The sequence below is a fragment of the Salarias fasciatus genome, chromosome 3, assembly GCF_902148845.1.
Source record: "Salarias fasciatus chromosome 3, fSalaFa1.1, whole genome shotgun sequence".
Classification (NCBI taxonomy): domain Eukaryota; kingdom Metazoa; phylum Chordata; class Actinopteri; order Blenniiformes; family Blenniidae; genus Salarias; species Salarias fasciatus.
In genome coordinates, this window is record NC_043747.1 from 14,249,751 (window position 1) to 14,538,108 (window position 288,358).

At 44.0% G+C, this 288,358-nt stretch overlaps 7 protein-coding genes and 1 long non-coding RNA gene across 13 annotated transcripts in view; 5 read left to right on the top strand and 3 right to left on the bottom strand.

Annotated features, from left to right (window-relative positions):
* Window positions 1–2,123: 2,123 nt before the first annotated feature.
* LOC115386131 (B-cell scaffold protein with ankyrin repeats) lies at window positions 2,124–25,273 on the bottom strand. Of its 2 annotated transcripts, XM_030088344.1 has the most exons (16): window positions 25,226–25,273; window positions 24,603–24,998; window positions 23,008–23,144; window positions 22,765–22,903; window positions 22,535–22,677; window positions 20,155–20,269; window positions 19,267–19,463; window positions 11,653–11,716; window positions 10,328–10,534; window positions 8,531–8,593; window positions 7,472–7,635; window positions 4,576–4,639; window positions 4,411–4,440; window positions 4,075–4,154; window positions 3,093–3,127; window positions 2,124–3,006 (listed from the first exon to the last, which is right to left on the bottom strand). In XM_030088344.1, exons 1-15 carry the CDS (start codon window positions 25,236–25,238, stop codon window positions 3,095–3,097), a joined length of 1,845 nt encoding a protein of 614 aa, XP_029944204.1. In that variant the 5' UTR covers window positions 25,239–25,273; the 3' UTR covers window positions 2,124–3,006; window positions 3,093–3,094. The 2 variants fall into 2 exon arrangements, with proteins under 2 accessions (XP_029944204.1, XP_029944205.1); XM_030088345.1 differs by lacking the exons at window positions 24,603–24,998; window positions 25,226–25,273 and adding an exon at window positions 23,461–23,600.
* Window positions 10,497–93,245, top strand: LOC115386132 (serine/threonine-protein phosphatase 2B catalytic subunit alpha isoform). Of its 3 annotated transcripts, XM_030088346.1 has the most exons (16): window positions 10,497–10,515; window positions 28,815–28,919; window positions 57,978–58,178; window positions 67,159–67,283; window positions 67,871–67,982; window positions 68,394–68,539; window positions 68,820–68,959; window positions 72,352–72,429; window positions 74,462–74,556; window positions 82,396–82,521; window positions 83,359–83,430; window positions 86,045–86,129; window positions 86,213–86,310; window positions 86,760–86,768; window positions 88,873–88,902; window positions 92,609–93,245. In XM_030088346.1, exons 2-16 carry the CDS (start codon window positions 28,859–28,861, stop codon window positions 92,824–92,826), a joined length of 1,596 nt encoding a protein of 531 aa, XP_029944206.1. In that variant the 5' UTR covers window positions 10,497–10,515; window positions 28,815–28,858; the 3' UTR covers window positions 92,827–93,245. The 3 variants fall into 3 exon arrangements, with proteins under 3 accessions (XP_029944206.1, XP_029944208.1, XP_029944209.1); XM_030088348.1 differs by lacking the exons at window positions 10,497–10,515; window positions 86,760–86,768 and having other exon boundaries at window positions 28,660–28,919; XM_030088349.1 differs by lacking the exons at window positions 10,497–10,515; window positions 86,760–86,768; window positions 88,873–88,902 and having other exon boundaries at window positions 28,660–28,919.
* A 3,818-nt stretch (window positions 93,246–97,063) lies between these two features.
* Window positions 97,064–103,954, top strand: LOC115382109 (testis-specific gene A8 protein-like). Of its 2 annotated transcripts, none has more exons than XM_030083774.1 (13): window positions 97,064–97,286; window positions 98,906–98,947; window positions 99,174–99,437; window positions 99,535–99,651; window positions 99,749–99,817; window positions 99,895–99,927; window positions 99,999–100,019; window positions 100,111–100,182; window positions 100,274–100,315; window positions 100,724–100,828; window positions 100,911–100,935; window positions 101,030–101,112; window positions 103,001–103,954. In XM_030083774.1, the coding sequence occupies exons 1-13, from the start codon at window positions 97,202–97,204 to the stop codon at window positions 103,009–103,011; spliced, it is 969 nt and encodes a 322-aa protein (XP_029939634.1). In that variant the 5' UTR covers window positions 97,064–97,201; the 3' UTR covers window positions 103,012–103,954. The 2 variants fall into 2 exon arrangements, with proteins under 2 accessions (XP_029939634.1, XP_029939626.1); XM_030083766.1 differs by having other exon boundaries at window positions 97,068–97,286; window positions 102,998–103,954.
* A 2,409-nt stretch (window positions 103,955–106,363) lies between these two features.
* Window positions 106,364–110,124, top strand: LOC115382123 (DNA damage-inducible transcript 4-like protein). 2 transcript variants are annotated; one of them, XM_030083788.1, is made up of 3 exons: window positions 106,364–107,965; window positions 108,084–108,212; window positions 108,811–110,124. In XM_030083788.1, the coding sequence occupies exons 2-3, from the start codon at window positions 108,122–108,124 to the stop codon at window positions 109,302–109,304; spliced, it is 585 nt and encodes a 194-aa protein (XP_029939648.1). In that variant the 5' UTR covers window positions 106,364–107,965; window positions 108,084–108,121; the 3' UTR covers window positions 109,305–110,124. The 2 variants fall into 2 exon arrangements, with proteins under 2 accessions (XP_029939648.1, XP_029939657.1); XM_030083797.1 differs by having other exon boundaries at window positions 108,089–108,212.
* A 5,186-nt stretch (window positions 110,125–115,310) lies between these two features.
* On the top strand, window positions 115,311–130,358 carry spag17 (sperm associated antigen 17). The gene is made up of 46 exons (XM_030088435.1): window positions 115,311–115,428; window positions 115,841–115,975; window positions 116,082–116,141; window positions 116,255–116,383; window positions 116,552–116,648; window positions 116,799–117,011; window positions 117,122–117,303; window positions 117,380–117,517; window positions 117,923–118,054; window positions 118,208–118,390; window positions 119,177–119,281; window positions 119,389–119,536; window positions 119,663–119,842; window positions 120,046–120,083; window positions 120,210–120,326; window positions 120,605–120,759; window positions 120,871–120,971; window positions 121,058–121,131; window positions 121,496–121,747; window positions 121,850–121,964; window positions 122,178–122,303; window positions 122,415–122,525; window positions 122,706–122,830; window positions 122,910–123,012; window positions 123,763–123,926; window positions 124,077–124,188; window positions 124,300–124,454; window positions 124,658–124,915; window positions 125,019–125,204; window positions 125,280–125,416; window positions 125,583–125,713; window positions 125,892–126,019; window positions 126,129–126,305; window positions 126,506–126,619; window positions 126,773–126,824; window positions 126,993–127,071; window positions 127,154–127,204; window positions 127,575–127,668; window positions 127,792–127,903; window positions 128,061–128,100; window positions 128,211–128,269; window positions 128,673–128,809; window positions 129,283–129,461; window positions 129,617–129,677; window positions 129,913–130,057; window positions 130,268–130,358. Exons 1-46 carry the CDS (start codon window positions 115,321–115,323, stop codon window positions 130,327–130,329), a joined length of 5,760 nt encoding a protein of 1,919 aa, XP_029944295.1. The 5' UTR covers window positions 115,311–115,320; the 3' UTR covers window positions 130,330–130,358.
* Window positions 130,359–131,500: 1,142 nt separating this feature from the next.
* LOC115382100 (transmembrane protein 151B) lies at window positions 131,501–149,091 on the top strand. Its single transcript, XM_030083755.1, has 6 exons — window positions 131,501–131,788; window positions 144,912–145,250; window positions 146,555–146,689; window positions 147,122–147,261; window positions 147,357–147,396; window positions 147,583–149,091. Exons 1-6 carry the CDS (start codon window positions 131,720–131,722, stop codon window positions 148,834–148,836), a joined length of 1,977 nt encoding a protein of 658 aa, XP_029939615.1. The 5' UTR covers window positions 131,501–131,719; the 3' UTR covers window positions 148,837–149,091.
* LOC115382134 (uncharacterized) lies at window positions 138,670–151,517 on the bottom strand. The gene is made up of 3 exons (XR_003930497.1): window positions 151,435–151,517; window positions 141,147–141,153; window positions 138,670–138,679 (listed from the first exon to the last, which is right to left on the bottom strand). It is a non-coding gene; the product is annotated as an uncharacterized LOC115382134 (long non-coding RNA).
* A 55,476-nt stretch (window positions 151,518–206,993) lies between these two features.
* The window catches only part of pcxb (pyruvate carboxylase b), a 277,811-nt gene continuing 196,446 nt past the window's right edge, over window positions 206,994–288,358 (bottom strand). Inside the window, exons 13-27 of the mRNA XM_030087167.1 lie at window positions 273,082–273,226; window positions 272,500–272,589; window positions 264,336–264,557; window positions 256,151–256,307; window positions 252,872–253,112; window positions 251,327–251,494; window positions 250,731–250,812; window positions 242,161–242,318; window positions 241,285–241,371; window positions 228,256–228,435; window positions 221,313–221,487; window positions 220,786–220,859; window positions 210,230–210,370; window positions 209,688–209,789; window positions 206,994–208,165 (exon numbers count right to left, since the gene is read on the bottom strand). Of these exons, the coding sequence (XP_029943027.1) occupies window positions 208,016–208,165; window positions 209,688–209,789; window positions 210,230–210,370; window positions 220,786–220,859; window positions 221,313–221,487; window positions 228,256–228,435; window positions 241,285–241,371; window positions 242,161–242,318; window positions 250,731–250,812; window positions 251,327–251,494; window positions 252,872–253,112; window positions 256,151–256,307; window positions 264,336–264,557; window positions 272,500–272,589; window positions 273,082–273,226 (2,172 nt within the window). The 3' untranslated portion in view covers window positions 206,994–208,015. The remainder of the gene's footprint in view (window positions 208,166–209,687; window positions 209,790–210,229; window positions 210,371–220,785; window positions 220,860–221,312; window positions 221,488–228,255; window positions 228,436–241,284; window positions 241,372–242,160; window positions 242,319–250,730; window positions 250,813–251,326; window positions 251,495–252,871; window positions 253,113–256,150; window positions 256,308–264,335; window positions 264,558–272,499; window positions 272,590–273,081; window positions 273,227–288,358) is intronic.

The window sequence follows — 288,358 nt, forward strand, 5'->3', positions numbered from 1 at the left end:
ACACATTCCTGTTTTTTTTTTTTTTTTTTTCTCCTTTCTCCTCCCTGTGCTACCTTGTGTGTGTGTGTGTTGTGTGCACACGGAGGCGCGTAGCGGAGAGGTTCTGTGCGGTTGTGTTTATGCATGCTCCATCAGTAGGCTAGTTATCCCTGATAAGTCATGCCAGTGTTTTTTGCAGCAGTATGGAACCGGCGCTGCCGCGGGGATGCAGGAGGGATTCAGCAGACGACCGAGGCGACAGCTTGGCTTTTCATGTTTCAATTGATAAAGGCCATCGCCGGTTAAGAGCTGTGTCATAACAATATTATTGATGCATTGACTGTATAATCCCGTCTCTTTACTGTCCAACCGAGCCCGGCGCCGGAGTAAAGAGGAAGTTCAAATCCAGCCAAGAAGTTTGTGAAGATTTTTTTTTTAGCGGACTTTTCAGCTCGTGCGGTGAAATATGAGCACACAAAGCTCGCTTGTTGATGACGACTAAGAATGTGCCTGGTTTGAGTTTGCATGTTCTCCAAGGTGTGAAGGTCTCACCGCATTCCTGATCAGCTTCAGCGGCGCTGTGACCGCGAGGTGGATGAAGCGGTGTCGAGATGAAATGGATCATTTATGGTTTCGAACCCACAAACATTTATCTTCAAATTGGCACCAGTTAGCTGTAAAGTGCAGCTTTGTGGCTTTTAGCTGTTTCGGCTGTGACTGCAAAAATTAATTACAGTCAAAATAGTAACAAAAAAGCATGTGACTGTTTTTATGATCGCCAAAGGAAGATCTTAATTAAATTTTAACCGTTAAAACATTTGTTAAATGTTAAATTGCACTTCAGGTATTTTGGAAACATATTTTCCAATTTAATAAGAGATCAAATAATTTGATAAATAAATAAATAGAGACCACCTTTTGAAAATGCCCTTGCAACTAGAGGATGTTCAAGTCTGGGCTTTTGAGGGAGTCTTTCTGTGTAGTTTGCATGTTCTCTCTGTGCATGTGAGTGCTACATTTTCCCTCCCACCATCTGAATCGTGTGTATTCCTTGAGGTGGCGTCCAGGTTTTCTCCTGCCATTGCTCATAATCTAGATTTCACTTCAGCCCCTCATGATCTCAAGAGGGACGAAGCTGTAAATAAGGCAGATTTACTTCATTGCCGAAATCTGAATTTTAAATTAATCAGTCAAAGTTAGTTTACTGTGCTTTTTAAATGATCAACTCGAACAATCAGTACTTTTTTCAATGACCTTCTGAAGTTCTCATGTGTGAAATATGACTCGGTCATTTAAACTATGTTTCCCCCCCCACTTCCCCAAAATGTAAATAATGAAAGAGGAAACATGAAACCTTTTTGTGACAAATGTCACAATCAGCTGCTTAAGTAGTCACAATAGAAAATGATAATCTGGTCAACTGAACACGGCCATTATCGGCGTCTAAACCATTTACGTTGCTGAAGTATTAGGAGGATTTTTGTGTCAAGGCGAATATACAGCGGAGCGATTTGAAATGCATTCAGGCTTTGATCCCTCGTCTTTGATGTAGTGCTGCCCACATATACCAGCATGTTTGATGTGGGCGACACATGCCGCTGAAGTTCTCCATCTCCTTGTCTCTCCTGCGACGGGGGAATCGCTTCCTTGTGGTGACGCTGGGATATTTGCATACGCCGTGATCGGAGGCCCTATCTCCGTGGCCGTGCCCGACACACGGGCTGAAATACGCTCAGCAGGTGACAGGCAAACATATGCCTCAAATGCCATGGGGTCCTGAAGCCGGATCATCTCCAAAGGCTAACTGGCAGGTCTAAGTAGGGACGGCATTAATACATATTATTCACAAAGAGCATGATTGAACAGAAAAATGTGCCCGGCGTGTACCCAGCTGCTTTGTTGGCACACAGCTCAGCCTCTGCCTGGGTTTCAAGACTGAGCTTGGATTTAGCCATGCATTCACTGAATTCCCCATGCAGCTCTTATTCATTCATTCAGGCACAGGCACGACTGTACCAACAAACTGGTGTCTGTGTGTGAGAGAGAAACCGGGACGTGCACCGGTGCCAGTCCCTGAATACTTGTGTAAATCACAGCAAATTCACAATTTTGACAAGTATATACAGCGAAACGTTTATTCCCTCCCATAATCAGTGGCAGTGATTTAAAACAGGCCCTCTTGAGGTTTATTTAATGAATTATACAACGTGCCTGCACCTGAACCAAATGAAGAAAGAAAAAAAACCCAACACTTTAATTTCTGTCTCCTGCTTATGTAAGCATTTCTGCTCATCATCACAAAGCAGATCTGGTAGTGTTACAGTTTAGATTTTTTTTTCTGGGCTTCATTTGCAGATTAATCCTGACATGTAAACCAAGCCTCCACATGTGTTTCCTGTTTGGCCGTCGGGCGCCGCGAGAGGCACTTCATTGATGCTCTCACCTTCCGCGTGAGTGTTTTTCCTTTCCGTTTTACATTCATAAACATGTATGGATGTATTTTCTTCCGCGGCTTGCCTCGGAGCCAACAGGAGGTCAGCAGGTGCTCCTGTGCTCACCAGATGTCATGGCTGCTCCAGACTGTGCCTGGGCGCCGCAGATATCTAGAGGCGTGGCGCCCTCTACAGGGGAACAGAACCATCCAGGGCTCATGAGAATGTTGGCTCTAAAAACCTGGATGAATGGCTTATTTAGAAATAACTTTTATTAAGGTGGCATCCTTTAAAACATCACAGATTAAGAAAAATATCATTAAAAGCAGAAAAAAGCCAAGCTGGGAGATGCAGTGAGAATGAGAGGTGGATGTGGTTCAGAAGTCATCTTACAATCCAATCTGATTCCCCATCCGGTCGTTTTTATGCATCACCTTGTCCTTGGGTGAGACAACTAACTCTATGTTGCCCGGTACGTACAGCTAAGTAATCTGATCAACCATTCATGAAACAAAGAAAATCATGCGAACACAGCGAAGGCGTCTTGAAGCCGATCACGGTGAAGTGGCGAAAGCGTCTTTGTTGTGAGATGCAGCTGAAAAACACAACACGGTAGACGAGTTCAGCTCTGAAAGAAGGCCTGGAATGAGGGGATTCAAGCCTATATTATATTCTACTCACCTTCACCTTTTTTCAGGTTTCCAACAGACATCTCCCTGTAAAATAATGGCGTGAGACGTTTACTGTCGGACTCAACAAGAGCAGAAAGCCTTCGTTCGTGCACGAGTGCGCAAGTATAGATCCTTTTTGACGCCATTTCAATTTGTCACATGAAAAATTTAACTCTGTCTTACAATATATTTCTTACAAAAATGTACAAAGCCACATCTAGACGGCCCAGAATTAGTGGGATATATTACAAGAACCCTGTAAGGGAGTGACAGGGCTGACCCGTCTTATTTAAACATTTGGCATTTAGTCGCTGCTGCTCTCTCTGATAATACATTCTGCGGCATCATCCCGCCTACAGGCGCTGAGCTGAGGCCAAACTGCAGCTTGAAGTGAGCATATATGCAAGAAAAAACCCTAAACAAGATGGAATAAAAAACAAAAGACTTAAAATAATTCAATTCATTTGAAATACATCTAGAATAAAGGGAAGATTCACAGTCTGATTGTGTGATTCATTTAAATTTCATAGGATGTATTCAGCTTTTCCTTTTATTTCAGTCACAGCAACTCTCACTGTATACTAAACAACTTCAAGAAGGCTTTCACAAGTTCACTGTTTTTCACATTATATTAAAACATACAAACTCCATCAGACTTATAGAGATTCCACATGGGGTGAAGGACTGGATTCAAATCGCACCACAACACTTTGCAGTTGAAGGAATCTTATAGAGAAGAGACTGGAAGGTATGACTCCTGCAGGGGGAATAGCCCCATCTGATGCCAGAAGTCTGTGTACTTACTCCAGGGAGAAAAAAATCTGTGTTGATTATTTTTAAGAAGGATTTAAAAAGAATATCACAATTATCTTCAAAAAGGGAATGTTTGCTGAGCTGACTGTATATAGGGGATTTACTTTTTTATACATGATCGTACTGTATGTGGGCAAACGGCTGCCAAACTCGTCACTTGGCAGTCGAGAGAAACATACCTGCTGTCCTTTAAGTGGCTTACTGCAAAACTGAGGCTCCGCCGGTGGGCTCCCTCTCCGACTTTCATTCCCCGCGAAACCTGGGGGGGGGGCGGGGGGGGAATTATCCAACATGCACAGCTGAACGGAGAATTGTTCACCGCAGAGGAAATAAAGGACTCTCATTTAGTGTTAGTGAAACTCGCTAGATCAAAACACGGCACTGGGGATTTGATTAAATACTACTTCCCAAAGGATTAATTCCCCAACACTGCAACTGGGATTGCAGAAACTACAAAGGCATGCAAACACAGGTTCCCTCTCTGCGCACGGCGAGATAAGTTTCTAAACACTCACTTGGCGCGTGATGAACGGCGTTGATTTTATCTGTGGGGAGAGAAGACTCTCTTTACAGTACTCAGTTTGATACGTCCATTTGTAACCTGCTTATTTGTGTGAGACTGAGTGTGTGTGTGTGTGGTATTTATTCTGGGACAACACTCAGGACGGAGGAATATTTACCATAGGCGCCGCTGTCGTCCGCTCTGCTGTTGGAGCTGCTGGCCGGCAGATGACTCAGCTTCTCCTGCGGAGACGGATATTATTAGACAAATGATAGATCAGAGAGCGTCCAGGAGACGACGCTTTCTGGGAGTTCTGATTTATCTGTTCTGTGTCGAGAATAATGGGAGACTGAGAGACTCACACCTTATACATAAATCACTGCGGTCCAGTGAAAGAATGCAAGTAATGTGGAAATATGCAACAACCGAGAGGCGTAAAAGACACATTTTTCCTGCTTTTGATATGACAGCAATCATAGTTGCTACTTGTCAAAGTCGGATTTGCTTTCCTCATGCGCACTTGATATATTAAATATGGTGGTTTTGTTCCAGTGTTTTCACTCTGCCGAGTGTTTTGCTGTCTATTGTAATGCTAGTTTTCATTTTTCAACCATACATACACAAACTTCACTCAACTCCATTTTTAGGGCTTTTTTCCTTCTGACTCAGAGTGATGTGGAAGAGTCACGATGGCAACTCCATCACGAGAATGGAACCCGCCACTCTCATTTCAGAGATATCTGACCAACAGTGAGGCGCAGAAGGGAGCGAGATAAAGCAATCCAAAATGAAGAGAGTGTATCAGGAGGTCTTCAAGCCGGTCGCTCGCGTTTGCTGGAAAAGCTTCAGAAAAGAAAAAGCACAACAACAGCCAGAGAGGGTCAAATAGAAAAGACTGGAACTAGTTTTGAAGAAACTTTTGAACTGCAGATTCCTTTTTTTAATTTCTGGCTTTTGGCTCAATTTGTGAAATATTATTAATTTAACACGTTTCATTCACTTATAATCATTTCTGTATATTCAAAATGTTAGTGAACCTCCTGGCGCATGTTTACTCTGTGTCTCTTTCAGCACGCTTTAGTCTGAGCTGATCTCTGCTGACTCTCTACACCACAAAGCCTCTCAGAGGTGAACTCATGCAGCACGGGAGCCGAGGAGCAACTCCTTTCTTCCCACCGCTCCACACATCACTAACCTCAGTGTCTTCCGCCATAAATTCACCTGAAGGTCAGCCGCTTGATGTCAGCAGCTCAGGATGTGTCATTACGGCTCATTAAATGTTCTTTATTGTTGTATTACAGTAGGAGAGGACGAGCGTATTAACCGCTCGGCCCGGGCTCTTTTCAAAAAAAAAAAAAAAAAAAAAAAAGAGAGAATATCCTGAGAAGTCAGCCGTATGCACGGCCGACAGGAGCTCATAACTTGTCCCAGTAGGAGCGGCGCAAGTGCAACTAATAACACACGACAGTGTGACAGTGAGCCAGCTTGAAACTGAAGCAGGTAAATGGAATTCACCCATCATTTGCTTTATTATTTCCCACTGTGTCATGCCAAAATGTCTCCTGCGAAAGGGGCCGGTTAAGACAGATGGAGGCCCAGCGCCTCGCTGTCAATTACCGCTCAGATTAACAACCGCAGCACTCCGTCACCGCCTTGTTGGCTTCACCTTTTCCTCCTGCACTTGTTTCAAGCATGTCCAGCTGCACAATGCCTGCCGTCCCCCTCCTGTCCAGCAGGGGTCTTCAGCACTTCTTTCCTGCTCACTTGTTGCAATTCGCCCACTTACAGTACAAGAGAGGAACTGAAAATATCCATAAAAGGTCTTTCTAAATGATTCCATGCTTTTTTTTGTCTCTTTCGTTCCATCAGTTTAGCTCTGCTTGGATCTCTTGTGTAGTTACGTATTCTTCCTTGCGGTGTAAAACATCATGACTTAACCTGTGTCATTGTTTTAAAAAAAAAAATGCTGCATTCAGTATAGAACTATGAAATCCATCATGTCTTTGAAACAGAAGCAGGAGGCATTCAGACGTGTCAGTTAATCACCCTTCGGTCGGTAAAGATCTGCAGCTTCAGCACGGATAACTCTGTGTCAGCTGCATTGATCTTTTCACTGTAACCTTGAAGTGTACTCTGCAGGACAATGGAGGAGTTTTAGGAGTTTAAGAGATGGTGCAGATAAAGTGAAGAGTAAGAAAAGAAAAGATATCTGAAGATTAAACCGAAATCAACCTGGAGTTACTGCTGAATATCTAATGTTCCTCTGTTACATGATGTTAACGGCAAATACAACATCTATCCTGTCATTTTACATCTGATTGTTCATCTGAACATGAGACAGTTTTTAATTTTCATCCCTCAATCAAGTCAATGAAGGCATCTCATTCTGAAACGGCAATGTTATCATTATTATTATACATTTGCTTTGTCTTCTTTGCTGTTTACCGTCACAGAGTGACTATTATCTATCAGCTGCTGACAGTGTCCCTGCAGTTATTTGAGTGAATAACTTCATAGTGTTAAAGTTCTAACTTTTATGAGAACACTAATAGCTTTCTCAAGACAGATGATGTGGGACATGGCACAGTTTCATTAAAAACTATTTAACATTCACTTTCATTTTGAAGCTGAATTAAAAAATGAACAGTAAAAATTCTATTTTCCTGCCAACACTGGTTCTGGATTAAAAGAAGAGCATATTTCCCTCTTTTTTTTGTTCAATCCAACAATGCAGGGAGGTCAAGAGATGATTACTTCAGTCACTGTCTTCTGGGCCATTAAGGCGCTGCAGAGCTTTGATGATCACGCTTTTCCCAGAATCGTCTTGGAGCTGCGGTGCGTGCAGCTCTCCAGGATCATTCTTGGGGAACACTTAAGTGCACATTCAGTGGCGTTTTGTTTTCGTTTGATTCCCTCCCTCCTCTGTGGGACCTCCAGCGTGATGGATGCTTCTTTGCACAGCACCTACAAGCGCCCTGACACACGGCACGAGTAACAGATGGCCGCAGATGCACGCAGCCTATTTATTCAAGTCGGCTGGCGTGGCGTGCGGTCCCAGCGTGCGCTCGCCCTACCTGCTGCTTGGCTTCCACGCCCCCCTGCACCTCCTGCCGGTCGTCCGCAGAGAGCGGGCCCGCCTTCACCCTCTGCTGGAGCTGAGCGAGCAGCTGAGGCCCCTGCGTCTGCCTGGGGCCCGGGGCGCCAGGGGTGGGAGCCGGGCTGCGTTCCCGTCCCTGCGCTGCAACGAGCGACAAAGTCCTCAAAAGAACATCTGCAGCCTCCGCTGAGACAACAATCCGCGGGGGGTCCGCCGAGTGCGCGGCGGAAAAATCGTCACCGAGCGTGTGACAACGTGTTAACAAAGTGGGCCCGGTGAATACGAACGCGAATTAAATTGTTCGTTCCCGGTATAACGCCACTCCAGGTGGCATTCTTTGTCAGGGCTGGCCCCGTATTGTGAGTTTTTCCTCGCACATCTGTAATGTCAGCGCGGGTTGAAAGTAATTTTCTGTGTGCCTGTTGATCTAAAGACCCGCCATTCAGTGTCACCGGCAGAGAACAGAAAGGCAGATGAATGCTTTGGATCTCTGTGGGCGCTCAATGCAGCACTTCTCCCCCTCTCTCCAGCGCTAATTTTTTTTTATTCTAATCGTCTTGGCACCTGGCTGTGTTTAAACATGCTACCTGCTCATTCTAATCCCTTATTTAACCGCCTGCATGCCCATTACTTAGCCTCCATAATGAATCATCTCCCCACGGTGATTACTAGCGTTTTAATTAATTTAATAAAGCGGGAGAGGGCTACGATTACCTGGAATATCAGGTAATTTCACCAAGTAAGGAAAGGAAAGCGGCTGGAGCAGCAGCTCTGGAGTCATTAAAAAAAACCAAACACTGCTGTTTATGCTACAAGGGGCCCAAATATTCATCTTTCTCTGCTTCATAGACACAGAAATCTGCCTGAAGGTGTCAATGTTTGTGATCTGTCTTGCATTTGCCCTGCTTTTATATATTGGTAGCACGTCTGGGAAACTAACTAAATAAGATAAACAGTAGATATTTCAGGACAACAAGCTTAATTATATAAATGTCTTCGTGTCACAAGGTGGACGCTGTTGAGTAAAGACCCTCACCTTGTTTACTGGGGAGTGAATAGAGATCAGCTCCACCCTGTGGGCACTTCTTCTTATTGAACACTGTAAACACAGGGCAGATCATCATCATCATCATCATCATCATCATCATCATCATCATCATCATCTATCGTTTCCTACTGAACATGGAATTCAGTGCAAAGGTCAGAACTGATTTCAAACATCTTGCATTTCTGCTCCCCCCCCACAAGATGGAGCCATAAACTCATTTCTCAATCTACCGTCTGCTCCTCTCCACCCTCCAGCCAAGTGTGACTACCTCATGGAAACTGATCAACCAAAGCAAGTCTTCATCTGTCACAAACTGTAAACACGACGTAAGCCGAATATGCTGGAAGCGAAGAGTGTATGGAGGCCCGGATTGCCTGGCAGATATTCAGCTGCGGTTTCGGTTCTGACGCCCTGTGAACACATTTGGTTTGATAATTAAATGGTTAGAATGAAAGAACACACTGTTTAGCCGTCAGAGACGGTGGAGCCGGGTTGAAATTCAACATCCACACCCTGGAAGATAACCCCACCTCTGACGGCCTCCTCCCTGACAGCATCCCTCTTTTCCACTTTATGTTCAGACACAGCCTCCCTTCTTTTTTCTTTTTTTTTTTCTTTTCTTGCCTTTGCTCCTAATATAGCGACAGCTTTATTCTGGACTCCATTCACAACCAGTCAGAAGTGCCTCGCTCCTTGTGGAGTTTACATGTCCAGAGCCTCCTCCTCCCCCTCCCCCTCCCGTCTGGACTGACTCTCATTCACATTTCTCCTCCGGTCTTGAGACTTCGCTGGTAACAAAAGAAGCCCCCTTCGTTATTTCCACTCGTGCAGCGCTCTCCAGTAACTGGCTGCTCTCCTAATCCTCATCTCTCCTCTCACATCCCTCACTGCGGCAGTGGGAGTGAGGAGCAAAATGTGATCCTTGTGCGGCTTGAAGCTCCGCTGTCTCGATAGATGGAAACCTCAGGATCCCTCTCCTTTTCTCTCTCGCGCGCTCTGGGGACAAGGACGATGGAAAACATGTGTAATGACTTATTCTGGCTGACTTGGCCTTGGTCTGGCCAAGATTGGTTGCAGATGGCAGCCCAGTAGTTCTCCTCTCTATTACCGAGGGGATGGATGGGAAATGGAGAATTCGGCGGTGCTCTCAATTTTCTTGTTTTGCTTTGGTAGTCCCATTTGGAGGGGTGGGGGGGGGGTGGGGGGGGTTGGCTCACCAGAAACAAGCTGGCTCAATGAAAAGCTGCATAATAGGGAGATGCTTTAATCATTTCTGTGTGGACGGCCGGGCGTAATATTATCTCTGGGAATAACAATTAATTGAGAATGCATGTGTTCCTGTTTGCATTAGCAGGATGAAAAAAAGGGAAGTCACAGCTGTTTTAATGATTTATAAGCCTTAATAACGCCAGTCACTTTTGGATATTTCGTCTTCATGAAATATTCACGTGGCTGAAATTGAACAGTTAGCGACTGTGGCTTTCGATGCAGGCGAATATGCTCTCTTCTATACACCCGCGCTTTTATTTGTTTTGCAGCAGGGAGCGACTGTGTTCTTGTGGTTTATGGAATCAAAACAAAGCCGCAATCGCGGAAGAAAAAAAACCCCTCTCCACTCCATTCAGCGGGGCCGGCCCTCCCTCCCAGATGAGCTCCTCGTCAAATACTGCACATCACTCAACATTTTCACTCCCCCCCCCCCCCCCCCCCCCCCCCCCCCCGAAAAAAAACCCCTCTTTTTTATCTAACTGTGGGAAAAGTAAAAGCCCACTTGTAGCGAGTTACCTTGAGCGATGTAGGGGGTTCTGTCCTGCCTGGCTTGGGTGCTTTCAGGCCGAGGCGTGGGCGCCGGTGGGCGATTCGCAATCATCACCACTTTGGCTGGGTTCAGGATGGTGTCGTATTCATCATTCACTCCCAGGGGTGCGTAGAGATCCTCCTCCTCCTCCTCTTCCTCCTCTTCCTCCTCTACTCGGTGCATGTTCTGTGCATCTAGGAGGGAAAAGTGTTTCCTACACTGTTTAACTGCACCTGACTAATCTGTGTCAACAAACAAAAAAATTGAAATATAAAACTCATCAAGCCGTTATTCTTTATGTCAAAGCCTCATTTTTACGTCCAATGTTAAAAAGTAGGAATTCTTTCCATAAGAAAAGGGAGGAGATCACAATGCCTCTTTGTAGTATCAAATTGCCAAGAATTTGGTGATTTCATCGTCTGGAGCTCACCATTGACGAAATCATGAGGACACATGAAACAAAGAAAGTTCAAGTAAAATTCACAGCGAAAATATTTCACAGTGACTCAGAGGCTGTAAATCGGTTTTACTGTCAGTTTTATTCACAGTTACTCACCTCAACAGTGACTTTTAAACCCTAAAAATCTTAATGATGTGTCTATAACAACATTTTTAAGAACTGATTTACGAATCATTTATTTCCAGGGTTAACGTGCATTTTGGACTGATTGTGAACCTTGTTGTAAACCTTTAGTGTCTTTTTGGGTCAATTAGCTCAAATTTTACTTATTTGAGGGCTTTTATACCTACTTAAGAAGAATCTTTGTATAGTTCACATTATTTTTGTGCATTGCGCAGTGGCTTGGTTGCTGAGGTTTTTTTTAAATACTACTGTGTTTTTTACCTTTTTGTCATGTTTTAACTGACTTTCTCACCGTATTAACTTGCCTCTACTTTTCCACAACAGCATCATGTGAGTTCATCACCATATTTTCAGTGATATTTGCCTCGGTGAGCTTATTTGTTTGCTGAAATCATGACTTTTTCATCCTTTCTGCATGCACTAATATAAAAATATGGAATAAAACACATTGCAAAAGCCGGATTCCAAACTGTTTCAGTTGGTGTTTCTACAGTGCAGCGTTTCGGTGTCGTAATGAAGCCGGTTTTGTGGCTGTCATTTCACAGCTGATCGGAAACCATACTACATGATGTCCCCATCAGCAAGGGGAAGCTATTCAGCAGTCGGAAATGAACGGCAAGCCGGCATAATGATACAGTGAGGGGGAAAAAAAAAAACAAAAAACAACCAGCAATTCCATTACTGGCTTCCTTTTGTCCTCCCTCCATTTCCCATCAGTCCCTCACTCACCTGTGTTGCACATCATCTCGTACACACTGGCTTCGCCACTGTCCTCGCCCGAGGTGAGCATGCTCTGCAACGGTCGAGCATAAAAAGATGCGTTTTATTCCTCCGTCCAAATCACACAAACAGCTGAAGGGAGGCAATTTCAAGGGAGAAACAATGTTTCATCTGTTGTGGTGGAGGCGAAAGTTTGAAATGTGGCGGCGGATCTCTCGGTGTTGGTACACTCCGTGCAGGTTTTCAGACAACGCGATCCTGTGTGAGTAGTAGCAATGTGAATTTCTCCTTGACTTTCTCGCTGCATCCTCGCTGTCGGCTAATTTTTCCTCTTACCTGCCTCTCGGAGTTATGCATAAAAGCACAGATGACTATCTACTGACCAGCCTCCCAGCTTCTGTGCAACACTTTAATATTCAGTGTTTTCATGTCTGTGACAAACATCCAGATTACTAAATGAGATTTTTTTTTTTTTGTTGCAGTCTGTTAGCTTATGTATATGAAAAAAGAAACTATCTCAACCCCATTGCCTGGAATAGGGAGGTGTGCTGTCGGCCTGCTTGGTGCCTCAGCATAAAGTCAGTCAGTAAATCAGCCCCCCACGCCAACCCACCCCCCCACCCCGCCTCCTGACAACAAAAGCTGCCGCAGAGTCGGCCTATTTGCCAGACGCACGCTGAGGGACAGACATGGATATGATCAGGGTAATTATGAAATCAGACAATGCTCCCCTTTCAGTCCAAACATATCATTTAGCGAGCAATTCGAGACCCTCGGCTTGATATCAGACTGCGTCCGTATTTAGATTGTGATACGGACGATTTCAACTTCTGATGGAGATGTGACGAGTTGCCTCGAAGGAAAAAAAAAAAGTGTTTCTCAATCGTGAGACAGCGGTAAGGTCATTCTGTTTTCTTTTTTAGCACCACATAATTTAAAGCAAATAAACACAGCGACTTGTGTGTATATATATATATCAGCAGCTCATATGATAAAAGTAAGCCTTCGATTTGACTCCTTTCTCAGCATAAGCAGACACATCCTGGATTGAATAATAAAAGTGTCGGCCCTCAATAACATAAACCCACAGAATATATGACACCGAGATCAAAATATCCTCCATACAACTTGCCCTGCTCTGTGTGCCGTTTCCAAGCAACACATCCAATCATGACTCAATTACAATATTATACTGTTCCTCGCACTGCAAATTGTGTATTGGGTGGCATGAATGCATTACTTAACAGTGGAGGCTCATGAGAGGCCCAACAGGTAGAAAGGAGGGTTAATTACCTCTGTTTGAATATCGAATTCGAAAATATCAAATGCCCTGCTTGAACACAAAGTGCTATTTTTCAGTGGTAATTTCTGGACAGGCCGGGGTATTTGCTAACCGCGGATGCTAAATCTTTTTACAGATGTGCGCGGCTGCAGGAGCCCCCGGGCGTCTCAGACAAACTCAGTTCCACCGCTGCGGCAGTAATTCGGATGAAACGGGGAGCACGTCCCCGGTAAATAATAAGCAGTGAGAATCCCGTCTCCTCGACATGTTGAAATGGTCAATTCGCGAGCCGGCTGGTCTCGGCTCGCCGCTCCGGCATGCTGGCTGCCTTGTAGCATGGTGCTGTTAGGACAAGAGTGTTTGATTCATGGCAGACTGTTCAGTGTAACACTGAGCCCATCACACAAGAGCTGCTCATTTAAAATCCAGCCTGCTCTGGGAAAAGGGACGGCCAGCTCCAGATGCTTTAATCTTCCGAAGAGTTAAGGTCGTGTAGTGGTTAGCACCGCCATCTCACGGCAAGAAGTCACCAGTTTGAGTCCCCGCCATCACCATTAGTTATCTTGGATTGACTGATAAAGCAGAGTAGGAGATAAACTGATGAAAAATATTGAAAAACAAACTGTAGCCACGATGTAGATGTGATATTTAGAGGTGTAACACCATTTTATACCAACAGATGGTGTAGTGAGTATTAAATAATGAGCAGATGAACACTGATTACTGACATGGTGAACAGACCTTCAGACATTTGCAGTGAATGAAGCATCCATGATCACCATCATAAATATAAGAAGAAGAACTGCTGTTTCTGTTTCTCTCTCGGAGGCAGCTTTTGGAATTGAAATGAATTCAATTTTGTACTGAAGCAGAGACACTTCTGATCAGCTCTTGGTGGGTTATCAGTGTCTTATATCAGTTTTAATGCTTCTGCTAGATGTGGCACTCAGACTATTCATCCTCACTCACACCAGAGAGTTACGTGGCGTGCATGTTCAGTCGTCTGTTGAAACAGTTCAGGACAGGATTTATTAAAAAAAGACAAAAAAGGGAGGAAAAAAAAGGCTTAGTGTTTTTGGCAAAATAATCATAGAGATCCATCTGGTATAACCAAGGCATTTCTGAAGCGGCATCAAACTGATGATTTAAACCAGGATGTGCTTAGCACAAGAAAACAGTTCATTGTTAGTATTATTCAAATGATAAGCAAATCTCTGGAATTTGCCCATCGTGACAGTGCAGTTACCATCCAAACAAGAATAATATGCAAAGTAAATTCTGAGGAATTAAGAAATCATTGGACCAGAGAGTAGGATGTCACTGCATCTGACGTGGATGAGTTTGAATAGGACTACAGCGTACACAAACACAGCATGCGGCACACAAATAGCTCTTTGTAGGCTTTGGAGAAGCACAGTTGAAAGCTGATTTGTATTTATCGAGCTCTGCTCTACATCTGAGAGCACACAGTGAAATCTTGCGGTAGGAGTGTGGACTCCGACGAAATGCCAAGTGACACTCAGCCAGATTTATGCCCCACTATTAAAATATTAAATAAGGACTAGGAACATTCGTGTCGGTAATTAAGCTAGCACAATATTACAGTCTGAGGACATAAACATTGTAGATAACAGCGGAGCATTTTCTATATTTGTATTCTAGTTATGCGCTCCCTGAATAATTCAGCTTTTCCCCTCTGGAGCAGTTCACAGCTAATTAACAAAGAAGTGTAGTGCCAGGGCGCACGAGTGGATCTGACGCAGGGCCTGTGAGTGATTCAGCCTGTGCGCGGAGCCCAGGACCGATCCGTCTAGGATTTATTGACGGAGCGCCGCTATGCTGACGCTCAAATCACTGATGCATCATGAATTGATTAATTGGGGGAAGCACTGCAGACAAGTTAATGAAACTGCCACACTCAAAAAAGAAAGAGCAAGAGAGCAAAACCTTACGTCACAATGATGACTTTTTAGAAGCGCTCTAAAATGCCAAAGCTAAGTACTTTAGGTGCTTTAGGTGCTTCGCTTTTAGCCGTCAAGTTGAATTTAATTACCCTCTCAAACCGCAAAGAAATGTCAGCTGCTTTAGCGTGTTTGACCTGACTGTTATGTTACAGGCTGTGGAGGCTTGTTGAGGTCCCTGTGGGGAGACCTCTGCTTGACTCTGTTGCCCCCCCCCCCACCCCATCCACCACCCCCTCGTCAACTCAGCCGACTCACTGCCGGCTTCAGCTGGGACTCGCAAGAGCGATCAGATCAAACCTTGCTCGCTCCGCCGTCGCTCTCATTTAGCCGTGTTGCTAAGGGGGATGCGTTCGCAACAGCTGTTGGAGTGTCTAAATTTCCCTGGAGGGGGTGGGGGGGGTGGGGGGAATTCTCGATAGGTCGACCCCGAGGCGTCAGCGAAACTTGAAAGCTGTCATTAAGACAAAAAGAAGAAAGAGGACAGATGCGCAAGTCAATGAGTGAATGTTTGGCTGCTCTTTGCTTCAAATTGAAAGAAACGTGTCGCAGACTCAACTTGTGGTTTTTCATAACACTGCTGTGTAAAAGTAAAAAAAAAACCTTCCAGAATTGAAAAAGCAATGCGTTCTCACTTGAAACGTTGTTGTGTAAACGGGACCTGAGAAAATAACAGTTTGTCACGATGCTGACCTTTCAAAGTCTGCCTCCAAATCATGTTTTTGAAGGTAAACACTTCAGGGAGTTTATGGAAATCATTGAGCCTGAACACAGCGAGACAATTTCTGGGGTTTTAGACAAGTAGATTAGTCTGGATAAAAAGAAGATCAACCTTGTGCTTTTCAAGCAGTCTTTTTTTTAATTTTCTTTCCAAGTTTTAGAGAGGAATTTGAATGGGAAAAAAGCCCTTCTTTAATACTTGTCCCTTCATTGGGTGATTGTGGCTACCTTGTGAGAAATAAAAAGCAGCCCCTCATATAAACCAGGTCGGTTATTGAATGAATGTGGACGGCACTGAAGGCTGAACAAAACACATATTAAAAATACAGCGGTGGCTGACAAAATAAACAGAAATTAAGTGTTCTTTTTTGCGATAATAAGGGTGTAAATATTCAAACGAATGTTGTTTGATTTGTTTTTCTCTGTCACTCACTGAGAACAAGCTTAATGAAATCAAGTAAAGTTTATTCATAGCGGTTTAAGCAATAATTTTGTTGGCTTTTCCAATCTTTTTTGAGGCAAGAATTCTGTGTGAATAAAAAAATGAATGAATATCTAACCTATGGTCCGACTGAATTCAAAGATGGAACAGGTTCAAAGTCAGATCTGACTTTCACCGTTTGACAGTAGGGTTGATTTGTTCAGGGTTATAGTTGCTCAATAAAACATTCTCTACACACAAAATCATGTCTTAATCGCATTCGCTTCTGCAAGAACTGCTTTCCATTTGCGAAAGTATGGAAGCCATTTTATGCAAGGTCTGTAAAAGAGAAGTTTCACAGTCCTGCAAAATAAAACTTTCTATTTCATGTTTCCACTCGGCTTTTTGGAGCACCACTCTTCAGATTTTAGACTATACTTTAATTCAGATCGCATCCATCCATCCATCCATCCATGACAGATTCAATGGTGCAAAAATAAGATTCATCAATTGCTAATAAGCATGTGAATATTGACCACTGTCATGGCATCACTATGGTAAATTAATACTGGGGACAAGCTGAAGCGTTGCATCCACCACAGCGATGGTTTTTAAAAGAACAAAGATAAAGAGGCGCACCGAGCTTCAGAGAGTCGGATGTAACACATCCGCCTAAAGGTACAACCTTGGTTTAAGACGTGTGTAGGTACACTGAGCGCTCGTAACCAAGGCCAAACGCTGAATGATGGCTACTTGTTTCAATACCACAACAGACAAAAGCACCAGGAGAGCGTTTCAAGTCTGTCTTGCCCTGAAGAAAAGACATTTCTTTAGAAACGTCTCTTCACATAGACACAGCATCTGTTGCGGCACATGTACTCTTTTATCATTTTTTATCATTTCTACTCATTTCTTGTGTTATATTTGGTTTCTGCTGTTCATCTCACATGCTGAAAATGATGTGGTGCAGTCTATGCATTGTGTGGATTTTTGTTTTGTTTTTTTGTGTGTGTGTGTGTGAATGATAATGTCCTCATTGCCAAATGAAATTAGCATCGGAAAGAACATTATGATACCAGTGTCCTCCAGGTTTATCAAATAAAGGGATGCACAGGCATACAAGGGATCTATTATATATGGATTGCCTCTTATTAGTGGGCGAGCGGCGAGCGTGCTGTTGCTGCGTTCGAGTGTCTACGCGACGAAACGGGCGGCGGGGCGAGATGAGGACCTCCGTATTAACGGGAGAAAATGGCAGCCATTAGGCAAGAAAATCGCAACATTAGCTGCCGCATTAATTGCCTGAATGTATGCCGACGACCTGTGTTGCCATGAGCGATCGTGCACGCATGGACAAACACGGCCTTTGTAGTCTCTGCGGGGGTGTTCCATTAGGATACACACTCAGGACGAGAGAGGAGAAGCGGGGAGCTACCATCCATCCCGCGGCATGAGCTGGATGTAAATACAGCGGGTTAGGAGGGAGCGAGGTCAACCCCGACGCACAGATCGCTTTCTGTGCTCTCCACCTTTCCATTCTCTCCGCTCTCTTCATTATTGATAAAGGAGCTGCTGTTCTGGCGATGGTAAGAGCATCCCACACTGGTGCAGCCCAAAAGATAAGAGTTTTCGTTTCTCGTTTTCTCTCAGTCGTCTTCAGGAAGCTGAAAAATACAGATTTCCGCTCAGATCCGCTGAGATGCCGTCCAGACGGCTCTGTAACAACCAATAATGGTTCAATGGGTAATTTTAATTAGCTCACAAATCACTAAAAATCAGCAGCTGCCAGGAGATATTGGCATTCTGATGAATGTCTTTATTGTAGGGAGCGGCACTGCAGAGCACGGTGTTCCCGGGCTTCTGCTTCTAGACGGGTTTCAGACGTCCCCCTGCTCCAGTGTAAGTCATTTCAGTGAATGATTTGTTATCAGGTCTCTGCAGGGCCTAATGACAACCCATTCATCTGCATGAGGTGTGTGAGACCATGCAGACAACCGAGATGCACGAGCTCTTCAGGACAAAGGGACGTATTCAGACCTGCACACAAAAACCATGCAGAGCGATGTTTGTTTTCTGGAAAACGAAATCTTCGACATAACACTCCCCCATAACAACCTTTCAGGGACAAGAATTCCATGTTGCAAAGTGCTACGTTTTCACCTTGTCAGCGTTGTTGCAAATTCTTTTTTTTTTTTTCCCCTACTACATCAAATATGCCATTACTTTCCAAAAAAACAACAATTTAGCTGAATATAATGAAAACAGCTCTTTTAAAGTTATGTAATTGCTCTGATCAAGGACTCGTCACTCTTTACAGCCTTGGAGTGCTTATACTTTTATTCAGACTAACTGTTGAGGCCACACTAAAGAGGAAAGGCGGTGGGTTTTCTTCTAAGCTGGATGCTTCACTGTGTTGCATTCATGTTGCACTGCGAGCTTCTTGTAACATTAAAAATGTGGTGAAGTAAATCATTTCCTATTGAATCCAATGTGCAAACATTGTAAACTTCCTATTCAGCAAAGTTTTATAATGACCCAACTGTCTTTTAATCGAGCAAATCAAACAAACCGCTGAGCGGCGGGGATGATCAAATTAAATGATGCGGAATGTGACAACAGTGCGCGGAGTATTCATTCCAGTCTGTAAACACTTAGATTAACTGTTAACATTCCGCAGTCAGAAAAGCCTCGTCGAGCATCTTGACGCTTCCGTTTTCAGTTGGTCGTTGTTGTGTGAACTGGGGCTGGAAGCAGCAGTGAGGCAAAAAGTCGCACTTCTTTCTGAAATAAATGTCAAAGAAGGCAAAAACATGGCCAGACGCAGCCGTCAGCGGTAATGAAACCTGTCCGTCACAGAAAATAAGACAGTTGAATTTCCTCCGATAATACAGTCCATGCCGGTGACTGCCAGCCATCGGTATGGACTGTATCCATCCTTTGTTTGTGTGCTGCAGTCGGCAACCTTGGAGACATCAGCTTTTTTTTTTTTTTATTTATTTCTCAGTCAACAGACTGTGGCTTTGCAGAAAAGCCTGAAAAAAAACTATTCACTTGGATTCACTTGAATCAGGTGTGTTGGAGCAGAAAGGCTCTTTAGAGCAGTGACTTTCCAGGGTCGGGGCTGTGGAGCTCTGTTTTAACACAAACATGATGATTTTCAAGTCCAGTAAAGTTAAAATCACTGCAGAAATGTATAGACAGGCTGCATATGTATATATATATATATAAACAGTAATTACCAGAGTTTCCTTCAATAGGACATGAAGTTCTTTGTGGCCGTGACTCTCGGCGAGGTCAGTGGGAGTCTGTCCGTGGCGATCGGCCGTCTGCAGAGCTCGTCCGGCGCCCGGACACTGCAGCAGCAGGCCGGACAGGCTTCTGAGTCCATACCGAGCAGCGAAGTGGAGGAGCGAGGGAACATCTGCGTGGTGGAGCTCTGCGGTGGACAGTCGCCCGTTTTGATTAGGTGCGAAAAAAGGAAAACCTATTAAGAGCGGTTAGGCCTGGAAATGAGCGGCCGCGCATTCACACTCGCATAAATTCTCGGCAACAAACTCGCCACCCCCTGATATCACTCCCTCTCCAGGTGATAACTCAAAGGTGTTTTGACGCAACGTGGGCAATCTAACACATCCAGGAGAGTCGAAGAAAGACAGCTCGGAGGCACTTATTGACCTGTTTGTCATGGCAACGTTTCCCTCTGCCCTTTTTAGCAAAGTTAAGGATCAATCTCAGGAGCTGATGAAGCCATCAATCTGCCGCATAATGAGCCAAGAAATAATGGCAGGTATTTTTTTTTTTCCCCTGTTGTGGATAATATGCTCCGTGCTAGAAGGACCCTGTTCTGCCTGTGAGCAAGTTCTCCATATCAGTGGGGATGAAAGATAACTTAAATGTAATCTCTATTAATCACCGCACAGATGAGTCAGTGACTGGATTTAAGGTCAGGCAGTATAAGTTCTGTAGTTTTAGGTTTTTGGCTGAAGTGAATGCAAACCATTCACGGTTTGACTTTTACAATCAGATAAAAGTTTTAGATGTTATCTTCGGTTGCATAAGTCTGAAAGTTTGGATAAAACTTCTCTTTGTATGTCTTCTCAGTGTGAAGCAGTTCTCCAGCACTGTACCTCTGTCAGGTGTGTTTTCACACTGCAGTCCCTGAAAGCCTCCGGTGGGCAGCCCCTCCAGCAGCATGGAAGATAACCTCTCATCCAGCTCGTCCACTGATGAAACCTGAAGAGCCTGAAATGCCGGAGATAAAAATGACGTTACTTCATGTAGATTCTCTTCTTTTTTTTTCTTTCTTTTTTTTTTTTTTAATTCCTTTGGACAAACAAAAGCAGCAGTTAAACACAGTGGGGGTGGCACTGGTGACAGGCTGCACACTGAGGCGCAACACAAACGCGAGACTGAACTGAATCACGTACAAAATCCGAGTCCCGGTCCAGACATTTAGTTTGAAATTCTCCTGGCAAAATGTGTCTTTTGGCATCGCTCAAGTCTGCCCGTTCAGCAAAAAAAAAGAGACGTAATCTAATCAAATGTCCACGGCTGAAACCTGCTGCCCCTTCACTTTCTCTGAGGAGACCCATAAACAGCGGCTGGCATAAACACTGGGCAGGATTATGCTGATTCAATTCATTTTCTGCTTCTCCACATCTCTCTAATGGCGTGGCAGGGATCGATACATGAGCAGGTTTTCTGAGGCGGTGATTGACTAGTTTCTGTGACTGGGTTACATAATGATGAGTCACTAAGTAGCATAACACATTTTAAGTGCTTCTGAGGAGTTGCTTTTATTGAGAACTGAGAAAGAAGGGGAACGGCATGCAAATGTGCTTCCCACATTAAAAAGCCCAATGATTGACAGCTATTTCAACAAATTTACATGTTTTAAGATTCGCTACCTGCTCTGTTCAAGTTCTTTTCAGGCTTATATGATATTTTTCAGTACGGCATGGAATAAATTAAAGAATCCTGCAAACGTACATCTACATTTTAATGATCGTGGTAATCACTGCAAGGACGGATCACGAGACATTCGCTCTCACCCTTTTGTTAAAGGTCTATTTTTTTCACTGATTATTAGATTGTTACATAAAATTAGCAAACAAAGGTTGTTGTTTTTTTATGCTACCATTAAGGGAAATATTCTTCAAATTTGCTACACAAGTTTCAGGATCTGTAAAACTAAAGCAAAACTCACCCCGAGTAAAATGCTAGCGCTGTGCCAAAAACAAACTGCACCGCAGATTTCACCTTCACCACTGCTTACAGCTCGTGTTTACATTCAGCATGCGCACACATTCTTCCTGAGCCACTCGGTGTGAATCCAAAAATACTTCAGGTGTAGCTGTGACTGTCTGTAGAAGTTTAAGTTGTACAGAAGTTAGTTCGATCTAGTCTCATTTATCCACCTCATGAGTTGCTGGTGGATTTTATGTGATAGAATAAAATATCACCAAAAAGCCTGCAAATTTATAACATGAATGTATGAATTGGTGTAGAAATGAAACGGCCTCCTCAACGTCGCTTAGAATTCGGAGCACGGCCATAGTGTTGGTAGCCTCAAGCTGAAGTGCAGTTTTTGATGTTAAGTGCTTTACATTGATTCATAAAGCAGTGCAGAGCGTGACTCATTGACAGTGAGGCCCTGATCTCAACTCAGCTCTCTACTATCACGTAACCATGATAATGGTTAAAACTAATAATCTCGATGATCACTGCTAAAATCTAACACGATACAATACTGTGTGATTTCATCATCCATTCATCTGAAAAAAATAAACCGAAAAAAAAAATCCCATGTGGTTTACAGGGGGAAGCAAAAAATGCAAATGCCAGACAGAAAAACCCCCAAGCACCACACAGGTTTACCCTGAAAACACTCCTGGTATGAGGCAACTTTGCGAACCACTTTGTATATTTACATCTTTAAAGTAGCTGAAAAAAGAAATTAATTTCACAGTTGTCGGGTGTAAAAAACAAAAAAACAAAAAAGAAAGAAAAACAAATTTAAGACTCATTCCAGCAACACTCAAACAAATTGTTAAATTCTTGCAACACTTTATTACAAAGGATTCTATTTTTGGGATTTCAAGTAATTGGACTCACACCAAATAAAGAGTGGTCAGGTTTGAGCTGTGAAGGCTATTATTTCCTGATACTATTCATCTTAAAACAAACACCGATTTGCATAATTCAGTCAAGTAGTATTTCTGTATTTGTTCAGTCTTCCTTGCCTGATGAATATCAACATATGTTATACCATATTAGATTAAACGAGTTAAAATTGTTAATAGAAGTGGCTGAAATGGGTCTTCTTGGAAAGAAGATTGATGGGTGAATTGATACATATTTTAGATAATGTTAAATACCCTTCATAATGCAAACACGGTTTGCTGGAGATTAAAAAAAAATCCCCTCCTAAACACTGGCTTTTTGGATGAAAACAATGGTGTTCATGGTGCAATGACAACATGTCGATGTTCAATTTAACGGCTTTACCTGACACATGAAATCTACAGGGTCTGCGACGCTCGACAGCAGGCAGCTGATCTCCTCCATGCTGCTGTAGTATTGCAGCTGTGTGTTGTTCAGCAGCACTTCACCACTGTAGACGTTCACACGCACATTCCCCGGGGGGAAATCTGCAGTAGAGAAACACGCGGGGTTACGGCCGAAACAGAGCATTTCATTCATCATGCATCCGTGATTTGTTGGCATTTTAGTTTCACCTGGAGCTCGGACACGCAGGATCCTCTCATTCCAGCGGACAGGCTTCACCATCAGCTTCTGATTCACTCTGATGAACTCAACCTGGATGTTGCTGCCAGCCGCCTCATTTTTCAAAAGAACGAACACCTCTGTGGAGCTCTGCCAAACAGACAGCGTGGCAGATTGCAGTAAAGTCAGCACCGAGGCTCGCCGTATAAAAAGAACCCCAAAACGGCTCATTACGAACTAGATGAGAGTCTCACCCCGCAGGGGACTCTGGGAGGAATGACCACAATGCTGGATGTGACACCATCAGCTCCGGCTGGCTGCATTTTCTCCGCCTTCTCCTCCGATCCCGGCGATTTCTGCGTCTCGGGCCTGACATTTGAGGCTGACACACCTGGAAAAAGGATGGACATCGAATGTCACGCCGAATTATGCACAGAGGATGTTTACAAAATGTGTGCGCGAGGCGCTTTTAGCCAGCTGAAGCGCGGTGCTGCAGATGGATGTCAGTCGGCTTGTCCGTCAGTGTGTTCTCGTCCGACGTCTTGTCAACAACCAAAGGCGATCGGTAAAACAGAGGTACGGGACAAGGCGAGCGCGAGACGTGAACAAACCCACAACCTTGCAACTGAGCCACAGCCACTCTAAGACAGCAACATAAAACATAGACTGAACAGATAAAAACAGCTCGGCCGTGACAAAATGTTTACTTTGGCTCGATGGGGTTTGCAGAAACCAGCGATGAAGTGCGCGGCCCCATCTGTGTTCATTAAAAATCACCTCCATCCACCCACGAGTCTGTTGTATGTGCTCACAAAAAAATACGACGCCATCCCGCCTGAATAGCGAGGCCACTTCTGGGCTAAATTATAACCGTCGATGGTATCCGGGCTGAAAGCTCTTCACTGTATCAGTGCAATGAAAAGATGCAGAGTGCTCTTAAATTTGCATGGCTCCCAGTCAGTAATCAGTCATGGATAAATTTGCATCCAGCGTTCCTCCTGCTCACACACACCTGTTCAAATACGAGCCCACTCCTCCGCTTTATGATTTCATACAAATAGTGCAATTAGGGAGAAGAAGAAGGAAAACAGGCAGGGAGGCAGGGGGATAATTGGCGGGGCGGGTGAGGACATGGCGTCGATGCACACACTGTTTAACCAAAGAAGCCTCTGCCGAAGCGAATTACATGTCAATTCTAAATGCACACGGCTCTCATTAAAAAAAAAGAAGAAAAAAAAAACAATAAAAATTTTTCTTTGCAAGCTGCAAGACATTTTCACAAATAATGAGCATTCTGTCACTTTTCAGATTTTATGGCAGGACCATTTAAATCCGGTTGTTTCCTTCTCAGGTAACAGTGTGTCAAAAAAGAAAGAAAAGATGTGAAAGACAAAAATCACCAGTGTACTCAAAATTCATCTTTTTTTTTATCACGCATGAAGACATTTTTCTTTTTTTCAGTCAGTGAAGGTAATATAACTTCCTGTAATTTACACATCATTCACACAGTAGAGCTTCGTATGTATTCGCTGCTTGTTTGAGCAAACGTGGGCAAGATTCACAGGATCTGAAATGGTTTGACACTCCCGTGATTTAAAGATGTTGATGAGCTCGAAATAGCCGAGGTTGTCAAGTTGTGGAGAAGCTGAGGTTGAATTTCACACATGGCTAGTTCATGAAATAACATTGGGGACCTCGGAGGGTCTGTGAGAGCGTCCCAGAAACCCCCGGTTTCAAACGCCAAATAACACATTATGGTTTGTCTATGACAGAATAAACTCAAAAACACAATGTTAGCAAGCAATTGTCAGTGATTAAAGAGAGCTAGTCGGAAATGTAAAAGTTGTACCTTTCGTCACAATGTCCGTCACGGTGGCCACATAGTACGAAGCGTCTTGTTCGGTGGAGATCTGCAGGCACTCGTCGCCTTTCAGGGGCACCGCCTCCAGCAAAGGTGTCAGACTTCCCACCCCACAGAGCAGCACCACCACACGGGCTCCGGGGGTCAGAACCTGGGCCAGAAAGGAGCGCCAGCTCTGGCAAAGACCCTCCAGCAAGCCCTTGGAGAGGATGAGGAGCTTGCAGGTGTACTGGGTCAACCCGAGGAAGCCGTCGCCCTGACAGGACGCCTCGGTAATGTCGAGGCAGCAGATGCCGGCCGCCGAGATGGGACCAGTGAAGACTGACTGCAGGTAGGAGGCCCATTTGCTGGCCTCCGTCTCGTAGATAATCAGCAAATCTTTTGCTGATAGAAGAAAAACAAACCCCAAAACAAGCACATCTAAACTTTAGCAGTGTCTTTTTTTTTTTTTGCAAAGATTTACTTTTTTAATAATAACTACAAAATATTGCTCTGAGCATTGCAGGAAATTGAGGCTAACCTATGAAAGCATTAATCATTTACATTACCCAAGTAAAAAAATGTATGTAATCACAAATTGATGAATAAATAATGTCAAGGGAATAGCTTACCTGTCTGACTCATTTCCACAGTGCTGCCGGTGTGCAGGTCTCACCTCACAGTAAAAGAACAGCAGGGCTATTGTCAGGAGGCGCTCTGATAAGAGTGTGCTTCCTGATATGTAAAAGCAGTAAAAACAAAACGCGTTCAGCTCGAGTGATCAGGAACAAGTTTGAAAGGATGGATTGTTTCTCAAAAATAAAGTAAAGCTACAGGGAAAACTTTAAGTTCACAAAAGGTTTTAGCAAGTGGAAGACGTTTAGTGGGTTAAAACAGTGTTTTCCAAACTAGGCCGCGTGAGGCTTTGCCTGCTCTGAGGTTGTCAAAGTTAAATTTGCACTTTAAAGACATAAGACACTTTCCTGAATCTAGAACAGATCGGGAAAGCTTCTCACTGCTTTTATATTGTAGGTTGGTGAGAGTATCTGGCTTTGCTGTAACGTTCTGGATAATCAGAGATCAGAGCGTTGCTGTCACTGTTAAACTGGCCTTGTAAGACCTTGTGCTGCGAAAGCGGCAGATATAGTTGTGTTGCCATAAATTATAAAATTATGCTGTATACAAGGTCAGTATCTAGATAAGACTTACTGGCTTATCACAGTAATATGAAAAAAGGTCACAAGTGTGACGCTATTAAGTCCTTCATTCTCTGGTGACGGGTTGTTGCCTGATCACATATATTTTCTTCATAATTCTTATAGAATTAAAAAAAAAAAACTCAAACTATTCCTGTGTAGATAACTTACATTTAATGCGTGAAGCAGCAAACCCATATCTGATCTGATTAATTTAATATTGGATTATTACCAATATAATTGGAAGAAAGGAAATGGACACTTATACAGTTTGTTGAACAGAACAGGAAAAACTACCGCAAGATTGATTCAGAAGCTGAAAGCCAGATGACTCAGTGGCGAGTATGACCCCTGTTGACTCCAATAAACAGCCAAGGTATGGCAGAACATTTCTCTCTCCGAGGCTCGGGGTGGCGGCCGCGTTGATGTAGGCGTCGGCCACCTTTTCATTGGACTCGGCGACGCTCTCAGTTGTAGGGAATCATTACTGGAGGAAGTGTGCATGTTCTCCTCCTGCGTGCAGCTCGGACGCTCTAGATTCGAACATGCCAGCGTCAATATTAGTCATCATTTGTGCAATCTTTTAAGATTCCAGGATTATGAGAAGACCAGAAAAAAAATCTTAGGAGTTGCTGCAAAAGATTAAAAGCTCACACGATGAGTTGGAGCTCTCAAATCAGATAATTGATCCTATATTTGAAGTATGACCAGTGAGGATGAAAAGACAAAATATTCTACCAAGAGGTGTGTATTTACTGTTTTTATTTTTAATTTTTTTTTTTTTTTTTGCTTTATTCGTTATGAAACCAGGATAGATATGTATGGAAGCACAAAAGGGAAAAACAGCACATAACAAAGGTCAGTGCCAAGCGGATGAGTGGGAGGTGAAGAGCTCGAGTCACGGATTTGACCGGAGTTTAATTAAGTCCGGGTGCAAAGCGGGGCACTAGAATATGAGGCGTGTTAAAACTAATGATCTGGTGTGAATGTCTACAGTACAGGCTGAGATGAAAACCCTGCTCTGACCTACCGTGCTCTCAGTCCTTCATTGAGAGAAATGTAGAACTCTGGACTTCATTAACTGCCTCCACCTGCCAAACAACAGCCTCACACTGCACCGCTAATAGCAGTTTGCCTCCATTTATTTTACTTGAACAAGAGGAGGGGGCTCGCTCCAACAGTTGGGAGAGCGAGCAGGTGAAAGTTGAACTTCTCTTTATGCAAATCCGCCAGCGCTGTGTAAATGGTGACTCAGTGGTGACGGATCATACTCTGCCCATGTATGCTGCTCCACATACTTTAAGTCGTTCACATTTTCTGCATGGCTGCTTTTGATTTCACCTCTTAGCCAGGATATAGAGTCGTCTTCTACTTCTGATAACTTCAACTTGATGAACTCAGTTCTCCAAAGCAGACTATCAAACCCTGCAAGCATGCACGGGAATAATTAACATGTCAGCTTAAACGCAATTTCAGTGAGGCATTGATAGCGTCATCCGACATATAAACAACTGGCGGATAAACAAATAATGGTGGCTAAAATCAAAAAGGTTAATCTTCATGAGACAATCAATAATACACCGTATTGATGCAAAAGAGTTCATGGAAACGTTATTAATCGAGTTTCCTGAAGACTTGAGGTAACACATTAAAAATCCAAAATGGAAAGGTACGAACTCTTGTGTTAGTGAAATTACTTCAGTCTGAACTTTGTGAGATCTTTGTGTGTGTGCATAGTCTTCCTGTGCCTGATGGGGTTTTCTCCAAGTACTCCACAGATCAAAACCCCACATCTGAGGTTAATTAGTTACTCTAAGTTACAAGTAGTTGTAAAAATGAGTGATTGTCTGTCCAGGGTGTATTCATTCATAAATAATCAGCTGGGATTGATTCCAGCCCCCTCTGATTTTAAGCTGAAATAAAGTGGTACATGAGATGAATGAATGGAAAGTTAAACAGAAATATTCATCAGGATTCATCCACAGACAATCACGAACAAAGGCTTGACCAGTGGTGACACAATTTTGAGTCTTTGGAACATCAGTTGGTATCCCACCATTTTCATTCATTGCATGCTTCCTAATCTTTCTGCTTTTGAATTTACTTCACTGTCACCAAAAAAGCAAATTGAAAATGGTGAGATTTTGCCTTATATTATTTCTATGTACATTCATGTATCTTGAAGTTAAATTGTCGCCGGCGTAGACGATCCCATTTCTCAGTATGCAGTGTTCACATCACAGTAAGAAACATGTAGTTGCCTCCAGCTGTGCTGCTTTATTGCTGCTGTCAGAATCCAGAACAAGAGAGTTCATGATCACATAAATCAAGAGGCATGATGAAATGAAGCTTACAATTTATTCTCATTCTGTGATGAGGCGCATTTGGTGTACAGCCATTTCTTTGTCTTTTGCTGTGAACATATCTGACAATCATAACTCTTTCCCTGGAGCTTTCTAGTTAGAATAAAAGTCTTATTTCACTAAACTGGTGTGAGGGTGTGTAGTTTGTTCTGCCTCTGAGTTTGAGCATGCTTGGGATTATAATAAATTAATTATAAAATTTGAAAAATAAGTTATGATTAGTTTAATTACAATAACCAACACGTATTGCGCAGTTTTTCTATGACTAAAAATTCACATAGCCTACAATTAAAATTGTTAATGGCCACAAAGGTTTAGCGCTAAGTAAGGTGTTATTGTTAGAGTATAACTGGTTACTCGCTCTGGTTATGACACGGAGGCGGCGGCCCTTTGATGAAAGTAAATCTCTCTCCACCAATCAGAAGCGGCGCTGTCAGGAGGGGGCGGGCGCTGCGAGGCAGCAGGTTAGCTTGCACACTGCGCTCAGACCACTTGATAGAGAGTAACAGTAAATCAGACAGAGCTCCACCAGCTCCTCCACTGAAATTTAACCCTGTTGCAAGTATTTTTGGCCGCTGATAGGACCCAGTGAGATCACTGCGGTCCCTTTTCTCGGATAGCCTCAAGAGTTGTTCGGCAAGAGCAACGCAGGGACCGTTTTCGCTCTCATTTCTGTTATATATCTTCATTTTATATCACACTGGAAATGTCCGAAAACAAGCCGAATGATGAGCCGAAGTTATCTACGACGGACAGGGTGGTGAAAAGTAAGTGTGTTTGTTTCCTGTCACGCAGAAAGGGAGCCCTGCCTGCTCAGCTCGCCTCTCCGGGGCTTTGCCAGGCTCAAGCCGCACACTTGGAGGGATTGACGGTCGGCGGCGGCGGCGGCTGCGAAACGTAGTCGAAAAAAATGTTATCAGGCTATGGAGGAAGAAGGGTGTTAGCCGAGCTGTGACAGCAAACTAGGAAGTGAGGGTAACTCCAGTTTGGAGATTAAGGCAGAAATGTGTCAGTGTCGAGGCAGCGAGGCGTCTCACAGCCGCCCGTCTCGATATGCAGTGTTTTCATGAGCAGCGACTCGCCTTGAGCCAGCGGTGTGACAGATTGCATGGTCATTTTTTTTCCTGATTCATGTACTGTGCACAGCTTTACTGTATGCATGCAGATATTGCACAACAATTGCATACCAACCCCCAAGGGCGATTTCCCCTCATTTTGCATGCATCGCCAAGCATAGTTTCACCATGGCTCCTCTTTTTTTTTTTTTTTTTTCCTTTTCTCCCCTCGCATTTTTAACTACTGCAAAAACGCAGTGCATTTGCTAATCTGGAGGGTGTTCATCTTCATCATGTGCTATTTTGTGTTCGTGCCACATGGGGTGGCTCTTCCTGCCTTCTGGGTTTACAGGTCTGACATTCCACCTTTGCAGTCTACCATAAGAATGCAATAAAGATCATAATCGAGTCGACCTGCCCTGGAATAAGAGCAACGCAGGCTGCAAATGTCACTTTTCATTTCATGCTTTCCTCTGTTTCAGCATATGCATACTCAATCACTTGGTGGATGTGTTTACTTGTATTTTTTTTTTTTTTTGATCCATCACTAGTTGCAACCAGTATCTTCTCCTGCCCCATCATAACAGGAGGAACAGGAAATAACAGGAAATTATTAAGTGATTATTTTTTTCCTCCAAAGCTATGCAGCAGGAATTCAACCAATTGAAATGATTTGATCTTCTTTGACCATTAAATATTAGGATTTTGTTGAGGGAGAGAGAAAAAAAAAACAATCTGGTGTTCAGAATAGCGTGACTGGATTCACAGACTGGACTTGATATTATAGATAAGCCTGAACTGTTGCTCGCTAAGCTCTTTCACAAAAATGATCCCACTTTGTTTCTTTCTGAGGCTTATATCCTGTCATTTGAAATGGGGAAAATGACTTGCACCAGGCTAAGAGCTAGCCAGTTCTTTTAAGGCCATATTTTGCTCCAAAAAATGGGGTTGAGTGTCAGAGGAGAGTCACAGCATGTCTTGGTTGCTTTTGTAATGAATATTTCAAGAGATCATACCCCGACAGTCTCCACCAATGTGAAGGATACTGAAAAATAGATATGACAAGCATGGCATTCAACAATATCACTGAATGACTTGCTCGGTTGTGTTATTTGCCTCTGAAGCGGTTTTTCCCACGTCACATTGATGTCTTCCACTAAAGCGATGCCGCTGAATTTCACATCTCAATCCTGTGTTTTCTCTGCCTTTCTGCTTGGCTGGGTGAACGTCCGCAATGGTCTTAATCAGGTTGAAATGTATTGATTACACATTAGAGGGGCTGTCGGAGAATTTGAGATCTCGGTTTTTATGGCTCCCTTTTAAACCCAATGCTGAGACCGAAAAAGTAATTTACCTCATTATCCATTCATCAACTTGGGAGAAGTCAGTGTTTTGGTAATGCATCAGTATTATGACAACACAGACGCTGGCCGTGCACAAAGCACCTCTCCAAAATAACTGCAGGCTATAGGTGTGAAGTAATTTGTTTCCAGCTGCCTACTTTGCCACGCTACGAGGTGTCAGTCCAACTTATCCTAAGTGCTTTGCATCCACCTGTTTTCAAAATGCATTATCATAATGCTCCTGAAAGCTGCTGCCGCATAGTAATTACTCATAAGAGTTTAATAAGCGAGGGGTAGGAGTAGAATAGTGGAATATGCATGTTGTTTTCATCTCTTGCCTGAAACAAAAACAGGCGCGATTCAGAGGAACATATCAATTCAATGAACTTAATAGCTGCTGATGATTTATGGAAATTTTACTCATATTTGACCCTTGTTCCTGGTTTTGTTTCTTTTATTTTTAAGCATACCTGGTTTAGTTGCAGTTAAATAAGGATTATCCAGGCACTCATGATAATCCTGATTACTTTGCTAGAATTGTGGTTGTTGTTTTTTTTTTTAATTCTGTTATTACCACCCACATGCAGCACAGTGTTGTAGTGATTCGGACTCTCGCTTCATAGTCGGGAAATGCCCAGTTTGAGTCCGGCTTGGGCTGTGGGGCTTCTCTGTGCAGAGTTTTAATGTTCTCCCTGTGCATGCTGTGGATTTCCACTTCCTCCCAAAGTCCAAGAATATGCCTTTGAGGCTGATTGGTGACTGAATTGAATGTGTGTGATTGTGTGTTCTGTGAAGAAATGGTTACGCTAAGGTCGATGACGCGACACAGAAGATGGATTTCATTACTCACCGAAAGGCTACAACTCACACTTTGATAAATGGTCTGATTTTACATGCTAATATTGCAGTCACCTCACCTCAGCAAACAAACACATTGACAATGATGATTACTTACTCAATTTGAAAATAAACTCTTTTTTTTTTTTTTTTGGTTTTTATTTATGCTTGACAAGATGCTCCTGACACCAACACTGTAATAAACACATTTCAGTTCTATCTTTGCTGGTCTGCTGTATAAATGGATTTCAACATATTTAAATGCCCGTCCCAAATAATGACTGAAAGTACAAAAATAGTATTATTTTTCAGGATATGAGATACCGCTCTCAATTTTAAAGCTCTTAAATACAAATTCACATAAACAAGATATAAAACAAGTAGTGAATGGTTGTCATGGTGCAATCGTGGTAGCCCCAGCACTCCAAAAGCGGAATGAGCTCAGTAATGGTGTTTTTCCATCATCTGCGGAGAAGCAGGGCCTCCGAGCCCCCGATGGAGAACCAGGTCCTTCTCAGCGAGTGGGGATGGATAACATCTGACATTTGACTTTTGAGAAGAGGCCCCCATGCTCAGACATGCGTGGGTTGGAGAGATGGCGGTGGTGACAGCGGCGCAATGCCAGCCACTGATCCCAGCTGGATAGCCGAGTCATTTATAGAACAGAACATTAAGTAATGCCACATACTTGATCCTCGCCTTGCATGTCTGTGCATCACCTGCGTATGGATCTGCTACGTGTTCACAAGACAACATGTGAAGCATTTCTTTACTTCCCAGGTGCAAAGCAGTGTGCTGCAGCAATATTAAATTACCAGTCGAGAAGAGTCTTCTTTGTGGCGTTGTCATTTTGAGTAACATTTCCTCATCAGTGTTGGTAACCCTTGCCATTGGCTGCAGCAGTATCCTGCACCGGCCTGGCTTATGTGACATTTGTGAAGTTTGACAGGTCAGATGAAATTGCCCGTAGTGTCGTGGTCGAGATTGGCAGGGAACAAAATGTTAGTACATCCTCACCCTTAGGTAGGTTTTGAGACACAGTTTCTGTTCGACAGTCAATTTTAGTCATGATAACGCATGTAGCTCTGCAAAAACATCAACAAACATAAAAAGATGTCTCCAAACTGTCTCAATGCACCGTAATTTTTCACTCGCTGAATGGGAAAACAAGATTAGGTATGTTTTTTTTTTTTTTTAAGAAATCGTTTCAAGTATGTGCCTTACATTGGTTTATGCTGATGAGCTGTGCTTTAGGAGAGGTTAGCTCATCTGTACTTGTGATTCGCCAGCTAACCTGGAAGTGCTGGTTTTCATACAATAAAGCAGGGACTTAAATGGCAAACTGCTAAAATATTAAACCTTCTAATCCAGTCGGATTATTCATATGCCTAAAGAACAATTTATCCTGTTATTTTCATTATTGGTGCAGCAGCACTTGATTGTCTGAGCCCCTCTTTATACGTTCCTATTTGCTGATCCAGGTTCGAACAGCTGGTTTGCGTCACATTTTCCTCTCTCGTCTTGTCTCAAAACATTGTTTTAGCAAGAATCAGCCTGGCTGTTCGTTAATTTTTTCCTTCCATTCTTTAAAACTTTCTTGAAATTAAAAAAAAAAAAAAAAAGTTGTGCACTCAGTCAGCCTGCTAACTTTAGCATCGCTTTAGGCACAACGCCTTCCCGTCTGTTGACACATATCCTCTGCACGCCAAGACGGCGGGGTGCTGGTGGGCTCCTCTGGATCTTTTGACAGCAGTCCACTCCCACAGCTCAACCTGGAAATGTCGCCTATAGCAGACGCCGTGAGTGACATGATGATAAGGCGATCAAAGCCCGTCATGGTTGCCCGGCCCGCCGCGACACCAGAGATCCGTCAGGCGGGTTCCTGTTAACGATGTATCGCGCCGTGGCGTGGAAAGGGACGACCTGAGCCATCTCCGTTGTGATACGATGCTCAGATATCCACTCTGTGATATTCTGAACCTGAGTACGTGCACCTTTGCTGCTCATTAGATTAGAGAGGTATTAGGCTCTGTTGTGGATTTGGGGCACGGCAAAGCGGTGGATTTGGACAGATTAAGCTCCATATAGGGGGATAAAGGCGGCTCTGCTCAGAGGATGTAATCTGACTCCATGCATTAGCTGCTGCTCTTGCTAATTCATGTGAACAAATGGATGTAGGGTCTTGATAAAGCGAAAGGCAGAGACAAACAGTTTACCTACCTTTGCATTTTCAGATTGTTGCAAAGCCTATGTATACACTTTGGGGATTTTAAAGCCTTTGAACTTGTGCTGTTGGTACATGCGAACCATTTGTAAGCAACAGTTTCATTGCTTATATGTGTTTGAAATCCATGTTGCTGCAGCTTTGCACGGTTGTTGCTCTTCTTAAGGCGCTTCATCAGCACCTTACATTCACCACATGTTCGTCTTTTCCACAGGACCAAGCACAGAAATTCCACTCCTGATTGCCTATACCCACAGTAGCGTCCGTGAGCCATAGATCATGATGGTGTGCTATTGTATTTGGTTAAAAAAAAAAAATCAGCCTCCGTGTAAACAACCTGTCAGCATTTCCCATTTCATGGCTGGCAGACACCAACACACAATGCCGCTGTGAGCTGCACAGGCTAACAAAAGCCATTTGGAACAGTGGCAGGAGTTGTGTGTCATTAGATACCTCTCTGGAGTTGGTCACAGCGCAGTCACAAATCAATCAATGCAGAGTCTACAACACATGTAACTACATGTTGAGCAGCCAGTGCAGCGAGTGTTGGGTTGGGGGAGGAGAGGCTAACCTAGTGAACTGGATGCAGTCGGGTTGCTGGGTTATATTAGAGGCCAGCGGGGCAGTGGATGTGACTCACAGAGCTGCAAAGGAACTCGATTTTTTTTTTTTAGACGGTAGATTGAAAGTGCACTGCCTGTGTGTATATATACACTTGGCCTGTAGCGATGCAGCAGGTCACTTAATAAATTGAGAAAGCAGATTTTGGAAGAATTCAGATACAGAAAAACATCTGCTATGAGATTGTTGCCAAATGCAGTTGAGAAAATATTGGGAGCAAATACTTTGTCAAGGACTGAATGATTGTTTTAACAGACTCAGTTTTATTGATAACGCTGTACATAATGATTCAATTCTGGAACAATGTGCACGGGTTTGTATTATTTTGCAAGCTATACTCTGATTTGGTGAAATTGTGAATCTATTGAACCCATTAGTCATCCTGCAGTTCATGGACAAGGCTGCTGTTCACTTCCCAGCTGAGACCAAAGTGCTACTTCTGTATGCATCCAAATGGAAAGTAAACATGTTTTTTTTTTCTACAGGCTTTTGTGATGTTATTCTAAACAGCGTTTACCTCACAGCTTCAGCTGCACTAATAGAGCTCATAGCAACATGACAGACTACACAAAATGTACAAATTGAAGATATCAGTGTTTCCCATCCCCTCACGTTTTATTAGAGGTTGAACTTAAGATCTTTCTTGGGTACAAGATGTACTGGCGCAACATAAAATCATCAATGAATGCAAAAGTATTTGAAAGAGATACGTGAACTAATGTTTTAAGCGCTTCAGGGTGCTTTTAAAGTGTTTGCTCAGCAGAACAGGCTACAGTCTCGGGAGTGTGGCTGGCCAAAATACTTTGTCATCTTTACAAATGGCTGTATGGATTTATAAATCTCTATAAAGTGTCCACTCTGCATTTAGCAAACGGTCCCTCTCTATAAGCTTTGGAACAGTATAGGTAGTGATCGCTGGCTGAGGGTGTCTTATGTTTGCTTTGTTCATCTGCACTACTCCGTCATGAGGTAATCACAGTTAGTTATTGTGTTCTGCTGTGCCAAAATTCTGCCAATGAGCACTATGATGGATACATGGAAAATACCAATACTATTTCTGTCAGAACTGTTCAATTTATATATTTTTATGTTTGAGCCAATTCCAAACATTCAGCATTCTTTCTCTGCAGCATCTTGGTGGCAGTATTGTAACCTATTCTCAGCCTTTTCTTCCAGAGAAGTCGGTTTGACTTGGCGAGCAAACTACTGATGGCTAAATCAAAGTAAGCAGATGGTTTCCAACATCAATTTAAAGCAGTGTTTTGAAGGAATCGGTCTTGTCCCGTTTGTATACATTTTGTATGCTGTTCAATCACAGGATATATCCCCAAAATATTGATGAAAAATTATTGCCATGGTAGATTACAACCAAATGTTATGTAACACTTGTGAGTAAATGGGATTTTTTTTTAGCAGTAAATGTAAATTAAGTTAAATTATTGGCTTTTTTTTTTATCACCCCGATGTTGATGAAGGAACATTCTCATATCGTTACATCTCAAATATATTTTCCCGACTTCATTCTTTGTGAATTTGAAACTCATGATTTATAATCAATATATCAGTGCAGTGAATAATTGTTCCTACTCTTAGCAGCCAGCCAAGCTAACAGTTTAGTCATTTTCGACTCACATTTTCAATTGGCTGATTACTTCTTTCACACCACAGGTATGTGCCTGCATCGCTATCTATATTTTTATACATTAGTGTAAACTATCTACACAGTGATCTGATCGCCTCAGTCTTTCTGCCGTGTTAGTAGAACACGCTCATGGTGAAAAGCATACCTGCATGCTAAACGGGAGGCTTGTCTTGTTGGATTGGGACAAGCCTCTGCTTGCTGCTTTGTGACAGATATAAATGTAGATACACACACACACACACACACCCCTGTGTCGTGTCGGGCGGTCGTTCCTTTTTAAGTACTCGGGAAAGCGAGCAAAACTATCAGCGGGTCGCCTATAAATTGCACATTAGTAAGCAGAGCTAACTCACCACAGGGGATGAGATGCTGTAGCTCTTATATCGGATCATCAGCTCAATGTATGCACAGGCGTCAACAACTACATGCACTTAGCATGTGTAGTTGTTGACGCTCTACACACCCACACGCAGCCATATATTGCGGCTGATGCAAATGAACCTGTTCCTCCGGACAAACTGAATATGTAATTTTTTTTGCTCACGATGTGGATGTGTCAGGAGAGCTTCATGAAAAGACATACACTACATGCACTTCACAAGTGGTGTATTTCATCCAGCGCTATGTCCTAAAAGGTGAACTCAAGTCTGAGCTGTTTTGCAAGCTTGTCATCATGACCTTTTTGGGGTTTTTGTGTTAGCCCACAGCAAACAAGGGCACAATGACTTGAAAAAGCAAATTTGCTTTTTAAACCATTGCACAGGAGCGAATCCTGGACACGCTAACCAAGCAAGGCTTCATTTTCTCATTGAATTCATTGAGGTCCAATCATTACTGCATTTTTTTTTTTTTCTTCCCCGGGTTACATAATGCATCCTCGCTGTCACAGCAGAACAGGATTTCACACAGAATTCGCAGATGCCTTCAGGGTGTAACTCCACTGCATTCCTCTGCAGGTTTGTTTTGGCGGGAGTTCGGTTTGGCCGCTCACTGAAGCGAAATCAGCAACAAGAGCCAAGATGGCATCCGTACCGTGTGCCACAGCGGCTTCTGGATTGTGACAGGATTCATCCCTTAATATGCAATTTGACATTCAGCGGGAGAACGGGCAGAGCTTTTGAATTTGGACTCTTGTGGTAGCGTTTGTATTCTCCGTGCACCGCTGTGCGAGTTGTTTTCTGCACAGCAGTAGAATGCAGCGTTGGGTTAACCCCACTTCCTAACCTTCTTCACTTAATGCTTAATTTCAGCTGCAGTGCGAGGCACAATATATCAGACCCGAAAAGAAAGTTGGTTTTAATTAAGAGACCAATCAATACTTTTCATCTGCTGCTATGGATATACTTTATTAAGGCCATAACTAACACTGGGGACAAGAACAATGAACCACTTTTTTTTTTTTTATTCTGCCTGGATAATACAATTTAGTCTGTTTTGTAGGGATTTATTCAAACACTGCGTTGTGGAAAAACAAAGGCTTTTCTCAAGCTTACTCCAAGGATTTTTTTCAGCTATATCAAGCAAAGAAGTAAACCTTGGTGCTGATCACAGATGCGTAAAGAAGCATGTTCTGACTCATGTAGTTTCTCTCCCCGTCTTCACTGCTGCTCCTGGTGCATGAAATTGCAGTCCTGGCTGGACTTTGCTGTCAGGTGTCGTCGGCCCACTCGCTGCAGCGCCCAGCGTGTGGACAAGAGAGAAACTCCAGCTATACAAATACAGCTGGAGGTGAGCGGAGGCCTCAAGGTTTATTTACACTCATTCGCACGCGTTAATTATAGACCACCTGGCTGAAAATTAACCCTCTTTTTCCATGTGTGGACAATTTGGACAAACTTATCTCACTTCGCTAATAGGGTGCGATACTTCATTTGAATGAAATTTCTAATGGAGTTGACAGGATGTGGTCTTGTTAGATTGACATTCTTATTACGAGATACGACAGCATGGCCAGATGTCAGCTGACATGCTTCTCATCTGTTTATGTATTAAGAATTTTATTTATTTATTTATTTTTTAATTTTTTTTTTTCTAATTTCTCCTCCAAAGCTTCATCCTTATGACATACTGAGACTATTTTTCAAAGTGATCCTCGGCTCATTTTACATCCAGCTGTTGGTTTTCGCCCGTGGCAAAAACAGAAAGGGACAAAGAGGTGTTAGGTTTGCCTCTGAGCTGATGATGGCAGGCCACTCAGTCACCCCCGCCCCCCCCTCCACTCCCCTCCCCTCCCCACCTGGAGAGAGGAGGGCGAAGGACGATTGCCTGGCCCACTCACTCAAAACACACTCCGCAGAGGCTGACCAGAGCCTGAGTCGTGACTGTGCTCTGTGTGTGTGTGTGTGGAGAGATTGGGGGTGGACTAACCGTAGAGCAGGCGTGTTTTTGTTTCCCTGCCCTGGCCGTTCTGTCCATAAAATTAGGCCCCAGAGGCGATTCGGAAAGCACCAATGAATTTCCTCTGGGAATATTCTCCCAGTAATCACAAGGCCAGTTTATCTTGTTCAAAGTTGGATTCAGTTTACACAGGAGCGCGTCCGCGATAAGGCCGCTGCCTGCCAGCAACCCTAAGAAGTCTCAGCCCCGCGGAAGTGGCTCCCGCTGTTGCCACGCCAAGTCGAGCACAATCATAGTGCAAACTGATACCTCATCAGTCTGAGTGCACAGTGTGCCTCTGTTAGGCAGATTGTGGAGGGGTTAGTGTGTCCCATGGCTCCGATTGATTTTGTGCCTGTCCAAACAGCGCCGGAGAACCATACATTACAATGACCAATCATTTGAGCCTTCGCGTCGACCCGCTCCCTGTTGCACTATTAAGGGCAAGAGCGAAAGCTTGCGGACTCCAACTGTCTTTTGGCCGTGAATCGCACTGCCGTTTATGAGCGCTTCCATTTTGCTGTATCGATCGCACACGGCGAGTTTCTCAGGAAAGTGTGGCTGATACACTCGTCAGCTGTCACCCCCTGGTACATGTTCATACATGCGCCCGTGTGTTTTCGTGTGAATGTCAATCATGGGGAAGCGGGAACCTCCCTCTCCAGCGATTGTGAGGGAAGATTTTGTTTGTGTCGCTAAAAACTGACGGCTGAAGCTGTGGGAGATGTGTTGTTTCCACAAGTTAATCTTTACCACCAACATGCAGACCATTGTAGGTAAATTAATGGAAATGTCACACCCACTGTGACACGCACATATGCACAAAGTCCCTCGCTGTCATGCTTTTGGCAGCTTCTTTGTAGCTTTCCTATATCATGCGGGCCTTTAATGGTGGCCCGCCGACACACAAAACCGTCAAGGTTGCTGAATGACACAGCCGCTCACTGGCACAACACTTCCTGCTGTGAGCACAAGTTAGGGTATGTCCACATCCATGTCACAAAGTCTTTAGAATGCTAAGGAGTACAATGTCTTTGACAGCTTTTCCGCTGAGCCTCCAGTCTCCCGACACTTGCTTCAGTCAGCCTTTCTTTTCTGTCTTGTAAAAATGTGAGACATGCGTATGAGGCCCATTATTTTCTTCTTCTTCTTCTTCTTTTTTTTTTTTTTTTTTACTGGCTCAACTATTTTTCTGCCTCCCTGTCATGTTTTGCTGCCACCCTCCAAAAACACATTTCATATTTGTCTCCTGCCTCTGTTCACTTTTAGCCATAGTTCTGCTGTCCCCTTCCCATCGATGCTACCTCCGAGCCGTCGTCCTGCCATTCACTCAGCTTTTTCTTTTTATTCCCTTTTCCACACTCGTTGCTCTGCCTGCTCCTCAACTGTGTCAGACCGGTGTTGTAAAAACACCCATAATGCTTCGGGCCCGTCTCCCTGTATAGAACGTAATCCGATCCCCCGGGAGGAATGTGGCAAGCCTCGGGGACGGCCAAATCGAGGTACAAATCAGCTGCTCGGCCGGCAGATAATGGAGCTCCAAGTGATTTTAAGCCAGCACTTCACCCTCAGCCGAAAGAATTAAATCGATGTAGTATTTACCCTCCGGTCGACCAAATTCATGGGTATTTCCAATCTGAAGCGCTCCGTGACAGTAATGATGTCAGACATTAGTCGTAAGCTGCATTAAACATTTGTTGAGTACGTTCTGTTTTGTAGCCAGCAGTTAAGAGGGCAGGGACTTCTCCTCAGCCCAACAGATGGTGTATAGGATTGACAGCCATGCAGCACTTATCACTACATGCATGCGATGTCCTTTTAAAGCCTGTTTGCCTCTGATGACTATAGAAAAGTGGGATTGAGGTAGAGCTAGAACAATTACTGGTTTGTCAGAAACATAATAATGAAACAAAAACATTTTGATGAATGCTGAGTGGTATTATTTTTGTTGTTTAAAATACACATTTTTGAAATTAGGATATACATATATAATATATTGCATGATCTATTAACATAGTGTAATACTAAACTAAATGTGTTTTGGTTGTGGATTGTTAATCAGGATAAAAGTAATGCTGATAACTCGTGATTTGAACTTCTTCAGTGATAATTTCATTTCTTCTCTTGTTCCACATCATTGTCGTTGTTGAACATTTATGTCCCAGGTAGTCCTCTCTGGAATACAGCCAGCGCCAGCGGCTTTCATCGGGTGATTAAATTGAAGAATTTGAGAGAAATGTACCTGACGTAAAGAGTTTGGAATCACTGAGGGACTGACGTGACTTTGAGGCACAGCACATGAAGTGCATAAAGGAGAGTCAAGACTCCCTTCAGGCAGTAAAGCTGTCAAGTGAGCTGAACTCACTCATTGACCTGATCCTCAAGAACACATAACCCCTGTAGCATGCCTGTTTGTCCTGAACGGGTCAGGAGTCATGACCCGGGCAGCTCTCTGCTGCTTGACCCCTGCAAGCAGGCAGTGCTTCAAACCGCCTAAAAGGCCCCGCGCCTTACCTACACTCTCGTCTCCGATTGGACACTGACCGTGGCAACGGTTTTCGAATGCGATGCTTTAACTGCCTTTAATCTCGCGGCTTCTAGTAAAGCCTGCACAGATGGTGCCTTCCACATAATACTCCACGAGTGAATTTTTGAAAGTGCTTTCTCTGCAATATGGAGGTCAGGCTGGCAGCGGAGAAGGATGATTTACTTTACAGTCAGTTTTAGCCCAGAAGGGTTGCGTAATAGCTGCTACTTCGGGGTCTCTGTCAGAGCTTCTCCTGATATATAGAGCCCCTCTTGCGGCGGGGTTGGGGGGGATGGCGAGACAAGATCTGTGTGTGTGTATGTGCATGTGGAGTTATGTCCCCTGCTGACTCAGAATTCCATTGGTCTTTAGAGAAGTAATGCCTTTGTTGCGCGCCCTCCCTCCGATGGCAGCCCCGTGCTGTTTTTGCCTTTCTTTCTTGGCAGTGAGGTACCCCTGCTGGCAGGAGAACCCACCACACCCGCCCAGTCATGGCCCAGAAACAGAGATGGGTTAGAGAGGTGGGCGTGGGCAAAGGGGTGGGTGGAGGGGGGCGATGGCAAAGGAAGGGGACTCTTAGGGGCCGTGTTGTCTTGGCAAGAGGCAGGAGGAGGTGGCTGACTGCGCCATCCCATTGCCTCACCACCTGTCCTCCGAAAAACCACAGTCGGTCTGCCAGAAATGAAAACCCTACCGTGGATCTTTTAGACAAAAACACTTGATAGCCAGAAGGTTCCTGGAATATTCAGCATTTCAGTATACGTGCACTTTTAGTGGCTTTTTTTTAAAAATGCATTTATTCATGTAGAGCGCTTTTCGTACCTTGTTCGTTCTTTCTGACCCATCCTTGTTCTTTTGACACAGCGTGGAGGAATGCCATTTCACATATGTGATGTGGCTATTCTTGTGCAGTTGGGAAGGGTTTGCCTCAGTCCGCAGATCATCGTGATAGCTGGCAGCGCGGCACTCTCTTTTTCATGTCGTGCAGGTAACCTTCCCCCATGCTGAGAGAGGTATGAGGTAGGTTAATTAATGATGAGGAATGTTATCTACAGTTCAGTCTGCCTTTTATTTGGGTCAGCCTCAGGTCTGGTATGCTCCGTTTACCAAGTGTGGGAGCAAATATAGACTGGCCTCATCCCCTCTGTATGTGTCTAGTAATTGCATTCTAGAAATGCCAACATCGTGGCTGCCAACGAGCCCTCCTTGGGAGGTGCGATCACGCCTGTTGAGGCATATTATCTCAGAGGCAAGCTGTGAATGAGTGCAGAAAACACTGAAGTCACTTCGATTTTCAGCTCTTCTCTATTGATTTATACTCCGCATTGTGTGAGATTAATATTGCGTTCAGTTAGATTACTTTAGTTTGTTTTGATTCCTAATCTGGAGTCTGAGACGTGATGGTCCAACAGCAATGCATTGTCAAACACAGACGAAGGAAGTTTTCATTGAAACTGGAGATGGACTATGTTATGAAAACTTGATCATCCTGATCGAGCAGCTGTACGTCTGTTGATAGAATAGTAACATGCTGTAAATACAGAAAAAGTACAAAACAAAACAACAAAATAGGACTGGTCAAGATTAAACTAGGTGCAAATTAGTAAATAAAACCAAGAGCCAACCAAGGCCCCGCAGTCGAAAGCCGGAGAAGTAAAAATGCTCAAAGGCTTTCATTTTAAACAGCCTCTTTTAGTTTTGAGGCTGATACATGGAGACTGCCTCTCCAGCAGTAATTTTCCAGCTGCATGCTCCACAGACAGATGACTGTCTTCACATAATTTTTCCTCTGTGCTCTCACTGAGAATACAAACACAAACTTGGAGTTACCGCTCATAGAATATAGGAGAACCCTTCACCGTGTATTTTCACTTATTGAAAAACTTCGCAAATGTCAAGCCTAAAAATAGCACAAAAGGCAAATGATACAACTGTTTAGCTATCTATGCAAACTTTAAAGTTGACTCTTGATAGTCGAGAAGAAATGTGAAAATTTACTAGATAAGTTTGAAATTCTGCTTTTTTTTGTGATGTTTCAATTATCTCAAACAAAGCCAATGTTGCGAATCACACCTGCACGACTGCGTGGGGGATATTCCTATCTTTAGTTCATGCTAATTGCTGATCACTAAACATGGAGCATTTATAATTTGAGGTGACACCAATAAACATCAGAAATCACTGTAAAAGCATTGAGCTTCCAGTTTGCTATTCGCTACGTTCTTGAATTCAGTATTATACTCAGATAATAAAACCCTCTATGTCTGACTGCAGCGTGTGCTCTGCAAGCTGACATTTCCCTTCAGTGTTCCCTCCACGGGGATTACATATGCTGGTTCAAATGTTGTAGGAGACTGGAAAGGCAGGCTCCTGACAGTTCAGTGTAGCGGGCATGAAAACACATCAAACTTTCACCAGCAGCATTAAGGGGGGAAAAAAAAAAAAAAATCCCAGGTACAAAATTTCTCAAATTTGTTCACTTGTTCCTTGTTGCTGCAGGGCTGTCCAGTTTAATTGTGGAAGCAAACCACAATATATTTTTTACTTTTCTGGCGCGTCATCATGAGAGAACGGTTTCTCATGGGTTGCAGCGAAGCTTTTGAAGCCCGACTTTTGGTTTTGTGACAACTCCAGCTGAGCTGCAGCTCTGCATCATGTCCACCCACCGTCTGTGTGTCACCACGCACTCACAGAACAAGTCACCAACAAGAACGCTTTGTAAAGTGGCTGCCGGCGCACTGGCAGAGCTCTCCAGGGTTAGTGGGGACATATGTTCTCGATAGACCCGTGTCGTCAGTCCTTCCCGATACAAGCGCCAGTTGACAGCATGATGGAGAGGGGTGGAAGACTCACACAAAGGTGGTTCTGTCAACGTGCAAGGCCTCGGTTTTTGTGCAGACTGGAATCCAAACATGCACACCGATCTCTCCTCAGCTGCCTGACCTTTCTGTTTACCTTCTGGAGAAAATGTTGAAAATGTAGCCCAGGAAGCCTGCAGAGAGAGACGCAGAAACTCTGGTAAGAAACATGCTTTCCTAAGACTAACCAGGTTTGATTTAATACGTGCCATAAATAACACCTAAAAGCTGTGATCATTCCAACCCCAATTCTTTCCCCTTTTCATTACGACCTCCTTCTCTGATTGCATTCGACCACTGTACAAATATTGAAGCCCACAGCTTTCTAACCTTGATTGTCCATATGTGTTCTGCACTTTGACTCATCTCTGTTTCTTGTTTCCTTGGATGAGTTGTTTGCTCATCGCTGTAGAAACGGTGAAAATCACAGATAAATCGCATTGAACAGGGGTACTTCCTGCCTATAAAGTGCTCAGCCGGAGGTCAAGACTAGTTTGTTTTCAAGACGTGAAAAAGACAAGTGAAGCAATTAAAGGATTGACCTGGTGGCGTGACGGCCATCTTTCAGGTGATGCATGCAAGCTCTAACGCTACCGACTATACAAGCTAAGTGTGACTGTGACACTGCCGTTCGTGTGCCACAGGTTCCATCTGTAGAAATAGCTTCTGTACAGCCGTGCATGCACCCACAGCACCCCGTCTTCCAGAGCCTTTCAGCCTCCGCCATTGTTCCGTCTCTCTGCTATGCTCAAAGCTGATTACAGCGCCTTCTCTAATGAAAGCTAATCCTGTGTCACGGCATTGTGGAGGAGGAGGAGGAGTGTATGTGGGGGTGGGGGGGGGGACAGGCCTCAGCACGGCAAAGCTAGCAGGGAATGTCTTCTTCAGGGCTTGTCAGAGTGGCTCCCAGAGGAAATGCCAGAGACTGTTACCGTCTCCACAAACCTGAAAATCTGTGAACAGTTTTATCTGACATTTCTTTCTTCTGTTTTTTTAAACACACTTGCCCGTTGACCTTAAACACCAGTCACATGACAAAACGGTCAACTAATTTAACTTTTATATCCAACAATTTTTAACCAGTGTGTTGTTTTTTTTTTTATTACTTTATAAAAACTTTCCATTTGAGAGCTTGGCCATTTTTCTCTGTAGTGCTGTTACACCAAGACGTCTGATCTCAGGAATTTCCTCATACATTGAATTGAGGTGATTCATTGAACAAGTGTCTTTAGGCTTAGGGAAGGTATAATAGCTGTCAAGGAAAGCACTCCAAATATCAACTGCACTTACTTATATTGAGTAGTTCCTTTTGGTTGTTAAAAAAATGCAAAGTCATCCTAAATTCAATCACTTGCATTTTCTTAATTTATCTCCTGGATGTTTTGGCATGCATAGTCTTTAAAGGTCTGAATAAAATTTTGTGCAGTTCTTTTTTTTTTTTTTTCACTTTCAGTTTGCTGATGTGTAGAGATTGCAGTGGCTTTAACAGATGTTGCAACATTCCTGCAACAGCTGAAAGCAGCAATGCCGATTCGGGATCTCACGTTATTGCTCCCTCTGATACTCTCAAATTGAAATTTGACCACCTTTGCTGCACAGAACATAAGGTCAGGGATGGCTGTGCCTCTACAAACTGTGCTGGGAGCCTTCCAATCCAGAGTGAATTAAACTGATGGCTGCATATTGAATTTTATGAGGAATTGACTGGGAAATTAGATGCATCATTGCTGATACTAGAGTCCCTCACAAGGTCAGTTTCAGCGTAGTGATGTTGAGCGGCCGCGTATTTTCCTGAGTGGCGCATTTGACGTGAGCCTGGGAGTGCTGGTAAGCCAAGATATCTCTTCTCAATAAGCCCCACTTGTTCAGTTAGGCAAAAAGCAAACAAACAAATCACAACTTATACCGGATCTGTGCTCAGCGGTAAGCTGTAAAGACGGGTTCAACAACTGTCTCACAATATTTGCAAGAGAGATTGGTAAGGAGAAAGAGGGGCCTACGTTTTTAGGAGTCGTAGAAAATATTTACTGTCATTCTGTACAGACAATGCTGTGTATGCTGTATTTTTAACTTGTTTTATTGTATTTTATTTATGGGCTGTAATCTCTGGATCACTGCGATCAAAACGGAACACTGTGTGGTCACAGACTGAAAAGTAGCATGTAATAAAAGTAACACTGCTCAGAATCTGACTGTGTCTGTTCACGAATTAAAGCTCTCAATTGCACTTTCACCAAAGTGAATTAATTAGCAGCACACCATCAGACGTATCCAGTTGTCCGCCCCTGTTGGATTGACATGCCAAGCTGTTTTCTGCAGCTGGACTGTCAAATGATGAGACGACTTGAAATACGAAAGAAATGTGTCGTGCATCTTTTAACAGTTTGATATTACATTTTAGGATGCCTGATATATTGAAAAACCCAATTGATTGCCATTTATATCAATATAGCTTTGTACAATTAAAATATTACGTTTAGGAGTTGCTACATTGCCTGCAGCCTCTCTCACTCTGGAGTGAGCTGTGCTCTCGACCACGCCCCCTCCTGCACGCTCGCCTTGCTCATGCTTCAAGTTTGCATACAGACAGAATGTTGTGACGGACGAAAACTGTGAAAAAGTTGAAGAGGAGGTGTCTGATGTGTTTGGGTGATGGGTGGTGATCAATGGATCCTCAATTAGCACATGTATTGGTCGATCGTGCAAATCACCCAAATGTGCTTTAGAGAGGAACTCGTGATTTTACTGCAGAGATCTACAATCTGCAGAGAACGCAAAAGCCATGTTTCGACTGAAGTTCCGCCTCCTGGACCTGTGCATCTCTGATGGGACGGAACGTTTCCTTCTTGTTTTCTGTCATTACGATTCGCTCCGTCAAAGATATGGTCCGTGGACCAAACCTGAGGGACCAGAGAGTCTGGTCCGGCCAGTGACATGACTTTACATATCGCTGAGTTATCGTTGCATTTTTAATTTCAGCAAGACTGAAGAGACATTTCACTATATTTTGGATACAAGACACACATTTTGAAATGAGCATGGTGTCTAAATTTTACTTAATTTGAAGATATTACATTTACAAGCTTGTATTCAGTTTATTCGCACTAAAACATTTGGGTTTGTGGATATTTGTGCATTATTGTGCTGTTATTTCTGACGCCCTCCAGTTTCTCCCTGAACTAAAACTTTTCACCACTTTTCTGGAGAATTCATGTATTTGTTTTGTGTAGCTGATCATTAACAGAAGTGCGTGTGTTGCTGTTTGTTAATAACTTTGACCCAGAACTGAATTAATGGTAAAACTTTATTGTGTTGTTTGATGTTTTCTAAATATAGCTCTATCATGGTGTCAATATTTAATATGGCTTTTGGAGTCACTGACTTGTTGCTTTGTATCATTTGGAATTTGTTGTAAACTACAGGTTATATTAGAATGGGACATCCTGTCTATGTATTGTGAGCCTTTAATAGGTTGACACATCCTTTTTTTTTTTTTTAGTGCAAAATCTATTTGTTCGCTTTTCTTTTTTAATTTCATTGACGGATCGTTCCCTCGCCCTGACTCATGCACTTCCCCCAGTCCAGCTCCAAATAACTGAAGTCATTTTGCCGGCCGTGATCCAGGTCCCTGGCGGCCTCTCACTGTGTCATCGATCTGCTGTTCTATTGACGGGCCACCGCACACCCGGCCATCGCCAGAAAAAAAACAGCACAGGGACATCCCTGTCCACCTCTGCCCGCAGCAGCCAATTCTGGCAACTTCCTCCTATCCATTTTATTCCCCGTGTATTTACATTAACCCGTGCGTACATTCGCCCACCTCAGCCTCCCACGCTCCAGCCCTTACCTCGCTAATTAATCAGCGGCTTATTCAGAGCGCCGTCTGAGCGGCGGTGCATTTTGATCACCCGCTCCTGCTCGTTTCCTGCATTTCTCATCTAAAATCTCTCGATGCGACGGCAGGATTAACGCTTGCCTGTCACTCACTCCCTCATTGCTGTTGCCTGCGCCTCTAAAACACCGCTGTGGGCTATTTTCTGTCAGAGCCTGATGGTCTTTGATAACCCTGACAGGCCTGGCGGAATGGACGCCGGTCTTGGGTGTATTGTTGGCTTGTTTACTACATGACCTGTCTATCTCAATAATGAGGATCCCCAGATAACCGTCAACGACGGGACCCTCTGTGTAGGCAGACACACATGTTGTCTCAGTGAATTGCAGCTGTCAAATGCACCATCACACTCCTGTTGTTCGTGTTCACCTTGGCGGTGTTGTATATACCATGCTTAAAGCATGCAGGAGCGCGCTACGTGCGATCAGGCTTTTGCTCGGATTTCCAGCCCGGGATCAGCTCGGTGCAGAACGCAACATGCTGCCGGCAATTCATTTTTAAGCCAATATTTTGATGGATGAAAGATTAAGACTGAGACTCCACAGCACTGTTTCCCTGGCAACCCGTTTACTCACTTTTATCTAATATCACTCCCGTTTGTTGATGCGATGTAAAAGCTTATATGCCTGCGGCAGATGATGATGGTCAGCAGATCTTTCAAGTACAGTAATAGTCCTCTGGTTGCATTAAATTAATGCTACGGTCATTAGAGCCACAATTAATTATGGCATTGACTGCAGGCCCAAGTCTGCAGCACAGAAAAGAAAACCTAGATAATATTATCATGTAGGATAAGAGCAGTTCTATAGCTTTTCCCGGGAAAACTCAGGAGTGCTTAAAGCTTATCTGCTCTGCAGCATTATTGCAAACTCTGAAAACTCAAGTGCTCCATTTAGATTAATGCTCATCTGACAACTCTCACAGTTTATTTTTCAGTTGATTAAACAGTGGCCTTTGTGCTCCATTTACCAGGAACTGACCACTGAACGGAGCACAAAGAGCCGAGGCGACATCCAGTGCGGCTTCACAGTTGTAGGTGTGTTCAGAAAATGTTAACAAATGGAATAGATGTCACAGGTTAATGCTTTTCTTAATAATAATAATAAAAAAAAGTCTCCTTTCATGCTTAAACACAAAGTGGGTGCTGAATATGGAGCTTTTGTGCTTTTTCCTTTAATAAGTGTAGCAGGGTTGCTATTCATTTTAAAGGAGCAAATTGAGTAATCTGAAGACACCGATTTAGTAATTTTTGGGTGTGAATTATTAAATGCGGGGAGCAAATCAAGCTGTACAAGAGTGCAAATTATTAATTTGGTCAAGCGATTGATATTTTTTTGTGGACAAGTCATTAAATATGTGATCCTTGTTACCTGCTGGGCACGACAGCATCACTCGTCTTCTTGGTACAATATCAGTCTTTGATACAGCCCCACCCCAAGAGTCTTTGTTGACTGTTCTGCTCAGACCTCTTTTGCATTTTTATTTCCTCTGTCACAACAGCCCCCTCCCGTCTCTCCGTCTTTGGTAAGGTGAGTGTTTTTGGCTCCTTTTTTTTTTTTTTTTTTTTTTTTTGCCTCAACCACAAAGGTAACCACTTCATTCCCATAACGGCACGCTGATATAATCAGCAGACTCAAAGCACCGAGCTTCAAAGCTACGCTCCGCTAAGCGCTTCGTTCGGGGCTGGCTTCCATCCCTGCTAATGCATGGTAAAGAGGTTCACGCCAATTCCTAAGTGACCTTTTCACCGAAGGCCCTTTTGAATCCCCCGGGCTGCCCTCATGAAACAGATGGAAGTCCTATATGTTCTTTTAGTTGCTTTCCCTCTAAATATATCTCTAGATGATGTAAGATAAGTGGTTTCCCGCTCTCTTTTCTGAGTCACGCTGCATAACCATCACAGAATTTCACAATTATGCGATTGCAAAATGATGTAGTCATCCATAATTTGGAGCGATTTTGTAATTTTCCAGAATTTAGTGAGAAACATTTATATACAAGAGGCAGCTAGACATGCGAAATGTCATTTTTCATGTCGGATGATCCCCTTCTTATAATCCTTGAATCATATGGATGACCTCTTATGCAATCTCACGCTTTCCGTATTCATAATATCTTTAAAAACTCAGAAGGAATAATGCTGAAACACCCCCCCCCCCAGGTTACTTCAGCTTTCACCCCTCCTGAAGCTTGTTCCTGCACAGTAGAACCATGGTGGGTTTAACATTTGAAGTCATGTATCTGTATGTCAACACTTTTGAGATCCCTTCAGTGACCCTCTTCGTTATAAGAACTTTTTAGCATAATTGCACTGTAACACGTAAATGCACACACAAATGTACTATCTTAGTGTAAATAATGCATACAGAGTGAGTATTTCTGCTGGTGCTGTGATGGCCGATGGGTTTGAAAATAGAAAATATTGCAGTACTGGAGGTTGTGGAGTCAGTGTTTTCATTGAGTCGATTTTCATTCCTTATGAAAAGAAAAAAAAGGTCTCTTCTCTTCTTGGTATTTAGGCCAGTATGTTAATTCAAAACAATACCCTCTTGTGGGTTTTCAAAAGTTGAAGCACTTGTAAGTTTTTGTGAGTTGTTGGGGTCACATAGGGCTGAAAGGCAGGTGACTTCCTACCCATTTTTCAACCTTAAAGAACATTCTTTACATTTTTTTCCAGTCCTTTTCATATTACAGACTCCCGCTGTCATTGTGGACTCTGTCCCTCATGTCACTCTCCAAAGAAAATCCATGTTGTTGTTAATTGAATTCGAGAGAAGCGTCGTTCCTGAGGAACGCTGGCTTGTGAATTATTGATTGGCAGCGATATTGGCTCCTCTCGGCGGCTTAGCGAGGCAGAGTTGTAAAAATAATAAAAAAAAAAAGATGTGATGTCAATCTCAGATCTGAATCGCAGCCATCACGCTGCGTCCTTTCTACCTGACGCACAACGCTGCAGATAACGGATCACTTTATGACTATATACTGTATTATGTGGTTCAGGTAGTGAGGAAGAAAAGGCGGCCATACGATCTCAATCTCATGCATTATGCACGTCAGGTAATCGGCTTCCAAATGGTGGAATAATGAAGCAATGAAGCTGCTGCTCGATGACATTTGAAGTTGAGGTGCTTTCTGCTGTACAGTATGTGCTTTGTTTCCTCCCGCCTACAGCAGCCCGAGCGATCTGTTCGTCCCGGACTGCTATCCCACTCTAATTCAGCCCTGTTATGTAATTTAATTAACAAACCCTGACGATCAGTGGAGAGTGAGCTGCACACTCTTGATGCCCTGTTCAACACTTGGCAGTCGTCTTCGGTCCATACAGCACACGCAGTGGATTCTTCGTCACTAAAAGGCTTCCAGCTGGAAACAAGGCTGAGTGTGATTGAATTTTTTTTTTTTTTTTTTTTAATTCCCCCTCATTCCTGCACTGTCAGTTGCAGATTCATCAAGGACTGTCTGTTACTGTAACCACATAATAGTCTTAATCTCAAGCCTAATCTCCGCCGTTTCTCCGCGGTGCTTTATGTTTTTGCCGGCGTCACACAGAGACGCGTCGCCCATTTGCGTGCGTCTTCAAAAGAGGCAGTCATTATGGAGTGTAACATTGGGATTTAATGGTATGAACATTTCATTATGACTGCGACTGATCACAGTATGACCGTGATTAGTTCTGCACTAAAAGCAAATGTGAAGCTGACAGACAGAATTAGGCTGATCTCGCTATTTACTTTATTTCAATAGATTCAAGGGCAGTCGAATGCAGTTATTGTCCTCCATTTATCCCAAAATCTCTCACGTTACGTGGTATGCTTACCGTAATGTTCCGATCGGTGTAAGTGGGGGTGTAACTTTCTTTCTTTCTTTCTTTCTCCATTAACTTTGATGCTACAGCTTTAACAAGGTCTGCCAGTGACAGGGTAAAGATATTAAGCCCAGTGGTACATGCTTGATGCACATGTGGTACTTTTACCAAAAGCATTAGTTTTTCTTTGAAAATACTTTAATATGCTTTTGATAAAAAAAAAAGCGAATAAAAGAAATAATAGGATAGCACTGCAAAAAAATACAGATAAGAGAAAACACTATGTTCAATGTTTGGTGTAAGCCCAGTATTTCAATGTTTCCAGAAAATTACCAACTTGAATTGTGATTTCTAATGCTGTTCTGTAATAAGTGTTATTCAGACAGAGACAAGTCAACACACATTGTATAATTTCAGTGACTGTGGTGCATGCTTTAAAAGGAGTAATAAATAAATTCTGCATCAGAGAACAAAATTTTTGAGAAAAATAGAATTCATGAAAATAAAAGCATGAGTATGAAAGAAACAAGAAAACTGAACAAACTATAACAAGGCGAATAGATTTTTTTTTAATTTTCATTTAAAATTTAAACTTTTAACTTTTTCCCACATTGATTCATGATTTTGTAGCTTTTTCAGCCCTTTCTTGACGTGTGCTGAAGATATGGTCGCTATATCCTCAGCGGATCCAAATTCGGCACGAACAGAGAAAATCACTGATCGCTCAGAACAATGAACTCCAGGACCAGGGCTTGGTGAAAAGAAGAACATAATTCTGTCCTCGCAACCCTGAGGAAGAGAACACATTTCTCTGTTCTTGTTTAGTTTGTATTCCCTTCTCCGCTGGATGGAAGCTGGACAAATATCTGAAGTGCAGGCATACTGTCATGGGGCAGAAAACAAACTTTAGAGACGTCATGGATTCAGACATTTTGTACAGCCTGATTCTGGACAGTGATTTCTGGTTGCTGAGTATTTCACCATGAAATGCAATTTGGATCATTTCACCCCTGGAGTGAACTTCTGTTTCGCAAATGTTTTTACTGCGACTGTGTTGTCTCACCGAGTTCTGGTATTTCTGTACTATTTAATCAGTTTTTGAGTCCCTGCTTGATTTACAGAAGCATCGCCATTGAAAAAGGCAAAGGGAAGCAGGATCATGGTGACTGAGTGAGGAGGCGACATTACAGAACCGGCGTCGCACTTCAGATCAGACGCTGCCTTTGCGTGGCCGCGTCCCTCCGCTCAGTCAGCTCGCTTCATGTGAGCTGACCTTTCTTGCATTTGCTCCCCAGCCTTTGTTCTGCCTCCTCTCCCTGCTGGTCGTGCTGCGACTTCCACCGGTCATGCTGAGTCTGAGGGGAGGAAAATTGCTGGTGCGGTGGCCTGTCTGGTGGCGGGGGGGCAATTGATGTGGGCAGTGACAACCCGAGTCTCGCCCACGCTCCTGGAACACCCCCCCCCCCCATTCCCCTGCCGCTGCCATATCTCACAGCATCAGCCTTTTTTCTCGGGTGTCATTTCTGATATCGGCGGCTGAGATCCACAACAACCTTAGGTTTGGATTTATTTAGGTCCTGGAATTGGAGAAATTTATCATCGGGTGTTGCTTTCCTCACCTTATCTGTGTGGTGTTAAAGGCCTTCATTTATTGGGCTCAATCCCAGACCAGCTCACACCATGCAGGCTTTATATTTTTGTCCGAACAGACGTAGTTATTAGGCGATAACCTGTGCTTCTTTGAGAGCTTGTGGAGCAGCCACAGCTGGTGTGTGTGGAAGGTATTCCGGTGCGGTCGATGTCTGCAGTGACACTAGTTAGAGATGGATTTACTGACTATATCTTGCACGAGTTGAGCAATTTTTATAGCCTTGTTTTTCTGAATGTTTTTCTAAGTTTTAAAAGTTTCTCCTGAATGTGATTATGCTCATTTCCACTCCGGTAGGTTGAGTGCGCACAATATTCAGAGGGCCGGAGGTAGGCGATGTGCAGGAATTGTAGCCGTCTGAACTGACAGATAAGGAGAGGCTCACGGTTGCACTCGGTGTTCTTCGCTAAATGAAGGCCAGGGGTTGGCGAGCGCGGCAACAGTCTGTCTCACTTTCTCCAATTAAGCTGATCTGTCCAACACCGTATGACTGCACACCTCCCGCTGGCTCGTTCCTCAGAGAGACTGCATTAGCTCTGAACTACACCAACCTCAACATTTCAAGCTCGCCTGCTTTTTCACCGCCTCTCACTTTGAGGTGCGCTGCGCCCGGTGCTCAACATCTGATTGTTGGCAATCTGAAGCGTTAATTTGCCGAGATAGAAAACTCGAATAACAAAAAAAAAAAATTGAAGTGTGTGTACTAGATGTGCAGCAAGCTGGAAGAATCTAATATTTGAGGAGATTTCTTACCCCACCATAATTCTTTTTTTTTCATATTTCTCAAGAAGAATGTCTCATGTTAAAAGCCTTGCCTTTGGACGCCATACTGACAAAACACAAGCAGCATGAGCTTTAGGGGGTGGCTGGGTGTGTAAGCTATTTGCTTAAATTACTTCACCACACCAGGACAGTCCACTTTTATTAAATAAGTCAACGGTTTATTTAACATGCCCTCCAGGCATTCAGGGGTTTAGTCATCTCTTAGGCTTTAGCCCTAATGGTTGATGGATGGCTCTAATTTGTAGCTTGGAAATTACAATGCTAATCGGAGACAAATTACCAGGAAAAGTTAAATCAGACGCCAGCTTTTTTTTTTTTTTTTGTTCTTTTCCACTCTCTCTGACTCCCCCTCGTAGCATTTCCCTCTCATGTTAGGTTTGAGGCCGCAGTGCAATTTCCCAGTTATGTAACAGAAAAGAACAGACAAATGGTAAAATTAATGAAGGCAAAAGCGACCAGCTAATGGAGACAGTTTCTGAGTCATACTTGAGTGTCAGGCAGACCGCTGTGGGTCACTTTGTGCTCCGGTGGCTTTAAAGCCCCGCTTGAAAGCGTGGATAGATGCACAGGGTTATTTCCAACAGTGAACTGTCTGGGAACGTCCTGATCCAGCCGATAAAGGCAACGTTCGGCAGTTAAATGCCTCGAGTGGCTTTTGAGTAACTAAATTTACATAGATAATTACTTCAGTAAAAGATCATATCATTCTGCCTTTTTTTGCACCATTAACTTTTTTCCTAAAAAAAATAATAAAACAAGCTCAAAACCATCTCTTTGATGATTTCCTTGACGGCGTCTTTAATCCATGATGATCTTTTTTTCCCTCGGCCACGAGCCTTTTTCATTTTCTTCCTGGGGGCAACGCCTCTTTCTTCTGGGTGTAGATCCCACCGTTACAATGCGCCGTGTAATGTTTTGGCAGAGTTGGGTGTTACTCTTGTTAATAAGAGGGGCTGTTAGAAATTCCACAAGGGGAAAGTTCACACAGTGTTTCCATTGTCACGACTGTAGGAAATGGAAGGGTGATGTGTTGAGAGGCCGCCAGCGCGCCAACAAATACAGCTTTCACACCAGTAGTTTCTATAAAAGAATAATGTTATTCTCTTTTTATTCGCTGGTTCTGGTTGAAGATCTTGAGAATTTGCCTTCCATCTCACTGACATTTGATTGGCTAATGATGCAGACTGAGCGAAAGACTTTCTAGACCTTAACCTCTACTCCTGTCTGACTGTTGCATACAGTTGCTAAGTCTTTGTTACGGCTGCCTACGGAAATCAATACTCCGAATACTCGGTGATTCATAATCGTACTCCTGAAGTCCCCCGACAACATTCAAATCTTTGATGATTGATCTGCCTTAAAAAGAAGATTCTAATTTGACACGGTTTCATATTTTTACTTGTTTTAAAATAGTCGACGGTGAAACTATACACACAGCATTTTCAAAAAAATTTTTTAGGAGTGTTTTAATGAAATCCAGGACAAGCTCCTCATCATTGTTTCCCGGTTTATCTGTAGCATTAAAACATCAAACCAATAGCTCTGGGATCTGCCCTCAAACATGTTGAAAATAGTTTGTACGCTGGGCGTTCGACATCTCTCAGAAGTGCGGTTGCTTGCCGCTGTGGAGTCTAAAGCCCCGAGGCCCCGGCCTCAGGCTAGTGTTGCGCAGCAGGTGCTCAAGGGAGGCCAGTCTGGGGCCTGGGGTAATTCTATCTCCGATGGGGATCTCCGAATGCCCCAGATACCTAAATCTGGAGCTATTAGTCTTATAATGTTTCAGAAGATTTTGAAGTTCTTGGCTTCAAGCAACGTTTATGTTGACCATCCTTTTGAAGTATTTTGGTTTTAGGTATGCACGTGTAAATATAGTTATAGGTTCAAAAGCCGTTGAAGACAGTGCTGCAGACTGTTGACCCACTGCTCCAGAGCGACAACAACTGTCAGCTGATCTTTCGAAATTCGAAATGCTTTGGCTTGGATATTGTTAGAATGGGGATGTCTCATATTGTTTTACCTCACTGTATCTATGGAGCAAGTTAAAGTTAACTTTTCCAAATTCTCCATCAACATACGTACTTGGTAGTTCACCATATCAATGCATGGCTGGACTTTTTATGCTTTAACTTGTACAAAAATTGTCATTTCAAAATTGCTAATACCCCTTTTAAAGACTCAATAGTAAAATAACACAATTCCCAAAAGCAAAATGCAGCTTTTTACAGAAGATGTGTTCTTGTTCAAAGGCCTGTGTTATATGAGAAACATTGCGGTACAGAAACACACATTGTAGGAGTTGTCAATTACTGCATGTCCAACTTTACAAACACAGGCCCACACTTAGTGGGAGACATTCAGAATGAGCCTCGGGTGTTTGAAGGGTAGCGCGCTGCCACTTTGATTTGATAAATAAGTCAGTGTAAAGCAAGACTCACAACAAGTGGGCACAAAATTGAACACACGGCGCGGAGCTGCATTCTGCACATCATGTTTTTCTCCACCTGTTTAGTGCAGTTGGACACTGCGAGCGGAGGCGTCCTTCATCTGACGGCATCGGACTATTTTTCAGAGAGTGCGGGGCAGCTGTTCAGCCTGTCTCTGCAGCTTAGCAAAAAAATCTCAAGGAGATTTCCTTGGTGTATTAGGAGAGGAGTAGGTGAGGAGCAGATTTCAATTAGCGCTTTGGTTTGGTCTCCACCAGAATCCAGTTTCTATCTGGCTGTTAGTTTGTGATTTTCAGTAAAAATAAAGTTGTCACAACAGCATGTCAGCCTCAAGCTTAGAGGAACATGTCAGCTATCGTCGGTTTGATAGTTCCCCTCTTGCTCCCTGACGGCTGGGACCGGTACAGGCGTCGTCGTAGTGAAAGTGTCCAGAGCGCAGCTGTGCACGTCCAGTGAAAGTGAGCTCTCAGCATCCACCTGTTAGGAAGCTTTAAGTACCACAACTGAGAGCCCAAATATCGTCTTTCTCCGGGCGCACTGGTACACTGATAAAGCGCTGCTCTTATTACCTGGACGCTGCCGTGCGCGTGCACGTGCACGCGCGCAGCCACAGACCGGACGGTATTTGTTACTTACTCGGTGCATTACTCACGCTCCTGCGAAGTCTGCGAGTGGACACTAATTAAGAGCACGCCTTACAATATGTCTTCTTCTAGCTCCGCTGTCAGGAAGTGAAAAGTTTATTAAGGGATTGCGGTAAAGGCACTACACACACACGCAGAGATGAAACCACAAAATATAGCTTTCATTTAGAAAATTACTTGTTTCATATCAGCTGGTAAAACAGCAGGGACAATTTAAAGAGAGCAGGTTCAGGTTTTATTCTAATACGTTTGCATTGAAAACCTGCAAAGGCTCAGTCGGCGTTTTTTTTTTTTTTTTTTTTTTTTTTTTTTTTTTCATTGGAGATGATTTGGGAAAATCATCTGCTTCTACTGCGGTGATTAGATTGGAGACTGATTTAAATGAAAACACATGCAAACAAACCTCGGTTGCATCGTATTGTAGAAAATACAAACCTTTTATAAGCTGCTAATTATGGAAATTAACATTAAGAGAGATTTGTTTGGGGTTTGGTTAGCCTCATTTTTATGATGCCTTCAAGACTCACGAAATAAGCACATTTTTGCTTTGTTGAAAATAGAAACTGAAGTAGAGCGCAGACGTTGTCTTTACTCTTCTAGTCCAACGCATACAACAGAAAATGTTTAAATAACGTTAATGTTACACATTAAACCTCAAAAATAGTGTTATTTCGACTCGGTCCCCATGCGAAAAGCTTTTCACGTTAATAAAACAACAGATGTCTCAGTTCTCCTTCAGAGTGTAATATCTTTTGCTGTAGAGATTGCCAAGCAAACTAGAAATTCTGTGGGTCTGTTATAAATATTGGAAATTGAATGACTCACAGATCATAGCAGCAATCTGGTAAATCGTCTCAGAGGGTGGTCTGGAGGCACGGGAGTGAGCGCGAGCTCCCTCCCCAGCAGGGGGTCCATCCCCTGGAAGGTACAAAGTACCTGCTAATCAAACAGCTCAAATGTTGTTTGCTCAGTCATGTGGAATTAACGGCGTATCCTCTGAAGCCTTTTGTCAATGAAAAGTGCATCAAAGAACTGTAAATATGTAATGAAAGTGGATCGCTTGTAATGATGTTGCTTCTTTTTTTTTTCTCTCTCTCTCTCTCTGTCTCTCTCTTTGCCCCTGCAGCTGTCCCCTTCCCCCCCAGTCACCGGCTGACAGCTAAAGAGGTGTTTGACAGCGAGGGGAAGCCCAAAGTGGACGTGCTGAAAGCCCATCTAACCAAGGAAGGCCGCGTGGAAGAGGCGGTGGCTCTCAGGCTCATAGGCGAGGGCGCCGCCATCCTGCGCGCGGAGAAAAACCTGCTGGACATCGAGGCCCCCGTGACAGGTCAGGAGGTCAACGACTGACTTCAACCGTTGCCTGTGCTTATTGTTCCCTCACAAGAAAAAGAGAGACCGAAAAGCAAAATGTTTGCAGATATTTGGCGTCCGGTCATCCGTCTTGTCCCATCACAGAGCAAATCTGTTTTCCTCAACAGACAAGTCGCAAGTTATCAGTCTTCAATGGGAAACAATATAAGGTGCTGTTTAGTGGACTCTGATCAGATTTGGATCTCAGCTGACGAGGGCCAATTGGGTCAGGAGTCTTCAATCAGATTTCTGATGACCTCAAGCGAAAGCAGACGAAGACGCGGATATATCATTTTGAAATGGACTCGCTTTCAAAGGGTTCAAACAAGTGTCTGCTTGCAACACTTTGCATTTTTATTGCTTATTTTGTCAAAGTGTTTTTTTCCAGATTCTCAAAAGGACCTGCACTCTCCGGCTGCCCACAAAGACTACCAGCTTGTTTTATGTTTTAGGAGGTTCAAACAACTTGCACTTGTTTCAGAATGAAAACACATTGGAAAAGGAGGCCGACTGTTTACAGCTGCACCAAAACTTAATTTTCCTAATTAACTGAGTCACTGTGCCTCGGGGCCTCATGCGGGCCTCGGAGCCAGCCATAGCAGTGTATTTTAGGAAACACGCAGGTTTAGTTCATCCAATTTGGCAAAACTCACGAGCTTAGTGGCACTGACTCACTCGGCGGCAATAAAAACGTTGCTCTGACGTAGAACACTTTTATCACCGAGGAGAGAGATACTGAAAACACCTGCTAACCTTGGAAAACCGGAGCGCGACACATTAGTTATCTTTTATAGAAGCCGTTAAACATTGTGACAATAAAAAAAACACTCCCTTGTGAATACTTATCGTTCGCAAAATGTATTAATTTTTTTTCCATTCAGTCACAGCAGCCAGCAAGTTGAGCTTATTTATGCCGGCAGAAGGAGCTGCGGAGAGAGACGGTCACTGATGCATATGCACAAGTCTATTCTTCCTTTTTGGTCAAGTGTCCTGCTCCTCCATTAGACTTTCTGATGAGGGCTCTTTGATGTTATTGTAATCAGAGGCAGAGACCTACTCAAGGTCTATGGCAACCCATCATTTGCCAATGCGCGATCGCTTCCACAATATAGTCCGCAGAAACCCATCAGTTTATTACGCAGACATCACGCTCACTAAAATTCATGAATGTATGGCCCTTGTCGAACTGTGTGTGCCTCCGTCGAAACACAGAAACACGTAAATGAGTTACGTAATCACGAGCCGCATTGTCTACCTCTGTGTTTTCCTACACAAAAGAAATGCTTTTGAATACATCTAAATGACTGATTATTTAGGAGCATTAACTGGCTTCCTGCAGTGCTCCAGTGTATCACAATAAACGGCCGCGAAAGGCCACATAACAGTAAAAACTTGTATTTGTAGCTGTGCAATAATGCTTCCAAATCAAAGTGGAGCAAATTGTATTGATCTTTCGGTATAAACACCCTTTAAAGTCGAAGACAAAAAGCTATTTATGATAAATGAAAGTAAACTACTCACTCGGGCCTCTGTCTCTTTAATTGCTCTGTGCAGCGGGAGGTAGAGCATAATTTTGAAAATAAAATGTAATAATTCCACCGCCCTTAAAATATTGCTGCGCTGCTGTCAGCTAAACTGTAGCTTTGCCTTTACTATTCAGCCTCAAATGTTTCTTTGCTTAAGGAGGAAACCAGGATTCAAAAATACAAAAATGCGGTGACGTCATGACGATTGCTTTTTAATTAGATTATTTTGAGGTTTCACTTCTGAAAACGTTCCATATTGCACCTTGTGATGGAGTCTTGCAGACCTTGATTCATGCAGAGCCTGAATGGATCGGCTGCACCGAGGCTCGGTGTGAGTTAGATGAAGAGCTTTTTAACTGTAAGTCCTGAATAGCTATTGTAGCGTATTTCCGCAGCATGACATAAAAACCTGTACATTTGGAATGATGGGCTGATTTTAAAGGTGCTCTGTTATCGGCCACAATGTCCTGATTTTACATTTTGAAGCGGCTGAAATGATGGATCAGCCGGTAAATCTCCTTCCTTTGTTGTGCCACATAGAAACAGTGGACAGCTTCAGCTCTGCGAGCAGGCAGTGGATCCTGAGTGGCTGTGTGTGTGTGCGTGCGTGCGATTTTGTGTGCGTTCATGCACTTGTGTAGACGACCACAGCAAATGAAGCACTTCTTTCCCTCCCACTCAACACCCCTGTCTCAACCCCTCTCCCACTCGGTAGTCTTTTTCAACAAGGATTTCTCTGTTGCGCGTGCTCACGCTCCTGCTGTGTTTCCCTCTCATGCGCGCTCCCAAACTCTCTCCCTCTCTCTGTTTAACATTTCTTTGTTTCTCTCAGTCCTTATCCTTCTGTCTGCCATGTTTTAACTTTCTGTGTCACGGTCAGGAGCGGTCTCTCTCTCTCTCTCCCTCTCTCTCTCTCTCTCCTCCTTCCACCAGCGCACGTCCAATTCAAACATGACACACGGTCAGAAAATTAGTATGTAAATATTTATCGTAGATGCAAAGCGCCATGACATGTCAGCTATCTCTCCCTCTCTCCCTGCTTCTCGCACTTGCACAGTCACTTCCTTGTTGGGCCAGATGGCAGGTGGGGTTTGCACGAAGGGAGGTGTGTGTGTGTGTCGTGTGGCGAATGAAGCTGGCTTAGGCTGCCGAGTACAAGCTGCTCCCATGGCCTTCACACAAGTCGCCCATCAATAGAGGCTCACAGCCGCATCGCCAGGCAACAGCGAGGTTCCACTCTGTTCATACACATGTTTGCCGTTCCTGAGCTGCTCTTTGAATCCGACGTCTCCGAGACATTCCCCTCAATCTCGACGTGTTATTTTTAATATTTTGAGGTGCTAACCTGAAACGCCCTGCGTTTAATGCCTCGGCTGTGTATATTTCCCAACATGAGAGCTTCCTTTCTGAAAACGTGTCTTTATTTGAGAGAAAACGCTGCGACCTTGGTTGTGTAGTTTCCTGCGTGCACCTCGAAATGAACTTACCCGACCTCGCTGAGAATGACGGTTTAAAGAGCTTTAACGTGAAGTGTGTTTGCTCTGGAAGGCTGTGCAAGCTTTTCAATAGCGTCTTATGCAACAGTCTCATAATGAACAATACACGCGTATGGACATTAGAACAGTGCGGATCAATTAGCCGAGGTTATTGTAAATGAAACAGCATCTGTGTATGCAGTACGGCTTATACAACATGTTTTATTATATGTGACTGTGAAGATATCCTGGTTTATACGGGTTTTGAAAATATAGTTTAACTCTCAGATGTATTTTTTAGCATTATAACTAATAACTCAAGTCCTAAGATTTACAGGGCACAAAGCAAAAACATGTTAACGATGAACAATACATGTAAATAAATAATCGTTGAATGATGTAGTACAGTAATTTGTTGCAACCTAATGTTTCTTTTTAAATCAATAGCTATTTTCAGTGACTTTATAAAATGTTGTTTTTATGAAGATCGACCTGTTCAGCCGCTGAACAGCCCATATGCATATATTATGTATTCAGCATGGGTATAAAAATGTCTTTAAAGAATTCCAATTTAGTAAACTGGTTGGAAAACATTGATTTACATCAGTGACTCAAAACTCCATCAGTAAATCAGACCTCTGAAGCTGTGCTGTGAGGAGTTTTTTTTTTTTTTTTTTTTAAATTGCATATAGATTGATGTTTATGAGACATTTCAAGCACCACCTCCACCTTTTGCATAACACACGCTGTGCGGGACGCTCGCTCCTGCAGACTCCATCATTAAACCAGGGGGGTTATTGTTATCAGCCCGTCTCAATCAAAACACGATGCGGCGCTGGCTCGCACGGCGGCGGATCTCTGCCGCTCAATGAGCCCGGCCTTTTGGAGTGGCCTGTGTAGGTTCTGAAGCCAGGTTGTGTAATGCCCACCACCCACTCGGTAGCTGCTGCCCGCTGATATGCTGCTACTCAGGGAGATCACTTTAGCGCACAGGCAGGAGATGGCCAGAACGAATTGTTTCTCACTCCAGATAATGTACTCCCACCTGCTCTTCTTATGTGGGCTTTGGTTCTCACCTCGTTTTTTTGTGTGTGACAAGAGGGAGGGAGGCAAAGCATGTCTGTAGGTGTACTGGAACAGAGTGATGGGGAGGATTCTGCGTGTTTTTTTTATTTTTTATTTGTTTTTTTCATTTTTATTTTTTTATAACCGTGATAAAGCAGAGAGAGAGAGAGCCGTCGCTGCGTTTTTATCGGATATGAATCGATCAGCCTCGTCCGAGCGTCACGGCCATTCCAGGCGACCAGCAAGCGCACCTAGCCAGCGATTGAACCCTCGGCATCGCCGGGTCACCCCTGCTGTTTTCTTCGCCAGCCAGTGATAGCTTTTCCAAAAGGTCGGCTGGAGGTGCAGTCCTCCCACACACACTCCGTGCGTTTGATGTGTGTGCTTCAGGAGAAACTGCAGCCTCATGCTCCTTCGCCAGACTGAAAATATTGTCAGTATTCATTTTACCACTTCACTTATTAACATATTAGCAGTTTTAATGTAACGAAAGCATGATATTTTCAGTAGAACTGCTCTCGAGACGGTTTTTCCTCTGGTCCCTCCATCTCTTTACACCGGTGGCGAGCAGAGAAGATGGCTACCCCCTCCATCCATCTCTGTGTTTGTACACAACAGTTGTATTGCAGCGTTGCCATTGGTGATGCTCAGAGAGGACCTTTATCAGGTCAGTAGCAGCTTTGATTGTTTTTGTTTTTTTTTTCCCTCCCCTTCTCAGTGATACAAGCTGCTATTGTTTAAATGGTTTGAGCCATTACGACGTTTCCATAGCAATGAGCAGCCTCAGCATCACACGTCTTTATGGATAAAGTGTTCCTCTTTAAAAATGTGTGTGCACGATTTGCTGCAAGAAGTGCTTGGATCTTTAAAAAAAAAAAAAATAATAAAATGATCATCAAAGGTGACCAGATGGGAAATAAACATGCAGAGTTTTTGTATCCTTTAAGCAAATGAGCTCTGGTCTCACAGGAAGACCACTTCGATGTTCAAATAGTACAAAAACACAGACTTTTGGTTCCTTTATTTCAAATATTGTAAAATAATACAAATCAGCAAACAGTAGGAGTGGATCTTTTCTTTCACAGTCTTTCTAAGAGAAGCTTTCCAATGAAAGAAATACACAAGCCGAGTTTCTCTTCTGGCCAGACATGTGAAAACACTTAGGCTCAACTATTCATATTAGTTTTTGAAGTGCAAATAGTTTATTTAAAACATCTCCTCTCTCTTTTTTTCTCCCTCACTGCAACTTTTTTCATCTTCTTTTCACCACCGTCTTTCAAGATTTGATTTTCACCATTTAAATGACTGAAGAAATTATTTAATCTGAACAAAAACAGATCGCATATTTTTGACATGAAGTCACGGCCAGATCTCTGGCGTTTCAGACCCTTTTCACAGCACTGCGTCAATAAATTGCATTTTCAGAGTAAATGGTGAAATTTGAATCTTTGGAGGTTACACTTCCAAAAACAGTTTTTTTTTTTTTTAAATCTCATAAATCATCAAATCAAGGGAACTTTTTTTCAACCAAGATTAGAGCAGCAGCGTGTTTGCAGTGGGCTTGGCTGGACGACGACGGGGACTGAGAGCGTCTTTAGAAATCGGACACAACCAACAACAGCGCCTTTTTGAAGTCCGTCCCCGCTGCGGATTTAAACAGTCGCACAGTGTGGGTTTAATGGAAGACAAATGCTAAAGCGGAGGTTTACGATACAGGCGAGGAGAGCCGATTCTCAGAGCTGTCTCACGAGGCTCGTAACTTCAGATAATTGCTCTCCAACGCTGTCCTCCAGCTCCCACTAATTGGGTATCTCTGTGAAAGACTTTTTCACAGGCTCTTATTGTATTTCTTGCTCCTGGATACAGTTCATAAAGCAACAGCCTCCCGAAAAGAAAGTGTGCATCCTTTTCAAATTAGATTTAAATCTGTTCGCCCTGGTGGTAATTACTTAATTAGCCCATTACTTGAAGAATAGATGAATTGAAGCACGTTGACATCAGACGCGGATGCCAGGCTCACCGGCGCCGTCACCGCCACGGCGTTCAGCGAACACCGCTGGTTATCTCTGTGTGTTTATTGCAGCTCGCAGGTGAAGAGGAGGACTTTTCTCAAGTGTTTACTGACCCGGAGAGGCTTCATATTAGAGGAAAGAAAAGCCGTCTGTTAGTAGTAACCACTGTTTTGATCACGCTGGCGCCACAGATTACATTCGATCTGTTAAAGTTGATTGTTCTTTTTCTTATCTAATCTTCAAGGGCACATCTGCCAATGGCTATCACCATCACACCATTGTTCGATACCATTTGACAGGATTTCTTTGATTTTTTTTTTTCTCCTGTTGTTGGTTTTTTTTTGCCCTTATAATGTCTGAATCCAAGGTTTTCATCAGGTAATATTTAACCCATTGGTCAACAAACCCAGTATGTTATTCCCAGATAACAAACACAGGATTTCCCTACTGTGTGAACTTGGAACATCAACAGATACATCAAAATAGGATCAGAGCTTCATGTTAGTGTTTTAAAAAATAGAGGAAAAAAACAGCTGGGTTGAATTATTAGTCATTTTTCTGAAATATACCACACTTACAGTGCTTGTAAAAAGATCGACTATTATCATCATCCTTTCTGTTGACAAATGAAGTGTGTTGTAAAGTGAAGTTTGCAGTTTAATATTAACTAAGAGGAAAATCTTGCTTAACATTTTTTTGGGGGGAAATCAATAAAAAGCTAATTGAGAGTTGAAAATAAAGCAGTGGACAGGCATGTGACTCCGGGCTGCACCGACACGATTGTCATTTGAGTTTTAAAGAGTATAGAGACATCTTTTATTAACACAACAATTTAAAAAACTGCTTAAGCTACCTGGCAGGTTGGATGCTGGGTAAGGAGAATAACTCATGTGTCTCTTCGTGTAATCCCAAACTGACATCGTGATGGTGAGATCAGTGCTCCGTGGGGGGTCTCAACATCTGTCTCAACACTTGTTCCAGTTGTTTCCCAGTCACTTCTCTGATTAACTGTGTAGGTGTGTGTGTATGTGTGTAGCTGTCGTGATGCAGAGGGACCGATCGGATGTCGTTCTGACGTGCTTTATGACGCTAAACATCTGTTTTAAGACTGAAACCTTTTTTTTTTTTTTTTCAGCGTTGTGTCGTTCGTTTGGTTTGCGCTGAAAGGAAATGGCCCTAAAATGCCTGTTTGTTCCCTCACAAGCAACCAAATCTGTGAATTCAGAGCGGCGCCGCACACACGGCACAGTAGTGGCAGCTCGCATTAATTATTCAAATGCCTTCATCACACTGTCGGGACAAGTTGTCTAGTTAATGTTTGGTGTTTTTCTAAACAGCGGACTGATAAGGTGTTACATTCAGAGTCTCTGTCCTCGGTTTGCCTCAGCTTACAGTACTTCTTTATTTGACAATCAGTGAGTCTGATGTTTTCTTTTTTCACCTCAGTAAAACTCCGCGCTTTAGAAGGAGCTGCAGTCCTCCCACACGGGTTAACGAATATGAAGCTCGCTTTAAATAAACATCTGCATTTATATCCTGCATACGTACAGACGGTAATTTATCGGTGAGTCAACTCCTCGGCTGCGATCGCTCGATGAAGATCCATCAGCGATAAAGCGGCTCAGGTGTAGATGACCACTAAGCAAACCTCTATGGTTCCTGCAAAAATGGGGAAGACCTCGCATGCATCCATCTGTCGATGGCGGCCAACACTGTTAATCTCTCGCGGCCTCTGCTCCCCCCGGGGACGAACGCAGCGCAGGATCACACAGGCTGAGAGAAAACCAATCCAGGTTGGATCATTTACAGCGGCCGCTTTCTGACGCAGATGCGCCCGTCTCCTGACAGCACTTAGCAGCCGTCTGCCGCGCCGTTAGCGAGTATCGGGAAGCGATATGACAGTGGATTAAAGCAGTCGGTGAAACTGAGCCGAACGCGGCCGCATTCCTGGGAATCGAAGTGTAGCGACGGGTTGTTTGCACCGCTAACCCGAGGTTCGCATGTTCATTGTAATTAGCTGTCAGTAATTTGCAGCAGCACGTCAGATTGTTTCTCACCGTAGACGTGACGAGTTCAGAAACAGACGCGAGTGAAAGCTTTTATTTTCAGTTGGTTGGGGTTGTATACATATCCTGTGAGATTCTGCATTCTTGGACGGCGCTAACTCGGTTGAAAAACATGTTGAAATAGGATTTACCGGTTAAAAGGGCCCTCGACCACTATTGATCTGCTGCTGTACTTGCTATAGAAGCACGCTCACCAGCAGGCAACCCTAAACAACGGCCTGGATAGGAAAGAGACGTTATTGCCGGAGGCACGATGGCTATTGACCTGGGTGTATTTGGTTTGCCATTTTGTGGGTTTAGTGTGTAACATTTAGTCCGACCTGCCAGAGATTTGCACTTTAGGCTTCAGAGAATCTTGTTAGCGCCCCCCTGCATCAGCACACCCAGTTATCAGGTTTCTTCAGAGCTTGATAGCGCCTCATTGGTTTGGATTATATGTGATGGAGTGAATACTACTGAATCAATTTTTTTTTTTCTTCTTCTTTTTGTGGGCAGGTTCAGGCTTAGCCACCTTCTGATTGAGTCAGATGGAGGCGCAGCTGAAATCTAAGCCTCTCGCTGGAGGTAAACATAAGTTGGATTCGAAATAGTTTTCACACAAAAACACATCGGCACGATGCGAGACTCAATTTGCCGTTTTCAACAGAGGTTGCACGGTCCCGTGTTGGTTAGCGCGCTTGCTTTGAAAGGAGAAGGCTGCGGGTTCAAGTCCGGACTTTACTGCTCAGTGAGACATTCATCACTTGTTTCTCAGCTGTCAGGCCACAGTCACCCTGACAGGCTTTGCTCCTCTCTCTGCCCCTCTATTTCCAGTTTGCGGGGACATCCATGGCCAGTTCTTCGACCTGATGAAGCTGTTTGAAGTAGGAGGATCGCCAGCATCCACGCGCTACCTTTTCCTGGGGGATTACGTCGACAGAGGGTATTTCAGTATTGAAGTGAGTGTGTATTTGTTGGTCTTTTTTTTTTTTGTTTGTTTTTTTCCTTCCCCTCTTGAGGGCTTAATCAAGTGTGACATACACCATGTGCTGCGCTGAAGCCGTGTTTATTAATAACTTTCTCTGAGCGTAGATCAAATCAGGCTACAGATATTGGAGTGGTAATAGGCTTTTGTAATAACTTCAAATGTTGCCAGGATGGCAAATGTCACAGCGTCGCTTAGGGTTATGTGGAGAGAGAGGGAGACAGACTTTTAATACGAAGCGAAATGCATGCATTTGATCTGGAATGGCAGGTTGGAATTTACTAAAATATATATTTCCTGCCATCTTATCGCCCGAAACATGCTTTTTATGAATAAAATATTTTAATGGAATGTGCCGGGCCGGTCTTCTGATAGATCCTTTGAAGGTTTGTCATCTCCGTCTCTCTCCAGCAGTCTTGAAACGTGACAACGCGCCGCATGAATGTTTCATTATAAGTAGAGCGCCTTGTATTTTTTTGCCACTCTGTGAAGCAGGCGATGATGGCTCCTGCTTCCCGACGACACTCTAACCATGTCTTCTCTTCTTCTCCTCTGTCTCAGTGTGTGCTGTACTTGTGGGCCTTAAAGATCCTTTACCCCAAAACACTGTTTTTGCTGCGTGGGAATCATGAATGTCGACATTTAACAGAGTATTTCACATTTAAGCAGGAATGTAAGTGCTTTTTTTCTTGTCTTTTCTTTTTTTTTCTACGTTACTTTTGAGTACTGAGCGGACGGAGAATTGAGTTATCCCCTCCTAAAAGCTGTTTATTATGTTCTCAGTTCAGCCGCTGACCTCAAACGCTCACTTAAAAGTCCCCTCTGGTCCGCTGCGAGATTCAGTCCGATTATTGCCCTTCTTGATATTTACACATGTCAGAAGTATTTCTATTGGATTCAGAAGGAGAAGGGGAAAAAAAAAAAACAACATAAGCTCTGTGAAATTGTGCTGTTTCTAAAATGTGCCTGGCACCACGGAGAGGCTTTTTTCCGTGCCAGACTCGCACGCTGGCCCGATGTATAAGGGTGGCGTTGTTTGACTTGGCGTGCCGTCTCCTCCCTGCCCTGTTTCCCCACATGACAGGTAGAATTAAGTATTCAGAGAGGGTGTATGACGCATGTATGGACGCCTTCGACTGCCTTCCCCTGGCTGCTCTTATGAACCAGCAGTTCCTGTGTGTACATGGCGGGCTATCTCCAGAAATCACAAATCTCGACGACATCAGGAAAGTATGTGTCTCTTCTGACATCTCACTTTTGATTTTCAGATGCTCTTGAAACCTTTCTATACTTTTTACATTCAAATTGAATGGAGAGGGGTTGTGTATTTTTACCGATAATCTTCAGGGTACTGAAAGACGGGTGCTGGTCTCAGCACGCCATCCATGATGCATGACTTTAAATAAGATTTAAAACCCTTTCAGCGGACATGCTAGCCGTAGCCTCGATTTAATTACGAACGTTGTGGAGCGTCTTCTCTCCTCTCAAGATCTCGCTCTTCCCCTCACAGCTAGACAGATTCAAAGAGCCCCCAGCTTACGGACCCATGTGTGACCTGCTGTGGTCCGACCCCCTGGAGGACTTTGGCAACGAGAAGAGCCAGGAGCACTTCACACACAACACAGTGCGAGGCTGCTCCTATTTCTACAGGTGAGCGTTCGCCCTCATTGCCCTTACGGTGTTGTGATATGTAAAGATTGTGTTGCTGATTGTCTTCCAGGTTTGGATCTGATGAATGAAATCTTGTTTGTGGATTTTTCTTTTTAAATATGCAGTTTTAAGCTTCGTTTATCTATACAGTTGACATGTATCTGTTTAGCCCGTGTTCTTGTTGAGACCTTTACGTGGTTAGAACCTGAGTGCAACTTCAACCAATGTTGATATTTCTTGATAAAATTACTCCCCTTTCCTTCCATTCCCGCTACGTCTCCATTGTGAGTCGAGATTCCTCCTCAGACCGTCTCCAGTATTTATGTAACCCGCATTACCTTCAATTGAGCTGAGTAACTGAACAAACAGAGGAAATGCTGGGAGCAAGCAGCTTGCTCTGTCACAAAATGTAATGAACTGGCACATTACCACGAGGCACAGTCCTGTCTCTAAATGTGTTCAGCGCTCCCTCCGCTCATTACGGTCCTGAGCAATGCTTACTTGGCCCGAGCGTGCCTGCGAGCAAGCCAGCCGAAATAGACAGAACATCCTGAGGCCCAGGATATGCATTTTCTCTTTTTTTATTTTACTAATAGCAGGTGCCTAATAGTATTTTAATGTCCATGCTGGGAAATTAACTCCCAGTGCCTCCACTGTTGGCGTATTTTTGACGAGTGCTTACTCTGCCGGTTTATCTCAGCCTTTGCCATGCAAGATGAACGAGCGGCTCCATGTTAGCTGTGATGTAACAGAACTTAAATGTTAGGTTTGTGATTTGATCGTCACATGTTTGCGTCGGACCAGCATCCCATTTAACCCCCTGCCTCTCGGTCAAAATTCCTCAGGAGTCTTGTTTTCATCAGCGTCCTGCGCTTCATCCGCCCAGGGGACGGCTGCTAATTGGCATCACACTGGCTCTCAGGATTTATGAGACAGTTTAAGCCAGACCGAGAGAGAGAGACCCATTTGCGGACGCCCCCCCCCCCCCCCCCCCCCCAAAAAAAAAAAAAAAAACCCATCAGCTTCTTTGTTGCTTCTGTCTCGCAGCAAAGCAATATTTCCTCCCGAGCCGCAGGCACGCTCGTAACACTTTTACAAACGTAATTCAGGCATGAAATTGCACATGTTTCGAATATGCCTGCTTTTATTATTGCCTCCATTCAGCGGCGTAGAAGGGTCAGGCCGCAGTGGTTTCCCCTCACATCTCTCAGCGTCGGTCGGTCGCCTCATATTAAAGCAACTTTGAGGCTTCAGTTTTCTCACGCGCTCGGTGCAAAGTGGCCCTTGCGTTGCACACGACAGAGTCGCGGTGTCCAAGGAGCCCATTAACATCTGTGCCCTGTTGTTGGACAGATGGAAGACGATCTGAACTCCGAAAGCAAAAATAAATAAATAAATAAATAAATAAAAATCCTCCAAACTAGGCCAGAAATGTATCTTGGCTACTGAACATGCCATATGGCTCATTTCCGCATCTGCTGCAGGAAATCAAGCGAAAATGAAAACATTCATTTCTAATTTCTTCTCTCTGATAAAGAAAAATAAACTAATTGCAGTTTTAAGTCAGTTTGTGCATCTGGTTTCTTCTTTTACATCCCTCGTGACAGGCGTTGGGATGTAGTTTCTCATGTCTATATGATCCGAGAGGGTTCGCCAAACCTTTTTCACACTTTCCAGCTTGATGATTAACCTCTGCGTCAAGCGTGGCGTGTGATAATCATGTTTACGGAAATAGCTCATCGAATTAAAGCTAATTTTTTTCTTAAACAGATCCACCAGATATACATTAAGATGTGCAACAGCACTGCAGGAAAAAAGCTCCTCAACAGGTTTAATGAACAAACTGATCAATGGCGCAGTGTAAAAAAGTTATTTCAAAATAAAGAGACTGAAGAAAATGCAAATTTTAGTTTTTATTGCAGCGTGTGGGTGTAGTTCATTGCTGATCCCCGATTTCTGCAGAGGTGTGAAGCTGAGATTACAGAGCTCAGTGTGAAATTACTACCAGTGCCTGTTCCTGACGAATTACTTCTCCATCTACTAAAATTTAAATTGAGACTGAGACAACCTGTCTCCCAAAGAGGAACTCACAGAAATCCGGCTCACTGTATCGCTTAAAACTGTCTGAAAACTTAGATCTTGCCAGGATGAATAAATTAAAGGATTGTGAGCGAGTGGGACCGGGATCCCCATCAGATTGACAACAGCAGACATTTACCAGTGACTGAGGCGACGCGAGTTAGATATTACACATGATAATGGAGTTGCCCTCATTGATTTATCCCATCCGCCTCGCAACGCTTTAAAGTGCTCTAAATTTTCATTTGCATTCCTGCAGACGCACTGCAGAGACCGCTGTGTTAATAATCCCCCCCCAAAAAAATTGTAGAAATGAAAAGTGAATTTAGCGGCTCATTGCTAAAAGAGAGTCCTCCCACAGTGGAGTCTTTCAGATCCAGAGGAACAGGGCCGCTCTTTGTGAACCGTCAGTCACTTTGTTCATTACAAAGCATCCCGCAATTCACAGCTCCTGACGTCCGCCGGGGGTTTTAATCATCTCTGGTTGCAGCGCCTCTCAAACGCATGACGTTAATGGCGTTTTAATGGCAGAATACGTCAGAATCAAGGTTTCAGATTCTGTCTGTCCAATGACTTGCCTGTGCCTTTTTTTTTTTCTTTTTTTTTTTTTTTTCTTTTTTCATTGAGTGAAGGAAATTTCCAGTGGAAGCCGCTCGCGGAGGTTAGAAGGCTGCAGAACGGAAAACTCTGCAGCCTCACTGCGTCGTAGCTTGATTGTTGGCAGCGACGTCTCACTGCTTCACAGACCGAATAGATCAGCATGAGCAGAAAGTGCGCATGAACACTTCTCATTGATAGCTTTTTTTTTTTCCCTTCCCGTTTCTTATTTTTTAAAAGGGAATAAAAAAAAAAAATCAATTTTCTCTGAATCATGTCACAGTCGACGTTTCTTGAGTTTCATTCTGAAATAAGAGCCCACGTTTGAGCGGGGTCACGCCCACTCATTTTACAGCTTGAAAGCTCATTTAGTAGTTGAGCACATTAGGGGTTATTATTTCAACTCTTGAGTAATCGTCCATACAACCGTTGGCTCTTTGGAAGCTAAAGAACCAGCTTTGATTCCCATGTCGGAGTTAAAATGACTATGAAATCCGTCTTCGCGGCCAGTCTCTCACAGAAACATATCTTTGTGTGAGCCGCTGTTGGTCTTAGAACGAATTTAGCTTGAACTCTGTGTTGTTTATCCACCGCTTCTCTCGGCGGCAATCAATAAGACCCATGACTTATTTAGTTATTTGTATTGATTGTCCTTCTTGGTCTTACTGGGATTTTTCTTGATGTATGAGTAACGCAAATGTCTCTTTGTTCAACAGCTACCCTGCAGTCTGTGACTTTCTACAACACAATAACTTATTATCTATCATCCGGGCCCATGAAGCGCAGGATGCTGGGTGAGTGTTGTGGCATTTTGTCTTTTCCCATTGCGCTGTCACACGGCGGAGTGACTCAGACCTGGGTATTAGATGAAAAGCTTTCCCGGTGTCTGCAGCCTGTCTGGAGAGCGGGTCCGGCGCGGCCTGAACTTTTAACAGGCGGTCTTGTTAATCCAAGAAGTGAAAATGACTCCAGCGCGAGGATTGACTCGGCCAGATGTGATGTGACGAGTTCGAGTCGCGCAGATCTGGAAGTTTAGTTTGACGTGAAGTCTGGTTTGATTGCTCCCTATCACGAATACTGAACATTCTCTCTATGCCTCTCCCTAAAATAAGTTGAATAATCATCGAGGGAGTTGCTGATTAGAGATAAAAAGGGCAAAAGAGGATAATTCATACCCATAAGAGCAGAAGTGTAATTTTCTTTCCCCATTGCAACATAGTTGGTTGCTCAGCAACAGCTGTTGTTCCGCCGTCTTTTGATAAGCAAAGCGCCCTGTCATGAGCTAAAACTTGACGGTTAGATTACTGAGAAAGATAGATACAGGCAGGCGTGAGCTGGAAGGGATGGGGACGTGATATTTGAATATTTATGCAAGACTTTTTTGTTTCTGTATTCATTTCACATCGGTTGTATTTTGTAGCGCCCCCCCCAGTACATCACAGCCACCACATCACACACCAGCAAGCTCGGGCAACCAGGAAGAAACCTCAGAAGACTCGGAAAACAACAAGTAGATATCTGACAGCAGGCGAATCCACACATAGATCCAGAACTTCTGGGTCGACTGTCAGAGATCCTGCAGGAAGGAACAGAGACGAGAGTCAAACGATATTTATAACATCCGATGGCAAACCAGAAAAGGAGAGAATTTCAGAGCAATAAAGGGTTATTAGCAGTCTGAACCGCAGCAGATTAATTAAACAAGGGTCCAGGGTGGTCTGAACTATAAGTAGATTCTGTGTTAAACTAACTGAGCACAATCTTAAAACACATCCGACATTTGATCATAGATTTCTCATTAAATACCCTCGTTCTGTTCTCAGCTCCACTGCTTTTTCCCCAGTACTCTAATTACTGCATTATTTGCTCTGCATTATTCATGTGTAGCTCCTACTTGATGTGTTCTTCCCCAATAAATACTTTATGTAAGTATTGCAGCTATTATGTTTTTGAAATTGATGCTTTATTTAATCCTAATTCAACTGAATGGCTAACCTACAGAAAAAGGCTAACGCAATATGTGACACAACTTGGAAGTTGTTTACCGTTGCATTCTGGACGGTCACATGGGAGTCCTCGCCAAGTCTTAGAAGACATGTCAGACCCCAAGACACCGTTTCTGTTTTCTTTGGGTAATTACGATCACGTGGAGCCAGCAGATAATCATAATGCGCCACTTTATTTACAGAGCAAGCGTCTATCCCAGTTGCCTCATTGTGTTTACATCTAATGTGTGTGTTTCACCTGCCGCGCTGGGATTAGCTCCCTCGACGGCGGCGTGTCCCCTCACATTAGTGTGCCACTTTGAGGCAAACACACAGCCGCGCTGAAAACAAGAGGCGCTCCAAACTGCCTCTGCGAAGCCGATCCCAGGGGTTACAGCTCTATTCTGGTGACACCTGTGTGTTCACCCGCTTTCACTAACGCGACCGCAGGAGAGAGGGCAGACTGTACCTGCTCCGTCGACGGCGGCGTCTCAGCCGGGTTAGTGGGATTTCAGTGGCGGAGGCGAAAAAGACGAGGAACCGTAGAGAAAGAGGCGCATGAGAGGAGGATGGCGTCCGAGACCGCTTCACCTGAAGTGTGTGAAGGAACGCAGCCAAAGATCCATCAGCCTCCACAATCAATAAGACTTTCCCTCTCTGGAACGTTTGAAATATTCCACTGTGTTCTCTTTCCACACACCTGTCCATCAGGTGAAGGCAGCATCCACTCCGGACTATTTTCCCTCTGGTGGAACGAATAAGGCACATTTTATCTTACGCAGTGATCCATGAATGAAACGTGATGTTAACGGATGCTCCTTCTGTGCACGTCTTCCACCAGATACCGCATGTACAGAAAGAGTCAGACCACTGGCTTCCCGTCCCTCATCACCATCTTCTCAGCTCCCAACTATCTAGATGTCTACAACAACAAAGGTAAGGAAGACGGAGCGTCTCCTCATCGATCTTCGCTGATTCGCAGCATTAGTACCTCCGTGTCGCATTCGCGAGGCGCCTCGGGGCGACACGGCGTTCGCAGGCAGGTGGTTCCAGGCTCAGGACGGCCGCCGGTCTCGCATTGTTGCGGATTTTAATGACAGCAGTGGGGAAAATACACGGTTAGTGTCATGAATGGCGTCATTTATCTTGAGCATACAAGCAGTGAAAGTTCATCGTGACACCACAGCGGCTCAGAGTCTTTCTAAAAAATCTTTGGTTTCATTCAGAACACACTGTTTATATCCCTGTCGGGGCCCGAGGCGACTTTCGTCTCTTGTCTTTTTTGGATGATTAATTTGACTCAGAAGTTACATGAATAATACATGACACTTAAACACATTTATTTTTGCAGAGCATTCAGGCAATGCTTCGGTTCCAGAGTGAACGTTGTGTCACACCAAACCCTAATGGGCGAAGCATCCTACATTATAAGGCTGAGGTTGTCAGGAGTCTTGAAATGCCGAATGCGGCGGGACAGCGTGCCGTTGGAGACCACTGCAGCTCGGAGTGAAAGGCCGTACTGTCAGAAGCCGTCTGATCCTGCAGGAGGGAGCCGCTGTGAGATGAAGTGGCCCAGTGCCCTTTCACTTGGCACCCGGTGACGCCCTGCGCTGCGACACAGGCCTGCCTTTTTATGCTGTGAGTCAGCACTTTCCACCCCCTCCACCACCCCCCGCCCCCACCCCAGAGAACAGACGGTATCTGCTTGAGCTGTAGGGGCACGTTCGGGATGGAGGCGAAAACACAGGAAATGGAAATGGGAAGGAAGGCAGCGAGTGCGCGCTGCCTCCGCCATCCGTCTTGCGATGAAACGCCATTAAGAGCGCATTACGCGCGGAAGCAAGGGGCAGGTGCGATTCCTTTGATCTGCGATTAGCTCACATTTGTCTGCTCTTTTTTTCCCCCGCCGGGCCGCCTCCACGCCTTCTCGCGCGCGCGATGAAGACAGTCAAGAAAAGAGCGAGGCAAGCGCGCCTGTCTGGACGGTTGTTTATTATTAGGAACCTGTTTGTTCCATGCCAACTAATCTTCCTATGGCTCACAGTCAACACAACACAATACAAACAAACAAAGTGATGTCGGGCACGCGGTGTTTTTAGTTTTGGCAACCAGTCGCCTGGAAAATCCTCTGGACCTTCTTGAGCTGGATGCGGAGCAGTCAGAATATCTGAAATGATGCCGCTTCATTGTTCAGTTGCGAGCGTCCGACCCTCGGTTGATAAAACGCAGAGGCGCTTATGACGGTGAAGCATTCGTCTGTTTATCTTTATTTAGGCACATTTCACCTTCAAAGCTACTTTTTTTCAAATCGCTCCCATCATTCACTGCCAAAGACGGATACGTTTCTCACTTCGGCTGAATCCATTTTATCCCGACAACATCTTTGACTTCAAATAATGTCAGAGAAGTGGGAGATAAACATCCCTCAAGCTGAAAGATAATCGAGCTGAAGCCCTTAAAACTTACAAATGACTCAGTTCCGTATTCGCTTTATCAATCATTGACGTGACCGTGCTTGATGCGTTTTATTTCCCCCCCACATTACACAGTTGTACTGAGCGGGCCCGGCCAGCCAGCGGAGTCCTATCAGTCGCGTTGATGCTCTCCTAATCAGTCATGTGGGTGGGGTTCATTGGGAGAACCAAAGCCTCAGTAATGAATTGCCCCGCTCTTCGCTCCGAGCCCACGGAGCAGCGCCCCTGTGATTGATGGCCAATCGAGTGGGCACATAAATCTTAAAGTGTGTGTGTGTGTGTGGGGGGGGGGGGGGGGGGGGGGGGGGGTGTCAGCATTTCACATCAATTGGCCAGAACCGAAAACCAGAAGGACTTCTCCACGCGGGGGTGTTGAAGGGAAGAGTTGGAAGAATCCAACGCGATGCTGAGGATGTGATCCTTCACGCTCATGCATCCGTTTCTCTGCCGTCAAGACTGTTGGTTTTGCAGCGAGCGTCCGGCTTTGACCGGCTGTCCGTCACGGCCCTGACCTCTGAACCCCTCCAGTGCAATAAAAACAGAGGAATGCAGGCGCTCGCGAGCCGGCGGGGAGGCGGCGGTAAATGAAAACGCAGCAGCAGTGATTTAGCAGTTTTCACTGTTTGATCCTTCACGGTTTGAGTCCTGAAGTGACTGCAGCGGAGCGGGAGAGATGGAGGAGGACAGAGGAGGAGGGGGGGGGGTGCAGTTGGCAGTTGCACACTTTAGAGATTGCTTGCGGTTTTGTATTAATGGAATGTTTTTCTGCTGCATCATTATTGACCGGACCAGGAAGCGCGCGGCTGAACCGTAATGGTTTTTGTCGTCGGGGACGGAATAAGCCCCAAACGACGGCGGCGTTTCCAGCATTGTCGACGCAAAATCTCTCACTCCACCTCCAAGAAAGCAAGGAATTGCTCCATTTGATCCATCTCACGGCGTTTAAATCTTACATAACCAGATTATGCCTCCGTCCTTTCATGTGGCATTGTTTGATGAGGCGGTGGAAACTTGAACAAACTGATGGAGTGGAAACTTTCAGCGATTTCAAAAGACAAACACGCTGCTGTGGAGTGAAAGGGAAAGGACACGGCTGCGGTTCACCCGAGGGTCACACCGGACAGGGATCACCCCTGTTTCTGTTTGCTTTTATGCAGCTTCCTTCCTGCGGGGCAGCCGCGGAGGATCGCGGCCGGCTTCTGGCCCCGCCGCTGGAATAAATAGCGCTGTGGAAGCCGTGGCAGCGGGATGACGCGAGCACAGCGGGGGGGGGGAATTCATTCCTCCGCCCTCGTCACGAGGGGAGCGTCCCTGGCCGCAGATGCCCACCCGTCTGTTATCGCCGCGGTCATCGCCGGGCTTCCCTGCGCTTCTCCGTAAACAGAACTTTTCAGATTCTGCGTAAGCTCGCCGTGTCCCGCCGCAACAGGAAATTCCACTCCACTGCCAAGTGCATCTGCTGAAAGGGCTTTTGATTTGTTTCGAGTCGGACCTCATAAAAGCTCAAAGATGTTATCTGGAGCAGTCGAGGTTTCCATAAATACTGGAGCATCTTTAGAATGTACAGTTGTCACTTTCTTAACTCAAGTAATCCGAGTAAATTCGGCCACTGAGGACTTGCCGGGCGCTCCAGGACATTTCCTGATGGCCTGAGGGCTTTTTTTTTTCTTTTGTTTTTTTTAAATAACACCGACAGTCAATATGAGCGGCGCAGTTTTTACCGGGTGGCGACGAGTCTGTTCGGCGCGAGCAGCGAGCGCTCCGTCCTGCCTCCACCCCGGAGGTGTTGCTGGAAAGCTGCTGCCTCATCTGGGCTGCTGTACCGGAGCTGAGCTGCGATTCACACCGCAACAAGCCGCAACACCTCCAGCTTTCATGTGGTTTGGAAAAGAAGTATCGATTACCTTTTTTTTTTTTTGAGTACTTGTCCTGGCGGAGGACTCTGTCTTCTTTTTGACTGAAGGAGCTGTTTTTATCTGTTTTCCACCAAAAAGTATTTCTCTGGAGCCGCAAAACAGGCTGACAATTCAAAATTAACGTCACCATTTAGCAATTTTTCATCTTTTTATTGGTTTTAAATGCTTTTAGCTGTATCAGTTCAACACTTCAAGCCACATTGATCAGCAGTTTTAAACATTTGAATGACTTTCGTTATTTTAAATGTGTTACCATATTCATTTAGGTCATTTTTTATAACTTTTATCTGTATTTTCGGGTGTTGTCACTTTTAGCATTTCATGCCATTTCAGCTATATAAGGTGTTTTAACCCTCTTAACTGTTTTATTGATTTAGTTTTTAGCCATTTGAGTTTTGCCAAAGTAGTTAGCACTTTCATCATAGTTTTTTTAGTTGTCAGTGAGTATTTCCATGTTCAATTTTCCTTTCAAAGTTTTATTTATTTATTTAGTTAGTTATTTAGTTAGTTAGTTAGTTAGTTAGTTAGTTAGTTAGTTAGTTAGTTAGTTAGTTAGTTAGTAATTCAGTGTTAGCTTTCTGTTTGTGTGGCAATGGTTTCAAGTGAAAAAGGAAACTCCCGAGACTTGATTTTATAGATTGGAGTCACTCATAATAACAATTCAACTTTGTTATATGTCCATGCCAGTGTCTGTGTTCTTGCCATTGTTATTATTTTTAACATATTGTTCTTCGCCTGATTCGGGGTCAGTAAAGTTCATCCTATTCTGCATTATTTAAAGATTGAATCAATACCAGAAGCTGTAGGGAAGATAAAAACTTTTTTTTTTCCAGTGTTAGTACCAGTGATCCAATTAATCCATCATTTGAAAATGAATTTAAATCCGTTGGTGAGTTGTTGAGATGCAGCAGGGCGGGCGTACCGTCCCTGCTGAGATCAAATGGGAGCGGAGCCTCGCACGTAATGAACCCAGACGGTCTGAGCAGCTGGCGTGGAGCTACCAACCCGGCGCAACTTTATACAGGAGGTATTAGAGACAGATATGTAGTCAGCACCGAGCGTCGGGGAAGGACAGTGGGAATCTCCCCCTGGTCTCAGAGCAGATTTAACAGCCCTCGTTACCGGGGAAACCGGCCGGCGGCACTCCCTTATGAATTATTAATGAGCGGGTGTTGCTGTGAAATATCCCCCTTCCCGTTGCAGCAGGCTTGGCCTCAGCTACCCTGTTCTGATCAGCACCGGGGCAGCAGTGACCTCCAGTGGCCGCCTCCGTCTCCCCAAGTGGACGACCTCCCACAGTTCCAGAAATGTCTTTGCTTCGGCATTCTGGTACCTGGGATCGAAGTTTGGCCTCATGTCACCTGCGCCGCCTCGCCCGGGTTTCGGAGTTTTCAGGGACTCGGACTGGCTGCAGCCACTTGGACGAGCACGTCTGTTTATCGTTGCCGCGCGCCTCTGTTCCTTTAAAGGGAATCTGATTTGAAGGCGCGACAGCAGGGGAGCTGACCTTCTCCCCCGCTCTGCCTTTTTCCCTCTGGGCTTCCATGGCTGCATTCAATCAAGTGCCTCAACGATGTTTATGCAGTATGTGATGTTTATGCAACGGCTGCCCACGTGTGCGATTGCTCTCACGCACGCCGACGCGCACAGATAAACACCCACGGCTCTGTCTGAGCGGAATAATACAACGCTTTTCTTATTAGACCGACTCGTGTTGTGCCGATATTGATAATAATGCCACATTAATTATACAAGTATAAGGACGCTCCCCGGTGAGGGAGCGCTCGGCGTCAGGCCATGTGCCTATTCATTTGTGCAGCCTAGCGCGAGGGGGCAGGGGAATATAATGGTTTGGAGCACGAAAGCAACACTTTGATTGCATTTAGTGCAATAGCCTGATTGATGCCTTCAGCACACACACACACACACACACACACACACACACAGACAGAGACACTCTGTGAGGCAAATCCTGGCCAGGCGAGATTTCAGCCGCTCGCATGCCAGGTTTGATGACTTGCTATTCCCGAGCCCGAGAGGGGCCGAGGCAGGAAAGTCCCCCACGGTGACCCGGCCGCGGTGTCCGCTTTCCCCCAGATCTGGGCCACCAGACCAGCCGTGTGTGTGTGTGTGTGTGTTTCACAGGAGGAGAGGCCTCTATATACAGCGAAGATATATTTATGTTTGGCAGCGCTCATGTTTTCCTCCACGCCCACGCTCACCCGGCTCCTTCATCGTGGCAGAGGTCACTCGGGGCGTACTGTGGTCAGTGTTTGGGACGTGTTTTCCTACGTCCGCAGAAACGATGATTACAGGAAGCGGTTCTGTAACATACACTGAAACATATATAGAGCATGATATACTGCGCGATGAGAGTATTCGGACGGACAAATGCTATCCGTGACTTTGAAGTTCCTCCTGCTGTTTCTCTTAGACATGCAATGACAGTTTAATGCTTCTCTTTCATGCTCCATCTAAGTGAAAACCAGCGAAACCACACCCACTGGGATCACTGTGGACAACTTAAAGCTCTACATGGGCTTTAGTTTTTGTTGCCACCTTCTACGGAGCGTGATGGAAATAACGCAAGTTTCTGGAAAATCTTAATTTGGCAGTGATTAGTACCGTCGCCTCCCTGTGGAAGTGACTGCCTTCGACCCGGGTTGAGGTTTTTGAGGAGTTAGTTTCATGTGATTAACCTCATCGTAACACCTAACGCTGTAGATGTTGCGGGAAAATGCCGTGACTCAGGTGGTAAAGCAGATTGTAGGCACTCGACTCGATTCCCGGCTCAGCACGCCGAGGCGCTCCGATGTTATTAGAATCAACCTCAGACGGCTCCCGGTGGAGGTTTGGCACTTAGTCATCTCGCCATTGTGTGAGGTGACTACAAAAGTGGCGAAAACGAAAAAGTAAAGCTCTTTTTTTTTTTTAATCTCTGCAGGATTATGTAGCTTTATTCAGTAGTTTAGCGTGTTGTGTCGGATCAGCTGGAAAAGAAATGCATTAAGGTAAACAAAGGAAGGAACTGTCTCCAGTCTGTTGCAGCTCAGCGTCGTATTTTTGTTGGAGCGGCCTCCGTCTTCAGCGGAAAGCGCTCTCCTGTTAACTAATGAAAAGTGCTCAGCCTCGTAGCACCCAGAACGCTGAGGCAAGTGTTTCTGCGATGTTATTCATGTCTCCAATCCTGTAAATGACAGACGTGTTTCACCGTCTGGGGGCGGTAATCAATACACAGAGGAAACGCCACAGAGGAGGGAAAAGAGGCCATTGATTTTTTTTTTTTTTTTCCTTCTCTCCCCCCGAAACAGCGACCACCCTCATTTTGATGCCTGTGCAGTTTACAAACCAAATTTACACGATTTGAATTTGAATTAGTCGTCCTGTCAGAGTGAGATTGACAAATGCTGACTGCTGAGCTTTCGCTTCGATGTGGGAAGACAAAAAAAAATAAATAAATAAAAGCCTGCCTTTTGGGTCGTTGTGTAGGAAGCTGTTAACCGAAGCTTTTTGTTTACTGTCACCGCCAGGTATTGACAGAATCTGACAAAATCTTGAGTTACCTCCAGGTTTCAGTCGTGAGTTGGACGATGCTGTCAGCCATCTTTACTCAGTTGTGTTAATTTTCAGAAAATGGAGCTCTGTGCTCGGAACAGCACCACCGCAAAACACACCGGAAAAGAAAAAGCAGTTCATGAAAGATATCCTTTTTTTTTTTTAGGTATTTTAAATCTTGCAAAAAAGAGCAAGATATACCTGCTCATGAAGACAGAAAACAAACTTGAGGAAATTACCTGTTTTTTTAACCCATCTTTGACGGCGGGCTGCTACAGTGCAGCGCCGATACGAACGCCACGTTAAAAGGTTGCAGCGCTCGTACGCCATGAAGTCCTGGGTTGTGTGCCGAGTTGTGTTTTATGGCTCCTGTTAGCTCTCCGGCTTGATGGCTTTCGGCTCCGCCGAGCACTTCGGGGTTTGCTCTCCTCAGACCAGAAACATGTTGGACTGACGACTGCGGCTGCAGCTCTAAGTGGTGGTTTGGAGCAGGAAGGAAACTGGTAATGGACACAGACCTCAGAGTCTGAAGCATGGATCTCACTCTATATTTTTTAATTTGTATACACAAACCATGATAAGAATATGCACATCAGCGTGTGCAAACATCTATATTTTATTTAAATCTCGTTTTAGGCTGTTGGTTTTCGTCCGCCGTGTGATTCGCTGCACTGAAGACGCCGACAGACAATTCTGAGAAACTGAAGTCGTTGACAAGAAGGATTTTGTGGCAGCTGTTCCTCGTCTCTGTCCAAGAAGCACAATTCGCTGCCACACGTTTGGACGTTTGTGTTTTATTTTATTTTTTTTTTTTCTCTCTCCCTCCTCAGCGGCGGTGCTGAAGTACGAGAACAACGTGATGAACATCCGGCAGTTCAACTGCTCGCCTCACCCTTACTGGCTGCCCAACTTCATGGACGTCTTCACCTGGTCCCTGCCGTTCGTCGGAGAGAAAGGTGAGCGCCGAGCGTTCCCGCCAGACGCCGTTTCCACCATCGGGCAGTAATGAGCGTCCATTTCCCTGAGTCGGTCTCGCAAATGGCCTTCAGGAGCGGCGTGCAGACACTCAGCGCAGGGTAATCACTCTGCGGTTCCTAAATACAGTACTTACCGCACATAATTTATGAGCCACATTTCTGCTCACATATAGGGCTTCTAAGTATGTTAGCCATACTTGATAATGGCTCTTTTAAAGTGAAAAGCAAAGTTTGCTACTTCAGACTTGTGCGGCTCTTGAGACGCGATCGCCAACAGTTTATATTGGAGTTCGGCGGCAGCCGGTGGAGGAACCCGCTGCGTGTGCTTCGTCTCTGTCAGACGGCGAGGTGCGGCGTTTTCAGCCATCTGCAAATGAGCCGCAGCAGAGGCCGTAATGAGTTTCTGTTTGTCAAGTCTATATATAAATGTCTGTACACAGTGTGAACCGCCCAGAAGTCAGACATGGAAGATTCGAGAGGTCCGACCTCCCAAAGGTCTCCAAGGTCGAGCCAGCTGTTTGGTTGTTTTTTTTTTTGGGGTAAATCGGTGTCACATCTGTGTCAATTAATCAGACCGAGCTGCGGCCGACACACCCTCTCTCCAGGAAGCTCAATTTAGGCATGACCCCCCCGAGCGAAGAGGCATTCCTGGCAGTGCCGGGAGGTCGCTGCCGGTTGTCACGGCCGTCTGTCTTAACAAGGGAAACAAATCCTTATAGCTTGACACCTTTCACCTGCTGATGAATCCACAGAAACAAGGTGCAAAGATCAGTGTTTGTGGGGGCGAAAAAAAACAACATGTTTTTCTGTTTGCAGTGACTGAGATGCTGGTGAACGTACTGAGCATCTGCTCCAACGACGAGCTGACGACCGACGAGGAGCTGGACGGTGAGCAGTGCGAGTCTGGATCTCCGCCGCAGTTCCGATCCGCGCCACTAGAGGGAGACGAAGCCTAACCAGAAAATAAGCAGATACTCACTCATTTAAGTCATTTGTTCCAAACCCCATAGTCACACTAACACAAATGGAGTTTTTTAGTTTTTAGAATCATCTCTCATTTTGATTGTAGATTTTTAGATAGAAGCAACATTTTCCAAACTCTAGAAAAAAACTGAGTGACACTTTACACAAAGTGCTTGTTTTTTTGCTTTTAGCAGCTTGGAAAGACTCCCGTGAGATAACTGGATATCGGCAGAACAAATGCCAGGATGAAACCTGGTAAAACGCTTCAAATACCAGTTGTTAGGAATGTTTTGTTATCCCGCTGAAATAGACTAGTTAGTCATGGTGTAGATGTGCTTTTTAACATCCGATAATCGTAGCCAGTCTTGAGTTGCCTGTCTTGATCCCGAGTTCCAGCTTATCTGCAGCGAGATGGCCAGCTTCTCTCTGCCTGCCCCACCTCCCACTGCCAAACAGGAAACGATCTCAGCAGTCCTTCACCCTCCTCTTCCTCCTCTCTTCCTCCACCTCGTCTTTCTTTGTGTCTACTGATGCACACAGTTTGACTCCCCGGCTTCGTCCGGGTTTCACCAGATTCCCATCAAGTGCAACATGTGCTTGGAACAAAACTGAACGTAACGCTGCAAAACAAGTTAAAGTATCTCGCACATAGATGCAAAATCCTTGCAGTCGTTTTCATTAAAGTGAGTTTTCCGCTCAATGTGAGGATTCATCCGAAAAGACTCAGAATTTTCCAGTTTCTTCATAGCAGCCATATATCTCTCAGACGTTCAGCGGTCCTCTAATCTCTCATTGTTTTCCGCCCACTCATCCATCCAGTGTTGTAATCGAGCCGCTTGCCGTCCCCACACTCCTAACCCCTGCTTCCACTCCTCTCCTCTTTTTTTCAGTTTTCACAGCCATCCTCGCTCACATTCTCTCAGTTTGTACCGTGTTGACATTTTGGATTGTTGTGCTCTCCACTCTTCTTTTCTCACCGATGTTCTACTTTTTCTGCCGCTTTATAATTTCTGATAATCCTCTTCACGCTCTGCTCTTTATCTGCCGTTGTTTTCACGATTTCCAGTTGCCACTGTGTTGTTATTTTCCACCTCATAACATTTCCAGATCTCTCTTCATCGCTCTTTCTCTCTACGTTGCTGTGATTTTTTTTTTTTTTTTTTTTGCCTCTCCCCGTGGTTTACTTCATCTAATTTTTTTTTCTTTTCTATGTTTTCCAGAGTTTTGTGCTCAAAGGCATCGCTTCCCTTTACACTTCTTTGTGCTTTTATCTCGCCATGTGCTCCTCCTCCTCCTCTCTTCCACTTCCTCTTTCATCCTGCAGCCATCCACTGATCTCTCTGTCCTCTCTCTTGTCTTCTCTTCTGGGGGTGTGTCTTGAGAAGGACAGCTAATATATCCCCCCAAAAAAGGTACAAACTCCAGCCATGCCGGTGTGTGCAGCTAGAGATAATCCTGGGTCCGGTGCCTGCGCTCTGCTTCCCACGAGTCTTGTGAACTAACGCCGCTGTTTTAAGCACTAACGCTCAAGTATATCTCACTACGGCTCTTAATAAGCAGGAACATGTGTCAGTAGTCAGAGATTCTGAATTAATCAAGGCCAGAAACACACAAAATTTAGTGGAGTTGATTTATTGGTTGTGGTGCACACCAAGTAAGCTGTAATAAGGAAGATGTTAATAGATGTTTTAAGGAAGATTTAAGGCCGGCAGCCCTTTTCTTTCTCTCTCCCAGCTTCACAATACCTTCATTTCCATCCTTCATATGCATTCTTACAGTCTCGGTTCCCTAAAGTAGCTATTTTATGCAAATATTTAACCAAACATACATCCTAAGGGCCAAATCTGTCCAGCTCGAGGCTCCAATCCATCGCAGTTTCTCAAAATCAGGACATAAAACAGCATCAAGAGGCAGGAATGAACAGTAAATAGCATTAATTTAACCTTATTAACCGAGTAACACTCTTAAAAGTCATAATATGAGTAAAAAAATTCACAGAATTGGTTGTATTGAACCATCTGACAAATGTTTGCTTCTGTAGCAACAGTGACTTGTTCTATTATGAAAGTGCATGAATCTGTTGCTTTTGTGAACGTGCTCAAACATCTAGTTTTTCTGTTGAACAAAATTCGGGATTGAAGCTCAGGTGGAAAGACGACGTTCAGTCGCAGGCTGTCCTAACACGGCCCGGCAACATGAATGCACTGAATGCTGGGGGTCGCTCAGATGTTGTGCTGTGTTTATGGACTCAAACCAGTTTGTCTGGCTTAAACTTCAGACTCCAATAACCTTAGCGTGTTTGTGCCCTGCGCCTCTGGATCAAACTAATAGTCCCGAGCAAACGTGGCGTGCCGTAGCTGATTCACTAAACCCGCCGCTGGGACTCCGTCAGTATCAGGATGCATTTAGAGAGAGCGAAGCCAACACGCAGCACTTAGTCCCTGTGGTGGATGGTTGATTGCTTCATAACAGGATGTTAGTCAGAGAAGGGTTTTTTTTTTTTTTTTTTTTTTTTTTTAATGGCGTCTGACTTTTCCAGGTGCCACAGCTTCTGCCCGTAAAGAGGTCATCCGCAACAAGATCCGCGCCATCGGGAAGATGGCCCGGGTATTCTCTGTGCTCAGGTGAGCGGGCGGGGGGGAGAACCCGCACCCACGATGCTCTGTCAGTGACGAACAACGTGATAAACCCGGCGTTGTCTCCGCAGAGAGGAGAGCGAGAGCGTGCTGACGCTGAAGGGACTGACCCCGACGGGCATGCTGCCGAGCGGAGTGCTGTCCGGCGGCAAGGAGAAGCTGCAGAATGGTAAGACTGTCACGGAGGAGCCCCAGACCCCTTCCTGCGGACGGCGGGGCGGACCTCCTCACGCCGCCCCTTTACGCAGAGCAGCTCAGTGTGTGTAGAGCCTTCTTAGCCTCGTCTCCCCCGTGATAGCGCCGCACCGCCGCCTCCCAGTCAGACCGTAAGTGTAGATAAACGTTTGCGGCAGCGCGAACCAGTGTTGTTTTCTCTACTTGTAGACGAATGTGATTTGTATTCACCCTGAGGTATGATGAAGTTAGACAGCTCCCTTCTTCCCACACAGTGTCAGAAATGCAGCGGCAGATCCTCCTCGTCCCGTTGTCTCCTGGAATGTGTCCCCCTCTTGATGTCAGGCTGTAACACCCTGTCTTCCCGCCCCTGTCTTTTTCTGCACTCCTCTGGTTTTAATCTCCAATATCACCTGTATCTTTTTCTTTCTCCTTTCTCCCTAGAAACTGCAGGTATAATCGGTTGTGCAAGTATTCTGTAGTGTGATTTTTTTTTCTTTTCTTCCTTTTTTTTAAATCTTTTCTTTCACCCTTTTTTTTTTTTTTTTAATTTCCTGTGAGACAAGTTTAGAGTTCAGTTCACCCTCTCATGCTGAATTCCAAACACTCCCTCAGTGAGTCTGACAAGCCGCCGCAGCAAGGAAGTAAAGAGGGTTTTTTCTTTCTCTTCTTGCAAACACTTCAAATTTGGCGGAGCTCCTGACAGAAATGTGCACTCCGGCATCCAGGCTTAAGTGCCGGCTGCGAACGTGCGCAGGTTCTCTGTCAGGACGGGCGCAGGTCTTGTGGGATTCAGAGACCGAATTGGAACTGACTCAAGCAGCCGTGGGTGAAAGGGAGATACAGTCGCTGCTGTCTGCCTTGTCATTCACAAAGCAAAGCAGAAATCCAGACCGCCTCCCTCTCCTCTCACCGGTTCTCCGACGCATCAGCTCGTCCCCTTCTCCGCAGAGAAATGTGCATGTCATGCTTAAATGACCACAGGGTAGTCCGTCTCATCTTTCCAGTTAAAAAAAAGAAACAGTTTAAATAGGCCATAGTTTAATTTACTGAAATCTAGTGTGTACTGGAGTACCTGAGTAAAATGAAGAGTTTCATGATTTGTTCTCATGGCGTAGGGGAATTTTTAGCACACGTACGTTAATTAATCATTAGCAGTGATTCAGATCATGATTCAACTTATATCCTAGTTTTGCGTCAGAAACTCGATTTAAAAAAAAAAAAGTCATAATTTAACTAAACTTTATTTCTGAAAAAGCTTCTCTGGAGGTACGTTAATGAAATTAATCATTATTAATGGAGCTTCCTCACTTCATGTTCTGTAGCTTCAGTATGACTACCTGTTACTATTGTTTGAAAAACAATTATATTGTAAGAGTCAAAATATCAGATGATCAGAAATGCATATTAATCTCGAAGCATTTTTTAAAGTTTTTAAGGGGTTTGAAACGACCAAACCCAGCGTCGGCCTGCAGGGCGGCAGTGCTGTGAGGGATTAGCGTCTCTGGGTGGAGCAGTAATGAGAGTATTTTGTTGTGGAGCTCTGTGGAGGCAGCTGACACTAAAGAGAACCCCAGTGAAGGTAGAGTGACGTTCAGAGATTCCTGCTGCAACATCAGTAGAATCACATTGCAGACACACACACACACACACACACACACACACACACACACACCGGTGTGCTTCTACTGTAATGTTGCCTCCATCTCGCCATGGCGCCCCCCCCCCCGTCCCCGTGCCCCTCCCTGTCGTCTCGGCTCATTTCCACGGAAGTGTGTCCTGTAAACGTCACATCTCTCCCCGCCTCATCCGTGTCTTTGTGTCGCGCTGATCTTTCTACACTTGTACCGTGTGTCGATTTCTGATCTTGAGGATGATTCATTGGTAAGTGGCTGAAACACCAAAGGTTTCCTCCCCACCCCCCCTTTCGCCCCCCTCCTCCTCGCACTTCACTCCAAGTCCGGCGCGCCTTTGATATTTCATATCAAAAGCGGCCTCTCCAGACGCTGCTTCCTGCTGCTGCACACCACACAGCGGTAACAGTGCTCCATGTGTCTCTGGTACTTTGGTCTGACATTAACGACTAAACCGCAAAGTCCCCCCCCCCCCACCGTTATCCATCTCCGCTGTTTCCAGCTCTCATCGATCAAACGATCAGATGTAACTCCAGCGTCATCATGTTGTGTGGTTGTTGTCACTGTGGGTTCTTTTTTTGTTTTTTGGTTTTTTTTTGTTTTGTTTTTTTTGGAACATCCGTCAAAGTACCTGGAAAGACCCAAAGAAATTCGTTTGTCACCTTTCCCCTTTCACAGACCTGGACACTCATCGAAAAGCGAAGGCTCATGTCTCCTCCCCTCCCCCCCCCCCCCCCCCCCCCCCCCCCCCCTTTTCGTCACGTCCACGTGTCCTTTGTCATGAAAAAAAAAAAAAAGAAAATGTGGAGATGACGTTTTAACCTCGGCTGTCTTTGCTGCTCATTGACTTGTTCCTGGGACAAACTGAACTCCTCTGCTCACTTCTCTCATTCATTTTGCAACCCCCCTCTTCTTCTCTTCAGCTACTATTGAGGCCATTGAGGCTGACGAAGGTAAATGGGTCTGGCCGCCCTCTTCTGTTGCTTCTCATGGCAATAGACAGGGGGCTCCGCTGGGTTTTCATCCATCTCGCTGGTGCTTGAATAGAGTGTGTTGGGTGTTTGGGCTAACAAAATGTGGCATAGTTATTAACAGAGAGGAAAAAGAAGTAAGTAAGTTAGGAATAAAAGAAAAAAAAAAACCTGTGGTCACACGTTTTAAAGGGGAACGCATTTCATAGCACAGATTTCATAATCACAGAGGTCGGGCTGTGATTTTTTGAGTGAGCGCAGAGCAAAGGCCGCTCGCGCCGTTTCACAGGTCTCAGGGCCCCTCACCATTCAGTCCACGGACGCCGTTTTCTCCAAGTCGACACGAAATTTGCATGCAAAGTTCACCCGCTGGTGGCTTCGTCTGCACAACATCAGCGACACCGGAACGGCACCTTTCACACTTAATGAAACTCGCACGTTCACACTCGCACAACGTAGGAGGTGTAAAGACACGGGTAGCATCAGGTCATCTGGAAGCAGCAGACACCACAGCGCCGTGTCCTTAAAGGCCCTCAGAGCCTGGTTTTTACATTTTACAGCTCGCTTCATGATTAAAAACAAGCCCACCACGCTCACGTTAGCTCTTTTGTCAAAGATACGTAGCCACATACACACGTACGTCATTTTATCTTATTCTAACTAAACTGTCACCAATTGGTTCATAAGTTAGATTGATTCCAAAGGCATTGATGCAACTAATAAACTATCCACTAAACACAAATTCTTACTTTTCATGCATTCGTAGGGCTGCAAATTCAAATTCATTCACTAAATGCAAATAAACAAACTGATAAATTACACACTCTGCATGTCAGTCAGACAGATTTCAGCTGATTGTGTTGACTGTGATCTATTTCAGCGTTACATTGAACCTAGTGGCAACAAACTAGAAGTCAAAAGCACAAATAAGTATGAAAAATTAATAAAAAACAACAAAGACGTGAACTGCCCCACTTCTGAAGCCTTCCGGTGGGAGCTGCAGACACACGTTTGATCAAAAGAACAAAGACAAGATGAGGAGAAATAATTCATGTGGATCAGATCCTGTTACAGGTTATTTAGTACGAATCCTAAATTAAAAAAAAAAAGTAACTTTGTTCTCTTAAAGTGAATTATGTAACAATATTCAGTAACATGGCTGCGAATTGCCTGCAGTAGTGGAATTAATGACAGACACAGTGATATTTAACAACTGTCCAAAAAAATAGGATGCACACTTACACACACACACACACAGAGTCTCAGTCCATGCAGATGAATGTGATTGCGGTGAAGAAGCAGTGGGCCGCCCTGCTGTGCCCTCACACACTCCAATGAAGTCTTGCTATGAAAGCTTCTGGTGGGTTTTCCCCTTTGAAACAGCCAAAGCAGTTGTGCATTGTTGTTGCTGTTGCATTCCCATAGCTACACTCCAGTCCGCTGCAGACTTTCATACGAATTGGTTTTTTGAAATCCAAATTGGATGCCCCGCCCCTTCCCAAAAAGGAAAAAAAAAAAAAAAAACAACAACAAGAATAACGAATAACGACTTGCAATGACTTGCATCGCCTTTGGCGCAAGAACAACCTCAACTGCGAGCTAAATAGTAGTCTGCCAGCTGCTATTTACGTTGAAACTGTGCAGTACTTCCTCTCCAGCCCCACAGAGGACAGTCCATTGTAGTGTCGAGACACTTCTCCGCTTCTCCCTCTCTCCATGTGGATCCTCTGTGGCCCTGCTGTCGTGTTCTTTCCTGTGAGCTGCTAATAACCTGTGTCTGACCTGTGCTATGCAGCAAACACAACCACGCCAGGCCATCGCGCCCCCCTCCCCGACTCCCCGATTCGCCCTGTTGAAATAACGACCCCGCCCTTCTCCCTCCACCCCCCCCCACCCCCACCCCGCCACCCCCATCGCAAAGGGTCATCTTTGCAATCACGGTGTTTTATTTCCATCCGGACCCTCAGTTCAGATGAGAGGTGGAAGTAACAACAGTTACAGGACGCCGTGCGCCCGAGGCCAAGCCGAATAATGAAGTATTTACTTACTCTTTTATACAACTGAATATTTCAATCCTAGAATAAAATTTGTATATTCATTGTACTTTTTGGCGTTACTTCTACTCAAAATGTCTCATCCCTCTTGATTTAAGATAAATTTAAGATCGAGAGACTTATTTCGAGACTTATTTAAAATTCTTATTCCAAGATCTCTTTTTAAGTCAAATTTACTTGCTGCATGGATGGATAATTACACTAGTTTTAAGAGTAATTTTCTTTAATTTAGTGTTGATATTTTGTGTTTTACCCCCTTTTTTTGCAGTGTGATGAAGCCGGTTAAAATGACAATTGATTAAAATGAAAACGGTAGAATAATTAAACCGCGGATATCGTCTTATATTTATTGTTTTTGTCATGAATTCATTGTAAAGAATAGATGATTTTTCATTTTAACAGTAATTAATTTCACCAGTTGTCTTGTAAAATAGCCAATACTGATATTTTTAAAGTCTGATAAAATGAGACAAGTAGAAACTGTAATACTTGTGTCTCCTTACTGTTCCAGCTCAGACCCATTAGAATTCAGAGGTATTATATTTACTCCCAATGTTCGGTTCAGTTGAAACGGTTCAGTTTCGTCTTTAGTCCTGTTGTGACGTCCATCTCTCATCATTCCAGGCAAACCCCCCCCCCCCTCGAATTGCTGCATGCTCCAAGCAGACTAAACAAGTGGTTAGCACCCCGAGTACCTCTGTAGTGTCTCTGTACGTGAGCTCAGTCTCAACGTGGTTCTATTTTGTGGAAGTGAATGTCTCAGTGGGCTCCACTCCAGTGTTTTCTGTATTCCTTTAACTCCCCTTCTTCTTGTTTTTATTATCATTTCTTGTCTCTTGGATCATCCTCCTCCTCCTCCTCCTCCTCCTCCTCCTCCTCCTCTTCCTCCTCTTTTTGTTTTGTTTCGTTTTTGTCGTTCTAAGCTGTGATGTGACGGGCCCGTCTGGACGTTCGGGGTCCTCGGGTGTTTCCCCCACGTGCCTGCGCCGACATAGTGTTTCAAATTTTAACAGTAATCGACGCTCAGGCGTTGTGAAGCAGCAGCAGCGTCGTTTCTCACGGCGCACCGTGAGTTCAGAACAGGTAAAGCCCGGCCTGATTGACGGCACAGTGAAAACCCGTGGACCCTGACGCCGGCGGCGTTCTCTATATTTAGATCTAGAAGGATTACTGAATCCTTTTGTCTGTCCGGCTACAATATGTTGACAAAAAAAAAAAAAAAAATTGTCTAAATGTGGTGTCTTTTCTCTTAAATTGTATGGTAGCAGCTGCTCATATGTTCGACATATGCTGCTGTCCAGCCGTTAAAAAGTTGCAGTTAGGACAGATTGTTGTCACATCATGCTTACACTTTGGGAAATTCACTTCTCTGGGCAGTTACACCAAACACGACTCGACTCTTCCCATCAGATCAAACAAAGTTCAAACCAAATGCGATGTCGTGCGGCCAAATGTGAGCAAGTGTGACCCTTCTCCTTTTTTTTGTTTTTCTCAGTCATCTAAAGCCCCTCTCGCTCTTGTCTCTCTCTGTGAAATCCTCTTCCTCACTGGCCCCGTTTTCTCCCCTCCTTCTTCTTCTTCTTCTTCTTCTTCTCCTCCTCCTCCTCTTCCTCTCTCTCTCTGCGTGTCAACAGCCATCAAAGGCTTCTCGCCGCAGCACAAGATCACCAGCTTCGAGGAGGCCAAGGGCCTGGACCGCATCAACGAGCGCATGCCGCCGCGGCGGGACGCGCTGCCCTCCGACGCCAGCCTCAACTCGCTCAACAAGGCGCTGTCCTCGGAGACCAACGGCACGGACGCCAAGGGCGGCACCAGCGGCGGCGGCGGCGGCGGCAGCAGCAGCATCCAGTGAAGGGGGCCCGGCGGGGCTGACGTCCAGCGTTCATAACCCCGAGAGGGGGAAAGGGAGAGGTGGGGGTGGGAGGAGGAGGAGGAGGAGGAGGGGTTGAGCGGCGTCTCGGCCGCTAGTCGCTGGGTATGTCTTCAAATTATTAGTCCGATCTGCTAAGTTATTGCCACGATTCCGAAAAGGGGGTGGAGGGGGGTGTCACATCCCAGCATGACCCAGAGAGGAGGAGGAGGAGGAGGAGGAGGAGGAGGAGGAGGAGGAGGGGGAGGGGTGTTAAAAGTCGACTTATTTTCCTTCTTTTATTTGTTTTTCCCGAAACGACCCTTTGCTCACCTTAAGTCGTGTAACTTCTTACTAACTATCGTACGTTTACAAAAACACAGCACTAAAAAAAAGAAAAAAAAGGAAAAAAAAAAAAACAACAACAAGGACAGAACATGAGATCATGTTTTTAACATATAAGGGTGTACAAACTAAATAAGGACTATTTATTGATAACTTTTTTTTTGTTTTGTTTTGCTACTCTTATAAAATAGCTCAGATTAATTAGGCAGTCTTAAAAAGAATGTTGCAATGTTGTCGAAATGCCAAATAATGGAACGTTTTATGGTTTTGTACATATTCTGCTTACCTCAGGTTCTTTTGGTGTGTGCTTTGACCTGATTTTTTTTTTTTTCTCTCTCTGTATAATGGCTAAATAACTCGGTAATGAATACCTATTTTCTTGAGTTTCATAACTGGAATTTACACTTTACCTATCTATCATTTGCAGATATGTTTATTTTTTGTCTCTTTTGGACGGGCGGGGCGGGTTTAGATTTATCGTGGCTTGCTGGAATTGAGTGTTAAAAAAGTTTTTTCTTTTCTCTCTTTTTAAGTATTGCGAACAAAGTAAAAATAGAGAAACCTATATTGTGTATAAAAAAAAAAAGAAAGAAATACAATAAACTTAAAAGTGTCTGCCTATGCATGTTTTATAAAAATCAAAGAAAGGAAATAGAAAATCTGAATACCGTGGCTGTGGAGGCCTGTTTTGAAATATATTGCGCTTTAGTGAACATATACTGGAAAATGTATACCTGCATACTTTCAATTTACCACCATGACGCTCTATGCCTTCAACTTCTTTTGTAATTGAAGCATTTATCGATCTAAGACGGATGAGAAATCATATTTTTAACCTGCGCTTGTAAGTGCACACAGTCCGACTTAAAGCATGTTTGACAGTTCTCGTGAGGTGTGTGTGTGTGCGTGTGCGTGTGCGTGTGTGTGTGTGTGTGTGTGTGTGGTTACATGTGGATCTCCAAAAATGCATGATTTAGCTGTTTGTGTCATATTACCCGGTGAATCGGTTTCGTTTTGTAAATGTGCCACAGAACGTGTAATTTGATTCTTATTCTGACTCATTATTTGGAACTCTGCTTTGTATATCAGTTACAGGTTTGATACTGCTCAATACTTTAAGATGAAACCAGAAGAAGAAGAAAAAAAAAATACTTAGATCTTTTTTAAGAACTGCTTAAGTGCCCAAGTAATTCACTACACGACATGAAGCCTTGCTTTTGTAATTTAACTTCAAAACTGTTGGCAGATGAGGCATGCACTTGCAACTATGAAAAGTATTTTATATAACTGTTCAATAAAAATGTGCATGAATTTCAACTTGAAATTAAACTCTCTCGTGTGTGTTTGTGTTGGTGTTGCTATCCTTGTGGGGACATGAGTGTCATTTCATGAGGACTGCCAACGTTGTGGGGACCAAACGGAAAAGACTTTGAAGTTAAAGCCAATCTGAAGGGATTTGACTAATTCTTTTTGTTCCTGGTTTGTGCGTGTGTGTGTGTGTGTGTGTGTGTTCATCTGCAAATAGGCAACTCTTTCCAAACAACATCCAATACATCCCGGCCTGTGTTTTTCAGTCATGTTACAGGAAGCAAATCCTTCATAATTCAAAACACTCAGGAGCCCGAAGAGCTGAACAATAGAAACACCAGAGGAGCAATATTCCAGGAGAGAAAACACACACACACACACACACACGCCATCACACTCTAACACTCCTCCAGTCATCTCCGCCGCTCCTCCATACATCTCTTTCCACAATTTCACTCCTTCGCACATGTTTATGCCTCCTTATCTGCACTTTCATCCAAGAGGAAATGTTGGCACTGAAGATGGGAAATTGCTATTTGGCAGTTCTGAGGAAAAGGTGTTTCCTCTTTATCAACTTCACTGACCTGGTTGATTAAACAGGAGGAACCGAGCGTGCACGAGGGCGAGGGATCTGCAGGACGAATCTGTTTATCCTTCACACACTCCGTATGTCCAGCAAGGAGAAAACAGATTAATATAGTTACAGCTATAATTATGTTTTCAACTAGTGAATGAAAATTTCCATTATGGTTCTGCTTTGAGAGGCAGAACTGAACATCTGGTCTGATCATATAGTTCAGGTGAAACTGTTGTGTAACATTCGAACAATCAAAAGATAGATGCACTATTTAACACAAGCAAAAACTTGGAAGTAAAACTAAAAACACTATTTTGTGCCTGAAGGTACAAAAATTGGCTTTTTGTTGAGAATGTTGTCATTGTGTGCATTTTGTCATGTCTCCTGTATGTTCTTGTCTTGGTGGTGTGTTTTTACCTCATGGGACTACGGATGGAAATTAGCCTTGAGCTAAAATCCGGCATATTCACAGCACTGATGCCTGTTCATTAATATGCATTGTCCCATTCAAATAAAGTAATAAATGAAATTAAATGACATTTTCCAATGTAATTGTTTGATTTTGTGAAAATATAGCCATTTTCATCACCTATACTCTGCACCAAAACACAGAAAAACTAACATTTAAACTGAAAAGTCATCTTGGCTCTTATTACTCGGGTCGTGTGTGGCCCTTGAACTAAACAGTGTTCAACAGCCCTGTTTCAAGAAGTTATTCATACTTTCAGGAGCTCCTTACTTGTAAAAGCAGTAGTTTTGCTTCGAGGTAACTTTAAAAACCTCATGGTTGTTGTAGAAATTGCACAGAGTGTCAAATGACCATCCACACTGCTCCCCAGTGTCATACAGAAACAGAGCGCCTCCCAGTGGACGAACGAGGAACAATCATTACTGTTGACTTTTCTTTTTTACATTTTTGCAACATCATCTAGCCACTGTAAAGCCTTGCAGGCCAGTTCTTGGCCATATGTTGGACACACCTGTAGAGATTTTGTCTCAAATTGCTTCCCCTTGTAGAAAAGCTTTATGTACGTCTGCAGGACAGGACTGAATCACACCAAATACAGCAGCTGATCCAGGAAAAAACAGCGAAAAGTTCATCCTCCAAACGTTTTTTTTCAGTGCAACACTGTTCAACACGATCATGTCTCAACAGTTTCTCTCCGAAATTGTCAGTACCATCAATCCGTCGCTGCTTCATCCTCTGATTTTATATGTTTTCCTGCATTCGCTGCAATGGGAATCGCTCTTTTTCTTGCCCTTGGCCTGTGAAGTGTCTTTGTGGCTCCGCTGGAATCGAACACAATGCTCCAGTGAGAGGAAGTAAACTCTGACATCCTGTTTTTTTGGGAGGGTCAACCAAAAACAGGCGCGCGGGTTTGGGACGATGCGAGCAGTGAAACGGGCCGTGAAGCTCGTGATCTCGGCTCAAAAGCCTCTTCTTGTGTCACATTTACTCTGCAGGGAAGCCTCAGTCCTTTCTGAAAAGAACGAGATGTTCCACTCAGACGTCCACGTCCACCTGTCTGGACGCGCTAGCGTCAGCGTGCCGCTAGCGGCTGCCGGTTTATCTCCACGTGCCGTGAAGCCATTGTTAGGCGGGAACAGTGGCGGGACGTCACGCCTGGTATTTGAGCTTCTCCCTCGGGTTGTCAGGTCTTTGTCATCGGTTCCAGTCATTATTTAGCAAAAACAAGCTGCCATTCTGTGATGGTATCGCTCAGTGTGTGTGTGTGTGTGTGTGTGTGTGTTTCTTATTGGGTGAGGCTCCTGAAACAACAAGCATCCCTGATCTTAACAGACTTGTTGATGTTATGTAATCGTTTACGTGCTGTTCTTCAATAAAAACTTTCTTTAAATTCAGTCTGAATGATCTGATCCATGTGGCTGATCCCAGATGCCTCCTGCTGAGCGGCGTCAGTCTAATAAATCAGTGTTGGGAGTCAAACTCAGGTTCGTACAGAGTGGCCGTGTGGTGTTAGTCTCCACGTCCACCCACTCTACGTCAGGAATGGGAAGCCAGCGTATTCCCGCCTCCCCCCCATCCTTTATCTAAAGGAAGTGCCAAAATAAGCAGGAGCAGCCGGAGAGCTGGCCTGAAGCTCGGACACCTTTCTCCACCGCAAGCCAGAAGAGTCAGCGTCCACCATGAAGTCTGCCCGGGTCCCGGCCCCGGTCCCGGTCCTGGTCCTGGTCCTGGTCCTGCTCACGCCTCTTCATGTCCTCAGCTCAGGTAAGAAGAGGCTCGTTCACATCTGGCCAACTTTTCTCACTTCTTAAAACAACTGAGTCTGTCTGAAACCTGAAACTCTTTCCACCAACCGCTCGAGGACGACTTGTCATGTGTTTATTTTTCCGTACGTGTTTAAGGTTTTCTTTGGTACTGTGATCTGTAATACATACTAGGTATGAGATAAGTTGTGTGTGTCCATCTTCAGCTTCCTGCACCAGGAAAACCACTTCGTTTTCACTATCAATGCAATAAGATCTTCATTTATGTGAAAGAGCAGCAAATGTTTGTTGTTTAAAGCAGAAAAAAGGGTCTGGTTGGGTCTTGATCGTTCAGGGTCCTGGAAACGACTTTCCAGTGACCCGTCCTGAGCAGAGAGGTGATCTGACGGCAGATAGCCGGCCGGTGGGAACCGAGCGGCCCCCTCCCTCACGGGGACAACGGCTTATTGTCCTGAGACCCAAACATCTCAGCTCTCTGGCTGTAAACATGTGGAGGAAACAGCCTCCAGCAGCCTGTTTCCAGAACACATAAAAAGAAGTCCTGGAGTCTCAGAGACACATGACCTCCAGTGGGACCTGGAGGGTCGTGGCTGGAGCCTGATTGATCAGATATCTGGTATATAAAATTAGCCTTTATGTTTGTAAAAGTGACGATATCAGCATTGCTTTCTTGGAAGTTTCACCAGTTTGTTTGCCTTGTACTTTTTTCCAAAGTTCATTAAATTCTACTTTTCAGTGCTTTAATCTCATCAACGCATGAAAATATGCAGATTTCTTAAAATTTCAGTCTTTATTGTAGAACCAGCTTTTTTTCAAAAGACCAAAGAACGTCTGCTTTCTAAGCTAATAAAATCTGACAGGAAGAGGCTCATAAAGGCTTTTTGTTTGTTTGAAGTTTCACTGAAATCACTTTAAAGACTTAAAGAAATGTAATACTATTTTAGTTTGATTTATTCTAAAATCTCACAATGGAATGATCTTCTTTTAAGTTTCAGTATCTGCTCTTTAAATGCGACAGCGCCCCACTGCTCCCTCTAGTGGCAACAACTGGTACTACTGATCCGTAATGCTAATCGCATTTGACTCACTCCTGTAACCTTTAGGCCAACAAATGACCCCGACTCTTCACATTTGCCTGATCTGAGAGGTTTTGATGATAAAAAGTGTTTCAGACGTTACAGTCGGAGGGGCTGCAGGCCGGAGCTGATAAAACCAGCCGAGGCCAGAGGAGCTCCTTCCCCTTCCTGAACAGGCTCATAAATCCAGACGGAGCAGAAATCGTCTGGTGTGAAATACGCTGTCTGAAATCAGTGAAGACAGGAAGCCTGGCGAGGGACAACAATTGTTTGTGAGGGACAGGATGCAGCTTCACACACGGAGCAGAGGAAATCCAGCCTCTCACGCCACCGCAGCCTTCTTCTGCCCCAGTCTGACACTGGCCGTCCTCTCAGACGCCGACCAAACAGGAATAACGCAAAAACCCAAAATAGACGGATGCCCTGTCTGCACAGAATGTGTATAAATCAATGCAATATTTAGAGAGAACTCGTCAGTGCTCTGGTTTCAGGCCGTTTCTTGTCTCGGTAAAACTCAGGTGTGTTTTCCGCTTCGTGTTTCCAGATGATCCGACGCAGACACCAGCAGGAACTGCCAAGTCAGTAGGTGAGAGAGAGAAGGCTGTGGATTCTTCACTCAGATATTTAATTCCTGATCTAAAATCGGGCTTTCTGTTCACGAACTGAAGACTGGGTGTGCTTCAGGTGCCAAAATTATAAAGTATTCAAAATTTTACAACTGCTAAAATGCCGCAAATGGAGATCAGTGGTGAGGAGTGTGAGGTCATGTCTGTCTTCTTGGTGCTGCTGAGTTGATTTCTCTCTTTATTCAGTGGGAACACAGACAGCGCCTGTACCAGGTGAAACAACAGCAGTGGCAGGAAGAGCAGCAGCACCAGGAGTGGCAGCAGCAACAGCAGCAGCAGCAGCAGCAGCAACAGCAGCAGCAGCAGCAGCAGCAACAGCAGCATCAGGAACAGCTCCAGCAGCTCCAGCAGCTCCAGCAACTCCAGCAGCTTCAGCAGCTCCAGCAGCTGCCTCCACAGTCCGCCCTGCTCTCACTGCTTCCCAGGACAAACCGACCACCGCTGGGGACAGTGAGTGGACATCTCAGTCTTTACTCCTGATGCTGATTCATTCGCATTGGAGGAAGATAAAAAAAAAGTGATTTTTTTTTTTTGTCTTTTGTTTTAGAAAAAAGTGTTCCTCCATCCACGCAAACAGTGGCCGCTCCACCGCCACCTCCTCAGCCGTCCACACAGCCGCAGAGACCCACCGCTCCTCCCAACCCCTCGCACACACCCACCAAAAGTGAGACTTTTCTCATTCTCATTCATGCTTTTCCACTCCAGCTTTCTTTTATTCGTTATTTGGCTCTCTTTATTTGTTGTGTTATCTTTGAGAGCAGGCGGTCTGGACCCCCGAGCTCATCGTCCAGGCCAGAACACAGTGGTCCCGGACACACAGGGCCCTCCAGGTGAGGCATTCATCTCAATAACGTCTCTCCACCTCGAGGTTGATTCAAAAGGCTGATCTTGGCTTTCTCTCCGTCAGGAGCCAATGGAAGCACCGAAAAACAGAACGCAGGTACGTACAGAACGAAGCGCTCCTCGCTCTCATGAAAAGCTCGAAAACAGGCTGATCTCTGTCGTCCGCAGGTGCAGGTCCTCTTGGCTCAGGTACAGTAAGAGAACGTCTTTTCATTCTTTACTGATGGATTTTTTTTTTTTTTTTTTTTTTTCATGAACTCATGACTTTCTTTCAATTCAGACTCACAGCAGACGCAGCCGCCTCCAGGGATGTCCGTGGCCGAGGGAGGCCAGCCAGCAGAGAAAGGAGCCGGTGAGTTACAGACCAGTGATGCCTGACGGATGCTGTTTTGCTGCTGTTCAGAGACAAACAGTCGTTGTTGTTGTTGTTGTTGTGTTTGAAGGTTCCCAGCCAAACAGTGAGGAGAAAGCTCCACCCAAATCAGGTGACGTGAACCGCAACAGTTAGATACATACTGGATTCAAACTACAGACTCGCTTCCCTAAGAATGACCTCTGACCCACCACTGTTTTGAAAAAAAATTATAGTTTAAATAATCAAAAAATGAAAATAACAACACAGTTCTTTCTGTCAGTGCTTTCGTGCTCCTTTGATCACATGATTTCTGCAGCTTTCAGCATGTTTCCACTAACTCCCCTCAGTGTTGCTGTCATGCTGAAGCGCCTGAGCTGCTGCCACTCCAGCAAGAAACACAATCAAGGGTTGAAAATTGCATACAAATGTTTCAATAGTTGTGTTCGAAAGGTTTTTAACACTGATTTAGACTGGCTGACGGTGGATCTAAAGTTCCTGTATGTGTAGTGACTGTGATTTTTTTAATCTTTGATTCCAGCCTCTGACAAAAGGCTGTGGCTGATCCTGCTGCCGATCTTCCTGGTGGTAGCCGCCGCCGCCATCGTGATCAAGTTCAAATCCAAGAAAGTCCACGACCACACAGGTCGGAGGCGCGAACCCTGACGCGGCTTTAGCTCGATCCCGCGCCGTTTCCCATCTTGACCTTTATCCCTTCTCTCCCGCAGAAACCCTCGACACCGGGACCGAGAAGTGAGTCCGACGCCCGGAGGGTTTGGGTCACGTCTTGACGGCCCGTGAGCGAACGAGCCAACCGGTCACCCGTTTCCCTTTCGTGTCTCCACAGCGCGTCCTTCCAGAGCCGACCAGAAAGCACCAAAGATGGCGTCATGCTCCTCGGAGTCAAGTCGTCAGGCGGAGAGGAAAATGGTGAGCGGCCTTCTCCTCTATTTCCTGTGACCACTTCCTTCCAAGCTCCTTCTGTTTGTGCATGCCTTCATGGACTGGTGAGGCTGTTTTCTACACACACACACACACACACACACACACACTGCTTTTAATATCTCATTGTACTGTACGGGTTTTGGGTTCTTCGCCGGGCAACTGAAGGTGTTTCCTGTGATTTGGTGTCCCCGCCCTCTGACAAGCAGCCGGGCCCGAAAGATAGGGACTTCCTAACATAAACACAGATTATTTTGGACGGGCGCTATTGTGCGGCCCGTAAATGTCAGACACTCGGAGGCAGAGGAGGGGAGGGGTGGTGGTGGTGGTGGTGGTGGTGGCTACGTGCGCATGCGTGGGCCGTGCACGCACCGAGCGCCCCATCTGGGCACCGGCCGCCCCACCCTCCTCCCTCCTATCAGGAAGGAGCTGCCAGGGAAATGGAGTCATGCTTGAGGAATTTCACCGAGGGGAAAAAAAAAAAAAAAAAAAAAGCGTTTATGTTGTTACAGACGGCTGCGTTTCTTTGGATCGCGGCTATGAAATTTCTTATCTGACTGGGAAACGCTTTACTCCTAAACACCGCGCGGTATCTAGATGAAACACGGCCGGGTATCGCTCATCATCTACGTCAGCAGCGGGCAATTAATTATCCCCAGAGACCAAACAGCAAACAACTGTAGAGGCTCAAATCATCAGCTGGAGTCACACTTACATAAGGTGACAGGAAAAAAAACACAAGGACGTACATCACAAAGTGCCATATTCAATGTTTAACAGAGATAATTAGAAACAAGAGCCTTCATTCAGTTTACCCTGAGAGAATTTGGAGCAAATGGTTTTTAAAGGAGGTGGGAAAAACAAGCTGTTTCCAAGCAACAAGAAAAGCAAACACGATTCATCTTCAGAGAGAAGAGACTTAAAAACCCTCTGAAGCTACAGCACAGAATGAGGAAGGCATTTTGTTTTGAATGACAGCATGAAATTAGCCTTTAACAGAAATCTGCGTTCTTCCAGTTGTGACTGGGTGATGTTAAATTCATCTTGTGATTGCTCCAAAAGTCAGGGCAACAGTATGAACACAAACAGCACACACAAAAACAGTGTCACTAGTAAAAAGAAGAGCTAAAATATTTGTATGATAGAGTAAAATAAAAAAACTATATATTTATATATATATCTATATCTATCTATCTATCTATCTATCTATATCTATATATGTATCTATATATATAGATATATATATCTATATCTATAATATATATATATATATATATATATATATATATATATATATATATATATATATATATATATATATATATATATATATATATATATATATATATATATACACACACACACACACACATATATATATATAAAGGGTCCCAAGACAGAACCTTGTGGCACACCATTAATGACTTTAAGACCCATGGATGAAACACTGATGCAATCTTACTTTTTTTGTGAATAAATACAGACAAAAATAATGTTACTTTATCAAAACAAAAACATTTATAATTGAATGTTGAAAAATGTTGAATGCAGACAGATTAAATTAACAAAATAAGTTAAAAACTTCTGATGAGCACTTGCCAATAAACCCATTCAGCTTCACAGGATGATTTAAAAAAAATAAACAATATGCTACTTTGTACAAGGTAAAGAGTGTGTTGTGAGTTTTTGAGTTAATCATTGCTTTTTATTAAGTGTGAGAGGTGAAAGTTCTCCTTCAAAAACTGACCTGACATTTCAGATCTGAGTCAATATTGAAGAACATTAATGGCAAACAACTAGAGAGGATCTTCTGAAAATTCTGTTTTGCACTGTTTTATTCCTCTTTTCTTTTTTTTTTTTATTTGCATTTCAGCGGCTGCCAGATAAAAACCAAAGTGCAGTGACATGAAGAAGAGGATGAGTTCCAGCTGTCGCCCGCCCTGATGGTTTGAGGCAACTGAGTGCTATGTTGTTTTTTTTTTATTAAGTTTTTTTGAATTTGGTGTAATTTTATTCATTTTCAACAAGCTAATGTTGAACAGTGTTTTTGATACCTCTTCCCCTGAAAGCAGTTCAGTCAGGAAATGAGTGTGAAGTTTCTGGGAGCTGCTCAGCTCTTCATAACCAGTCCAGTCTGCAAAAAATTATGCTTTATAGGCTTTTGCAAACTGTGGATTATTTTAATGTTAACATTTCTGAACCTGAAATATGTCCATTTATCCAAAACCCCTAATACCAGCTTGTACTTTTAACAGATTGTTCTTTTTTTACTTTGACGCAAACAGGCATTTTTCCTCACCGAGGATTTCTGAAAACAAACAAAAGTTTCATGAAACTGTTGAATTCCAAGATTAAACTGGAAGAAAGAAACCTGAATTTGACATTTTTCTATGTTAAGATTTTGACATTGATGATGAAAATCAGATTTTTTTTCCCTCTAAATTCCAAGAAATAATGTAAAAGACATTTCATTTGTGGTAATTTTTTGATCTGCATTGTTTCTTCTGTGATGATCAGCAGCAGGGAAGCTCAGGGGGATGCATGGATTTATCTCTTCAACTTTTTAAAGAAATCAGGATTACGGTAAATCAGTGGAGTATAAATCTATTAATAACCTCACTTCAACATTTTAAAAGCTGGATTTAAGCGAAATAAAGCAGCATTAAAATGATACAATTAGTGCAGAAAAGGTAGATGATGTTACATGTGTGTCATTGTTTTCTGATTTCGATGATCCAAATGTTTCATTCGACGTATCCACAGTATGCAGAAACTTACACTGCCAGCATCTTTTTTTCTATTTTAGAATAAATCCATCCATAAGCTTTTAGTGTGCCTTTTAAATAAGATTGACCTCTTTGTGTATTGTAGGAAATTCAGTCTTCTGTCTAGATGGTTTCTGCATTGTGCACTGATCTCACATTCATCCCATGTGTGAAGGAATCCATCAATCACTGTTCACGTTTTTCCTAGAATCACACTCCACCTCACTGTTTTGTTTTGTTTTTTTCCTTTTTCTTTTTAAAAAATTATTTTAAACTATGTAGTGCCACTTTGGAATCCAAAAAAGAAAAGGAGCACAAGCAAAGAAAACAAACTGACAGATCGTTGTATTTAAAATCACTGGAACTGCTTTATGTGTATGTGTGTGTGTGTGTGTGTGTGTGTGTGTGTGTGTGTGTGTGTGTTTTGTTTGTCTGTCAGTGTCAGTTTCCTCAATAAATCACAACACAACTGGTTTGTTTTGCTTCTTTCTGTCAAATCAGAGCTCCCAGTTTTGATGACAGATGATGGAGGTTTTACTGAAACCGGGTTCAGGATTTGGTGTTGCTCAGCATTTGGCCGCTGGAGGGCGCCAGGAGCCGCCATGTGGCGGAGGCCTGGGCCTCCACTTCATAAACTGGTGTTTATTGCAGTGCGTTTCATGAAGTTGTCAACAGAGCAGTGAGGTATTAGGCACCAGGGTAAAAATGCCCTCTGTTGTCTCTGCAGGAGCTCCGTAACACAATGTTCTCGCCGTCCGACCGCCGGTGTGTCAGCACATCTGCTAACTGGGATTCAAACCCGAGACCGGTGCTACTCCACAGTTCCAGTGCGTGTGTTTTTGCCATCGCAGTCTCATGAGCTCCAGTTCTGACTCGATTCACAAACAGCGTTATTTGGACGGACTCTGTAAGTTGAACCTGGGGCAGCGGCTTCACGGGCGGACGCATTTCTCTGGAAGCCGCCTGGCGGGACGCCCGCCGCACACAGCCAGGGCTCACCAGCTGCGGCTGGAGGCTGAGTTACACTCAGGATGTCCTGGCAGGCATTTTCCTCAGCTTCTCCAACCGCTCACAGTCTTTAGTGTCATTCTTTGAGCCAAATATCTACTCCCCTTTCAGTTTTCACGTGTACCTCGGGCCCGGCCCGCGAAAGGTCAACGTAAATGTCAAAGTTTTCTCTTGTCACAGACGGGATCCTGCTGAGCATCGCTGGTTTACTGCAGCCCTCTTGTTCCAGGAGCAATGACTCCTTCAGGAGACTAACAGATTATTTTTGGTGCATGCACATTATTTATAGGTGATTATTTTATAGGTGAAAATAAATACCTGAAAAACTTATAACTTCAGATAGAAAGCACTGAGTACTTACTATACTTGTAAAAGTAGCTAATTAGATTGCATGGTGTTGATTTTGCATCAATGAAAATGACACACCTAGAAAATGGATGCATTTTTTATGGTACTGACAGAGATTTTCCCAGTGCAAACAGCCCCGAGCAGCACTGTACATCTTAAATTCATCATTATGCCAACATCTACATATAATTATTGCAAAAGATTCAACTGTGAAAACATGCATGTTTCAACATATGCGACCAATCACATTGATATACTATGTTTTCCTCAGTTATAGTTACATTACATCATTTCTAGTGGAAACTGGCCTGAATTCAGGTGCAGGAGAGAATAATAATCAAAAGACATTAGTGAAGTCAACAATATAATCACAAATTAGGTTCAGAAGAGACAGAGGGAGCGATGTTCACTGAAAATGCAAATCCCAGAGACATCACTCTGCAATTGCAAGAATTCACATCACTGCATATCCAATGTTTAAGTAATGTCCTTTGTGAGTCGCTCCTGTGGGTAGCCGAGCCTAACACCCGTTTTGTGCCTTAATGATTATGCAAATGACATTATCCACTGTGACGTTCGATTCTCCATCTCCCCGTGTTCCACGAGTCAAAGTGTCCTTGAGCAAGACAGTGAACCCCATCCCGGTGGATTTATTGAGCGTGGCAGCTGCCTCCATTCATGTAAATGGGTGGATCTGATTACCAGTGTAAAGTACTGTATCACTGAAATCCATTTACAATTTAATTCAGTTGCTATGGCAACAAATTACAGCGAAAGCTTGCAGAATCGCTGTTCCAAGTAAACCCGCATTTTACATTAGTTTAATGGAGATAACTCAACTTGTCACTGAAAATGTTAAACTTTGCAGGTCTGCAAAGCCTCACAGATCCAAATGAAACAATGTTTATTAGATAAAATATGTCAGCTTCAATAAGAAATGCATTTCCCTTTTGGATTTTGTCGTGTGACTAATGCGACTCTCAGATCCTGTACGCTGCACGTGCGCGTGCACCCAGCTCTCTCCTGCAGTCATGATATGCAATACTCATGTTATTCGTTTTTCTGGCGGGGAGGGAAGGAGGGAGGGAGGGAGGCAGGGAGGGGGGAAAAGAGCTGCACGTTTTTCCTGCAACGAGAGACGTGCCAAGCCAGTGCAGCAGGTGTCCTGCTGGGCGATAACAGACAGCTCCTCTCAACTCTGCTGGACGAGCAGTCCGAAACACAATAATCCGTCCGTTCAGAGAAATGGGAGTTGGAGCATATTATCAGGCAGATTTTGGCCGACTCGCCCCGCCGACAGAGAGTGAAAGCCACTTCATTGTCCCGTCTGACCTTTACACGGCAGATGTTTGATGCACAAAGCCAAGTGCCGGGTGGAATCCGGCTAGTGTTTCAGCTTGTTCCCAAGACCGATCCAACTGCTCTCAGAAGAGTAAGACGGAGACAGAATGTAACAAGGAAGCATCTCACGCGCTGACAGCAAGAAAACCTTTTATGAAGGGGAACGAACTGATCCGAGCATTCTCCATGGCTTCCCTCCATCTGAACACAAGATAGAAATCGAAATGCTTACCAGAGAAAATCAATATGTTTGTTTTTTGTGGAGAATTTTCTTTTGAATAAACATTCGAGGAACTTGTACAGTTGTGCTACCAGCTATTCAAATGTCCCACATTTTGCATAAGTCTTGCATCATAAAAGCCTGAAGATAAGAAGAGAGACTTTGTGGACACTGTCTGCACAATAAAACATGAAAAAACATGACAGAACTTAAAGGATTTAGTGAAGCTAACTTGCAAGAATGTTGTTTATTAGCTCATAAAGTATTGGGATTGTAGTTTTAAACACTTGACAAATCTCTTTCTGCTTGTAAAGATTTTACGAGGCAGCTAGAGTGAAATGCTGACTACCGAGTCCAGACTGCAACTGTGTCAGCGACTGATGGACCTTAATTAGAATAAATGTAGGTCGCAACCTTATTTCGATTTAAGTCATGTCAGCTTGCTTGTTGCTGTGGCTTTGATTTTGCATATTGTACAACTGATGGAAAATTTCAGTATTGTTTGTTTTCCTGTTTTCACTTTTGCAAATACTCTATGGTTTGAACGTGCAAGAGGCTATAAGATCCCACTCGCTGCATCCACAAAAGAAAGTAAGAATGTAAGTGTCGAAGAACTTCCTTCTGCCAGCTTTCTGGGTCTTTCCATGTGACTGAGAGCACTCTGGATTCCATTACCCTCCGGCCAGCAGGGCCAGCAGTCCGTGGGGGGTGAGGGGCCAGATCCAGTTTCAGGGAGAAAATGTCCCCCTCTCTTTCTCTCTATCCTTCTCCCTCTCTCGCTCTGTGTAGCATCTATCCCTGTTTTTTTTTTCTCTTTTTCACGGCCGACGGTTTCAAACTTTTCGCCTCATTCCAGTTCAAGCTCCTTTACCGCATAGCAACGCTCCAGCTCCTGCCACGTCATTGGTCAATTATTCAATTTAAATCCCCGTTTTGCGGCCAATCAGATGCGCCTGCATGGCCACGACGGTGCGTGCTCTCTGATTGGTCAAACCCACCGGTCAGCTGAGCGCGAGAAGGTATAAATACTCCTCAGGAGTTGGAGCCGGTGTGTGTGCGCGTGTCAGTGTGAGCGAGGAGGGCGGTGGGCGCTTGGATGTATTTATTTAAAAACCGCCTAAACTGAAAGATCTCGACTTTGCACCGAACAACTTTTGAGGTGAGTAGTTTAGTATTTCTGCAGCCGTATCGGGGCTGAAGCAGGAAGTTGTGGTTCTGTTCGTTTTGTGTGTAAAAGAAGCTGGGAAAGCTGAGTCTTGTCGGCGTGTGTTCGTCAGGACAGCGGTCCAGTCCAGGACACGGCACGACTCTCGCCATGGTTGCCACGAGCACGCTCAAGAGCAAAGGCAGCGACCATCACCAGGAATGGGTGGAGAGAAGACCGGGGCAGGTGTACATCGAGAAAGGTGAGCTGTGCTGCTGTTTGCTGGATGCTTCCTCCACTTGTTTATGGAAGGAGGAGGAGGGATGAAGTCATCCCATCAGCCAGTCTGCACAACAACAGCAGATCTGACAGCAGCTTTTTCTCTGCTCCCAGCTGCATTGTTGGCGTTTTCATAAAGCTCCATTGTGACCGGAGTGAATCTGCTCCACGTGCTGGTTCAGTCTCATTTCACGCTGCAGCCGGAAGCAGCCGCGTTCCCACAGACGTTCAGGCGTCTGCAGGGAGAGGCCGCTTGTTTGTGCATGCTGGAGTGATGAAATTCAGTCTTGCAACAATTATTTTTGATTTGCTGTTGTGCTTTAACTGCTTTCTGTAATTTCCCTCATTTCAATTACCTTTGGAGAGCATCCTGAGTTTCTCCAAGTAGTCTCCTTGGGTTGAATATGTTAAAGAGTTGCTTTAAACTCTGTAAACTGTCCAAATCTTATAAAACAAAATATCATGCTTCAGTTTTAGTTGGTTTTAAAACATGATTTAGCATAAATCCATAAACTCTGGACGTGACATGGTTTTAATGTGGAAGCTGTTGGCCTTCATGTCACTTGAACTGTTTTCCACAGCCTTGGATTCCTGGGATTGCTCTTCGTCGGAGCTGCAGAGGAACGCCGACGCCACCGAGGAGCAAACGTGTCAACAGCTGGCCAAGATGTTCGAGAGCTGCCTGTCACGGGCCAAGAAGACGACGCTCCACTGCTCCACCGTGCTGGTGCCCGAGAAGCTGACCAAGAGGATAGCCCGCGAAGTCCTGCGGCTGGCGGCCTGCGAGCCCTGCGGCCTGCGCGGCTGCGTCCTGTTCGTCCACCTCGAGCATGACAAGGGCTGCTGCAAGCAGCTGGAGCGCATCGCGTGCGACGCCACCGTGGTGCCCACCTTCGAACTCTCCCTGGTTTTCAAGCAGGACGGCACCGCCTGGCCCAGCCTGCGGGACTTCTTTTTCATGGGGACCTGCTTCGCCCCCGCCTTCAGACACGCACTCAAGCTGAGTCCGAGCTTCCGGCTCGTCAAGAGAAAACTGTACTCCTCCTCGGCTGGCACCGTGGTGGAGGAGTGTTGAGCTGGTGGAGCTCGGAGACTTGGGGGGGGTTGGATTTCCTGTGGGTTAATACACTTCTGATCAAAATGTCAATGACACTAAAGTGGTGTCAGAATTTCTACTGTGTTTTTGTACGTTGCTCTTTGTCAGCTGATCTGCTTGCCAGTCGGCTCGGGATGCAAAAGTGGAAGTTTGATTGTTCTGGATTTGGGTTTGTGGTTTGAAAGTTTTTTATCTGTAAAATAAGTCATGGATGACTTGGTGTTCCGAATGCGTGAACTTGTCGCTTAAATGCTTTTTTTTTTTTTAATATATAAACGATCGCACAGATTACCAATGAATGTAAAGTGATGTTCACTTAAAGTTTAAGAAGAACGTCCGATGGGTACACAAAAATGCACTTTGTTGACGCATCCTGCTTGTTTCCTCTGAATGTGGAGCAGCCGTTAACACTCCTAGGCTCCTGTTGGGAACTAAAACGTAGTCTTTTGTAGCTCGTAGTGCAATGCTGTAATTGGAGTAGTCGATGTGTCTCTGTTCCTGTGATGCTGCTGTCTTGGTGTGGGGTCTCTCACAAGAGGAATTTAAATGCCTTAAAACTCTTACAATGTAAATTTTTCTCTCGTTTCTGGAGTTTTTTTCCCCCCTGTTGCTCTTCTTCAAAGCAGAAGCCTGATCCAAGTGAAATGTTGCGTCACTGAAATGTGGAATCCCTGTCTGTCTCTTTTTTACAATCTGACTGGGTTTGCAAACAGCCTTATGGCCCGTCTTGTATTTCAACTGTTTTTGATCGCTCATGTTTAATGCCACGACAATTTGGCAATAAATAATTTAACACCTTGCACTTGTTAGAGTTCATTTCATGAGAACATGGCATGTTGATTTCCCCTTGGCTGAAGCGGAGCGATGATGGGAGCTGAAAGTATATGAAGTTCAGAGTCCATTATTGCGGGATTATTTTACTAGTCCAGAAATTGGGCTGCTTGAACAAAAATGTGTTTTGACATGTCTGCTTTATTTGATCACTCGGATTCTCGCATCACGGAGAGAAATGTGATGCAGTATATTTCACCGGCACATGGGGATTAGAAGAAAACCTACTCCACCAGATGCAGTTTGATGGAAAAACCTGATGTCAGGTAAGTGAGCTTTGTCTTAACTTTTAAAATCACCAAGTTTGCAACATTCTTTCTTCACGCAGCTGCTTCGCTGGAACCACCTCGGTGATTTACAGCAGCGTTGCAGGAGATCAGCTGATGCTTGTTTTCCACAGCAGATGTAAACAGTTGGCGCTTGAGGTGTTGCGTCACGACCGAGCAGAAGGGCCACCCAGTGGTCTGTTAGACAACCCTCAGCTCAAGGCTGGGATTTTGTTTGCGTGTTCTCTCTGAGGGAATTTCTAGTGGTACTGAGTCAAGCTTGAGGTTGATTTGTGATCAGAGTTTGCCTGTGGATGTTCGTGTGGTGGAGTCCAAACTTCTAGATTTGTAGTCACGAGAAAATAAATGATCCATGCAAATTTTCCCTGTTGTGTGCTACTGATCCTGATTCTCGTGTCAGAGTGGCTCCTCGGTGAACCGACGGCTCTGCCGCTGCTGATTGGACGAGCTCCTCCGCTCAACGTTGTGTGAACCTGCAGGCTCTGTGTGGTATTTCTCTCACTGCGTTTAATGGAGGGCCTTGCAGGGTGACTCTGAGACCCTCGTGACCCACCAGAGGTCAATCAAAGACTTTGTCACCATCCTGATACTTTTGTACAAAACTTCTTTGTCATCAAGTTCTTGATATTCCAGGCCGGCCTTTGTCGATGCCCAATTAGAGCTTCAGAGAAGTAGGCCACGGACGTCACGCTTAACGGCTTTGTGCTGCCTGTGTAAAACTTTTACCAAGCCGTGTCGTCACCCTCGGCCGCGTCGAGACGTCTGACCGCCCTGCGGCGGGTTAATGACGGGAACACGATACTGTGCAAAGATGCACCGTCGGCATTGTGCAGGACAAAAGCAGCTCTGATCATTCAGCCTGTTGCGTGAAACCATATCGGATTCTTTTCCCTCGCTGTGCTAAAGTGGGTCAAAAACCCATCCTGCATCATAATACATCTGCTTGATTTATTAAAACCAAGTGTTAATTATATTTCATCCCACTTTCTACAGCAACATGTAGAGCGTTTTCCTATCCTAGTGCAGAGTTTGTGATTAATGAATCCTCTCATGGAAAAGTACTGGGCGCCTCGTCACACGGCGGCGAGCAGAGCAATCAGAGCCGCTCTGTGCCGCCTTGGCAGCTCGTCCGCCGGAGCTCGTGAGTCTGCCGGCGGTACTTGAGCTCCTCACTGTCAACATGATTCATCTCGGGCTGCGAGCTGCCGCTTCGCCGTGACAGCGCTGTGCCGCAGCTGCACCGATCGCACATGCCTGCTCCCTGCGAAGCACACACACCGACAGGCTACAGATGACGTTTACAAGCTTTTGAGGCACCTCGCCTCCACCCCCGGGTTTGCTCCGTCACTTGATAGTTTTGTTTGTTCCTGACTTCTGAGAGACGAGCCGGGCCTGATTCCATCTTCCTCCCGGCCCGTAGTGAAAGCTCTTCCTGGGAACGTGGAAATCAGATGAACTTACATTCATGTCACTCTGGGACTGGGGAGATGTGATGGAGCGGATATGTTTATCTGTCTCCAAAGTGTCTGTGGACGTTGAACATAAACAACCGGATAAGGCAAAGTTGTAGAGATGATATTGCAAATAAATAGGCAGATCTGTGTGTAAAGTGTTTAACAAAGGCTTATGAGTTGAACTTAAATATAATAGGACAGGCTTGTTGTGTTTTGTGCTGCACAGTAGTGATAGGGTTAACGCTATTTTTTCATAGTGAAAATATCCCCGATAGGAGTTGGTTTTGGACTGAGTGTGTGTGTACAGGGTGTGTTTCCTGACTCTAAGGCCCCACCACCTTCAATTAGATGAAACTTTATGAATGGATGATGTTTTTTTCTTTCTTTTTTTTTTTTTTGTTGCATTCAACTATAGATTCTTGTATTGTCAAACCTGTAGCTGCTCTAAATAAACTCGGTGTTGATCTGGTTCACTCTCAGCTCTCATCTAATGTCCTATCTTACAGGAGCAGAGAGAAGATTCTCCTCTGCATTCCACACATTTGAACCAGCGGTGGACACTTGCTCAAGAGCCCAAGGTAGTATAAATCGGGGTTTTGTGAACACCAGCGGCCTTCATTTTTCCCACCAATACTCAAAAAGATACAACCTGCAGGTTCTAATTAGTCTCGATATTTGAAAGCATTTGTCATTTATTCATCTATTTTGCTACTTACTTTATACTTAATCCATACTTAAGCTGAATAAAACATTTAAACAGGTAGATTTAAAAGCATTAAAGTTAATCATTACTGACTGATTGTGGGAGACATACACTATGTATTGTGTTTTGATATTTTATCAAAACACAAATTTATATTTTAAGGTCAGTGTGTCCACTTGTGCGTGCGTACACACAAACTTTGCATAATTGCATTCTCTGTTTGGAGGTTTACATTCTGAATTCAGTGGTTTCTGGTTTCTTGGGCGTTTCGTGTCACCTTGACCTCAACAATGTTTCACATGCTGCGAACAAGCCTGACACGTAGAACAGTCCTGGCTGACTAAATATAAAGTTGGACAGTTTGTGAGCTTGTGATGTAAAACTGATCAACTCATGTGGTCATCGGTCATGAGCGCTCTGGCTTGAGATACTCGGTGTAACGGAGTGTGATATACAGGAAGTCCCTGCCGAGGGATCGTATTTATTTTTGTTGCTCAAATGCATTTTCACTTGATTTATCCAGATCATATGAACTTGAGCAATAAACTTTTTTGGAAGACCTAAGAAAGATCTTACCTAAGCTAGTAAAGCAAATAGACCAAAGAGGCACATGATGCACATGTTCAGCAGGCGCCTAACCATAAAAAAATAGGTATATTTTGAGATGTTGCTATGCTTTTTTCAGCAGAGGGAATGAGGCGTTTCGTAAGTGTCACTGCAGTAGTTATCTGCCTGGTGTGTGTGTCTGTGTGTGTGTGTGTGTGACCCTTGGAGGTCATTTCCTCTGGATGGGCTGGCGCTGACCACTTGAATCCACCGAAGCTCTGGTCATCTCTGGTATCTGACAGCTGGCTCTCACTTTCCGCCTTAAATGGTCGAGCGGCTGGAAGTAGGTCGTTGCCCGGGTGAAGGCACCTTCATGCCAATAGCCCCATCCCACAATACCAGTACCACTGCAGGTCCAGAGGAGACGGGACTCAAGGCCAAACTATGACTTGAATGCAGAAATGTGGGTCATGCAATTCTTATTGAGTTGCATTGTAGGATAGCATTTAATACTCAATGATGCATCGGCAGTTTTTTTAATAGACGATTTTATAATCAGTGTGTAATGCTATATTTATCCACTGACCTGAAGTGAACATTTAGCTGAACTGTTAAAAATCCAATCTCCACAGTAAGGCTTTGCAATTCCGAAAAGGAATTTATACTAAGACAAGCCAAACATATTTTTCTATTAACTGTTCATGCTTTTTAAAACTATTTTATTTGTGGATAGCTGCTGAGAATGACCTGAAAGAAAGAAAAGATCTTCTCAGTGAATTACTCATTTCATTGTTGCCTTACAGTGTGTAGGTGTAAGTGCTCACAGCCTCCCTGACACTTCACCCTCTCCATTATCAATAATTTAATCCAGAACCTTGAGTAAACTAATTATTCAGATTCAGCTCCTATCCCAGACAACCTTCCCTCAGATGATTGAATAGATCTACTCTGCTCTATCTTGTTATTGGTGTTGCTATAATTAATCCTTCTATTGTTGCTGGGCTCATCTGGGTGAACAATACTTCCATCACTCATGACTGAGGTAAAATAAAACTGGAGTGCATGCAATCTGTTATCATTTTGGCTTTAACACTGAAATCGAACCAGCTGTTTCTCTTTTCTTTTCTTTAAGTCAGACACAGTTATATGACTTTAGTGTTTTCAATAACTGTGCCAAGGATAATTGTACCTGAAGGCCTGAAGCATAAACCTTTGAAGTGCAACGATTGTGTAATAGCCTGCATGTTGAGGTAATTTATTTTCAGAGCTGTTGGAGTCAACTGCATGTACACTGCAAAAGTTGATGATTACAAGAGACACAATAAAATTCTGTTTCAATAAAAATGTACAACTTTGAACAGGAAGGTACTGACTCCCAGGCCATGTTTAAGCTCGCCATCTAGTGGCAAAAAGGAAACATAACATTACAATTAAAGTTAATGTCAGAGGTCTGGATGATTTTTTGAGGTGTTGCATCAGCACCAGTGCTGAAAGACAGAGGAAAATGACAAAATGTTGTCAAAATAAAAGGGTAAAAACCCTGCATGTATGGAAACAAACAAGTAAAAGTTTAAGGCACGGCAAGTGTATCTTAGCATACAAGTCAGTTCACGGTATTTTACCAGGACACAAAGGAAATATATTAAAACAGGTTGATTAAGAATCTTACTCTTAATTGATGAATATTAAACATTCAAACAATGTGATTAAAGCTGTTTCACATTATTGTTTCTGACTCTGGGAACACTGAGAAAACCTCTGCCTGAGGACCTCAGGGATCTGGATGTTTCATATTCCACAAGTAAATCTGAGATGTACGTAGGATCTTGTTTGGTCAGAAATGCTTTAATATTTTTTATATTCTGAATAGATTTCAATTATATAGAATTTTGCTACCCAAAGGGCTTAACAGTGTTAAAAAATATAATTCTCACATTCTTTTTATTTATTTATTTATTTATTTATTTATTTATTTATTTATTTATTTATTTATTTATTTATTTATTTATCAAATCATTTTAAAGCATCTGTGCTTTTATTTTGAAAGTTCTGGGAAGTGTTACTGTTGCCACAGGCAACGCCTGTCGTCGCCACTCAGTTGCGGCTCTTTCTTGACAGCTTGTCTGAATATCCGGGTTTTATTTATTTCCTCAGCTGTGTTGAATCTATGCGAAATGCCGCCGAAAGTTCGTAAAAAGAAGGCAGAAGGTGAGAAAACAAACCCGGGAGCCGCAGAGAAAAAGACATGGGAGGCGAAGCTGACTGAGGCTCGCTTTGAGGAGGTGAGCCACTGTCTTTTGACTCAGAAAATTAGTCAAATACCGTCAAAGTGCTGTTATTACACGACTTTTAAGTGTTTTGTGAGTGGGGTGCAGAATCATGTCACTTCGTGTTTTATTATTTTTCTTCTAGCTTGTTCATTTTTCACACTGCGTTTACAAAAGTTTGTATAAAATGCGTGTGGAGTGTTTTTCGGTATAAATCTGCCTTGATACGTATTGAATAAATGAAAATAGGAGCGGCTTGTATCTATGATACGCAGTGTTTTGCAGCGGTGTCAAACATAGGGCCCGTGGGCCAAAGACAGGCCCTAATCTCGGGGTCTTTAAGCTCTGGCTTGGCCTCTACATTCAGTTTCCATCCAGTTATGTGTGTTTAGGCTGTACTGTTTTCCTGTCTCTTTATTTTTCCCAGGACTCATGGCGGGCCAGTGTGTCTGTGGTGGTTGGGAGAAGCCCAGCAGAAGAAACACTGATCCAGGCTCTGGCTCTGGCTGTACCACAGCGCAAACTTTTTACGGCCATAACCAGGGACAGCGCTCTTGCAAAGGTGTGACTCTTTAGAGATATACTGTCAAGTAAACACATGTTTTTTTGGACTGTGGGCTTCAACTCTACACAGAAAGGCCTTCAAGCCCCAAACTGTGTCTGCACAGGTCTGTGAGCCGGGCAATCCCAAAGGGAAAAAGTCAGATGAACCTCCGATGTTCTATGAGGTATGATTTTGATGTTTTGAAGGAGCAAACTCACACACGTCTGTATTGTTATATGGCAGTTTATTGTGTGTTTCTGTGCCATTTTCTGTGCAAATTAATTTTCCCTTGTGCAGGTTATGGAGGTGGCGAAGGCGCTGTTGGACGCTGGTCAGGAAGTTTCTTGTGATCTGATGGCGAAAATACTGAAGTTCCTGCTGCTGCAGATCAAGACTGACGACCAACGGAAGATGGGAGCTGAACAGGTGAGGGGCTTTAGTTGTTATTTGACATAATGTTTCGAGCATCACAGTTTTTTTTGCTTTTTCAAGTTTAGCCAAACCTTGACGTGAGGTTATTTTTAAATGCATTTTGTGCCTTTGTCTCTCAATTCCAAGGATGAAAAGGGGAATGCTACTCGTTCTTCTGCCAAGAACAGAGGTGGGGCTAAAGGCTCTCCAGTGGCGCCATGCAAAGAGAGGAAAACCAAGCTGAAACGCAGGGATGATGTCGAGCCGCCTACATTCAAAGGTTAAAAACAAACCAAAAATTGGCTTTGTATCCTCAATAGCCACAGCTTTATGTTGATGTTTGCATTTGGCATGCATGGATTTGTGCAGAAAAAGAAAGAACAGACTGAGCACAGACCTTGCGTCTGTGTGTATCTGTGTGTTTGTGCAGATGACGAGCCAGACGACGGTCCTCAGCGCTATATCCTCCTGCTGGGTTTCTACCAGCCACAGCTGATTGGACTCTTGGATGCCATGGGTGTACATGTAGCTCATGTGATCCAGTTGTGCTCAGAACAAACCGAGTCGTCTGAGGAGCAGCAGGACCAACAAGGCTGCGAGACCGGTGAACAGAGTCTGAGCGCTGCGTCGGCTCTGGATACAGGTGAAGCATTTCAGCATATTGTCTTAATAAATTCTTTACTGATCTCTGATTGATTCAGTTCTTGAGTAATTTTTCTTCCTCTGATTAATTCTTCTGTGTTTCCTCACTAGAAAAAGTTATCGACAGCTCACAGCTGGCTGTCCAGGCCAGAAACTTGGATCTGTTCTGGTCAAATCTGAGGCCGCTTTTAGACGCTGGCCCACTGAACTCCAAGCTCCACGATGTGGTTCAGCTCAGCTACACTGCGTCAGACGTCTCGCTTCCTCTCCTCACACAGGACCCCATCTCTGTGGTGAGTCAGTCATTTCTTTTCATGTTGCCCCCAAGCTTCAGTCCTCTAACAGTTTGCGCTTGAACTTTGCATTCAGTCGGAGGTAGGGAGCGGCGTCTTTGACGGAGTGGCCAATCTGATCTACGACTGTCTGAGGTGGCGCAGGCAGCACCAGCATTATCAAAACCACGTCAGACTCATCAGCGTCCCCTCAGTTGTCAGAATGGATTCAGAGGTATGCATATACACATCTGCATGAGCATGAATATCTGTCATTTGTTGCTTTATTCAGAAATATGTGATGCAAAATAGATCTGTTCATTGCTGGAATATATTTGCTGTCCCCAAATTATACTGAAATGTGAAAATAGGATATACGGTAGTTTAAAATCCTCAGAGGTGATATTGGGAGTGTATCTCTGTTATGTCAAAGCTTGATACCATGTGTTTTGTGTCAGACTGTGCCAGTGTCAACCCCACACAGACAGGAGAAGAAGTCAGTTCTGGAAGAAGACCAATCAGATAACGGTTAAAAGCTTGATCTCTCTCTCTCTTCTACTTGTTCACAACTGTATCTGCCCTACAAATGGCAGACTAATGAGAAGACATCATCACCTTTGTCCTATAATCTGTTTTCTCTTTCGTGTGTGCAGAGGCCAAAGCGCCTCCTCTCTCAGCAGAGGTGGACATGTGTCACTACAGCAGCCTGCTGGACCTGCTTCCCCCTGAAGCCTGCTCTGTGCCCTTGATCCTGAACTGTATGGTGGAGCAGGTACGTTTATGTTTTTCCTTAGTGTTAGTTCATCACTTCTTGTATGTGACTGATTAAAGAATTCTCTGTCTATATATACAGTATATATTGCTTTGGACTGTCTTTGTTCGTATCAAAATTCTCCATTTATGTTTTTTTTTCCTGTGAGTCCAGGTGGTGGTTTCCACAGAGTCCCACTTGACAGAGGAGCCCGAACTGCTGGATGGTCCAGAGCTGAGTGAACAGCTGGTCAGCTACATCCTCCGAAGCTTCATGCCTCTGATGGACACTGAAGAGGAGAAAAGCCACTTTTTGAGGAACATGCTAACTTTCGTACAAAAGAAAGAAGACGAGAAGGTAAAGTGAATACTGCAGATTATCGATCCCAGGACAGTGTGGCTCATGTTTCAGTCTCGAGGACACAGATTGCAGCTCAGAGGTTGCAGGCAGATCAGCCCATCTCTGCCAGCTCCTGTGTCATCATATCAGGTTTGTCGCAGCACCGTGCACACACTGGGGCGGGCCAAACAGGCCAAACGGTGACGTCTGTAAGGATGGTGAGGTACCTGGTTACTCCAACAGACAGGATGGGAGCTGGAATCTGTGTCCTCCTTCATTCACAAACAGACCACTCATTCATTCAAACACGCACGCATCCTCTGTTTTAATCCCAGTCTTCATACAACATTTGTATTGACCAAAACTTGAAATTGTTTAAGTTTGTTTAAATTTAAGGCTGGATGAGCATCTGTAAAGCATGATTATTTAAAGAAATCTTCATGTTATCTCTTGGTTTTCAACCTAAATTCTGAAATAGGGCATCTACTGCAAGTCTCCATTGTAAGTGCTCGTACTGCAGAGGAGCTGCAATGCAAACACATCACATTCCAGTGTAATCCCAGCAGAGGGTGCTGTGATCAAGGTGGATGGTAGAGAGAGAATATCAAGCCTGTTGGTGATGAATTATTTTAGGTATTCATAAACAAACCATTTTATTATAATCATTATTTCAAGCAGTTCTTCTGGTGTGATCCCATTGCTCCTAATCCAATATCCGGCTGTATATTAAGTATTTTAAAGTTTCCCAAAACGATTATGATTACAATTCGACGTGTTTGTTTTTTCCTATGTCTTCTATGTTAGCCTCTGTTGAGTAATCTTGGAGCAGACAAACCTGGAAAAAAGCGCAAGCATCCTCGGATCATCAGACACCACGATGAGAGGGCGCAGCGTTTGGGAGGCATCGGCGTAAGTTGATTTGTAATTCATATTTACTTTTATCTTGAATCTACACTTTATTATTGTTCATGTGAGATGTAAATATGTTATTTTCATTTGCCTGTTAACACATTCAGGTGGTTCCGGGCTTCGATCCCTCAGAGGTGGAAATGTCCATGATGAGATTCTCTCCAGTGTGGGAGCTGATTCAGTCAGTTCGACAGAGAAGCGGCAGCTCCTGTTGGATGGCCCTCAAACAGCAGCTGCAACAGTCCTGCACAGATGGTCAGGAATGTGTTCAATAGTGTGCATATGCACACTTCCTCCCGCCGTGATGTCAGACAAGTTTAGTTTTCTTTGTAAAACTGCATCAGAAACCAAATGACCCTGTGATGTGATGATATCCTTCAGATAATGCGCCATGGCAGGAAGTGGAGCGATTGTTTCATCAGAGTGTGTTTGAGGCGATGCCTCTCACTCGACTGGACCAGCAGGATATGATAGCAGCAGGGCAGCAGACTCCAACAGCAATCCCGTGGGACAGCCCCTCATCCTACGCTAAGCAGCAGCTTCATAATCTGTGGACTGAAGGTCTGTTGCTACGTTACTTGATTTAGTCTTAGTTTGGAGTTAAAAACTAGTATTATAATAGTTAAAAACTATCTAATAATCCATATAAGAGCAGGAAATGTGAGCATGAGATGTACATGTTACTGTGATGCTACAGGATTACATGCAATGTGTACACAGTGCTGAATTTCACTGACAAACCTCCTAACTTTTTTCAACGATAGGTCCAGCATTCCTTACTGAAGACACTGCTAATGCAGAGGTAATCTGTATTCCCCTTGTTTTTAATTCAATTGCTTCATTTTACATTGCTTGCTTCAGCCAAAAATCTCTCAAGTATTTATTAGATGTACTGGCAGTTAATGTTGCTGCTTGTTTTCTCCACTAGCAGTTCAGTGGGAGAGCGAGCACCCAGCTGGATTTATGTGATCTGCAGAGATGTCGTTTGAGATCTCTGTCTGACTGGCACTATGCTGAACACCTCGATGCCACCATTTTCCCTCAGGTGATTTCCTCCTGAAAATGAAAGTTGAGTTAAAAGTGTAATTCTGCTGTAATAGCTGTGATTCATACCGCAGTCTTGTGGCTTTAAAGGCTGTTTCTCTTTGCTCAGAGCGTTTTAACGTGAAACACAGCAGCGGACGGGCATCATTTTGTAACTAACGATACAGACATGGAGCGGTACATTATTGCAATACGCTGTACGACTGCAGGCAAAGTGATTTTAAGGCAGAAATTTCCACTAAAAATCATGAATTTACTTGTGTAATTTCTTCCCTGCAGGTCCTCCAGGCAGCTTCAGAACAGTACATCTGTGTGGACACCTTTAGAGGATGTCATGATAACACACTGTACATTTACTGCCACAATCCCATGGATGTTCATCGCCACTGCAAGGAGTCCTGGGGTGTGTCTCTTCATACCGATGTCAAGTTCAGGTCTGATTTTAGGCTTTCACTTTCAACTGCTTGTTTGTCACAGGAAATGTATTTTTGAAATGTATTTGGTATCATAATTAAGGGACAAATCTTCCGTCCGTCTTTCGACAGGACGTACCTGGAGCATGTGGCAGATACCATTTCAGACTGGACAAGAGAGGAAGAATTAAAGCGAGATGCGGAAGCCAGAAACTCTACTGAGTCTCCAGAAGGTGCTTTGATTATATATGTGAACAATCATCTCGAGCAATAAAGCAGTACTGAGGACTGCATACATGAAATGTTTGTTTAGTCCCAGAACCGGATGAAGAGGCGATATGTGCTGTAGAGGAAGACAGTCTGAAAGCAGTCATCAGAAAAGGCTCCCTCAAAGTAAGCACTTCCTGCACATGAATACACACATGAGAGGCTTCGGTATTAAACTGAACCAGAATTGAATCACTCACCTTCATCCCTTGCCTCTTTGAATGATTTATTCCAGACATGTTAACGACTCTCCCTGACTCATGATTCAGCTGTCTGCGTGTTTTTTTTAATGCAGCTATAATGTATTTAATCAGCATTGCAGTACACTTAAAATGAAATACTTAGCAAATGCACCGGCTCAGTGTTATTTCAGTGGCGATAATTTTACATAGAAGTACCTGTCTTTATGATAAACCACCAGAATGTAAAGATTTAGCATTCTTCATGTTAACCTCACACTTGACTCCACTGCGTGTTGTAGGCCTGGAAGCTGGAGCAGGATCGGCTGAAGGAAGAGGAGATGGCTAAAAAATCAAAGAAAGAAAACACACCGAAAGGCAAGCCACAGAGGGAGGAGGGCAGATCAACGTCTAACAAAAAAGGCAAACCCTTGACTGGGGGCGAAGAAAGCCGAGCAGAGACGGCGGACACCGGAGCCAAGACTCCTAAAGAGTCCGTTCTTCCCACAGCCGCTCCTGAGGATGGAAACGCTGAACTGCAGCTGACAGCGAAACCTTCAACTGTGAGGCCACGTTGTCATTGATAAATAGACAGCTGATATCCAGGTCAAGTGGTCAGTAATATGTGTACGTGATTGAAGATGTGTTCTGTGTGTGTTGAGGAGGGTTTCACAGGCTACAGCATGGACGGACAGTTGATCCATGTGTCCGGACGGCTTCAGCACGTCTTCCCCTCAGATGGAGGGTGCATCACTGTGGAGAACATCAACTTTGTTGAAGGTACAGCGACAAAACTGGAAAATGGTTAGAAAAAAAAAAAGAATAGAGTAAAACGTACGACTTGATCCTCAACGAGAGTCCTTCCTGTTTATGTGGCGCCCTCAGCAAAACGAACTGTCATCCCTTGCTGTGCTGGGTCGTTCTTCTTTTTCTCATCCATGCATGGTAGCAGTACTGCCAATGATTTCCCGCATGCCTTGTGTTTTCACTCAGGCTCCCACCTAATGAAAGTAGCCGTAATGAAGGATGGACATAGTTTCTACACGCATATCAACTCGGTGAAGCTTCCTCCTCAGCATCAAGACGGACAAAATGCGGAAAAGAAAGATTGCTATGGAGGTATAAACTGCTCATGTTGCCAGGAACACCATAGATCACCACTCAGAGTGGAATACACCAGAGCCTGTTTTGTCATTTTCCACATGTGATGGCTTGTATGTCTTTTTTTAGTGTTGGATGCTGTGGAGGTAATTAGATTGAAGCAGGGCTCTCTCACAGCAGTGCTAGATAATGGGATCCGCCTCTCGTACAGTTCCTATGGTCCCATGGGAGAATGCACAGGTATTATGCTCACACACTTTCAGTATTCAGCTTCAGTGTGTGCTTCACTCATGACATTCTTCCACCTGGTTCCAAAAACACTCAGTCTGCCTAATTACTTCATTTTGAGCATCATGTTATGAAGAAACCAGAGCTGTGTTAACATGATATCTTTTTTTTTTTTTTTTTTTCACGGTTTAGTGACTTCCCAGGAAACAGAAAGAACCTCTACTGTTGACCCCATCCCTGCCTCTTCCTCCACCCATCACTCCCAGGAAGCTGACATTCAAACCGCACCCAGCAACGCTGTACCGCCACAGAACCAGGTTTTCCATATCCAGAGAGATATATATACACACAATATATAAAAAACAAGTTGCTCAACCCATATTATGTTCCTGTAAGGTGTCTGAAGACCAACCAGCGTCGCCATCAAATCCTGTCAGGAGTCTCATCCTGTCACTTCCTAATGGCCTTGTGTTGAAATTTCTGCTGGATGGTGCACAAGGTCAGTGGCACACACACACACACACAGACACACACTCACAGAGGGTAGTGACAATGTTAACAACTTTTTCAGAAATTGTATGAATTGACAGGAAGATTACATCATAATTAATTAGTTTCAAGTTTCTTGGGCATTTTTTTTAATTACCTTGTCACCTTCACACCTTTATAATGTTTCACATGCTGCAAAGCAATCTGATCTGTGAAAGAGCCCTGGCTGACTAAATATAGTTTGCGAACATGTGATTTAAAAGTAATTCCTGCATGTGGTCATTGGTCATAAATGCTGTGACTGGAGGTACTCGGCGTAACGGAATGTGATACACAAGAAGTCCCTGCTTAAGGACAATGTTTATTTCTGAAGCTCAAATGGGTTTTGACTTCCTGTTTTGGTTTTCCAAACAACTTTGATTTGTCCGGATCATATTAAATTTAATGATTTTTTTTTTTTTTTTTGAAGGACCCAATAAAGATCTTGTATAATAGACACATAGTGGAGTTGTGTTTGTTGAAACAAAATAGACTTCAGAGGCACATGACGCACATGTTCGCCAGGCGCCTAATCCTAAAAATAAAATGAGTACTGTGAGATGTTGCCATGCTATTTGCAGCAGTGTGGATGAGGTGTTGTTTCACTACAACACACACACACACACAAGTTGATACTTTTCGACAATAGATTAGTTTGCATGTGTACCATTACCGTCCTTTTCTCTGTGTCATTATTATTATGGTGCATTTCTGTGTGCAGGAGTATCGCGGGAAGAAAGGGGTATTCTAGTGAGACAGAGCTTCCCCCTGCCTGATGCAGGAGATTCAGGCCATCATCAGAACTCATCTCTCTCCGAGGAGCTGTTCCGTATAATCACTGGCCAGGGAGCTGTTATCCGTTACCTGAAAGACGGATCCACAGAGGTACACACACATTCATTCTTGTAACCTCTCACACATTTCAGCTGAGTAAGAGCACCTTCAGCTGCAGCATCAGGAATCCCTTTATAATATTAGCGATGAGCACCGTGCCCTCACAGGTACATTAATCATCAGTATTTGTGTGTATGGCAGGTGCTTTTTGCAGATGGCACAGTCAGTGTCAGCCAAGATTCTGGTCCAGAGTTGGTGCCTGACTCCAAGGTTCAGGACGAAAACTCTCATGAAGAAGCAAAGGACAAGAAAGGTCAGACTGCACAGTAACTGTATGTTCTTTCTTCTAATGAACATGAGCGACTTACTTGGAGGATAATTAAGTCTCAGGTTTACACTTTATATGTTTTCTGTGTTTACACAGAGCGGAGCTCGGAGAGAGATGCGGAGGCTCAGGGGCGCTGTTGGATAACCACAACTCCAGCTGGCGATCGCATCTGCACAATTGGGACCACACACAAACACATACCCACTAAGCCTCTTCTCAACTTCAAGGTTACAGACTTTTTCACCCAACAGGCAAGTTTATAGTATTAATACAGGTTTCAAACAATCGCTGCTCTATTAACGATGAAAAAAAAAAGAAAAGATTTTGATAAGATTCACACAATAAAACATGGACAAGGACAGACTTGTGACTTCAAAATATGACTGGTAGCTGAAAGATTTCACTTTGATCCTCTTCTATACTCACATTCTTCGTTTGACTGCTGTTGTTTCAGGTGATGCTGACCCGAGAGGATCACGTGGTTTCTGTTCAAAATCCAGACGGATCTCAGATTGTTGAACATGTCGATGGAACCAGGATCACGAGTGCCCAACAAGACAGCGATCAGGGGAGCCTGTCTGTCAAAGAGCGGGTAATAACGGTGGAAAAAGATGGCTGCGCCACAGTGGTGATGTACCCGGATCGTCACATGGCCCGTGTGCTTTTAGCTGATGGAAGCGTCGTCACTGGGAATAATCAAGGCGAATACCAGGTGTGATTACAGCAAATAATGCACTTATATTTACTATTAGTTTAATAGTTTTTTTGTATTAGAATGCATTTCTACAAGTACCTCTTTCACATTGGTATCCAAGGTGTATCCATCAAGGGCTGGACTCCTGCACATCCAAAATGATGGAAAGTGTGTGTACTCTTCTGACAAGTATGTAACGTCCAGCTTAAGCACAGCAACTCCCACTAACCAAGCTGGAATTTACACCATGAGCCACACAGACAAGGTGGCATGTGACATTAGAGACCTGGATGGCAACCACTTCCAGGTCAGCGACGTCATGAAACAGTTTCCTATTGGAAGAAAATATAGACATGACTGATCATGCCAACCTGTGTTGCAGGTGATGGATGACGGACACGTCTGTGTGCTCAACGTCACTCCTGCTCCAAGTGCACAACATGATGAGGGAGAGCTAGAAAGGGAGGAGGGCAGAGAAGTATCCAGGCTTTGTGAAAAAGACCTAATAAATTGTACAAGGTAGGATTCCACGCTTTCGGTGTCGTTTCCATCCATTTTTCACTCACCAGCACTGTGGCTGAAATGACCTGACGGCATTTAGATGACAATGTTTGATAGCAAATCGGTGAGCTGCCTTCATGGAGTAGACGGATGGTGTGTTCTCAAGTCGTATGTTATCCCCCAGGCTATTTCTGGTGCACGAGGATGGTTCGGGCAGTGAACTGCTGAACCGTCACAGTGTGGAGAAGCTGCTCCACCAGGCATACTCTGATCCCACCGTAGCAGTGCTGAAAGAACCTCTGCCAGATACACAAGGTCCTGATGAATTAGGAAACATCAGTTACAAAGGGATGGATTTGAAAAAAATGAACTTATGTGTTTTTTAATCGTAGATTTATTTGAAGATGAACTCTTCAACATAATGTGCAATTAATATGTTAAGTGGACATGTGTCTGTCCCTGTGGTCTTATTCTGTGTCTGTGGTTTGTCCAGGTGACTTTGGCATCACTCTCCTGAAGCCCAGCCACCAGAGCGTGTGGTCCCAGTGGCTGCTCGCCAAACAAATCGACGACATCACTCCTCCTAACCTCAGAAACCGCAGCTGGCATGACTTCCCCAGAGTAGAGGTAGACGCCCTCTCAAACACGTTGTACATGTAGACGTGAATAAATAACACATCCACGACCCAATGTGGGGATTTTCCTCAATAGATCTTTCTCTGTATTCCAGAGGAAGACCTCAGGTCCTCCTTTTGGGACTAATTTGTCCCTGTGGGGGACGTGTGGTGGTTCTGCAGCTCAGTCTCCGACTGTCAGGAGCTGTCCTGAGGTCCTGGAGATAAGGGAGCTGTGCCAGCACCAGCCATTCACTGCACCATTCAAAAATGCCATAGACTCACGACTGAAGGTAAAATACTCTTTATCATATGTGGCAAAAATATTAGAATGACACTTTTTTCTCTTGACCTTGTCATTTCCATTTAATGTTTTTTGCACTAAAACATACAAAAGCCCTTTTATGTCTGTTTGAGAATCTTCAGAAAATCTATTTTTGTGTTAATATGAACTAAAATTGTGAGAAATGTAGAAATGTGATTTCTATTCCAGGATTACATCCTGAATTTGATGGAAAGAGAACAGCGGTGTGAAGAAATGCAAATAAAAGACCCTCGGACTGAGAAGGAGCGTACCTATGCTCGCGATCGCCTCAGTCTGAGTCTGGTGAGCACGCTCATACAGGCACACACACATATGAGAGAGCAACTGATACAATTTATAGCACTGTAGACGTAAACCACAGACAAATCTCACGAAAATGATCAATACATTAGGAAATGCCTAAAAACAAGCGAATGATTAGAAAAAAATGTTTAGTCTTTTACAGAAGAAGATGATGCGAGCCACTCTCGTCGTGAAAGGAATCCAGGTGGGTGAAACTGGCTCTGAGAATTCTTTCTAAGCAATGCGTGACACACTCAGAATAGATATATATTTGTTCAGTGGTGTGTATCATTTAGTTTTAATTGTGTGCTCAAGGCTGCACAACACTCCAGAGATGTGCACCGTTTCTGTCTTTGTCTGTGTGTTTCCACAGAGGACGTGGCCGGTCTGTACAGACGAGGACTCGGAGCACGAAATGAGCAGTCCAGTCACAGTCCGGAGACACTCACGTGGTTTGTCTGCTAACATTATGTGATTTCCACAGTGCAGTTGAGTTTGAAATGGTATTATTGTTACATTGTCTCTCTGTTTCAGTTTTACAAAAAGTACAGAGTCGAAATGGACTGAGAGACTGGCAGATCACAGGTGAAGTGTCTTAATCACACATGTGTAATGTCACTCAGTATCATCGACAGGTCAGGGTTTGGACTTAATCGAATGATGTTTTCACTTGTATGAACATTCTCTGAAATACTTAGATGCCTGAAAGTAAATATGAATGAAATGTATTCCATGTATTTGCATCAAACATTTGCCAGTTACAGCTGTAAATGTCAGTGGTAAAACGGCTAAAGTGAGTTACTGTAGGATCCAAATGATCTCTTTGGCTACAAAACTGTAATAGGACTAACAAACTCTGCATGATAGATCTGAAAGACGATGACACATGATGACAAATGAACTTGGAATTTGCACCCATTTGCAGCCATTTTTGCTGCTTGCACATGTGTTACAGACATGAACTACAAGAGGAAAAGAATTACAGAGCGGCTCTGAAGAGGAAGGACATTGTTCCCTATTTTCACCCTGAAAATAAACACTTATACCAGGTTCTGTGGGAGTTCACTTCAGCATGTTGAACCAAATATATACAGTATATATTTTGTTCTGTTTTTTTTTTTAATTTAATAGTGAAGCATAAGGAGAGACAGGGTTGTTATTTGCTCTTCCAGAGTCTGCAGCAGCGTCAGTTTCCCACCATGAGGAGCTCATCCATAGATCTCTCACCGATCTCCAAGTCAGACAGTGCTCAGTCCTTCCTAAGAGACGCCCCACAAGAGAGCAGTAAGTGTCACAGAGTCCGTCTTAACTAATGTGTACTGAAAATAGAACCAGTGTTCAATTTTCTGCTCGTGTGTAAACAGGTTTGTTTAGCATTTTTGTTAAAACAAAAGCTTTGTTGCAGTCTGTAGCCTGTAATGTGTTTTATTGGTTGTTCCAGCCCCACGGCCTTTAAACCCCACACCTTCTCAATCAGCCAGGTAATCATGGACATTTTGTGATTTATTGTCTTTTATTTTTCTGTGGAACCGGAGAGAATTGCAAGACACCCACTTAGTGTAACACTGCTTAATGTGCTTTATACCCTCAGTCACACAAACACAAAAGGCAGGATGTCTGAGAGGAGACCCACCAACCCCACGCCCCAGAGTGCTGGTTTGTTCCACACCTGTGTCCCTCATTTATGCTCAGCTGTGTCCCGCCACCACTGACCTTTACATTCATAATAAACGCTGGCTCAGGGCAGAAACGACCTCATATAGTTTTCATTAAACGGAAAGCATGGGACCATGGAAGAGTATAATCAATCAGGGTCGAAACTAAATATTGCACTCTAGAGGACAAAGTCCGGTTTTTATTCAAAGCACCATCAGGCGTGTAAATTAAATCCGTCACATTTCTTGAAGAATAATACAAACAATACACAGAAAAGAGTGGACATGATTTACAGTCCTCTGCAGTTTCAAGGCTGGACGATGCAGCCTTTAAGTTAGAGCATATAGATGAATAAATTATGGCGTGTGTGCGTGCGTGTGTGTGTATTTATGTGCAGGTGAACGCAGTCAGAGGGGTTCAGGTAGGCAGTGGAATCCACTCCAGGTGGACGTGACTGGAAATCCCAGGAAGACGAAAGTCAGACTACCAACATCCATCCTCAGCTCAAAACCCAGATGCCTGCCAAATCAACAGGTACACTAATCCACACATGCATCCAACAAAAGGCACTTCAAAGTCTCAGTTACAGTACAATATTTGTGAAAACAAAATATATATATTATATTGTATTTTATTCAAAACACAAGTTGTTCATTGAACACTTTTCTGTTTAGCTGTTGTCATTTTTCTTTTTGTTATCTCTCAAGACAAAAAAAGAGCTGAGTTTAATAATAGAAATTTGTTTTCAGTGCTCTGGGTTCAGTTATAGTCTGTGAATAGCAAGAATCCTAAAGTGACATCTAGAGGATGTTATATGCAACTACTCCACCAGAATTTGGTGACCTTCCTGCAGCACAAACCATCATCAACTTATGCCCTTCATAATCTATAATAATGAAGGCTCCATTAACTGTGACATAAAGGACTGAAGTAGTCCAGGTGTGTGCTGTCTCCTTTTCACACACACACACAGATGACTAAGTGTGTGTGTGTGTCTTCTGTCCTAGTTTCTGACAGTGGAAGAGCCCGTGAGGAGGAAATGTCGAACAGTTTCTCTCACTGATCCCACAGCCACCGTCCGGGGCTTCCAGCTCCTCCCAGCCAGTGTTGACTTTGGCACAGTGCAGGCCACCACCTCCTCGGCTATAACTGTGGTGATGAGGAACGTCGGTGTTGACACATGCAGGTACAGCGCCAGACGACGGATGGGGAGACAATTGAAATACCTTTCTGAAAAAAGAAAGAGCTGTAAAGATAGGTAGACCCAGTTTGTGGGTCACCTTCACGTCTAAAGGGAAAACTTTGACCTGTTTGCTTGTTATTTCGATTTGTTTCCGTCAGGTTTCGTGTACAACAGCCCCCACTCTCCACAGGCCTGCAGGTGATCTACAATCCTGGGCCTGTAAGTTTGCATCTGTATGTTCAGTTTTTGCAAATTAAATTTGAACTCATATTAACCTCTTTTTTTTGTTTTTTTTGTTTGGGATAAATGTGACTAAGTTGAAGCTTTTAGGTGTATTTTTTTAATGTGATGAAGGATGGCTTTTCCATATCCTTTTCAGCATTAATATATTTCATCATAAAAACAGACAGATCTTCCCATCATTAGTCAAAAATGCAGTGTCCTGTCTGTCTAGGTGGCTGCAGGTTTGCATGTTGAACTGCTGGTTCAGCTATTTGCCATGTGTGCAGCCAGAGCGGGAGAAACAGAACCAAAGTACATTTCACAGGATATCATCATCAACACGGAGACGGAAATCCTCTACCTGCCCGTCACTGCTAATATCCTTTAAAGACTTGGGGAGTTTTGGATGGTGCTTGTTGCTTTATTTATTGTTGAAGTGGAAGTGATATAGGATATGAAGGAAGTGATATAGTGATATTTACTAACTCTCCCATGCTGTTTTGTTCTTTATAATCTCTTCATTATGAAGGAAATACAGCAGGAGAGCAAGTACACTAAGTGTTGCTTAAAGATCCTTATAATTGCACCCATCCTCCCTGAGTTGTCATATGACATTTGGAAAAAGAACACCAGATCACAGAAAAAGTAAAGTTCCAGCATCTTCCGCCGACATTCCACTTTGTTCAGTCTTGAACCTGGTCTCTACAGGTTAGTATTTTGCAGTAAAAGTCTAATCCTGTGTGGGGCAGCCCTCCTCTGAGGAGCGTTGGGACAGTCCAGCAGCAGGAATAACCTGGGGTCAGGGGTGGGATGCCCTTTTTCCAGCATGATGATTTCCTTTTAATTTACGTGAAGGAGTCATCATAAATAGATTTGGTCAAAAGTAAAAGTATTGATTAGGGTAATACCTGAAAAATTGTAATAAAAAATGTATAAACTAGGTACAATTTCAACATTATAACCTTTTTAATGGGCCTCCTGGTGCAAAATTCTGTGAATTTAAAAAAAAAAAAAAATATATATATTTAAGCTGCATATTTTCTCTTTCATTCAGTGAAAATCTCTTAGCTTTGTCTTATTGCTTTAATCCAGGAGTGCTTACCACTAAATAACCTTGAATAAGATATAATGTGACGCTGAAGTCTGTCATTGAATGTAGTAATTGTGTATAGGCTGCAGTTGGAGCGATGTGGTGTCATCTGTGACAAAAACATGTATTTTCCTGTGACTGAACCTGTTTCTGTTTGTTCATTTCAGATCATGTTCTGGATTTTTGAGTTAATTTTAAAATAAAAATGCATGTTAAAGACTGAAAAGCCCGTGTCTGTTGTGTGTTGTGCCTCCTCGCTGAATCTCAGTGAATGTGTTTGTTTGGTTAGATCCGCGTGCTCAGGTGAATCTGAATGACGTCAGCGGGGACCCGAGCCGAGGTGTTAGCTCGTGGTGCGTGTTAACCAGCTGATACCTGCAGCCCCCCGCCGCCGTCGCTTCTGTCTCCTCCACGTCTCCGTTCCTTCGTCCCTCTCCCTTTTCGTCGCGTGCGGAGCGGCTTCGGACACATCATTCACTCCGTTTGGCTAAACCCCTGCGTTGTCGGACACGCGCGCCCACGTGCACATGCGCACGCACGCAGGGCTCCAGCATCATCACGAGAGGCGGCGGAGCGAGCGAGCAGAGGTACCGCGCGTCGGGGAGGGCGGCGGGTCGGGCTGTGTGTGACTTTGGAGGCTGCTGCTTAGTCACGTCTCGCTCCCGCCGCGGGAGCCGGAGGATGGAGCGGGCACCGGGGCGCCAGTGAGCCGCTCTGCGGGCGGGAAGACACGGCGAGCGGGCGAGGAGGCAGCCGCTGACTCCCGGAGTGGATGATGCTTGTTTGCCGCAGGCCTCGCCATCGTGAAATTGGATACCGACTTGCGGCGGATGGGTTGACCGAGCTCGCTGCTCCGCCGGGGAGGTCCCTGCCGTCGGACGTTACCGGGGTGGGAGCCGCCGGTGCCCGGTTCTAAGGGGAAGGGAAGGAGCGGCAAGAGGGAAGGAAGATGCAGACGGAGGAGGAGACGGCCGCCGCAGAAGAGCCCATTTTGGAGGAAGGGTCGGGACGAGAGCAGGTAAGGAAGGACACTTTCTATTTTTTTTTCTCTCGCGCTCCTTTAGTTCATGCACGACTGAGTCTCCTCCAGGTGGGGTGAAGTTGGACTAATCCTGCCCCTGCACGAGCACGAGCCGCCCTCTCTATCTGTGCCGCTGCTGGTCGTTTCCAAACAGCCCATCACCGTATTTCTCCACCATGTCTGTCGACTCATTGACAAAACGAGTCTCTGGTCGGTGCACCGGGAAGGACACGGGGAAGGACCTTCACCGTGGCCGTGAGAACTCACGCGCTGCCGCGGCGCGGTCGGTGCGAGACGCCCCGTGAGCGTCGCGAGGCGCGTTTCTCCTGGGAAAAGTGGTCTTTTTTCGGTCCGCCTGCCAGCTGTGAGACCCACCGGAGCGTGACCTCGCAGTTTAACCCCACACACCCACTTTCCAGGCCAGACCCCTCAGAGGCGCTGGGTGCGAATGGAGGGAGACAGCAACACCTCCCCAGCAGCAGCTGGCTCTCATATTTATTTTCACTGGAGAGTGTTGGAGGGAATTACCATGTATGATAGGCTACAATATGCCCATTCAGCTGTGTGTGTGTGTGTGTGTGTGTGTGTGTGTGTGTGTGTGTGTGTGTGTGTGTGTGTGTGTGTGTGTGTGTGTGTGTGTGTGTGTTGTACAATCCCACTCACAAGCCGGACTCCTTGGTTGATTTTCAGGAAATGAACTCATCTACCATATAGTCTGCTCACATTCCATCACACTGGGTGTCAAACTCGTTCTATTTGATGTCAAGTGTGCGGAAGCAGAAAAATGACAGCATATGGTGATCGATAAACAGCCACGACTTCACAGGTTTCTCCTGTGCTGCAGGGCAAAGAAGTGCAAGGACATTCTGAAGATCTAATTCAATATCTGTTGACAAAATGTCATTTTCCAATCATCAAGTTGCACATTAGACTTTCCTCAGACTGTGAAATCCAAATTGTCCCTGGTGTGTGTAAACAAATGGATGTGACTAACCTAGTAAACTTTGAATTTATTTGCGACAAGAATATGCAGTAACCTCCTTGACTTTTTTGTTGTCCAAGTCCACAGAAACATCTAAAGTCCTCTCTGCATCTAATGTTGGCAGAAGCCTGACACATCTCAAGACAGATTTCTGCAGCCTTGATGCAATACACTTTTCCTCTCAAGCATTTAGCCAAATGCACCATTGTTGTTACAATTAGCACCCATCATTCAGAAATCGAACCTTTGAGGGGAGGAAAATGCAGTATAAAGAATGAGTTTGATTCAGTTGCTTGGAAAGGAATGAACTCTTGCTGTGGTTTTCACCACCACCCACAAGACAAAGCAGCCATGAGATGTACTATAAAATATCCCGACTTCTTAAAAACTGCAATAAACATAAGGACGACAGGGTGCCATGTTAGATTTGTAGAGATGGTTAGGTTAAATACGACCACTGCCACATATTCAAATGGTTGGATTCTTGGTTACAACTTCTGAGTGAAACATTTTGATTTGGTCTCTTTAAAGGGAACAATTTAACTGAACGAATTGGATCATTTACGTAAATATCAAACTAGAAAGCATTCGTTACTTTTTCGATTGTGTGATTTAGTGTTTCAGCTCAATTAAGTTTTAAATAGGTGCCGGAGAGATGGCTTTAAGGCAAGACAACCACTTTTTCTGTCATTGTCCAACCACTTTTGCAAACATATTTGTGCAAGAAGTGACAATTAAAACTGACAGTAATAACCGGAATTGGACATTTCGCACCTCTGTAGCTGTAATTTAAAGCTCTCAGTCCCTCTTCATTCCGCCGCTCGCCACTGTTTTCATCCAGTCCTGCAGTGCAGACACTGAAATGATTTCAGCCTGAATCTGTTCTCTGCCTCCATTATTCTCTCATCTTCCCTCTCTTGATCTCCTTCCTGTTTTAGATTTGCCTTGTGGAGTTTACAGCCTCGTCTTCCCATCTCCCTCTCTCTCTCCCCCTCACTCGATTCCTCCACTCAAGCACTACTTGCACGCTCACATCTCCTTGAACTTTACTCACCGTCTGGCCCACATGAGCATGCACCTGCACTCAAATAGAAATTGTTACAAATGAAGGAGAGCAGAATGACAACAATTCAACAAACTGTTTTCCATTCATTTAAACCTTTGTGCAGTTGTGTTCTTACACAATCATTGAATTAAAGTGTGCTGTTTTAGACTGAAACAGAAAATAGAGGTGGAGTTGTATCAAAAATCATTTCTCTAGGAGTCATTCACTCAGGAAAGCTTCTATTTTTATACAACAGAGATTTAAGTGAAACTGATTTTTCATGGTTGCAAGCCCCATCTTTAGCTCACTAGTTAATTTTCAGTCAGGAAACAGATATTTCTTTATTCACTGTCACCCAGTTCATTAGTCAGTTTATTCTCACTGGAATAAAAAAAAAAAAGTAATTTGCTACAATGACTGGAAGCTTCACAAAGAATTACAACCAGACCCATCGCCAGACATTCGTCTCGGGGGGGGGCACATCAAGTGTATGGGGGGGCACAAATGTGCGTTCAGCAGGGGGGGGGGGGGGGGAGGATGGTGCGGCGCATGCGCGTGCTAATATATTTAGTTTGAGGGGGAACAACATTTTTTAGAGGGGGCCAGGCCCCCTCTTGCCCCTGCGTAGACCCGGCCCTGGGTCACTGTATCATTAAAAATCGAAGGCACTGTCCATGCTGTTTAAATAACTAATCCACCATTGTGCTGCACAATATCAGTAGTTCACTCTTTCAAAATGTTTTCAAGGCGCTGTCCATGGTGCTGAAATAGCCAAACCACGGATTTGGTACAGATTAATTGTCAGTTTCGATTCATTGATGAATTCCAATTTGCTGTCCATGGTGCTGATATAGCCAATTGACTGTTGTGGTGCAGAATGTCAGTAGGTCACTCTCTCAAGATTATTCCAAGGCGCTGTCCATCGTGGTGAAATAGCCAATCCACCGTTTTGGTTTAGATCAACAGTGGGTCTCTATTCATTAAGGAATTCCAAGTCACTGTCCATTGTTCTGACATAGCCAAATGAGTGTTGTGGTAAACATCATTATCAAGTCTCTGTTTACAGATCAATCCAAGGCACTTTCCATGGTGCTGAAATAGCCAACCCACCATTGTGGTGCAGAGTATCAGTTTGTCACAGTATCATTAAAAATCCTCGGCACTGTCCATGGTGCTGAAATACCCAAACCCACCGTTTTGGTAAAGATTAATTGTCAGTCTCGATTCATTGATGAATTCCAATTTGCTGTCCATGGTGCTGATATAGCCAATTGACTGTTGTGGTAATGATTAATATTAAGTCACTTACAATAAATCAAAGGCGCTGTCCATGGTGCTGAAATGGCCAACTCACCATTGTGGTGCAGAGTATCAGTTGGTCACAGTATCATTAAAAATCCTCGGCACTGTCCATGGTGCTGAAATAGCCAATCCTCCATTGTGGTGCACAATATCAGTAATTCGCTGTTTCATGATGATTAAGAGGTGCTGTCCATGGTGCTGAAATAGCCAATCCACCATTGTGGTGTAGACTATCAGTTGGTCACTGTATCAGTAAAATTCCAAGGCACTGTCCATGGTGCTGAAATAGCTAATCCAATTTTGTGGTGTAGAATGTTAGTGGGTCACTCTTTCATGATGACTCCAAGGCAATGTCCATGGTGCTGAAATACCAAACCCACCGTTTTGGTAAAGATTAATTGTCAGTCTCGATTCATTGATGAATTCCCATTTGCTGTCCATGGTGCTGATATAGCTGATATAGCCAATTGACTGTTTTGGTTAAGAATAATATTAAGTTTACAGATAAATCCAAGGCACTGTCCATGGTGCTGAAATAGCCCATCCACCATTGTAGTGCAGATTATCAGCCGGTCAGTCTTACATGAAAATTCCAAGGCACTGTCCATTGTGCTGAAATTAACAATCCACCATTGTGCTGCAGAATATCAGTAATTCGCTGTTTCTTGATGATTAGAAGGTGCTACCCATGGCGCTGAAATAGCCAATCCATCATTGTGATTCAGAGTATCAGTTGGTCACTGTATCAGTAAAAATCCAAGGCACTGTCCATGGTGCTGAAATAGCTAATCCAATTTTGTGGTGCAGAATTTTAGTGGGTCACTCTTTCATGATGACTCCAAGGCACTGTCCATGGTGTTGAAATAGCCAATCCACCATTGTGGTGCAGAATATCAGTAATTCGCTATTTCATGATGATTAAGAGGCGCTGCCCATGGTGCTGAAATAGCCAATACATCGTTGTGGTGCAGAAAATCAGTGGGTCACTCTTTCATGATGACTCCAAGGTGCTGTCCATGGTGCTGAAATACCGAAACACAACGTTTCGGTAAAGATTAACAGTGGGTCTTTATTCATTGATGAATTCCAATTGCTGTCCATGCTGCTGATATAGCCAATTGACTGTTGTGGTGAAGTTTAACGATGGGTCGCTATTTACCAATAAATCCAACATGCTGTCCATGGTGCTGAAATAGCCAGTCCACCATTGTGGTGCAGAGTGTCAGTTGGTCCCAGTATCATTAAAAATGCAAGGCCCTGTCCATGGTGCTGAAACAGCCAAACCACCATTATAATGCAGAATATCAGTAGTTCGCTCTTTCATGATGATCCCAAGGCGCTGTCCATGGTGCGGAAATAGCCAATCCACCATTGTGGTGCAGAGTATCAGTTGGTCAATGTTTCGGTTAAAGATCCAAGATGCTGTTCATGGTGCTGAAATAGCTAATCCACCGTTGTGGTGCAGAAAATCAGTGGGCCGCTCTTTCATGATGATTCCAAGGCACTCTCCATAGTGCTGGAATACCCAAACCCACCATTTTGGTCATGATTAACAGTGGGTCTCTATTCATTGATGAATTCCAATTGCTGTCCATGCTGCTGATTGACTGTTGTGCTGAAGTTTAACAGTGGGTTGCTGTTTACCAATAAATCCCAGGCGCTGTCCATGGTGCTGAAATAGCCAATCCACCAGTGAATCATAATAAGAATCAGAAATTTGAAAAACTTTATTTCTGTCTGTTTATATCTATTTGCGTTGTGGTGAAAGATCATTTTTGCTCTCACTGCTGCTGGTTCACTTAATGATCTTTATTATCTGGGCCAGTTCGTCTTTTTAACTTCAATTACTCCGACAGACATATCTTTCCTTTGTTTCCTTTAACTGTATTTATTAAAGGTAAAGCTCTGCGTTGTCCTCGATTTTGATTCCTGTACTTTGATAGTATGATTTCATGTTTTTCTTTGTCTAGAAACCTAAAACACAACTACCTCCACACATGACCCTGCTTTTCTACTGCTTTTCCTTTGAGCGTCCGTGACATGTGACATTAGACAATCCATAACTGGCAGATTATTAGATCTTGTATGAACTAGTATGCCGAATACTTACTGGCTCACGTGTGTTGATGAAATTTGCTTTTTCGGTCTGAAAATTTGTTTTTGAAAGACAATTTTACACTCAATGTTGAATAGAGAAACTCAATGGCTCTCATTTATCAAACGAAGGTATAGCAGAAAACTGGGCGTATGGCCATTTCCACGCCAGGATCGGCATTTATCAATGTGGTCATCAGAGTACAGTACGATCAAATCTCACGAGAGGTCAGACATCTTGTACTCAAGTTTGAGTCAGTGAGGATTTGCGGTGCAACACAGCAAAACCTTGCGGAGTCTGAAAATAATTATTAAGCAAACCTCAAACATGTCATAAAGCACAGATTAAAAACTTCAAACAATTTCTTCATTAAAACTTTCAATAACCGCGCTGGTACACCCTGCAGGAGTGCAGTTTTAACAGTGCACACACATTCGTCACTGGGAAGTTCTGCTTCAGACTGCTCAGAGACAGGTCTCTCTGTCTTGACCTAGCAGGGAAACGTTGCTGTTTACCCCCAAAAAGGTGTGTCACATTTTGGCCTGTGCAGTTTTACACAGTATTGCATTGGTCAGTGGAGTGTCTTTTGATGTGCCTGCGCCATGAGAGGACCTGATGTGGGAACCAGCAGAGGCTCCACTGGGGGCTGGACGGAGGAAACAGGACCTGATGAACTACTGCTGAAACGTAAAGTAGACTTTAAAGTTGAACAGATGCTCTATTAATCAGTGATATAATGCAGGTAGCCTGGAGATAGCCTATCGGCTAAAGGGAGATAAAATGGAGACAGTGGACAACATTTAATCAAGCATTTTATTAAGACTTTTTCAAGCTGTTCTAAACGGTATATTTCTGTTTGCCTTTCCAGGACATCTGCCGTGGTGATGGCCGGTCTTGGTCCAGCACAGGGAGCAGATGGTATGCGCTTGCCCTCGGTGGCCGGAGTCCCAGGTCCGCCTCGGTGGGACTGTCACTGCTCTGGGAAGGAGACCAGGCCGTGGTGTCACTGCTGTCCGGCTTCAAGACATCATTAAAGCAAAACAATAAAAATGTGGCCTGTGTAACATGTGTAACTGTAATTATTTGCAACAGACAATACCATCAGGGTTGAATTGATGGATAATTAAATTAAATTAAATTGATAATTCATTCAAACCTCAGCTAGTGTCCGTTTGTCTATATCAATGCTGGTCTGTACCGCTGTGATCTTCTACCAGACAGCAGTTTTCTTGCTCCTTTAATTCCTCTTTTTATTCTTCCAAAGAGCTTGTCCTTATTTTCCTTCACCTCAGACCTGAGAGGATTGATTTTCAGCTTAGATGAAAAATGTCTTTCTATGTCAAGTTTCTCCTCTCCGTGTTTGACCTCAGTGGGCTCGTCTTCTGAACAATGAATATTTTAGGGTGTGTCATGTTGTTGGTCAATTTCATTCGCCATACTTATCATCGCCCACTCATTCATACACTGAGATCGCTCAGATACGAAAGTTTCGTAAATCTCATGTGGGCCCCATCGTACGGTGAGATCAGTGCTCAGATCTGCACCCATTTCTGTGCATGATTGATAAATGCGGACCATTGTGTTTTGGGTGTATGTTTACACAATATCGGTGCTCGGAGACATTGAAAAGCCAACTTTTCAAAAACCACTCACAAGCTGCAGCTTTTTGAAAATGCTCATTTTGAAACATTGCAAAAACAACCAACAGCACCTATTGGTGGGCCTAGATGGAAGCTTCATCAGTTTCAGCATTTCTGTTTCTGCGTAAATGGACGTCATTTTGCAAACGTTGCTGTGTAATGGGGAAACTTTTCTAAAACGAAAATGTAAAAACGATGTGTTTTCACATGGAAACTTGCAACTATCTGTGCAGTTAAGTAGTTCAGTACTGTGTGTCAGCAGATACAAGTAAGTTTAAAAAACAGTGTTTTCCTTTGATATAACAGTACAACTATGACACATTAGTAAATACTTTCCATGCAGGTGGAGAGCAGCATGTCGTGTTGAAGACTGGCTCTGCCACCCTCCTCCTGAATCGAATGTGAGCTCATGTGTACTCCAACTGCTGCTTCCAGTAATATTTCCTTCATGAAGAGTCGGTTTACACCTCACCGGCCGGTAATTGTCACAGCTGGGTCCTAACTCCCCACTGAACTCACTGTAAAACAACAAAGACTAATGTTCGCAGCTTTCTGAGTGTATAATGGTGACACATCATTACCGACATCAAGCACTAACTAAATTATAACAGCATAGGTAGCAGGACCTCGAAAGTCCTGAATGAGTCAGTTTGGTTGTGTTGAAATGGCATCAGTTTTTTAACAGTGTACCTCAGGCATCAACAGCGCATTTTCCTTTCTTTACTTCCTCTCTTCATTTGCCACCCACATGCAAGGATTGCTAATTATAGCTGCTCCAGTCACACCTAACTGGCTGAATCAGTAGGAGCTGAGACAGAGGGAGAGACACCTTAGTACAGGAGGAGAAAATGCACAGTGCGCAGTTTAATCAGTTTAAATCACATTTTTAATCTATTGAAGGAGGGATTGAATAAGATGTACGAATGAAAAGAGTCATCTGTTTAATCCAAGCAAGTGTTGAAATTTGCAGGATTACATTGTGGAGGATACAAACAAACAAACAAAATGCGTTGAATGCATAGAGAATCGACCGTCATGTCAACACTTTCAGCTTGGAATAATTTGGTAGACAAATGTGGTATTTATGCAAATTCAGCACTGAGTTTGTCATTAATGAAACAGGATTTGTCATGTAAGGACCGCCTGGTTTTCAGCTGCCTTCAAAAAGAGCTTAAAACGAGGGCGACTGAAAGTTTTCGTTTGAAAGGTGAAATGAAAGCTGACACCCTCCAGACGAGGCTGTATAGATTTCTTTGCATAATGATGTCAAGGAGACTGAGATTCGCCTTTGATCTGTTACTGCCTGACACAGGAGCCGGAGCTCAGCAGAGGCAGCAGCTCGACCCGATCGTGACACCGGCTCAGAGCTGCAGGAGCTGCTGCTGGCACAGAAATGCTTTCCTAGACAAAGGTCATGCCCATCGGTTCGTTCTTGAGGCTTCATTGATCCAACAGCGTTTCAAGTGTACTTTTTCTTTTGCATTTTATATTTTCAGTTTTTTTTTGCTTCTGTAATGGAAACCACACAGTGGCCGGTACACATTCATATGAATGGATGACCAAGTTGGATTGCTTTTCCAGGTCACTCTTAACTATGAAACTGCCGAGTCCCAGTAGAGTATGGACTGGGAGTCGTGACAATCTGGAGTCCGCCGTGGCTCTTATTGTCCATCCCGTTGTGCATGTGCAAAATGACTATTTAGTATGGCTGTGGTGCGTAGCAATGTTTCAGAAAAGTTGCATTTCCATGATGAGCATTTTAATGAAAATTCAAGCTGGCGAGCCATTTTTGAAAAGCTGCATTTACAGTGGCTCCAAGCACCGTTGACATGTAAACAGACACCTGAAACTTAGTTTATTTCTAAATTCCATTCTTTAATAGGCAGTAACATTTGAGAACAAGGCAATTAAACCGATGCCAAACTGTAAACTGCCAGTTCTGCACGTTAGAATGTTTTGAAAATCTATAGTTTCTTTTTTGCACCAGTGTTGGATTTCTCGCTGTGTTTTGTCAGGTAGTCTTAATTTGAATTTTGATCCTTAACACAGCTTTCTGCAAATGGGTACTTAGATCTCTGCCTACGAATGTGTGTAACAAAAAAGTCAGCTCTGCAAGCCAAAATAAAAACAAATCAGTTTTATTGCATGTGTCATTAACACAAATGTTTGTTTGTCTCTATAAGAGACAATCCACAGGCCCACATGTGGCCTTTGGGATGCACAATGCCAAGTTCTGCTTCTACTTTGTGACCCTTCCTGCACTGTGCACCAATCAGTCATTATATTATGACCACTTGCCTGATAAAGAAAGCTCTCTCTGATGCTCATACAGAGTAAACTGCAATGCGCCATGTGTTGGAAAAGGTTTCTATCAGAACCCGCCTGAAGTTCTGCTCTAATTTGAACCGCGGTGAGCTGCCGATTGGATCTGACCACACGCACCAACCTTTGTGCATCAGTGAGCACCACTATTCCATCCTTGGACCACTTTCAATAGAGCACTGCAGAGTGGGCGCACGGCACAGGAGCTGCAGGTCTGCAGGAGCCCCAACTCTCTTGTCAAAACATCTCAGTTCGGTAGATGTCAAACATGCTCAGATCCTTGCTCTTGCCCAGTTTTTGTGCCCGGAACACTTCTAGCACTTTGCTGTTCGGTGTAAAGCTCATGATTGACAGGATGCTGAAATCTGTCCCCCATTACTCCTTTAAAAAAAACAAAACAATCTGATTGTGGACTTTACCTTGTGCGGTGGCAGATAGTTTCTCTCTGAACTCGTTGAGGTGTGTTTGCTCCTGCGCTTATTAAGCGGCATCCAGGCTGAGTCACTCAGCGACAGCTTGCCTGGTGTCTTGTGTTTTACCTGTGGGAGACTGAAATGCTCACCCCAACAGAAACCGACTGGCACGAGGTGCGTGTCGGAATAATTTGACTCCTGTCTTGGGGCTGATTTGTCCTGACGGCTGCAGGGTCTTTCAAGTTTTCGTTGCTAGAACACGCTCTTCTATTATTTGCGAGAAAGTGATTGCAATTTGAAAACGAGCGAGAGACGATGAGCTCGTGAAAGGGAGGGAGAGAATTAGAAGGACAAAAAGGATGGATTTTGGCAGGAGTTCCCTGGAGAAAGGTGCAGTCTGACGCTGTTTCCATCTCTCTCTCTCTCTCTCTCTCTCTCTCTCTCTCTCTCTCATTTTCGCTTCCTTTCATACTGCATTCATGAAAAGTTCATGACTGTCTCTCTCTCTCTCTCCCAACAGCTTTGCCTCCCTTCTCCCTCTCTCTACCTCTACTCTACACTTTTAGCCCAATCAATCCACTTAGAGACAGACTTGGAAAGAGGATGTAACCGAGGAGACGTGGCGTTGAGGACGGAGTTGGGGGAGTGGCTGAGGTCGGGACTGGAGAGTAAAATGCTTCAGGAGGTGGGAGGGGAGATTCGGGAACGGAGGGAGAGAGAAAAAAAAAAGATTATGTAAGAGTAGAAGACGGGAGGATGTGGAGAGAGGAGCCGTCGTTTTGGCAGGACAAAATAAGATATGAAAATGGTACCTCTGATAATTTCCCTCCTGCGTTCTTTTTTTAAGCACCGGAGCTATTTTTGGCTCCTGATGTCTGCAGCTTTTTCGGGGGGCGTTTTGCAGAGCGGTGAGTGGAGTGCAGGTGCCCTTCACTCCACCTCTCACTGCTTGCCCTTGACGTACAGTAGTAAAAAAAAAACAAAAAAACAAACAAACAAGCTGGGCGTCTTCGTTGCAGTCAACCTAATATGCAAGCAAATAGCGTGGCTCCATGGCACCGGCGAGGGAGACAGTGCAGGAGAGCATGCATGAGCGAGGAAGAGGAGGATTGAGTGATAAAGAGGAGCAGAGGGGAGGAGGGAGAGAGCAGGGCTGGATAAATGGAGGGAGTGATGTGCTGACAGGACAGGCAGACCGAGCGGAGAGCAGGGAAGGACACCGGTGTCATCCCAACAGCTTTTTTTCCCTTCTTCCCTCGTCCTCTGCTTTGTCGCTTGTCGCATTCACCGCGAGGCCGAGGCTAAAAACCCTCGGGAGAGGCTGCACGCAAGTTTAAACTCACACATTTTGTCACATGAAACCGCACAGGTGTGTGTGTGTGAGTGTGTGCACTCATAACATACATATTATACAAGCTTTCTTCTTTAACCCTTCTTCTTTTTCTTGGTCCGTCTCTTCCAGCCCTCACACAAACTGCAGCGGCACGAATACGCTGCTGATGTTGGAGTGGAGTCAGTTGGCTGAAGAACAGTCTCGAAGCATCGTTCTCATCTAAATTATTCACATAGTCTCTCTGCTGGCTGCATTACAATGCTGAGGACGTGCGTGCCGGCGTGAGTGTGGATGGAGAGATAAAAGAGAGAGAAGAGAGCACATTAGACCATCTATGTCGGTCGGTGTGTGTGTGTGTGTGTGTGCACGCACTGTAATATGATGTCCTCACAGTGCAAGTGAGGCCGTGTGCACTCACTGGGCGGCGTAAACAGCGTCAGCCTCTAATATGCAGCACTTACCCTGTGATGAGGTGTGGGACAGTGTAATGCATTCCTATGGTCAGGACGTCAGCTTTTACACACCGGCTCTGAAACGTGACGCCGTTTACCAAACAGGAAGATCGTGGTTATCAAAGCCTCCCCAGGTCATCTCCAACACGAAATCTCTTCGGCTTTCTTGAGAAAATATTCTATTTCCCAGCCATAGCCGCCGATATTTTCACCTGTCAGACATGATTAAATATTAACGCCGTGAAGAAGGCTGTATTATTCATCACAAGCTTGACTGTGCAAAGAATTTTGTCAAGCCTTTTGGCCCAGCTGCATTAAAATAGCACACAGATATTGATACATCAATAGTTTTTTGATCCGTCATGACTACATCGATATAATTTATGTTAAATGAAGATTTTACGGAGTCCGAATCACCTCGATGGAGTACAGATGAAATAACAGAAAAATGAGGCAGTTTAAGTCTGCTTTAGGAAATCGAATAAGGAAATATTTCATTTTATTACCTTTTTTGCAGTAGTATTGGACACTATATATAGTGGTAGTCATCTCTCTTGAATAGTTTTTTTTTAAACTAACCTCAAACATAGAGTATTTCTTCCTAAACTATCATAGTCTTTTTTATTTGAAGTCATTGTTGGTCTTCTCTCAACCTGCAGTAAGTAAAATAACATTAAAATGAAACAGATGAAAACTGAATCAACTACACTGGCAAAAACACAACATTCCAGTGAGTTTACCCCGAGCGGTAACTGTTTAAACCACAAGTGTTTGGCAGATCAGTTCGTGATCGCCGTAACATCGCCATAACCAACACATCCACATTGGCTGACTTGTGACAAACTGCTGTTTGAAGACTGCGACGCTTTCCTGCAGCGACGTGCAGCCAGACTGCGACCAGAATGAGAAGGATGTGCCAGGCTTACATACGATTCTTCTGTCTGTTGGATCAATAACTTGTTAAATTTGAAATATGTCTGGATTCTTCAGATATCAATCATCCAAACAACATCAAGCAGGAGTTAACAGCAGAGAAAAATCATTATAAAAACAAGCATCTAAATGATGCAACACAGATTTCCTTATTTTTGTGTGTTTTAGTTCATTTTAAAACCCAGCCATCGCCGTGCTGCATCTTATTCTTTTTATTGAACAGCTATATTTAGACACTACTGCCTTTCTCACATCACCGCGGGGGATTTCAGTAGAAGCGACTTGAAAAGCCTGGTAATTATCCCAGTGACTGGGATTAAAACAGTCTGCAAAGATGAACATTCATTCACATTAGAGGAAAATATCCCTTTGAAATATCTATCCGTCACCGATCTTCTATTGTTCTTGATTGCACTTATTTTGCAAAATGAAGAGCTGAAGGACTCACTAATCAATCACAAGGCAAGCTTACAGACAATCACATTCATCAGAGTCTTCGATTCACCTTAAATGCACACGTACTGTCGGTCAGAGAGTGAAAACACGCAAACTCCACAGAGTGCTATCCTGACATCCAGTCTCTTTGCTCTTGTTTCCACTCAGCAAAGGCCGGTGCAGCAGTCCCTGGCCTCCTCGCTGTGCCGGGAGTCCCACTGGAAGTGCCTCCTCCTGACCCTCCTCATGTACGGCTGCTTCGCCACGCTGGCCTGGTGCGCTCTGTGCCGCGTGTCCGTCCTGGGCTCCTCCCCCGTGCCGCTGGGCTCCGACGACGACGCCACCTCGGCCGCCTACTACAACGACATCCCGCACCTGGAGAGCCCGTGCTCCAGCGGCTACGTCTACATACCCCTGGCCTTCCTGGCCATGCTGTACGTGGTTTACCTGGTGGAGTGCTGGCACTGCTTCTCCAAGACGGCCATGCTGGCTCACGCCGAGTTCCAGGTATCCGTCAAAGACCATTTAAATCCCCGCAACCTCTGAGCCTCGCTTGCAGATCTGGATTCTCGGCTCTCTGTGACAAGCCGAACATGAAAAAAAGCTCGACAGTGCGGCGGTTAAATCCGTCATCTGGCCAAAAAATTGAACCACTTCTTGAGAAGCAGCGTGTTGAAACAGTAATCCACGTGGAATTACACCAATGCACTTCATGTTGGGGTTAGCAGGTCCTCTGCCTCTCATCTCCAGCCAGTTCACGTCTTTCCACTTGGAAACAGAAATGTGAGCAGCTTTTACCTGTTCTAGCCTCACTGCGCTGGAGGCCCGGTCATTTTAAGATCGCTGTCTGTTCCCCCAGCAGCTCCTGCACTTCAAACACCACATTAAATACAGTTTTTATCTGTGAGCTGCTTTTTTAGTGCCTCTAACACGCTTTAATATCATTATTCACTTGTCTTTTTATTTTGTGCACTGCTGTATTTTCCCTCTAATATCCTTTACATGGGAAGTTAAAATGTGAAGAGTAATGTTGGGAAATTATACGCAATAGTCACTATTCTTTACAGATGCAAACTTATCAGTTTCCTCACACTTCCACAACACCCGGCTGAGGTTTGGGTAAAATCCTGCCGACCTCGCAGCACCGGCGTGTTTTAATTCCGGCCTGCTCTGTTTGTTATCGAGCATATTGCAGGAAGGAAACAGCTGTTCATTTGTTTTTTGCCAAAAGCTAAAAAATCGTATCACATCAGTTTATACAAACAAGGAAAACAAAGCAAATTTTACCTCAAACAAACCTTCGGCAGGACCTTTTCTGAACCGCAGTATGCAGACAAACCGTTTCTGCTCGCTACTGTCACTGTTTTCGACAGGGGCTTTTTGTGTGTGTGTGTGTGTGTTGGTTGTTAGACGTATACAGAGTACTATTTCATATTTAATAGACGTGCCGTGCTCTTTCCATCGCTGGCGTGTCCCAGGTGGCCCTGAGACGTATAAAACACACGTGATGATGAGTGTGCTGTCCATTTTGGGTTCTGCTGCAGACGGTAGACTCTCATAAAGAAGACTCCCTCAAAGATGAATACAAACAAAACAGACATTCAGTTAATTTACACCCTCTAGGTTGAGCTATAGAAGTGAGGTTGTGACTGGATGTTTACAGGTTCAAGTCATAACATGTTAGATTAAGGTGATCCATGATTAGGATGAGTTAACCGCAGAGGAATAATTTCACCCGGGGGATTAATTAAGTCTGCTTTCTTTATAAATCTTACACCCTGGATCGTTCAAACCTTTGGTTTACCTTACAGGAGGTGTATGACCGCGTGCAGAGGCTCCAGCAGGCCACGCCCTGTATTTGGTGGAAGGCCATCAGCTATCACTACGTGAGGAGGACCAGGCAGGTGACCAGGTACCGCAACGGAGATGCATATACAACCACACAGGTGAGGGCCGCACGCTCAGTTTAGCACTTTTCCTTTTTTATGGTCGCCAATTCCTGTGCTGTAAAACCCAAATCTTTAGAATTTGTGGATAATTTCCATGCATAGATTAGGTCTTTAAAATCACAAGAAGCTCAGTTTACAGTAACTTGCTGCAAAAATGAGCAGTGTTTCTCTTAAAATAATTATTATATGATAACCGCCATGCAATCTTTAATTACTGATTCCTCTCTTTATTTATAAATCCAAAAAGCATCCAATAATGTAATAAAGCATATAAATGGTCTTTTTTCAATGTAATAAACTATTAATGTAATTACTTGCCAACAGTGTTAATAATGTAATACTACAAAAATAAGCTTGATTTAATTTCTTTCTTTATTTATTTCATAATTCTTCTGTCTTTGCCTCTGCTCTGCTCCCCCCCTGCCTCAGGTTTACCACGAGAGAGTCAACACTCACGCCTCCAGTTCAGAGTTCGACTACGCTCGCTACGGCGTCAAGGACGTATCGAAGGAGCTGCTGGACCTGCAGCTGCACCCTGCCGTTCGCCTCCGGTTCACAAAGTGTTTCAGGTACGTGCAGGCCGTCGCCGACTCAAACCGCGGTTGACTTTACACTGAATTTGACTTCAGACATTTTCTTCTACTTCTTTTTTTTTGTTCTTTAGCTTCTCAAGCGCTCGTGCTGAAGCTGCCTACCTCACTCAGGTGAGTCAGGTCAACTTAATAAGATATATTATAATCTAGTTTCATCTAATTCTAGTTATCTAATAAGCAACCAACACATTTTTTCTAGCTGATGTTGCAGTTTGTTTTTATGATAATTCAGTAAATTGTACTCATATTGTTTTCCTCAGTTTGCTACATATGTTCTTGTTTTTCTTGTCTACCAAGAGAGCGCGCTTCTTCGGGGAGAACGAGGGGCTCGACGACTACATGGAGGCCAGGGAAGGCATGCACCTGAAGAACGTGGATTTCCGTGAACACATCCTGGCCTTCCCGGATCCGGCCCACCAGCCGTGGTTTTCCCGGCACAGGGTGTTCTGGCTGGCGTCCGCGTTCCTCCTGTCGTGGCCGCTGCGGGTGGTGTCAGAGTACCGCACGGCGTACGTCCACTACCACGTGGAGAAGCTGTTCGGGGAGGACGAGGACACCGGAGGAGGCGGGGGAGTCGGCGGGGGAGGGCCGGGCGGGGGCGGACGAGGGGACGGGGTGGAGGGCGGGACTGAGAACGGAATCCATCCCGGGGGAGTAGGGGTGGGCGCGGGCCTGAGCGGGGCGAGCTACAGGGCCATCTCCCGGGTCAACACGGTGGACATGACAGAACTGGAGTGGCACATCCGCTGCAACCAGCAGATGGTCCCCAGCTACTCCGAGGCCCTCCTCATGGACTTGGACACGAGTGGGGGGACGAACCCCACGGTCTCCACGCCCGTCTCGGGGCCGCCGGGCACCACCCCCAGCCAGGGCGCCGCCGCGCCGCCTCTGGCTCTGCCTGTGGTGTTCAACTCGGCCTACCTCCTACAGAGCTGCCCTCGGTGCCGGAGGACCACATCGAGCGCCAGTCTTCCTTCCAGGCTCCGGGCCCCGATGGGAACCACGGCCCTCCTGAATGCTACCGTGGCCGGGATCAGGGCGGCAGGGCAAGGAGGCGGAGGCATAGGAGGAAGGCTGGTGCTCAGCCGGAGCGGATTCTCTCTGGGGAGGCTCGGAGGCGGGCGTCAGAACAGCCTGTTCCACTCCAGAAGCATGGGCGGAGGGCTGGGGGGCAGCAGGGAGGACGGAGGCGGCAGTGGAGGAGGAGGAAGCAGCGGCGGCGGAGGAGGAGGAGGAGGAGGAGGCGGCGGCGGAGGAGGTGTGGGGTTCTTGGGGTTAGGATCCAGGCAAGACAACGAGGAGACTAGAGGAGTGCTGGAAGGAGAGGGCGATGACGATGAGGAGGAGGAGGAGGAGCAGCAGGAGGAGGCGGCGAGGCGAAGGGACGACGGAGGGAGAGAGAGGGACGAGGAGGCAGAGCAGGAGAGTGGGGCAGGAGGGGAGGAGAGGGAGGGCGAGAGAGACCGGCCTCCGTCATACCAGGATGCGTTCTTCTTTCCTGTCCTCATCATACACGGAGAGGAGAGCTGCCACGCCGGAGACGACATGTGATCAACAGAAAAACTAACAGAAGATGAGGGAGATGAAGGAGCTGGACAGGAAGAGACGAGCAGACAGACAGAGAGAGGCAATTTGAACAAAGAGGTAAGAATAGATCTGTGATAGAATTGGGAAGGAAATGGTCGAGAAGGTTGAAATAGAAGTTGAAATCACTGAATAACGGTAAGGAGACACCGTGAGCGCAGACGGGAAAGTCTCGGATGACAAATGGAAGAAAACTGAACAGAGTGGAGACTGAAAAAAAGTTCCAGTCAGGAGGTGAGAGCTGATCAGGGAGTGCAGGAGCCAAATAAGACAGAGTGAAGGCAGGAACATCCTCACAATTGTACACTTTACTGCAAAGAGAGAGAGAAATGTAAGGGTGGGAGAAGATTGGATACCTGGGAGGACTGAAAACTTAGAGCAGTGTCTGCTTCTGGATATATCTATGCAGGAGTGGGAGGGTAAACGGGTCTAAAGATAGCAGCGTGAAGAGACGTGAAGAGACGTGGAGAGACACCGAACCAGCCGAGCGGTGGTGAAGATTTTTTTTTTTTAAAGAAACGAACACAGATAATGTTGCTAAAACGAAAATATGTTGCAATAAACCTAACAGCTCATTTAAAGAATGTGAAAAATGAGAGAAGATTTTGAAAAGATCTCAAATCAGGGCCAAAAAGGATAAAATAACACTTAAATAGTGAAATGAAATCAGCATGTTGTAGCAAAAATACAGAACAGGGCTAGTGAAACCCAGTTATGCAGTCCATCTAAAACAACATGGAGAGAAGAAGCAGACCAAAGTTCACACGGGGCAGGTTATCACACACCGGGCAGAAATCCTGTCTTTGAGTCTACCGAGGAGTTAAACATTCGGCGGGGTCACCGCCGTGGACGTGACCCCGCACCTGGCAGCAGGCAGAACCCACACGAGGTGGAACATCGATCTTCCCCGGCGTCTCGTCATGCCGCCCGGCCGCGCCTCGCTTCGCCATTAGCCTCCATACCGCTCAGTCCATTAATGTTATGGAAAGTAATCCATAAAAAGTAGAGCAATTGCTTCCTCTGCTTCCCAGCTACGCCCTCCTCCTCTTCCCCACTCAGTCCATTTCATCACCTCTCCTGTACTCCTCCTCCCCCCCCCTTCATCATTTCCTGCACATAAGTTCCTCATGTGGTTCAGCGCAACTCTTAGAAAAGCTTTTTTGTTTCTTGTTGGTAAACGAATCAGGAAGAGCATTCTAGTTTTGGTAATTGGCAGCTCTTGCACAGTGTGTTGATGGATTTAGCTCATCCTTCATCACCTCCCCGCTCCTCTGCTCTCCGTATTTTAAACGGTGGTAATATAATACACCTCTTTGCTCACCGAGAGTCTGAGATCGAATTTCATTTCAGCTCTCTCCACATATCAAATCATCTCCAGACTGAAGCTCGTCGCCAAGAATCACTTATCATGAACCGATCGTTCCCACATACATGAGGGCGTATAGATCAAAATGTTTGCATCCTCTGCGTTTGTATGTATTTTGAAAGGAAACAGAGTGAGATTAGAGCAGATTGAGAGGGGAGGGCGATGAAGCTGGATTCAACCAATAATCAGAGGAGTAAACCACAAATTTGGCCAGTGCCGTCGCGCTGTACTCTAAAATACACAAATCTCAAAGACAGACCTGCTCAGTATGAAAAAAAATACAACCGGAAAACTCTTTTTTTTTTTTCTGGTGTCACTATATTATATATGGCAAAATATGTTTAGGCATGAAAAACCACATCTTTGCCACTTATACGTCTACAGTGTTGGACTGCATGGGTTTCCTGTATTTTAAAAGAAAAAAAATATATATATACAAGAAGAAAACTATTTTAATTGCTTTCTCTTTCTCGTGCAAGCAACAAAATTGCTGCTGATAAGGGTTTGCAACATCAATATTAAAAAAAAAAAAGTATATGACAACAGTGATTGATCATTTCCTGCCCTGTAATCAAATGAGTTTGGCCGAGCCGTGCTCCGACCTCCGACCTCCGACCTCCTCCGTTCCAAGAACCATCTGCAAATCAGTAGTGACGCGCTCCAACAAAATGTGCAGAAGTCCGCGCCGGCGTAGAGGTGCATGTGACGTAGTTAACTGATAGCTATGTAGCAAATATGGCCGCTGATGCAGTGCCACAACGCACAGGTCCAGGATCAGTCCACAGAAGAACAATCAGACACATGCAGATGAGAACATGGACAACAATCCAGGGGGGGATTAACCCTCTGTCCCACTTTACAGAGTCTGCTGAAGAGGCAATTGGCACACACAACACAGCCATTAGTGCTTTGAAGTATATTCCTAACGAAGCACACCGAACCTGCTTGAGTAGCGAGAAGCTGTTAGAGTAGTCGACGATCTCTTTGCCCTTCGGAGGTTGCTTTAGCTGCTTTCCGATACGCCAGAAGGGTCTCCCTCATTCTCTCTGCTTTACATTAGACATGATAGTGAGAAGCACATCGTGAGGTTAACAGTGAAGAGGAATGCAAAGTTTTCCGGAATGTGGAGGGAAAGTGGTGCTGGGTACACACACATACACACACACACACACTCTGAACGCTAACAGACACACAGAAACGCAACATCCAGACCTGGATTCTGCAGCAACGGCGGGAAAAACCGTGTCTCAGAGCAACTTTGTGAAGAGTTAAAACTAGAGCACCGCTGCTGACCTGGTTTGGTGTTGAGGACACACACACACACACACACGCCGTTTGACACATATTCACGCACACTGATTCGGGCTCTTCTGTAGCTTTTCGGGCCGCATCGGACTGAACTGGGCACAAGGAAGCCGAAGGATGAAATACTGACAAAAGAAATCAAGAGCGACAAGGACAAGAGTCTCTGTGTGAGTGGAGAACTGGGAAAAAAAACAAAAGAAGAAGAAAGACTGAAGATGTGAGATTATTAAAAGACAATTATTTTTACATAATTAATCTTTATCTCAGTCGACTGAATTGTAGATAAAACTGTCTCCGTTGATGTTCCTCAAACAAAAAGAAGCACTAAAAAGCACTGAACACACTTCTGTGTTGATTTAAAACCGTGTTGCTTTTACTGATCTGCAGCCTCTCGAGTTGCCGTTTGGTTTGGTTTGTGTTTTGTTCACATCAACAGTTTGTCACGGAAAGTCGTCCTGATTTAATTTTTAATCTGAATCGACGAGAAGCTAGAAGACACATTTCACTCTGTAATTTGCTACTTTTGCACCATCTGCATACTTGAGAGGTTTTTTTAAGTGACTTGTTTGTTTGTGTCAAATGTTTTTCGTGTTTTAAACTTTAATTTCTTTTGTAAAAACAAACGATGCTCATTGAACCTGGGCTCAGGAGTCCAGTGTTTGGAAGCAGCTATAACTTGCTTAGAAAGTCTGGTTTATTTACTCATTTATGTTAAAGAAATGTAGTACACTAATATGTGTTGTTACTGGCTATTTATATCCTGTTTTACTATCTCGGAGTATGTCAAAACGTGTGTCAGCCGCTTCAGGTGTGCCAAGAGAACTTTGTGCCCATGATGTCTTACAGGAACACACACACATACACACACATACACAAATCATGCGCGCTTGCATGTTTAGTCACAGCAGTGAAGCAGCCATTGTAAACCGCTTATTTTAGACTATAGAGTGACATTATTCCCAGAACCCACAACTCATCCCCCCCCACCCCCACCACAACATGTGCGGTCTTTAAAATGAACACAGCGCACACCACAAGCATGGAAGTGTCCTGCTCTGTTGCCTTTTCGTGTCCCGCGTTGCCAACTTTTTTACGCTCAGGATTTCAGTTACTATGCTGCAGTCCTGTCAACACAAAACCATCGACATGCCAAAGCAAAAAAAAAAACAAAACAAAACAAAACAAAAAAACAACTAAAAACAGATGATTCTTGAACTTCTGAATCTGATCCAGGTCCACGAGCCGCACTAAGTAATAGTGTCCTATTTTTTTCTTCCACTTTCATGCAGATGTTTGTCTGTATTTCGACATGGATAATGTGAAGTTCATGCCAAAATCCACCCCACTTTATAGTATGTAGTGGAGAGTGTGGCTGAAACTGGCAGAGTCGACTTTTGTCCACTGGGTGGCAGCAAAAGCCTTATGTATGTCCAACACAGCATCCAGGAAGGTAAACCAACAGTCAGAGAGACTTTCAGGGTAGAAAACAGCTGCTGTCCCGTCAGCTGTGGGTCTTACACGTCTGCACGCCACAAACAGAGTGATTTGTTTAGACAGTGATGTGGGAAGGAAAAAAAAAAAAAAGCACAGGTTGGGAGATCACAGGCTGTGAAGTGGGAAGAAGTGCAGCGGTGGTGGCTTCGACCTCGGGGGCCTCGACGGCTGACTGATGTTACTGTGCTTTTATCTTCTCGGCCTCCACTGATCTTCTCGTTTTCTTTCTACTGTGACTGAATGTGTTGCAAAAAGCAATATTGCCCACATCCCCCTGCTTCTGGCTGGAACTTGTATGTGTTGCTGAGCAGCTTTCTGAACCTATAACCACAAGAGCAAGGGGAAGCTTCGGTCACTTGAGGTGACGGCACCGGTAGCTACAAACATCTCACATTTTGTGACGGAGTCTTCATCTCCATGGCGTGACTCATTGTCTGTTGCTCTATAATGACACAAACTACTAATAAAGCGATCGAGAGGACGGTGGTTTGGTTTTCTTCTGGACAGTTTTCTAAACTACACTACTGTCAGGTTTTTGTCATTTCTAATGCGCTTTCTTTTGATTGTGCGTGGACACAGATTTCTGCACTCACTCTCCACCTTGTGACCCACATAATAACTTGAATATCCTATAAAATGCTTCCTCAACTATGACTATTGTTGTCAGTACTGTTACTGTTTCTCTCGTGCTCATTGAACAAATCATCGATCAAGTTTGTAACACTGTGAAAGAAGTAAAAAAAAAAAGATGATATTTCAGTTTTCCTCACAGTCTGGCTGCATTTTCACATAAATACTCAGATTTTAATGTGGTGAAGTATCAGAAAAGTGTGATCCTGGCTGATAACTGCTGTGCCACTACGGACTTTGCTGAATCTCAGTTAAATAATTAGCCGATCCAAGGAATCCGAACGATTACGAACAGCATTCAGGGTTTTTCTTTCACCTCAGACACTTTAAATGTGAAGTAACAAATCTCCTTCAGTATTAAGGTAACTTGTGCACAGTGCACTGCTCTTTTCACTCATAACTGAGCACTTTCCCGATGTGAAAACAGCTGTATTCCTCCTAATCTTTCTTTTTTTTTTTGCCTCCTGTGGTGATTTAGTGTCTGTGCCCTCTGTTTTTCTTCTGCAGTAATGAACAGCTGTGGGTTGTTGCTGTATAAAGCTGACGCAACGTCAGGTCGCCACCTGAAAGCGTTTGGAAACGAACGTAAAACAGAAAGTGACAGTGATGACTGTTTCAGAAAGGTCAAATGCTGATAAATGCCTCATTTTCATATGATTGTAATGCACGGACAAAAAAACGGGCCGCAAAGGTTGAACTCGTTGACACTTAAAGACTATTTAGGGTCAGAATTTGTGAGGTGAAAGTTGTCACTAATTCTCGTGCTTTCTTAGGATTCGTGTTGCCGCAGCGCAGTCAGACCAGAGCTTTGAGAATACAGTGAATCTCTTCACCTCTCAGTTCCCACATTAGAGGATTCGATCGCGTTTCAAGACCTTCCTTTGGTGTCGTTCTGATTATCTAATGCTGCTGGATGACTTGTGACGGACAAACTGTTTCCCCATCTGTAGTCGTCATGTTCATGCTGCCTCTTTGAAGTCGAAACGACGGCGTCCCATGCAGTGCATTATCGTCTTACACAGTGACGTGTGAAGCCAGGAATGGGCTTTCTGTTCAAGCACTATCAGTATTTAAGCTAATTAATATGTAACTGATAATGAGATTGTCAATATCACACCAGATTATAGCTTTTGTCACCGGCCTGTTTAAAGATAATGTAATTATTTCATTTGAGAAGACGACGACGACGACAGTGAAGGTAATGGAGCCGCTGGCAATAACACTGTTAACTGATGCCATCTTGGCGGTGATGATGACAATTTATTATCGTGGAAGATATACAAATAAAGTCAATCTGCTTGGTAAACCAGGGTTCGTCTTGTGAGGTTTTTCACCCACTCATCTCTTTGCTGAGCATTATTGTTTATTTGTTTTAATGGGGTGGCAGACGCATTTAGATCTATTTATGTTTGCTGACACATCTATATCGCTGAAACTACGATTATTTTAATAAGATTGACCACTGTTGAAATATTATTATTACATAAACTCATATGAAGTTCAGTCAGCTACAAATTGCAATATTTAACACAGTATTTATTTAAATGATTATCTTCTGCATAAGGTGAGAAAATAAGCCCGATATCAAATTACAAGCCCTCAAGTATTTATGGCAGCTTGTTTAGGCCAGATAATGAGATTAGACACTATAAATATAGAGAATATCAATTGTAGATGTGAGATTAGACCTCCAGATAAAGCAGTGCAGATGATGAGATTTTAAAATGTAAAATTTTAGCAGCCTTTTCTCCTTGGATTTAAAAGCTGTAGTCGATATCTATTGTTCCCTCCAGCATCTAATCATCAGAGAATAACAAAAACAACTTGGATATTTTGAAAATCTGAGTTTTTATTTGAGACAAAAACAGACTTTTGTTACTCTTTTTCTTTGAGAGGAATTATGGGTTTGTATTAATATTATAAATAATATAATAGAGATTATTAAATAGAAAACAAAACTACTAGATAAATTGCAAATTTAGGGCCATCATAGTCATTTTTTATCATTTCATCATGAATTCTGATTCTACTTTGGTTACTCTATAACGGGGTTTGAAATGTTTTACTGTATGTGTGTGTGTAGTGTGTGTGAGGAGCAGGTGTGTGCATATAAAATATTCATAAAGGTTGTTTCAGTGGTTGCATCATGGTGACATGCTCATCTTTATGCATCTTTATGTCTGTTTTCTTTGGGTATATTTTTGTGTTTGAGGTTCCTGTGATTCTGACGTCCTCACAAACATTCCTCTATTTGTTTATCTCCTTTTATCATTTCTGCAGAAAGCCGAGTTCTCCGCACCGACCGGCTGTTTGTGAAGAACCTGTTTGTCTCCAGTATTTTACATCTGAGCATCTTTTTTTTTTTTTCATGCGTTTGTCACCTGATCCACATTCTATAGGTACTGACAACAAAACGCTTTCGACAACAGCCGAAGTCACCTCAGGGAGCCCGGAGTTTAGAGGATTTCACCACATTTCTCTCATCCCACAGGACCGTTTACAGGCTGCTTCATCTGAGGAACCAAGCTACTTGATCTCGTCTTTATCGAGTCGGGAGCAGACTTCTGAATCAGTGCATGAAGCACGAATCGGCTCAGATGTGGCGTCTTCTGTGAGAATCGGTGCATCCGATCTCGCCGTGAAAACCTCGCAGAGAGTCGAGGTCAACGCAGCGTTTGAACCGTGACACGCCTTGTTCCTTGGCTTGGATGTTTGATTCAACGAGGAGAATTTGAAATCGCTTTACGTCACATGGATATCTGATCTTGACCCTGCGGAGATGAGAGGCCTGGGTCCCAAAGTTCCTCTGTGCACAGCTTGAATCTCACTTTGAAGCATGATTTCTTTTTAACACACGTGCATCACAAGCACTGCAAGTGGACTTTTCACTTGGGTAGCGAAGTGTTTGCATTTTAATGTTTGCACAGAAACACATTTGCATACTGAAGGATTACAGGCTCTTGGAAGAGGGAGGAGAGGAAGACGTGCCTCCCAGGACTCAGCACTTTATCGATTTGCTTTGCTGTGGATGAAATAAAGATTAAGTAACAGAGAAAGTAGGATTCAAAGAGAAAGGTTTTTGTAGGTCTGAAATTTGCCTTGACTGGATTTCTTGGTAGGTTTACTTTCAAAGCTTTAATGGAAGCCAGGAGGAAAACACAACATGGTCACAAGAGGGTGAGCAACAAACACTTTTAGGAAACAGCTCCGTCGCCAAATGGGATCCCGTTGAGGGGGTTGATCCCCTCCACTGGCGACCAAATGAAGTATAAATGTGAGCGATTCCAGCAGACTGAGGTGTGTAGTCAACCTGAAAACAGGGACAACTCCAGAAAGATGTCCCACTGAGGAAAACCGTTCCCAGACGTATCCCAGACGTCTTAACACTTCAACAGAAATCCCGGCTGAAGAACACTTTGACTGCATGTATTTGCTTATTTGTGGAAGAGTCTCAAACGGGAAAGGATTATGTGACACATCTCTTTGGCTCCAGAACTGAGTTCTCTTAAAAAAAAAAAAAAAAAAAAAAAAGTATGAAAAAAGAAGCTGCTTGAAGTTTTCCAAAACAAAGATAAGACTGTGGCTTTTCATTTCGACGATTGATCAGCAGGGGAGTCATATTTCATCTCATTGTGTCTTTAAAATTAATTAGTCAGAATCCTTCATCAAAGACCTGAAAATCATCTTGGAGGCACTTAAATAAACCATCCTACATCTATATTCCTCCCCAAAAAAACCTGTTGAAATCGGACAGAAAAAAAGGATTTACATTATTTATTTTATTTTTTTTAATTTTTTTTTTACCCAAGAACCATCCCAAACCCCAATCTAGACAACACCAAAACAAAGCCGACAACCAACACAGAAAATTACAGAACCATACATACTTTTTTTTTTTTTTTTCCGAACCACATTAGTGAACAGACCAGGCCATAAAAATAAAAGGAGGTGTAGGGGAGGAAGGAAATGCAAGGACACCACAAACCCTTTTTTTTTTTTTTTTTGAATATAGCTAGTCGTAACTAGTAGTAAACTAGGGGCGTGCATCAAGAGAGGTCTACTACAGATCACCATTAGTCTAACCACCACAAGAAGACAAGGTAACCGAGTATGTGAAGAGTGATTAAAGATCAACGTGATCATGTGAATATGATGGTGACAGTGATGGTGATAGTGATGGATTTACATTATTTAAGACGTCTAGTTAGTTACTTGACCAACCATAATGATTTCACCTATATCATGTAACTTTACTTGGCAAATGACTAAAAAGACAGTGAAAAAGCACCTCCTGACTATTAACTCTACTGGCACCTGATTATTAATACAAAATGGTTAATGTGGTGGTTACAGTTACTTCGTTTTCAAGAAGCTTGTCCTAACACTCCCTTGCTGCTGCCTCTCTCTGTGCTGCTTCCTGAGGTGACTGTTAGATTTACGTATATCGTTCACCAGCATTGATGCTTTCACTGCCACTAAATGAGGATGGTTGTCTTCCGTTATATACCTTGATTTTAATGTCGTTTTATCAGTGGATTGCCGCTAAGCAGGTGTTTCATATGGGCTGCTATTGGCTGGTGAAGGCTTATTACCCCCCTCAGTACATGTTTGGTAAAAATACCAGGCTTTAACAGTTACTGATGGACAGTGACTGCATCACTATTTGACCTCTGACCTATGATCTTGATGAAAGTCATTCACGGCGCTGACGGCTCAGCTAATGCGTCAAACCGACGCTATTGAATAATCCTAAATAAGAAAATCAATTAAAAGTGATGAACAAGTTCCAGGACATGAGTAATGTGGAAATATGTAATTATTGACCTGCTGTCATTGTTGCTGCAGTTTAAACAGCCTCCTCTCTCTCTCTCTCTCTCTCTCTCTCTCTCTCTCTCTCTCTCTCTCTCTCTGCCTCTCTGGCCCTGATATCTGTGTCTGTTTGCACACGTCTGTTTCCCCTCCTTTCAGCGCTATCAGCTGCCGGTGTTGACAGTCTCTCTGATGCTTGATGTTCCTCCACAGATCTGGCTTTGTTGTCTGCGGCGCGCCGAACTCCTGGCTGCACCTGCGGCTGTTTGTCCATCTTCTTCCCCCGGACTGAAAGGAACAGCGGGGGGGACGAGACAGAGGAAACCATTTACTGTTGCAGACAGGCGGGGGTGAAGCCTCCTGCAGGGGTGCCTGCTTATAGAAACCCGCAGCGAAGAAAGAGATGATTGAAAAAAAAATAAAAAATCATACAACCGCCGGTGAGTGGCAATTTACTGGTCAGCTAACAAGCCTCTCTGTCAAACACGAAAACACACAGATTACATGTTAAATTGTGTAAAAAAAAAAAGACTCCAGCTTTAAAGCAGCTTTGCGTGGCAGGCTGCGGTCCTCGTCGCTCTGGAGGACGCCGCCGACCACATGGTGGCACAGTAGTTCTACAGCTGCAGACCGGAGGCCTGGAGTGAGAAACAAGACAGGCTGAGCAGCTCCACATCAAGGCTCTCCATTTCTCAGAAAATACCCAAAAGACAAACCGGATTAGCACACATTTGGAAAAGTTTATTTGAATGAAGCTCACTTATAATTGGTAAAATTAAGCCTCCTTATACAGGCCCGGATCCATAACAGCGCCCGGCGTAGGGAAGCGTGTGAGCTTTACCTACTGTGTCCTCTGTGAATAATGTAATTTATGGAATTTAGCAGGGTGGGATCAGGATATATGTCTGAAATTTAAAGAGCCGAGCCCGAGAGGGTAAAAGAGCTTTTAATGAAAATAGAAATTAGCTGCGTTAAAGGTCTCGGCGGTGGATGCACAGCCGAGCGTTCAGTTCGGGGACTTCCTCCGGTCCAGAGGGAGACGCGATAGAAAAGTAATGGACATTTATGTGCCTTGCTTCAGTGATGCGCTGGAAACACCGCTGGTTTGATTCCCTACACGCAGTCATGCTTGTTGTGCTGTCACAGCTTCTGCATTTTGTTAGTTTGTATTTTTGTGGAAATTTCCACATAAAAAAATTCAAGCTGTGGATGTAAAATTAGTCAGGAGGTACAGAGAGACGGACATTTCTGGTAACGGGGGCGAAGATATGAGCAGGGGGCAATGGAGGGGAAAAAGAGGGCTGGATAGAGAGCTGCACACACACACACACTCAGTGGAAGCCTGCTGAGGAGTTTCTTTCTGAGCGAGTGTGAAGCCAGTGGAGCGAGGGATGAGGTGGAAGGATGGAGAGAAGGACTGAGAATTGGAGGGTGGGGGGTGAAGGAGCGAAGGATACATAACAAGTCTGACGTGACATAACTGGACATGCTTTGGCTCGCTCCACAATAACACACTCTGTCCTTTTCATCCCATCTGTCTGCTGCTACAGTTTTGCCCCTTAGTTTTTTCTTTTCCCCTCCCTCCTTTTTTTTGTTTATTTTCTTCAGTTCTCCTGTCTTCCTGTCTGATTAAAATCGTTTCTCCTGTTTGAATGCCACGTTCAGGCGTCTGGCTGGTGGCGCCGCTCCCCCCCCCCCCCCCCTCCCTCAGACCCCCCTGGTGTACCTCTCCTCTCTTTCTAATAATAGCCATAATATGTCATGAGTATGCCTCGCTCGCAGCAGCTCCGCATTTCCCTCTCCGTTCCTCCTCTTTCCAACTCCACCGTTGTTGTCGTCTTTTTCTCGCCTCCCCCTCCATCTTCCCACTTCCCTTTTCTCGCGTTCCTCCTTCCCCTTCTCTTCCCATATGCTTTGTCTTGGCGGCTGGTGCGATCTCGCCCTCCGTTTCCTCCGGTTTGCTCCTCATTCCTTCACTCCTCCTGTTCCTGGATGCGGCACAGAAACAGTGTGAGCATGTGATCCTCCCCTCCTTCACCTCCTCCATCCTTTCACTCCTCTCCTCCTCCTCCTCCTCCTCCTCCTCCTCCTCCCTCTTGTCTCTGTTTGCCCTCCCGCCTGCACAGACCGGCTCTTTTAGCAGCGTGGGGTATGTGGTCCTCAACTGCTCACCCAACCTCCGACACACACATGTACACACACTCTCTCCCTCCTCTCTGCTTCTTCTGCAGGAGTGAGTAGTCCCCGGCTGCCTCCTCCTCCTCCTCCTCATCCTCCTCCTCCTCCTGGTGTCCATTCCTTCTCTTAAAACTCAGCAAGCCTGTCTCATTATATTTTCTGCATAAGCCACATTTACACATGCGTCTGCTGATGTGTGCAGCCTTTCTGAGAACTGTGTGTGTGTGTGTAGACCTTGCCGACTCACCTATCTGTTGGAGAAAGGTTGGGGTTGTGTTGTTGTTGCAGCACTCCCTTTACACACACACACGCGCACACACACACACACACACACACACACACACACACACACACAAAGGCAGACGAAGAGATGAAAGCAGAGACATTTTCTGGTTAAATTCCCCGTGTTACCGTGTGAACCTCATTACTGCACCCAGGTAGGGATATAAAGGAGCCGAGCAGACCGAGAACAACGGGGAAGGGAGGGCGGATGTCTTCCTTTTTCACACAATTAGACAGGCATGCAGACAGACAGATGGGCTCTCAGACTGACACAGACATGCTGTGACAAACACATCACACCCAAACTCAAAAATAAAGTGAGACAGGGGAGCGAAGCTTGCTCGCTGTGAAACAATCTCACATCTTTTAAAGATTTCATCCACTAACGTTGCTCCTGTGCTTGTTTGGTAATCTCTGAGCAGCAACCTATCTGTGAATCTTCAGTGAGTATTTTTGGAAGTTCCTGTGAATCCATGCAAGTCAATTTTTTTTCTTTTTTTCTCAAAATAAAAATAGAAACAGTAAAACTGTGTTTCCTTGTTCTACTGACTGAAGTCATCAATTAGAAATACTCGTTGTTCCATTTTGTTTCATGTTATTTATATGAAAGAAGCCTGGGAATAAAAATTCATCTGTGAAATCAAGACAGAAACATTAATTGAGGAAACATTATGAAGACTAAGATAATACGAGTACTTAAAATTTGCATTTTCAATTCTCTCTGCAGTTTGAAGCAGGAAGTTGATAAAGAGAGAAGGCAGGTGTTGGTTTGGCACAGACTCATTTTCTGCTCCTCTGAAAGCAAATAAACCTAAATTAAAATGGAAATGTTTGCTTTATTCATTCAAACCCATGTCCTGTAGTCAAAAAAAACCCATCACAAACTTCTTTGAAAAGCAAAACACTTTCAGACTTCTACCATCAAAGCTCACTGTGAGGAAAGTGTTCACTGAAATTAATTTATAGAAAATATCTAAACAGCTTGTGCTGGAAAACTGCCTTCATTTCTAGAGATGCATCAAAACGGAAGGAAAGACACCAGGAATGATCATTTGAGGAAATGTAAGCGTTGGTATCGAGGTAGATTTAAAAGGTTGCAGGTTTGATTTCCACAGTGGTTTCCTGAGCGACTCTTGACCTCCGTTCCGTCCAAGGGGTTTAATAAAGTATCATCAGCGTAGTTTAAACTGAGTTTTCTACATAAAAATGATCTTTAAATGGTTTTTAAAAAAAGCAAACTTTTCACAGTGTGAGAAAATGTTGACCTCTCCAATATTATCATCCAGCCACATTTATCATTGAACACACACTCAAATCGTACCACTAAGTGTATTAGTTGGACAAAGCAGAATGACATTGAATAAAAAAAACTAGTTTGGAAAACGTAGCACTATTATGATAATATTGCATGCTGAACTAATTTCTGCTTTCTTTGACTCGCCACTCAAACCGGCCCACCGAATCTTCAAAGCTGTCAAAATAACCTCTGTTTTGGATTTATTCACTAAGAATTGCACTGATTTCATTATTGTAGTGGACATGACACAACACTAAGCTGTAGCGGAGCCAGAGTGGGGGCAAGGGGGCGGTCGCCCCAGGGCCCACAAAGTCATAGGGCCCCATTTCATGTGATGTGTTCATATTTACTCGTAAATAAATTATTATAATAAAATGTGCAGTGTGTGCGAGAAGGTATACACATATGATTGAGGGCTCCAATTTGCCAATTCTTACATTACAACTGTCCATGAATGCATCAGAGCTGTAAGCCAGCGCTGATTGGCTGTGCGGCATGAACGAGTTTTTTCTTTTGCACGAGATCTGAACTCTTTGGAGGGAAGTTAAACAGTATGCTAAACACTATGCTAGCCGCAAGCGGTACTACCCAAAACCTAACATCAGAGCCACTGGTGAGTCAGTGAAACCTCCAAAAATATTATCTTTATCAGAATGCTGTGGTCTTAAACACCTGCCTATTTGAATGTGCCTTGTGTTGCTCTCAACTATAAGAGAACGCCGAGTCTATCTTTTTTCTAATATACGTGAATTCCAAAAGACATAGATAGCTGTGTCTATATCTATCTGAAAAGATTATGTAATTTTAGACCAGCTGTGTTCATTTTATATTTAAGCTGTATCAAAGATGGTACAGATTTAGCCTGTGAGTTTTTATCTGAGCTTTCAGCACCATGGACAGCGGACGCTCTGAGATTGACATCCGTCAGGCTGCAGTTGTAGGGGTGTGTGTGTGTGTGTGTGTGTGTGTGTGTGTGTGTGTGTGTGTGTGTGTGCGTCCGTATGTGTATTTGTTCTTCAGAACAAGTTTGTGAACTGGTTTGTGACTTTATTCTGCTTTCTGAGGCATATAGGTTTGCTTGGCTCAATAAAAGTGAGCATTAGTGTGTTGTTTGACGGTAGCATGAGGAATTGTTTGAATGCTAAAATTACTGTCATGAGGGCCCATCGAGAATGCTCCACCCCCTCTGTACTGAGACCCATGCTTCGCCTCTGACAGCTGACGACACAGAAGTAGCTTTAGTGAAAGCATGCAGAAAATTACAAAATTAAAAAGGAAAAAAATGAGCCACAATTGAAGGATGTGGCATGACGTTTACATCGCACTAATAGCTTCTCTAAGAAATTCAGGTTTTGGAAATAACTGCAGACTTTTTGAACACTCTTCTTGTACCCATTCGCGGGAACATAAAGGGAAACATTTGGAGTTTACCAGTCCAGCTCGCTCGGCCATATGCGGCCCCAGAACTACAATCAGTTTGACCTCCCCGCATGAGAGGGTGCTCATGTACTCATAACACAGCTGGAGAACCAGAGGCTTAATGGAAGATCTCTGAGTCTGGACAGCTGGGCCAAGACTTTTTATAACAAAGCATGGCTGGTTCTGTGTGTGTGTCTCTGCTTCACACACATGCAGACAGGTAACATCAGCCGCTCCAGCTGATCATAAAACACCTGATTTACAATCCATTTCAAGCCGAAAAATGTTCTTATCTTTGTCACAAAGCTGCAGCTCTGTTCAACACTGCACCAGCGAGGCTGAACATGAATTGAAGCTGGAATTACCTATTTTCAGAAAACATTTCAGTATATTAAAACATTTATTTATAGCCGAGTGTTACGCCGGCGGTCATAACACTGAGACCTTAACCTTTTATGTGCTGCTGACTAGAATATTTTAAGATAAAGTGTGCCAGCAGAGCCGTGCGGACCGGCTGCTGTATGCCACACTGTTAAAACCTTGGGTGAAAAAAAAAAATACAAGTGTGTGTGTGTGCCCACTCATCTGTGCACACGTTGAAAATCCTGTCCATTTAACACGCCAACCTGACGTCCGCCGTCGTTTCCATGTGATTACCCCGCTTTCAAAGAGTAATTGGACAGAAAACACCCTTCAGCTGAAAACACAAGTGATAGACAGACGTCTGTTACGATGAAAATTATATTTGTCATTGAAAATGCTGAGTGAATGTCTTGTTTAGTTCAGTTTGGCGGTGGATGCTTGAGAGGCAGCGCGGCGATCAGAGGGCACCAGTGACTGAATTACTTATAACTTCACAACTTTTTTTTTTTTTCCTCATTTATTTCCATCCTGGTTGGCTGTGGGGAGCAGAGCGGAGGAGGCGGTCTCAGACACCCTGCGCTCGCTGCCACACACGCTGAAGATAGGGCGTAATAACATAAATCTCCTCCTGCGCCTCGCGGGGGGAGAACGTTTAAGTCCGCGGCTCTCCTCCTCGCTCTTCTGCGCCGCCATGCTCGCTGCTCTCGGGTTCGCCTGAGATTTTTGCAGGGGTTTATGAAATCCTGCAACCTTCACCCACCCCACCTTAAGGCTTTAAGCATTTGCCTGCAGGGTCTCATGTCGGCTGGGGGGTGTGTTATCATCGACAGTCTTTGACCTTTGCCGGGCCTGTTGTGTTCGCGCAGGAGGCGATGAGGTGAGAGCCGGGGAAAGTTAGGTTGAGGGAAATGTCATCTCCTCCCTTCCCTCCACAACTTCTGCATTATGGTTATGGTAATACGAGCAACAAGCCCTGCAGCTGCAGCTGGAGTGTTTACCTCTTGTCCCTACGTGACTTTTTTGTTGTTAATTTGACGGCATTAATCAGTTAATTATCTGCCGCGTGAGAAGGTAATGCTAGTGTTTGGTAATGAGGTCAGGTCAGCCAGTGGCGAGCGCGTTTGCGAGTGGTCGATTAAAAGCTGGACTAGAGTCAGTGCATGATGCAGAAAAGGCTCACAGCGGAGGTTTAGTACTGTAGCTGTTTGTTTTTATGATGCATTTAAATTTTTTTTTTTTTCAATTTCACTTTTAATCCCACCACGCAAGAGAGCATGCAAACCCCCCTCATGAAGGCCTGACCTGGACTTGAACCCGGGACCTTTCAGCCAATGATGGGGATGCTTTACATTTTCAAAACACGCCTGTTCACTAAAGCTGTTTAATTTAATGTCGTTTAAGATTTGCGTCACGCTGTGACTCCAAAACTCTCTGAATATTTATGCAGATGCATTTGTGCGTTTTGCTCCCAGTCCTCCATTACAGGGCCTCCCAGATGGGCTCCGAGTTACGCGGCGGACCCCATCTCCAGAATAAATAAAAGCGATGGGTCGTTTCCCATGACTGCTCAACACTTAAGAAAGTGTCCTTTCTTTATGTTGTTCATGACTTGTGTAAATCTAATTTAGACAGTTTGAGGGCGGGTGACGCCTCGGGGGTCCCGCCCTGTGATCTCCCAGACCCCAGGCTCATAACCGCTGAGTATTTCATGCCTGACAGACGATGTAAAAGTTAAAACTAGATAGAAAGAGAGAGAGAAGGAGTGCTGACCACAGAGGTCTGCTTTTTAACACTGGTATTCATTTTGGAGCATGAGAGAGCGTGTATTATTAACATTTTTAGATAGATTCTTAACTTGACTGCTTTAAAAATGAACTTTACACCACAATAAATGACTTATTTCATCAATTTCTTTTTTGCTTTGAGCGCATTTGTCTGATCATAGATGGACTGAGTGGCCCTGCTTGTCCATTTACACTTTATCAATATTTCAGCAGTTGAAAAGGCCATAACAAGCCACTTACTATTGAGCCGATTTAGAGGCAGAACCCAGCAGACATTCAGGCAGTTATGTCAGAGAATGTGTTTCTTATTCCTGCATGTCCACTGGAAAGCTGTGTCTTGAACTCGGGGAGCCTGCTGGAGGGGAAGCCGTGCATGATTTGGTTGTTTGTTTATGCGCGCAGTCCGCCTGCATCTCCGCTTTATGGAAATTCTTGACAGGTTGGAGACCTCCTGCGTTCTACTGAGGATCGTTTCCAAAACTTTCCCTTTGACTTTATGGCGCAGACAGCTTCTGTATGAAGGCATTAGAAAGACGTATAGGCTCTTGTCTTTGAAAATACAGTGTGTAAGTTATGACTGTTGACACCATTCTGTACTCATCTGCTTCTCCTCCTTCTATATAAAGTGCAAAGTGATATTACATCCGGCTGTGGAAGCCTGTTATACACACCGATGATTGTTTTAGTGGTTGGCTGAATATCTTCCATATGGGACCATAAAGCTGAGCTGAAAAAAAAAAAAACACGGGTTTTATTCAGAATTGAACTTTAATTGGCAGTTGGGAAGAGACCAAACCCTCTTATCATAATCTAGTGATGACATTTTTTATTTGTTATCTATACATCTTCTCTACAAACTTATAAAACTGAAGATTTCAGCTGAGTACAGACAACCACTCACATACACACTTGCGTTCATGTCTATGAGCAATTCAGAGCCTGTTCTCTCGTACAGCGAGAGCAGAAATCCTCCCCAGACCCATCCGGGACCGTCGCTGGAAGAATCCCCGTTAGCCGTTAGCTTGCCGCGAGTCTCTTACGGGTTAATTCAGAGTCTCAGAGAAGCGTCCGTGTTTTGGAGTCGGAACATAAGATCCTCCAGGATGTTTGTAGAAAACCGTCTTTCCCCTCGACGGCGAGTTTTACATCCCTTCTATCTTTCAAACAGACTTTTCATTTTACAAAGGGATTGAGTGGGACTTTGCTTTGGTGCTATCGGGGCTCCTCCCAACAGGAAGAGAACGGCGCCAAAGCAACGCCATGCTTTGTAAACTCAATATTCATGCAGCTCTGATCAGGCACTGATGTGGGATCAGAGGAAGGCAGGGCAGAAATGGATTCAGACAAACTATACTAACTTTCTAAGGTGACCCTGAGCGGCGCAGCTAAAGGTGGCTCTCTGGAAGTCCTCTGAGCTTTCCTGGCAACGCTAGCGACTGTTTACGCAACGTTTTAGGATAATGCCAAGGCTGGCGTGTACTGGTCTTGTTCTCTGGCTGCGTCCGTGATGTTGACGCTTTTTGCAATCTGCCTGCTGAAAGCGGCTTTATTTGGGAAAAATTCTGTGGCATAAAACATTTCCAAAATACGCGATGCATGAATGTGATTAACGCCACAGCCTTGACGCAACCAAAAAAAACCACAGAACCACGACTTTGTTATTAGTTATTTACTGTAAGCGCCGTTTCCTGAGTTTCATGCCTTTCTAGCAAATATTACGCCAAGTAAGCAAGCGTGCCAGAAGAGGAGGAAGAATATTTACAAGACAGAGACGGGATCAAAACACTGGAGTTAATGTAGAAGAAATTTATTACAAAGATCAAACCAGAATAGTTTAGTCACGAAGCCTCCTGGGAGGTGGAAACGGCTGAATATTAAATTCGAGCTTATTGTTTTATTGACTTCATAGAATTATTTTAAAAGGAAACAGAGTAAATCTAGGCTGCACATCTATCACTAATCATGTTGTGAGTTCTTCGGGTGCACGGGAAAACTTGTGCGCGCCACCATGCTGCTGCAGCACGGCGGACGGGCTCCGAGCTGCTCACGTATTCATGCGATACCCACGACAGATGGCTAATCTTTGTTGGGACTTTGAAATGGCATTTATGCCCGGAATCTTCTGTAATCACCGTGTTTCTGCCGTTGTCTGGTGTTTGCTGATGGATTTGACATTTGGTAAATCAAACTGACCACAACTGTGTTTGTGCCCGTCCGCTAATAACAGACACTCATCAGGCGAGAGATGCACTTGTTGAGCAGAGCAATGGTGCGGAAGGATTATTCTCCCCCCCCCCCCCCCCCCCCCCCCCCCCCCCCCCCCCGAAAAAAAACACAACTGCACACAAACCCAACATTTTCAAAATTGGATATACAGTTAGCGTCTGGATTTGATGATTTCGACTGTGAAATGAGACAAAGTGGCGAGAGGCATCCGGCTGCTGCCAGACGGCAGGTTATTCAGGCTCCAGAAGGACGCAGTCACCTGTAGCCATCGCAGTTTCTTCGTCAATATTATATCTGTGCGGAGACGGTAGCTTCTCTCGGAGAGATCTGTGGACCCGGTGTGTGTTGGCCTGGCCTGCTTGAGCTGCAGAGAGAGAGAGAGAGAGAGAGAGAGAGAGAGAGAGAGAGAGAGAGAGAGAGAGAGAGAGAGCTGACTGATCCTCAAAGCTGTGCAGGCAGCAGCCGGAGGGGGGGCACCGAGGGTCACGGGGAACCGCGGTTTACCGTACGACATGTGGCACCAACAAGCCGGGTAGCTTTGGGGTTCGTGGCCCTTTTGTTAAAGTGCGATTTTTATGTGTGTCTCAGAGCTGAAATAAAAGCTAAAAAGTGACAAAACAAGGCTGTTATCTGATCCGGGGGAGCCACGGTGCGAACGCTCACGCGCTACAGCGTCACTATGGAGTCACGGAAGCTGCAAATAACACTTTTAGGCTCTTGGGTTCCAGTTATGATTTGTTTTGACAGTGTTGATGGCTTTTCACTCAGTAGATTCACGTGGAGGAGGATGGGGTGGATGGATGGATCATGTACAGCTTAGAGAGGAGGAGCAACCTATCAGGGAAAATTAGGATTACCACAGTATCCAACATAAAAACTTACTTTTCCTTCTGAATTATACATTCTAGCGAATTCTTGCCACCTCAAGATGCCAACAAGAGTTAATTAAAATATACCTTTTTATGTCAAAGCTCCTGAAGTTTGATGCTTTCCACTTTGAATCTCTCGTTTATGAGCAAGGCATCCAGCTGGGTATCTGGAGGAAAACCACATTGAACACACTAATATGTTTTGTTTACTGATTCGCTAATTAATTTGATATTCTAATATTCTGTGAGGAGTGACACTGCAGTAAATTTCCTCCTGAGATTTCTAAAGAATTTTCTCTTCTTATATGTAAAGATCAATGACGCCACCGCAGACCAAGAGGAGGATATTATTTTTGTGAAACATAATATTGCGCAGTCACACCTCTGGTGTGTTTTGTCAGTTATAAATAATGTCAGTACAGAGTGAAAATATGAAGCGAAAGGAGAGAAAGGCTGAAATAGTGGCGATCTGATCCTCACACAGCGGACAAGCAGCTCATTCCTAATCAAGGTGTTGCTTCCAGCATATGGTTTGACAGCTGCTGCAGCGTAACAGTGACGCCTCCCGTATTAATTGATCGGATTATAAGTATAGGTGACTGCCGGTGATGATCGCTAAGACAGCTTTCAGTCCTGGCAACAACAGGCCTTCAAGGGTTGTTGTTCCAGCCGGAGTGTGAGCTGTGTTTTCTTTCTTTTTTTTTTTTTTTTTTCTGGGAGGTTGAAAAACTCTCTGCAGCAAGAGATGAATATCAATCTTTGTCTGCTTGATCCTCAGAGAAAAAGCAAAAAGAATAGCAGGCGGCATCAGTGCAGCCTTGGAGTCCATCATCTGACTATTTCATATGAAGTTACTTTTCATGGCAGATGAATGGTGATAAATTCTGCCTCAACTGCACAATTGCATCAGTTCTGAATTGCATCACTCTCAGCCAGATATCAAAAGAAGAAATAATATTCAGTGTTTTGGGTCCAATAAAAAGACGGTTTAGGTGCATTTCCATTTGTGTGTGCATGCATTTAACACATGCATTCCCAAAGGTTGCTCGTCAGAACCTGTTTTTGCATCAATTCAAGGATGTTTTCTTTTAATTTGATCTTAAATTAGTGTTTGTGCTTGAACTATTAGGTTTCTCCATTGTGGTACCTGATTTTGATGATTTTTTTTTTTTTTTAATGAAATATTTTGAAAACAAACAACAGCAGACCAAAAAAAAAAAAAAAAAATTAGAATCCAGATTGTAGTCTATTTTTTGTGTTGATTATTCCCAGGCCTCTCCAGTTTAATATCTGGCCATCGGCCATGGCGTGAAAATACATTTTAAGCCACAACCGAGTGTTTTCCCAGTGGGATATTACCACATCTCAGGAGTCCTGCTGTGTTCTTTTCTGCACTAACACCTGCTGGAGCTTTCTGGCTTTGCACGGACTCCGCCAGGATGAAAAGAAGGGAAGCGACTGCAAAGGAGAAACCACCAGACGGAGAGCAGTGCGGAGCGAGGGTGACCATGTTTCACCCCGGCTGCTGAGATGAGCTTACTGAAGCCAGACGGAAATAAAAATGCACTATATGTGTAAGACCTTTGAGAGCCAGACCGTGGGCTTTCAGACGGGTTTTATTTGTGCAACGCAAAGTGACTTTTGTGATGATTGAAATTAGGAAGGGAAAAGCTTTGCTGGAGCTAAAACGTAGCGATGCAGGAGTGTGAAGATGAAAACAGCGTTGTGGCTGATATAAACAGGGTTAGTGCGCAGATTAATGAAGAGGTGGGAGAAAACACTTATTGCGTTTGTTATGTGATTAGAGACTTCAGCATCCAGAAGGGAAGGGCTCACACACGCACACACACACAGCTCAGGCTGCAGTGTAACAACATTATTCAGAGTCCATCGAATAGACAAGATTCAGCACAAAAGGAACAGTTTCTGCACAATTATTCAAAATTTCAGATATTCTTTGGTCTGAAGGAACACTTCCTTCACTTTAAACATAAATTCTATAAATTAATTAATTATTGCACAATATTGACATTATGAAGTTATAAAGTTCATCATATCTGGACATTGATTATATGAAGTTCTGTTGCGATACACTGCCGTGTCCCCTTTCTTCTCTCCTCTCTCTCAGGCCTGTGTAAGTATTTGTCGTGGCCTTTTCTTTACTTTTAATTTCATCATTCCTTGCTTCTAAAAATCAATCTTCTCCCGGCTCCAGCCTCTCCTGTTAATATTTGGCTTTCTCACAACAGCAATATTTTTTTTTATCCTACTCCTCCCCTTGCTCCTCCTGTCATCCCCGAGATAGGAAAAAAAAAAAGTAAATAACAACAGCATTTCATCATTCCTGACACACTCTGGACTTGAAATGTGTGTGTGTGTGTGTGTGTGTGTGTGTGTGTGTGTGTGTGTGTGTGTGTGTGTGTGTGTGTGTGTGTGTGTGTGTGTGTGTTGGAAGACTTCCTCTGCAGCATTTATACACTCATTGCATGTAGTTTAAATGGACAAATACTGAAAGGTGTGATCCGTACTGCAAACATGAGCATGATATGTGAATGTGATTACACACAGCGAATCGGTGATATATGCTTTCAAGTATTTCACTCCTTGTCTGTGTGTGTGTGTGTGCGTGCGTGCGTGTGTGTAGTTGTCTCTCTATGTATTTGCATGAGATTTTGCGAGCACTAACCAAGCAGAAATGACAGTAATTAACTAAATGAGCTACATCTGCACCTGAGGGGGTGGCAAGATGGAGAGAGAGAGAAAATGTGACACAGTTTCTGTAAAGAGGAGGCAAAAAAAGGTAAAGTAAAGGGGAGAGAACGGAAGGCTGCGACGGGTGTATCCACCCATCCATCCATCTCCAGCTACCACTTATCTGACTCAGGACTGCGGGCGGCTGGAGGCGATCCCAGCTGACTATCAGCAGAGGCAGGTTACACTCGGACAGGCTGCCAGTCCATCACAGGAAGACACACACTCGCACACACACACCGGCAGGTCAGAGACACCATTTAGCCTCAAATGCATGTTTTAGGAGTTCGGGAGGGAAAGTGGAGGAGAATCTAAACACAATCACTAAAGGAACAACCAACAACCAACTATGACATGAGAGTACAGAGTACTTTCAATATTCAGGAGGAGGGACGACGGAGGTTGATTCTCTCCAGGCCTCACTGATTCAGAAAATCTTAACTCATCCCAGCTTGTTGGTGACCCAGAAAAAAAAGGAGAAGCTTTCAGATGGAAATAATTCCTCCCATAGTGCTGAAAATGTATACGTTTCCTGACGCTGCGGAGCGGGAGTGCAGACGGCGGCGGCGCCTGGAACGCGGCGTGCGTTTCCACCCGGCGTTCAATCAAGCGGACGCCCCTCTGAGCTGCAGGTTACACCACGCTGCTTCAAAGGGCAGCGCCGATGGTTCGGCTGCTTCTCGCCCGTTTGATGAGCTGCTGCCGCTGATACGGCGGAGATTAACCTTCTCGTCGATGTTTAAAAAGTTCCCAAAATATATATTTCACAAATGAAGGTAACGCGCAGCTCCGAACCAAATCCGTACAGTCTGTTCACAGAGGCGCCGTCTGTGGTGTGTGTGTCGGACTGCGGGGCTGCTGCTGCATTGTTTCACCGCTGCGGATACATCTGACATTACACTAACCTTGTGAAATTGCAGTACAGCAAAAGAGGAGGAAAAAAAGCTTTAATGAATAATTGACTTTTCAGCAATATTCAATCATGATGGTGCAACACGGTGTAACAATGAAGGAGAGGAGGGCGCACACACACACACACACACACACACACACACACACACACATACACACACACGTCCACCTGGCTGCTGATGGAGTCCCTGTCTACAATGTGGACATCAGGTGGTAATTTGCTGGTGGACTCATAAAGTGTGTTGTCCCACCTGAATTATCCCTGGCAGTAAAAAAAAAAGAAAAAGAAAAAGAAAAAGAAAGTGCTCCAGGAAAAACAGAATCAATGTGACCATTTGGGATTTTTGCGAATTGATTTTGCTAGTAAATTAAATGTGAGTATTGGCATGAAAACATCAGGGTTTGTCCATCTTTTAAATCCCTGAAGTTTAACCTTTTATGGAGCTGGAGAGGGATAATAAAGCAGATTATTGGGGGGAGGCCTGAGTAATGCCAACACATTTCCAGGAAAGATACTGCTCACACCCGGTGAGAGTAAAGAGGAGGCAGAGGCAGTAATTGGGCTCATCAGTCAAAAAAAGAAGAAGAAGAAGAAAAAAAAACAAGCTCCCACTCTCACCATCTTGCATGTTTTATTACTGACTTTTCAAGACGGACCTCCTAAATTGTTGAAACTGCATGAAATCAGCAAAGTGTTGCCAGATGGCAGTATAATAACTAGTCAGGTGTTAAGGTGGTGTGTATTTGTGTGGATATTGCATTAGCATGAGCTGCAGAGGAGACGGGATCTGACAGGATTTCATCCTCCATAAAAGGAACAGAGCTGGCAAATATCTGCCATTATAGTGTGGGATACTAGTTTAGACAATTAGATCCGCCTGCTCACTCTTGTGAGAACACACACCTCTCTCTCGTGTGTGTGTGTGTGTGTGTGTGTGTGTGTGAGCTCTGTTTAACTACAACATGAACGCTGGTGAACGTTACAAAAAAAGCCCGGGCTCCTCGGCTCTCATCCCTCCCAGTGGAATCCGATTCAAAGTGCTCTGGCGGCTTTCAGCAGTTAAAACGGCTCCTGGACTCCTCTGAACACCTTCATTCAGGTTCGCTCGCCCTCCTGCTCGGCGGCGAGAGACCCCCGCCGCCTTCCGCCACTTGACTTCTTCTGCTCTGTAGTTCTGCGGTGGCGGCGGGAGCTGGAAGACAGTCTGCTGAGTCACTGTCAGAAGAAAGGCTCCATTTTCACCGACACCTCCGACCTTGATGAGCATGGATGATGGGAAAAATACGCCTCTTTATACTGCAGGTGCGCTTTCTGCTGACATGATTAAAACTCCTTCTTCAGGAGAACTTTCAGTAAACTAAATTCATTTGAGTGAAATAAGAATTTCATTGAGCTGATTTCATTTCAAAAACCAGTCTTCATCAGGTCTTCATCTGAACAGGTTTCTCTCATTTCACACTCGGTGGGTTTGACTGTGTCCCTGCTAAAAATGTAAAAGGCACCCCGGTCGACCTGAAGCTGCCCCGATAAAACAGTCGGGCAGCTTCTGCTCTCAGATTGTGTATAAATCCCTGGTACGTCACATGTGATCAGCACTTTAATTGACCTGTCACAGCCTGAGAACTGGTCTCAGACTATTAAGAAGGACGGATTCAGTCTTTACTGCAGCCAAGCCAGCGAATGTGACTTTTTTTTTTTTTTTTTTTTTTTTGTGCTTTTCCACCAGTGATTGATTGAGGAAGTGGTGAAACGGAAACAGCCAAAGTTAAAGAGTGAGATTTAAAGGAGGAGTCAGGACACGACTGTGTGAGCGCGTCGTGCCGGGCTTGGTTTGCTCGGAGAGTCGCTCAGCCAGCGAAGTGTGAAGTTTCCTGACTTGTTCTGCTGATTCGCCTTATCGTTTGCATGTCACGCTCCAAAAACACCCCCCCCCCCCCCCCCCCCCCCCCCCCCCAACGGAAAAAAAAAAAAAAAAAACTGAAAAGTGATGCGACCTGCAGAGGATGTGGGTCGGAGCGGGGCGTCCGATAAGTGTGTGAGGAAATAATCTGTGTGTGAGAGGCGGTTCATGCTGTTTGAGGAGGATTGTGCGAGAGCAGTTTGAGACTTCCTCAGTGTGGCTCCAGCAGCCTCACATGTAAAACCCACTGAAAACACACCACATGAAATAAACCGCACACACACACACACACACACACACACACACACACATCACATGGACATGGACTGTTGCAGTCTTCCTGACAGACAAAGGAAATCCACATCAGCCAAAATTTACAACCTCAGTTTTGTCAAAAAAAAGAATAAAATAAACCACACAAGCAACATCGAAATCGAACAACGTGCACACACACAACCACACAAGCCGGAGCAGCTCGGCTGAACAATGATGCCCACGCTGGTAAGGGAAGTGCGCTGGATGCCCCGAGTCCAGGCTCACTGCTGGGCTCCGGCGCATCGACTCCCGTCGGTTTGGACCCGGCAGCTGAAATACTTTCTGTTTTCACTCCTACGCTGTTTTTTGAAAATTCGTCCTGAGACTTTACTCCTGAGAAAGCCATTTTGGATTCCGTCTCATCACGGCCATGTAAGTTTGTGTTGGGGTGCTTGTGAATGTAAGTGCTGCATATTTCATGGAGGAGCTGCCAGCGTTTGAATTCCTCCACCGCAGGTGCTCGGCCCGAAAGAGACGACACTCCGCTACTCTTCCAGCCTACCAACAATATTTATGATCACAGCGGAGGGAAATCAGCCAGAAATGACTCACATTTATCAAGCCAAATGGCGAAAACGCCGCCTTTAAATTAAAAGAGTGACTCAGACTGATTAATTCATTATCTAAATAATGTTTGAGTAATTTTCTGTTTGATCGTCTTACTCACTGTTTGAGGATTTATTATGGAAGTATTACGCAGCGGGGGACGAAGTGAAGTAAAGTGTGTGAAGTTTTTTCCTCTCAGAGGTGCTGAAAATGAGCAATCCAGAAGAACTACTGTTACATCCAATGTACTCAGTTACAAGTACTGTTGTTTAGAAACAATGAATGATAAAATTATAACACATTACATCCACCACTGATAATCCTTAGTCGTATACATTTGGAACCTGTTTTATGCAATATTACGTACGTTTGTACTATATTGCCTCATGAAAGTGCTTATACAACAGAATTTCTATAACTCCTCATGGAAAATGTGCTTTTTGTGAACTTGAGGCAAAGTCCTTCTGTCCATGTGTGTTATATATTGCATTTGAAGTGCGTTTCATAACTTTAAAAGACAAGCACACCGAGGAGAACGATAACATAACATTACTGAAAAAACTGAAGGGTAAAAGGCCCTCCTTACAAATCTGAACGCCTTGAATAGAAGAGGAAAAGTGGTCATAGAGCGAGCCTGCGAGGAAAGCGCATTTGAAAAGCTTTCTCGCATTTTCCCTCTTTGTTTTGAGCGCTGGTAACGATCTCTCCTCCGTAACGCGAACACATCTCCACCAGAAGACGTGACCCTCGGCGTCCGGCTGTCAGCGGCTGACGGCTGTGCGCCGCGTCACGTGGCGGGAGATCTGACTCCAGACCGGTCCTGGCTTTTGTTTGACTCTCGCTCTTAACCACATTTAAACGGCTCATATCTTCAGGGTCATAATACAAACGTCTCTTCTCCAGGAAAGCATGAACGCGGATCATTTGGGAGAATCTCCGCATCGATCCACTGCGACCTCTGCTCTTCTCAAACATTTTTCTTCCATCATCCACCTCTGTATTCATCTTGGCATCGGTCCTCTCGCTCCTTATCGTCTCACTCTATCCATCTGTCGGCTCTCTGCGTTCCTCCAGCTTGATCTATCTGTCTGTCAGGGCAGTTCTTCCTCTGCTGTATCTCTGTTTCTATCCGTCTCTCCGCACCTCTCTCTCTCCCTCTTCGGGGGACAGGAGCTCAGTCAAATCGATCACATCAGCCGGCCCGTGTCCCCTCGCGGCGCTCACATCTCTGTCTCCCCTCCTCCTTGTACACCTCTGGCTCCGCAGACAGCAGCCGTCCATCAGTCTGTCTCCTCGGCTCCCTCACACACAAACACGGGCCTTTATTTTGACATACAAACGTTTCCCACGCCGCCCGCCTCTTGTACCTGTCTTTTGCGTCATGTACTCGTTTTTTTTTTTTTTCCCCCTTCCTTGTCTTGACCATCCGTCTCTCTGTCTGAACCATCACAGACTTGTTTGTTCCAAACTCGACGCAGTAATACAGAGATGCTGCTGCTCCATTACCGCGGCAACAGAAGCCTGTCCCGTTTCATCACAACGCTTATTAATGCTGCATGCGCATTCACAGACACACACACACACACATCACACACACACACACACACACACAGGGACGTACATGCATGTTCAGCCATGCGTGGGAACAGAACAGATCATTGCACGTCCACAGAGAAATGGAAATGCAGACAACAAAGCGATTCTCAGACTCCGGCGTAACCTTCTGTATAATTGCCCGGACACATTACACTCAAAGCTCCTCCCCCCCGGCTCGCCGGACACACAGCATACTGCAGGACACGCACTGCCGGGCTCAGCTTAACAACATTAAGTGCACTTCGGTGCCTGGCCGGGGTTTCCGAGCGGCGCACACTGCATGCACTGCTGAGTCTAAACTAAAGAAAGGCACAATCTGCCGCCCAACCACAAGCTGGAGCTTGTAGCTAACACACACACAGACACGATGATGAATAAAACCTTTACTGATGGGTTGCAACCATTACATCTGCCACTCTTATGGTTTTAATTCCAGGATTAATCCCAGAATATCCCAAGAATTTAATTAAAACCACCAACTCCTGGGCCTCGTGGTCTTCAGCTAACAGGTACATAAACCTCTCTGGAGGAGGTGAAGCTCCTTCAGGGTGTGTATTAAAGTGATGATACCACTTTTACACAACTCAGTGGTCAAGTAGGTTGTCACTTTTTCCCCTTTTTTGCTCGGCCGGGCAGTCTGAGCCCTGCCAACAGAAATTGGCCGAAAACCAAGGCAATCCAGATTACAGGTGTCAAACTACCTCAGCTGGCTGACAACTGTAACAAGCATGCTGTCAGCGCAGCCGAGGCTGCCCTGCATCGCCCCCTGCATCTCATTTATGGAGCGTCGGAGAGAGAGAGAGAGAGAGAGAGACGATCAGAAAGTTCCAGGTCAAACAGAAGTGCAAACCAAGGGAGGAGGCCTCAGCAAGCGTGCAACCTATCAGTGACAAATTACAGCTCAATCACGTGCATCTCCACACGACACCGCGGTGAAGTCAGTTTTAAGCCGCACTGCACAGCATCGGGGCCTTTGAGTCAGTGCCTCAATACTTAAACGCTTTAATCATTTAATGTTTTTCTGTTTATAAGTTTAAACCCAATTTCTACAAGCATGGGACTGTGTGTAAAATGGGCTCAAAAACAAATCTTTTTTTTTTTTTTAAAGACCCTTATTACATTCAAAGAGGCACAAAGACCAAATCGAATATAAATGGAATGAAAAATTTAAGCTCATTTTGAATTAGCTGGAAGCTACACGTCGAATATAAAGTAGGGAAATAGCAAGATAATAATAGGTGACTGAGGATGAGGCAAAAATTTATGTAAAAGGTGTAAAATAACAGTTTTAGAAGAAACATTGGTAAATATAAAGCGCCAACACTTCCAAGATGCTTTGCAGCATGCTAAATCCATCAGAACAGCTTGACTTCACAGTACAAGTGTCCAGATGTCGAAGTGTCGGCAGTCCAGACTTCTCACCAATAAAAAAAACACAGTTGGTGCACCATAAAACAAAAACGCTGAGAAGACGACGGACTCGCGAAAAGCAGCAATCCTCCATCCGTCTTATTTAAAGCTTTCTCCACCCGGAAATGTTCCAGAGGTGCAGGAGCAGAGCAGCAGTCCTCCAGGGAGGACGACGAGTGCGCAGCATCATATTCTGATGTGATGTTTATCATTTGCGCCACGGTTTTCGAGTGAGGGCTTCGGATTGATTCATGCAGGTAGTTGACACACCGACCGTCTCCACGGCGATCAGTCTGAACGTAACGACAGGCGGCGTTAACGCTGATGATCTCCTCGCTGTGGCAACCGACAGGCTCTCCGACGCATCCAGCGGCAAGTCAACATATTTTTCTCAAACTGATGAGCTGGAACCGGGAAAAATGGGGCGAGTTTGAGGACGTAAGTGACTCTGACACGAGGCTAATTGTGGCGGTTGGAGAGCCTGTTCGGTGCGTCTCCAGAGGAGCGGCTCCCGTGGGAGTTCACAGTCTGTTGTGGTTAGCTGACTGCAAAAAGTGGCCCAAAAATGAAAACTAGTGAAGTGGGAAGAGGGTCATGGGTGGCCAAGGCTCAATAATGCTCCTCAATAGCGCTCGCTGGCCTGTGCAGTCCCAGCCAATGGAAAAATTACTGTAGCAAAAACTGCTGGAGGTGCCCGAACAAACAGTGGATCACAGGTGTGTAGTTTGCTCCGTCCGTATGAAAAAATAGCACCATGAGATGGAAGTAGCAGAACCGGACTGCAGAAGAATACAGGATGGATAAATTTGCTCTGTCCTTTAAAAAAAAACCCTTTTATTAACACCTTTATTGTATCAGTTCAATGAAGCATCTGTGCAGAAGGATGAATGGCCTAGTCTGACCAATGGCTTCCTGGTTCTTGATACTTCAGGGGTTCAGAAAAGTCAAGGACTCCGAGTTCGAGCCTGTTTTAGCTCACAAAAGGAAGATGTACACACGGTTTTTGACAGGTGGTCATATTGTTGAAACCCATCAGTGTCTGAGGGAGATAAGTCTATCTGGCATCCTTCACGTGTCAGTAAAACTCTTAAAGGTGACCTCTCCTTCTGCCTTTATCCTCCTCTCCTTCCTCCTTTATCCAAAGAGATAGCATTTTAATTGGACGAGCTGCCATTTCCCATTGAGGTAGACCCTCACATACTGGAATGCTAAACATCACTCGTATCACCTGTTGTAGATTCCCTTATGATTGAAATGAAATGTTCAGTTTGGTAATGTGTTTTTTAATACACAATTTAAAATCATGGCCAGAATATCAATTCCTCTCTGAATAGTTTACTGTCATTAATGTTCGTCCTATAGCTCTCACAACAATATTAGCACTACAAATCTGTTGATTGAGGTGTTATGTCTGATTTTATCAGGATATTCCAGAATTGTTTCAAAATTTGAAGCTAAAAAATTTTATACAATCAATTTTAATATCTTGAATAAATTTCAACAAAAACATTTGAAACCAGAAAGCAAAATTAGTTAAAAGTTTCTATCCGGTTTGCAATCTCAAGCAATACATGCACAACATGGGTGAAAAGACCAGAACAAATAAAAAAAAAAAGAATGATTATAGAGATATTCCAACATAAAACACTGATTATGTTTTCATCACAGGAGTGATGTTCATGTTTCAGACCAAAGGCATGAACAAAATTACAGTCCTGAATCAAAACATGTCAGTTAGTGTCATCATTTCACCAGTGAAAAAAAAAAAGCAAATAAGCAAATGAATGTTTGTGAGTCACTGACGGATGAAGGGGGGACTCAATCTCTGTTTTTTTGTTAAATCTCACTCAGCGACCTCAGGGAACGTAAGAACACAGGCCTTTCTGTGAAGAGTTTGCATGTTCTCCCTGTGCATGGTGAGGTTTCCTTCCTTCTGTCTCTCTGTGTCTGCATGCTGGATATTGATTCACCATTATTCATCACAAAAGTGATCAGACTTTCCTCGTGGAATCAACGTTAGCCTGCTAGCTAAATACTTCATCGTGGATTACATAACTGCGTGTGGTCTAATCTACCCTTAACGGCTGCAGTAATGTGCCCAGTGATTGCCTGTTGATTTAATTTCCTTTCCTAATCGGAGGTGCGCTTCAATATAAATGAGAATGTCATCTGTAATGGCCAGCTGCGCTTGCATAGCACTAAACAGCAAGCAGAGTGTACGGTACACACACACTGTCAGCCCACAAAAGAATAAGAAAACACACACAGAACTGGCTGAAAGTTGGTGGTGTTAACTTGGTCCCACTCGCCTCTCGCTGCCTGCATAGCAATGCAGCACCACTGTCCTGAACGGACCTTATTTTCAGACCAGATTGCTCATTTGTTTGTCAAGCAGCGTGGGCTCTGGACAGGAAAATTAAAACTACATTGATTTGAAAAAAGGCAAAAGAGATCTGCACTGTTTCGTGCTGAATGTTTGATGTCTTTCTCTCTTTCTTTTTTTCATCCCAGCCGCTGTCGCATTCTTAAAAGAAATCCAACATTATTCAGCTTCTGTATAATAGCTTGACCTTATAATTAGATTAAGAAAACATGAACTCCTGCATTACATGTCTTAAAACTGAAAAAAAGAGAAGCATTTCAATTGTCTTGCTTTACTTGAACTGCATTCCCTCCCTCGAAGATATTGAGATGGATTAATATTTTTTAAATGAATCAGAGGACCTCTAACAATACATCCCCATCATTATGCTCTTATGCTAATGGTTTGTTTTCTCTATGCGGCTCTTTCGAGTCGATGTGGCTCAAGCAAAAAAGCTGTTCAAAGATACAACATAGGAAAAAGGAGTTTGAGAGCCCTGTCAAGCAGAAATAAACGTGACTATGTTATAATCAGCTCGCCCGATCTATAGAACAACCTTAAGTCAAGGCGTGGCATTTGAGACTGTCGAGGTAAAATGTGAGAATAAAGTGTAGTCGATACTGACACTTACTGATAGAAGCATCTGTTTTTATTCAAACTCAGTGTGTAACCACAAGACAAAGCTGACAGACCGATGATGGCTGTGTGCTTTAATGAGACCAACAGCCAGGCAGCAGCTTCCTCCAGTCCCCAAAATGTGGGTCAGGGGCTTAAATCATCTAAGTACCCATGTCAGGAAAAGTCGCGGACTGAGACTTTAATAGTAGCTTTAGTATCACTTCTGCCCCAGTGGCTGGCTGGGGCTTCGCGCCTGCCCCCATTCTAACTGGATGTATTCTGCATCAGTGAGTCGCCTTCGCTGAGATACATCTAATATGGCTGCAGCGGGGACCCGGCCAAGATTTCAGACTCGCATCCCGCGTGCTTCCCCCCACCCCCCCTCCTCACACCGCGGTGGTTACCAGGAGACTTGCGTTGTGTTTGTTTTCCAGCTGGGTGTAATTCAACATCGATAGCACTTATCTGCGCGCCGCTGATCTTCCCTGGCATTGGGGAAGTTGCGGGGTTGCCCCTCTCTGGTGGCGTTTCTGGCAGGCTGAACGCTGATTTCAGGAAGCTGTGGATGCAGAGCAGAAAAATACCGGATAGAACTGGGGAGCATTAGAGGCTTCAGCACGGTGTTGCTTGACTATTCCTGAGAAGGCGAATGGAAACTGTCAAAGTTCTGCTTTCACAACGTGGCAAATGTCCTTTTCTTAAATATCGCTGAATGGCAACAACAGTTTTGATTTGGAGTGGCGGTCTATCAAAATTTTCCATTGAGGAGTTGACATTTATGTGTTGTGCTGTTACATGGAAGGTATGAAAGAAAAAAAAAACCCTTAATGTCAGCTACAAAGTGAATAAATGACAAAGTAATTGTCATTGAAGAATGATGAACGAAGAATAATGTCTGTGGCTCGAAGGACGAAGCTTTCTGCTCTTTATGGACAATGCATGTCAACCTCTAACAGCTCAACTCATAAAACTGTTTTTTTCTGAAGCGTTTACACACACACACACACACGCACGCACACACACACACGACTCTCTTTTTCATCGACATTATGATGCACTTAGTTGCTGTGTAATGACAATGGACATCTGGCAATAGGATGGTGTTTCAGGGCAGTGGAAGGAGAGGGAGGGTGTGTGTGTGTGTGTGTGTGTGTGTGTGTGTGTGTAGGTGGAGGAATGATAGCTGGGTGTTCGCAATAGGTTTGCTTGTTACCAAGAGACAGCTGGCAATGCAAAAGAATATCAGTGTGTGCCTTTGGGGCTGTGTGTGGTGTGTGTGTGTGTGTGTGCCTATAAACAGTGAGACAGTGCATTATTAAGCCAGTGTGTGTGTGTGTGTGTGTGTTATATGAGCGAGGGAGTGAGGTAAAACACAGTGACAGTTACAGGACAAACCTCGCCACCTCCTGTCGCTCTACATACGTGCACACGGCGCGGCCTCATCGCCTCTCCTCTTCCTCTCGCTCATCAATCATGCACTCCATCCCTCTCGCTCCACTCCTCAGTCACTTTCCCCGCTTCCTCCGCCTCACACACACCTCCCACCCTGCAGCCCGCAGCTCTCATGCTCACTTTTATGTGGCGGCAGGCTCTCGTGCCTGCTAAAAAAAAATAAATAAATAAAGAGTGGAGAGCACTGTTCAGAGAACACACACACACACACACACACACACGCAAAGCTACAGATCTCAACGAGACCAAAGGTAAAAAAAAAAAAAAAAAGGTAAGTAGAAATAACAAAAGGTAAAAACATGATTAAAGGAAGTCAGATCCCGGTGATGTGGAGAGGTGCTTTTCATGTCCAACAGAACTCAAAATACCAAACATGTTGCAGAGATTCTGAGTGATTCTGAACTTCATTATTTGAGCGTAGAAGTGATGAAAAGATTTCAGTTAGTTGTGAGAGAAAAAGAAAAAAACGAGGAGGAACTAGAGATGCTTCTGACAAAGAAAGAACACTTCAATAATTCGTTAGACATTAGCGTGGCGTGTTTTGTTTTGGGTAAGTGCCAGACTCCCTGAGGTACACTTGCAATCAAATATGAACATGACACAACGCTGCTTCAATATTGATGTTGTTTGCTACAAGGCGTCTTGACTCAATAGCGACTTTGAAATGGATTTACTGCAGAAACTCAAGAAAAAAAAAAAATGCTAAAAAGGTTTGCAAACATTGTGGGAAATTACCGTGACGGTGTGAAGGTTTTTGGTTGCAGATTTTCCCAGTGAAACTCCACGAAAACCACGAAAACTCTGCATCGTTTGCTCTTGTTAGTGAGAAAGCTTCCCTCTCAGTTTGTCTTCATAGCAGCTGTTGCTCTGGAACTGCAGTGTAAATGCTTGTAATTCAAGCCTCCAGGTTTCCAGACGTATATTGTTATCGGTGAGACTTGTCGGGTTTTAATCAGTCACCGAACTGCATTAACGTTTGTGGTTCTCGTGCTTGTTGTGATGGCTGGTGTGTGTTAGATGGATCCCCTTTATCCGAGCTGGATGAGTCACTGAGATGTTTTGTTGGCTCAGAAGAGTCCATGAACCTGGAGAGAGAGACAGAGTGGAGTAAATGCTTTGATTGGCCAATCATTTCTAATAAACTGAACCTGTCTCTTTTACTGGTAGAGGTTAGACAGCTAAAGTGTTCCTTTCATGGCTTGTGTATCGCGTTGAATGCGCGTCTCATAGATTACGGTTTGAAAGGGTTGTGTGAAATGGGCGGCGTGTATACAGGCCATCATTTTCAAGCGCTCGCTGTAATCTAAAGGCAATGGAGAGAGTTTCAGAGCTGCTCCTGCACTGGAACAAGTCAGTCTAATGTCCAGTACAGAGCACATTCCTTATGCTTTATGGACTCTTTGTTTGCCAGAGGAGAGAGAGCATTATGGAGCGATATGGAAACAGCAGCTTGAGGCTGAAATAGTTCTCAGGTTCTCTGAAGTGGGAATTGTGCCTCGTATAGTCGTCAAAGCAGCACATATTTAAACAGCAAAATCACACGATTAGAGTAGAAAAATGAGTGAAAAGAAACATTTTCTTACATTTCTGTCAACCTACATGGACAGATGGCCTGCAATCTGTACCTTAAAGTTTCTTACTCCAGCTATTCACACGAGTCTATGTAGAGTTTAGGAACGATCCACAGTACCAGACGACAGCAGGATCTCTGCATGATCCCGAGAGTGTGACAGTCTAAGTCTTAAAGTCCAAGTATTTTATGCAGAAGTAGTAACTTCATGATCTAATATTAAATCACACAGCAGGTCAGTCTGTAGGAGAAAATGTACTGCTCTTGTTAGCTTTGTCTCGCTGATGCACTGAAAAGGCTGAAAAGAGCTTTTTTTTTTTTTTTTTTTTTAAACGGCGAGCTACATATATTTTAATAAATGTAATTGGATGAAGTTCTTGGCTTATTTCACTTATTGCTCAAAACATGCCTGTGAATAATGATTAATAATTATTTCCAGCCATTGTGAACAGTGTGCTGCATCCACCAGTCCAATGATCTCTTCTCATAACAGGGAAACAAGACCTAGTCAAACAGGGAGCTCAGACGATTTAAATCAATGCTCTCACATCCTGTTATTATTGATGAAGTACTTCCAATCCATTTAGTTCTTCTGAAAGAATGCAATAATCTGGTGCTTGTCTTTCTTTACCAGCACTGGGTCCAAAGCGTTTCTTGGATGTCTCGTTGTAATGGTCGTGAATATTTGGGGCTGATCGGAGTTTTTGTTGAAGTTCATGAGGCATCCAGCAGATTGCAGAAGCTGTATATGCATCCATCTAAACTGGATTGCTGTAATTCATTATTTATTTGTCTTGCAGGCACATGTTTGAACCGCTCACATCATCTGATGCAGACTCCAAGATGCTGTCATATAACCTCTATTTTAAATCCGCTGCGCCGGCTTCCAGTTCATCGTGAGCGATTCCTCGTTAGAATCAAATCATATTCCTCGGAGTGGGAGCAAAGTGTGAAATGTTTAAGTTTTGCGTACCAGATGGTTACAGGAACTCTGGCCAGCGCTGCCCTGTGAATTTATTCTGTCCTGCAGCATCCTCCTCCTCATCAGTGCTTGCCGAAACACACTGGCACACTAACTGGCGCCCCGCAGCTTTATGTGTCGGGTCATGAGGGGATCGTAATGAGGCTGTTTAATTTACCACAGCCAGCGCCGCTCCGCAGCCGCCGTGGAGCGGCTGACTGGTAACTAGCATCACCAGAGAGCTGGTAAACAGCAGAAAGGAGACCGTGACAAACAGGAAGTAAGATCAGAAGCATGGAGTCAAGAGTCAGACCATTAGGCAAAGCGAAGAGAGGCCGTCTGCAGGAACTGAAACGAAATGATCCAAAGCGCGGCGACAGCAGAAGTAACCACAGCACCTTCCACGGTCAGACTGAAGAAAACAAAGTCACTGCAGACGGAGACTTTTATAAATAAGGCAGCTGTGGCCGCTGCCCTTTCCCCTGCCGCTGTCCCACTGACTCACAAAAACAGAGCCGTTTTTTTATTTTTTCATTAAACAGTTTCTCATAATTGTGAGGTAATTATCTTGTTAATTCAGAAAAACTGTCGATTTTTATTTTCCCATGTGAATACAATATAATACAATGCGCTTCTCTATCAGAGCATTAAAGTCACACCGGCGCTTGAAATGAAGTCAAACACTGAAGTGACGCGACTTTGCATTTTGTATTTGTATGAGAAGCTAATAAAGCTGCAGGAATGTTTTACAGGAGAATTTCGAAGCAGAAAGTGAATTACTGCAAACTATCAGTCTCCACAGAGCCGACGATGAACACAGATGTAAATTCCACTGTGTTGATCACAGATAAAATCTGATTCAGTGATGATATGAGACGTTCTCTGACTCCGACAGTCACTAAAAATACAACATTCCACCACTCTCAGGCCACACATGGTGTTTATCACACTTCTGTTCTCTGTTCTGTTCTAAAAATGTTAACATTTTTGGAATAAAACAACTAAGGGCTTGTTTTAATCATGATTTCTCCTGATAAAGGAAAAGTCTGAGAAAGGAATCCTCTTGATCTTCAGGGTTTCCATTAAAAGGCAGAAAAATACACCACAACCACAGCATCTTTTAATTACTCACAGCTTAGCATTTAGAAATGAAGAAGAGACATTCGGTTCTCCATGATGTTATGTCTTGTGTAAGTCTTCATATCATTAAAATCCTTATAGTGTGATCCCCCTTTAAAGTACCTGGCTCTCTTTGAATGTGCCAGACACATTACAGTCGTACTACATTCAGATCGATATCCTCTGTAACGTCTCATTATTGGCACGCAGCGGCAGGCCGTGATGGCCATTTCCACTTCTAATTAGGATCATTGCAATTATGATCCGCCTTTCATCTCCGGCCCTTTGTGATGGGAAGATGGAGAACAGTGATACACGTCAAACGTTATAGAGCAATGTCATTCATGTAAAACCACCACCGACGATGTCTTCTCACCGTTATTTAGAGATAAAGTGTCATAATTTACAGTGAGATCATTATTTTTTTTTTCCCCTTCATCTACTTGAGCCTCACCTGCCTCTACTCAAGCTGCTGATTTCCCAGGATCACCTCTGGCTGCGCTCAAGGAGCGGTTTTGTTTCTCTTCTCCTGCTTTCACAGCTGTGGATGAATGGTACGGTGATGGCACTCACAGCACGCCGCGCCGCCAAGCCGCTTTACATTCATCCACGCTGCTGATTGTTGACTGAAGGTGCGTGAATAGAGAGATCCTCGTGCTTTCGGCCGAATACCTGGACGAGCCGGGCCGAGGACAGATAAGGACAGGGTGTGACATTTATACATTATGAATTGAACGCGGCGATATGAGGTCGAGCGCTCGGGTGTGGGTGGTTTTTTTTTATGGCCTTGTATTGACAACAAGCCGCAGCTGGAAGTACTTTCAGGTCGTCTCGCCATTTCGGTGCTTTTCCGTGAATGCAAAAATACCAGCGATACCTCAAGGGGATTTTGTTTTTCAAATCTGTCCCAAAATTGGTTCAGTCGGGGAGTGAATAGAGGAGCATTCGCTTGTCAAAGGTCGCCACGACCTCATAAAGCGTGTTTCTAGCGGTAACTCAGGAATTCGTGCGGTAATTATGCCGAAAATTTTACTCAAATATCCACTTGATTGAAATGATTAGGTGGTTTTAATTCACATCCTAATAGGCAAAGGTCACATTTGCTGAGATACACACCTCCACCATTATTCAGCATCGTAAATCAGGAATTAAAGGGCCGACTGCCGCTGGAGCTCAACCTTGGTTTTTGACTTCGGCATCCAATCTGGGACTGTTTTCGTGTTTCCATGTTGAAGCTCCTCATACAAAAGCAGATGCGGGTCTTCTCTGACCCACAGACCACAGACTCAAGTAATCAGACTTCATTTATAAGACTCTAAAAAGTGCTTTACATGCTTCCCTCACTGCTCAGTTTATTCCTGTTTTCACCAGAATGTGTCATGTGTTCATCCTCAAGGATGACTGATGATCTTCGTAATGAGGAAATGCGAGAGGAAAAGAAAAAAGAAAATCTGGAAGCAATCCCTGAAATACACTAAAAGAAATTAAACCACATCAAAATATGTTACTGATCTGACAGAAAGTGAATAAAATGCTTCAAAACACAATTCAATTAAGAACGAGGCTCAACGCTCAATGACAAACTATAAATCAAACTGAAGTGTAAACACAATATGTAACACAGCTTTTCCTTTTTCGTTTTTAATAGAGGTGTCCAAAGAAGCACTTATTTACTGAAGTTGAAGATTCAAGCCGTGGAGAAGGAATTACTATGTTCGAGGGTTACAATTTGAGTCGCCATCAACTAGAAAAAAAACCCCCATTGAAATACAAGAACTGCACGAGGAAATTGCAGCTTATTAGAAGCCTGTGTCATTGCTTCGTATGAAGAAAACTGTTATTACCGAGCAGAGCAGAGCTGAACTTCTGGCTCAGCTCTGTGGCCGACCCTGCTGTGCGTTCAGGTTATTCCTGACATGCAGTGCAGCCACCGGGCAGCGTGTTTTGTTTTATGCTTCAGGTCTTCAGTTTCTGCTGACGACTTCTTCAAATCACACATTTCTGTATTCTGTCCAAACAATATCCAGACAGTTGAGGGATTTTTTTTAGCATTTTCTCAATTCCTGTTTACTATAAGAGAGACCGTCTGCATTAACCGAGCCACGAACCGTCCGCAGACCTGCAGGGCGAAACAGGGACCATGCAGAGATCAAGCTGAGGTTAGAAAACAATTTCTGAAGCTTTGGGCGTTCTTAGGACTGAAGTGGCCTCCAAACACCGACATGATCTTTTATTAAAGGTGAGTAAACCCTGCAGGAATGTCCATGATCAGGGGAGTGACCCACAATCGAGGAGATGAACCTCAGAAGTCTGCAGAGGTGAGAAACAACAAGAGTCACGATACAGCAAAGAGTTGTGTGATCTGTAAAGCTGCTGTAAGCAGATACCGCTCTATTCTACTCTACTGTACTCTACTCTAGTTGTGTGTGAGTGTGTGAGATACAAATGCTAAAATAGTGACAGGTATGTCGAGAGTTTGAGAATGTTGTGTTGCTGTTGTTGATGGTTCTTTGTATCCGCCCCTGGCAAGGTGTAAGGATTACGCTCCTCGCCAGGCCTCGTCCAGGGTTTACATTTGAAACTTATTATTATTCTTCTGACGCCACAACTTTACTGCGTAACTAGTCCTGCACCGTTTGGAGCAGCGAAACAAAAAGCACATCAAAATGTGTACAAAAATTAAGGAATAGTGCTCTATGACTTCTCTCAGCAATCCGGCAAGGAATTCTGAGAAAATTGCCAAAAACGTGCAGTTTTTCCCCAACGTAAAGGGATGAGAGGTAACTGAAAAAAAAAAAAAAATCATCCCAAAATAAGTCTATCGTGCCTCACTATACTTTCACTTAGAGACGTCTTTATAATTTCAAAACATTGCCTTTTCGTCCTTCGCTCAGTTGTGAAAATCTCATTTTGATATCTTCTACCAAATTTAAACTTTGGGCTTTTAAGGTTTGGTATGAATTTCAGTTTTTGGAGTTTATAATGGATGTGTATTGGAGAGGGCGAGAGTGGGAGAGTGGCATGGCCAGATTTGTGGTTCAATCTTAACATACTATACATCAAAACATAGATATTTTTCTTGTGATTTTCCCAATACTTTCATTTTCTCTCTATCTCAAACGGTTCTCTCTCCAGATGCATTTGTTTGAGGAGAGTGCAGAATTTCCACCCATCCGCTCCAATGCATTTTGGAGAGAGATTTTTTTTTTTTCCCAAACTTTCACACATTTTTACAAACTCGCTGTGGCTACATGAATGATCCTACAGACCTGGAAATTTCATTATAATTCCATGAAAGGCTTCTGAGACTCGCTAAAAAGACATTTTCATTTTCACCTCTGGGTTCTCAAAATGGCCGCCAGTGCAGCTGGTCTCCATGGCAACAGCCAAACAGTTCCTTGGAATTGACTCATGAGGAACCGGTTCTACAAAAGAACCGATTCGCGATTCCCATCCCTAATCCCTATGTCTGTTTACCCTCGTGTGTTTGGATGTTATTCATTTCTGGGGCCCGGCCGATATGACTTTCTTGAGGCCGATGCTGATTCCGATATTTGACAGAAAATAATTCCGATATCCGATATATCAACAGAATAATTTACAAATTATTTAATGAATACAATTTCTGTTTTGGTCCCTTAACACTTGCAACAACCAAAAATATTAATTGCAAGCAGAATATTTTACTGTTTTACAATATTTTGGCCTTTAGTATTTGTTTAACTTAACAATAGAGAGGAATTTAAGTACAAAAACATGTTGTCTTTGACAGAGTTGCATTTTCAATATATAATGGTCACAAATAGTCCGACACTAATATTACTGCATAACAACACACACAGTGAGATGCTGCTACAGCCTGTGTCACGTTGTAGTAGTTTGTGCCATTAAAAAAAATTAATCTCAACATCGAGTTTGTTTTCTGTCCCTCTGCCATTTTTATTGGACGCGTGTAATACACACAGTCGCCATACCAGGAGGACTGGCGCTGTAGCACAGACTACTGTCAGTACAGCGCTGTAGCGCTTCACAGAAAAAAAGAAAAGCCAAGCTTTATGAGCTTTCTGCAAAGATGCACCGCTCAATAAAGGAGACGTGGCTTTTAAAATGGAATACAGGCCATTAGAAGATGAGAGGATTTACGGAAAAGATAGACTAACACCTCTCGCCTGGAATGCGCGGGGGGAGAAACGAGCGCTCCTGCCTGTGCAAACTCCGACACTCCATCGGTAATCATTCAGGAAAAAAAAAACACTCATTCAAACTACTGAATGACTACACATGGACAACGTAGCAGCGGCAGGAATGAACAAACATCATCCTCCCAAATGAGGAAGGCCGGCACGGCACTGCAGTGCACGGAAAAGCACACAGATCACAGCTGACTGAGAAAACGCACACTACTGGGTACACGGACCTGAATGGTACTCACGTTAGTCACTGGGAATACGGGACATCAACAATAAACATGCACGTCCTCTGGGTAAGGCAAAAGTAATGTTTGCAATGTTTCCTGGTTGTAGCTTAGCTTAACTCCTACTACTGAGAAAACAGCAGTGAGGACTAAGGATATGAACGGAGTCGGTGCTCCCTCTGGTGGACAAACGGTGCAAGGACATTATTCTGCATGACTCCCGACACTTCACACACCATTTACTGTTTTATGAGAAATTAAGAATATATCGGCGTTCTATCGGCAAAAACGGGACCGATGATGAATATTTTGAAAAGGGCTCACATCGGCCAGTATCGGCCAGCCGATGAATCGGTCGGGCCCTATTTATTTCACTTCTCCTCAATTAAAAAACTCACGAAAACCTGTGAATAAAACAAGGGAGACACACAGTGGTAGTAATTCTGCATTTGTTTACCGGTTGCGATGCGATCTGTGGATTTTGAATCAATCAGCAGACCAGGCTAGCTTCTCATTCTCTCTCTTTCCCCCGAGCGAACCAGTGTGTGTATTCAGAGCAGCCAGGAGCGTCCGTTTTTTTGGTCAGAACTCGACTCGTGTTGGATTTTTTCTCGCTTATTGTCAAGAGTATGGAAGAACTTTGCTTTTCCTCCATGGAGCACATCCAGGAGGTTATCAGGAGCGAACTCCTCCGAAAAACCCAGGCCCACCTGGATAGAATCACCAGCGAAGGCTGGAGGCAGATTCAAGGTGGATGGATGGATGCAAACCCGCAAAGACACCTGCAGGGGCTCCTTTCCACCATCATCTCCACAATCTGCCAAGTCATAGTCAACTCCATGGACTTTGGCATTGTGATGGATTTCATCCTTACCATCACAGAGGACCGTGTGTCATCCGTCCTCAAAAACATGGTTCCTCAGGCCTTCAGCCTCGCTCTGGGCTCATCATCAGACTGCAGCCAGACCGGTCTGGCCCTGTCAGGCTTCATCACCAGGGTGGTTTTTACCAGATTCGCGCTTCACCTCAAGCCAGCCGACTTTAATCCTGACGTCTGCCTCGCACAAGTCGGCAAACTGCTGCAAGAGCTTGTTGGGGAAGAACATCGTTCCCCAACTCGAAGACCATGGATGAGGAAGAGTAACATCAGCCCACTGGTGACGAACGCGAGGTGCAGCTGTGGAGAAAGGAAGAAAACAAGAACTTCTCGCTTGGGTTCTTTCTTCCGCTCTATTCCTCGAGCGTTCTCCAAGCACTGCTTTTAACATGACAACAAACAAGCATCATTTTCTCTCCATATGAGGTTTGTTTTCACTCATTTTCCACATTAGATGTGCACAATTGGATGGATGTTTAGCATTTTTTGCATTCAGTGTGAACATTTTTAAATGGGCTGTTGTGTTTCTTCCCACCACAGAGCTTCCACAGATTTCCTGATTAAAGCTATAGTGCGTAACTTCGGTCGCCCTCTAGCGGAATTCTGCGTTCTTACAACAATAAAGCCGGCGCTTCCACATGACGTACACCCCGGTGTTCCCCCTCCTCCCCCCCCCTCCCCCTCTCCCCCCAATCTGCCACAGTGATTCGCGTTTCCACAGCGCCAATCACCGTTGGAAACGGTTTTTATTGTGTGTGAACAAGGACAGCTGGTGAAAAAAAAGACGGACTCTTCCGAAGAGGTAATTATTGTTTTTTTTTTTTTTTTTTTTTTTTTTTTTTGCCACAGAAACGCAAATAGCTTATTACAAACGGGAGACAAGGTGCCTGCTAATTTGTACCTGACAAGTTTGCCTTCTCCGTCGGTCACTTTCCTTCTCCCAACCGTCCAGGCTTTTTTTCTGGTGGTAGGATCCACTCCAGGACTCTTTCTCGGCCTTTTCTTTGGATTATCCGCCATGCCGCTTCCTCATTCTGCCTGAGCTGAGCCTGTTGCTATGAGACGCTCTGCGCGTCCTCCCCCTCCCTTCTTGTTGTGACGTAAAATGCGTCATTTCCTGCTCGCCAGCGCGGGAATGTCGCCGGTCGACACGCAAAGCAAGAAATATATATATTGAAAAATCCCGCGAAATGTTAGAGGAGCCGATCAGCTGAATCTGCATTTTGTCATCTCCACTGGTAGTGGCTTGGCTAAAACAGACGTTCATAGACATTTAAAAGTTACGCACTATAGCTTTAAATTATTGACTGGCTGACGGGTGCTCACCTTGAGCAACGTCAACATCAGCTCTCATATTTAAAGCGATACTTCAACATTCTGGCAAATTTGCCCATTTAGTGCAATTATTTAGTCATTTCGAACAGCATACTTACTTTTTTTGTGAGGGCGAGCTGTTGTTTATTCAGAGGTGAGTAGGGGAAGGTTTTCGGGACGGACACAATGGAAGTGGATGGTATTTTGATTCCCCCTCGTCAAACTCATCAAATACACAATCCAACAACCCCAAAACACTTTGGTGGGCAAATTATAATCTGCACATTCACTACGCTGTGGAACACCAACAAATAATATTGTAGCGTTACGACACTGAAGCAAATACTGGGAACTACTTTTTCTTTTGAAATCACTACGCCCAGACAAGTAGTTCCATCTTAGCAATCTTCGCATAAACAACTCAATCTCGTAATTTTGTATTTTTTCACAGCGTAGTGAATGTGCGGATTATAATTTGCCCACCAATGTGTTTTGGGGTTGTTGGATTGTGTATTTGATGAGTTTGACGAGGGGGAACCAAAATACCATCCACTTCCATTGTGTCCGTCCTGAAAACCTTCCCCGACTCAACTCTGAATAAATAACAGCTCGCCCTCACAAAAAAAGTAAGTATGCTGTTCGAAATGACTAATGAATTGCGCTAAACGGGCCAATTTGCCAAAATGTTGAAGTATCGCTTTAAGCCTCAACCAGTTCAACCTCTGAAACTTCCATACCAGCATTGGCAGGACGTCCCATGTGTTCAACAACGATGTTGAACATGTGATTCATTGACGCCACAGGTCAGTAACATTTGATGAAATGTCACCAGTTGTAGTTTTCTGATTTTATGAGGGCAATATGTAAACTCCTTGAGTTAAACTTCCCAAACCTACAATAGATCTGGAAAATTTTCAAAGGACATATGTTGTAATTGTATGGCGAAACTGATCAAATCCTTTTTTTTCCCTCAAAACCCACAAATACTGTAAAACCAAAAAATTACATCTATTTCTGGATTTTGTTTGATAACTTTACATTTTTGTATCTTTATGAAGAATGATCTTTTGACAACTTTTGCAAACCAGTATTTGTTAAATTATTCGTATTTTATCATCATCAAACTTTATTACAGACACGAAGTCCAGTTTAAGAACAGACAAACACACAAAAAGGGGTCTAAAGTAGACACCTGTACCAGTGACGCCGCAGTTCAGACTGATAGCGTGTGGTACTAATGTTACCACTGGTCAAAATCAAAATGATAGAATTTTCACAGTCATTCAGCCGACATAGAAATTTGTGCATTAGGTTATGCAGCACCGCATGAAATGTTTGAATTCCAGCTGTAACAAATAGTAAATGCCTTCCACTCTCCCAACGGGCTTTTTCAACAGAATTCTCAAACAGTCATTGTACGACACATTGACTTTCTGGACGCTCGACTATTTATAGTTACACCACAGGTGGGCTGTATATAACGGTGCACAGTATGCTTTAATAGTGTCTTTTTCACTTCATTTGTACATGCCCCAAACCTGCGTACGAGCACATTAGCCTGTGCATACATCATGCGACACTGCCGCTGCACGTCTTCATCGTCTGTCAGTTCATCACTGATAAAATGTCCCAGATATTTGTATTCGCTGACCACAGTAAGAATATAATCTGAAGTGTAGAAGACTCAGAGATTTATCACCACAGGTTTTATTATCTGAACGAACTTCTTTCCAAAAGTCCATAACATTGTTCACCAACAGCTTTCAAGCTAAGGATTCTGATCTCATACATTGCTCATTTTTTGTAATAAATCTCACGGCATATTTGTATCTAGTATTAGTGAGCGTTTTGTTTTCAAACACAGAACCATGTCTGGGTCTTCCAGCCTGAACCCATTATCTTGTGGCTTCTCAGGCCTCTTTATAGAACTCAGCAACATATCTATTCCAACCAGGACGCTTAATAGTATTCTTACTCCTCTGTTTGCAATATGGTTTACCACTTTCAAAAAGAGCACTTATTATTTTATCAAAAAACATGCATATGTCTCTCCTGTGGTTCATATCTGATGTGACTCACATTTGATGTGACTCCTTTCTTAACAGATGATAAGAACCCCGAATCTTCCATATTGGTCATCCTGTTGTTCAGATGATAACATGCTGTGTTTCTTTCTCATGGTTTTCTCCCATGTCTCCCCTCTCCTCTGTGTGTGTGTGTGTGTGTGTGTGTGTGTGTGTGTGTGTGTGTTCTTGTGTTTCTATCCTTGTCTGGGCCAAATGTCCCCACAAGGATAGCAAAACGTGGAACGACGTGCCTTGTGGGGACCTTTTTCCGGTCCTAAGTAGGAGAAACAGTGTTTTCTTGACCATGTTGTTGTTACTGAAAAAAGTAAAAGTGCAAAAACATTTCTTTAGGGTTAGGCTTTGTTGTGGTGTGGGTTAGGGTTAGGGTAAGGGTCAGGGTTAGGGGCTAGACATGAATGGGAGTCAATGGAAGGTCCCCACAAGGATAGAAATACGAGACTGTGCGTGTGTGTGTGTGTGTGTGTGTTGTAGGCCTGGTCTGCATTCCCTACTTTTTTGGTGGAGCATTCTCCAGGTCCTGCTGCTGCTGGGTGGACACAAAACAAACATTGTTTTCTCGCCATAAGAGGATGGTTTTTCACTCATTTCCCACATTAAATGTGCACAATTGGATGGATGTTTAACATTTTTTGCATGAAATGTGAACATTTTTACATAGGCTGTTCCGTTTCTTTTTCCCAAAACCATACTGTAAAAGCAAAAAGTGACATTTCTTTCTGGATCTATTGAGTTTTCTTATCAGGGCTGATTTTGTGTTTGATAACTTTCATTTTTTGTTTCTTTATGAAGAATGATCTCTTTTTAACACCAAGACACCAAAGACTTCTGGCTTGGCTGCTTTTTTCCATTCAATTCATCGAGCCTTCTCCGAGTGCTGCTGCTGAGGGATGGAAAAAAAAACAAAAAACTTCTTTCTCGCCATAAGAGGTTGGTTTTTCACTCATTTGATGTGACTCCCTCTTTCTTAAACAGATGATAAGAACCTTGAATCTTCCATATTGGTCATCCTGTTGTTCAGATGATAACTTGCTGTGTTTCTTTCTCATGGCTTTCTCCCACGTCTCCCCTCTCCTTTGTGTGTGTGTGTTGTAGGCCTGGTTCTGGTGGAGCATTCTCCAGGCCCTGCTGCTGCTGGGTGGAAACAAAACATTGTTTTCTCGCCATAAGAGGTTGGTTTTTCTCTCATTTTCCACATTAGATGTGCACAACTGGATGGATGCATATCCATTTTTTGCATTAAATGTGAACATTTTTAAATCGGTTGTGTCTTTATGAAGAATGAGCTATTTTTGACGACTTTTGCAAACAAATATTTGTTAAATTCATAGTGTTTGATGGATGAACCCTGAATCTTCCATACTGGTCAGCCTGCTGTACAGATGATAACATGCTGTGTTTCTTTCTCGTGTGTTTCTCTCCCCTCTCCTGTGTGTGTGTTGTAAGCCTGGTCTGCATTCTCCGCTTCCTGGTGGAGCTTCACACCTGACACTCATTTCCCCGTCGTCAAGTATCAAGACTCGTCCTCGTCGGCCGATCAGATTTAGCTTCAAGGAGATCGCAGCTAGGGTCTCCCAGTCCAAACATTAGTTTTAATAAATCCAAAGCATTTTGGGTAATCTAAGTGTAATGAGAAAACTTGTCCAATTGTTTAATTTTCAATTCCTCAACATCATTTGATCTCTTGTCTTGGTCTTCCCTATGTCCTCTGAAAACGCAGCTTTTTTAAAAAATGTTTCTTCGGTCTTGGTATCGTCCAGGATCTGCAGCCTTCATGAACAAAGGAGCCATTTGTGTCATTTTTGCAGCTTAGCTGGAGCCGCAAAACACGGACAACGACGGCTACCATAGCTTGTACAGTTTTAAACTATGCAATAGCTTTAAAACACGTTCAAAACTGTATCTTTTAGGAAGTTTTATTCACAACTTAGGATGGATAACATTTCAGCTCGCTGTTTTTGTTCTTTATTTTAGCAGTTTCATCCTTCTTTTTCAGCGTTTTTAGAATAAAAATCCTTTCCTAAGGTGAATCCTCATGGTAACCAGAGACTGGAATACCTGGGTTCTGTACCAGACGCTGTACAGACCTGAGAATATTGATGTGTGACACTGACCATCAGTGGGCACGTGCACACACACACTCAGACAACACAGTGTGAGTTTACTGTTTTATTGAAGTCTAACCTAACGATGCAGAGAAAGAGAGATTCACCTTCACACAGAGGGAGCAGCCGGTACAGCTTGTCCGAGGAAGGCTTCCTGTTGGTTCTAGGTCCGGGGTGTCTGCGCGTGATTTCGAGGTCTTGATGAGACGAGTGAGTGAACGTCGGTTTGATGTCTCTCTGGTCTGGATTCACACTTGTGCGTGCGGACCGGAGTGCCGTGGAGACTGGTAAGAAGACAGGAGGAGGGCTGGAGTTGTTTATGAATGAGCGCTGGTGCAACCCGGCTAACGTGCACGTGAAGGAGCAGCTGTGCAGGAGGGGAACGACCTGGAGTACCGGTCGGTCATCACTGACTTTGTGGACTGGTGTGAGCGCAACCACCAAGACGAAGGAGATGGTGATGGACTTCAGGAGGAGGACACTTCCACACCCACCGGTGAACATCCAGGGGAGGACATTGAAACAGTGGACAGTTTCAAGTACCTGGGTTTCCACCTAAACAATAAACTGGACTGGTCCCACAACACCAGCGCTCTGTACAAGAAGGGCCAGAGTCGCCTCCACCTTCAGAGGAGACTGAGGTCCTTCGTATTGAGCAGACCTCCGCTCAGGACCTTTTCTGACTCTGTAGTAGCCTCTGCTGTCCACTACACCGCCGTCTGCTGGGTCCCGGGCAGCACAGAGCGGGACAGGAAGAGACTCAACCAGCTGGTCAGGAGGGCCAGCTCTGTCCTGGGCTGTCCTCTGGACTCTGTGGAGGATGTTGGTGAGAGGAGGATGTTGGCCAAACTCACATCCATAGTGGACAACAGCTCTCACCCACTGCAACGGACGGCAGAGGAGCTCGGCAGCTCTATTTCCTGTTATATTTTAAGATTCATGTTGTAGATACAGTTAGAGAGCTAAAAACAAGGAAGATCTATTATCAATACTTATTATTTGCACTATTACTTGTTCGTATTGCCCCTTTCATTACTTTTTGCACCCCTGTGTTCTATGAGCCTCTTGCACTGGTAAATTTCTCCTCTGTGAGATTAATACAGTCTTCTATTCTATTCTATTCTATTCTATTCTATTCTATTCTATTCTATTCTATTCTATTCTAGAAAGAACATTTGGGAAAAATATACTCATCAATTTTCCAGAGCAGCAACCAATAATGCCAAAAAAAAAAAAAAAAAATCCTATGAAAAACATAACTGAAGCCAATAATGTAATAATACACAAATAAATCAGTATTTCTTTATAATGAAGTATCTCCTTGCTGCTTTAATGCAGCTGATTTATCTAAAGCAGGTAATTTCATTTGGTATACAAATTATGAAGAGCTCTCCCTCAATTATGGTTGTAAATTGTTTATTTTATTATCTTATGACATTGTTTGCATACTATTATGCTATAGCATTAATCTACTTATGCTGTTTTCAAATACTACAGTATTGGCATAATTACTTTATTGGTTGTAACAGTCCAGTCAATAATTAATTTCTGCAGAGATCAAAGGGAATATTTTCTGAAGAAGAGTGATTTTAGTTCAGCTTGCTGACATTACAGCTCGTTGTTTGGAGAAACAGTCGTAATTCATGTGACAAAGAGTTAAGGCTGCATTCTGTATAGCTGGGTTTTTATTAACATGAGTATAAACAGCAGTTGGATTCACATTTGGATAAATGGAAGTGATAATAACTGTCATCACGGCGCTTGAAGGGCTGAGATGTTTTTCTATGGATTTCAACTTTTCTCATCTCGTTTTTACAAATTCCATTTGTACTTAAAAAACTAATGAAGTGGAATTTATTCTAATGCGAGCAATGGAACCAAACAACGTACAGCAATCAGCCAAAACATTACGACCGCTGACGGGAGAAGTGAAACACATTTGAGGGTTTCAGTTTGATTTCTGTTTCGTTGAAGTGAAGGAAGCATTTTGCAGCAGCTTCAGGAACTTGACTGCTCTCCTGCTGCCACAGGTGGATCAAGCGCTCCGGCTGTTGAAGTGTGAAAGTGTCACATGCCAGAGCCCGAATCACCAGCTGCTGTCGATCGCCTTTAAATGAAAAGGAAAATGTTTGTGGTTTCTTTCGAAGTCAACGTGGATAATGAGGGGAGTCTCCGTCTGTTTCTGTTGGGTCTGAATGCGACAGAACGTGCACACACACGTGCAGAGGAGAGCAATAAAGGTCCGTTTAGGCTGCTTTGTTCTTTTATAGCAAAGCACTCCTCTGACCTGAACATGCCTGTTGCCACGGAAACAGTGCAATAGTCTGGTAAGGTGGATGAGGATGATGATGGTGGTGATGACGATGTAGCTGCTCTAAAAGGCGTCCATTGATCGGCGCTGCGACTCTGACGCACGTGAGCGGGAAGCGTTCAGGGTGACTGTGCTCCGGCGCTTTGATCCGTCGCTCTCTTTGCTTTTTAATTCCTTAATTCCTGTCTCCGTTCGGTGTCGCAGTACGAGCCGCTCTCCTCCCTTCTCTGCGAGCGCTGTCGCATTGAATCCTCCCTGTCTGACTGTGTGTGTGTGTGTGTGTGTGTGTTTCTGCTCTTCAGCTTCCCTCTTATATTTGCTGCAGTGCTTTGATTCGAGCTGGAAAGTTTTAAACCCACAGTGGCAGCGAGAGGTCACACTTTAACTCTCTCTCACACACACACACAAACGCACCCAGGCTCAGACAAACAGGAACACACACTTTAGAAGTTTGTCGCCGTAAAGCAGCGGGGCCAGGGAGCATCGGCGGGAGCGCGAGTGTGCGTCTGTCCGCGCCCTTTGTGGCACCTCGGGATGAAACGGCTCCGCGGAGCGGCTTTGGCGCCTAATGAGACGTCTCGGTCACACACACATGTTGGGATCTCGCTCCCGCTTTATCTCCCGCGTGAACGCACATCTTCAGAAGCCGCGGCGTTGATGTGTCATTAGCGATCACATCAAAGGGGCTGACAGGGGCCGGCTCCGTGTGGACGATCGGGAGCGATCCATGGCGGGCTGGCGGCCGTGAGGGATGGGATTTGTCGGCGTGGTCAGAGCGCCGCATTGATCTGTCTGGTCGATTCGCGGCCGCGTTTTGTTAACCCAGGTTGCCCGTCGCCTGAAGACGTGAAGCCGCGCCGCTAATCATGTGTAATGAAGCAGCGGAATGTGGACCGGGACGGGACGGGCCGCGCGCCAACGGGAGCTCTGCACGGGCCGGCCCGTCGACGTGGCGGCCGCCCCCGCAGGCCCTCCTGGTCCTCAGACAGGTGGAAAATTGTCCCCACAGGCCATCTTTGAGCGGGGAGTAATGAAGGAGGAGTGGAGATGGCGGCGGACCACAGCTGCCGGGACGGAGCCTGGAATCTCTCCGCTAAACGCCGCAATCCGCAGCCTGGTGCTTTTAACACGGCGGCGCTACGTTCCACTCCGTTATTGTCAGCTTTCATCAGCGCTTCCCAAACACCTGATGATTTCTTGCGGATTTCTAGCATCCGTTTCATATTTCCGGCTTATTTTCAGAGAAAAGAATCATTCAGTTTGACTCTTGAGCTGTCTGAAGGGAGCCGAGGAGGAGCGGCGATCGGACCGATGGATCAGATGCTGATTGACAGGCGGCTTACCGACTGACAGAGCCATCTCGCCCCTCTGTCTGACACACTATGCACCCCATCCTCCTTGTCTATTCTCTCCCTATTCAAGCCCGGGGATTACAGCAAAGAAAGCAGCAAAGCAAGCAGTGAAGGGATTATCGAACAGCGGCAAAAGGATTAGAGGGGAAAGTTGCACCTCAACAGTGCGGCGAACCCCTGTGGCCCATGTAAGAGACTCATGCACGGGTTAGAAAGTTGGCTCCGCGGTCCGGCTGCCGCCACCCGGCTCGGCCACATCATTTCACAGAGCTTCTTTAGAAGGTGTTCGACATGCAGACTGGCCAGGACTTTACGACTCTGCACAGAAAAAAAAAAAAAAGAGGAAGAAGAAGAGGAAGAAAGGGGGATAAGCACAAAAAAAAAAGACACAAATGGGATTTGAACTCTGGCACTCATTCAGCTATCACAGCCAGGACTTATTAAACAGGTTCAGACTGCGAGGACCCAAATGAGAAATTTAGTCTGCGACCTCCGGACCCCGAGAAGTGAAAACGTTTGCTTCTCTGGCGAAGTTGGGACCTAATCAAAGCAGGCCTTTGACCGGTTTTGAGGCAAAGAGCCAACTAAAGTAAGGAACGACACAAAGCAGCGAGCAGGCAGGATGTTCACCAGGAGCCGTCCGGTAGATTTAACCACCAGGTGACCTCTAATTACCGTCTCTGTAGCAGACCACGGGTGGCGTGTTTGGAACATTCCAGTATGACCAGAGTTCCACCACCAGCTGCACTTTGGAGAAAACGCTTGAGTAATTTCTCTCCGTTGCCACTCGAAGGTGGCAACGCGAGGTAATTAAAGCGAGGGTGAAGTGCTGCAGAAGACAGCGGCGCTCCGGGAGCGGGAGAGGGCAGGCGAGGCGGTTCAGACATCAATGATCGCACAGAAAGGCTGCTGAATTACCGCGGCTGAGTTACACTGTTGACAAAAGACATGCAATCTGAGCTCCTTCATCCCAACTTCAAGTTTATTCACCGGGTTAAATCTGTACTTTAGACTGAAAAGGAAGCTAAGATTCTTACTGACATTAGAAGAAAGGGTATTCACAGCGGTTTGAGTCTGTCGAGGGTCTTTCTGTGCGGAGTTTGCATGTTTTCTCCGGATTCTCCTCCCACAGATCAAACATATGCTTCAGGATAATTGCTGACTTCTCTTCATGTTTTGCTCCGTCTGTACCGGTCTGGGTTCAGCGTTCGTCAGCTGGGATCGACTCCAAACCCTGAAACGGATAGGCGGCCAATCTGACTGTCAGTCATGACGGTTTCCTCTGACTCATCGCTGCAGACACACACACACACACACCGACCTGTACGATTTACACTCAGCTACACACACATCTATACCATTTTCATGAGATATTTTATTGGTGTAGTTCGACAGCTAGCAGGGTTTTCTTTGCCTGAAATGAGAAGTTTTATCAACCAGTTAATAATTAATCAATGGACTAAACGATCTCTCTAGTTTTTGCGGCAGTCCTTTGGGTCTGGAGTGGAGAAATGTGTCCCAGAACACTGAAAACAGTGCTGGGGAGTATTTATTGCCACACGTTGTTGTAAGCTAAATAAAACATCAATTCAAGAAAAACTTGCGACAAACGGAACAGTGATAAAGCTGCTTTTGGTTTAAAAATGGATGAACTTTTGTGGCTAACTTCAGAATTGTGAGAAATCCACCACTCTCTCCCGATTCGTCCCCAGTATAAAGATTAAAGAAGTCCAGGCGTCTCCGTCCCCTCGAACTTCCTCCAGCACTTCTGAGGGACCCCAACCCAGAGTTCTCATCTCTGCAGGGGGTCCTGGGCCACCTCGGGGCCTCCTCCCAGCCTGGCGTCCTTATCAGATTCAGCACTCAGACTGCCGGCTCACAAATGAAGGAAAATATATATTTTGGATAGACTCGCTTCTGCAGCTATACCTGCTGCCATTACAATCCAATGTTTACAAGCTCACACCCGCCTCATGGCGCCGCGCTGGACACGCGTGTCCTCTCTGCAGCCAGCAGGTCGGGGGAAGTGAAGTGGAGAAAAAAAAAAAGTCTTTACGTAGTTCTCCAAAGAATAAAAAGTGAGGTCAGGAGAGGCTAAAACGCAGTTTCGGAAGCAGTCTCGCTTCTGTTATCAGCCGGCGGAGCTGCAGCCGAGCCGCTGACCTCTGGCTACAGTCAGGGAAAATAACTTTGACTTTGTTGGGCGGTTTAGACGCGATCGTGCTATCCCGAAACGTCCTCCTGGAAGCCTGAGCAGCTGCAGCCGCGACTCGAGGTGTGAGGACGCCGCATTAGGAAATGTGCATTTGCCATTCAGTGGGCGGTCATGAATAATGCAGATTTAATGAACAGTCTGCTGGAGGACAAAGAGGAATCTGGGCTGTAAGGTAAGGATTTAAAGAAATCTAAACAACTTCTGGTGGGGGAAAAGTGACGGATACGTTTAAAATAGACTGTTTAGGAAAGTGAGTCACCGGTTGGCTGAGCGCCGCTTGGGGGCACCAAACACAAGTGGTGTACACACACTGGCCTTATTTAAAGTTTTTTGACAAATTTAGATGTATTTCTTAATGTTTTTTTTATGAAGACAGGCTGTTGGGGAATAACTGTCATTCATTTGGAACCTTGTCAAATACTCAATGATCTCCGGCCTCCTGAGGGAAACACCCGGCTGACTGCTCCGTGTGGCGGCTGCTGGGACGTCCAGCGAGTTTATTTTTGCTGTATTTCAGTCATTGCTGCTGCGATTAAACCCGATTATGTTCATCGAAAGGTAATTACTAATTCCTATGGAAGCAGCCGAACAGCCGAAACAGTTGTAAGACAGTAGTGACTCCTTCTAAAAGGTAAATCTGAGGTCTGACGTTACATCCTCATTGCCGGGGGAGCAGGCTAATCCGCTATTGTGGATCATTTGGCCCTCCGTTAATGCCATCATCATTACCGCATGAATATTCAGCCAAAACACAAATTATTGCTTTGACCAAAAGGGAAGCCACCGGAGGCCTCATTAAACGAGAGCAGGACTCTTTTGTTGTTGTAAATGCTCTTAAATATTTAATGCACAACAGTCATCAATAGCCTGAATCTTTCACCCAGCGTGGCGGCGTTGCGGGCGCCGCGGGGAGCCGTCTTTGGATGTGCCGGCGCTCAAATGAAGGCGACGCGTTCATTCAAAGACAAAGCGTTATGGGGGGAAAGAGGGTTTCCGGGCTTTTGGGTGAAGACTAACCATATGGGAGGTAACGTTTTGATTTTTTACTAAATCAGTTTAACTCCAGGAACTTCTTTAATTGTGTATTATTGCTTCTCGCAATGTGAGCAAATCAATCAAGGTCGGCGGTAGCAGGCAGGCTGCCATCCTCCACTTCTCTGTTCACATATGCAAATTTGATTATGTTGTTGTTAATCAAAGCTGTCGCTCAAGTCTGCTGACAAGTAGGTCATCCCATCCATGGCATTGCTAAATTGCCCCTGTGATTTGATCTGATGACAATTAGGTATCCAGCTATTCTTTCATCCCGGCGCCGAGGACGCCTCGGCGTCTCTGGACACCTTCGGTTAACCCACTTTGCGAAGCGGTGACAGCGAGCCGGCTGCGCACGACTTAGCGGGGGCCGCGTTATTAGTGGTTGCTCCAAATCCATACGCGAGTCCCAGACTGAACCGGCGGGATCAATCCGCCCACCAATCACCCCGCAGTGTAAGTGACAGCTGATCGATAACGCCAGTTGAACGCCAAACCGGATTGATTCAGTGTGGTTAATAAGTACTTCATCAGACCTGCTTGAAGACGGCGGGGCGTCGGCGCCGCCGCACAGCCAACGCAAAGGAAACAGAGTGTTTGGAAAAGGCGGAGAGCAAAGAGAAGCCTCCAACACGGCAGATAACGCAGCGACTTCTAATGAGCGGCGACGGAGGGACCCGGCCGCCGCGCTTTATGCAAACTAACTCGCACACAGCAGGGCTCCAGCCAGCCGCAGGATCCCGTCACATTCTAGCTCTGAGCGTCAGAGGGCTGCCGTCCAAACCACTCGCATTGATTTTTTTAACAGTTTTCCACTTTCTGACAAGTGTTTTTTTTCCTTCTCTTTTCCACTTGAATAAGTGAGACTTGGCAGCTTCATTCAGGACTTTCAAATGAAACGTCAAATCAACAGCGTCTTTATTTAACCTCAATAAATCGGTCATTGATTCAGACTTGTTTGCTGTACATCCTTGATGTGAATTTCTAGTCGCTGAGGAGTCGAGTGAACGGAGATGATTTCCTGCTAAAAGTAGCGTCAGAGTTTTTGAAACGCTCACAAATCCCTTTTCTTTCCCACGGTCATGTTCCGAACGTCAACAGCTGCCGTGTGATATTGAACAGGTGTACCTAATAAAGTGGTGGAGTATTGTTAGCGCGAACATCTCACACTGAACAATAGTTACCGTTCATGAAGCGTCGTCCTTCACTTCTTTGAAACGTCCAAAATCTACACCAACACAATGCCGTCTCATTCATCTGCGATTTTATTTGAGCGCAAAGACAGAACGTTTATCAGTTATTAGCTTCTATTTCATTCACCATACTCACTTTGGACCTCACCTTGACAAGTTCCTGCTGAGTAGATGGGTTGAGAATGACAACGAAGAATTAAACTTCAATACCTTAGGAAAGTCTGAAATCAGACATGTGGAACAAATCACACTTTCCAGCCGCGTGGGTACGTTTTCTCCGATTTATTTATTCTTTTCTCCACAGACACTGAACAGCAGTACATTGTCATGAGCACAGTTGTTAGAATCATCGCTGGCTAGGACAGAGAAACGCCGCGCTACCGTTCACCTTATTGCATGAATGGATGCTGTCGTCTTACATGTGCAAATATACATGGAGGGACGGGGATGGAGAGGAACATATTACCAAAAGATGGCTGGGTGGATGAGGCAAAAAAAGAAAAAAAAAAAAAGATAAAAAATAAAAATAAAGAGCAGATAAGTGAGGAAAGCTAATCAGGATTGGAGGAGGGATCTTTACATTGGTGTGCAGCAGTTGGTTGGAAACACTCTGCCTCATCTCCGACTCCTTCAGGAGATTCAGGAGACATCGGCGTCCCGACAACCACGCCGCCGCTGCTCGGTATCGATGCATAGTTCAAAAAAGCTCTTTCACTGTGAGAGGCAACAGAGCGAAAACGTTGGAAACGATGTCAGTTGGTTAGTGTTGGTCTAATCTCCTGGATGACTTCGGGCTCTTGGTTGCTGAAAACTTCCAGCTTCACTGTGAAACTTTTCCTCGATGTGACTTTCACTGGTCAGGGTGTTTAAACATTCAATTTGGATTTTGGAACTGTGGTGCAAAAAAAAACTGAATTTAATCCCAGTCTGTTGGTGACGGTTTCATTCAGCGCTGCCTCTGTAGTGAAGCTGTCACTGGTCTGTATCCTCTTAAAAATGCGTTAATGTAAATTTGTCATTGTTATGTGCGCTTATCGGGTTTTTTTTGACTCGTGCACACAACAAATTTGGACAAATTTAACCAAACACACGCATTAGAAATATAAATCTGCGACTGGAAGTCTCCAGAGTCTCTTATTAGTCCGGCTAATTTCACATCATTTGACAGAGAATTAACTCATAAATTAATCGGTAAAGCCTCAGAAAATAAGACCGCGTGCCTCCACTACAGCACCATGAAATCCCATTTACACCTGGCACAAAAAAAAAAAAAAAAGAACCCCACGCGCACACACACACACACACCACACACACACACACACACACACACACACACACACACACACACACACACACACACACACACACACACACACACACACACACACACACACACACACACACACACACACACACACACACACACGGACCATTCGTCGTAATCTGAGGCCGCCACTGAAAACGACAGGGCGGAGAAAACTTTCTGAAAGAGACACTGGAAACGGCTCGAAATCCACCTTAAGACTCGGTGACCGTTCAGCTGGAGAAAGGACAGAGCCGGCCGAGCCGAAACGAGTCGGCAAAGTCACCAAAAGACCCCCGTTTAAACCCGCCAACGACAAAAGAAGTGTGTAACAGAACCTGGCTTACGGAGGGAGTACAACGTTTTCTGAACCTCTAGAATTTGGGGATTTTTAACAACAAAACTGAAACCATTCGCTATTACTGATACAGTAACAGTGTTTATTTCACTTTAGTGCAAGATGAGACGCGTCTGCCATGGCTTCCTGTTGTGCTTCTCTTATTGTGAAAATACTCGAGTAAAGCAGATACAAAACAAAAGAGAGTGCGATCGCTTGTCCTTCACCCTGTGTGTGTGTTTTTTTTGTTGTTTTTCCAACTAATTTCAAACTTGAATGCTAACACAGTGATCACACATTCCCAGAATGCACTGCGACAAATGTCAAAGCTTGATAATGTCGTGCAGAGGCAAAAAAATATTGTTCCCAAATGAAAAAAAAAAAAAAACAAAAAAACAAAAAACAATGATTTGGTAAAACGCCGTCAGGTCAATTCCTCTCTGTCCAAACTGTGCTAATTACTACGAGAACATTTAGTAGTCGAAGATAAAAGGTTTAGTCTCGCCACTCTGAATATATTAGGCAATTTGAAGAGCAATGACGTGGAAGCTGTTGCCTTTAATTGCACGCAGATGTTAAGAGCCATGTTAGTTTTGCGCACGGTGAAGCTCGCTGCAGCACGTCACATTTTAAAAGAGCGTCTCAGCAGTGGAATGTATCACAATTCAAAAAAACAAAAAAAAAAAAAAAAAAAAAAAAAAATCCTCTGTTACTCTAAAAATATTCAACGATATAGAAGATGTTGACACAAGTTGACATGACGTTATTAAAGGTACCATGTTTCGTCTGAGCTAATCACCAAACACAGAGTAATTACTTTTTTTTTTTAGGGGGAGAATTAAATAGAATTTCAATGACTTGCTATCCTCCGCTGGACTGATCTTTACGCCGTCAGGCGTCTGGATTTGCTCTGCGTCTCCCCAGCGTCGCCAGACAGGATATGTACAAACTGGGGGAGGCACAGAAGAGAAAGGCGATAATCTCCCTCCACCTCTCGCCTCATCCAGGATCAGACTGTCTACCTCCCTACCGCCGCTAAGCCCTCCCCTCCGCCTCCGCCGCCGCCGCGGCGCTCTACTCCTCGATCTCCAGGATCAGGTCGTCTCCCTCCAGGGACGCGTCGGCCGTGACATGAACGGCCTTAATGGTGCCGGCCATCGGGGAGTTGACCACCGTCTCCATCTTCATGGCCGACAGGACACACAGCGGCTGACCCTTCTCCACCTTGATGTGATTTCAGAGACACGAGTCAAGTGAGCGACGCGGCCGAACCAGCGCCGACCTTCCTGAGACGTCAGCCTGAGATACACATTATTTTACTCAAAACTTCAATAAAAGTAAGGCAGACTGTTATGGAGGTAATATAGCTGCTAATAGCGCTGCACATGTTGAAGCATTTTACTGAGGATTCTGGACGTTAACACAGATGTGATGACGCTAAGTAAAACATTTTCGACTACATTTTTGTTTTATAACTGATAATTACAGCATGATTTTCACACCAAGAATTCAGATTCCTCCATAAGAAACACTTCCGCCTCTTTCACAATCAATTAGCAAGTCATGAATCACAATGAACGAAGAGGTTATAACATCGACTCCACCACCCACAATCCTTTATGGACCTTATTCTATAAATGAACATATGACCTGCTTTATGAAGGATTATGAAAACATTAGAATGAATTATACAACAGGCCTTTGAGGAGTCTGTAGAAGATTATTGAGCTTTTTGAAAATTATATTTTTCCAAAGCTAAAAAAACACGAGGAAAGAAAATTCAGTCCACTTTTGTGAAATACAAAACTAAAAGGTGTCAAGTCTCATAATGTATGATTCAATATTAATCTAGATTTGTGTTTTTTCCTCACTCTCAAACAGAACTTTTGTGAACAAACTAACAAAATGCTGTTGTTCCTCCTTTGAGTCGAGCCTGCTGATTAAGGCGATTTTACAAACACTTTAAGGCGGGTGACAATCGCCCAATTTACACACAATTTACAAAACAGTCAAGCGGATAAAGTGCTTCTGAATTTACTAACATCTTAAACCCTTCAAAAACAGAGACTCCCTGTTTATGAGCCCGTCTTCAGCAGGATGACCAGAGTCATCTAAACCTGCTAAAATCAGGCCTTTTTGAATAAAAATGTGCTTGAAGACGTATATAGTATCCTGTGAAGTCCTACTTCTCTTGCCAATATTCTTGTTTACACTGAAACATGTTTATCTTCTTTATGCTGATGTGCAAGTATTGAGCTTTTTATCTATAGGTGTCTATTGGGTATAATTTTTTGGAAGCTTTTTCCAAACTCCTCCGTCTAATGTCTAGACAGAGTCTAGTCTTGTACAGCTTCCGTGTTTACACAGCATTTATCATAAGATGTCTTTTTCTGTTGAGCAAAATAAGCAAGGTATCAAAAAAAAAACTATGTTGGAATCAGTATTCGGGCGTTGCATCAGGAGCAGAGGAGCCTGTCAAAACAATCCCCCATCCTGCCACGGTGCTCTCTGGCGAACGGCGCGCCGTGGGGTTTCACTGCTTTGTGTTTCACTGCTACGGATTTGCTCCTGATGCTTTGTGATTCTTTACTTCTGGAGGTTCGGATTTAAGAAAAAAAAAAAAAACAAAACACTTCACTGACTTTATTTAGAAGACGTAAAAAAAGAAACAGTCAAAGTGTGAACGCAGTTTGGAAAAATAAACACTAAATGAGTAACAAAAAAAGTGGGTTATCAATATACCGACCTTGGATCCGACCTCTACTTTGACCTCCAGGACTTTTCCAGGCATGGGCGCTCCCACCTGACCCTTGATGGACTTCTGAGCTTTTGGGTGGAATTTCATTTCCTGGGCACAGAAACACAGAGACTCTTCAATCGTCCGTCAGTCATCCGTCTACGTCGGGCCGCCGCCGCCGCCGTTTACCCTCTCGTCCGTCCAGCCGTCCACCCGTGCAATCATTCAGCCGCTCATTGAAACGTCCCCTCCCCGCCGAGTCCCCGTCCGCGCTCGCTCAGCCATTTGTTTCAATGAATAAAAATCATAAAACCGACTCTTTCTTTTCCCTCCCAACTCTATTTTTCAGGCGCCGCTCCCCCCCTTCCTCCCCCCGTCTATTTATAGATCATCCTCAGACGTCTATCCTATACTTCCAATTATACCATCCGCCACTAATCCACTTACAAATCCATACATCTGATGCCTTCATCCCGCTCTCAAAGAATCCATTAGCGCATCGACTGTCCGCGCCAGACCATCGCTCTCCTCCCTCCTTCCCGTTTGCGTACCTTCATGGCGACCGTGTCTTTGACCAGCACGGACCGGAGCTGGCCGTTCAGCTCGAAGAACACCTCCCGCTGGCCGGCCTTGTTCAGGTCGCCCAGCGCCAGCGCCTTGATGTGGAGGATCTTCCCTCTCTCCAGCTCCACCTGAAGTAAAAAAACCCCACAGGACAGGAAAAATAATGAGAGAGGGCGTGAGGGAGGGAGAGGCAGGAGAGAGGGTCTGTTTGTCAGACCGGATTAACACACGGGGAGATTAAACAAAGTGACTAAAGAGACCGGTGACACCGGAAAAAGTGACGTTTGTGGACTCGAAAGTTACTACATAACTTCAGGTTTTCCACCTGTGCATTACCACAGTTTCAGTTTTGGATGAAAAAGGCGTAGGCAGGGAAAACATGCGAACTCTATACAGAACGGAAGCCCAAGGCCAAAACAGTCTTCTGACTGACCGCGACTGAGTAATCCTAATGCTGGTTGAACCCATCAGGCTCACTATTAGCTCCATGAGCAGCAACTGAAAAGAGTGTGAGAGAGTGTGTGTGTGTGTGAATATGTAAGATGGGGCTCAGGGCTGCACGGTGTTATTATTAGAGGCTTGTCTGCCGCAGCAGAGAACAGCTTCTAGGTTGCGACTGTCACACAGAGGGAAATTCATCATTATCCAAAACGCTGCGCGAGAGCAGGACTCGTTTCCAGGAGTGACTTTCTTTGTCCCGCCGCCGTTGGATGGAGTCTCGCGGTGCGCTGCGGCGGACTCCGGTCGGTTCTCGTGACTTCTTATTGGCAGGAAAACCCTTCACTGTTTAAACATGTCGCCTGTGTGTGTGTGTGTGTGTGTGCCTCACTTCCAACAGCAGAACAAAGTGAGACGAATAAAAAAAAATAGGCAAAAATAAGAACTCTGAGTGGATTTCTTTCAGACTTTCATACAACATGCGAGCTGGTTTATATTGAATCGGAGGGTTTTCTGCACACGGGCTTTCACCAGAGGAATCAATCGTGGTATCAAAGCAGGAGCAGCGGTACAGACACAATGGCAGTGTGGGAGATAAAGAGAGAGTCAAGAAGACTGGAGGATGTGGAGCCATATTCCCACTCTTTAGTACAGCTGTAAACTGTTATTTTCCATCCGTAAAAGTGCCTTTTAAGATAAAAACAAGACTGTGTCTCTGTGTGTACACAGCAGACGGCCTTTCTTCCTCTCTCATATCAATTCCAGTCACCGCCGTGCTCCGTCTTGCTGGTCTTTCCCCCGACGCCGGCCACTGTACTTCTTCATTTATCTCACGCCTCTTCTCAAATCTCCCGTCGGAAAGTCTTCCCCCCCCCCCCCCCCCCCCCCCCCCGTCTTCCCATTTGTCCGAGTCTTTCTCCCCGGCTTTCAATCTCTCTCTCTTTGTCGGTTCTCCCGCGTGTCACAGCTTTCCGTTTCCTATTGTTGTTTTGATACCTATTTCTGGGGCCGCCACGACTCTCACGCCGTTAATAATTTCCCTCATCTGCCTCTTTCGGCTTCCCTTTTATCTGCCGTCGAGCACTCTTCCCCTCCTCAGCTGTGTTTATCCACCTTTTTTTTCTTCTTTCCTCGACCCCTCTCCTCTCTCATCCCTTCTGCTATCTCAGCTGCAGAGTCTCCATTGATATTCCAAAGTAAGTCTCAGTGCAAAGACGAAAATACACGCCGCTGCAGATATGTATTGATCTCAATTTTGTTCTGCCTCTCTGTTTCTCTGGGTGCTCCGACTCTCATCTATTTTCTTCACCCCGTATCTGGTAACAAACCTTTTCCTTTGCATGCCTCTCTGCCTGCTCTCTGGTGCTCCATCTTCATCTCTCTCCACGTTTCCCCTCCGCGCTGAACTTGCTCCAGCTTGTGCTGTTTTGTCAGGCCCTTGGCAGCACTTTGCAAAAAACAAAACTGCTCTCTCTCTCTCTCTCTCTCTGCCACATCTGCTCACAACTGCTCCCATGAAAAATACAGCATGTGTCTGTTTGAAGAGAGAAGCGATGAACCTTTTTGAAGACGAGTCTGTCTGAAGTTTAACTGTGTAGCATGTCACGGCTAAAAAGACGACTTCAGCGTCGTATATGCAAAACGTCAATCTTTGAACGTATGAATCACTGAAGAGATCACATGTTGATCACGCTGCACTGATGCCTCTCTGTGCTGAATCACTCTCCAGATGGAAACGGCGAGACGAACTCAGGTTCATTTCTTCTATCGCTTCAAGCCGTGATCACTTCCAGCGTGAGCGCACGCCGCCTCATTATATCCGAACATACAGCTTATGCAGCTCAACAATCCTACGGCAGATGCTTCTTGTGAATAGCGGGGTTTATAGAGTATTTTATAGGTCTGAGTGGTTTGACACTCGGCCCATCTTGTTTCACTCCTGGTTTGCTGACTCCAGACTCCATTAAGCTGCTTTTGAGTCATTAGTCTCGGAGTTCATTCTCTTTCCAGCAGGACCAGGCATGTTTTAATAGATATGATAAATAAAGACATTAAACCTCTAAATTGTGTCTGTGTAGTATTCGTTAGAGCTCTTGTAATTAACTTTATTTACATCCTAACTGCAGATCGTATCATATTTCACGTCCAGTTAACGTTTCTACGGCGTTATATCAGCGTTACACTACGTATTGATACACTGTCCTCGGTCATGTTCGTGCCAGTGTTGCGGCATAGTAAGTGAGTTCCTGGTTTTGAGGGTGCGTTACAGCAGAGAGGTGTTGTTTTCTGCTCCGGACTTCACGTTTTATTGTGCTCACTGTTATCGCGTGGGCCCACTCCCGGATCGCCGTCATAAAATACAATGCGCTTCAGAGTGTACACACAGCCGGTTTGGCCGGGCATTAAAACATTCAGGCACAACAGAAACTTTATTTCGCCGGCCAGTCGTGTTGCCAGTAAAACTCATTCCAGGCCAACAATATTGGATTTTTAATCTCACGTCAGGATATACTATATCCTGTAATGCCGTGCATCCCCAGCCGTTACTCTTCCAGTCACTGCGTCCTTGTTACCGATAATTATTGATCATTGTGTTGAATGAGTTGCGAAATCAGTTGTAACACTGAGGTTTGAAGAGTTTGGCAGGAAGCGTGTACATTTCCCTTGCACTCAAACGGAGGCCTGGTTTAGGAAGGATAGTTTCACGTTGTGATGATAAAAAGGCCGATAAAACCCTTCTCTCCCCCGTTAAAACTCCCACCGAGGAGCAGAAATCAGCCTTTGATGTAGAAAGACGTAACAGTTTGACATGAGATCATTATTGACGCTGACTGAAGTGAACATTTATTTATCTTTTTTTTTTTTACTCTGATAACGTTTTAGGCCGTATCACACGGCGCATCAATTGAAGTCAGCACCATTACTGGAGTGATATATTTGTGGCAAATTACTCACAGCAAAGCGAGGGTGACAGGGCTTGTTTAAACATTTATCTGGGATACACCGAGTCGCAGTAAAAGCCGGAGCCAGCAGCTCATCGTCGGGCATTAAAAAGAATACATAGATTTTTTTCTATTTTGAAGAGAGATTTGTAACTTCACGCTGTTGAACACACCGAATAAATGAATCCAAAGTCAATAAAATTCTATCAAATCCCACCCCAATCACCCCAGTCTTTTCTGTTCTTGTTCTTTATGATCATGTTTGTGATGGCGTCCCTCGTGCATTATGCATGTTCCCTATATATCAGTGCCGTTCTCATCTATAGATCCCCCCCCCGACACGCCGCTCCCATTTATTTGTTCGTCGGCCTCCGGCTCTGAACTCCTCTTGTCAGATTCAGCTGCTTATCCATTCAGAGCTATCGCATCGCCGACTGGGGCAAGTTTTTCTGAGTCTCTGATGTATTTTCATTAACGGGCGGCGTTCCGGGGCACGGAGCACCATGTGTTCGCGTTTTGGCACAACGTGCAGCGAAAAGCTGCCAAATTTGACCCACGTTTGTGGAATCTGTGTTTATATCTCCATCAGCCATGATTAACGCCACACTGAGTCAGAGGAAAGACACATGCGGGTCAAAGATAGGTTTTTTTTTTTTTTTTTTTGCCTACCGTTCGTACCGTGCGTGGGTGGGATGTCAGCAATGGCTGTCACCTGTGCGTAGGTGTGTATTTGTGCTTGTGTGCACTTTAAAAGGCCATCAGATGCTATTTCACATTTTAATCAGGAGCTTTGAGAATAAGTGCCTGACTTGCTTTTGTCCAACAGAAATTGATCAGGAGTTATCTCAAAGAAGCCACATAAACAATAATCCTAACAGACCATTCGGGGGGAAAAGAACAACTATTGCACTGAAAAAAAGAACAACTTGTCCAAGTTGCAGCCGTTGTGTTCACTCGAAGATAAATCCTTTAGTCACGCTGTTCATTCTTGGCTGGCACATCAGAGTTTTGTATGGAACTTACAAGAGGCTTGACACAAAATGCTAAACAGTGGCAAATGATTCCAGCGAAAAGCCCTTCTATCTGTGTCCTACAACACCAACAACTCCGGGCTTTCGGTCTGGTGCGGCGCTCGCGACGATTTGAAGCTTAAATCAGATCCAAACATCCGCAGAGTGCGTGGAACAGTCGGCGCCAAACATGAGCAGATTAGGATGTGTGCTGTTGATAGTGTGTAAATCTGTGAAGCGGCATTGTCATCTTTAACCGCTGTCAGTTTGCATTACAGTTTTGTTGCCTGCGTTACAGGAGCCGACTTTACTCTTTCCCTGCCGTATTTCATTGATTTATCAGACCCTGCCATCCAGGAAAGAGCAAATACTTTGAATTTCCGGCCTGTTGCCACCAGATATTTGTGAATTAATGAAGTAAAATTTAAATCACACGTGTTAGAGGAGAGCAAGCTGATCAGGAAGTTCTCACATCAAACTCGTCCTGTATCTGAAAGGCACCGCTGCACTTCCTCTGCAACGTCCGCCAATGTGCTGTTGTTGTTGTTGCGTTCCAACTTTTTGAACAAAACACTTTTCAAAAAGAGCTCTGATGTGGTCACAGCTGCTTTTTTCTCGCCACCAATCACCTGAGATGGAAGCGGACTCTTCGCCCTGGAAACTGAGAGGACAGAGCGTATTTTTTTCCACTGAGTCTGTCTACCTGCAGCTTTATGACACTCATAAGAAAACTGATTGCAGCAGAGAGAAGGGAGCGGGTGATCGAGTTATCTCGCCGGCTCCTCACGACGAATCCCCGACGTGCACAAGAGCTCAGATTCAAATCAGTCGGCGGCAGAAGAAGCTGAAACACAGACGCGACCAAAACAGGCCCGAGTCTTATGAGCACCAGATAATTACCCCGACAGACTGAGTCACAACACCACCTACACCGCGTGTCTCCACGTGAAACAACTCTCTTTGCTGCTGCTGTTCATCTGAGGGACTCTCGACCTCAGACACACACACACACACAGTCCATCAGTCAAAACCAGCATCCAGGACGACATTGCAGGGTAGTAAATTTACAAATAAATCTTCAGATTTGTCCAGTGTTTCAATCAGATTAACACTGAGAACAGATATATTTTTTTGTTTTTGTTATAAAGTGCATAAAAAGTACCTGTACTTCTTTCAAAAAAAAAAAAAAAAAAAAAAAAAACAAGGGAGAAATTGAGAGTTTTTCTGTCTCTTTTCTTTTTTTTTTTTTTTTTTTTCTCATTTCTCTGCTCCGGCCGTCCTGAGCTCACGGGGGGGCTGCATGTGGCCGCTGAACTAAAATGAGTTTGACATCCCCGGTCCAAACATGAGTACCTCACATCGCCACACAGCCTGCCGGTCAGACGAGGAAACCGTTCAGCTGGACTCACCGCAAAGCTTTCTGTGTTTTACACCTACTTTCCACACATTACAATTAAATACGTGACATATAGACTGACATACAACCCACATGTCAGCCACACACATACAATTAGTCAGACAGTCACAAACAGTACACAGAACAACCAAAAAAAGTCAGAAATCACAAAAATAGTTTTTGCTTCTGGGGTAGAAATTATCGACTGTGAAACAAAGAAAACCACTTTTCAATGCATTTCATTATCAGTCCGTCTATGAAGTGCTTCTCTGCAGAAGTCTGTTGCTTCTCAGGCCGCATGATTCAAGCAGCTTCCAGCATGCATGTTTTTACAGTTTCTCTCTCACAGTATGGGCTCGACGCTGATGCTATTCCACCAGTAACTGGTCGATGAGCTTCTCCCGCCGCATCTTGGATTAAGTGTCAGAGTTATGTTCGTAAACATCAGAAAATGCAGCTAGTCAAAGAGAAAAGTTAGTTCAAATATCTATCTCGCCATGTTTAGACTTTTCGGGGTCATCCTGGGGTTAAAAAGGACCCGGCTGTGTGCTGGACCGTCTGACAGACCTGTCAACGACTTTACCTCTGAAGTGATGGGAGCTTGAAATCTGACATGTTAAAAAGTCCTGAGAATTGATCAAACTTCTGCCAGAGGGGAGCAGCAGCATATCAATTGGAGGAGTTAAAAGCACTGAGGTTGGAAAAAGAAGTATTTTTCATTGGAAATGAGTGGAATCAATGTAATTATTGACGAAACTATAAGATAAATCTCTGTTTTTGAAACTCGTGTGCCGGGGTCGGTATAAGTGATGCCGCTGAACAGAAAAATGAGTCTCACTTTGTCGTCCACGTTTTAATTTCACCCGTGCACAAAGGTCCTCTTAACAGGCTGCATTTCAAAGTGAGACACAAAATACTGAAGACGCATAAAAGCTGATTCAGGGTTTTTCATCCATTCAGTCAGAATAAAGTCTCATAGTGTTGATTAAAAAAAAAAACACCTTGGAAAGTAATGAGGTGTTCAGAATCCTATTTAGGAACAAAAAGGCTTTCTCCTCTTTATAAAGGCTTTTTTTTTTTCCCAAGTTCAGCACCAATATAAGCTATTTCTAGATTCTATTTTTTTCCTGCCAAATTTAATTTCTAATGATTTTTCTGTTTTGAACTCGTGTCCCGTGAAAGAAAATCTAATCCTGCGATGAAATGAAACAGCTCGATAAAACACGTTGGCTTCAGATTTACAGAAGAGGCCATGTGTCCTATGGAGCAGGTTTAGGGAACAGAAAAGCTTGAACAGCTGTATTCAGATCATAACCAGATCATATCTTTGAGGGAAATTAATGGGTTTTAAACATAAAACATTGCTTTATTTGTTGAAATGACGTTATGATTATTTGGGATATTTCTAGATGACTGGAGCCTGCATGTTAAAACCTCATGAAAATATACGCCGACTTATAGCGAGGTAAATGATTAGGGGGGAATTTAAGCCTTATATACCAAGGTCTACATGATGTTAAATCAACACGCGTTAGGACTAACAAGGCTGAAAAGTCATCTCCAATTGGCTGTTTGATTTGACTAATTTTCTCTCAGCAAGAAAATAATTGTTTGTAACACGAGGATAATTGCTACTAACCTCACACAGAGCACAGAACATTTTAGAAAATCATACAGTTGCATTTTACCAATGTCTATTTGCTCATTAATCTGGAAGCAGCTACACTTCATCTTAATCTAACGACGACACTGATTGATTTTGAGCTTCAGAGGTGGTAGATCTCAAAGTAGTTGAAATTTTAGCAGCCTTGATAACGAAAGGAACTTTACTGTTTTTTTTGTCGTTTCTTTAAAAGAACATATTAAAAAAAATCTTCTGAATATATTTAACGATGATTGACCTTAGTACAATACTTTTCTGTGCAGCCTGTATGTTGTGTTCCTAAAGATAACTCAAATTCATGGTGCGTTAATGAGGAATTAACTCAGGTACACGGAAATAATTCCACTTCAGAATGGGAAAACCGAAAACTTCCAGCTGATGTGGCGGTGGGAAATGTTGAAGAGCTACTGGAAAAGAATTTCAATTCACTCAACAAGGCAAAAGTTGTGAAATATGCTCAATTCATGCAGGTATTTTCATCATTTGTTGCTAGTACAAATAGGTATAAATGGCAATCTGGCCTGGAGTGATATAATTGTAACATAGAATTGCTGAATGTGCAACGCAATGCAAAATATAATGAATAGTCCCTCCTGAGCCTCGCTTCATCTCCCTGTTAGTGTGTCATGACGGCAGGGCTAATTTAAAGACTGTAGAAACAGCATAAACAGCATAAACCGCAGTGTTAAAGGAGCACGGCGGACGGGGCTAATTTGCTTTGTCACCGTGAAGAACATTACTGCATTTTATAACAATTTAACTGTGTGAGATATTAATTTTCCTTACTTTAAACCGCAATATTTTTCAGTGGAGTTTTTCTTTCAACACCAGACCTCATGTCCTTAAGTCCCTCCACTATGGCTCTTTCTAATACTTCTTCTCCGACTGTCCTGATACTCAACAGTTACTCTCGTTCCAAAAACAAAAACTTAGAGCTGAAATTTTACAGCACAAGGTCACAGTAAACGCTCTAGTCCCAAAATGTCACGGCCATCATCACTGATCTGTCTCACCTTCAGTTGACCTGCTCGGTGCTTTGACCATCTGGTCACAGAAAAAAAGAAATAAACACTGAACCGTCCGTCTACTGCTCTACTGCTCCGTTTATCTGAATCTGGAAGCCTCCAGAAAAAACAAAGAAAGAAAAGAATGACGTAGAGTAACAACGGAAGGCAGAACGTTGATGGGACGAGTGTGTTTTTTGTAATACAACCACGCAGGCAGAGAAAGCTACAATGTAAATATTCACGCCTTGTTTGAATCAACTCCAGCACTGAGTAGCTGATGTGCTTTTCTACTGCATTCTTTTCTCCTCTTTGAAATTGCGTCCTTGACCGTTCGACACAGTCTCACATCAAACAACCACATCTAATTGTCGAGAAAGACTCTTTTTTTTTACCACAGTCCTGAACAAACCAAACTTTGTAGCGAGGACTCCCTCATTATATGATGACACACTGAGTGACAGACTCGTCCAAAGCCTCCTTCAGCTGAGAAACAAACTTCTGCTTTGATCGGACATCTGATTCCGCAATCTGTTTTAAAAAGGCGGCTCTCTGAAGTTTCAACAATCTCTTTGGAGTTCAGTCTTCAATCTGGACTTGAACACTCACTTTAGTCTGAGTTTGCTCACCAAAGTTTCTCATTGCTGTCATTCTCCTCAAATGTTCCCCGTTTCCCGCAGAAAAAAAACCCACCATCTTCAAACTCCGAGGGAAACTCTCGATTGGCGCGGCGGGCGTCTTGAAATATTCCTGCTTACTGTATTTTCATGGATGTTGCTGTTCTGTCAATGTAATAAATGAGAAGTGCGAGGAAAGAGAAATTGTCTCGCGGCAGTGAGTTTGCATTCAATACTCTGGATGGGTGTTTAACTTTGGGATTTTGTGGCTTTGCGGTGGAGTGGCGGCGAGTTAATACACCCTCTCACCGGGAGCCTGCTCTCGTCCCGCTCCTCGCTAATTTATTTGTGTACAGAGCGATTCAGCTAACTTATGTTGCTCTTTTTTTTTGGGGGGGGGGGAGACGGCGCTCGGCTTCCTCCCCGCTGGAGAATAAACTGACGATATAATCTTTACAAGTCGGTAACAGCGATATTTTAGCCTGAGATATTGGCCCTCGGAGCCTCTCTGCAGCCCACGCTCCGGCATCATACAGCTAAATTAATGTCGGTGTTTCTGTGCAGGAAGGTTGATCGGAAGCCTCGGGGGTCAGACGCTCTGTCTGCTGCTCCCCTGATAAAGTGTTCGTATCTCTATTCACCCCAGTCCGTTATCAGCACTTCACAACGCACGCCATCAAACCTTGACCGTCTGTGGGGACGAGAAAATCATTTCCTGCTGATAATGTTTCTTTATTGAACCGTTATTCCAGCAGAATCAAAGAATAACTTTGATCGATAAAGGAATTGATATTAGGACAGAATGACTTTTTGCAGAGTTGATGGCTGTAATAAGAGATAAACTCTCAGCTGTATAAACCAGTTTAATGGACCATTCAGTTAATGCTGGGAAAAAAAGCACTAAAGCAATAAAAACTCCTCTCACCGGGTTCAGAACTGGGAATAAATCAGTAATCCAGTTTAGGACGATTTGAGTTCGATTTGACTCATAAGGCTCTAACATGTAACGTCTCTCCAGCCACCCTGTTTCCACAAATCAAACAGGAGAATCATATCTAATTGTTGTTATTGTTATCTAATCGCTGAAATAAAGTAGATATTTAAGGTATCAGTACTTTTTTACTGTTATCCAACATGTCAACACTTTGCAACACAGTACTTTGCATCTTTTATGGTAACATTTCCTGAAGCTGCTGGAATTTTGGAATTTAAATTCTGAATGTTAAGACTTCCCATTGCTGTTTCAGACTGTGTAAAATTCATTTCTCACCTCTCAAGCTTTAGCTTTCACTAACTACCGGATGCTTGCTAAGGATTGGGTTGCCGACAGCATGAGCAGAGAAACGATTATCAGAAACAATGAAGTGAGCAGTTCTTACACTGATTCACCAGGTCAGGCTTTTTATAGGGTGGGCTGATCAAGAGACATTTTCAAGAATTTGGCCAATATTGTGTATTTTCTGGCACGCGTACCTCAAACTCTTCTGCGATCTTGGGTCCATCCAGGAACAGCCTGGTGCTGAGGCAGTCCACCGGGCCAAAGTTGGCTGGAAAAAAAAAGAAAAATCACCCCCCAGTCAATATAAAGTCCAGATTTCTAAACGTGTGTGTGTGTTTACAAAGGTGTGGAAGTCCGGGGACTTTTCTGGAGAACAACACTTTGCATCAGGAACGTAATTAGGAAAGACTGAGAGCTGGGATTAGGCTCAGGCTTGTGTACGGGCTTAAGCTGAAGTAGCGTGGGAGCGACTGTACACTAATTAAACACCCTCACAAAGGGGAAACCACCGGTTTAAAGCCAACAACGCTCCGCTCCTCGGAGCAAATATTAAGCTGGGGTTAATCCAGGCAGCTGAATATCGCTGCAGCCGCTTCAAACAAGCTCCAGACAGATTTGATTCTGCTTGAACCTTCACAAATAAAATCTCCAGCATCGCTTCTTTATCTGTGCCGTTTGAGGTTTGTGTTGAATTCTCCCTTTATAGTGTCCAGCGACTCACCGGTAAACTCCTTGAACTCCTGGAAGACTTTGGGGTACATGGCGGCAGACATGACGTCCTCGGGGGTGATATCGTCGCCGTGGGCGGCGCGCAGCCCGTCTTCCAGGGCCTTGAAGTCCATAGGCGGCAGCGAGGCGCCGGGACGACCTTCAATCCGGTTGAGGGACTTGAGCACCTGAGATTGGAGGTTGAAAAGAAAAGCGGAGGATGTGAGGGAAAGCCGTGGTGAGAGGGAACCTAACAAAAACAAGTTAAAAGGCAAACAGGCGGAGAACAGAGGGGAAACAAACTATTTACTAAAAGTTTTTTTTTTTTTTTAATCCAAAGTCATGGAGTCTTTCTGAATTTTTTTTCCCCCCCGCTCCAAACATTCCCATGGGACGTTGAAGCAAGAAGGACGTATAAAGAGGTGGTAAACCTTCCCGTTGTACTTCAGTCACACGTGTGGATGAAAGCGTAGATGTGTCAAAGTCGCAAATTGACAGATTGCGAGTGAGTGAAAGAGCAAGACCTGGAATATGAAGAGGTGTTTTGATGCACGGAGAAGGAGACAAACTGAGAAAAACAAAAAAACAAAAAAAAACTCCTGCATATGCATGTTCTATGAAAGTTATTTTTGAATATTCAGTCAACAGTGCGACTGTTTACCGAGCGCTGCGTTGACTCACAGTGACACAGGAGTACACCTGGCTGCAGAGGCCGTCCCCGGTGTCTGTCGCTTATTAGCAGTATGTGTCTCGGCTCGCTCTGTAAACTCCTGCAGGGTCTCAGAAAGCGGAATTCGAAGCTTATTATTGGTGCCGCCTTCCTATATTACGCCTACAATATATTTATTAACCTTCCACTCGCATCTATAGTTTTCTCCCGTTTTCTACTACTGCGAAAGAAAAAAAACAAGTCACCATGTCTGAGTCTGCTTCTGCAGAGATTTCCTCTGTAAAAGAGGAAATGTTTCCTCTCCACCATCACCCGTGTTTGCTCATGTGGGATTTTCGGTTTGCCATGAGATGACTAAGCAGGAGATTGTGCAATATAAATAAAACTAAACTGAATAGACTCGCTAGAGAGATGAGCAAAATATTTTGCTCCATGGAGGATAGCTGCAAGGTTTTCCACTCCTGTTATACTATGGGACCATTCAGACTCCAATTTTAATACACATTCTTTTGGCAGAACTGAAATTTCAGGTTCTTGACACCGATGTATAAAAAATGTCACTCCGGCGATCGTTCCTCTCTTTTCTGTGCGAAATGTGACACAATATCCTCGAACAAAGAGCAGCGAAGGGCAGCGGCGCCGGTGATCAGACTAATGACGTGACTTTTATCTGCCCACTCCGGTCGGTATGAACCTGTGGACACAATCGATTTAAGGCTATTAATACAGTCTGCTGAGGAGTTATGTTAGGACGCAGGCGGTCCCTGTAAAGGCTGGAGCTGCCCCTGCTTTGTTTTTGTTTCCACAAGTTTGTGAAGTGTTGTTGACGGTGCAACTGCAGGCGGCACGGGGGGAGAAAGAGACGGGGAACGGAATTTCGGTACAATCACCCTCTTTAGTCACCGTCTCAGGAAACGCTTCAGACTGAATGAACCTACAGAGCCTTCAGGCCACCACGGCTCCCCTGTAGATACCATCATTCAATATGTCTGCTAGCTAGCGTGCGCGGCTTCATATCTTCATGGTATTGTCATATTTATGAGTCCGTGTGTGTGTGTGTGTGTGTGTGTGTGTGTGTGTGTGTGTGCGTGTGTGTGTGCCTGGCAGAAATCTCCAGACAAAGGACCCAGCGCAATGCTATTAGTCACAGAGCTAACAGTTCAAAGATAGCTGACTCATTTGCGTGTGTGCTGGAGAGACACTTCAAAGATGGTGGGCTCAGCGGAGTCCCTGCTCATTAACACGGTGTCCTCCGAGGATGTCTTACACCTAAACTGCTTGATTGTTTAAGTGTGAGACAGCGCGCGTGAGCGTGTGTGTATGTGTATTAATAAATGTAGAAAACTCTCCCTCCAAGGCTGTTTGTACTTTCCATTCAGTTTTGTCCAAATCCTTCAACAACACATTTCTTTTTCATTTTTATTGTTGCAGATTCTTCTTTTTCCTTCCTTTTTCACGGCGCTGCTCTGCAGGGTGTGCTGCATATTTAACCATCTTATTTCTTCGATTCGTCTTTCTTCAAGATGACCTCTTTCCCTTTTTCTAAAACCCGCTGAAGCAGCTATCCTTCCTACATGGGAGTTTTCAAATCTTCTGGTACCAGATAGCAAGTTTTTGCCGTCGCTGAGTTTATATAGATCGAGGCATTTTATGCAGAAGTCGCGTCTGACGGCCTTCTGGCCTCGTAAAGGTGGAACACAGTGCGATGTTCAGATACAAACCAAAAGCTATCATAAGAAGTTATTTAAAGTTCATCATAATTCTTTAAAATGTAAAGAAGCATACCATGTTGTAATTAAGATTTCATTTCTACTTCAAAAACAACGGTTAAAATTAGATTTGAGAGATTTCTGTGAAACTTTTCTACACAATTTAAAAAGCTAAACAACTCATATAGACTTTTTTGTGATAATTCAAAGGAACCTTCGCTGAGGCCAGGCTCAATAAACTTCTGAAAACAATTAAAAAAAGTCCATCAATGCAAATAGGGAATTTGCTATTTAAAAAGAAAGGAAGTCGAGTCCTCTCTGGGTCTCAGCTCTTTAAAGGGGGACTGATGTAAAGCAAAAAACTATATTCTGATGATGAAAAAAATGTGATGTTTTCATCCCATAAAGCCACAGACAAGTGGGAACACCAGTGTTGTTCCAAAGGCAGCATCTGTGATACAATAGGGTTTAATTTATGCTCAAGAATATTCAGAAACTTTGTCGGAACATATGCTTCCATCCAGATGAAAGCTGCTGCTGCTGCAGCAGAGACTTCACTTATTTTCAGCACAGCAACTTCAAGATGTTCATTTGTGTATACAATCAGCGTGACTAAAACCAGCCTGTCTATAAAAAAAAAAAATAACCTATGAAAACCATTTGGTGTGTTGTGAAAAAGAAAGACAGAACAGAGGGAGCCGCTGAATTGTCCAGTCACTGAAAACCCTTGTTGTTTCAATTTCAAATGAATCTCAACAACTTTGATTGGTTGAATTAACTAACACATCTTTACTGCAGCTTCTGGGTGAACCTGGATGTTGGGTCATGGGCGCTTGTCATAAACGGCTATCATCACAGTGCAAAGCATTATGGGATTGATCCAGTTACTCAATTAGATATATTCATGGTACATTAATCTGATAGCTGTGGAGTGGATGTAAAGAGCACACAGTGGCCATGTAGATGCAGCCAGTGTTCGCTCAAGACGAGGAAGGAGCAGACTGAAGCCGAACCTCAGTAATTATGGATGTATTTTAAAAGTAACAGCCACCTACTTTTTCTGTTTGATCATCACTGATTTCCTCCTTCCTTTCTTTCCAAGTGTGCTGCTCCGAGGGATGTGTTGCATATTTTACACCCCTACTTCTTGAATAGAAAGTTCGTCTTTCTGAGGGTCCTGTTCATTCCCCGAACTCCACCTCACCCCCACCACCACTCTGCTTCCTCTGACTTTCTCTTCCTTGACCTCATCTTTCTTGCTTTACTTGCCTCTCGCACATCGTCTCTGTCCTTCGACACCACGGATGAACCGAGGGCGACAGCCTCAATTACTATTCTACGTTTTGAAAAAAAAAAAAAAAAAAAAAAAGTTGTCCGTGCATGCAAACAGCCATGTGGCGGACTGACATGCTGAAATGTATGCTTGGTGAGCAAGTGATAGAATTCTCCACCGACTGTGGACTAACTAATTAACGCCATTAAAGAAACACTGCCTTCCCAGCGCAGCGATAATGCAAGTATGACCTTCAGCGCGACGATGTTGCACGCAAGACTGTGATGAAGGATATATGTCTATTGTTGCATGTGGAAAAGCGGAAGGCCTCCACTCTAACTCGCGGTCATGGCTGCACACACATGCGAGCGCAGAGTAAAAGGAAATGACTCTGGGTAGCAGCTTAATGGCTGCATGTAAAGAAAACAGCTTTACTTTCCTTCCCTTTCTAACGTTTTCCTTTTATGATCCTCGCCCGCATACACCGGGTTCTTTTAGCACGCCGTGTGTTAAGTTGTGAGGCGGCGGCGCTACACCTGTTCAGGATTTACTAAGAAAACACAGCGTATAGCAGGTTACAGCTCACACACCACAGGGGGTTCTCAGTCACTATCGCGCATCCCAGAAGACTGTATTCTCAAGATCTTATGCCATCACATTTCACTGAAGCACTCATCCAATCTGGGAAATCCTTCCAAATCCCACCAAGGACAGAGCCGTTTCCACCGGGGAACTTCAAAGAACGTATCAGGTGTGCTCTCCGTCTCTTCAAAACACCCACAATCCTCAAGTCTGCGATCTTTTTAGTGAGGCACGTGGAGAGTATACACTCTCTTACACAGGTCTCTTCACTTACTTTTGCAGCAATGCTGTACTTGTGCAATTTTCTTCATGATCTTGCCGCGCTTTGTTGCCGTAGGAGTCGATTAATGGCGTCCGCCCACTGAAGCATCTCTTAGAAAGGATGCAAAACGCTGCATATATGATCACGCTGTGAGCGACTGAAAGTGGCTCCTATTTGTATTCGGCCTTGTAATTTTCTATTAAACACGGACGAGTGTGACAGTTGTGAAAGACAGCAGTGGATTGGTTGGAAGCTCGGGGCTTGAACCTCGCCGAGGGTTGCGTCAGAAGTGAAACGAATCGCACATGCGGATCACGATCGGCAGCGGCGACGCCGAAAGTAAGCAGCAGAAAGCGGATGTCCTCAGTCTAATTCTGCCACTTTGTTCGATTCAACAAACAAACAGAAGAAATGAAATGTAAAGAAAGAAATATGCATTTCTCTGCTGATGTACATCGATTTTACTTCTGTTATTTGATGTGCTTATTTGATTCAAACTAAAACAGAGGAAGAAAATGAAACTTCAGCGTGCGGTTCATATCCTCGCATCACAATATCCTTAGTGGGACTTTGGATGAGGCTCGTTTCCTTCTGGGAATGACATGATTTTCCCCATGTGTGGGTTTTATCTATGAGTGTAAACTTTCTTCCCATAGTCCACAAACATGTTTGAGAGTAACTGGTGACTCTACATTGTGTGTGTGTGTGTGTGACTGTGTGCGGTGAATACACTGAAATAGATAATCTGGTATTGAAGATGGATGGACGACATGACATGACCGCTGCATTGACCCTCAGTCAAGGAAGAGTCCTTCAGTCCAACGCTGAGAAACGGCGACTGTTTCACTGCATTAAAAAGACATCTGAAGCAAGAAAGACTCCTTTTTTATTCCTTTTTTTTTTTTTTTTTTGGAAACATCCCAGTTTGAGAAGCACTAACTAGACAAGTACGACACAAAAGTTGGGATTGTTTACATGAAAGCTAAAAACAAAAAAAAATGGCTGTGACTGTGAAGGGCGGGACTGCCTGTGAAGCTACGCGACAGCATGTTTGATCATGTTGTCTCTCAGACCGAGGAGACGGCGGGGGGAAAGGACAGGGGGTGACGGGACGGCGGCAGTTTGTTTCTGGGCGAGGCGAACAAAGAGGAGGAAAGATGGGAGGGAGAAACGGTAACTGCAGAGAGCCAGGCGACTGCACGGATAAATGAACGGACAGGTTTACGTGCGAAAGCTACAAAAAGGAGAGAAAAGCGACGGACCTGACAGGACGGGGAAACAGGGCCTGACCGAGCAGAGAATATAAGGAATTGTTGCAAGTGTGCTTAAACTTACACACAGTGTTACAGTGAGAACACGACAGGTTTCTTTGCTATTTTGTCTTCTCATACACTCACATGTCTCTCTCTCTCTCTCTCTCTGTGTTTCTGTGTTCCTTCCTGCAGGATCTGCAGCAGCAGAACTTACAAGTTTGTGATTTGTGCCTCCTGAACCCAGTGAGCGGATTAACTTGCTGTCTGCGGCCAACTTATTTGTTTTTCTCCGTCCTATCTTTCTCTCTTTTCCTTCCCCTTAACCTGAACCAGTACAGCAGAAAGCCCCTGGGCCGGCGTCTGAACAGCTTTCCTGTCCTCTGCTCATGTGGGATTTTTTTTTTATTTTTTATTATTATTTAATTTTTCTCTGTGAAAGAGCCAGGAGTTGTTATGTTCCTACTGGTACTGTATAGAACTGATCTGAATTAACTTATTAATAGAAAGTGCACTTCCCTATAAAATCATTTAAATTTGATGCCCCAGTCAGCTCCCTGATAATGAATTATGAAAACAGCAGCATCTGTGACTGCTAGTGTGTGTGTGAATGTGTGTGTGGGGAAAGAAAAAAAAAACACACACACACTTACTTTCCTTCCGTTAGAAAAAATAAAAATACAGATGGTGTTTTTTTTGAAAATGTCAAGGATGCCAACATAGTGCCTGTGAGAATTTGACACATTTGCCTTTATTCGTGTGTGTGTTTGTGTGTGTGTGTGTGTGTGTGTGTTCATGTAGCTCTCCCAAGAACACTTCAAGCTGTAGGCTTCTGATGCACATGAGAATTTCCACCTCGCTGTGTGTGGATGTGAGGAGCGGAGTAGATGGAGGTAAAGGAATAACAGAGATGAGGACAGACCAATACCAGGCTTTGTTTCCCCCCCACTGTCTTCTCCTCTCAGGATCTCGCTGCTGTCAGATGTATCCAAGCATGTGACAGAGTGTGTGTGTGTGTGTTTGTGTGTGTGCATTTCCACAGTCACTTTTAAATGGGCTTGCCGGTGTGTCTTTGTGGTGCGTATTTCATGGAAAAATGCAGCCGAAGGATGAACGTTAGAAGGTTTAAAAGAATTGGCGTTCCGTGAGTTAAGTCATGACTGTGGCGATAATGAGCGTTTGAGTGTGTGGCCCAAACAGACGGCAGTACCTTGGACCTGAACGGCTCAGGGAACCCTCCGTGCGGAATCCCGATGTATCCCTGCAGGAACTCGACCACGGACAGCGGGAAGGACAGCTCGTCGGCCCTCTCCTCCACCTCCGCCCTGGTCAGGCTGTTCTGCACCATGAACTGAGCCAGGTCGCCAACAATCTTCGACGACGGAGTCACCTGAGGGAGAGACATGTGGGTTAGCGAGAGGGTGAATTAAGTTCCTTTTTGATAAAGAGGAACTGTATCTCAATTTGCTTAAAATAAGAAAAGGCGCTCCAAAAAAAAGAAAAACACTAACACAGAGAATGTGTGACACACACTCAGGACTAAACATCCACACTGATTTTGTGACGGAGCATTTGTTTTAATGAAGATCCTGTCTGCAGCGATTAAGCGCCGAGTGACCCAGGGAAAGACAAATGAAAAGATGTTTACATTTATGCATCCTTTTAATCAATTCGTTCGGCGGCCACAAAGTGAACGGAGCAGGCCTCAAAGAAAAAGAGACTGAACCTAAAAACGAGGAGGGAAGCAGAAGTGTCGAAAACATTCATTAAAGCTGTGTGTAGTCATTCTTTCATTATTTATAATGGCATATCATTATGGTAATAGCAATACCTATTAGCATAATGGTGATAAGTGGTCTTTTTTGACTGTGAACAGGACACTGGTGCAAATATCAATTGCACACATTACTCTAGTGTTGTAATGATTGTAGAAACAAGTTTAAGGCTTCTAGTTCTCTCTGAAGTGGCATTTGGATCATTAAAGAGAGAAAGGAGTCAATTAATCTGACCCACCGACTTTTTTTGTCTCGTGATTTGACGAGCGGAATCTGTACTCGCGCTGAATCCGGCAGACATTTTTCATGCAGCAGGAGAACACATCAAAGAGACGGCAGGAGAAAAAAAAAAAAATGACAGAAGCAAAGGAAAGGTTTCTGACACGGCTTCACCTGCTTCTGAGGTGAAAAAGTCTGAAAAGTCAAAACTGCAGCAACACTGGTATTGAACTGCTAAAAACTTTGTTGTCACAGAATCCTCAGGGTTTCCCCTCAGTGTCCAGAAGCCTTGGAGGCTATTTATTCCAAACAGACCACCGGGTTTGAAAAGGCCCTCTTCTAAGAATTATTTGGATACTTTTTAATTAAATTCACGTGATAACACAGATCTGTATAAATATATGTGCGACAGACATCAGTAATACTATAGAGACTCATCCTTACGTCTGCAAAAGCATCTTTCATCTCCGTTATCACGCAGTTTTATACAAAAACAAAGATGCTTGAAGCATCTGAGAGACGCAGATGTCAGGGATGTCTAAAGATGGGAATCAAATGAATGAGTCCGAGGGAGAACACAGCCGAATCGTCGGACAGAATTTGCCAAATTCTTCTTTTTAACCGAGTCTAATCAGAATGAAGAGAAGAGTTATGAGGCTGAACAGAGTCTCTATTCTAGTCCATGAGTTACTTCAGAGTGAACAGTGTGATAAATGATCAAGAAGACTGACACATCATTATTCAGACATTTAATAAACCACACACTGTTGTGAATTTGTATGTTTCAAATCAAGATAACTCAGTGTTTAATCCCGTTTTCAGAGATCAGCTGAAGGGACAACCATAATCTGAGATGACTTCTGTGCAGTATCACATCAATCTGTGGAATTCCAAAACGTATAAAATAATCACATTCAGCCAAAGGAATAAATGGAGGACAGTGGATTTTCAGGAATATCCCACACTCAGTAAATATACTTTTGCCTCTTCAGATAAGACTAAAAACACAAGATCTTATCACGCTCCACCTACAAGACGAATAAGATCAACAAGTAGAAAAAAGACCCTGAAGCAAAAATCAGAGCAATAAATAGAAAGTGCTGAAAATAGAAACATCTTATGAATGAGAGAGCATGAAAAAGCACAGTGCTGATGACTTTCAGTTTATGAAACATTTCTGATCAATCCTGGCACCGATTTTCTTAAAGCAGTGATGGAGATCAAAACCAGCGGACACATGAATGCTGCCGCAATCAAATTACTACTGAAGCAGGACAAGAATCCATCACTTCCTTCCAGCCACCGCCCACTGCCACTAATAAATATTGACATCAGGATCGTCTCCAAGGCACTTGCGTTCAGGCTGCCAACAATAATCCAATTTATAATTCATAATGATCGAACATGATTCATCAAAGGACGATATTCCGCCAACAAAGTTTGCAGACTTCCTAATCTGTCACAGTGTGCAATTCTTCTGTCATTTCATGCCGAAAAGGTTTCTGATCAGTTAAATCATCTTTTTTTTTTTGGCCATTTGGAGAATTGTTTCTCCAGTGGACTGTTACTACTAACGCGATTCCATCAAAAAGTTTCACTTTTCAGAAAGAAACCTGGCAATAAGACAGAATTTCACCCCTATTTATTTGTGACCATCATCGAGCTACTGTCAGCTACTGCGAAATCAAGGGACATATGCTTCAATATATCAGAAATACAAAAATTTATATGGCAATGAGGTTTTAGTTAAGCAACAAAATCCTACAGGTAATAAAAATCACATACAGGAAGTTTTTCACTTCAAATTTCTGTCCGACTCTGGATTACTGGAATAGTCAAACTGAGTGTTGGTCCAGATGCTCTCTGTGGGTTGGCTGCTGCTTCGAGCTGTGGTGATCATGTCTAGTCACCAGCTATGCCTTATGGGTAGGGACCGGGGTAGATCCTAGTCTCGAGTGCGGCCTCCTGCCGGGTCATCAATCAAGACATCGCTGGCTGGCGACGGTCCGGGGAGCAGCAGGACGACGGTCACGGTGCTTCGGTGGCTGCCGGCACGGTGGAGCAGTGGGCCGTCGAGGTCTCCCGGGGCGCAGCGTGTGCCTCCCGCTACGTGTTTCCTGATTGCGTACCTCGCCGTGGGCCTGTCGACAGGGGTCTCCCCACTTAATGGCGGGCAGCTTTTGGGACTCCGAAGACCTGCGGCGCTCTTCGCTCTACCTGACCGTGACTCCGGGCGCGTCTTAATGATCCCGCTCCGGTGTTGGGAGCGCCGCCCGTGCTCCTGGTGAGGTTCATTAAACTGAACGGTTGAGTCTCGCAGGAATGTGCCGGTCCCTGCTCGCGCTGCCGAGCCTCGCTGGTTCACCGCCCCCGTCCTCTCCGAGGCCTGGTTCTGTTACTAATCCCAATCCCACCCACATCACAGCGGCACTCCGTGTCCCTCCAGCGCACACATTACACATTGTCCTGCGACGGGGATAGAACCACGGCACGCCAGAGAACAACCTGTCAGATGGTTTCAATCATCACATTTTGAATATTTTCCTTTTCCGGTGTTTTAATTTTAGTCCTCCGCCTCATGTCATTTGACACAAAATTTTAGAAACACGAAAAGATGAAAGAAACCAAAATATATTTTATATGAAAACATCTCCAGAGCTCATTGCCAGTTATAATCCACCACAGGGGGGGAAAACAGCCTCCAGCCACAAGGTCTAACATCTACAAATCTGCCTTGAACAGGGTCATCAGAAAACACGCCGTCGGCAGCATCTGGATGATTCAGGTGTCAAACAGAACCGATCATATGCGTCCGCATTTAGATCAGTCAAGCATAGGTTGGCGCTATATTCTGAACAGGACCCCACCTGTGGTGCTGGCTAGCAGAGGACTGCGGTTCGGTTTTCGACTCCAACTCGCAGTGCGACGAGCGGTAAACACGAGCGGCGACAGCGAGAGCAGAACAGAGAACAAAGACCGGGCCCACACGCCACGAGATGCCTATTTTTGTGGCAATTAGTGCACACTGAAGAAAAAAAAAAAACAAAACAAGGAAGAACAATTATAGATCATCCCCAAAGAATTTTTCGAACAAAGAACTTGACACCTAATTCTTCAAGATGAGATGTCAAATTATCACGAGCGGAACATGAAGTACACACATCCACGCTGGGACTGATCCAAACCCCCGTGGTGTGGGTGTGTGTGTTCGCTCGCTGGGCTCCTGGGATCGCTTTGCTCTCGCAGTCATCTCAGTCCGAAAGCAAAAAAAAAAAATGTTGTGACAACAAATTCTATTAGCACGAAGATGACTTTAATGATGGAAAATAACGGCGTGCTCAGCATGGTCTCCACACTGAGCTATGAAAGTCTTACTATTGAGGTGAAATAAGAAGGTGAAATCAAAAGTGGGCAGAAACGGCCAATTGACCTCAAGAGATGGATCTTGGCGCAGCTTTAAAGACCAGAGGTGTTTTATAAATATCTTCCCGCTGTGCATCTCTGCTTGGACAATCATGAAACAGATCAGGCACTTGTTATTTTGAAACGGTGTCGCCGCAATTTCTCTCAGATTGTGACGCGACGTCGTCTAAAATCCGCCCAGGACGCCCGTTAAGATTCACGACCACTTGGGCAAATCAGTGGCTCCCCAGCAAGACGCTGCTGGGAAGGAAATTGTTCCCCCTGATTTAAACAAGTGCGCTCTTCGCCGCAGCTCGTTCCCGACACAACACCTAAAGCTCAGCTCGATTGGGCTCGAGAACAGAGGAGATAATGATAGATTGCTTTTACTGTAAACGACTGTTTAGAGGAAGGGCTTGGGAGATTTGAATTGGCCGCTGAAGTCCCTGAAGAGGCCATTAACTTAGTGGAACGGAACAAAAACTCGATGTGAAATGACTGCAAAACTATCAAAGACATAAGACGGAGGGTACAGTGCTGCTTTGCTCGTTTACCTATAGCCTGCTTCTGCTTTGAACTGGCAGGTATAAATACCAGTTTACAAAATATCTAAAGGTTATAACCATCGGTAGATGATTTTTTTTTCTTTAACCAAACTCTGATCTCTGAGGTTTTCACTGTAAAGTTATAAATTGTCATGATTTTCTGACTCTGCCATCGTCCCTCACTTCACCCCTCTCACATCGGTTGAACTACTATCTTTTGTCTTCACAAAGTCAAAACATCTTTTTCCACTGCTCCTTCATGTGTCCGGTTCAAGTCACTGTTATTTCCAAGCAGAATATTCCTTCTTTCTCGATCCACAGTAACATCAGCAGCACTTCTCTCATTATCAATCTCTGCTGATGAATCATCCGCCGCCAACTCTCCCCGGGCGCCGCAGACACACAAATGGGAAGCGTTATTTTCAGCGGTGCATGAGCTATATGCGATGTGTGACTTTTTCTATATTTTTAGACTAACAGTGAGGTAAATCACATCCTGGCAAAGTTGAAAAATGAAAGATTTCCTCCGCTCTGGGCGCGAAGCCGAGCTTAGATTCTCACCTCTGAACCGACGGTCTCGCTCATTATGACGGATAAGATTTTGTCATTATGTAAGCATCTCGCAATTCTGTCGTCTGTTCAAAGAAAACACTGCGGAGATTCAAATTAAATTCCTACAGCAGGTAAAACAACCTATTTTATCATGTTTGCAGACAATCAGGCCCGAGGCTGTGCAGCCGCACAAGGTCATTTTCTAACTGGGGAAGAAAATATTCAGCGAAAGTTAAAACTCCAACGTGCGCCGGAGCAATGGTAATAAAATGAAAACAGAGTGAAGTCGGGATGGGCTATCCAGGAGGGGTGAAGTATTTTATAAGCATGACAGTGTTGACTGAGGTGCATGTGACAGCGCCGTGTGAATAATTCATGAGGACAGTGTGGAAAAAAAAAAAGAATTGTCAACATAAATCTCTGCAAAGAGTTTCTATAAGGCTGCATAAGCAGCAGGGCGGCTCAGTGGTGCAGTGGATGGCACTGCAGCCTCACAGCAGGGAGACTGTAACCTTTGCTGGCTTTTTCTACAGTATATCGGAATATGAAAACCTCTAATCTCTGACACCAATCTCTCTGTCACAGTCGATATCAACCCAGAAATCAAAGCAGCATTCTTTCAGCGCCCATCTCCGTCACTTCTCACCCACCACCTCCAAAACTTTAAAAGAAATTTCAGTGTGTTCAACACTCTGCTCCCGCGACCGTTTCACCCCCCCCCCCCATGTCTTCAGAACCTGCCCCGGCTTCCCGGATCTAATAAAAACTGCTCCTCCACGCCGTCAAATCCCCGCGCAAACTCGCCCGACCTCCTTCACCCATGCATTCCCACCCGTGACCTCCGTTCATCAGATCACAGGCTCCTCTCAGGGCGCCGCTCAGCTGCTGCCCACACACACTCTGGAAGTCACTCCACAATTCACTTTGTTTCTGCAATAATCTCACCGCCTTCAAATCTCTATGAAAATCCATCTTTTCACACCTGCTTTTAATGTTTGAACGCTTCCATTTTATTTATTTATTTTTTTTATCTGTAAATACCACTCAGCGCTGCTAAAGGAACTCTATAAATAAAATATATACTGCAACTTGCAATGATTTATTGTGCCAACTTTGAACACTCAATCAGGCATCATTGGGTTTCTCACTAGATAGATAGAGCGAAACCTTTCGTCAGTGGTGCAGCTTTCTAAATTGCACCATAAATCCTGTCTTTTTTTTTTTTTCCCCCTCTCCTGGTCAAAAGAAGACAACGACCTCTGGGAAAACGTCGGGGTACGGCAGCCGAGTGTAGATGTAGTGTTGGGAGCGGAGCTGCGATGAAGACACAGATAGTGAGGACGAGCAGAATAACAAACGTGCTGAGTTTTTCTTTTTCTTTTTTGACAAGCTGCCGCAGATTGACAGATTAATGCTGGAACCTCTCTGATGGTCTGACCTCTTCGCAGTGCGTCCGAGAGCGTGAACGCGCCACACTGCTTTGTGAACGCAGCCATTTCTCTGTCCGGGATTGTGTGTGTTCTGCTCTTTAACCTACTGATTGAGCGAATGCGTCCAGAAGCTGTCTGAGGAATTCGACATCAGATTTTACAAGGTTGAGGACAAATCACTCCACCCTGATCAGGACGTTTCTTATTTTTCAGGTATTCGAGTTAATTGCGAAGGTCTGGAAAGTCTGTCCTGCTCGAGGTGCCGCATGCATCAATGGAGTCAGGAGGTTTCCACCTTCGGCGACCATTAATTTAACACGAATTCCCTCTCTAGGTATAAGCAATTGAGACGTATCCATTTAGGAGATTTAACGAGCTGCCGCAGCCGCTACGTTTGTTCCACAAACGCAGAAATGAATGCAGATTAATCCTAAATTAAGTCTCCTATTATCACACCTCACACAGAAAGCCCGTCCACCTCCGGCGGCACTTTGTGTTCTCGCCACCTCCGCCTTTCTTTTTTTCCTCTCGCACTACTCTCCTTCCGCCTTCTGTCCGTCGTTCTCACTTTCACTAATGTGCAGCTCTCGGTAAGTGGTCCGGCATGACTCCAAAGTCCAAGACAGAGGACAGAGGACGTGAGCGCGCCGTGTTTTCGTGCACCTCAAACTCCCTTAATGGGAGGAATATCATATCACTCAGAACAACGTGTGTGTGTTTGTGTGAGTGCGAAAGAGCAAAAAGGCAAAGACACACACACACACACACAGTGAGGCCGTTCAGCCATGCCAGCAGCCGAGTGAAGAATCGCACCTGTCAGGAGGGGAAGAGACGGGAGAGAGGAGCGATAACAAGAGGGTCAGGGAAAGGAAGGAGGAGGGGAGAAGTGATAGAAAGATTAGAGATACATGAAGTCGGTGTAACTGAAATGAGAGAGTGTCGGACGGAGGGGAGGAGGAGGAGCCGAGACTAAATGGAAGCAGGGAGGGGAGAGCGGGCATTAAAGGGATGAAGAACAGAGTGACAGGAAGAGTAAGAGGGAGAAATAAAGGGATGGACGGATCAACCGAGGGGAGGAGAGAGAGAGAGAGAGAGAGAGAGAGAGAGAGAGAGAGAGAGAGACAGAGGCAAACAGACAAGAGCTGTAGACATCTGCAGCCCCACAGGCAATACAAGAAGGTGCTCCACCTCCAAGTGGGGGGAGAGCGAGAGTGTGTTTTCACAGTGTGGAAGGTGAGTGGATACGTGCCTGTAATCGCAAAAGGAAAGTGACAGAGTAAGTGAGGGAAAGACAGAGTGGGAGACGGCGCTAACGAATACATGTGCGGCTCGTCCTCCCCGTAACGACGAGCCCGTGTCGCAACAGATGTACCTCGGCGAGGGAGAAGAGAGAGAGAGCGAGAAAACTGCAGAGTGAGTGAAATTCATCAGTGAAAATAAAGCAGAAAGAAATTTGGAGTCGGGAAACTTCACTTCCAGCGGCGGGAAAAGCAGGAGCCAATTAATCAACCACTTTCCTGAAATTCAGTGTGTTTTCTCTCTGTGTTCCTTTACCTGAAAAACAGGCACGCAGCAGAAGTTCTCACGGTATCGTTTAGTTAGATCAGGCTATAAATACTGCACCATTAGGCATGTCTGTTTGGCTCCGTTTTTTTTTTTTCCTGTTGCTTAAGCAAATGTGCCTCCAAGCAAAAAAATGTTAATAATAAATGGCTTTACAATGAGACTCCTTATTGCTATTATTATCTTGTAGCATAGAAGCATGTGTCAGCTTGGCTGTCTCACTGTTAAGATGACATTACAGCTTCTGTGGTCGGCGCTAGGGCAGCAGGACGTGACCGGGAGGATAATAAGAGGCAGCGGTGGAGCCGACTGGCATGAAGCAAAAGGCTGCAGGAGAAATGACATGTTACGTGCTTTTGTATGAAGTGCAAGAAAAGAAAAAAAAAAAAAAAAAAAAAAAAACTCTCATTCCTGTGTGATCTCCAGGAGCTCGTTATTTTTCCAGCTGCTAACAAGCCGCCGTTTTTTTTTTTTTTATCCACTTTAGCATCGCCTTCTTTCTGTGAAAAGTTCTCATTTTTAAAAAAAAATACAGATAACAGACATGTGACATGTGGAGGATGGAGCACGAGCTGAATAAACGCTGAGAGACGAGACATTCCGAGGTGGTGTAACGGTGGAAGTGATGTCTGCCGACTCTGGAAACAGTTAGTTTCAAGTCTCTTTGAAGCATTTAAAAACGTTATACACAAGTTAGAATCTGATGACAGAATGTAAAGGGCTTTGAGCTATGAAGCACTGAACTCTGGACTTGCGCGATGGAAACGTTAGAAGATGTACAATCAGTGAAAGTGGCAAACATTAACGGTGCAAAAGCTAGCATTAGTGTCAATAGATGTCAGGGTCGGAGCTTTAACACATGGAACACCTACGCCTATTCCTGGAGATTATTACCGAGCTGTGCATTTCTCCAAGAGAACATGAACTCTTTTCATTTATTTGGCTTCATATCCATCCACCTACAGAGTCTTTAGACATCTAAGGTTTCCACCGGCTTGTACGTTACTGTAATGTTCGCGTGTTTTCGTCATTCCCGCTCAGAGTTTATGAGCTCTTGCTCTCAGTTTTGGTATTTGCCTCGTCAGAGCAGAGATGAGAGCGTATTATCCTTATTTATGACTCCGGGACCTTATTTTATGCAGCATTTTTATGCATTCAAGTTTTACAATCATTTGAACCTAGCTGGGAGGTTAATATAAAATATCGGTAATATTACTGATACATGCTGCTTCTCCCTTTATGGTTTTGTAGAAGTTTTCCACATCTGAAATCAATCTTTAGCTCGAAACTTTCGCTCCACTCAGCATTTAACCCCGTGAGGGGAGTTCCCACAGCAGATCACCACCTTCCAGTAATTTCTCTCCTATAACGTCTCAGCATGTCCTCCCTTCACCTCACCCATGAAGGACCTCGCTGGTGTTCTTGTTTTCGCCTGGCAGCTCCATCCTCACCTCCTTTTGCCTTCATAAATGAACCGCAATCTTATCTGCAAATAAAGTCAAGGTTGACTTTTTTTTATTAGTCGAGATATTTTATGTAAACCTGAAATTCATAGTAAAAGACTGGGAAAAGCACACGTATCCGTGTCTTTTTAAAGAGATGACTGGCTTGAACTAGTGAAGTATGTACTTGTCTTTATATATTTATATAGTTACACAGGCGAGACCAGTCTGCATTATCTTTAATCCTTTATAGTGAAAGCACTGGTTGAAATTACTGGAAAATTTAAAAAAAAATATGACCCTGTTGTACTTGTTATGAAAAGTGGGAAGCAGAATGCCCGTTCATTTTCATAATCCTCACAAACTTATTGAAATCTCTTCATATCTCAAAGTTCAGCACCACTTTAGCTATCTTATCATTGTTAGTGATCCAAACCTGCCACACGTCTGACTCGTTGCTTCATGTGTGTTTTTGACTCTGGCAGCCATCATCTGTCATTATTCATGCCGCTCAGCCTCCACGCTTGACGACTGCGATCAACGAGAGAGACTTGAGCCGAACTTTCTCGCCAGACTGATCAAATTAGCATTAGCGCCATGAAAAAAAAAAAAAAAAAATGTCAAGAGACTTGGGGTACTTTCATTCGCCTTAATAATTGTAAATCAAGTCTACAGATTAAGGCAGATTTGGTGACTTTATACTGGGATCTCCAAAAAGCAATATAATGATTATACTCCAGTGCACACCTGGAATTATTATTAGGCTATAAAACAGGCAGGCTTATGAGCAATTTATCAAAGCCTCCGAGTCTCCCGAGTTGCTTTTGCTGTCGTTTGGTATTAAGTAGAAGCCAATGAGCCTAAGTCTGGGATTTTCTTTTAATTTTTAATCAGCCGGTTCTGTCAGTTCAGACATTTCCTCCACAAATATCTTGATGTCTTTATTCAGGACATGACACCCACTGCTACAAACCATGAATTAATAAACTTGGCTAAGTAAACAATTAGTTTAATGCAAATCACTTTTATGCAAATGCTTTGAGGATAATTAAGTCTTAAATGTTTTTTTTTTGGAAGAAAAAAAAAATCATTTGAGTTGTTTATTATGTGAGAGGCTGCGTTCTTGATAAAATGAGAGAAATTAACAATCCATCGTTTTTGATGTGAAATCACATTAAAAGCCAGAAACATGCACTGACGTTCAACAGCAGCTGGAAACTCCAACAAGGAGCATTTTTCAGCGATACAAGTGTGTTATAGAGATCATGGGTGGGGAGTATATGTTCCAAGAAAGCCAGTGTTGTGCGTGCTTTACGTCTGTATCTGACAGAAACATCCCCTCTCCCTTATCGACGGGCCGACGGCGAGAGAGAAACAGGCATCGGCGAGCTAACAGGATACAACAGAGAGCATGGCAGGACCCGCAGGCACATTAAGCCAACATTGGCTTGTGCAGCGAAGCCCACCGAGTCTTAATTGAATTGATAGAGAGCATGGGGAGGGTGGGGGGGGAGAGCAGGAGAGAGAACTGATGAGGAAAAGAGAGAAGGGGGGGGAAAGAAAATTAGGGAGAGGGGGATTGGAGATGGAAAATTGAGAGATAGACAGGAGGAGAATGGGGAAAAAAAAAACAAGTGAAACAGAGAGGAGGTGTTGGTAAAGTAATGGGGAATCCATGGGAGCATGTCAACGAGGGGAGAGGAAAATAATAAAGATGTCTGGGCAATAGGTGTGTGTAAAAAAAACAAAAAAAAAAAAAACAAGAGAGAGAGATGGAATGGCGGGGCAGAGGTGGAAAAAGTAGAGAGAGAGGTTGGTTTGATAAAGAACAGGAATGCAAATGACAGGACAAAATAATTACTGAGTGGATGTGAGCGAAGAGAAAGAGGGATGAATCTATTACGAAGGTGTGGTGGTAAATAATGAAGGGAGGGAAAACAAAGGAATTAAAAATAGATAATGAAAAAAAGGAGGAGGAGGAGGAGGAGGAGGAGGAGGAGGGGAACCTGGTCTGAGAATGAAAATGTTGACTGCATAATTAGCAGTGGCGCTTCGATTAATGTGCCCTTCAGGCAAATCAACCAGAAAAACAGTTTGTCGCGGTTTAAGTTGAGTGAAAACTGCCTGGCAAATGACGAAAGTTGTCAGAATTTCTCAGAGTAAGTACAGATCATCGAGTTAGAGAGGACTTGTTAAAGAAAGACAAGCTCAGAGTTATAAAAATAAATAAATAAATAAACAAACTAGTGGAGAGAGTGAGTGAAAAACCCATAGAGGGAGAGAGAGAGAACAGGGAGTATCAGGCCGGGCTTCAGTCAGCAAAGACCCGGGGATACACCAGCTCGATATGAGATTGCTTGGCTCAACTGAGTCAAGAAGAGGGGGCAGCCTGGCTGAGGCTGCCAATGTGAGCAATGCCAAGTGAGAAACAGAAAAACCATGCCAAAGTCATTTCTGGGGGTTTTCGGCAGATCGCTCCTCTCTACCTCTCTGAGACACATTGGCAGCGAGAGCGGCGAATCATCCATACCGATGCCGTTTGTGCTCGGCTGTGCATGCAACAGCCTGAAATGCATTTCCGACTCCCAGTTATAGGAGAGTAAAATGAGGGGTGGATACGACCGGCGCCGCCACAGCAGAACGGCTACAGTTTCAAAACCTGGACAGCGGGACCTTTATGCACGGAGTGTGGACGAGTTTTCTTCATGAAAAGTGATAAAGAGGGTCGAGAAGATTGAAGTACGAGCGGGAAAATAGACGGACAGACGGCGAAATGTTGGATCATCTCAAAATGACAGTTTTTATTATACCCTTGGCAATCTCTCTTCGCAAAAAAAATAAAATAATGACGACGTGTCAAAGCGGCCTTTTATTAAACGTACAGACCTACTAGAGGTATAAGTGATAGCAGCTGATGCATGAACCTCCCACAGTTCGGCTTGTTTATGAATCATGGTGCGAATGCTACGTATGCCACGTAATGCAATTACCATAGGAGCCAGTGAGTGTTAGAAGTTACATAAATAATCTGCTGAAAGCTGCAACTCAGGAAAAAAAATTCTCGGTTCGTACTGAAATCACAGACATGCTTCAATCTTATTTTTTGCAATGATTAAAATAAATCTATCAACGACATAAACCCACCAGACTTTACACCATTCCGGACTCCCTGCTGTCCCGCTCTATTCAGAAGTGTTTCATACTATTTATTTCGGCGTATGGAAAAGGAAAAAGAAGGCTGAAAGTGCTCCTCCTGATGCTCAAATCAACAGGGATTTTTCTTTCCTTTTTTTTTTTCAAACATTTCTCACCTTAATGAGGTCTCCTAGCAGTTTGTTGGCTTCAGCGTAGGCCTTCTTCACCTCCTTGAACTTATTTCCCAGTCCCATACTGTGAGCCTGCAAAGGAAAACAGTGAAACAAATGAGACAGGAAGTTAAAAAAAAACAAAAAAAAAACAGCCTTATTACTGAGTTGGTTTCATTCTGTGATTCAAGGATTTATTTGTGTAGTTACACCTATAGCTTGTAAACTGTCCTGTTTTAAAGTGTAATACGGTGCACAGCGCTTCCGTTTGCATTCTGTTGATATAAACTGGTTATAACCGAGCGCCAGGATGCGTACCAACAGGGTTTGAACAGCGGGTGCGCTGCGCTGTCTATTCAGTCACTGTCAAATAATCCGCGGCACATCTCAGAGCGACTGTGCGCCGTGAATACACTGCCGACGCCTGTCTGCGCTTGATCTGCTGCACAGCATCAATAAACACAAAAATAAGTCGTACAAGCCGCAATTTCAGTCAGAGTTTCAAAGACAGTGTCTCTGGTGATTAAATACTTCCTCTACTTCATTTTTTTTAGTGATTTTTTTTTTTAATCTTGAAGAAGAAATATGTCAACTGTCACTCTGAATTTAGTCTGCATCTCGTGGTGACCAAACAGTAGATGACCTGCAGTAATGTGGCGCTGCTGCTTCACGCCGACTTTCCTCTCTAGACCAAAGGCAGCGCTAACAGGATGGAGCGCCGCGTTTCCATGACGACTGGATATGAAGACACAGGGATTGATTGTCACGACCACGTGGCTCCAGACCACAATAGAGAGGCTGTTTACCAAAACACTGCATATGTGCATGAAACTGGATAGAGGGAGATGGATCCTTGAATGAACGGCTAATAACTGAGCGTACCTGGAAGTGAAGGTTGGTGTACTGTCCTCCCGGGATCTCGTTCTCGTAGACGTCAGCGTTGCCAGACTTCATGGTGGCGGTGCAGTCGAACGGAGCGTACAGACCTCTGGCCACCTCCCAGTACTCGCTGTAGTCAAACACCTTCTCCAGAGCGATGCCTGCAACACAAGGCAGCAGGGCGGTGTCAGAGTCTTGGTTCTTTTTACCCAGTATTCCCGGGTTGGCCGGACTCAAACTAGTCTTTCTGCGGGACTTTAAAAGTTCTCCATGTGTGTGCAGGTTCTCTTCACTTCCTGTCAGCGTCTCTGAGTTTGCCCTGTGATAAACTGCCAACCTGTACCCAGCATCCCCCTGCAGTCAGCTGGGACTGACTCCAAGGCCCCGCAACCTTGAGTTGGATAAAGTGGTATAGAAAATGCATAGATGCAGCTGACATTACCTTCTGTCCAGACTCATAATATATGGTAAAAGGGTTGCACTTATGTAGCATGTCTTTACCCCCAGGGTCTCAAAAGCACTTTGCACACTCGGTCACATACACACACATGCTAATGGAGACGGCGCTGCCCTGTGCGTGGGGCGCTCTACATCAGGAGCAACTTGGGGTTAAGTGTCCAGCCTAAAGAGACTATGACATATGGACAAGTCCTGCCACGGAATACACTAAAAAGGTTCGGCGGATCAGCCGCTGCCTTTGAACTCATATTCACAATTACTAGTTGGCACTGTTGACACAGTGAAAAGAGGGTCTGCATAGAGGACAAGGAAAGCCACAATGACATCGAGTGTTGGCTGTTAAAATCTAATGGGGTTAAACTAAGTATGTGTGCAGAAATCTGAAGAAAAAAAAAAAAAAAAACATTCCCCTCAAGATGCTCCAAAAATACTGCATTCAGAAGATTGACAAAAATCTTTTTATGAATAGAAAACATTGCTTAAGTTGTAACAGTAAGCAGACTTATATTCAGCACATATAAACACTGTGATAACACCGCTCACATGGAAGTGACCAATAGTCGGTTCAGCTTTAAAATCAAATCAAATGCATCTTTTTTCTTTCTTTTCAAAATCTTTTTTTGTTGTTGTTGCTGTTTGTTTGGCTCCTTTGAACAGAAAAGTGAGTGATCTGTTCTACCAATATAGTAGCATTGTTGTGGAGGCTGACGAGGCAGCCAGCCAACAATCCGTATTACTCATCGCAAAACTTGTGTCTCGTGCCAGCAAGCCATTTGTGGGCTTCTGTGGTTGATTTGAATTTATGAAAAAAAACGAAAAAATAAAAAATAAACATGAACTGAAACTTGTCACAGAGTTGAACCTGTGCACATTTTTTTTTTTTTTTTTTTAATAAAATGTGTAATTTATAAGGTGTGACTTCTCCCTGCAGCATATTGGGGTTTCTTTTCTCAAACTACTAAGCAGAAGAAGGAGAAAATAATGTACGAGGTGCTCCTTTCCTGATAACTGGATTATAAGCTGGTGCATTGTGAAGTGTGCTATCAGCTCGTATTTTAACCTCGCCTTTGATACATCAGCGCTGCTTATAAAATCCCTGTAATGTTTTGTGAGCATGTGAAAACGACATTTGTTGCTGGTATTCATGGCATTCTGCTGCTGCCAGTAAAGGTGTGCTAAAGCCGATTACCTTGAGAGGAGAAATCTGCTTTAGCACCGTGACAGGAAAGGCAGCGCACTGAGCTTTTGGGTAATGATGACAAAAAAAAAAAAAAAAAAAAAACATCAAACATGCTAATGAGACAAACTTAGCTTTCAACTTCTACAACGACTGAGTGACAAGCTTGTATTTTGCGATTCAAAGGGAGCACATATGCCAAAGTGCTTTTGTGTGCTTCCACTGTGATCTTGGAGGGGAAAACGGAGGCACTGTGAAATTAATGTGAAATTAATGTGCGTGTTGTTTCTCCTCAAATTCAGCAGCCTGCCAAGCCAGTCAGTAATTGGGTCCATTTCCTTCTCTGTTTGCGAACGCCCGCCTTCGGAGCTTTCATTTACGCTTCCATTGTGAAATTATAGCCTCCGTTTACAAGCGGAAGAGATGTCGTGTTTGGTGTGACGACAGAAAGCAGCCTCTGCTGATTCAAATGTCAGCCGGGGTCAAATTTCCCCCCCCTTCCTCAGCGTTCGCTCAGCACCTCATACTTCTCTGTTCGTTACACCAACTTTTCGCTTAATGGACAACATGTGCAAGTATCTACCAATTAACTACCAGCAGCTGCACTGCCTCGGTTCTGGTGAAACCATTAAAAATCCTGAACAAATAAAGAAATTGTGGATTCATGACACCCTGCACTGAGACATCTGTCGGTGTAAAGCCTAATCTATCATAATGGACTGTTAATATTTTGTTTCTTTTCAAGAGGATTAATTGCAGCTCTCTGGTTACTTGGCTGGAAGCATTTCAACATATTGTAACGTCCATAGTTAATGATGACTTACACACGATTTCACTTGCAAATCCAAATGAGTCACACATTTGTTTAGCGAACTGTGAAAACGCTCGACGTACACAAAGCGCTGTAAAATTACCTCAAGATAACTTTAAGTTTGTGTAAATTCCTCGAGGTAAAGTGAAAGCACTTCATGCATATTAGAGGGGATAAAACGACTTAAGCCCCATTTAGAAAAATTAACATACTGTAAGAAGGTGGGGGATAAAATACTCCCTCCGGTCTGGTAATTTAGCACATTGTTCTGGAGGGGGATTTAAACAGTGTGAAAATAACAGGCTGTGGTCTGTGACAGACGAGGACGTCTTGAACCAGAAAACCCAGGAAAAAGCAAACAAATCTGGGGAAGAAAAAAAAAAAAATAACACCCATAAATCGGCATCTGGTTATATTCATTGTGGCACAGTGAGTGGAAATCATAGCAGAGCTGGCTGAAAAGATTAAAACTGGGATGCAAAATTCACAACATTAAAAAAAAAGCATATGACATTTCGGAAGCTGTGTTTGCAGTGATTCGATCAATCAGCAGGCGGGCTCAGGATGCCTTCCTCTTCAGTATACATCATTTTACAGGATTTAAAATGCGTCTCAAATCTCGCTCTTGCATAATTCCAGTGGCTTTTTTTTTTTTTTTTTGCGCACGAATGTGTCGCGCGTGAAATAAGCCACCGTGCGGCACACTCTTAATAATGACGAACTTGTGAGCGCACAGATATTTTCACACTCCGCTGGTGCCAGTTTAACATGTGGTGCAGGGGGAGTGAGCTGCTGATGAAGAGGCAAACATGTTGCCATATAAACAGACGATAATTAACACAAAAATTGTGATATTTCTTTGCGAGTTTGGTAAACAAAGAGGCTGGTTTTTCGGCGGGTGGCTCGGTTACATTTTACAAACTGGCAAGTGCTTAACGGCAGCGTCTGATCTGAAATTTCATGCACATTTGAAGGCAAGCACGCTAATATTCGGCCCTCCAAATGGAGAGGAGCCTGTGATACGAGACACAGTCCCTCTAATAAAATGAAAAGCTCAGAGCCTAGTTACCATAAACTGCCACTATTTATTGGAACTGTGTGCCGTTGAAAAAATAATAATCCTTCAAAGTCCCATCAAAACAATTGCGATTTCCTCTGAGGAGAAGGCGATAACAGTTCTCGAGGAAACAATGCCAGAATTTAGATACTGGACTTAACCGCCTGATTACTGTTGGAACATGAGTGACTACAGGTCTCCGAGCAGCTCACTTCAACGGTAAGATAAAATTCAGTGGTTGCAGTTAACCCTCGAAACACACCAGAGATTATTTTAAGGTTCTGTGTGAACCACAGTCGAGTGTCGGGCTTTTCAATCTGGATGCTCTTCCTGCAGCGGTCAGGATTAGAACGACCCCCGCTTCAATAAAACGGCACCTTAAGGGGCCAGGTGATGGACGAGTAATGGGGACGTATCAATGAACTGGAGGCGATGCTGTGATGGGCTGGTGACCTTTCCATGATGCACCCAAACTCCACCTCCAGTCGGCTCGGGCTCCAGCCAACAAGACAAACCTAATAAGACGTCGACTGTTGGCACTGAGCTTTAAATCAGCTTGTGCACGATCTTCAATCTGTCGTCAAATAGCGAAACATCTGAGCTGGAATGCAACCAATGACTAAATAAGACAAAAGAAAATGTGTTTGTCATCGCAGAAAACAACGCAAATAAAACACAAAACATTCAATGACAAATATCTATATTGTCATTTTATGTGATTGTTGTCAAGAAAGCATTGTGCGACGCTGCATTATGTGAAGACAGAAAGAAAACAACAACAAATGAATACTGACATATGGATGGTCATACTGAGGCCAAAACAGCGTCGCCGTTTTTTTTTTTTTTTTTTTCTAGACTGCTGGCTATAATCCTAAAATCATCAATCAACTGCGACATCGTGGCGTGCGTACGTACAGCACAGACACGCAGACACGCGCACGTCCACGGATCAACACACTGAGAGGGCTGCTTGGCAGTGACAGAGTGGCATCAATATTCAGCTCATTAGCGGCGCTAACGCGGGACGCACACAGAGACGGGCACATATTTTCACATTCATAAATGTATACACACATACCGAACAAAAAAATAAACAAACCACAGTTGGCGTTACACACACAGTTTGTGCGGTTGATGAGACGAGCTGGAGAGATGAAGACGGATGGGACGCAGGAGGACGGCGAGGGAAAACTGAATATGGAGAGACGGTGGATAGACGTGCATCTTTCTGTACAGCTTCGGCTGACGGTGTGCGTCTGCTTAAAACGCCACGCGTGGAGTGAATATGCAGGCTGGGCGCATTGTCGCGGCGTCACGGAATTCTTCATCAATCAAACTCATGCATGATTCATGAGAAACGGCAGTAAATGCGGTGTCAAACAAACACAAGGGCCGCCTTAATAAGAGTCATCATTCAGTTTTGTAAGCGTGTGTGAATATGTATGACTTTTTAAATGGTGCGTGTGTGTGTGTGTGTGTGTGTGTGTGTGTGTGCTTAATAAATAAAAAAAAACAGCTTTAAGAAAAATGGATTAACCCGAGAGGTGCTGTTCTTGCCCACTTCCCGAGGACAGAGAGTTCCTGAGTGAGACGAGGCAGGAGTGGAAGGAGAGGAGCGGCGGATGAGAGGGGCAGTTTGAGGGAGTGAACGAGCCATGCAGAGTGCAGTTAATTGCTTTGTCACTGAGTGAGAGGGAGGGGACAAGAGGAGGATGGCAAGACGATGTGAAAGGAGTGTGTGTGTGTGTGTGTGTGTGTGTGTTTGTGGGGGCGGGGGGGGCACCGAGGAGACAGAAGCAGACTGCAAAGCACTGATTACTGCTTTGAGAAAGAGAGCGGAGCGAGAGAGAGAGAGAGAGAGAGAGAGAGGGGGAGTGAGTAAAGGAAGGCAGTAAACAGACTGAGGTCAGGCAGGAGTGGAGGTACTGAGACTGTGCTCCACTTAATTACAAAAGTCATGAGACAGGAAATGGAGATGGAGCAGGGTGGGGACTTTGAGCGAGGCAGGGATGAAGGTGAAAGGTATTAAAAGTAGTAGGATGTGAGAGGGAGTTTTTTTCCCCGCATGTGCGTGCATAACGAATGGAGCGGGGTCGCAGCAGGATACGCCATGAGTATGCAGACACGTGTGTGCAAGAGTGACATCCTGCATCGCAATCCGAGTCTCAAGTCAGGCAAATTGAAATTCCTGGGACAAACCGACAGACTGGAGAACATCTCGCTCTTGAGTAATGACCTTGTCTTTCTTGTGTTTGCTGGTTTTCTGGGAGCAGCGCGCTCGCAAAATGATATTCTGTCGCTGGAGTGGACTGGGTCTAAATGATGGGGGAGTTTCTCTTCCCCCAGATACTTTTAACGCTGGAATATATCACCTTTCCTACTTCCCCCGGAACTGCTTTCAGGGGCCCCAGAGGCCGGACATAAACCTGTTGCGTTCTGCTCGGGTCCGGCGCGGGGATGAAGAAAGAGCATTAGAGCAAAAGGCTTTCCTCTGAAAAGCACAGGCGACACATTACAGTCAGAACGCAGCGTGTCGTTATGGCTCCGCGGCTGTGTCGCTCCGCAAAACTGTTACAGAAATTGCCTCCCCGTCAGTGACAGATTTTCCTCGGTGAACGCCTGTTAAACATTTTTTGGAGAAACAACGAGCTTTGAACGGGAAGCCATTCACGCTAAGGACACCCTCGGGGACGAACAACACCAACACCTGATGTGTACTTTTGTATTCCGCTTGACAAAAGCCACTGTAGATGTGCCGATCATTTTAATGGAATATGGCGCCGTCTGTTGGGCCGCTCATCCGTGGAAATTAGGGATGGCAAAACAACACCGATGCTGAGAGATGCAAGGGGTAATACCTTTTTCTCACTTAAATATCTGAATTCTAATGGCCTGGCTTGTGTGGGTCATTTACAAGTGTAACCATCCATAAATCAATCTTTACTATCATTATATTTAAATTAGTACGCAGGTTGTGAGAAGAGATGCAACAGTGAGACATTCACATCTACAAGTCAGCTCAATTAATACTTTTTTCAGTGACTTTCAAAGTCATGCAAATAGAGTAAATATTCCTCAAACCAACACATGCAAAAGGAGAGTCTCAAGCTGGAAGGAAACTTGTGTTTTTTCTCTCTTTTTTTGTTTGTATTCATAATTTGTTTTCTTTTTGTTACTGCGTATCGATTTCAGGACTGAACCAATATTCCCTCATTTTTATTCTTTTCTCTAAGCTGAGTGCACATTTTATGAAGAAACATCTCCCTATTTTCACAGGTTGCATAGATTCCAGTGCAGGTAAGCAGGAAACAAGCTTCATATCTGAACACATGAACAGAAGGTTTGTATGATATCTACAGCTATATAGGGATCTGTATCGTCTGTGGTTCTTGTGTTTTTATGCCACAGCATCTATATAAGACGCTTTGCTCTCTTATCTATTCTCATACCAATTACTACCAACATAAAGTTGAGCAAGACTCAACATGATGCAGTCTGGGTAAAAAATAATTAATGCATTAGTGTTTTTGTTTTTATTTTTATCTCCGTGGAGCTGATGGGTAATGAGGTCAAGCTCTTTTATGCACAGAGACAGGAAACTCTGCCTCGTCAAAGCAGAACAATGGTGGCTTTGGAGCATTCGGAGCCGGCCATTAAAGACATTATCTGCGTTTAGCTCCCATACAGAGGAGAACTGCTTATAAGTGTGAATAATCTCCTGCACTGGAGCTCAGATAGTGCATTAGCAGGGTAGTGTGAATGTAGCATAAACAAAATTAGCAGGGCTTCTGGTGGTTCTGAGTAATGGAAATGAGCTATCAGATCTAGTTAGCGCAGCCGAATCAGTTTTCCCAATAGCATTGCGCAACATAACTAAGCAGCAAACTCAACATCAGATTTAATTCCTTTAGCCTGTTTTATGCTCCTTCAATTTTTAAACAGCAGTTTTACAACCGGCTCTTTTAATATATTTCCCACTTTAAACTCCTCGCCGTGGGAGGCGGGAGGTCACTGAGCCCCATCAGATACCGGCGGTGATGGAGGAGCTCCACCTTTTCCACGGCCTATAAAAATTACATTGTGCAGAGCGGACTGGCCAGCAGCGGGCCCGAAGGGGAGCGGACGCATTCCGAGTCCATCCCTCCACTTATCATATGACCTCCTGGGAAAATAAAAACAGAGCTGCGGTGGTCCGGAGCGGTCCGCCGGGGCTCGTGCGCGAGGCGCCTCTGATCGGACCTGGCAGGACGTCGTTTGGAAAAGCAAATGAGTAACCAACAATCATGTCAAGTGTGCCTCGGAGAGCCTTTAACCCCTGAAAGCTCCTGGGAATGTTGCTCATTATGCAAAGTATAGAGGTGACAGTTCTGCACTGCAGGTTTCACTTGTTAGAGTCATGTATTAAAGAACGGCGCATCGCTCACAGCTACAAACAGTTTCCATTTCCACAGAAGATGAGATCTTGAACATTCTTTTATTGTTCTTATGCTTGTCATCTTCTGCTCTTTATTATCTGAAAAATGTAATTTATGGAACAAAAAAAAACAAAAAAAAAACAAAAAAAACGCTTTGTTTATCAGCATTTTAATTGATCGCGGCGCCGCCTCTCTTCTGCGGGTCTCTGGCTCTTTTTCCATCTTCCTCTGATAATTGACTGTGTGGAGGTCCTTCTGACTCGGGGCCATAATTACTGATGTGCTCTGTCATTTATTGAAACGCTGATTGATTTTCCTCCCTCATGTAAAGCAGCGGACTCTGAGAAAGACACTCTAAAGTTATTTCTGAGCAGGACTGGTGATCAGAGAGACTCTCGGTCTCATCAGCTACTGCACACCGATATGAAACCTTGATGTGGAATTTTAAAACTGCTCGCTCGTATTCCTTCCAATCTGTTCTTTATAATTGAGCTTACTCAATTAAAACTGATTGGACTAAAGCAATAACTTGACTTATGCTCCAACGGCCAGTGTGTACTCTCATGGATCCATTAAAAACAATTCCCCAGAGGAGATCGCTTGATAATATTTAAGCGTTGCTCGTCCCGCCTGGATCTAGGATGTATCGCTTACCGGTGTCGAGTTTGGTCCTCTTGGCACAAGCGACGATGGCTCCCATGCTTGGCTGAGAGGTCATTCCAGCCATAGAGTCCACCTGGAGAGAGGTGATCGATATGAGTATTGAGTACAAAAGCACAAAATGTGATTGATGATGAACGTACCCCTGCACGATCCATCTAGTGCTGATTCTGCTTATTATCATCCAACTAAATAAAGCAATGCTACAAAGTCTGACCAGTACTGAATTTTATAAAGTCTTACAAAGAACTGCAGCAGCACAACAACCCAAAGCAGCAAACAGCAGCCAAATGTTTTAATGAAACTGTCCATGCTGGCAACATGCGCGAGTGAGCGCAGTAAGTGAAATGTTCCTGGCTTCAGCAGTTCTTCCATCTTAGTCTCACTGACATTTCATTATGCAAAGTGCAGCAACTGGGAGTAAATTAATGTTTGTTCCGTCTTGCTGGGAGAACTGGCGGTTGAAATAATAACGGGCTGGAATAAGCCACGCGGAGGGATTTCTGTAATGACCTTGACGCGGTTTTTGAAAGAAAAACAAAAGAGCAGCTCGCGGTTTAGCTACCAAGGTAAACATAAGAAATACTCACTGCTACATCGACCACGTCGGCCCCGGCCTCGGCGCAGGCCAGCATGGCGGCCACACCGGCTCCAGCTGTGTCGTGGGTGTGCACGTGGATGGGCACATCTGGGAAGCGGTCTCTCAGAGCGCCGATCAGAAGCTTGCTGGCCTCTGGCTTCAGAAGGCCGGCCATGTCCTGGTGAGAGGCAGAGAAAACAACAGAGACATGAGGCGGAGGGAGGGCTTTTCGAAAACGGCTCCAACCGAATAAAACAACCCAGATGTTCACATAAGTTATGAACGGATGTAAATATGGATGAGTTATGAAAGCAGAATTCTTGCATCTGTGTATATCACATTAAAGAAGTGGCTCTTTTTCAATAGAATAATGATGAAAATACAATTTTGTGGGGAAAAAAAGAGCAGTTGTTCTATTTTGACAATCATCGTACAAATCATAAAAGGTCTAACAATAATTTTCAGACAAACTTTCTTCAGATGCAGCCTCTTTACTGTCATGAATGTGTTAAATAATAAACGCCTCTTTCTCTCTGAGCACTGTTTTCAGAGCCTTTTGTGTGAACGCCGCCGCTGTTTGTTCACGCTAACGCAGAGGGGGGAGTTTATCATTTCACGTCTGAAAATATCCAGTCATGCCCGAATAAAGAAATTAATTTATTGCGAGCATTATCGGTCTATTCATTCAGATAAGAGCTTCAAGGATACAAGGTACCTTAATTGAAGCCTGTGGAAACACACTCCGCCGTTCCAAATTCACCTGTGCCAGTTTATTGCTCAAATTGCAATCCAATTATTTTGTTTTGTTCGTATAAGGGCTGTACATCGACCTGATCCATCAGTGAAATTAGTTATTGGAATTTTATTGATCTACGTGCAGTTATGAATAATTATCAGTTAACATTTTCGCCATTTCAGAGATAACAGCACCAGTGTACTGAAACAAACCCAGAATCCATCAAACAGAACAGAATCAGCGCTGATTGTTGCAGCTCAGTTAATCGTATTTAAAGAGGCGTTGCGTATGATTTAAGTAATGCAATCTTTTGTGCAGCATGGCGGCAGGTCGTTTTGCCTCATGGCCAGAAGATCCCTGATTCGAGGTTTTTTTTTTTGTTTTTCCCTGTCACGGATTGTCGACGTGTTCACGGTGTCAGCCTTAGCTGCAGTGACACTGCATTCATTGTATTCCAGCTGCAGCTATTGTGGTGTTTACTGTTCGACCCACCAACGGCTGTGTTGTTTGTTGACAGCCGTGGCAACAGAGTCACCTTTTGTACCAAGGAGCTTTCACAATGCAATACAGACAGGAGCTTGCTGGTTAGCTCGCTAACCTCAAAAAGCTGTTGCTGCATTAAAAAGAGCAAATGTTAATTAGATCGCACACAGGAATTGTTACTGAGACTGAATATAAGTACTTCTACAGTCTCTTTTCAGCTGGTGTTGTGTCCTTTGGCGGCAGGCTGGCAGGGATTTCCGGGAAGAAACAAACGAGCGCCAGAATCTTTTACAGCAACACTTGGATCCTGGATCTGATTTTTTTTTTTTTTCTCACCTTGATGCAGAGAATGTGGGTTCCGGCCTTGACGAGCTCGTCCGCCAGCTTCACGTAATAGTCCAGGGAGTACTTCTGCCTCATGGGGTCGGAGACGTCCCCCGTGTACGAGATGGCGGCCTCGACCACGCCGCCCGCCGCGCCGGCGGCTTCCATGCCCAGCAGCATGTTGGGCAGGTAGTTCAGGGAATCGAACACGCGGAAGATGTCCATGCCGTTCTCCTTGGCCACCTCGCAGAACCTGGAAGGGGGGGGGTGGGGGGAGAGAGAGATTATCATGGCCTCACTCTCACACGCATAATGAGACTGTCGTCATGCACAGTGCACTTCCAATGGGTTGAGATAAGGTGTTTATATCCATCTCCATGTCATCACTCCTAAATATTGCTCTACCTGAGTAAACACTATTTTTTTTTTCTTCAACAGTTTCATGAAGAGTGAGCTCACACAGCCTGCAAAAGCCCACAATCATCTCAGAGAATGTATACACACCTCATTATCCAAGCCGCCAGTGGTAAATCCCTCCTATTATTGCCTTGGCCTTGGCATCTTAATCAGGTTTTTTGATAACTGGGGTGAGCATTGAGTGTAGCTGTATTGCTGTGAATGCAATATTTACACATATTGAGAGCTTTTGTCAATCAGACACTTAATGTGCGTCTATTTATTTGTGTCACGACATGCTTGCCATTGGAACGGATGCTGCTGCACGGCATAGGCAGTGTGGCACCTAATCAGAAACACTGCACTCTCCTATATAACCCGCGCTGAGCTTAAGTGAACATTATTCATGCGATTCTGGAGGTTGAGGGAATTTTTTTTGGAGGGACAAAACCTTCATGAAGTGACAAGAAATTCTCATTAGGAATCATATGGCGCTCTCAATCCTCCAGGCAGTTGAGATATTTTAAGAATGCTACAACCTTCTCTGTACGAACTGTACTCTGACCCGGCAAAAATGCACTTTAAATCAGCTAGATGAAATTAAATTACACTTTGATTTGATTTGGTTAATGAAGATGCTTGGGTCACTTGGCTGCAAGCCGCACGCAGAAAACGCCGAGGGTGAGGGAGTGGCGGATGTTGTGGGGAGGGAGACCGATCAAAGCCATTAATCACAGTGATGTGCAAATTTCTGATGGCGCGCCGTCTATGGGAAATAGAGAGACGGGAAGATGAACGGCGGTCAGGACGGAGGGAGGGAGGGAGTTACAAAGGGGGAAAAAAATGTAAAATGCAAAGAAAGAGATGGATGCAGCCAGCAGAAATCAGGGAGTGAACGTTGACAAATTATGAACACACAGAAGTGGGGGAAACATGACGCAGTGCTAAGGCAGGACGATGGAACCATGAGATTACTCATAAACTAGTCACTACTAATTTATTTGAGGTGGGAGCACACGTGTGTGTTTGCCGCGGTGTTTTTGTCCTGGGGTTGTGTGTGCAGCTGATTGCAGGTGTGTCTATTTGTGTGTGTGTTTGTGTGTGTGTGTGTGTGTGTGTGTGTGTGTCCTCTACCTCAGCTTGTGAATCCAAGTGGAAAAAAAACATTGGAGGTATGCATGTGTGCAGGGCCTGAAGTATTTATAGCCCGGGGGGCATTGGTTGCATACATCTGTAGCGCTGATGTGAAACTCGTTGAGCATGATAAGAGGAGCACATCAACCAATTGACCTGATTAAATATGTGCGAGTTGTGTGGTTTGTGGGTTGCTGCTGCGAAGCGTATTCATTATTGGAGAAAACAACTGGACAGGACCGCTCCATGCTAAACGTCTGAGCTGCGTCTTACGGAGTCCAGACATGAAGAAGGTATAAATAACTAAAGCCTAAAGGTCAGCAAGAGCATTGACTGGTTCAGTCTGAAAGGTAAACAAACGGCGATATCAAACAACTGTTCTGTGTACTTTAGAAATTTATCATTTCACTCAAGCAGACCTGAAGCAGAATCCAGCTTTTTAGCTTTTTAAAGAACGGTGCGTATGGAGCATATTTTTCATTTCTTTGGCTGACTTGTTACTGTAGAAGAAAGTAATTTTAATATAAAGGTGTGGGAGGACCTGACAGATTCACTGATTTAGGTACGGTGCCCACACTCTTGTTATTATGTAAGATCCACAAGGCATTTTTTGTTGTTGTTGTTGATAACTGTTTTTATTGAAAAAGAGGAAGACTGTAAGACAAGGCACTATTTGTACATCTCAAGGAGCAATTTTCAAAATGCGTAAAGTCTGTTGTTTGTTCTAAAGCTTGTGCAAATAGTGTTTTAATGTTTTAAGCCCTGATTTAAAAGAACTGAGCCCATATTGTAGCACACATTCACATTAAAGAAAGCACTACTGAATATTTAGGTCACGTCTCTGAGGTACATTTTGATAGCAGGAGTCTGGGGGCAATTAATTTTACACTAAACACAGACATGTATCGCACATCTGAAACATATGAGTGAACTAACAATAAGCGAAATATCATCAATTTATCATTTCTGCATTAGTTTGCCAAAGATAATAATGGTACCTGACACTAAGAACGAGAACCGGTTTGAGATTAATCTTTCTGCTTCCTTCTTGTGTTGTATTTGGTTTTTGCTGAACGATTGATTTTCTCAGACGTAATTTAAAGCTTTTTCACAGACACAGATAATAAGGGTGCAATCGTTACACGCATATAGCAACACATTTTCATCTCATTCATTTAAATACTCTCAGCGTCATAATATATAGACATTAAGAAAATTATTTATGGAGTGGATGGTCAGTCATTGTAGTTTCCATGGAAACGACCCAGAGCGAGGACATTTTCTAAATAATACAACAGGGACAAAATGAGGCAGGATGACCGGCAGCTGGATTCAGTGAGACCTTATTCAAAGTCATGTTTTTCCACAGAAAAGGCTGGATAAGAAAATACCAGAGTGGAGTTACAGATCTGGGAGCATATTCAATGTATCCAGCACACTGAAACCTATTAACACACACACACAATCCAGTGAATGCCCGTGTGTTCGCAGATGAATATTGCTTCCAGTGTGTCATTTTATTTATTATTGGATTATTGGAGATGATGAGGATTAAAAAGAAATAAATAAATGCAGATAGTCACAGCCAGACTCCTAATCATTTGATTGTTGTGGAAGTGAATTAAGATGAGACGCTGCGGGACGAACCGCGCGTGTGCGCGCGTGTGTGTGTGTGTGTGTGTGTGTGTGTGTGTGTGTGTGTGTGTGTGTGTGTGTGTGTGTGTGTGTGTGTGTGTGTGTGTGTGTGTGTGTGTGACTCACTTGAAGACAGCGTTGTCGGGGTAGTTGGTGTAGCCCACGGCGTTGGCCCCTCTCAGCAGCATCTGGAAAGGGACATTAGGGATCAAAGCTCTCAGCTCCTGCAGCCTCTTCCAGGGACACTCCGACAGGAATCGCATGGCCACGTCAAAGGTAGCACCTACACACACACAAACACACACACACACACACACAGACACACACTTAGGCTGCGGTTTCTTTCGGCTTTCATCTCTGATCACATCCGTCATCCTGACTTTGATCTCAATTTAAAAATCCAAACATATTTCAGATCCGTCCCGTCGCCCATAAACAGAGGGAGAAATATAAGATGCAATAATGGACGCCTGCATAAAATATCTGATGATAGTTGCAGATTCATTCTTCCTTCCAACACTTTGATCATTTCTTTTTCGAAGTCACTTCAGAATATCGAAGCAATGTTCCAGTGGACGGGGCAAGGTAGAAAAAAAAAAGAAAAGAAAGAGTGATAGCAATCTCTCATTTCCCTTTCTGGGGGAGTAGATTAGCGATTCTCATACCCGTTTATCATATCAGCCAGAAATATTGAAGCCTCCAGTGGTATTCTGCTGATCCAACACTGTCATCATTAAATTTCATTTTCTGAGCACTCATACATTTGGAGAAGCAGCGAATACTAAGCGCAACTGCTTGTTTCCCGCTCTGCGAGCAGCCGGTATGCCCTGGAAAAACCCGCGACGTCTTTTTCAATTTCCTTCGATTTGGGTTTTTGGCTTACAGCAGCATCTCTAAAACCGCTGGTTTTGGGGCGAAGACGGCTTGAAGCAATCCCGTTTGTTGCCGGCCGTATTAGCGCTACTGTTCCGGAGCACGTGAGATATCAAAACATGATGCTGGGAGAGGAATTCATCTGGGACGGCAGAATCTAATAATTTGATAGGGGCAAATGAAGACTGACAGCTGGTCCCACATGCAGGACATCAGGCCCGGGCCGGCTGCGGGCTGCAGGCTGCCTCTTTTTGGAACGAGCGGCAGCCTCCAATCTGCTGCGAATGAGAGCTGAAATAAATCAGATGGAGGGAGGGAAACATCGGCTTTGTACGCCGCCCAAGACTGGCAGCAAAATGTTCAATGAGATAAATGAGTCTTTGGGACAAACTGTAACGTGGAACAGAAGTTTTAATGGTATAGTAGCGTGCACTACAAATGCACAAAATAATAAATAAGACCTTGCTGATTATGATTCCATAGTATTGATGTTTTTATCCAGACTGCACCTTTTGAAATCAGGTGTCAAATTGAAGAAAAAGAGACTAGACTCGGGCTCTTCACCTTAAGCAACAGGACGAGATTTGCCAACTACTCCGTGCTGAATCTACTGGAGGATCTGAAGCATCCAGTGCAGAGCTACAGGCAGGAGCCAGACCAAGCATTTGGAAAAAAAAAAAAAAGGTCAGTCTTTAAATCAGCTCAGAAACTCACAGCGGTAACCCGTCAAGGGCGCCGCAGATTGATGTGGCGTGACCACTTCTCTGACTGTAAGTTAAAAGCCCTGCAGCATCATTTTGTATCATGTTTTGCCTGCATGAAATGCCCTGAAACAGCCGTGCCTTGCTGAGATAAAAGAGTGGATGACCTTTCGCCAAGCCTGAAGAGAGAAATCCAGCCCCGATCCCGGGTAGGTGTTTATAATCTATGATATCAGCCAGCTCTTCGACTAAAAAGTTCTGCGAACTTAACTTCTATCTCACGCTCTTCAGCAAAAAAAAAAAGGAAGGCCATCATGCATAAAAGTGATTAGCATCTATAATTTCAATCGTTGAGTTACATAAACACACATGTCTCAGCATTTTCTGCCTAAGTGTGCAATTATAGCTCTGATGCATCAGGCAATTTTTCTGAATGGATCAATTTTTATGTCATCGGAGATTCCTCCCCGTCGCTCTGGCTGCGCTAATCTACCTTTTCGCCGCTCAGACTTTTCCCTAAGAGGCAGCTCGCATTCCATAAAACATGGAAAAGTGCCTGGAAGACACTGATTGCACGGCCACTCGGACGAAAAAGACGCACATGCGGCAATTACCAATCCAAAGCTCCTCCATCTGATAAATTTGCGGAGTGTGAAACAGATATGGAGAGGCACATAGATACATTATGTGACCCAGTTCGTTTTACTGTATCTTCCACGGTGTGGGGAGGAACGCTATATCAGGAAGGGACTTAATCCTCCGAGGGCTTTCACAGGCTTAATCTCTTCAATGATTCATTCTGCCTCTAAGCAGCTGAAACATGTGAAAGCAATATTCCCTATCTAAGACCATGCCGTGTTTAAAAAAAAAAAAAAAAAAAAATGTTGCACAGGAACAATGTGTCAGGGTACCCACTTTCAATATTCACATGGTTGTATCTCTTTAGTGGTTTATTTTGGCTTTAAGTGATTAGAGGACACACTAGTGTAATATTTTGTGTCTCAGATTGCTCTGCTGTGAAAGTGCTCTGTGTGGGGAATTCCGATCGTCTTCCTCCTGTGGTCATTAAGTGATTTATGAGCGACCGTTCACAGGTATTGTTACATACCGTCACCGTGGGACATTTACAGCGGGGGTAGTTCTAATTTGTGTTTCACAACACAAATCAATATGGGACGAGAGCCGGTAACTGGTGAATCTGGGGCTTACGAGCTTTAAAACCAGGGTGGATCAACAATGGAAAACAGATACGGTCAATTGTGCTGAAAGCTACAGATGTACTGTAAAAGATAAAAGCACTCCCTGTAAAAAGAAGCACGCTGGGCTGTTTTACCTGAAGATTGAGTGTCCTATAGCGGCTGTGAAGTTTTGTTTGTCTCTTGGTGCAAACATTTTTTATCTTAGAATCATTCCACACAATGCCATTGGTTTTAACGTTTAAAAGTGATGAAACTTTGTGGCTGTAAAGCGGAGGCTTCAAGTATGAGTCGTGGAAATGTGGACTCACATTTATGTTTCTGTCGTTTCTTTCCACTTAAAAACACAATAAAAGATGGAGTTTTGGCTTGCTTTGCATTCATACAGGCTGGAGCTGTAATTTTTGTAATCTTGAGCGTATCATTCAGACACTATAGTTCAAATAAGACGTTGTTTATTATAGTCTATGTAGCCCAGCGACAGAATTATTAAACAACCACAGTGAACAATCAAATCTGATTCAACTGTCTGGGTTCAGGAGAGAGCCAATCTCCAGTACGTGATTAAAAGTGACCTGTTTTTGGAGTGAAAAATGCCTTTTATACGAGCACTTTGTATTTATTAAAATAATACAATTTGTGTTTATAGCTGTTGTGCTTTCCTGGACAAGCTGTAAGTGGCTGTTTGGCTGATTTAGTCTCAGATCTGGCAACCCTGTCATCAAACACCACTGTTGCCAACTTTGTGAATTTGTCGCTACGATTAAGAAGTTCTTAAACCCATCTTGTGACTTTCAGTTAAGCAACGTCTCACAAATCCAGCAACTTCTTCAGATGGAACTGTGGAACCTTATAGCTGATGCTGCTCTCTCCTTCGCTGCTGACAGTCAGGTGAGGGATTGCAGGGATTTGACTCGCTTTTTGTCTCGTCCCCGCGTTTATTTATTGATGAAAGTCAGTTGTGCAAATTAATTTATTACATCAGGCAGCCACTTAAGGATTTTTAGCAGAGTCTTATTTCATGTTTGAAGAGTTGGTAACACTGCCAACAGCTTTGAGGGAAAGGTCAGAACTCACCAAGAGCTTGTAGAATGCACATAAGAGCTACATCTGCAACAGGAGTTCATCAATTAATATAAAGATCGGATGCAGGAGGAGGCAGATGTTCTGACGTCTGGCACACAACATGTTTGATCAGTTGGATAAGTAAAGATCCGCTCACTAACATCTTGTTCGTCTTCATCTACAAGCGTACCTGCTGTTTAGCAATCTTCATCACTTCTGCTTTTCAACTCTGTGAGAAATGATCCACAGAGCTGATTGTTTCTCTTCCCACAGACTCTGTATTTACTTCCTGCTCTCTAAATATCACTCGGCAGATCACTGCTGACAGGCAACCAAAAACTTTCAGTTTTCGCAGATTTGAATGTCACTTCAATCACAAAAGTAGACAAACCAACATCGAGGAATTTTTTTTATTGCTTTTTGGCACATCTGGAATTGGAAACCAGTGTTTGTACTTCAGATAAAGCCAATAGAGAACACGAGCACACCTGACTGCTGTGAACAAAGCCTTAAAGCTTTGGATTGAGCCATTTCAGCTCCAGAGCAAATTCAGGTGAGAACTTAACATTTGGTCTCTGTTGCTTTAATTCAATATAGACGTAAGCATAAAATAAGAATAAAAATAAATTGGAAATATGCAGAATGATTCATCTTTCTTTGAATTTGTCTTTAGAATCCCAGCTCTGAAAAAAACATCTTGGAAAATCGTAAGGTATCCTCATTCTCAAGCTCGGCCAGAGATCACAAGCAAATGCAGTGTGGACTGCTGGCAAAAAGAGTCTAACGCTCCTTTTTCTTGTATATGAGACAAATTATCATTAAGACCCTCTCTGTCAAAGTGTTCAGTAGCTGATTCATCACTCTGCTCTGTTGTTCCTCATTAAGAATCCCGACCAACGCCAAGCATAACGCACAAAGAAGAACATTTGCATCCTCCAAAACAGTGCGTTTGCAGCCAGGTTTCATGGGAGTACCTCTCCAGCGGTTCTGTTTAAGTGTTTAAATAATTATGAGAGCGATACTCCATAGTTGTGTTTTCTCTTATTGTAAATCAGATCATGCAGGAGCCACAGATGCATGGAGTGGATCCAGCAGCATATTGCATTTTTCCATTCCGTGATTCACACCACAAGTTTCCATAAGTGAGAAAGACAAATGAATCCTGAACTTCTCAGCTCATAACCCCGGCGCCTTTCTGAATCATTATGTCAGGAGTCTCATGTTTCATATCATTTCAATGGCGTGCTCATGCAGCATTCATAAAGACGATACAGACTTGCATATATTTACTTTTCCTCACTTCTTTATGAAGACCCGAGGCGGCTTCCAGAGTCTTTGAAGATGTCAGAATCCCACTAAAACTCCCAAAACTTGAGAGAGTTCAGAGAGCAGATACAAATTTTGATTTATGTCCTTTCATTTTAAAGCATCGATAATAAGTTTAAAAATTAGATTAATCTGCCGTAACCACTCACAGATTCTTTGGCAAAGGCCTAATGTTGATCTGTTGACTTCCATGTTTCGGCATTTTAGTATTTACTTTTCCTTTTTTCCTCATTACATTTAACAGGATATGCTTCACTTAAAGCACTCAGCACTGAAACTCCCTTCTGCTGACTTCTTCTCAATTGTTACAATAAAAAAAGTCAGCTCTGGTAAAGATGTTGCTTTATCGTGATGGCTAAAAAGGAAATCACTTTTACTCTGGATACTTCGCTCCACTCCAGGAGTTACTTTCCTCGCTGCATAGCAAGAGATGACGTTTGCTCTGATGCAGATGGAAATATGTGACCTGACAGAGAGGAACATCTGGATGCACATGAATCATTTACAGTACTGTATATATCATATGTTCAATACAATACCGACTGCAATATTGTTTCCAGTTGTGCACCGCTCTACCCAAAGGGAGTTTATGTTTGTTTTAAATGAGGGTGTATTTTTTTTCTTTAGTGCAATGTTGTGAACAAATTAGAATTGCAAATGCAAATGGAATAAAAATGTGAAACACATACATATTCAGTGTCTTACCTCACTAAATATAATGATGTGTAACTTTACTGTAGCTTTTCAAATGGATGTACAAATAGTATACAGTGCTGTCTTGAGCGTTTTGCGGTGACTTTTTTTGCACCGGAAAACACTTTAAGAGGAAACCGTCGTCATGAAAGTATGACAAAGCTTTTTGATTATCGTGTTCAGGAACAACAGTGTCAGGAATTTTCATCTTGATGACACTGACATGAGAACTTGCTTTTGAGCGGTTTAAACCCTTTTGCAGGTGATCGACTAGATTTTGCGGTTTGTAGTTTTAGAAATTTGCATTAACTGCTGTGCAAATGTAAAAAGCGATGTGAGAAATGCACCACATCGACTGAGGAAAAACTGTAATGTTAAACATTTACCGCCTCCGTCTTTCTGCAGATAGCCTGCAAATGGAAAGACACAGATGTGTAACAACCAACACATGATTACCAATCTCCATATTTTAAGCGTAGTTTTCATTGATTATGGTCCCAGCAGCAGAAAATACATACTGCGCATTTGAAATAAATGTAATATAATTTCAAGCTAAAGCAGTAAAGGGAAATCTGGAAACAAAGTGATGAGAGTATTTGATGTACACAAACAGTTTGAAATTACATGTTCGATTGTTGTAGCCCATTGAAAACCTGACCCACTCGCACTGATTTAGAAAAGTTCAATGAAGACGTGGTTTTATGCTTCCAAAGAACTCACATTTAGATCACAAGAAGCCCGTAGTGAATTAACACCTCCAATGTTCAACCGTAAAGTAGTCTCAAAGTAAGCTCTCGATCAGGCTTTATTGCCTGTTTAACACACAATTTTCACTTTGAGTTGTCAGGAAACCAGGAGATCTGAAGAGAAGGGGGGAAAAAAATCATCAGGAAACTCACTTTATGATCTTTTAGCAGGAACACATAAAAAGACAAGTATGACTCTTCAAGATCCTCAGGAAGAAAAGACCAATGGCTGAAAATTAGTAAGTACTTTTCAGTCATGAAATATGAAGATGCAATCTTCAAAAGGTGTTTATGTGCCTTAATCAAAGCAATTTCCTCTTTCAGAGTTGCTACACAGAGTATATCTATTCAAATCTCTCCTCCTTTCTTTTCACTTTTACTTTTAACTTGAATAAGCATCTCTGAAATGAAACCAGATCATGTGTCTTTGGGTCAGCCTCATAATAGAATCACCACATCAAGAGAGACTGAAGTCGTAAAGTGTTTAAGCCCTTTTTATCAAAACATCCTCTCAATAATTTACTTTTGCGATGACCTTTTTTTATCTCTTCAGACATTAGTAGTAGACAGTTGCTTAATGCGAGATGTGCTCAGAGTGCTCAGCCACGCTAATGAAATGTACTGTTTTCCCTCTGACTGCTGATCTGCTACCAAGAGGAATTTAATCTCAAAAAAGGCTTTTCAGCACTACAGGGCTTTTCATTTTTTATTTTTTTTTCCCCCTCCTCGAGACTGCCTCTCTCGTGTGTCTTCATTTTTTTTTTTTTGTTTCCCCACTCACTTTGTTCGACGAGCATCTAACTGTGAGCCGAGCCAGTGAAACAGAACCCGAAGCAGAACCGGGCCTTTTGTCGTCTGGTTCTTACATTTGCTCTTGTGATCTCCTCAAAGCGCTCCACATAATGCAAACACAATCACTCGGAGTGGCTGGCGACATAATTGAGCATTAAATTGAATGTTTCAACCTCAAGAGGTTCACTGGGCATATCTCTTCCACACACTCCAAATGTGTGTGTCCCAAGTGTTCAAACAATGGAAAAAATAATTAATTTACTCTCAGAAACCGGTTGATGACAACCACACTTCACACTGGGCTTTTATCGAGAAGTGTCGTGCGCCGTCCCGCATTTTTCTTCTTTGTCCAATTGTACAGTAATTGCATGTTATACGGAGATGCTGGGGAACAACTCGAGCCTCACAAAGTTTCAATACTGTGTGATTTTCTCCATTCATGGAAGAGTAGGGAAAAAAAGGTAACAATCATTGTCTATTGAGGGAACTTACTGGGGACTGACTTATGGGCATCGAGATGAAAAACGTGTTTTCAATGACGCGTGATTTTCACAGCTCAAACAAGGAAAACAAAAAAGGCGCAATCGCTGTAATCAGCGCAACTCGGAAGGCGTCTAAAGTACGAGCGGGGAGAGAATGGCAAGCACAGGCATGGCTGTTCACACGGAATAAAGAGAATGAGCACATACAAAGACATTTAATTAATGAGACAGCCATCAGAAAGAAAAAAAAGGAAAACACAAACGATGCCCTTTACATGGCTGCCTGTGGGGGACCAAGTAGAAAAGATATTTCCTGGGTTATTGTGGTGATTATTTGTGCTCATGTCCAGAGTCCTTCAGCGGGAAAAGGTGAGAAGATTTACTGGAAGCACCAAAACAAACGTCAAAGCTTGTTTACAACAGGAAAAACCCCTTACCTCCCCAGTTCTCCAGGCTGTAAAGGTTGCTGAAGTTGTGGCTGACGAACGGCGAGATCTTCTTCAGGTCGTGGGTCCTGACCCTGGTGGCCAGCAGCGACTGGTGAGCGTCCCTGAACGTGGTGTCCATCAGCAGCAGGCCTTTGTGGGCGCGGACGGCCTTGGCGAATCCCTCAGGGCCGTCCCGCAGCAACACGTCTCGGAAACCGACGGGCGGGTCGCCTGGACGTGGAAGAGGGAGCCAGGGAGGTGAAAAAAGATGGAGGATTAATGAGGAGGGTGCAGAAGTGAAAGCTGGAACAGTGTAACCGTCTAGAATTTTCTATATTATCCGTCATGAAAACAAATCCACTCTAAATTCACAAGGAGAGGCAAACCTGATGCCACATCAGCAATTACAACAGTTCATGCCTTCATTGAACACAGTGATCTTCAGCAGCACTGGCAGGAAATGTGAGTTAATTCAAAGGCCAGTTTCTCCAAATGAGGCCAATTGGAGCACAAAGTTAATAAACCTGGAGTTAAATCAATAATAAAAAAAAAAAAAAAAATCAGGTAAAAAAAATGTGCCTGTCCATATTTGTGATTAAGATTAGATCAGATCACATTTCATGACCAATCAATGCACTTAATGTCAACATTTACATAAAAAAACCCCACAGCGATGCGCTATTAAAGGTAGGGTTTCTTCAAATAGATGCAGAAAAATGTGTTTCCATCTCCTCAGTGGGGAAAGTAGCTATTGGCTGTCCTCACAGCCTCAAACACCACAGAAAGAGTAGAACCTTAATATGTTCAGGACTATAAATTCAGCCCTGACTGGGCGCCAGGACGGGATCAGCCGGCGGCGGCTTTGCATCCAGTTGCGGTCTGGACCCAAATCTCCTGCAGCGGCGCCCACGACTCGGTGAGGAGAGTAAAAACGTTACGAGACACGTGGCAGTCAGAAAGTCTGAGGACTTTGTAAATATAGCTGCAAAGTCACGAAATTGGCGATCCTGGGGCGAACAGTGCACAGGTGCCTGTTCACGTCTATAATTCACCCGTCGCTGATGAATGTGACAAAAATCAATGATTTACATTAGTCTGACAAGACCGACGACCTGATGGCATTTAAACGTCGTTTTCCTCTCGCTTGCGGTCAACACGTCTGTCAGTTCGTCGTAACTTCCGCTAATAAGGTGAGCAAAGATCATCAAAGGCTCCCATATCACCGTCAGCTCAGGATTTCAGCTCCAAACGAATGCAGAAAATAAAGCCGGGTAGCTGGCTTATTAGACACACCACCCACCATTTGTGAAAATGGATCGCACGGCTGACAGTGACTCATACGGTCATGGTTTTCTATATAAAGTGAGAAGATACAATTTCCTGAAACGAGAAGTGAGCGAGCTTGGAGCTGCGCTGTTGCCAGCTGGAGGTGAATCAGTACCAGGACGGCTGCTGTTTGTACTTTTCTTACATGTCTAAATATTGAGTTATCTGCCCCGCTTTTTCAGGTTTCGTAATTCTTACAACACAAACATCCATGGAAGTGTTGTTTGGGTGCAGATGTGAGGGAGCTATAGACAATATACAGCCCGATGCCAGATGGATTAACTTTTGTTATCCTCTTTGAAATTAATGACTAATTTTTTATAAAACTATTGAAATACTCCCAGCAAGGTTCCACAATTTTGGCAGACATAAACTCCCCATTTTCTGATGGTGGCCTCCTGGTTTGGGAGTGACTTTAAAACAAAAAGCCGATGGCTCAGCAAGAAATGCAGTAATACAATAATTTCATTAATTTATCTTTAGACCAGAGAAAAACCTAAAAGTCTATTCCTGGATGTCCATGATCTTATAACTCTCAAGCGGCGCAGCATCAAAAAGATGTACATTGCTGTGTTTTGTGGAAACTCTTTCAAAAGAAAAAAAAGTTGAATTTAACTTCATTGGAACGGAGAAGTCAGATATAAACGTGATTGAGAGACATGAGCCTCCCTCTCTGCACCCAGCCTCATTTAAGTTGGACCGAAGTGAAATAGAAAAGTGTCCTTTGAAATTCTTTTTGGTAATTATGCATGCTGAGTCCTCCAGGCTGAAGATGAGAGGGGCCATGCAGCTTGTTATCAGGGCGCAGTTCAAAAGGCAGCATCCATGATGGCGTGGGAGTGCATTACTGCACATATTTCATGTGACTTACAAAGTCAGCATTACGGCTAAACAATTTCCACAAGCTCTCATTGAACATTTGCTGATATCCAGGCTGAATGTTTCACACAGAGGAATGTCTCAGCTTGCATTTTTTATGTAAGAGGGCACCAAAACACATTCTCTATTTAAAAAAAAATTAAAGAATCCAAGTGGTAGACTGCCTGACAATTAGACCTGAAGAAATTTGACACAATGAAAAATGTACCAGAGCAGAACAATAAAGTGACGAGACCCTAAAATTCAAAATCACACATGAATGGGATTTTTTTGAAACAAATCTAAACAGCATTATAAGTTCACAAACACTTTCAGAAAGTCACAAAATGCTGATGAAACAGCTGTTGTAAACCTATTTGAAAGGGGTTGGCCCACAGATGTTTGTTTCTCTGCGGTTGCACTATGAAAGATTTGCCACCCTGTCTTCAGTCACTGTGGTTGGCTCAAGCCCCCCACAGCCTGAAGTTAGATAAAGAAGTACAGAAAATGTATTTTAGTTTCATGCAGAGGGATAATGTGAGTGGAATTTAAAGCTCAGAGTATTTTAAATACTGGTGTGTTCGATTTCATCTTCTGCCGGAGCGATCAGATGACTGTGTGTGAAGGCAGGCTGCAGTATTTGAGCTGTGAGAGGAAAACGGAGGAAGAACACACACAGGGAGAAAATGCAGACTCCACACAGAATTGTCCGAAACTCAACTTGCAGTCATTATTTTCTGCTAACCGAAGCAACAAGTTTATAGAAAGCGTAAAGTCTTGATTCTCTGCAACCACTTAAATGCTACAAAGGTCTAAAGCAAACACTCAAGGATCGAGTGCGAGTTATAGGGGGGAAAAAAAACAAACAAGCTTGTAGATGAACTGAAAACAGGTGAGCTGTGTCCCATCCATTAGTAGTGTTTGTGAGAACTCGCAGGCTCCCCTCCCTGAGGACTCTGGGATGGAGACGGCTGAACCTGCCGGTCCTGGATGAATGTTTCTGGTTAGCTTACAAGACTATAATGTCACATCCAGTACTGAAGCATAATACAACCGCTAAAAGCGTCCACAAGGAGGAATGAAAGCAGTCCAGGAATCCCCAAGACGAATACTGGCATTTTCAGTTTATTACAGCTGAGTGGTCCTCAAAAACAAAACACAAAGCACGTCGCAAAGACCTCGCCCTGCGGAGCCGCAATAATCCTCCACGCCGTTCTCTATGGCTTCCAATTACACACAGACACAACCTCAGGCATTAAAATATCGTAAGCAGTATTTGGATCCATTTTTGCCGCGGTGTGTGTGCAATCATCAATCAATTAGACTAGTTAATGAGATACTATCTGCCTGCTTGGATGTCCTCCACCGCTCCATTCCTCCCCTCGTTCTCTCTCTCCGTGCTGTTGAGTATTTGCTCTTGACCTTTTATAGTTGCACCTCACCCCGATAACAAATGATCTCTGCTATAATTGTCTCTGAGGCCGGCATGAGCGGAATGAACTCCATGCACAAACACACACACACACACACAGACGCAGATATGGATTTGTCCACGTATACCGACGCGCAAACGCAGGCGTAGAAATTGAGCTCAGCGGAGCACGGGGAAAAAAACTAGATGAGCTTTGTGAAGTCGTGCCGACGGAGCGTACAGATACAGTCGTTTGAACTTATCAGGGCCGGTGGAGGTACATCACAGAGGACCGCGGGGAAAGCGGACTGAAAATACACACCACTGTCCACCGTCCCCCAACCGTTGCTCAAACCCGTGCGCTTCTGTAGGCCTCCTCTCCGTTTGTAACGCGCGTGTCTCAACACAAAGTGGAAAAAGGAGAGCGGGTGCTCTGGGACTGCGCCGCCTCTGCATACAATGGCCCGTGCGTGTGACAGTTTGCTGGAAAACAAGGCGGCGCCGGAGCAGATTTATGTTTGCCTTGCATTTCAAAACAAAAAAAAAAAAAAAAAAGTTGTAAAGAAAAAAAACAAGTCTCCGATGGGAGCCCCGCTTGACAATTGACCTACTTAGACACAAACACACCCACTCATTTGCATAGAAAACACCTTCGCTCCCACACAGCCGGCTCCTTTGTACAGTAACTCCCCGTCTCCCACAGGCTGATGGCATTTAATACCCCTACCCTCCTCTTTGCTTCACATCCCCGGTCCTCTTGTAGCTCCACGGCGTTTCTCCTCTTGCTTTACAAATAGCAAACAGACAGAGAAGACCCCAGTGCTACTTTATGAAAGTAGATAAACACTGCTTTCTTGAGGTAGCGGAAACAAAAAGAAAGTTAGTTCAGGCCAAGATATTTTATACTTCTTGAGAAACCCGAGTGTGGAACTTCAGTAAGGATGCACATCTATAAGAAACAGTGAATGTTCCACTTCCACGTTGAGTTTCTGACCAGTCGCACATCATCTGCCAGCGAAGACGACGTGTTGCGAAGAAGCAGAGAACGAACCTCTCTGTTCTTGCTGAGTATGTACAAACCTCGAGTTAAAACAGCCTGCCTCGCCTCTGCTGCGAGCTGACACCTGCCAACCACGAAATTCAGGTAAAAGCGTAGCTTCCCACATCCGAGTGCGACTTGCCAAATATTCAAATCAGGCACGGCGAGGCTTTCAATCAGTGGAGCCTGTGCGTGTTGACAGAGAGGACAAATTGGGTATAAATGTCCTTTTATCCTCGAGATGTGCCACAACTGCAAAAAAAATACAGCGTGCCGTTAAACTTTTGACTGGCAGGATTGTTTGAGAACAGCATTAATTTCCCTCCGTACAGCTGTATAGGAAATGCAGAAGAAGAACAAAGGAAGAGTCGGTTTTTGGTGCGCACACACCTGAAAAAAATCCAGAGTATCTTTGGGTTTCAGACTGTCAAATTCCTTTAAAGCTCCCAAAAAGAGGGTTTGGGGCCAAGCTATAGTAGAGTTAAAAACAGTTTGCTCCGTTTGAAGATGGTTAATGAAAGGATCCCAAACGAATTTGGAATAAAAAAAAAAAAAAATAGCCGCCTCTTTACTTTGCGGATGCAATAACCTGCCGTTGTTCTTTAACGCCAGGAATGGAAACACGGTGGAGGTGAAGGCAGTCCGTCAAATTTATTAGTCATTTCTTCGGAGAGCTCGCTCTGAGGCGTCCTGACGATTAACCCCTGGATGTCCTCCATTCGATAAATCCTGAGAATAATTGGAACAAGGTGTACCTCTACGCCGCTATCAACCGGTCTTCACTGGTAATGTTTCAGACTTCAGATCCTAATGAGAGAATAATAGTCTGAGTACTTAACAAGCTCTGTCAAGACACCCTTTGTTATACTTCTCTCATCATAGTGGTGGGAATTCCTCAAAAATGGCTTTTTAGTAATGATTTTCCTGAAGACATCCTACATTATAATAAATAAGATCCCTGCTTTTTTTCCCCCTGCCCTGGTTAGTAATCACCGTTCATCCTCTCTTTCATCTACAGTTATTTCAATTTACCTTTCTATATCACGCCCGCCTAGCTTTTTTCCCCTCGATATATAAGGATTATATACTGCCCAGGCCCTTTCATTTCTCCTTTCATAACCCCTTTCTCCCGCTATGCCCCTGTCCCTCCCTTCATCCCTCTCTCCACAGTGTGATAATACAGACCTAATCCCTCTCTTCTCTCAATCCCTCCGTCGAATGAAAGAAAGGATATAAGCACATTACAAATCTCATTACCAGGCTTTAGGTATGCCTCCGTGCATGCCGGTGCCGCATACCGCCGCCTCATCAGCTGCTTACAGTAGGTGAGTGGGGGCGTGTTCACAAAGGGAGTCGCTCCACAGCGCGCCTGTGTTTCTTTTTCTTTTCTTTTTTTTTTTTTGCGTGAGTCACGCCGCAAATGTATGCATGTGTTCGCTTTCATGTTCACAAGAGCGACGGGCAATGATAGCTTTCAGCACGGGATTTGCATAAGCAAGACAAGCGGCGGGGTAGGCGCAGGGAGACGCTCGCTCGTCAGCAAGGCACACAAACGACGCGGGAATGCGTTCGACTCCACCGCGAACGGTTTTGTTAGCAGTCAGATCTGATTAGCTATGCATGATTACGATTCTTATTATCCACATTATTTTGTGATAAACTTGTGTTCGCCGGGCATGCTGGGGATGTTTCAGTGAGGTTGATAAACACGTCAGATTGATACAGCTCGCTGTTTTGTGGCTGTCAAAAAGGAGCAGCTGCATTATTTCATGCCAGTTTGCACACTTAACACCGATGAACCTGAGAGCGGTGGAGCAGGACCAAAACAGACGCGCTGCAAAATGACCACAGCAGCTGAAAAATGTGTTCACACTCGTGCTGTGGAGAGTTGGTCCGGGCCCAAATCAATAAAAACAGGAAAAACATCTCATTGTCGTCCTTTTAGTTTTCTACTCGCACTGGGATTTTTCCACAATAAACACACACACCTGATCCATCCATGGCAAGTGCTTTAGTCAGTGGTGTTGACTTTTCCTTTATGTTGCTTTCATTCAGTGATATTTGGTTTTCACGACCTTCGGGCTTCAGTTAAAAAAAAAAACACATTAGGTTTTGTCTGGAATCGAACCAGGATGTTCAGCCGCTGTATTGGTTTTTATAAAGCTGTGGATGGAGGCGATCACTACTAAAGCAGAGGTTTATGACAGTTTAGTCCCACTTACACCAAATAAAATTGGTCTTGAACCTCAAAACAAATGAAAATAACACAGTTTATAAAGCCAAAAGGCTGTTCGTCAGTTCGTTTGTTTTGAGCTATTTTAAAACTCTTTTAGCTTTTTTAGTTCTGGCTGTTTTCCAACTTCTTCAAACAAATCAAAAATACAGGTGAATTCAGCATTCTGAGATGTAAAGCAGATTACTGTGAGTATATTCAATGAAATAATGTGGCATCTTCAAAGATTTTCCTTTATTTAGATTCATTCTGCAGTCAAGATGCTGGGAAGTGTTTTTTGTAAAGTCAAAATTTATGAGCTGAAGTGAAAAAACTCCAGTCAGCTGCTGAACTACTCTTTTATTTAAGTATCACATCTGCCTCTTCAAATCGCAACATAATAGAGTTAGCGTGCTTAAGAAATAAGATCAAATCGTTTATTTTCCACACAGTTTTGTGTGAAGCTGCAGGGAGCTCGGACAGATGAGCTTTTTATTCTGTCCTGCACGTCAGATTATCTCACAGTAACGACGTCATCGATATTTCAGCCTTAGTTTCACCTTTACGATTGTACTACAACTGTGGAGCGGGAGGAGATGGGGAAAAAAAAAAAAAAAAGAAAAGAAAAGACTGAGCTCCACTCCAGAGAACATAAGTAGCTCACCGAACTCATCAAAGAGCCCGGCTTGGCCGTTGGCCTTTCCTTTGAGACTGCAGGGGCAGCGGAGCAGAGCGGGGCGAGGAGAGGAGGAACTTCTGCCGTCGCAAACAATGGGCTGCTCCCCTTCGCCGCTGTACTCACAGCTCAGCAGAGCACTCCGGGCGAAAGCCCGCTTCCTCCCTGAGTGCTAAACCGAGCCATTTAGGGAGGCCTTTCCGCCTGCAGCTATCAGACTGTTCGACAGCCCATTTGTCATTCGGTGGGTGCTTTTATCCAAAGTGCCCTATGGATCCACAAGTGTTTACATTTTTAGCGACGGTGCCACGAGGGAAATGGAGCCCCCGACCCTTTCTTGGGCAGCGCTTTGCTAAATTAGTTCGAATGTAATAAAATCAATATGGATGATGCACCGTACCGATATTAATGGAAAAGTTGAGGCGCTGTCTTGTGGCTACCCACCTTCCTATCACTTTTTTTTTTTCAGCTTCACTATAGTATTTAATTATCAGGTGGTGTACTTGTTGACATCTCGCCTCACGCGCAGAGCTGTTGTGCTTGAACACTGTCTAATTGCTCGAGCTTCACCGAGCAAACAGCTTTTACACGTCTCATTGATTATGGAACGAGGAACAACTGAGACCGAGGTTGACGGTTTGACTGACGTACCCATGGTGACGGAGGGAATGACGGGGTCCGTGGAGGAGGGCTTGGCTTTGACTGGGATGGGCGTGGTCGGTCCGTTTACCATCACATGACCTGGATACCGGAATGAAAACAGAGGGTCAGACATGTGCCTGTAATATATCTCCTATACAGTAAAGACAAGACACTAAAATCAATGAGGGTGATAAAACACCAGCCCTTAGCCTTGTATAGATTATAGTCCCTCTTTTCACCCTCTTACATTTGGGAGATCAAAGTATTGAGGACCTCTCCTGCTTCAGATGTCGATCTTTGATAGGCAATATTAAGCGATGTCAATCTCTTCAGTACTAATTTATTTCTCTTTTGTGAATGGAAGCCACATTAAAAAAAAAAAATGAATTGGTGTCTCTTTCTCAGAACTACTGAGCTTCATAAATCTCCATATATAGAGCTAATTTTGTAATGAACTGCATCTGATTGAAGCAGCAGCCGAGTTCATGTTTTATTAAATTCAAGACTGAAGGCAGAAAATATGAGACGACTGGAGACATTTGTAAAGTCTACTCCTTGTGAGGGTTTTGTGTGTTCTCTTAACAGACTGACCCAGGTAGTGCAGGAGCTTCTGGGCTCGGTTCTGGGTGGGCTTGAGGTTGAAGAGTTCCTGGTTCTCGTCGATGAACTGCGTGTCCACGGTGGAGTGCAGGAACTGGTGGTTGGAGAAGACGTTCTGCAGGAAAGGGATGTTGGTCTGGGGAGAAAGACACAGAGGAGGAGACGGTAAACCGGAGGGCACGAGGCTGCACACGTTTCTGGTTTATGAAAAAAGCCCATTTTGCAGTTTTGACCACACAATGCGGCAGGACAGTCCATTAGTCTGCAGGAAGCCAGATTCTGGAACTGAAACACATCAAAGGAAATACGGCACTTCTTTTGAAGATATATACCTACACATCTGCAGACGCACGCAAACCACATTCAGCAACACCTGAATACTTCAAACGCTGCATTTCAGCTGGAACAGATGAATACACACACACACACACACACACACACACACGGGGAAATCCGCTGCTTGAAATATTCACATTGTATTTCTATATTGTTGTTGATTGGTTGCCTTGAAGCATTATCAGGCCAATTATGCTCTCAGAATTAACAAAGACAGGAGTGAATGAGAGAGTCGAGAGAGGACAGATATGTAATTGTTGAGTTAATTTCATTACATGATTTGTTCTTTTTTTTTTTTTCTTTTTCCTTTTCAAACTACAGTAAGCCCGTCTTAATGTGGGCAGACTGCTCCGAACCGCTGTAGGAGGCGGGGAGAATAAAAAGGAGGGTAACGAGAGGAAGGAGAGTGACAGGGAATGGAAAGGCGAGAGAGATTAGCGCAAAGAAAAGCGCAGAGGCGGAGTGAAAGGATATGTTAATATATTCGCCGAGCCGCTTTAAACGTGTTTATCGGCCTTTAATGGCCTCGGGGGAGGAGACTGTACCAAGAAAGGTAAACTGTGTAAGGAATTATTTTTTGCCAAGTTTGCTGAAAGTGTCGTCGCATATGGCCTGGTATGTTCTCATCAGTCTTCAGTGACATTTAAAGGAAAACCCTCTGCACACACACACACACACACACACACACACACGCAGGGAAACTCAGAGTCGGGAGGGAAACCGAGTTCCCCCAGGACCTGCTGGGTATTAGATATAAAGCAGCTCCTCAGCCCAGAAAGGCAACATCCACCTCACTACCTCACTATCTCTATAGATATTCTTAAGATGGATGACTCTGTCACACACACACACACACACACACACGTACACACATACATACAGGTGCCTTTAAGTATATGTACCCGAAAAATATAACCCAGCGACCGGCCAGATTTGCAACCGCAATCCAGGCGTTTAACTGACAGTCATACCAGGACTGGCTTGAAATAATTGCTGCAGCACAATCACTCAGGAATCACATAATTGGGAGAAGGGAGCCTGGCAATAAACAAACCACACAGACACACACCTCATTACCAGCACTGAGAGCGGGAATCTGCTCCAGCGATCAATGTGCTCGGGCGGATGAAGCACATGCTGGTCATGCCAATACAGCCAAAATAAGATGTATACGCTCGGAACTGATGCAGAAGCCAAGAGGAATGTATGTACGGAAACATTAATATCTGAATAAAATGTCGTGTGGGGGGGGGGGGCAGATAATCACACTTCTAACCAGAGACGAAAGGCTTTCATTTTCTGAGGTGTATACGCATAAATACAAAATGACACTGCATTCCCAGTGTCGAGCCACAAGGTGCAGAGCTGTGAGATGCAAGCAGTGCATCAAAACAAGATGAGATTTTCGCCCAGTACTGCTGCTGTGGACGTCACCTCCTTCACCTGTGGCACCAGATAGCTGTATCAGCATATGCCTCGTGCTTCTGAGCAGCCACGTGCAGCTCGGCGTCCATTAGGAAAGGGATTCAATGCAGAGAATGCGCTAAAGCCTAAATAATACCTTAAATAAAGTTTGGTTACTCTGTATGATTCCACTCACAGCAAGAAGATGAAAAAGGTCAAAAATACAATCTAATATTCATCAACATGTTGCCTAAAGCAAATCATCATCTCTTCCACAATGTTGCTTCGAGCTACAAGCTGAGGATTACTTTCTGCCCTCGGAGTTTAGAACACGTATTCATATCGGAATCATTTATCTTGACAGGAAATACTTTACAGCCCACTTGAAAATACTTCAAGGACGACTTGCTGGAAATAAACAATGGAGGAAAATTAGTGGAAGCAAACAAAACTCAGAGTTAAATGCTTTTTGTTAGTTTGTTTTTTGAGCTTTCAGGCTTTTTGACATTCCACCTGCACAACTTTGGACTTTTCAGTAATTTCTCACTTTAAGTTGACATCCTCATCTATAATTTATATGCATAAACAAACCTAATGTGTGAGCATAAGGGGAAGGAAGGCAACCAAAGGGTATAAATAGATATAAACATGGCAGGACTGAGACGTAAAGTGAGACGCAAACGGCAGAAAAAGTTATTAATCAACGGCGGGGAGATAATGAAGAGGGAAAATAGAGACCGCATTTATGCACTGAGGTTCGTCCTTTTTCCTCTCTGCTGTATCGGATCAATGTGTTCATTATGAGGCTGCTCTGTATGCCTGTGGCTATCACGCACACAAACACACAAACACCCCCTTCACTCGTTCTCCATGTTTCCCTTAATGATTTGTAACACACACACATACACACACACACACACACACACACACACATAAAGTACAACTACTCAGTATCTCTTCTTATTTTTCCCTCAGTCTTCATCCCATTCTCAGTAATGTCACACACATACACACACACACACACACTCAGCAGAGGCCCTCCTCTGATTTGGATGCCCTGAAACAACCACTCGGCTCCAGCTATCACAGCGATGCACGCGGCATGCAAAACACCGGCTCACGCGCTTTTTCTGCCAGAGATGATTGGAGGGCTCTTTCTCATCCTGTGAACACAAGGCGCACGCCTACACCTCAGAGCACTGGTTCAGTCTTTACTGGGAAAAGTGAACACATCTAGATGTCAATTAACGCTTGTGCGAGCTGCTGTTTTTTTTTAACCAAAAATGCAAATGGAACAATTAAACTCACGCGTGCACACAAACCTCTTATCAGACGTGCGTCTGAACGTGGTTCAAGTTGAGTAATGTTTGTACTTTTCCTCCACTAAAAAAAAACAACATCTGGTTGCGTCTGTGCCCACTTCCTTTCTCGTGGCGCTCGGTTTATCACCAGAAAAGTCTGCTTTATTGCTACTCTGCTCACAGTCATTATCACTCTTGCTGCAATCAGCTCTACCAGTGATTGCCAAAGCAACAATGTGAGTAAAGTATTGATATCCAGTGCTGTTGGCTTGAGTACAAACCGTTCGGCACCTCCAGCTTCAGGAGGCTGCGCCTTATTTGTGGAATATATTTTTCATTGAAGTCAGACTTTAATTAAAAGAAAATCACATCATAAGTTATCGCTCTGAAAATCTAGTGGTATTTCCTGCCGTACAAGACGAGCCATAGGTGTAAGCAGCATATTCATCTTGTTAATACAGACATAATATACATCTGATAGTAAAATGCAGTCTGGATTTCTCAGGGAGGAAAATAAAACACGTTCCAGCTTGTTTATGTCTTCTCGTTGTGGGCAAGCTGTCTGCACTGGGATTGGATGTCATTTTTCATTATGAGGTGAGTAGGTGGGGCTGATCGTGGAGGAAAAAAAAAAAAAAATCAGGTGTTACTGTATTACTGGCCAGCCTGCTTTTTATTTATGTACTATATAAATATTTCAACCCTCTAAAGTAGAAGGAGAACATAAGAGCGATGACAGGAGCTGTTCTCGATGTGGACATTTGTCCCACATGGATGTAAAAAACAGCTCGGATCAGGAATACATCTCAGAGGAGATATTGTAGAAGCAGATAACAATTCAACGAACAAGCTACATCGCTAATTATCTTTCTTAATCAAGACACAGGAGTCACATGTGCTCTACTTCTCGCTTGGTTCGGAACCCACAGGATAAAGATCTACTTGAAATTCAGCCAGCATATTGATTGTCGTCTCCCTTTTCTCCTGCAGCTACTGTACATTAATTTACTTCCTGTATGAACAGCAAACTAAATGATCGCGATGATTCTCCATGCATGTACATTTCTAATGAGAGCAGCAGGTTCACGTTCACACTCAGCAGTACTGGTGAGGACTGCCGGTTTATCTGTCAGAGTGCAGAGAGTATTTTCTTAAAATGAAGATGTGTAGAACCATGAAGTACCTGGTTATACACTCATTTCTCAACAGAACTACACGAAAAGGAGGCAGAGATTTAAATGATTTGAGTAATCTCATTAGGAAACAAGTTTCCAGAGAGCCCAGACTCTACATTTAGGAACAAGTTTAAAGCTTCCTTCGGACTGTTTAGCTGTCTGATGCAAACTTGTGTGTGAACTGCCATCTCCTCACCCCTCTCCAGTACATCACTAAGCTGATGGAATTGTTCTATTTTCCTCTGTAAAACTGCAACGAGATGAATATGTTGCATTTGGTACAATGAAAACAAAACCGAACAGACTTGAAATCAATTGAAACGCAATCTTCTTTTCGATCCTTTCAATTTAAACACACAATGGCTGGAAAGGCAGCAAAAGAAATATCCAAACTGAGGCTGGAGTCAAGGCTGAAAGTCAGAGTCGAGTCAACATTCACAGGCCTGGGCAAAAACGAAGCAGAACTTCAGCGCAGAGACGGTGAAGCTGCAGACAGCAAGCAGCATCTCACAAACACGTTTCACCAGCAGCGTCTGCCGTATTGAGTTGTCCGGTCCACCATGCTGAACAGAGATGTTGCGCCTTGTCTGAGTTTGGCTGAGAAACAACATGAAGGAAAAAATAAAAAAATAAAAACATCTCCCCCAAGTGCCGAGCAGCCTCAGGAGCAGATTGCTGAAATTGAACCACTGATGTGTTTATCCACAATGTCATCAAACAGACTGGAATTGGCTTCAGGGTGGGCAAAGTGAACAAATAAAAACTTAACTGGGGGGAAGCTAAAATGAAAAACCAATGTAACCGTAAATATTAGGAAACCAGTGTAGCACCTGCTACATGCTTCCAATATACAACCAAATGAAAGGGACTGACATTAATGGGGAACATACATCATGGCAAGTCTAGAAATGCAGCGTAGATTCAGCTGCAGTGACTGACAAAAACATGGATGTGAACTCTTTAAAAAAAAAAAAAAGTTTTTGGAACTTCGGATTATTCTCATTATCCGAAGACACAGCAGGTTCTTGAAACATGAAGGCCAATTCACAGCAAGCAATGAGATGAACTGATCCTCCGAAGTAACCTGGTTGTTAAATAGGATCATCTGGTTCTACCAACCTATTAAGTTAAAAAACAAACAAAAAAGAAGAAATAAGAAAAGGAAAAAAATAAACCGTCTGATATTCAGGCCCATACATTGCTTGTTTTACACAGATGATGATGTGTATTTGCATACATGTGTGAGAAGTGGCCTGAGTAAAGTCAGAGGCTTGCAATGTCAACAGCATGCAGCCGTCTCAAATCCTGACTCAACTACAAAACGCCTGGAGAAATCTCCTTTGAGGCAGCGTGTCTCTGATTTACAGCTCACCTGGGTCCACAATGCATCTCCCCCCAAATGCCTTTTGTAAACAAAGCTGCACAATCCGTGATCCGTGTGGAGAGCTGCCTCTTAGTATCTTTACCACCCTCAGATACAAACTCCATTCCCACTTCTTCGAAAAGAAAAAAAAAAAAAAAAATCATGGACTGACATCTCACAGCTGAAGAATTTCAAAGCCATCAACACCCGGCAAATGTTTAACTTTTCACCTGATATGCAGCGCACACAGACACACACCTTGCTGGATACTCATTTTTGTCAGTTTGAACTTAAGATTTGTGTGTCCATGCAAAACAAATCCTCAAAGACTTTAAAGGTACAGATTTGGAGATCCAATATTTTTTTTTTTTCAAAATGTCAAGCTAACATTGCTCACCAGTGCATACCACACAGAGACCCTACATCTTCTCCCAACTCATACACTCCCTCCCTCGGCCACACACTGCCTCCACACTCCCACAGTGATTAGGAACTGAATAGAAGAGCTGTCAGGTCATTCGTCTTTTCTCTGCTCTTCTCCTCCGTCTCCTCTATCCCCATCCGTCATGCCTTAACCGGCGGCCCAGTGGTTAAGGCATGACATAAACAAGATCAACACACATGCAGACACACAGCTTGAGCAGCAGATGAACACACTCGCACCGGACCCCACACGCATTTGTCGCAGCTTCAAATTACCCCAAGAGACAAGATATGCCACAGTTAAATCCCCAAACACACCTCGTTGCAAAAACAAGGCAACACACTTGACTCCAATAAGATTACAATAGAGAATCCACGCAATGCAGATACACAACACGCAACCCAGCGTCATGCTGCTGATGCATCTTGGTCTCAGCTGGCTGTTAATGACTTTGTTTCAGTCCACTGATTGGCCTGTTAGAAGGTCAGCGGGCCAGTGGCGGTCTGCATGTGTTTGTTTGCACTCTTGTCTCTGTGTCCTTATCTGCGCGCGACTGTTTGTTGCTTGTGTCTGGAGAAGGATGAGCAAGTCAGCGCTGATGATCGCATCCCGCGCCCGGCAAACAACTGTGATCACACTGCCTCCTCCATTCTCTCCTTAACTGAAAGGTCAAGCCTTAATTCTCTGTGCTCTAATTTCGTCTTTATTCCTTACCTCTCGTCAGAGTGACCGGTGACTATTCACCGTCCCAGCAGCCTTCGCACAATTCTATTTACTTTTATAGCCATGCAACACGCTCTGTAAATGTCTCACGGACAGAAAGGAAAGCAACCCTGGCCGACAAATTTCACCTCTTTCAAAGACATTCCTGTCTTCCAACAAGCCCTGTTACAAAGATAACAAATCCGTGCACAACTATTTCATGGTCGCGCCTACAAATTAAATCTGAAATCAGGGTCTGACATTTGCTACAAGGCTTTTTCCTTGGTGAAATAAAAACAATCTGATTGGAGATCTTTCCAGTAATAACTCATATCGCCACTCCATGGCAGAGCAATTTTCACCTTGCAGTTCACGGGTGAGCTGTGGGCAGAAACATTTCCAGCTCTTATCAAAAATATTCACCCAAAAACGAATAAATAAATTGAAAATTTCTCTAGGATGGTAATTTCTCATAAATGTCTCTCGACTCATCAGGGTGTGAGAGGTTTCACTAAACACATCCATCTTCTTTACTGCTTTATCCGAATCAGGGTCACAGGGTGTGGGAGCCAATCCCAGCTGAGTACGAGTGAAGGCAGGTACCTTGGACAGGTCGCCAGTCCATCACACAAACTCACATCCCAACCAGTTGTTATCCATTCATGCACACACACACAGCCATGCACGGTGCTCACACACCAGTGGGAGCAATTTGAGCTTCGGTGTCTTTTCCAAGGGCATTTCAACACACAGAAAGGACAAGGCGGGTGATCGAACCTGCGGCCTGGGGATTAGAACACCACCCACTACCATGTGAGCCACGGCCGCCCTCAGTCAATACAGTACCAAAAAAATATTTCTCACTTATTAAAAAAAGTAAAACAAGAGAGCGGAGAGGAATTCCTCAAGCTTTCAAACATGTAAGACACACGGTGTCTGGAGCCCTTCGTCGAGAGCACTTCTCATCCGCCTCCCTGTGAACCGGGGCTGGCCGTGGTGCTGAAATTGCTGCTGAACTTCAAAGACCGAGCGAGTCGCTGGTGAAAGGGCGGCTTCTGCGCCGTTATCAGGAAGGGTCCAGTCCAACTACAAATCAGATTTTAAAAATTTAAAGCATGAGCCAGCAGTCAATTTTTTTGGCCTCACTTGCCCCCAAAGAGGCAACACCAGAGCTCCACATCGCACAGAGGCCGACTCCACTGCGGAGGCCAATTTGTCAGTTTGTCCACTAACAGCAGTCCAAAAACCAAATGCAGCTGCGAAATGTGTTTTGTTTTGACTTAAGAGGCAAACAGTTTCCCTCCAGTGCTCTGCACTATAGCTAGCTAGAGATTTCAAAACTTTGGTTTGATTTGTGGAGAAAACAAACTGTTATTATTATAAATGTAGAAAGGAGATGATGATGATGATGATGATGACGATGGCCACATGAAGCAGAAACGAAATCACACGTCCGTGGTATTTTTAATCTATTCAGCGATGGCTGCCAGTATTTCATTTGTAAATACTATAAAAAAAAAAACACAAGATGGCAGCTTTCTGACCACAAGGGAGGTTACATTTACCTAGATTAAGAACGTTATTTTCCTTAAGCCGTGAGTCATCTGGTATCAACAAACTGGGTGCTGAACTTGCTAAAAAGAAGGCCTTCTTAGACTCTTTCAGAGACCCAGAGACGCAAGCTTATTAAAACAGATTGCTACTTAGTGGTATTTTGGGAATCCTTAAGCAGCCTGTGACGCATTAAACGACTCACGATGTACTCTAAACCCACAGAGCGTGTTGTCTCAGACTCTGTTAGCAGGTGTTTGAGCTTTCATGTTAATTATACTTGAACTTGTGAATGCTTATCTCATGATCACATTGCAAGGGAAAAAAGGAGAAGAAATCCAACCAGGCCCGATCGCTTGAGAATTGAGAATATACCCAGTCCGGCGGCACACTGCGATAAGATATCAAGCATCTGAACTCAATAATGGGATTCTGGTAAATTTCACAGGCTTTCCATCCACCCATAATTCTTAGGCTGATATTTCTTAACGTGAAACCTCCCATCAAAACACGACACACTAAAAGAAATCTGGGACTTCTGATATGCAGCGTACCGCAACAAAAGACTCTTCAAACCTTTTAGCACCTGCAGAAAACATTAGGAATTCGTAGTTCCACTCTGGGAGCTCAAGTTCAATAAATCTTATTACCATCCCAATCACGCAGGCACACACACCACTGATCGAGTCTGAAGTTATTTGCTCTGAAGGGAAAGTATAAACAGACATTCGATTGTAAAAACACAATTTCTGCTTGACTTGTTGTGTTTTTGTAAGTAAGTAGATTCACCAGATGGTTAAAAACAAAGGACCAGCGTTGTCTTTTCATGACGTCTGTCGCTGAGCGAGCGAGTGATGGAGGCCAATTGTGACGATTAAAAGCTCTTGTTCCCAATTAAAAGTCTGGTAGCATCTCATTGAAAAGTTCAGACGCCTGTCCTTTTAATTTACACCCTACAGAGTGAGACGATAACATTCCATTCAACAACTTTGAAATTCAAGGTTATGAAAAGTAACTGACACTTCAATCCTTTTTAATCCAGACTCGGAAAAAAATATATATTTTTTATTCATTTTTAGGATTCAATCACTGGGTTGCCAACTGAGCTTCACACTGCCTGTTATCAGCCCTGCAGGTATGAAAACTAGAAAGAATAATAATAATAAAAAAAAAATCTTTTAACAAGGTGAGGAGCACCTTTAAGGCTCCAAACCACTTGAAGAAGTATGGCGAGTTTAATTTGAACATACATGCTGAATTATTTTTTGTCTGCTCTTAAAGATTGTGTTCAGCAGATAAGCTTCGGGCAGTGAGGTTTTGATGAAAGCAACTTCTGATGATATCCCTGTTGGTGGACTTTTACACCTGTCAGTGGATCTTGTTGACCTGTCAAAAGTGAAATATAATTTTGGTTTTAGGGTTGATGTGTAATTTAATATCCATCTCCGTTACACCAGCTCAGGAGGAGGTTTCAGTGCTGTGCGCTGAATATTAACTCGCAATCAGAAATCATCGGTGTATTTATAATAGAAAGGCTCACAGCATGCTGGGATGGATTTTTTTCTTTTTTCTTTTCTTTTTAGATACACAGGAATGGAGCGTTTGATTCCTAGTCTTGCTGTGAGACCTCACAGTGTGTGGGGACCGAGGGCCTCACAACACCTAAATGTGTCTAATTGCTCAATACCTGCAATAAAAAAGGCTTTTAATTGCTTCAACAATCACGATGGCATCCAAGATAAAGCTGAAATTAAGCATTAAGCAAATATCATTCTGATTGATGTCTGCTATAATTAGGCTTAAAACTACACACCATTAGATGCAACACACACTGAACTGGAAATCTGCAACCCAGTACATTTTATTAACAGACTGATAACCCTTGACATCAAATTAAGCGCACCTGTTATCTTTCCCACAGCGCCAGTGACACGTCTTATGTGGTTAGTCACAGTTCAAACAGAGCCCGGAGCATTTGTCGCAAAGAGCGTCGCGGAGCAGGCCCGGGCCTTTTGTTTACGCACTTTAAAAGCAGTAACATAAAACATGGAGATCAATTCAGGAATAAAACCATCAGCAGAAAACTCAATGACTCAAATTACAGTACAAGAAAAGAGGATGACAATACAAGAAGTAACTGTAAGCGAGACATAAATTCTCAAGTTATGCCTTCCAGTTTAATCTCCTAAAGAAACGCCGTAGTTAAACACTAAACAACTGTTACCAGGCTAATTAGAGATGACTCACTGAACGCTGGGAAACGACGTACTGTATCATTTAAAAGACATTTTGGTGTCAGGTTTGAGCTGACAAGGCTACAAAATACTCATCGAGTGTTGCTACTCTCACTAACGAACCACTTCACGAGTTTGGCAGTTTGAAGCAGTCGAGTCGAATATTTGTCTGGAAAGCTGGGTAGTTACAGGACGGGCAGAGGACTGCATGAGCACAGGACTGCAGCGGTGTGCAGAGAAATTGCCGGCGTGGCCTTAAACGCCCCCGCTGACCTGTATAAAATGGGGTCAGACAGATAGTGGCGGTCCCTGGACGCTCACCACACTGACGTTCCAGTTGCTACTGTTTGGATACCTGATGCCCATTTGCAGCAGGAAAAAGAAAAAAAGTAATTTGTCCCTGCTGTGTTTTTCTTTTTTAAACGACTTGTCGTGCCATTTTCTGTTTATATATTGTCTCTTCGTGAACAGATGTTTTGTACTGTCAGTGAAACTAACTACCTCCCTGGAGGAAAATAAAGATTTTGACCTTGAAGTTAAATACAGCGGCAAACATGCAATAATGGGAAATTACATTTTTAACAGACAGGATTTCATTTAATATTTTCTTTTAAAAAAAGACCAATACTAATATTGCATGCTGGTTGAAATATAAGACGAATTCCTCATCGTCTATTGGGCTGATATGTCAATAGGTTTTGCACCAAATCTTTTTGCTTGCCACGCAGACATGAATTTCAATTTTTTGACAAAAAGATAATGGTAATATATTAATCTGAACAGCTGACAGTGAACCTCACTGCACTTTTAACAACATCCTCCCTTGAGTTGCAGCTGGATGAGCGATTTTTCCAAAAATTAATTTCGCTCTCTTTTTTTTTTTGTTTCTCTCAAAATGGTGATTTGGAATATCAAGTCAATATAATTTTCTCTCAAAGTTTTATAATCCAGCAGCTGCTGAATTCCAGCCACATGACTGGCTCAGCAGTAGCCCTCTCTATCAGTCTATTCCTATTGTCTGTCAAAGCACTGGGCGGACGCAATCCCTCGAAACGTTTCACATGTCTATTTTTGGTGCTGGTCGGAGCCTCTGCATCGCAGCGAGGAATAAATGTGTGACTTTCTGTGCGACGTTGGTGTGTTTGACAGTTATTCCTGACTGTGAAATGCCCACAGGTGTGTGTGATTGTCTGTCTCTCTGTATTTGCTCCGTGATGGACTCATGATTGGTGCAGGGCGTGTCTGTCCTCTTCCACCTGGAATCAGCTTCCTCCTCCTGGGACCACGAGGCAAAGCAATACGTAACAGAAGGGGAGTTTGAGTTTATTGCACTAAAGAGTCATTCACAGTTCAAGTCTGCAGAGAAGAAGAACTGTCTGGGTAAAGATATTGCTTTATTCAATCGAGAATGTATTTGTAACGCTCTTCAGCTCAATTAACTTTTCTTCTGCATAAAGACATCCGTCGAGGATGCGTTGTAATTATCTCACGGTTACTTCAGGTGACAGACGGCTAAACGAAGAGCATGAAAAACAGGATTCGGTGAGTCACATGTTGCCTTGTGGAGATCAAAGTGAAGCGGCGTGTCTCGTCCTTATCACATTCTGTACGACGCCGCTGGAAAATTCAATTCAGCCCGTTCCCTTTTACCGTCATGATAATAGCCCGAGTCTCAATACTGTCCTGTCAAAGTAATGCGTTTCATCTAATGGGCGTCTCTATATTGATGAGCACCATCGCCACTGAGGAGGTGACTCATCTCTGTTTTTATACTCAGAAATATTGAGTGAAGATACCCTGACTCCTATAAAGGAAAAAAAAAAAAAAAAACAACAAAAAAGCAAAATGGAAATGTTGACTCAACTGGCAAGATTATGTTTAATAATCCTCGTATCCATCTATGGCGCAGGTTTAAACACTTAATGCTAAAACACACGCGGTCTCTATTTTCAGGAACTCGGGGTGCCCAGAACACCAAGTGACTAACAGCCGTCTCTTATTTGCAGAATGTACTATAACTGCCTTGATTTTCTCTGCAAAGAACATCATGCATTATTTATTTGAACATCTTTATAGCCTTATCATGGCTGCTCATGATTTTCTACTCTGTATTTATAGGTTTTCACATTTGGGTTTTTAATGCTCTCTCGATTGGCGCACCAGCTCCTCCTCTTCCTCCTCCTCCCCCTGTAAATGCCTGCTTCTTACGGCGTCCACGGTTTATGCGCGCTGACCGCGGTGGTCGAAACGGCCGTCCTGGCGCCAATAACTTCCAAAGCTCCAGACTGTATAATCCTCAACAGCCGCGAACGGCGCAGGTGAGACCACGGCTCGGTTCCGCTTAGGGGCCGGCCTGAGCAACGCCAGGGCGCCGGCCTCCGGACGCCCGAACCGAACGCAGCGCTTTATTAATACTCTGAGCTCCACCTGCATTCAACACGCCGCAGTGTCCTGCTGTGAGAAATGTCTATTAGCTATGTTTATTCACACAGTCAATAATCCAAACGTAATGCGATTAAAGCAGTAATGTGACTGAGGTGGAGTCAATGTAAACAACATGCTCCGATGCCGCTAATGCAATTATTCTTGTAGTCAGAATAAGCCTAATTGCATGAAGCTGTGTGCAGTTTTAGCTTTATTATTTAAGGAGTGGTTTCAGTCACGTAAACACCTTAATCCAGCGGTGACTCTGTTGGGAGTTTAAGGGCGTTTTTGCAGAAAACAACTGCTTGAAAGCACAAGTCAAAAGCAGTCGGCTGGTGAGACGCCGGCGCTCCCCCGTGCAGCGACTCGTGGAGATATTCTCCGCGCTAAAAACAAAACTTTCTGTGTTTTTTTATGAGAAAGTTGCAAAGAGGCGCATTTTTTTCTTTGGGGGGAAACATCTCTCTACATAATCTGCAGCGTTAGAAAAATGACTCAAACAAGAATTTTTACAGCAAAGAAAGATAGCCACGAGGGTGAGGCGGAGTACAACCGTGGCAAAAGAATAAACGGCGCCACACTCAGCAGCAGGGATGCAGAGGCCTTGAGTGGAAAAAGCTGAATATGCAGACCATTAAATTCACTTCCTTGGACCAGCTCTCTCTCTCGCTCTGTGCTGATTATTCTCCATGATCTAATAATTAAATGTATGTGAATTTGTACCCTCCGCCTTTATCTGTAATCCACACAGACACCCAGGCCCGCTCTCTCTCTTTTTTCTTTTTTTCAGGAAACTAATGCCAAGAAACTGCAGCTTATTTCAGGGGAACCAATCAGCAAACAAAATCTCATTTGCAATCTTTTCATTTGCACCTCCCAGCTTTGTATTTTCACTTTCCGCAGCCTCTTTTTTTCCCCCCCTCAACATCTCACTGCATTTCTGTACAGACCCATTTATGCGACTCCCCAGCACTAAATAAATAAAGAAATAAAATTAATAGCCTCTCGTATGTTTTCATTTTCTAACAGTACATAATGTATGAAAAGAAACTCCCTCGAATATATTTTTCCGGCACATTTTCTTTTCGTCCCTGTTCACCTCTGTGTCCCCCAGGTCATTTCTCCCCTCTGTCTGGGTAGTTTAGTTGTATTTACACGTGAACACAGATGGACGAGTTCCTGCGTTTTCCTCTTGCACTTCTTTTACTGCAGCCGTTGACTGGTGAAGCAGTCTGCCAACAGTAACTAGCAAATCATTTGGAGAGACTATTACTAATGCAAGGGTGATAAATAAAAGCACACTGACATGCAAACAGCTCCAAGAGCAGAAATTAGACGCTGGTGCGGTGTCGCATGCGTGTGAGTGTGTGCGTCTGTCCTTGTCTCTCATTATCCCGAGATTAAGACAAATGGGCGGGATTCTGCCCTTCGATCTAAACCTCCACACCATTTACCCCTGGCATCACAGCTGAGAAAGTGCATTTGTGTGTGTGTGTGCGGCTCATTTAGCCCTGTGAGGGGTGTGTGTGTCGAACAGCAGGTCGGCGCTCCCTGCATCCTCGTTTTGTGCGACTGTGTGCACAATCATGCAATCGTTTTATTCTCTGTCGAGAGTGTGTGTGTGCGTGCGTACGTGTGTGTGTATCTTCGACGACGCCCTGTTGGGATTTGTTACGCGTGCGATACAAATACATATATTCATATCCATGTGTGAAGCGTGAGTGTGTGTAGACACGCAGTTAACACACGTCTGTGTGCGCTGATGCTCGATGAGGACATTTGTTGTTGCGCTGCTTATGTGTAGTTGCTGTCGCACAAACTTCGCTGTGACTCATCTGCACAGGAAAAAAAAAAAGAAAACGTCTTCATTTCCCGACAAGCCAAAGAAAAACTGGGTGAGAGGCAGGTGTGGAACGTCCTGCTACACTGTGGCTTTAAGCATCTACACGAACGCAAGGATGATTTCAAAGCCATAATAAACCAAATAACCTCAATCAAAGTGCAAAAATATGAAGGTTTCGAATATTTCACACAAGGTCTCCGAGGTAAACTTGCATAACTGTTTTGAAAGATTCAGTCGGGGAAGTTAGATGTTAAAAAAAAAAAAAAAAATGTGGAAGAGCCACACTGCACTGTGGTATTTTCAAGAATTTCATCTCCGTGTTTGTAACTCAACCCTTTTAAAATCAAGCCTCAGTGGGGGCCACACCGTCTGTTGCAGGACTCCTTGTTCTTGTGGTTGCTGGTTTTTATGACTGTGTCTGCGTGTTTGCGGTCGTTGTCGTGCAGTACGTGCATCTGGGACTCATCGGATGCTTCTCCTTGATGCTTCTGTGCCATCATTAAGAATGTGA

What these genes read in the sequence shown, in the direction of transcription:
- LOC115386131 (XM_030088344.1), bottom strand. An exon ending in CGAGATGATGTGCAACACAG is followed by an intron (nt 10,535 to 11,652) that starts GTGAGTGAGGGA and finishes TTTCCCTCCTAG; the next exon opens with ATGCACAGAACATGCACCGA. An exon ending in AGCCACTTAAAGGACAGCAG is followed by an intron (nt 3,128 to 4,074) that starts GTATGTTTCTCT and finishes ATTATTTTACAG; the next exon opens with GGAGATGTCTGTTGGAAACC.
- LOC115386132 (XM_030088346.1), top strand. Translation starts at nt 28,859, where the DNA reads ATGTCCGAAAACAAGCCGAATGATGAGCCGAAGTTATCTACGACGGAC. An exon ending in ATCTCGACGACATCAGGAAA is followed by an intron (nt 68,540 to 68,819) that starts GTATGTGTCTCT and finishes TTCCCCTCACAG; the next exon opens with CTAGACAGATTCAAAGAGCC. An exon ending in GGCTGCTCCTATTTCTACAG is followed by an intron (nt 68,960 to 72,351) that starts GTGAGCGTTCGC and finishes TTTGTTCAACAG; the next exon opens with CTACCCTGCAGTCTGTGACT.
- LOC115382109 (XM_030083766.1), top strand. Translation starts at nt 97,202, where the DNA reads ATGAAGTCTGCCCGGGTCCCGGCCCCGGTCCCGGTCCTGGTCCTGGTC. An exon ending in TGCAGGTCCTCTTGGCTCAG is followed by an intron (nt 100,020 to 100,110) that starts GTACAGTAAGAG and finishes CTTTCAATTCAG; the next exon opens with ACTCACAGCAGACGCAGCCG. An exon ending in GAAAGTCCACGACCACACAG is followed by an intron (nt 100,829 to 100,910) that starts GTCGGAGGCGCG and finishes TCTCTCCCGCAG; the next exon opens with AAACCCTCGACACCGGGACC.
- LOC115382123 (XM_030083788.1), top strand. Translation starts at nt 108,122, where the DNA reads ATGGTTGCCACGAGCACGCTCAAGAGCAAAGGCAGCGACCATCACCAG. An exon ending in GCAGGTGTACATCGAGAAAG is followed by an intron (nt 108,213 to 108,810) that starts GTGAGCTGTGCT and finishes TGTTTTCCACAG; the next exon opens with CCTTGGATTCCTGGGATTGC.
- spag17 (XM_030088435.1), top strand. Translation starts at nt 115,321, where the DNA reads ATGCCGCCGAAAGTTCGTAAAAAGAAGGCAGAAGGTGAGAAAACAAAC. An exon ending in TGCGTCGGCTCTGGATACAG is followed by an intron (nt 117,012 to 117,121) that starts GTGAAGCATTTC and finishes TTTCCTCACTAG; the next exon opens with AAAAAGTTATCGACAGCTCA. An exon ending in TCCCATGGGAGAATGCACAG is followed by an intron (nt 122,526 to 122,705) that starts GTATTATGCTCA and finishes TTCACGGTTTAG; the next exon opens with TGACTTCCCAGGAAACAGAA.
- LOC115382100 (XM_030083755.1), top strand. Translation starts at nt 131,720, where the DNA reads ATGCAGACGGAGGAGGAGACGGCCGCCGCAGAAGAGCCCATTTTGGAG. An exon ending in AAGGGTCGGGACGAGAGCAG is followed by an intron (nt 131,789 to 144,911) that starts GTAAGGAAGGAC and finishes GTTTCCACTCAG; the next exon opens with CAAAGGCCGGTGCAGCAGTC. An exon ending in AAGCTGCCTACCTCACTCAG is followed by an intron (nt 147,397 to 147,582) that starts GTGAGTCAGGTC and finishes TTGTCTACCAAG; the next exon opens with AGAGCGCGCTTCTTCGGGGA.